The following is a 203,960-nucleotide window of genomic DNA, read 5'->3' as shown; positions in this document are numbered from 1 at the left end:
TCTCTGCTGTACGAGCTGATGGAGCAGAAGAGGCTGGATGTGCTGTTGGTGCAGGAGACCCACAGTGACTCTGGCAATGAGGCTGACTGGAAGAGGGAGTGGGGGGGGGAGGTGGTGCTAAGCCACAAGAGCACCACCAGCGGTGGGGTGGCTCTTCTCTTTTCTAAGAGCTTTGCCCCAGCATCCTTTGAGGTGGAGGAGGTGGTGGAGGGCAGACTGATGGTGGTGAGGGCAGCATTTGAGCATCATTAGTTTGTCTTTATAAATGTGTACGCTCCCACCACAGGACCACACAGAGTCACTTTTTTGCAAGTTTTAAATGGGGTTTTAAGCAAAGCTCGTACTGGGGAGTTTTTGTTTCTAGGAGGTGACTTTAACTGCACCGAGAACGACCTGTTAGACAGGAACCACTGTGAGCCTCACAGAGCATCGCAGAACGCGATGAGGCTGCTCTCAAGCGAGAACGAGCTAACGGACGTGTGGAGGAGAGCCAACGGGGATGAAAGACAGTACACCTGGGTGCACTGCAGAGGCACCTTTCTATCGTTGGCCAGACTAGACCGGTTTTACTGTTTTAAGCACCATTTTAACATTTTTAAGGAATGTAGAATGGTGCCTGTTGGTTTTACCGATCACTCCCTGGTTGTTTGCCGTGTTTTTATCGCCAATGTAAAGCCCAAAAGCGCATATTGGCATTTTAACACCACCCTACTATGTGACTCCAACTTTAAGGATGCTTTTAGGTTTTTTTGGGAAGGTTTTAGAGACAGAAAGCAGGATTTTATTTCCTTAAGACTGTGGTGGGACTATGGGAAGAGGGAGATAGAGCAGCTCTGTCGGCAGTATACTCTCAATGTCACACGGGACATCAGCAGATCTATGAGGGATCTGGAGACTGACATTGTGGAGTTACAGGGTGTAGTGGAACCCACTGGGAATCGAGATCACATTAAGGACCTCAAGTCTAAAAGAGCTGCTCTTGCAGACCTACTAGGCACCAAGGCGCAGGGGGCGCTGGTCCGCTCTCGCTTCCAGAGCGCAGCACTGATGGACGCACCATCTAGTTTCTTTTTTAGCCTGGAGAAGAGCAACGGGCAGAGCAGGTTTATCCACGCCCTGAGATCAGACACAGGACAGGAGCTCAGGAGGCCGGAGGAGATCCGGACGAGAGCCGTGGACTTTTACTCGGAGCTGTACAGAAGTGAGTACGAGGAGCAAAAAGAACTGTTTTACTCCTTTTGTGGGAATTTGCCCAGGGTCCCGGAAGACGTCAGTGCGGTGCTGGGGGAACCTCTGACCCTGCAGGATCTTTCCACGGCCCTGCAGAGCATGAAGGGGGGTAAGGCCCCTGGCATCGACGGGATTCCTGCGGAGTTTTACAAAGAGTTCTGGGAGGAGTTACGGGAGGACCTTTTAATGGTTTTTAATGAAGTTTTTAAAGATAAGGTATTGCCAGTCAGCTGCAGGAGGGCAGTCATCACTCTCCTACCCAAGAAAGGAGACCTGCAGGAGATCAAGAACTGGCGTCCTGTGTCCCTTCTGTGCACGGACTATAAAATCCTGTCGAGGGCGCTGGCCAACAGGCTGAGGGAGGTGATGGACCTGGTCGTCCATCAGGACCAAACTTACTGTGTGCCTGGTAGGTCCATTCTGGACAATGTGTCCCTAATTCGGGATATTTTGGACGTCTCTAGTTCTCTGGGCATTGAAACTGGGCTCATTTCGCTAGACCAGGAAAAGGCGTTTGACCGGGTTGAGCACCCTTAAAACTCTGGAGGCTTTTGGCCTCAGCCCTGGTCTGATAGCCATGATCCAGGTTTTGTACCAGGACATCGAGAGTATACTGAAGATTAATGGAGGGCTGAGCGGCCCTTTTAAAGTGCGTAGAGGGGTGAGACAGGGCTGCCCCCTCTCAGGGATGTTGTACTCTCTGGCCATAGAACCATTGCTGTGTCAATTAAGGACGAACATCGAGGGTGTGTTTCTAAACGGTCTCGAGAGAAGCCACATTCTATCAGCCTATGCGGACGACGTCATTGTCTTAATAAAGAAACAGGACGAAATCAGCAAACTGGAGGGGATCGTCAGGGACTTTGGGCTGTTATCAGCAGCGAAAGTCAACTGGGGCAAAAGCGAAGCGCTGGCTGTGGGCGGATGGAGGGGGGGACTTTTAAAACTGCCAGGAGGCTTACGGTGGCGAAGGGATGGGTTTAAGTATCTGGGAGTGTTTTTAGGGAGCGAAAGTGTGGTGGGGAAGAATTGGGAAGGACTGCTAGGAAAGATACAGGGCAAGCTAAGAAAATGGAGGTGGGCACTGCCACAGCTGTCCTATAGGGGCAGGACGCTCATTATTAACAACCTGGTGGCCTCACAGCTGTGGCACAGAGTGGCCTGTGTCCAACCACCAGACCTGCTAGTTAGGAAGATACAGGCCGAGCTGATGGATTTCTTTTGGGGGCGGAATTTCCACCGGGTCAGGAAGGAAAGGGTCTTTCTGCCTAAAGAGGAAGGGGGGCACAGTGTGGTGGACATCAAAAGCAGAGTGGCAACTTTTAGGTTACAGTTTGTGCAGAAGTTGTTAACGGGGTACTTTAACATTTGGAAGGACGTGGCGGGCTTGGTCCTAAAGAGGACTGGGAGGATGGGACTTGACCGCTCGTTGTTTTTAATGGACACGAGTCTTCTAAACAAGTCGGGCTTACCCCGTTTTTATCAGGAGCTTTTTAAAGCATGGGTGTTATTTAAAAACAGGAAAAGGGAGGCCGCAGATTCCCTCCACTGGCTCCTGGAGGAGCTGGTGATCGGAGGAGCCAGGCTGGATGTGCAGGACGGGGCCACTCCAGGACTGAGGAGCATCCTGAGGGAGTCGGGGGTCCTGACCCTGAGGCAGGTGGTGGCGGCGGCGGGGAGCGACCTGCAGGACGGCGAGGCCATGGCGGAGCGGCTGGGGGTGAGGTCCACCAGGATCGTACACCTGGTGCTCAAGAGGTGGAGGGAGACGCTCACGGAGGAGGAGCTGGCCCTGCTGAAGGAGCACGGCGAAGGGGCGGAGGAGCCAAACCCGGAGGATCCCTTCCCGGAGATGACCCTGACCCCCAACCTGGAGGGGTCCTCCGGGAAGCTGCTGCACAGGGCACATTATGCAGAACTGGACCTGCACACAGCCAGCGGGAAGGCTTTTTACAAAGAGTGTGTAGTTGTTTTAAACAGGAAGGGACTGGAGGGGCGGCAGGACACTGTCTGGAGGGGACGGCTCCAGATGGGGGGACAGGAGGAGCCGTGTTGGAGGAGTTTTTACAAAGCTCCCTCCAAGAAAAGGACGGGGGACCTCCAATGGAGGGTCCTACATGGAGCCATAGCTGTCAACAGCTTTGTTTCTGTTTTTAATCCCACGGTCGCAGATGAATGTCCATTCTGCAAACTGCCAGAGTCCGTGTTTCACTGTTTTGCAGAGTGCGACAGACTTTTAGAGCTTTTTAGTCTTTTAAAGGAAAGTTTTAAGCTCTTTAAGGAAGAGTGGTCCAGAAACTATTTTATTTTTGGGGCTAGATACTACAGGGCCAACGCAGAGAAATGGCGACTGCTTAATTTTCTAGTAGGGGAAGCGAAGATGGCCATCTACCTCACGAGGAGGAACAAACTGAGGGGAAAGGAGAGTGTTTTAGGAAGAGTGTTTGTAGCGTTGGTCAGGGCCAGAGTCTTGATTGATTTTAACTTTCACAGACTGATGAAGAGTCTGGACGTCTTCATCAAGCTGTGGTGTTTTAATGACGCCATCTGTTCCCTGGTGGAGGACGACCTGCGCTTCCAGTCTGTTTTTAACGTGTAGGACTCTGTTAGTGAACCAAGTGTGTTTGTTGTATTGTCTGTAACTGTGAACTAGAGAAAATGTTAAAATAAAGATGCTTTAAAAATCAAAAAAAATCAAAAAAAATCTCTGTCTCTCTCTCTCCCTGTCTCTCTCTCTCCCTGTCTCTCTCTCTCTCTGTCTCTCTCTCTCCCTGTCTCTCTCTCTCTCTGTCTCTCTCTCTCTCTGTCTCTCTCTCTCTGCAGCAGTAAAACAAGTTGCTGCTTTTGTGTTTTTGGCAGAGAAGCTGTGCTGCCAGCTCCGTGCACGCGCACAAGAGCTGAGCCAAGAGGAAGTGACATTTCACTGCCAAGCACAGAGGCCTCCAGAGCATGATATACTACATACTACATACTGCATACTGCATACTACATACTGCATACTACATACTGCATACTGCATACTGCATACTACATACTGCATACTACATACTGCATACTGCATACTACATACTGCATACTGCATACTACATACTGCATACTACATACTACATACTGCATACTGCATACTACATACTGCATACTACATACTACATACTGCATACTACATACTACATACTGCATACTGCATACTACATACTGCATACTGCATACTACATACTACATACTGCATACTGTATACTACATACTACATACTGCATACTGCATACTACATACTGCATACTGCATACTACATACTGCATACTACATACTAAATACTGCATACTACATACTGCATACTGCATACTACATACTGCATACTACATACTGCATACTGCATACTACATACTGCATACTACATACTACATACTGCATACTGCATACTACATACTGCATACTACATACTGCATACTGCATACTACATACTGTATACTACATACTACATACTGCATACTGCATACTACATACTGCATACTAAATACTGCATACTACATACTGCATACTGCATACTACATACTGCATACTACATACTGCATACTACATACTGCATACTTCATACTACATACTAAATACTGCATACCACATACTGCATACTACATACTGCATACTACATACTATACTCTTCATACTACACATTACACACACCTACACAAAACACACTGTACACCGAACTAGGGTTTCATGTCTGAAACAGCAGCATCCAACAATCTGAAGTACCAGGATGAAGTAGCACGTCTGGTGTCAAGATTCACTTTATTATTCATTCATCCACTGCACTTTACCATCCTTCCTATCCAGTAGCAACTGCAGTACAACACCCAGGAACCAATTCCAGCTCTAGAGCTAGTGCCTTGCTCAAGGGCATCAACAGGGGTGTGCACCTGACACGCACATCTTTTAGGGTGGGGGACCAAATGCAAAGTGCACACAGAAAGGCGTATCCCACAATGCATTGTTAACAAACATAACAATGTGCTGAAAAGGGAATACTACTCATTACATGATAATATAGTATGTAGTGTTTCTGAGAAGACAAAGACGAAGAATACTAAAGTACGCAGGTAACAAGATCATTGGTCCGTATACCCCATAACTGCACCATATACCACCCAAATAGTTGAATTGTCGTTTATTAGGATTTATAAGAATCAACTTTATATCAAATTATAATTTTGGAAAATGGTAATCATTTATCAAACCGATTTACTGGTAATACACATACATTAAGTTTTTCAGTCAAACACTTTATAGAAGCAGCGATAAAATAATACATAACAATAAATACAAGGAGCAGAAGTCGTGTGCAAATGTCCATCCAGGAGGATTTTAGAAAACTGTCAAAAATAAGATGGTTCTTCAGTGAATGGACTTGTTTCCAGGTCAGATCAGCTCCTTGTGGAGGAAGCGGTGCACTTGCTGGGCCGCACCGTGGCCCACCAGCGGCTCCAGGTCCCGGACCTCTGCGCCGCAGAGCTCCTGTAGGCTGGGGTAGCTCTGCAGCAGAGCCAGGGCCTTGGTCCTCCCCACCCCGGGAACCTGCTGCAGCAGAGACACCAGCAGGGGCTCGTGGAGCCGCGACACCGCTCCCCTGCGGAACGGGTTCTCCCTGGACTCCCCCTGGACCTGGGGGGTGGGGGCACAGGCCTCAGGGAAAACAGGTTGTATTTGTGTACTTCAGTAGTTTGTGTAAGGGATGGACGCGGACGTCATCAACATCCTGTTTGTTTACTGAGAGTGGGTACATTTTAGTTGACGTACTAAAAGGTGTGTAAATGTGTACAGTTAGAATAACACACTTTGTGATACGGAAAGGTGTCCATTTTGCAGATGATGAGTTTAAAGGGATATTTATTCTGTAGAGACAGTGTCAGGACCACCATGTACTCAAAGGGTACATTATCTAATTAAAATATCAATTTCATAAGTTTTGATCAATTCCACACGCTCCCACCTGGTTCCTCACATCAGGGGGCGGAGCTTGGAATGTGTTGCTGTCAGCGGAGCGGGGTGTTTGCGGCGAGGGACTGACGGATCTCACTCCTACGGACAGCACCACCGACCGGACACTTGGGGAAAAGCTTCGAATCGTTTAAAAATAGTTCTTACCATCTGAGCGATCAGCTGAGAGGCCTCGCTCTGACCGCCGACGGGCAGCAACGACAAACCCAGTTCCAAGACGACAAACTTCTGCAGCGAAGCGAAATACTGGTCACTGAGCCGGGTCCGCTCCACCAGAACCATCTGCTGCCAGCTGCTGTGGGCCTGGGACACAGGAGCGGGACATCGAACCAGAGCACCAAACCACGTCGGCCTCTCAGAGTAACTTAGAAGCGCGTACTGACATTTCGGTAGCGGACCAGTTTCCTCTTGTAGCTGCTTCCTGCCACGACGTCGCACTCGGACACGTAGAGGACGCAGCTCCTGCTGGGCAACAGGAAGTCCACCACGCTGAGGTGCTGCTCCAGCAGGACCTGCACCCCGGAGGCTGAGGAGCGGAGGACAGAGGATCAGGTCTGAAGCACGGTCAAGTCCTCATCGTCCCCCAGGGTGGGACAGACATCCAAAACAATAAAAACACAGTAAAGACAAGAATAAAAACACAAGTCGGAGCTGAGGAAATACCTGGGATCCCTAAAAAAGCCAAAGTAAATGTTTGGTTAAGTTAGTTGTTGCAGTGAAAAAGACTTTACTCAAACATGACGCACAGACGCGTAGAGGTTGAGTGGAAAGCAGCTTAAGTGGAGACCGACGCTAGAATTTTAGAGTTCCTGCAAACGCAGCATTGAACCATACAAACCTTTCAAGTTTTCCGTCAGAGCAGAGCGTCTCCACTTCTCACAGGCGATGACGTGTCCGAACGGAGGAACCGCGTTCAGCATGACGTCACATTCTACTTGGAATTAAACTTTCCGTTTGTTTCCAAGTTCTTCTTCTTCTTCTTCTTCTTCTTCTTCTTCATCATCACGTGAGCAGCAGGTTCGGCTCCGTGCGCCTCCTGTGGACAAAAGAGGGAAATGCACATTTAAAACGCGACCAATTCATACTTTTAATAAAAGTAAAAATAATAATAATAATAATAATAATAATAATAATAATAATCATAAATGACGTTGTTAACGAATCACTGATGTCAGTAGTCTATGGATGTCATGGATCCGCTGCACTCAGACAAGGTGAATGAAATGTGTATCGGGGGCAGTCCTGACATGCCGTCATACCCGTTTGATCCAGGTCCATTATTGCGGAATAATTGAGTATAAACTGTATTATTTTTTTATCATCACGCACCCATGCGAAAATGACAAGCTCACACAGGTCACATGATAGCATTACAGTCTAGGGATTGGTCAACAATCGGACCTCACCAAGATGGCGGCACATGAAGGTGGGACTGACATCAGAACTTCATGGCTGCGCTTCAGGACGCTCTGACTGACGTAGACTGGGACGTGTTCCAAGCGAGTTCAAGTGACGTCAGCGAGTTTACGGAGGTTGTAGGGAGTTTTGTGGCTACGCTCGCGGATGAAATCGTTCCCACGGTGAAAGTTCGGATATTTCCAAACCAGAAACCATGGGTTGATAAATCCATCCGCTGCGCTCTGAATGCGCGCACGGCCGCTTACAACGACAGACTTGTATCTGGCAACATGGACAACTACAAAGCGGCGTCGTACAATCTGCGGAGGGCGGTGAGGGACGCTAAACGGACGTACAGAGAGACCGTGGAGCTGCAGATGGAGCGGGGGGACACCAGACGCTTGTGGGAGGGGCTGCGAACAATAACTAACTACAAGAGGTCCACCGTCGTTCCTGTCCCGAAGATCGCCTCTCCAACCTGCCTGAATGACTACCGTCCGGTGGCCCTCACCTCAGTGGTCATGAAGTGTTTCGAGAGGCTGATTAAGGATTACATCTGCGCCTCCCTCCCCCGCACCTTGGACCCGTTGCAGTTCGCGTACCGGCAGAACAGATCCACGGATGACGCGGTCTCCCAGGTACTGCACACCACGCTCACGCACCTGGATGGCCAGAAGGGGGCCTATGTGAGAATGCTGTTCATTGATTATAGTTCAGCTTTCAACACCATAGTTCCCACCAGACTGGCTGTCAAGCTGATGGAGCTAGGATTGAATGCTCCGCTGTGCACCTGGATCCTGGACTTCCTCACAGGCCGCCCCCAGGTGGTCAAGGTGGGGAAGTACATGTCAAGCTCCCTCACCCTGAATACAGGATCCCCCCAGGGCTGCGTCCTCAGCCCCCTACTGTACTCCCTGTACACACATGACTGTGTGGCCAGGTCCAGCTCCAACACCATCATCAAGTTTGCTGACGACACCGTGGTCGTGGGCCTGATCACCGACTGCGATGAGAAGGCCTACCGCGAGGAGGTGGCTGACCTGTCACTCTGGTGCCAGGACAACAGCCTCCACCTGAACGTCAGCAAAACCAAGGAGCTGATTGTGGACTTTAGGCGTGGATCACAATCGAGGACGCACGCGCCCTTGTGGATTAATGGGACTTCTGTCGATAGGGTGAGCAGCTTCAGATATCTGGGAGTCCACATCACAGAGGACTTAACATGGACTGTTCACACAGACACTCTGGTGAGAAAGGCGAGGCAGCGTCTCTACCACCTCAGGCAGCTGAGGAAATTCCGGGTCTCGGTGAGGATCCTCAAGTCCTTCTACTCTGGAGCAGTGGAGAGCATCCTGACAGGCAACATCACTGCCTGGTTTGGGAACTGTACTGCCCAGGACAGGCGGGCCCTGCAGAGGGTGGTGCGTTCAGCTGAACGTACCACTGGAACTACCCTCCCCCCCTTGCAGGAGTTATACACCAGGAGGTGTAGTAGCAGAGCCCGTAGGATCATGAAGGATCCTCATCACCCCAACAACGGACTGTTTCAGCTGCTGCGGTCAGGCAAGCGCCTCCGCAGTCACGCAGCGAGAACAGAGACTGAGACGGAGTTTCTTCCCTCAAGCCATAAGAACTGTCAACGCTGACCTCACCAGGGGTCCTAACTGAGCCATGCACTAGGCTCCACTACCTACTGTACTGTATGTAGCATACTGTACCGCATACTGTATCACTGTTCAGGGTTGTTCGTGATGCCGTATTGCTGCGCCGTACTGTTTTATACTGTGCTGTATTATCCCAAACACTACCTCACACTATTCACATTCACATGCCACTTTAATTCACATGCCACTTTAAATGCACATATCTGTATATACATAGCCATATTCCTTCAACCTATTCCATTTTATTTCAATTTATTTTTTATTGTATTTTATTCTATATATTTTTTATCTTATTCTATAAGTATTCCACTTACTGTATTACGTTTTAGGAGTCAGTTAGTCGGTCTATTAGAAAGGAATTTTCTACTTTTTATTTTATTTTATTTTTGTACTTTTTCCTAGGACTTATTGTGTGCTATCACCGGGTGCGTTGCATTACATTTCACTGCATATATGTATGGAAGTATGTATATGTATGTGACAAATAAAAATCTTGAATCTTGAATCTTGAATGTCATGGATCCGACGAAGCCACAGACAATCTGAATAAGATTTGTATTCGGGGCCCTTCCGACATGGCGTCGTTCGAGTCTCATCCAGATGGGTTCAGTATTTGTGGAAGGAGTTTGTGATCAGCAACCAGTACCTCGCCAAGATGGCGCCACGTACAGATGTATAAATGCTTGCATGCACGTACAAGTTGATGGAGTACACAGATCAGGTGATAGTGCTGCAGTGTACCAGGCCGTTACCAGTCAACTTCTGTACAGTATTAGAAATCATAATAATAATAAACGGCTCAAGAAGGTACTGCACCATTTGAAATGAATGCATGTTCATGGTGAGCGCAAAGAGGATCACTGAAATTGTGATGATCCCCTTCTAGAGCTTGATCCACTCCGATGTTATAGTCCCAGCAGAGACCCTCAAGCTGAAGCTGTTGTAGTCCAGTATGAGGTCTCTGAACTTGCCTGAACTTACCTCAACCAGCTTGTGGGGCATCGAGTCATAGGTGTTTGTGAGGTCCAACCACAGTACCACCAGGTCCCCCTTGTTCTCCCGGGCTTCCTGGATCAGCTGGGTAACCACTTTATTGATGTTACATGGAGGAAACCCCATGTTTTGGGTGGGGCTCCTTACTGACGTTACGGGGAGGAAACCCCCTGTTTTGGGTGGGGGTCGTTAGGTGGAGGAAACCCCATGTGAGCACGGGGAGAACATGCAAACTCCACACAGAAAGGCTCCTCATTGGGAGATAACCCACCGGAGCACGGTGCCAACAGCGCCCCAGGCGGGAATCGAACCCAGGACCTTCTTGCTGTGAGGCAGCAGTTTAACTGTGCCAGTGTACTCACACAGTATTTTACAGTATCTAGTTTATAAATATAATATAATAATAATAATAATAATAATAATAAGAAGAATCTTTAATTATCACGCAACACACCACACTGCAACACACGCACACACACACACACACACACAAGGGGGTGTTGTGTGTTGTGTGTTGTAGTGTTGTAGTGTTGTGTGTTGTAGTGTGGTGTGTTGTGTGTTGTGTGTTGTAGTGTGGTGTGTTGTAGTGTGGTGTGTTGTAGTGTTGTAGTGTTGTAGTGTTGTAGTGTGGTGTGTTGTAGTGTTGTAGTGGTGTGTTGTAGTGTGGTGTGTTGTAGTGTTGTAGTGTTGTGTGTTGTAGTGTTGTAGTGTTGTAGTGTTGTAGTGTGGTGTGTTGTAGTGTTGTAGTGTTGTAGTGTGGTGTGTTGTAGTGTTGTAGTGTTGTAGTGTTGTAGTGTGGTGTGTTGTAGTGTTGTAGTGTTGTAGTGTGGTGTGTTGTAGTGTTGTAGTGTTGTAGTGTTGTAGTGTGGTGTGTTGTAGTGTTGTAGTGTGGTGTGTTGTAGTGTTGTAGTGTTGTAGTGTGGTGTGTTGTAGTGTTGTAGTGTTGTAGTGTTGTAGTGTGGTGTGTTGTAGTGTTGTAGTGTTGTAGTGTTGTAGTGTTGTAGTGTGGTGTGTTGTAGTGTTGTGTGGTGTGTTGTGTGTTGTAGTGTTGTAGTGTTGTAGTGTGGTGTGTTGTAGTGTTGTAGTGTGGTGTGTTGTAGTGTTGTAGTGTTGTAGTGTGGTGTGTTGTAGTGTTGTAGTGTGGTGTGTTGTAGTGTTGTAGTGTTGTAGTGTTGTAGTGTTGTAGTGTGGTGTGTTGTGTGTTGTAGTGTTGTAGTGTTGTAGTGTTGTAGTGTGGTGTGTTGTAGTGTTGTAGTGTTGTAGTGTTGTAGTGTTGTAGTGTGGTGTTGTGTGACATAAAGATTGTTTCTTCTTTTCTTTTCTTCTACTTTGGACTCGACTGGGTCTGGTCATTTCACTTTTTTCATGTTGTGCCTGATTGTCACCACTAGGGGGCGTTTGCACGGCGCAGTACGTGGTGACGTCATTGCGCCCAACCGTTGAGCGGACCTATCAGCGAAGAGCTTTTATTTTACCGTCAATCAGAGTGTGAACCCTCGCCCGGCTCGTTTAAACAGTACTTCTTCTTTTTTATAAGAATAACTCAGCACGTTTTTAATTTCTTTTTTTTTTCCCCAGAAGGTTTATCTTCCGATCAGTGACTTGAATTCACTAAGCTCCAGGTAGGACGAAGCTCCTAAATGTTCCCAAAGCGGTTCCTAACCCTTTCCGTGCCGGAACCAGTTGTGTGACGTACTATCTTTAGCTACTTTAATATTGTGATTATTCCTCTTAATTATGACTTTCTCATCCGTCTTAATTGGACCGGTTCCCCAAACTTTGAGGTTTAGTTCACAAACATTATTACATTTAACTGTAATCCCACAATAATGAAGAATAATTCAGTTTAAAGTGACTGGGAAGGTTGGTGCTGCGTTCAAATCCACAGCGAAAGTTGGGAATGATTGAGATCAATTTAGATTACGTTACATTACGTTACATTACATTACATTACATTAGATTAGCTCAAGTCAGGTCAGGCCAGATCAGGTTAGATTAGATAAGGTTAGATGAGGTTATATTAGATTAGCTCAAATCAGGTCAGATTAGATCAAGTTGGATAAAGTGAGATTAGGTTAGATGAGGTTAAATCAGGTTAGTTTAGATAAAGTTTGATTAGGTTTGATTAGATTAGGTTAAGTAGATACTTTATTCATTGCAGTGTTATGGCAGCACACTGCACAACAAATAGGCAATAAAGGTAAAATAATAAATATAGAAAATCAAATGGCAATAAACAATAAAGCTCTGTATCAGTAATGCGAAGTGTAAAAGTAGAACAGTTTGCGTCGATGCACATTGTTGTTCATTGTGAAGTTGCATCAAAAATGTGGTTATGGTTAATAATGGATAAAGAAGTTTCCAACAAACCTTTGTGTTGAACCCTCCCAAGATGTTTTGGGCAAGTTGTTGAAACTGATGAATGCAGCATGAGCGGAAGGATCAGTGATCTTGGACGTATTCCCTGCAATCTATAGATTTGTGGTTTGGTTATTTTAATATTTACATTTGAGTGCAGTTGCAGCTGTTTTCAGGATCCGAGTTGGATCAACGAACCCAGAAGCATGTTGAACATATCAATTTTGAAGGTACCTGGACAACAAATACAAAAGAATATTTTTTCTGACTGTAACTACATTTGGTAAAAATGACCCTATAGTCCAACGTTTGTGTGTTGTGTTGAGGTTGAAAACCCGTCGTGCCTGTGGGCTCGGGTCACCAGGAGCTTAGGTGGAGTGGAGAGCCAGAAGCAATATGAAGATTTGCAGGTCAGGATGAATCTGTTTTACCACAACGTTAGTCTGGACGCAGAGCAGCTGAAGCCCAGCTCCATAGAGGAAGGACAGGTAACACAATCTGCTTTTGTACCGAGACATAATAAATCAGTTTTTCTCGTTAATAAAATGAAATTAAATTTCTCGTGCTGAAACCTGCTTGGACCCCAGGTCTGCGTGGTGTTCTGCTCCTCAGTGAAGGGGTGGTGCAGGGCGGTGGTGGAGTCCGTGGTCCTTCAGGCGTCAGGGTGTGTGGAAACGCAGGTCGGCTGCCTCCTGGTGGACCACGGGGAGCACGTGGTCGTCACCTCTGACCAGTAAGACCACAGCTCCCAGTTTGTCCCAGTCGCACCCGAGGTCATCACAGGGATATTTTGCACCGAGTTGATGTCATTGTCACCCTCATGATCAGTGGATTCACTTCCTGCAGCCAAAAATACAAAAATCAAATACTTCCCTGAGGACACACCTGTTTGTGCACAGGAGCTCACTGAAATCGGGGAAATAGCATGATTGGTTGAAACTAAATGTCCTGTACGCTAACGCATCCTAAGGGCTTACTTGTATGGAGCCATTTACAGTGTATTGCCATCACATCCACACACTGCTAAATAAGATGGAAGTAGAAAGTGATTTTTGAGCAATTAAACGTTTCAAGTCGATCGGCAGTTTCAACCAGGCGCTGTGTTCCAGGTCTCAGTTTCCTTTTAATGCAAGCACAGATTAATCTTGACCAGCTTGAGAGATGTTACTTGATATAGTCACTTCCGTGGTATTTCATAAAACATGTATCAATGAACTAACCCTGCGATGGCCCCGGTGCAGGAAGCGTGAACATTTCCCATCATGCAACGGTACCACAATGTAAGAAATGGACTCTAATCCTCTCTGTTGATGGGGTCAGAATCCGCACGGCTCAGGAAGGATTCCTCCAGCTCCCCTTCTGGGCTCGCAGGTTCCGACTGGCAGGAATCAGACCCACAACCCTGCGGATCTCCATCTGCGAGGAGAAAGCCGAGCTCACGTAAGACTGGTGCTGCAGCAGATTGCACAGCACACGTGGTGTCACACTTCTTACCCTGCTCGTACACATGACGGAGAACAAATGGAAGTTTCTTGGTGTTAAGCGGGGTATGCGCTACAAGAGAATGAAGTCGATTTCCCCCCTTCCAACAATCGTGAGCAAAGTCCCAATTTCTTGATGGTTCTACAGATTATCCTGTGGTGTGGGGGACTCCTTTTTTTTTTTTTTTTTTTTGTTCACTTTTCCGATCTGCTCACGGTGCCGTCCTGGCAGTACTGATTGCCAGGGTTGGGCCGGTGAAAACATTTTTACACAAGGAGTCCCACTATGTATGTGACAAATAATCTCTTGAACTTGAACTTGAACTTGAACTTGACTCAACCATCTGCACCGAAAGCCGTAAATCGTAAATTTCCCCACTCCGGAAGTAGTATCATTTACGGGAAGATACCGGCACGGCTGTGAGTGCAAGTGTGTGGGAATGGAAGCATCAGATTTTGGTAAAGTAGGAGTGGAGCCAAATCCAAATAGAGCACAAATAGTGCCTTTTTATTTTAATTTGGTTTTGGGGGGGGGTGGTGAGACTGAACCATGGCGCTTGGGTGCAAAGACGATTAACTGAAACACGTCCGCTCTCTACGGAGACAGGTCTTTATATTTCTTAAGAATGCTTCTCACACCCTCGACGTGTCTTTTAGAGTTCGGGATGGAGAGCGGCGCTAGGCGGTGAACATCCGATCAGGAAGTAGGAAGTGCTTGGCGTGGGGGGGCATGGGGCAGCAGCGCTCGGCTTCACCTGCGGCTGCACAGGAGCGTGGAGCCGCAGGGAGCGAGCGACAGGGAGGGCTCGGACGTTGAAGGACAGGTTGAAAATGATCACACTGATCGAATGCATCCAGGTTGGGGGGCTCCGTCCCCGTGTCAGGTGGGGCGGGGAGACGGGGAGCCAAGCGTTGGTCGCTGAGAGCCAGGAAAGAAAACAAGCCAAACCGGATTGTACCGGATTGTACGTCTGTAGCTGAGTCTTCTGTGAGAGTCACCGCTTTCTCTCTGCTGTGGTGTTGGTGAGAATGTGCTTTATCTGGTTGCCATGGTGATGTTAACCCATGATGTTCAGTTCTTACCCACGCTTCCTTTTTGCGTTGGGAGGTGACTTGTTGAAAAAAGCAGGAAATGATGTCATGTGTTTTGTGGTCCAGTTCGTCCAGCCAGTGGGACAGCTCTGCGACACGCTACCTGTTCAACCTGCTGCGAGGTGAGTCCCCACGTTACCCGATGAGGCCAGATGCTACAGACGATGGTTTGTTACCGTGGTTACGGTTGACTAGCTCAGCCTGACATTTTGACTCTGAAGCCTCCAGCCAGATGGAGGCGCTGCTGAAGGAGGAGCAGAAAGATTCCATCGAGCTCTATCTGACCGTTCAGGACGTCAAGGTGAAGAAAACAAAACTGAAACCGAAGGAAATTTCCAAGAAAATATTAAAACACAGGAACACATGGCATGAAACAAAGCAGATACCATTCAATTCTGTTTCAATTTCTGAACTATTTGGCAGTTATGCAACCCCCTTTCTACTTGAGTCATTACATTACATTACATTTCATTGATCAGACGCTTTTATCCAAAGCGACTTACAATTGTTCAATCACCGACGGACGCAGCCATCAGGAGCAATTAGGGGTTAAGTGTTAAGCTCCTAATTGCTCCTGAATCATGTCCCACCAGAGTCACAGATGAATTCAAATATGACATTTCTGGATTAGACTGAATTCTTTCCGTGAATTAATTTGTAATTTACATCGGATGGTGAAACTGAAAAGTTGGAAGCAATTCTCATCACTTATGAGATGTCAGTACGTCGGTATTGAATCGTATCGTGAGCCTTTGCATTGAAATCGAATCATGTTATATAGCAATAAAAATTGTATTCTTCTATCAATCAAATACATTTTCAAAGTGATGAATGTCAACTGAAGGTTGTAATTGGGGTTTGAATTCATCAGCAGAAATGTGACATTATTATATTAGTTTCCATTGAGATCAGGATCAGTGGAACACGTGCTCCCAGACAGACAGACAGACAGACAGACAGACAGACATCCAACAATGAGTAAATCAGATGAAGGTTTCTGGTGAAGGTGGTGAACTTCCTCAGATCTGTGTGAACGACGACCTGGTTGCCAAGAGGTTTGCGTACTACAGCAGCACAACGGGGGGCGGCCACGTGCTGCAGGAACACGCTCCCGCCATGTTGGCGTGCGACATCTTCTCCGACACCAAGCGCTTCCTGGCTTCCAGAGGCTGCAGCGTCAGGACCACCTTTCCCACGGCACCCAACCACGGTACCAGCGACCGATACGCAGCATGGCACTGTGTGGCGATGCAGCGATATACTATATATTATTTTATTGTTTTTGTTTTTTTTGTACCTGTGATGTATTTGTTATAAACATTGTTATTTAGGTGTATCTAATATTTAGTGAAATCTGATGGTGATGATGATGATGATGATGATGGTGACTCCTCTATCTGTGAACAACAAGAGTCTTGTTTTTCAGCTGCAGTGTTTGAGAAGAGACGTGTTGCGGATCTGGAACCAGAGAACGGGACGACCTTCAGCTCTGCACTGGAGGTCAGATTGGACCGTGCGGTCTCTGGAGCCTTTTGGTCCGACCCTGTGTCCCAAAAAGTCCTAACATCTGGTCCCGTGTTTCAGTGGAGGCTGGAAGAGGAGGAGGAGGAGGAGGATGAAGAAGAGGGAGATTCGCGGGTCCAGGATGCACCAAAACATCCAGACAGGTTTGGTTCACACTGTGTCCTGTTGGTGTCCCCACACTGTGTCCTGTTGGTGTCCCCACCCTGTGTCCTGTTGGTGTCCCCACACTGTGTCCTGTTGGTGTCCCCACACTGTGTCCTGTTGGTGTCCCCACACTGTGTCCTGTTGGTGTCCCCACACTGTGTCCAGTTGGTGTCCCCACACTGTGTCCAGTTGGTGTCCCCACACTGTGTCCTGTTGGTGTCCCCACACTGTGTCCTGTTGGTGTCCTCACACTGACTGAAACCATACCTTGGAAATAAAAAAACACAAAACAATGGTTGACGATTTTAAAAATGGAGATGACGATATAATTTGTGATAAGTAAAATAGTGAATAGTGAAATAAATTATTTAGAATATGCTTAAATTGATTGACACATGATTTGAATACCTAACCACATAAACAGAACATTGATTTAAATAAGACATTATAACATTTTGGGACTTAAATAAAACTGACACAATTTGGATCCGTTGCTCTGGAGCTGCAAGCGAACTCCATGTGTGAGGTCACAAACACGGGATATGTTTTGGACATTTCAATTCGACCAGCTTACTATTCATGTCACGTATAAATAAAATGATTTTTCTAATGATTTTTTTTTTTAGTCTTTTGCAATGTGTTTATCGCAAATATGATTTCTGATGCTCCATAGGGCAAATATTTAAATCGACACCTCAGGCATTTAAGTGGCACCTTAATCTGAGTTGTGATTGGGTCCGGTATGGTACCGGTCATTTAGGAACTGGGGCCATATTGGCAACAACTGCGCCATTGGATGTAAACATAACATGTATGTGACCCTGCCCCCACCCCCATTCAATTTGCGTTTTGGCCCCATTCAGTATGGTAACTACACCAGGTCCAAAATCCAGGAATAGGAACGGTTCACACACAACTGCTCCTTGCCAAACTGTGCAGAGTGGAACTACAACTGTTCGGCCTGACCATGGAAAAGGGGCTATGAAGCTCTGTGTGTTTCTACCCCAGTGTTCCCATGGAGTCCAGACCCCGCCCACAAGGAGCAGCCAGGACCAGCGATGGGGAGGAGGAGAAGGCCTGTGAACAGTGAGTTACTGACAGGGCCAAACATTAAAACATGAATGTGAATTTATTCTAGTGATGGTAACGTCTTGTACTTCAGACTGTTGGCGTGGCTGAACCCAGAACCAGAAGCAACAGATGAGAAGGTACAGCAGCAAAGAACCATGCAGTAATATTATGTACTACTGGATCAAATTACAAAACTGTGGACTATTTACTAATAGATTAAATGCACTTTATACTAAGACTGCACATTGTATCAGATTTTTATCTTTATTGCAACCCCAACCCCAAAAATATACGCTTGCACGATGGGATATGCAACACACAATGTATGAGTGTAATCTGATATTTTGGAACTGAAAACAAAAATATATAAAGAAAAATATATATATCCTACTTTACCACTTTGCACAAGAGGATTGAATATCCTGTCTCTCTGCAGGTTGTCCACAGTGACCCCAGCAGGCAGGGAGTGTTACTGCACTCTGTGCTTCCAGTGGAGCCCTGCAACAGCTTGGCCGACGCCCCCCTCTCGGGCCCCCTCCGCAGGGTAAAAACGTGACCCGGCCTGAACTTAGTATTGTTTTTATTTATAAGTTTGAACATATTATTTATTTCATATCTAAAATAATTGAGGAATTTCTGGAATTATTATTCGTAAATATTCTTGTTTGTAAATAAAGTAAGAAAACACTCATAGGGTCATTTTCTAGAGTTAAACTGGTTCCGGTCTCAGGTTCTGATCCGGCTGCAGTATTCCAGCCTGGCGGCGGCCGAGCGCTACGCCTGGCCGGCTGTGGCGCGTGGTGATGACGTCATCATGGTGGCGGCCAGCGCCAATCAGCCGCTTAGCTACCTGCCCCCCCTCCTCACCCACCTGCAGCTGACCCTGCCCCCTGTCGCTCTCGGCGGCCAAAGTGGGGTGAGCGCACGCACACACACACACACACACACACACACACACAGACACAGCTTTGACATTTCACTGCATATATGTATGAAAGTACTGTATGTATATGTATGTGACGAATAAACCTCTTGAATCTTTTATTCCAAGTAGATTGTTCCTCTGAAATGCTGATTTTACTGCAACTTGTTGTTGATAATGTTGTTTGTGGTTCAGGACCGGTCTACGTCACAGATTCTCCGACACATCATGTTTCCTAGTGTGTCCTAACCTTAAAACCCCAAAAGAAAATTAGGGAAGCAGCTTTTTGCCTCTTCTCTTTTTTTTTCTCTCTGCCGCTAAACTGTTGAGCACTGTTCCAAAAAATATTAGGAAGACATTTTGAAATGATTGCTGACAACATTCAGATATATATTTGCAACATCTTGGCTCAAATGTCTTCCAGTGTTTTAAGTTTTGTGCACTATTTTCTATTGAATTTGAAACACTTTAAAACTGACTTTTATCCACTTTCACTATCTACTGAGTTTGTTTATCCTTTTTATGCTTTTTATTTTTTTTTTTTGTATGTATATGAAATGTATTATTATTATCATTGTAGCCCCTGGTGGTCATCCTGTGTCCTGGATGGGAGAAGGCCCAGGTGGTCTCTGACCTGCTGGACGACCTGCAGCTCCAACACACCTTTCATCCAATCACAGTGCTGGTGGGCGTGGCTAAAGATGAGGCCAAAGCTGTGAAGATCCCGAAAAACTGTAAGTGAGTACTTCCTGTGCAATTCCTGGAGAAGGAGTCAGGAACATCAGTGAGATGCGTTGGAGAGTCTGAAAGAATGCGTTTTTAATGCACTGCTGCTGTTTTCATTCAATCTTTATTTTTAATGTAAAGCACTTTGAGTTACATGTTGTTTGAAAGGTTGTTATTATTATTTCGAAATGGATCCTGACTGCATCATTTGACCCATAATCCAGTATCCACTGTTATCAGTGTTTTGTATATATTATTTATTCATCTGTACAGTGTATTTAAACCTACACCTCCACCTCGCCCTGTGCTTTCATTTATCCTGTTGTATATCCTATGTATTTGTGTGTTTATATACTGCTCATCTTTCATCACAGCTATTGTCTGCGTGTGGTTGTACAACAATGCACCAACTCATACAAGTCAAATATACTTGACCAAACAAACTGTTCCCAGGTCTGCTACTGGTGACGACCCCATTCAGTCTGCAGCGTCTGCTCTGCTGCCACTGCTTCCTGTTCATGCGTCTCAGCCACCTGGTCCTGGATCAGGCGGAGCAGCTCTTCTCTTTGGCACCGCAGCAGGTGTTGAGCTGTGGAAATACATGAGATAGGAATCCAAAGTATTCATCAAACCCCTTTAGTTCCAAGCAGACAACCAGAAAAAACTGGGGCTTCCTCTTGGATGTGTTGGCATGCGTGCTAACGGTGTGTTCCTCTCAGATGGCGTCCATCTTGCAGCACTACAAGAAGGTTTCCTCTTCCTGTCCGGGACGGATCGTGGCCGTGGCCAAAACCTGGAGCAGTCACATGGAGGAGCTGCTGGCCAATCACATGTCTTGTCCTTGTGTCGTCATCACTCTGCCTAAAGAGGCTGCGCTATACGCTGGCGTTCACCAGGTGAGTCTGGAGTGGGAGGAGCTTGGTGTTTGTGGGAGGAGCTTGGTGTTTGCAGGGACGACGCATTTTTGTCGGCCAACCTGGAAGTTAGCATCGCCCTGGTTCCCACGACAAAAAGAAAATTGGATTGTTCCAATGGATTAATGCAGAAAATAAGTTTTGTCGCAAGCAAACGTCTTGTTCAGCAAGATAATCTTCACAAATGAATACCACTTTTGTGATTTATGAAGCGTAATTTCAATCGTCAGGAGTAAAACTCTAACGTCAGGCTGTAAAGGAACTTCAAAGAACTTTAGACGCGTGGTTGGTGAGATAAATCTTTGCTATCAGAAATGGACGGAATTCTTTGTTAATTATTTTGCAAAATATGAGAGAAAATGCAACAGGACGTACACTTAAAAGCAGCATATCCGTCTCTCTCGGACGGACTGTCTAAGGGAGCTTCTTATAGACAAAAGCGAGCCCAACATTGCTTTGTGACCCATGTTTGACATTTAGCAAACGAGAAGCTTGTTAGAACATTATGTTCGTGACATTCCGAGGAACATCGTTGACACCTGCACGTAAACCTGGAATATCCTTTCTGTGATGTCACACCAGCTGGCACCGGCTATGGAGCTAAATATGTTTAAACTGTAATCTTTGTTGTATCAAGCATCTAAATGATCAATTATTACATTTCTTATCACAAGTATCTATTGTTTTCTATCACAAACTATACAACATCACCGCCACCAAGCTTCCTACTTGTAGTTTGATTTTGGGGGCTTCCCTCGAGTTTGAATAGTTTGCATGAGCGCGAGTATAAACACAAGCAGGGGCTGTGAAGGCCAACTAGTGAGTAGAAAACTTTCCATGTTCAGCGCGTCCGCGATGACATCACTTTCCCACCATCTTTTTTTTTTTCTTAAAGAAGTGAAACCCATTTTTAGTTAAATTTGCGTATCAGCGCCAATTTTCATCCAATAACAATAAATCCTAATTTGTTCTAATACTAAAAATGATCGATGCTTAGTCTGACGCTACCAAAGTGTCTGTGCTTGTGTGCGCAGCAGAGTTGCAGCACAGTCTGTTCATCACGACAGGAGGGGAGGCAGTAGGAGACCTTAGATCAGGTATCGATTCATCCGTAATTAACGCCTGTGCACAACCGGACACTCCACGCCCTAAAAACATCCCATGGATTACTTTTAACATTAAAGGTCAAATATTATACTCCCTTTCAACAAGTTCATATGTGACAGCGACTGGTGTTTTGGGTCTCAAGTAGACCAAGGTCATTTTACACATGTCATACATTGGAATCTGAAAATATTTGAAGAAGATGCTTATTTGAATGTTGGTAGCCCAAACTCATCAAGCGGAGAAAATGTGAAGATCCTGAAGTTTTCCACACTTCAGAGGCAGGTAAGGGGTGGGAACACTAGCTGTAAACTCCGCCCCCAGCCACTCCCCCACTAGACTACCTATCATTGTCAGTGTGTAGAGTATAAAAAATACACCTAAAAAAAAAAAAATACTCTCCCTAAGTATGGGATTTATTTTTTTGTTTATGTTTAAATCATTAATTTACAAAACATTTTGAAAAATGCATAATTCAAGTGAATCCTTAAATTTTAAGTTGAAGATCGTTCACTTTTCCAACCTATCACCAGTGCATTCTGAGAGTTGTTTTCTGGGAGCCGCCCACCGCCTGCTCAGCGATAGTAATGAGCGTCTGCCGCCCTCTTCTCATAATTCATAACAACATGGAGATGACCAGAAGTCAATGTTGTTGATTTTTATAACATTGTTATGGAAGTGACGTCAGTTCTTCTTCTTCTTCGTGTCCTCTGCTGCGTTGCGAGGGAAAAAAAACAAATTTGACCATGCGAAGACTGAGTGTAGTAAAGGTTCATTTAAACCTTATTTTATCAAAACGTTTTCACATTTGACATCAAAGGAACCGTCTGATCGCTGTTCGTGCTGTTGTACCAAGTGCAACAATGGCTGAGTAACTCCCAAACTCAGCTCTCTGAGGTCCCCAAAACATGGCTGAAAATACCACTTAATTAGATGATGCGTTCTAACCATTGTAGCATGTCTTTACACCCTGTTTCTTGACGGGCCCTTTCTGTGTGAGTAACTTTAAATGTAGATGAGCTGCCGCGCCCACTCCAGAACTGGTTGTGGCTTTCTGGCCGTGCCTCCTTGATACCATGGTTACGCTAAGCATTTACCCCCCATGGAATGGCCTGGGGGCGGTATAATTCAATGAGCCCCGACTTGATGTACATTTACATTTAGTCATTTATCAGACGCTTTTATCCAAAGCGACTAACAAGGGAGAATAACATTCAAGCTACATTGCGACAGAGATTAGTGTAACAACAACATTAGTGTAACAATAAATACTGCAAGGTGGTGCTAAGTAATTGTAGGTTAGGACAGGAGGTACTCACTGAAGAGCTGGGTCTTCAAGTGCTTCTTAAAGACAGAGGGAGGTCCCCGCTCTGGTCATTTTTGGCAGCTCGTTCCACCAACGTGGAACTACAAATGAGAATAGCCTGGATTGCCGTGGCTGTATGGCCGGCAGAGCCAGGCGACGCTCATTTGACGAGCGCAGCATCTGGGGGGCAACATGTGCTCTTACAAGAGCATCTAAGTAGGCGGGAGCATTCCCAGCAATCACCCTGTAGGCCAGCATCAGAGACTTGAACTTGATGCGGGCGGCTACAGGTAACCAGTGGAGCTCGATGAGCAGCGGAGTGACATGTGCCCTCTTTGGCTGGTTGAACACCAGTCGCGCCGCCGCATTCTGTATCATCTGTAGTGGCTTCACCGCACAGGCCGGCAAGCCTGTTAAGAGGGCGTTGCAGTAGTCGAGACGGGACATCACCAAGGTTTGTACCAGCAGTTGAGTGGCATATTGGGTCAGGTACGGCCTGACTTTTCGGATGTTGAGTAGTGCGAAGCGGCAGGACCGGGAGACGGCGGCAACATGGTCCGAGAATGTCAGTTGGTCATCAATAATGACACCAAGATTCCTTGCAGCCTTGGTAGGAACAAGAGATAGAGAGTTGATTTTAATATCAATGTTGTGATAAATACCTTGTTTGGCCGGGAAGACCAGCAGTTCCGTTTTCGCCAGATTTAGTTGAAGATGATAATCCTTCATCCATGTGGATATGTCAGTGAGACAATCCAAGATCCGCGTCGAGACAGTAGGGTCGTCGGGCGGGAAGGACAGATAGAGTTGAGTATCATCCGCATAGCAGTGATATGAAAAGCCATGTGAGCGGATGATCGGGCCCAGTGAGGTGGTGTATATGGCAAAGAGGAGGGGTCCCAGCACCGAGCCTTGGGGCACCCCTGTGGTGAGGTTGTGAGGCACAGACAGCTGGCCTCGCCATGTCACACTGAACGAGCGCCCAGTAAGGTAAGATTCGAACCAGGAAAGTGCACTGCCCGTTATGCCCATACTTGAGAGTATGGACAGGAGTATGCTATGATTGACAGTGTCAAAAGCAGCTGATAAGTCAAGCAGAATGAGAACCGAGGATTTGGCAGCAGCTCTAGCAGTTTTTAAGGCCTCTGTCACAGACAACAGTGCTGTTTCGGTGGAGTGAGCACTTTTGAAGCCAGATTGAAGTGTATCAAGAAGGTTGTTTCTTGACAGGTACTCTGTAACCTGTCTAGAGACCGCCCTCTCTAAGGTTTTGGAAAGGAATGGGAGAAGAGAGACCGGCCGATAGTTTTCTACTTGATTGGGATCGAGTGAGGGTTTTTTGAGCAGTGGTGCGACCCGAGCCACTTTGAAAGCGGAAGGGAAAGTGCCGGAAGTTAGGGAAGAATTAATCATATGTGTGATTGCCGGGGTGATAGTCGGTGATATTGCTTGAAGGAGGTTAGATGGGATCGGATCTAGCAGACAGGTAGTAGGACGGCTACATGTTAGTAGTTTAGATACCTCACTTTCAGCGAGGGGGGTGAAACCAGGGGACAATGAGCCTAGGGCTGGAGAAGACAGGTTGTGAGTAAGTTGTTTAGTGAATTGGCTGCTGATGGCTGCCACTTTGTTTGTAAAAAAGGAGGCAAGGCAGTCAGCAGTGAGGTTAGTAGCTGGGGGAGGTGGTGGAGGGTAAAGCAGAGACTTGAAGGTGGTGAATAACTTACGTGTGTCTGTGGCACCGTTGATCCTATCGTTGAAGAAGGCCTTCTTGGCAGCAGTGATGCTGGAAGAGAAGGAGGACAGCAGTGTCTGGTAGCTTGCAAGATCCTCAATTGTTTTGGATTTGTGCCATTTCTTCTCGGCTGCTCTGAGGTCAGTGCGCGTTGTCCGGAGGGTGTCAGTCAGCCAAGGGTGCGACTGGGTTGATGGAGCAGGTCTGGTGGATAGTGGACACAGGCTATCCAGACATGAGCTCAAGGTGGAGCAGAGGGAGTCAGTGGCATAATTTACCTGCAGAGAGGAGAAAGTGCCGTGGGGTGGAAGAGAAGAGGAGAGCACAGAGGAGAAGTGTGTGGGAGACAGGTTGCGGAGATTGCGGAGGATAGTAACCATGGGTGGGGAGGTGGGGGGTTGTTTTGGTAGTTGGACATTGAAGTGGATGAAGAATTGGTCAGAGAGATGAAGAGGAGTGACCCATAGGTTGTCCGTGGTACAGCTCCGAGCAAGAATGAGATCAAGCTCTTTGCCAGCCTTGTGAGTCGGTGGAGTCGGGATCTGTCTTAGGTCGAATGAGCGAACCAAAGACAGGAAGTCAGCCGAGCTCGCACCGTCCAAGTGGATGTTCATGTCTCCGAGGACGAGCATGGGACACTCATGCTCAGGAATTGATGACAGCAGGGTGTCAAGCTCATGTAGGAAGTCACCTAGTTGTCCTGGTGGACGGTAGATGACGACCACATAGGCTTTCACCAGAGCAGACACCAAGACGGCGTGATATTCAAAGGAGGCAAAGTTGTTTAAAGGCAGCAGTGGATTAAATTTCCATGTGTTGGAAATTAGCAGGCCAGTCCCACCACCACGGCCAGATGCTCGAATGTGTGGGAGAATGAGTAGTTAGTGGAGAGTGCAGCCGGGGTTGCGCTATCTTCCAGTTTAATCCATGTCTCAGTGAGAGCAAGGAGCTCCAAGGAGAGGTGGTTGGCATGACCAGAAATGAAGTCTGCCTTGATAACTGCAGATCGACAATTCCACAAGCCAACAGAGAAGGAGGTCTTTGCAGAAGATGTTTGCTGCAGGGACCTGAGGTTACCCGGATTGCATCGGCGTATGGTATAACGAGGCTTTCTGGGTGACCTTGAAGTTGTAGGGATGCGGTAGTAGCACATTTTGTATGGAGAGAGAAAGAAGGCAGGTTTGCCTTGTTCGGTGTCCTTGCTTCGGTTGACGTGCAGAGGTAGACGTGCGTCTTCACACGAGAGCGACTACAAATGGGCCAACGCTTGAAGCTAACGCTTCAAGGGCAGGACCATAAATAGGTGATAGAATACAGCTGCTCATGTGATTAGGGTTGCACCTGGCTAAGAGCACGCCCACATAAGAGAGGACTTACCTGAATTGGGGGTGTGTCTGGAACACAAGCTTGTTGGCAGATCAGCAAATAGCAGTGAAATGTGCAGAGTCAAACCAGTAGTCCAAGTTGCAATACTACAATACGAGCAGTAATACACTACACAGCAACCTCAGCACTAGAGCTCGACTCAGAGTTCAGTTTGTAGTGAAGGGTATTTATCCCTGTTCAGCGGAAGGAGGACACGCCCAGAAAGTTAGACAAAGGGTTTACTGATTAGAGGGAGTTGCTTGGCTCACACCCTTGCTGATGGCTGAGCAATTAGCAGCAGATATGGTAGTACTACCCTGAAACCAGCTAGGACAAAGTAAGTGCCAAATAAGACTGAACCAGCAATAATAACAAGAAAAACAAGGAGGGGCAACGGCTTGTTGAATCACATGGTTTCTGAAAGGCAGCTTTTTATATTTTATTCCACAGTGTGTGCCACCACAGACCATCACAGACCCACATGGATGTGCACAAGCACTGAACAAAGGACTTTTCATCACGACCTTTAATATATTGATCAATTATATGTATGTTGATCAGACTTTGTCTTTCATCAGTCATACCTAGCATCAGCAAATTTTTATTTATTTGCACAACTTGTTTCCATCTCAACAAGTTGCTGAACGAACTGAAAACCTGCTGGGGTGTGCGTGGTTGAACTGTAGGAGTGTGTTTGGTGCTTGGGTGGAGTTAAGCTCCTCCCTCTTTACTCCGTCAGATGATCCTCCTCGCTCTGGAGAACACCAAGATCTCTGTGCTGTTGGGTGCGTTGGATTTCAACCCCGGATCAGGCCAGAAGACCCTAATCATCACCAACTCAGCTGAGGAGGTGGAGCATGTCTTCCAGGTGGAGGAATATAGATGGAGAGCCGGGATCTACATAGACTTTATTTTAACAGACTTGGTGTTCTATTGACGGCAGCCATGTTGTCTTCAGGCAGTGAGCAAGACGCCCGCACTGTGCCTGAAGGCCAATCAGGACTCCACCCACCTATTCAACAAAGCTGCAGAGCAGTGGAATAAGGACATCAGTGCCGGAACGCAAGTCATCATGGGTAACGACTGATCTTTGACCCCTGCAGTCACCACAGATGAGTGTAGTGACTGTTCTGTGACCTTTGACCCCCTCTGCAGTGACCACAGATGAGTCCCTGAAGGCTCTGGGGATCAGAGACGCTTCCTGTGTCGTGCACTACTCCTTCCCTCCATCCCCCCGGCTCTTCGGCACCCGGCTCTTCAGCATGGTCCACCACTTCAGGAACCTCTCCAACCAGGATGTGCACCAAGTGAAGTCCCTGCCACGCCTTGGTGTAGAGTTTCTTTATGGCGTCAGATGGCGCCGCTCACTCTAGTTAGGATGTAGGCGGAGCAATACGAGGGACGTGGAACCAGGAGTGATTATTCACAGACATTATACAGGAATAACTGACCGCTGAGTTGAGTCTTCCGCAGAGCCACGTCATAAAAACTGTCACGCAACACAATGTGTGACAGTTTTATGGTGACTTTGTTCCAGAAATTCAAGAGTGGCTTTGGTCTGCAGTTTGTCATTCGGTGGTTTTTAAATAAAGAGGCAGACAGATGTGCACACGAGCATCTCAGTTTATATAACAGTTTATTTTAGGGAGTCAGAAAATAATTCATGGTCAGTTTGACATCACACATTCATACGTACTTAGGATAAGGCTAACCTTGTGGCAGGAAGCCACGGTAGAGCACGACCGAAAAAGTATGTGAGAGAATGAACCCTGTGTGCTGTAATAATGACGTGACTGTGCTACATGAGGTGTTGTTCTTCATGATGTGTGTATATATGTTTATATGATGAAATGGATTTAGATTAACTGTTACATCTTCACATCGTGCACCTCTCCCTGCAGCATGCGCACTGTGCGCTCGCTCGGGCCCCCCGGTCGCTGCTCCTCATGTCGGAGAGGAATGCCAGCCACGTGGAGGGCGTGCTGCGCTACCTGCGGCGGGCGGCGTGCGTACTGCCCGCAGAGCTGCTGTCCTTCGCACAGGGCGTGGAGCAAGCCAGAGAGCGGAGCAGGAGCAGCATGCTGCTCTGCAGCGCCCTCAAGAGCGTTGGAGTCTGCAGGTCACATGCTTTTTATTATTATTATTATTATTATTATTATTATTATTATTAATAATAATAATGATAATAATAATAATAAGAAGAAGAATAATACAATGACCTTGACTGGCTGAACATTAACAAACAAAATTATGTACATTTAAAAAATAACTATAAGAACCACCCACACTGTAGCTTGTTGTCGTTCTGAAACAGAATAATTGATTCAATGTAGATCTTTGTCCTTTCCAGAAACAGCAGCGTGTGTCCAGATCGCCACTGGTTTGATTCCCAGCTGGACCAGTCACAGCTTCCTGCTTCTGGGATGATAACGGTGAGCGTCCACTGAGCCGTGTCAGATTCAGATCAGGAAGTGATCTTTCTTTCAATATTTTATTTTGCGGGTTTAACAAGCAATAAGACGGATCACCAGGAACAGTCAGGTACCAGGTAGCCTCAGACATGTATGAAAAAATAAATAAAGAAATTTAAAAGGAAAAAAGATCAGGAAGGTATCTGGTCTCCTCAGATCAGTGCGGAGCGGATGGCAGGTCACGTGACTGCTCCTCTCGTCCAGGTTCTTCCTCTGTGCGTCCACTCCGCCTCCGTCTACTCCGGCCGCATTGTTGACCAGACGGACAATGCCTTCCACAAGATGGCGTCCGGCATGGTGGCGTATTACGCTGCAGAGAAGTTGGCGGTGGTGGAGCTGGAGGAGGGCGGGCTGTATGCTGTGCAAGAGGGCGGAGCTTACCACAGGTCAGCACACACCTGTACAAACTGGTCCAGGCTGGGAGGAGCAGGATGAAGTGATGCATTGGAGAATATAACAGAGATAACACACCCGTGTGTGTGTGTGTGTGTGTGTGTGTGTGTGTGTGTGTGTGTGTGTGTGTGTGTGTGTGTGTGTGTGTGTGTGTGTGTGTGTGTGTGTGTGTGTGTGTGTGTGTGTGTGTGTGTGTGTGTGTCAGGGTGAAGGTGTTGCGTGTCCCGCAGAGAGGTGATCAGCTGTTTTTCAATGTCCCGGTTTTGTTCGTGGACGAGGGCCGGGAACAGGAAGTGCGGTTCCGCCAGCTGCTCCAGCTGCCGCTCCGCTTCCAGGTTCTTTCAGGACAAGCGGTGGAGCTGATCCTGTGCAGGGTCCAGCCGGCAGACGGAGAATTGTGCTGGAACCCCGAGGTCCAGAACCACGTCACAACCTCCTTATGGCGTCAGTAGTTGTAGTTAAACGGTATGCGATGGCCCATCAGTCCTGTGTGGAACTTCTTCTTCTTCTTCTTCTTCTGGCTACAGGCGACTCGAATCATCAGCCAGAAGATCTGCGGCGTGGAGCACCGAGCCCGAGCCGTGCTGAGTCTGGGAAACACCGTCTTTATTGATCCAATGGTACGGCTGCCGGCTGTCAATCACTCACTCGCCCCCTCCATCAGCTCTGGCCTAAATCCAATGATATCGCTAAGCTTTCAAACTACAACTGAAAGGTGGAGATTATGGGTTATTGCATTTGCATTATGTTATGACATATTACACTGAACTTTGAATGTGAATGTTGCAATCATCAGACATTTCCATTTTCCAATTCAAAAATCTTGATACAGATGAAATTTGAGGTCTGTGTTTTATATGAAATCTAGTTTGACGTCAGATTCATGTCAGATTCACATTCAATAGGAAATGGATGTTTTAATGGTTCAAGGTTTAAAAGGGACATAAAAAGTTAAGACTGATTTAGGATTTCAGTCCGTCCAGCTTGAATTCATACACTGATATTATGAACTCTAACCTTGGCGTAGAACGCTTTTATGATGGAATGTGTTTGTGGTTCTGTTCCAAGGTGAAACTGAGCCGCCTCCCTGGAGTCAAGACGGTGATCAACGAGCACGACGTGCGCTGCGAAATCCTCCGGACCGGGATGGGAACCAGCAACCCCGAGCACCTGGACCTGCTGAAGGCCCTGTGCGAGGGGGGTGGCGCTGCAGACCGCGGGGCGGCCAATCAGAGGGCAGGGTGAGGAACCAGGAAGCGTCTTGGCGAAGGAGGAATCCAACCACCGAGTCGTGTCTTTTGTTTCCGGGGTTGATGACCTTTGAGCAAACACCTTCTGCTTCCTCACTGTGGAAGGAAATGTGGGAAGGAAGGATGAATTATGAGGAATTTCTCAATTTATGACAGCTTACGTTCTCCTTCGGAGTCCATGGCGTGTTCCTCGAATATTTCAAACCACAGATCTGGAAGTTTTTCTCTGTGTCTTCTGGCTTTGTGCAGAGCGACTGAGCTGGGACCAGATCCATCCCAGTCCTGGAGCCACGCTCAGAACATGGACCTGACCAGCCCGGGTCCAGAGGGTCCAGAGGGTCCAGGTGGAGCGTTGAGACGCTGCACAGAGCTACTGGAAGGCGCTGGGTACGTTCCTGAGAAACTTGTGAAATGTCACGGTAAATGACAGGGTGGAGCGGTCAGACTTTCTTTCTAAAACATCGTCACCTCTTGATAAATATCGTTTGGGCCTGAGGCGACACGAGCTTGAAACGGGTTCTTTTTCCGTCTGAAAAAGCTTCACTATTCCAGATCCTCATGAAGTTCCAGATGTTGTTTGACATGTAGAATGATCAAACTATTGATTGTTTTTCTTGGCTGTGTGGGTTTGCCATCCCCTCCATCAGGAACCAGGGCGTTGGGGGATTTCTACTTCCTGCTTCCTGTGTGTCTGGAGTGCCCCCCGCAGGAGAGAACGGTACGACCACCACAGAACGCTGGTTCACAGAGCTACCGCTACACTGGTGATGGACATAAATATGATGAATTAATTTCTATCCACACAGACAGCGGATTTATATTTTAATGTTCTCCACTCTGGATATTCAAAAACAAAATTCATATGAAATAAATACCCAGTACCCAGAACTCCATCACAGCTCCAGTGTGGGAATCTTGTTGACGTTTATTTATATTCATAGTAGCTGCAGCAGCAGAACTGTGTGTGTGTGTGTGTGTGTGTGTGTGTGTGTGTGTGTGTGTGTGTGTGTGTGTGTGTGTGTGTGTGTGTGTGTGTGTGTGTGTGTGTGTGTGTGTGTGTGTGTGTGTGTGTGTGTGTGTGTGTGTGTCATTCATCACGGAGTGCCTGGTCACATCGGTCGGTGGGAGGACATTTCAAGTCCCCGTGTTTGACCCCCAGGTAGCGCTGTGCTCACTCCCCTGCAGGGCCACGTTTTGTGGAGGACACTGGAGAAGATCACGACTACGTGGGGTCGCTGAGCGGCAGCGAGAGCGACTGAGGGCACTGCTGCTCTGGGCGTTGCCATCTGAGTTCTGCCTGGGTGCTAATGGATGCTGAGTGGCCAATGGACTGTTCCTAGTTCCTGTCGAGTTCAAACCTTATTTTCCGCTTCAATGTGCTGTTGTTGATCAAATATAAATATGATTTAAAAATAGTTTTAAGTTGATAAATATAAGATTAGAATTCCTCCAGTTTTCAAGCTGTTCAATGGGGCAAATCTTCATTTATTTGACTTGTATGGTGATCAGATATAAATTGTAATTTATTTTTGTGATGTCCTGCTCTGGAGGAGGTGGACCTGCCTCCATGTGGAGCTCCTGTTCGTCATGAAGCTCAAATTCATGTAAAAATCATATTTATTGATCAACAGTGATGCAGCGAAGTGGAAACTAAATAGAAATTAAAAACCCTCCAGTGCAGCCTTCATTTGAATAAGGTAAAGAGATAGATGGATGGAGGGAAGGATGGATAATTCATCCCAGAGGGATATTGCAGATAACCTGATGTTCAAGTTTATATTTTGTCTTGATGCTTTTTCTTTAGTTTGACTCAAGTTTTTTTTAATTGTTTTTTTTCCTGTTGTTTAAACATCCAGGAATGTGAATAATTCTTCCTTTAATGTCGTAAACAAGTCGCACTGTGATTGAGGCTGTCATTGGGATTTGTGATATTATGATTTATATGATTTATTAATTTGTAATTAAAGTTCAGTTGAAGCATCATATCGAGCAGAGGAATCGGACTCTTTCTGTCAAATGTTGCTGCTAGTATTTTGTTCTGCTTATCATATGAAATTGAATTGCATGGTGACACGCTGGCTCCTCAGATAAGATGCTACTTTATTGGTTTCCTGTAGGGGCGCTGCAGCTCAGATAACATATGTCCAAGGCAGGATTATTATCTTGCAATTTCAATCATTTCTGGAGGTGGGAATGTAATTCAGGATGCCTCGGCACGATTATGAATCGATTCGTATCGATATATATTTTTCTAAATCTCGAGTCCCAGGTCCAGGTGAAGCCATAGAACAGGTTGCGCCATCTTGTCACGGTCTCTGAGTGCTTGTTATTATTCACGTGTAAGTGTTTTATAGGTGTAGTTTCCACTTTCCTTGTGTTTATTTTATTATTTTACCATAACCCCCCCCCCCCCCCCCCCGGGCCTCCACTACAGACGAAAACTGCGACAATACCAGTCGAATATTATTAGAATTTAAAGACCGCACCAAGATGGCGGCGGTGTTAACGTGTCGAGGGGGTCTAGGGTTCAAGCTTTTTTAAAATCTTTATTTTACCTTTTATTCAGCTTATTCTGAATATACAAACAATATGAATGTTCCTTTCCAAGTTTCACAATGCCGTGGTGTTGTGGATCTGCGCGTGTATCGTCTACAGTGAACTGAAATCATTATAATTATTATTTTCTGTAACATAAGATCATACGTTAAATTGCTATTTTATAAACTATCCACGTGCGCCAAAAACACAATTCTAAAAGTTAAATTCCGGCGTTTTGAGACTGTATTTATAATATGTTATATCTAGATATATAGATAGATATGTATGTGTGTTTTTTTTCTATTTGATTTCCTGCTTTTTGTTTCTATTTGATTCGCTGCAGCTCAGATTCCCTGTTTCCTGCTCAGACCTGGCAACCCACCGCCCAGCCCGCTGCTGTCGAACTAAACGGGATGTAAGCTTTTAAAACCACGAACTGGTCCCAACAACATGAGTTAAACATGTTGAGTTTGGTTCGGACTCCGGTCTGGATCATCTGCTGCTCCAACCGGGTGAACTGGTAAGATCTGCACCACAGTGAACAGATAGCTGCTACTTAGCTTAGCTGCTAGCCCCACTGTGCTAACCACATGAAACGGAATGTCAGATGAATATGAAATCTGTTGTTTAATATTCATATTGTGAGGACAGGAACAGGTGGAGCAGCTGGTGGGGCTAGTTAGAGCCAGGTCTTCTCTCCACCCTCTGAATATAGATGTACCTGCTGTGTCTAGATTTTTATTGGATTCCTGGTTTTCTTTTTATTCCTTTTCCTTCTTCCACTGCTCTGGAACGACATCATCTGGGACAGCCCAGCTCCAGACTTTCACATGGAACTCTTTGTTTTGGGCATTTAAGCGGCTCAGATTTCTCTCATTCTACTGTGCTGTTTTCTGATCTGAGCTCATTATAAAACTATAAAAGAGTTGAATTGAATGTGATCCAGAGCAGCCTCCACAGGCTTCCACGGAGCTCTGTGTGTTCTGGACATTAATCTGCTGATCAGCAGATTTTAAGCTGCTTCACACCCTGCAGCGCCCTCTGATCCGCACACACCCAGTGAGCCTGGACCTGAGGGGCCCTGGAAGTCCCTGGATTCTCTGTTACACAGCGATGGACCCCAATAGACCTCTGGACTGTGAGCTTCCTTCCTGCCTCGGTCTTCAGACGCCGTGTAATGTGATGCCGCCCGGAGCTCCAGGGGAGATGAAAATTCCTTTGGCTGCAGAGAACGTGTTGTGATCCCGGGGTCACGAGGGGCCAGGAGGGGCCCGGCTCCCCTCTGCCAAGCTCGGGGGCTGAACCCAGGAGTCACGTGATCGGTTCTCCAGAGTGGTGTCTCTGGTGCCGGAGGAGGGGATTCTCCATTCTTCTTCTGCTCGGCTTGAGAAGGAGAGATAAAGCTCCTCTCTGGACACGCGGACCTCCGGCCGTTCGGTGGAGTGAGTATGGGAACCCAGGACTCCCATAATGCTCCCTGATCTGAGACACAGGGAGGTGGGCAGGTGCAGCTGCTTTAGCATGTTAGCTCTGTGTGTGTGTGTGTGTGTGTGTGTGTGTGTGTGTGTGTGTGTGTGTGTGTGTGTGTGTGTGTGTGTGTGTGTGTGTGTGTGTGCAAAATGTATCAGTAACTTGTTGAGCAACACGAAACTGTCGTTTCTGCAGAAAGCAGAAGTGGGCTTGGTATTGATGGGAATTCCCGTGGTCGTGTTTCTGGGCAACAAGCTATGAAATGATGGAGTGGGATCTTATGATTTCTATTATTAAGCTCAAATTGGAAACATCAGTGAAATGGAAACATGGATGGAAACAGTTTGGTACCAGGACAAATGTTCATGTGAGATTGGTTTAGGCTTTGGCTCATCTGATCAACAACAAACTTTGTTCCATGTGGTCCTTACCACCAACGACCACAGCACAGGAGTCCAGGATAGAGGCCGATTTCCTCTCCTCCCTCCACCCTTCTCCACTATTTTCCTTTTTCATGGGAGTGTTCTCTTATTCTGTTCTTGCCCTGTAGCCGTGTGTCGTCAGCATAACTGTGGTAGGACGTGATGCAGTTTCTGTTGCGGTGGCTGTGGCTGAGCGTGTAAAGAATACAATAGAACAGGCCCCAGAATCGACCCCTGCGGGACTCCACCTTCGAGATTTACTCATTGAGCAGCTCCTGGAACTTGGCCGATGGGAGGCGTGTTGCGTATGGTCTTTCATCTGCACTGTCACGTTCATAGGACGTCTCCTGTCTGACCTAGAGGATGTTCACCAGAGCAGAGTCCTAGATGGGAGGTCCCCGTGTGTCCAGGAAATCAAATGTCTTCGTTAGAACAGAATAAAGTCTGTGTGTCTTCACTGAGACGGCAGAGACGTAGAAGAGACACATTAGACATGTTGTACAAAGTATAATTCCACTGAACCGCTTGGACTCTGAGAAGACCTGTGTTGTTGTTCCTCCGCAGGAGCTGGACGCCCTGCTCCTGATGGCGGCCTACGATGAGAACCTCCTGCTGAACCCCTTCTACCAGGCGCTGCAGAAGCTACGACCAGACCTCAGCCTGCAGGTGGCGGAGCTGCGTGGCGTGGTGAGTCCCTCCGTCATACTGCACCCAAACGCCCAGTCAGCACACCGCCCGGCATCTCCAAACCAGCAGCCACGGCAGAACCTCGGTTTGACATCGTCCTTAAACTAAGATGTTTTACTGTGATCTTTGATGGATCACATGGGAACTATCCAGATTCTGAATTTCAAAGGAAATATTTTTTTATTTTTTACAAACTCTGATCTTTCCTCTGAAGTAGCTTATCCTTGGCTCACAAGCTGTTTGGTGGAAAACAGCGAGGAAGCTGAACTCTCCTGAATCGCTGAAAGGATGATGTCTCTTCCAGGGGAAGCACCAAGAGGCTTCATCTTCCAGTATTATGTGTAATATATCCTGTTTACCTTCATAACAGGGTCAAATCATATTTTACACACGCACAGCCACACACACACAGGCACACACACACACACACACACAGGCACACACACACACACACACACACACACAGGCACACACACACATACATGCACACACAAACAGGCACACACACACACACACAGGCACACACACACACACACAGGCACACACACACATACAGGCACACACAAACAGGCACACACACACACACACAGGCACACACACACAGGCGCACACACAGGCACACACACACAGGCGCACACACAGGCACACACAGACACACACACACACACACACAGGCACACACACACAGGCGCACACACAGGCACACACAGACACACACACACACACACAGGCACACTGACAAACCGACATGGCTGGTCTTCTGGTAATGAATTGAATTAACGTTTTACAGTGAGAGCGCTCATTCCCTGACACACTGACTCTTTGTTCTCGCAGCTCAGATGGTTCTAGATGTTTGCAGATAAATTTAAAGCAACTTCCCACAGCCAAGATAATTGCAGCTTCAGCATCTGATTGGCTGAAATGAGTACCAAGTCATCTCATCTGAACACTTCAGGCAGTTCCATGCTGCAGGTGTTCAACCAGAGATGTTCCTTGTCCTTCCATCATACCGTCAGTAGGATCCTTTCCCTCCAGATGTTGGAAACAAGGTGAACGATGGTTCCTCAGACCAAGCAGGGTCAGGTTGTGTCGTGTTCATGGTTTTATTTGGACTTTAAGGGCAATTTCAATACAAATAAACATTAAAAGTTCATATTCCACCACTAAAAGTCATCACATGGAGACTGGAGCCTCTGATCCAGACGGACCTCCTCCACCAGGGGTTAACTCATGGAGTTGTTTTCCCTCCAGACAAAATCAGGTCATGTGATGTTTTCAGACGAGTCAGTTTGTGGTTCGCATGGACGAGTGGACTTTTGGGGCGTGGAGGGTGGAGTTTCATCGTTGAAGGCCATGAAATCAAACCGTGTCAATGAATCAGGAACATTAAACCAGATGCAGCAGAACCACGGAGCTCAGAACATCTCCACTGGTGATGATGATGATGATGAAGCTTGTGTCCAGGTTAGTGAAGTAACGTTATTAAATTTCACAGTGCAGTATCTCCCTAAATACTGCGTTATATGGTATTTCGCAGTATTAATCCCCCCCCCCTCGCTTTTCTGTATATTAATTTAATAAAAAGTCGATATTGAAAAAGAACAGGTGGTGAAGCCTGACGCGGCGCAGCGCGGGAAGGTGCTTGTCGTGGCTCTAAAATTCACAGAAGAGGCAAAATAAGGACATATATATATATATATATATATCAAAATCTGATTTATTTGTTAATTGACGATATAAATTTTAATTCACCTCATGTGGCCACCGCACGGAAGCAGACGCCAAATGCTGTAACAATTCATCCAATGAATCATTTCCCGAAGCCCCGTTCTGCCATGTTTGTTTACACTGGCTCCCATGCGCGGGAAAGTAACGTAAAGTACCGTGTCGTAGAATATCGGCATGAAGCAGTTCTGCTGTTGCCACTGTAATCAAAGATGGTAGTAAACGTCTGCTAAGGTGAGGTGAATTAAAGTTGACATCTTAAACCCCTTTCACACGGCGCCAAAAACACGGTAACACCCATGTGGGGTCTCTGCCCACAGCTAGGGCTTTAGGGAGGGAGACGGAGTCCTTTTTGCCACGGGTTGCTAACATGACATGAGTCTTTATTATATCGAGGAACAAAAGGCTTGCAGGCCAGAAGTAGTAATAATAATAATAATAATGGTTTCGGGCGCAGGAGGAATGGTGTTCTGCTCCCTGTCTCGGATGCTGCGCTCGTCAAATGAGCGTCGCCTGGCTCTGCCGGCCATACAGCCACGGCAATCCAGGCTATTCTCATTTGTAGTTCCACGTTGGTGGAACGAGCTGCCAAAAATGACCAGAGCGGGGACCTCCCTCTGTCTTTAAGAAGCACTTGAAGACCCAGCTCTTCAGTGAGTACCTCCTGTCCTAACCTACAACTACTTAGCACCACCTTGCAGTATTTATTGTTACACTAATGTTGTTGTTACACTAATCTCTGTCGCAATGTGGCTTGAATGTTATTCTCCCTTGTAAGTCGCTTTGGATAAAAGCGTCTGATAAATGACTAAATGTAATGTGTAATGTCTCCTGGTTGGCTGACGAGCTCGTGCTCAGGTCCCCTCTGCAAGACAAACATTAAGAAGGCTCCCTGCAACGAGTCGGCCCCATCAGCGTCGCGTGGGCACTGATGGGGCCGACATGAGGCAGCTTGGTGGCCGCGGCAAAAGGAACCATGCTGTCATCTGTAGCCAGTGCTTGGTCCGCCACAACCCACTAACATCTGCCATCTTTCATTAGTGGGAAAGGTTACACCAGGTTTCAGTTCCTGGTCAAATGACCCTGCAACAAACCCGGGTTTTTTATGGGCTCCACCTCCGATCGGCTCTGATGTGAACATGACACCCGGGTTGACTCGCTAATTTTGGTCCCTTTACCTGCGCGATCAGTCGCTCTTGAAGTTCCTGACGTTGGCGCGTTAGTAGACAGGAATATGTGTACCATTCTATCATTTTATATCTCATTTAGAATCCAGAATCACAGCTTATTGACTGTTTTCCGCATGTGGGACCATGAAATGTTGTTAATGTGGATGGCAGCGTAGCCGCTCCAGCATCGCCCCAAGCCAGTCTCCGCCCCCACCGAAGGACCGGTGCACACACCGGCCCTTGCTACTTCTACTGTAGTGTTGGGTCGTTCACGAACGATCCGATTCTCTCAACGGCTCTTTTGTAGGAACGGAGGGAACCATGTCTCGCTTGGTGATGAGTCGTGGTTTTTTCTTTGTGTTTTTTTTTGCCAAGTTTTAGGGTTTTATGTTGTTTGTTTAAGTCATTGTATCGACTGTTTTTTTTGTTTTGTTTTTTTCCAATGAATCACACTGGAACCGTGACACGCCCCTTTTCCGGCATGTACAAATACACCAGAATTTCTTTTTCAGTTATTCTGTAAATGGGAAAGGCATCGATAGGTTATTTTAGCAGGTTTCTCGAATTAAAAACCAAACAAAAAAATAAATAAAAATGGATAAACTCACAAATTTTAGTGTATATTGGGTATTATATTTTGCACATTAAATCTATATCGTGGGCATGTTATTACAGGGAAAGGCTTACGCCACAGAACTGTAGCTGCATGATAGGCAGTAGACCCTAAAACGGTATACCGTTACCTCCGAGTCCAGGTTCTGGATCTGGTCACACTGTGGTTCTGGTTCTGTCCAGGTTCTGGTTCCTTGCTGTGGAAGTCTGACGTCCAGCAGCTTTACAGCGTCTCAGTTTGACAGTTATGTTCTGTTTCCTGTGGAGGAAGGATACCGGACCGCCGATGCCAAGGTGAGACCACGACCATGTTCCTCTTAAATCAGATAGTTGATGGTATGGTTATCTTATGGTACCGTATGTTGCAGGAGGTCCACATCCAGGACAGTCGGGTCCTTTTGGGTCGGGAGCCGTCGTCCTCTGTCTCCGTTCTGTTTGAGGAGACATTCTACAATGAGCAGGAGCAGAGCTACAGCCTCCTGTGTGTGTCCAGACCTCTGGACCAGGACCAGGACCAGGACCTGGACCAGGACCAGGACCCGGATCAGACGGTCTACTTCCTGAGGAACGTGGAGGAGGTCCGGGACTTTCTGGGCCAGAACACCACCAAGCTGGACAAGCTGATCGGAGCTTTCAGACAGAGCTTCAGGGAGCAGGAGAGAAAGGGACTACAGCATCACATCGTATGTACACACACACACACACACACACACACACACACACACCGCACACGCTCCACACGCACACGCTCCACACACACGTACACGCTCCACACACACACACACACACACACACACACACACACACCGCACAAGCTCCACACGTACACACTCCACACACACACACACACACACACACAAACGCACACGCTCCACACGCACACGCTCCACACACACACACACACACACACACACACGCTCCACACGCACACACACACACAAACGCACACGCTCCACACACACTCGCTCCACACACACACACACACACACACACAGACGCACAAGCTCCACACGCACACTCTCCACACACACACGCACGCACTCAAGCTGCGTAATGTTCAGTTTTCTAAAGAATGTCTCCTTCACAGGAAGCAGCGAATACTCTCTGCACTAAATGTCTTCAGTGTCTCCTGAGAGACAGTCGCCTGGTGAGACACCTCCTCCATCACCACAGTCTGAACACCTGTATCACAGCTACAGTCTGAACACCTGTCTCACAGCTACAGTCTGAACACCTGTCTCACAGCTACAGTCTGAACCTTTATCTCAGTTCCATTCTGTGTCTTCCAGAAAGTTCTGGCCAAGCAGGAGCTCCAGATGTGTCTCCTCCAACAGGCGGTGGAGGTAACCTGCTTCCTCCTGTCTCTTTGTCTCTGCACGTTGTCCCGTCCGTCCTCTAAACACGTCCTCCGTCCTCAGGTCTATGTCCATCATGGAATCAATGATTTGCTCTTCAGCTTTGTGGGGTCTCTGGAGTCCAAGCAGGTGCAGTACCACTCCACCTTCTTCAGGGATCTTTCTTGGGTTTTGTTATTTTTCATTACGTTGATGTTATATTTTCCATTTGAGTCGATCAGTTTGGTCTCTGTGTACTAAAGCTGTGGTGACTTTGTCGTGTGATCAGGACGCGTCCTTCAATAAAACCTCCAGGAGCCTGAAGGAGCTGCAGCAGAAAGACCTGGGAGTGAAAGCTGAGCTGAGGTGCTTCATCTCATGACCTTCTGCTCTCCTGTCGTTCTCCATCGTTCTTCTGTTGTTATACTAGTTCTTGAAAACAGAAGTCACAATACTTGGATTTACCTCGCTGAGTTGTGACTTCTCTGTCAGAGGCGACTTCCAGTACATGACTGGATCAAATCAGTCGTATTGATGAGTTTCCTGTCACCATGGTTACAGTGTGAACCTGCCCCGTGCCCGGCGGCAGCTCAACCAGCTGAACCGCTGCAGCGCCCCCCTCCTCAAGCTGCTGTGCCTGCGGGCCACTGCCCTGTCTGTCATACACACCCCCAACCACACAGGTATCTGTCTGTCTGTCTGTCTGTCTGTCTGTCTGTCTGTTAATATAGCTGTTGGCATGGGCTGTTCAGCTCAGATCAGTGGTGCACACAACGTGCACAGTGTCCTTATTGTGTTTGTCCGGTTAGTTTAGGAACAGGAGGCGGCTGTGTGGACGATCTGCTGCGGATTACTCAATTACTCAGTTGGACAAACAGCCGGGGGGGGGGGGGGTGGTTTGTGTTTTCTAAAAAAACAAAAAAAGAAATAAATTTAAATGAATCATTAAAATAAAATCAGCAAAATAAGACATAAACGCTAAATAAAATTAGGGATACAGGAATCCAAGAGAAGCAGCACCCGGTGTTTGAGTTGAGAGGAACCAAAAGAGGAGGAGCTGTGGAGGCTGTGGTTCTCACTGGTTCTCGCTGGTTCTCACTGGTTCTCGCTGGTTCTCGCTGGTTCTTCTTCTCAGTTGGCATTGAGGCCGTGAGTGCTGACGACCTCCTCCCCGTCTTCCTGTTCCTGCTGCTGCATTCTGACGTCCTTAACTGGTGAGTCTGGCGGTTGCCATGGCAACATAATATTAAAACATTCAATTTTATCAGTCATCCCTGTTGAAGGACAGAAATATAACCATATCTATTTCTAAAATACCTGGATGTGGAGATCAGGCTATCCCAGCATGCATTGCAGCTACCAAGTGGTAACATCGAAAAGGAAACGTTGACTCCTGGTGACCTTTGACCCACAAGTGGTTACTGTGTGTGTGTGTGTGTGTGTGTGTGTGTGTGTGTGTGTGTGTGTGTGTGTGTGTGTGTGTGTGTGTGTGTGTGTGTGTGTGTGTGTGTGTGTGTGTGTGTGTGTGTAGGGTGTCTAATCTGACCTACATGAGGAGTTTCGGCATATGTAGCCGGGACGAGCTGAGCTACTGTCTGAGCACTGTGGAGGCTGCCGTGCACTACATCACCGTAAGACACACACGCACACTGTGAGAGACAGACACGCACACACTGTGAGACACACACACTGTGAGACACACACACTGTGAGACACACACACTGTGAGACACACACACTGTGAGACACACAGTGCATCTGGGTTTACTAGAGTCTGTGGATTTCGATTTTGATTAGAACCGTAGAAGTGTTCAGCACCACTACTGTTATTTAACCTGGAAGTTTGGTTTCGTGTATTTTCTGATCCATATAATTTTTCCTCCTGTCACATGTATCATGTGACATGTGATCAACACAGAAACACCGACCAATCACCATGGAAACCAGGTGTAAACAGATTTCACACTGATCCTCGTCCTCGTCTGTGTTTGTTCCAGGACTCCGTGGAGTTGAAGCAGAAAGCTCTGTCCAGAGAGAAGATCAGTTTGCTGTCGCTGGATGCACCCACACCCGTCCAGCGCCTGTTCCAGGTCGGCATGGCAACCATACGACAACATGACCTCACGATAACACATCACCTGACATCATAACTCTGGGGGTCTCTGCCCACAGGTTAGGGTTAGGGAGGGGGACGGAGTCCTTGTTGCCGCGCTGAGCCAACATGGCGAGAGTTTTTATTAAGTGTTGAACAGAACGGCTCCCTGGCCACACGTATAAATAATAATTACTACTACTACTACTACTACTACTAATGATAATGATGATAATGCTGAGGATGGTTTGGGGCGCAGGAGGAATGGTGTTCTGCTCTGGATCCTGGTCTCTGACGAGCCCTACCCCCCTGCGAGACAGACACTAAGAAAGCTCCCTGCAGGAAAGAACCGTGCTGCACCGCAGCCGGTGCTTGGCCACGCCCCTTTGTCCACCACAATAACGTTATACAACATCACAAGCACACACAGGACATACTGAGGTGTGTGTGTGTGTGTGTGTGTGTGTGTGTGTGTGTGTGTGTGTGTGTGTGTGTGTGTGTGTGTGTGTGTGTGTGTGTGTGTGTGTGTGTGTGTGTGTGTGTGTGTGTGTGTGTGTGTCAGCACGTAGCGGCTGGGGAGGAAGAGGAGGTTCAGCGGCTCCTCACTCAGAGTGATGAAGACGCCAAGAAGTGTCATCCTCTCTGCTCCTGTGATCTGTGCGACCTGCAGCTGTCTGGGTACAAGTACACACACTGTACACACACCTTAGTACTATATGGGTAGCTATTACTGTATTACTATTGTAGTCTTGTAGTACTATGGTAGTGTTGTAGTACTATGGTAGTGCTGTGTCTCTTCCAGGCTTGGAGAGGCCCGCACTGTGTCCTCTCTCTCCACGGACGAGCGAGGCTTCTCCGCCCTCCATGTGGCTGCTCTGTGCGGTAAGTTTTATTTTGTTGTATTCATAGTTACGTGGAAAACTTCAAATATCTCAGAGTGAATTAGAATAGAATAGAATTTTGGCTTAACTGAGTATTGAGCCTAAAATCTACTGCATGGAAATACCACCGTCGTCATGGCGACAGTGCCTCTGACGGTGCGTTGACGGTTCTGTGTTGACGTAGTAGAACACCTGAGCACGAGGTGGCAGCAGGGGGCAGGTGTGTGTGCACTGTTTACAAGGAGGATCAGTTCAGTTTAATGGAAGTCAGACAGAAAATCAACTGAAAGAAACACACAGTAATGAACAATGAAAGACAGGTTTACTTTTAAGGTGTTTGGGTACAAACAGTTAAAGTGCCCAGTATTAAACAGGACAGAGTTTTATTATACAATTTTTTTTTTTCAAACCTCAGAAGGATGAAAACATTTAGTGTTTGGGAAGATGACTGTTCATTTAAAAGTCACTTTGTCATTTCAGGTCAAATCTCCATCTCCTTCTAAAGCACGTTGAAATGAAAACTTTATGTGTGTGTGATAGGCCAGGCCCAGCTGATTGACCTGCTGGTCTCTAAAGGGTCAGAGGTCAACGCTGTAGATCATCAGAATCTTACTGCACTTCACCTCTCCTGCCAGAGGGGGCACCAGGGAGTCACTGTGAGAGCACACACAATACAGTATATTCTCATAATTTGGAGGACAATAGAACCAAACTTGATTTCATGTCAGTCTTGATACCACTGAATTATACATTTTTATAATCATAAATGATTCTAGTCCAGTTGAGGAGTTCTACATGTCTCTGTCGCCCCCTGCAGCTGCTGCTGCTGCACTACAAGGCAAACACCGACGCTCAGGACGACGCCGGGAACACTCCACTGCACCTGGCGTGCACGTACGGGCACGAGGACGTACGTCACACACACACACACACACACATCTACACACACAGCATCTCTGGCACCTGTGTTTTCTATCGAACCCTCTTATTTTCCAGGTAAAATGTGTCCATGGTTACAACAGTTATAAAACAGTCAATTCAGCTCAATAAAAATGAGTTGACATGTGAAACAGTCGTCCTGCTCAGAGAACAGCTGCAGAGTTCCTGCTCCACAAACACCTACACAGATCTTTTTGAAAACAGTATTTTCTCTGAGTTTTGGCCCCGTCCACAGGACTGGAAAGAACTGGAAACAAAGCTTTTGGAAAAGGCCTTCCAGGGTGGAGGGTTTTCAAAACGCTGTTTTCCGTGTATTGGTGTGGAGGAAGTAAAACGGAGCTTTGTTGAAGACGTCGTGACCTCACTTTTGGTGTTTGCACGTGCACCAGGAACCTGCGAGCCACGCCCATCTTGGCGTCCACACCGACTCCATTTAAAGCTTAGAAGTGTCCACCTTTAGGAACGGCGTCCGTACAGTGTTGTGTCAATATTATGAGGAAGCTCAACACGCCGCGGCCTCCTCATGTTCTTCTGTGATGTTCGACATCAGGTTTATGGGATGTGATCGCCCCCTGCTGCCCTGGGGTGCATTACAGCGTTTTAAATGTTTTTTTCATTCTTGTGTGGATGGAGAAATGTTTTTGTTCTAACACAGGGGACAAATGTCTGAATGTGGACAAGGCCTCTGATGCGGTGACTGTGCCTCCATTGCAGTGTGTGAAGGCGTTGGTGTACTACCACGTGCACGGGTGTCGGCTGGACGTCCAGAACGAGCGCGGCGACACGGCGCTGCACGTGGCGTCGCGCTGCGGCTTCAGAGGCGTACTGCAGGTTCTGCTGGAGAACGGAGCCAGAGCCTCTATTTGCAACAAGCAGGGGGAGAGCGCCCTGCAGGGGGCGCTCAACTCCACGGTGGGACATTCGTTCATCCACCCATCACCCAGTACTCCACCCGTACCTCTGTCTACTTGTACTTCTTGACCTCATGTTTATGTGTTTCACTGCATTTCACACCATGCACCACGACTCCACCATGTTAGAATCAAAACTTGGAAAATATAAATAGAGTAGAAACACAATTGTGTCCATGTTGTAAAATGTAATAATGAATCCAACGTCACCTGATTTCCCCCCGAATGATCTCCTCTTATCTTGTGTCAGATGGTGTCTCTGCTGGAGTCCAGCCTCAGTCTCTCCAGACTGAGCAGAGTGGATGTAAGTCTCAATTTACAACCTGTTTTTCATTAGAGAGAGAGAATCTTTATTTAATCATTTTATAATGCTTCAATGTTTAACCAATGAATACTGTTTCAGCCAGAAATGGCCGCTGCTCTAAAATTCACCTCAAAATTGTGAGATATGCATATTTAACCTCGTAAAAAGGTAATTATTTAAAATAATCATCATGTCATGGACTCTCATTACAAACCTGAGCAGATATTCCAGTTTTTTGTTTTTTGTTTGGGGCACGTTTCCTTTGGTATTTCACACGGGATGCACGATTGTGAAATTCTGGGCCGATATCCATTTTTGAAATAACAATTTAGCCGGTAGCCCATGCTGATACCAATGTTTTCCGAGTTCCCCTGAACGCAGCATCACTTCCTGCTTTGAGCGCTGCAGAGAGCCGTGTCTGCGTCGTCTAACATCGATGGGTGATGGCGTGGTTCTCTCAGATAGATGAAAAAATAAGAAGTAAAAAATGCCTAAATGGGTCGCCAAATAGACCTTGGCTGCTGTTGATACACCTGGGTGTCCAAGTACAGTCTGTGTGGTGGAGGAGCCAAAGCACCTTAGACAGATGTGTGATAATTATACATTTAAGTGTTTACATTCACATTTTACGTAGAAATGATATTTACATAGATGACACGAGTTAAGGGTATATAAATAAAATAAATAAAAACTGGACTAGTAATGATGTTGACAACAGACGAGGAAACTTTTTTAATCCTTCCTTTGGTTCCGTTTTTCCAAATACAAAGTCATTGCACTTTTACAATGATTGTCCCTCTGCAGTTTCCGTAGTCCTTACTGTGATTTGACCCTTTTTGTCCCTCCTGTCACTCCATACCTCCATACCTCCACATTGACAGGGTTCCGTTCTGCTCTTCTCTCGTCGGAGCAGCTTTTTTAGTCCTGGTTGTCCTCTAACAGGCGGGGCAGTCTGCGGTGCTTTAGAGGCGGAGTAACACCGCTTTCTTACCGTAGTTGTAGCTGCGTGATTTAAAGACTTATGACTTAACTTTGGATTTACTCTTGCTAAAGGAGATTTCTTGGTGGACATATTTTGTGACCTTGGGAACTTGGAACCATGACTTTTGTTGGTAATATTTGTCTTGCCAATGACGCTCATTATGACCAGCTCCCCCAGTGACCTCAAAACAGTCATATGAGTAACTAAAGTCAAATTGTTTGTAACAACAAGACAGCACATTGGGTGAATGTATCAAGCACCAGGTTTGTGTTGTCCAGAGTATTTCTCTCCGCTGACTGCGCTATGAACCGTTCAAAAACAGATTTGACATTATGAACTGGTGTAACTGCAGGCACTGAACTGTGACCCCTGGCAGCCGTCTGATGATGTTTCCAGCTGACAGTCTTCCCTGACTAGAGGGGGGACCATGCTATGTTTCCATTCCATCAGCATCGCCTCAATTTTTAACCTCTGCCTCCTATATATAGTAGCTGTGAGTTCATCCAAACCTGTTCTCCTTTGTGGTCAAAATGGGCTCCACATTGCTTATCGACACAAACAAAAACATCAAGACGTTGATGTTCTTTGTAGAAGTTCATGAACCCAAATTAACCACCAAGTCAACCAGCCGTTTAGTGATGATCAACACCCACATTTGTGTCAAATCGGTCCAAAGATTACAAGGGTTAAACTGTCTCGGAGCTCATCAGCTGCTGACCTTTGACCCCCTCCCCGCCCCGCAGTCCAGCACTCGCCCCGCCTCCAACTGCAGCAGCAGACGCTCGTCAGCGTCGAGCGTTTCCTCCGCCAGCTCCGAGACCAAACTAGAGGGGGCGCCAGTTCGCCACAGAGAGGTCAGTTCTACTTCCTGTTACTGCCAGACCAACTTCCTGTTTACAAATGTTGAGCATTTAGGAAAACAGTGAGATGACTCCTCTGCAGATCTTTTATCAGAACTGAATGTAGTTATTAGCGTAATCAGTTGACAGAAAGTGGTGTCACAGGAAGTTCCTGTGTGATTGACTGACAGGTGGAGAAGCTGCTGCGTGCGGTCGCCGACGGAGACGTAGAGATGGTGAGACGTCGTCTCTCTGTCGATGTCTGTCTGTCTGTCTGTCTGTCCATTGTTACGATAGGCATTTCAGATGGAGAATTGAATAAATTCAGTTGGGAGTTTGTGAATGGTGGTGTGTGTGCAGGTGCGCTACCTGTTGGAGTGGGTGGATAAAGACGAGGAAGAGGAAGAGGAGAGTGGGAAGGAGCTCTGCCACCCGCTGTGCCAGTGTGCTGCCTGTTCCCCTGGCAACCAGGTCACACACTCAAGACTGTAAATATTCTAACACTCAAAGATGTAACATCGGCCTAAATTAAGGGTGTGTGTGTGTGTGTGTGTGTGTGTGTGTGTGTGTGTGTGTGTGTGTGTGTGTGTGTGTGTGTGTGCTCACAGTCCCTCAGTGTGCACACGTCCTCCCCTGCGGTGAACAGCAGCTCTGCAGACGGCTTCACGCTGCTGCACGTGGCGGCGCTGCACGGCCGCGCTGCACTGGTGGAGCTGCTGGCGCGACACGGCGCTAACGTCAACGCACGCAACGGCCAGCGCTGCACACCGCTGCACCTGGCCTGCCAGCACAACCACACGCAGGTCTCGGCATGCTGGGAAAATAACTTGACAGCCTTGATGTTCGGCCAAAGTGAAAGTGCTTCCGAGAGTTTCCATGGTGATGACATCACTTCCTGTGTGTGACAGGTGGTGGTCTCGCTCCTGGAAGGAAACGCCAAACTCAACAAGAAAGATCAGTACGGGAACACGGCGCTGATCCTCACCTGCCTGAGAGGACACCTGGAGGCCGCCAGCATTCTGCTGCAGGTACACCCTACCCATTCATCCACCCTTCGTCCATTATCAATTCATCCACCCTTCATCCATTCATCCCTCCCTCCCTCCCTCCAGGGCGGAGCCTGTGTGAACCTGTCCAACCAGAAGGGGAACACGGCGCTCCATGAGGCTGTGCGGGGGGGGCACCATGCGCTGGTGGAGCTACTGCTGCAGGGGGGGGCGGCAAGCCACCTGAGGAACCTCCAGGACCGGACCCCCCTGGACTGTGCTCTGGAGCTGGGGGGCAAGGTGGGCTCTGAGGGAATGACCAGTCACTACTGTGATCCGGCATCTGTGGTTCCAAAAATGAAAGGTTCTTGAAGATGACTGTGGTGCGGCACGGAGGCTCCGCTTTGTGGTGGCAAGCTGAGATCAACACCAGCTTCTATGCTTCTATGAAGCAGTGACGTCTGCTCCTGTCTCTGCAGAACCTGGAGACGCTGCGTGCTCTGCAGAAGGCCTCTGGTCTTTCTCCTGAAGATGAACCCATCAAACTGCTCTCTGTGCCCCGTGGAACTCTGGGTAAGGAGCTACACCACAGCCGCACACGACACTACACGCTGCATGCTATGTACTACACGCTGCATGCTATGTACTACACACTGCATGCTATGTACTCAAGATTCAAGAGGTTTATTCGTCACATACATATACATACTTCCATACATAAACATACTTCCATACATATACATACTTTTATACATATTTGCAGTGAAATGTCAATGCACCCGGTGATTATGCACAATATGTTCTAGACTGAACACAGTAGCTTCCTCATTTCTACTTGTCTAACTAACTGATTCCTAAAAGGTTATGCAGTAAGTAAGTCGAATAATAAAGAATAAAATAGTTCAAAGGTAATGTAGAGTGGGGGTACAAAATAGAAATACAGGGAATAGACTTATGTATATTGGATAGGCTATTATGTATATACAGATGTGCATTAAAGTGGCATGTGAATCAAGTGAGGTTGTGTGTGTAGAGATATACAGTACAGTGGACAACAGTACGGCACAGCAATACAGTAACCCTGAACAGAACAGCAATACAGCACATTATGCAGTATCCCAGAACAGTGATACAGTATGCAGTACAGTATGCAGTATCCCAGAACAGTGATACAGTATGTAGTACAGTATGCAGTATCCCAGAACAGTGATACAGTATGTAGTACAGTATGCAGTAACCTAGTACAGTTATAAAGTATGCAGTACAGTATGCAGTTACCCATAACAGTGATACATACTATGTACCACATCATCATGTAGCTCCTCCACATCCTTTCAGCACATTGTCATGACAACGCTGCTGAGAAACAGCTTCTCACCCTCACAATGCATTGTGGGATACTATGACGTACTGAACACGTTAACATGCTGCCTTGGTGAAGTAAAAGGTATTTGGATCATTTCAGACACAGCAAGTCTCCTGTCGTCCCAGCTTTCAGTAGTACTTTCAGTAGTACTTTCAGTAGCACTTCCAGTAGTTTAATAACTGCAAGAAGTTTGCTTTAATTATAAAATCAACTGATTTCACAGAATAAACACATTGTTTATTACAATTATTAAACTAAAACCTCCAAATGTATAGTTCATATTTTAATACCACACCTTGTTAACTTGTAATCCTAAACTTCCAAATAAAAGTAATTATGAAGACATAACCAAGTTCCAACAGTAACAGTTGAATAATAAATAATAATACAACTGAAACTTCATATGTTTCAGCTCATTCTTTCGTGCAGCGTCTCAAACTTCAGGATGGAACGAGAAGCAGAAAGAAACAGTCAGTCAACAGGTCGGTCAAACCACCACACTGCTAGTTAACCATCACACTGTTAACCACCACACTGCTAGTTAACCATCACACTGTTAACCACCACACTGCTAGTTAACCATCACACTGTTAACCATCACACTGCTAGTTAACCATCACACTGTTAACCATCACACTGTTAACCACCACACTGCTAGTTAACCATCACACTGTTAACCATCACACTGTTAACCACCACACTGCTAGTTAACCATCACACTGTTAACCATCACCCTGCTAGTTAACCATCACACTGTTAACCATCACACTGCTAGTTAACCATCACACTGTTAACCCCCACACTGCTAGTTAACCATCACACTGTTAACCACCACACTGTTAGCCATCACACTGCTAGTTAACCATCACACTGTTAACCATCACACTGTTACCCATCACACTGCTAGTTAACCATCACACTGTTAACCATCACACTGCTAGTTAACCATCACACTGTTAACCACCACACTGTTAACCATCACACTGCTAGTTAACCATCACACTGTTAACCATCACACTGCTAGTTAACCATCACACTGTTAACCATCACACTGTTAACCACCACACTGTTAACCATCACACTGCTAGTTAACCATCACACTGTTAACCATCACACTGTTAACCATCACACTGCTAGTTAACCATCAAACTGCTAGTTAACCCTCACACTGTTAACCACCACACTGTTAACCATCACACTGCTAGTTAACCATCACACTGTTAACCACCACACTGTTAACCATCACACTGCTAGTTAACCACCACACTGTTAACCATCACACTGCTAGTTAACCATCACACTGTTAACCACCACACTGTTAACCATCACACTGCTAGTTAACCATCACACTGTTAACCATCACACTGCTAGTTAACCATCACACTGTTAACCACCACACTGCTAGTTAACCATCACATTGTTGTATTTCAGCGTTACACTGGATTTTTTCCACCTCACAGATGCACAGTCGAAAATTGGATATCAACAGTCACATGTGACCCCGGTGCCTGGGTGCCAAACCTATATAATGACATGGGAGCTGGGGCTCGGTTCCTTCAGATCCTCTCGCCTAGCAGGAAGAAACCTAGGTCGAAAAAAAAGAAAATCTTGTTCGGTGATGAGCTTACAGTCTAACCCTTAAATAAATAAAAAGGAACAGCTTCACACAGTGGCGCAGTGTGGGGTGTCGTCGGTGATACTTGGTCCCCAGACGCTGAGCTCTACAGTTTGACTGCAAGCACAGAAACCAGCAACACCACGTTGAACGGGCTTCGGTATCCTTAGTCTTTGTGTACGGTTCAAGCCAGCGGACCCACTCGGGTTATCCTACACGTCACCAAGACACGTAGACAAGGACGAAGGTAGACACCCTGACAGTGGAGATGGCTCAGATCAAGTCACTCATCCTCTTGCTCCAACTCGGACACGCCCCAGCCGAGCCAGTGGGTGCTATTATACCACCACAGTCTGAGAGGTTCCAGGAGGACGACACCGTGTCCATTACTGCTTCCGGCAACCTGTTTGACGAAAGGGAGGAGGCAATATCCTGTATCCCCACCCTTGCATTGAACCCAGGCTCCGACCGTGGTTCAGTGCCGGTTTTTTGAGAGTTATCAGGAGGGCCTGAAGTCAGCCATTTGGATGGCGTTGGCACGCCTAGAGCTGTACTTAACCTTGGTCGTACCCAGCCCCACCTTCTTCAAGCAATCCCTTCAGACGGCCACTCCAAGTGTTCCCCTGTCTCCATGTGAGAGCGACAAAGTTGTTGGGCGGACCCCAGGTCCCTTTTCTTCCATTCTAGTGGTAGCAGGGCCTTGGTGGACGCCGGAGGCCAGCACCTATGGGGTGGATCACATGCCTGTGGAACTCCCTGTCTCACTTCATGCTTTCCTTGTCCCAAACCCTACAGACGTCAGGTGAGGACACCTCAGAACCGAGCCTTAGTGACACATCACTGCAGGCCTTAGTGTTCATGGGGAGGGAGGTTGGCAGGCTCATGTCTACACTAACCCTGGCTCGCAGACAGGTCCGGCTCCCCTCTTTCCAAGGCTTGTTGGCGAACACTGAGCACCCTCCCAGTGGTCCTGGGCCAGCTGTTTAGCCAAGCAGCACAGCAGGCTCTGGAACGTACAGTGCAGGCGAGCTAGACCAGACCAGAGCAGTTTGCAGGCTTCAAGTTCAAGAGGTTATTTGTCACATACATATACATACAGTTATACATACTGTATATGCAGTGAAATGTCATGACACCCGGTGATTACACACAACAAGCTCTATAAGCTCTAAAAATACTAAAATGTGCATTATCGACACAAGGTGCTCACGCAGGCGGCTGCAAAACTTACCTGATATATATTTATCTGATATATATTTATCTGATATATAGGTTACCTGATATATAGTTACCTGATATATATATTTATCTGATATATAGTTTACCTGATATATACAGTATTTACTTATATTTATTTCTGAGGGAACAGGGCCTGAGCGCCCAAGACCAACCGTCGGAAGACTATCGCAGTATGATAATACCACCTTGATTACTGGAGGGATTATGCATCAGACCTTTGGGTCAAGGAGACCATGTCCAATGGGTACACCCTCCAGTTCCGACGTCAGCCCCCACGCTACAACGGGATCAAAAGGACAACTGTCAGAGATCCCTGAAGCTCGCTAGCCCTCAGCCAGGAGATTTCTGCCTTCCTGGGGAAGGGCGCCATCGAGGCCGTAGGTCAATACCCTTGGGTCTCCTCTCGCTACGCCCCTTCCAGATCTGGCTGAATGGTCTTCAGCTGTATCCAAGGCGGCACAGGGCCAGAAGTGTGATAGTAACGGAAGATTGCCTCTCAGCCTTGCAGCTGTGGACGGGAAGAGCCTATCTGTTGGCAGGCGTCATCTTTGGCTCGATCCCCTCTCGTCAGGAGGTGGTCACCACGGATGTGTCAAGATCAGGCTGGGGAGCTGTCTGGCAGCACAGGGCTGTTGGAGGTGTTTGGGACGGCCCCTTATAGGTCAGAGCACATAAATGTCCTCGACCTATGGGCAGGGTTCTTGACTCTCTAATGCTGCTTTCCATATCTGGAGGGCAGGCATGTCATAGTCAGGACATACAATACCTCTAGGGTGTTTCAGATAAACCACCAGGGGAGTACAAATCCAACTCCTTCCTTTGGGTTTCACAGCAGCTCCTGATGTTGGCCTTCCCTCGCTTTTTGAGCCTGAGACCAATGCACCTCCCGGGGTTTCAGATCAGGCAGTGGATTTCCTGTGACGTCAGGAACCTCCCCCGGGGGAATGGAGACTCCATCCTGAGGTGGTGAAGGAGATATGCAAGTATCGGTACAGCAAGGCGGAGATGTACCTTTTTGCCCCAGAGTCCTCAGCCCACTGCCCCTGCTGGTTTTCCTTGATGGAGAGGACCAGCCTGCTAGGCCAGGATGCTCCTCTATGCCTTCCCCCCTCAGATCCTGGCAACATTACACAGAGTGCGTCAGGGCAGCCACAGAGTGTTGCTAGTAGCCCCGAATTGGCCAGGGAAGGCCATGGTTCCCAATACTTTACAGTCTCCTCGAAGGGCAGGCCTGGCACCTTCCCAGGAGCCTGAACCTCTTCTCCCAATTGGGAGGTCAGGTCTAACACCCAAATCCAGGACAGCTGCACTTTTGGGTTTGGCCCCTGAGGGGCTGGAACCACTGCTGTAACCAGGCGGTAGTCCGTACCATCCTAAACTCCATCAACAAGTTCCCTCCGTGTGCCAATGGAGGATATTTTCCGACTGGTGCGCGTCAGAAGATCCAGAGCGCCTTTCGGTGCCCATAGTACTACGCTTCGTGCAGTGCATGCTGGAAGGTAAGAGGTCACCCTCCACCCTGGTGGACAACCAATGAGTAGGGTCACTTGGGTTGGTCACAAGATTCCTAAAAAGACCCTGCACTGTTAGCAAAACCTGTGTACGCTGGAACTCAGACACGTCAGGAGTTATCCTGTTCCCAACCTATCATTCCTCCCAAATAGGCTCTCCCCCTTCCACATAAGCCAAATCATTGAGTTGGCAGCTTTCAACCCACCACAGGATGGAGGCCGCGAGCAGGCAAGACTATCCTGTCCAGTTAGGGCCCTTGGAGGTTATGTTCACACGACGGCAGACATTCCCCGGACAGACCAATTATTTCTTTGTTATGTGGGGGTGTAGGAAGGGTTCTGCACAATGCAATATCCCATGCGTTAGGGCCCACTCTACCAGAAGTGTTACCGCATCATGGGCAGCCCTGAAGGGTGTGCCATTGAGAGACATCTGCACCGCAGCTACTTGGGTATCTCCCTGCACGTTCCCCAGACTCTACCAGGTCAACGTCGCCGCTCCCAGTGCCATAGGAGCATCAGTTCTATCAGGGCCATCAACAGATTACATGAGGGGTGCTGGTTCCTCATGACCTTGTTGCTCTGTCATGCATTGTGAAACACTGTCTCTGGTTGTCAGTAAGAATGAAATCGAATGAGAGTTATGTATGTCACTACAGTTCTATTAATTCTGGATGACCGCCAGAGTTCTGTCACTGAACCATAGCGAGAAGATTCCGTAGGAACAGAGCCCTGGGTTCTGGGGTGGCACCCTGGCACCAGGGGTCACATGTGAGTTTGTTGATATAAAATTGTCTAAGCACAAAGTGAATGATCCAGTGTGAAACACTGCCTCTGGCCAGAATTCATAGAACCGTATTTACATTTGAAACTCCCATTAACCATCAGACTAAAGGCTTGATTCTGCTTCTCCACCTACACATAGTGAACGTGAAATGAATTGTTGGGAGACCTGGGTGTGGCTGTTTTCATTTATACTTGTACAGCTTTAGTGTAGAACATTACGTGTCCACTGGGGGGCAGTGTCACATTACGTGACATCATCCGCAAGTCACTCTTCTATCTGCACCATTTTATTTTCGTTTTTTCGAACCCGCCTCCCGACAGGAACTCGGACAATTCATGTGTAGGTCCGCAGAGACGTTTACGTGGACCTACTAAGAAGCATAAACCAGGCTTCACTTTACTTTTACCTACATCTACCTTGCGCCCCTGGTGGTGGGTAGCTGAAGTACTGTACTGACGTGGTTTCCCTGTGTTTCTGCAGCATGAGGAGGTCGTCTCCCAGCCTCCCCTGCGTCTTTTCTCCATCCCAGGTAAGAAACATGGACGACGCTGAAGTTTCAGTGTTCCTGACATTGTTTCTCAGGGTTTCCAAAGATTTCTCTGGTGCTCTTTTAATTTTTAATCAAGTGATTCAAATCTTTACTCATCGGGCCCAGATTATACAGACGGGAGTGACTTATTGAGATTTAAGGCTGTTAATTAGTTTATACTGTATTTACTTTGTAACTGTAATGAGCCCTCAGAGTCACGGAAACTGAGCTGTTCCTGACAGACTCCATCTTGTTTGGACCTTCAGGTGAGTCAGGAGCGCAGGAGGTTGAAGCGGGGCCAGACGGTGGACAGCAGCGGTTCCTTTGGACCCCAAAGGAGCCCGGACGGGCTGAGGACCCAGGAAAGGCCCCTGAGCCGCTGCCAGACTCTGGAGCCCCAACGGTCCCCACAGCAGAGAGACCGACAGCACCCCGAGACAGACCCTGCGCCTGTTGTACCCTGCACCCAGGACCGTCAAACAGACGGGTCTGAACCTTTGTGTCTCACATACGACAGGAGCGATCACTCTTGTTCACCCAACAGTCACCCTCCCCAAGACGGAAATGGTCAGTCATCGATACAGCCCCCAAGTATCGCAACAGACATCAACACCGCCAAAGACATCAACACCGTCACAACTGACGTAAACACTGTCCCAGCAGACGACCATTACGATGCAGCAAATGCCAACAGCCTCTCTGCAGACGCCAGCACCGTTGCAGCAGACGTCAACACCGTCAAAGATGTAAACACTGTCGCAGCAGATGTCAACACCGTCGCAGCAGATGTCAACACCATCAAAGATGTCAACACTGTCGCAGCAGATGTCAACACCATCAAAGATGTCAACACCATCAAAGATGTAAACACTGTCGTAGCAGTCGCCAGCACCATCACAGTAAACAGTAACACCATCGAAAACACCAACACCATTGCAGCGGATGCCTACTCTCTCACAGACTGTATCACTAATGTCCAAGTGAACGTCAACAGCGCTACAACAGATCTCCACACTGTTGGAGACAACACCACAACAGACTGTAACAACGCTGCCGTGGCCATCGGCAGCATCACTGACGCTCCTGATGGTGAAACTAGGACTCCCCAAATGGAACAGAAGCTGAGGTTGTTGTCTCAAACAGGAAGCAACTCAGATCCACTTCCTGTCCCACAGTGACGACTAAAGCTCCACAGATAGAGATTATTTTTGGCACTTTTCCTTCAAGTCTTCATTAAAAGGGAAGGAGCTTTTTGTTCAAACACCAGGAGGTGGCGACGAGCTGCTGTTTAATTTGACTTGATACTAAACATCAGTTTAGATTTATTACGTTTATTACATTGGATTCTAACGTTGGATCTTTTTCACCCTTTAAATCATTCTGAGGAATGTTGTTGTTTTTACTTTTGTATTGATTTTATTTATGATTCATGTGTTTTGTTGGATATTATAATGAATGGTGAGAGGTTCATTGGTTTTCTTTATTTATTCAAGCTAGCTAGTTGATAATGAAATGGCTTCCAAAATGTTATTGTTGACATTATATTGACACCACATATAGGACAGTGTCTGGAGCCTGGTGGTCTGCATGCAGCACCTCAGCTCAGACCTTTTGATCTCACACATCTCAGATGATCTTTATCTCTTTATTTTAAAGTTTGTTAAATTATGTGTTTTACAAAATGAATCACTCTTAATTATTTTTGTACCACAGTATTTCATTTTCTAGTTTTGGACGTTAAGAGATGCGTGACAGCAACGGCTAAATATGAAACATTAAAAATAAAAGGCTTCCATCTGCGAGGGCTTGTTCCTCTGGTGCTTTAGCTACAGACAGAGTATCGTCAGCAGCTCATTCTAAACTGTGCTCAAAAAATAAAGAAAAGTCACATGGAGCCTCAGCTCCACCCGGGGCAGTCTGTCAACGGGTGGAGCGGTGGGTGGGGCCTTCAGATGGTGTTTTGTTGGGTTCCGAGCGGCGCCCGTTATCATGGCTCCGCTGTGCCACATCCTACACCTGGATGCCCAGTGAAGCTTAGAGCTGATAAGGAGGCACCGTGGGGCAGGAGGAGCGTGGCTCAGGCAGCCTCCACCCTCCTCCACCTTCCTGAGCACTCAGTTCAGAGAGGAGTAGAAATAAATTCACTAACACCACACTGGTGCTTTTCACTTAAACAGACAAATAGGAACTCACAGTTCAGTTGTGTATTAGTACTTTAGTAGTAGTAGAACTGTGGAAGTAGTACTGTTGTTGTAGAAGTAGTACTGTAGTTGTAGTAGTAGTACTGTAGTAGTAGCAGTAGTATTGTAGTAGTAGTACCGTAGTAGTTGTAGCAGTAGCACTGTAGTAGTAGTAGTAGTAGTATCAGGATCCTCTGCTCCTCAACACCTCCAGGACAAACAGGAAGTAAAACTCTTCAGATTGTTGCTGCTGAACAAGTAAACAGTGACTTGTTCCTGTACTACACTGCAGCTCCTGACAACAACAACAACCACAACAACAACAAGGTGAAGATTTGAACTCACCTCAAACTGTTGCCAGGATTTCCACCTGTTCATGAAATTTTACTTTTTAATACAATTATGTTTTTTTTACTTAATTCTGGAAACGGAGGGTCAGATGAAACAAACTCTTAGTGCTTGTACTGCACCACAGTACAGAGACAGTACACAGTACAGTTCAGAGTACACAGTACAGTACAGTACAGAGACAACAGTACACATACATAGTATACAGGTTTTACGAGGCCATCCTATAATGAGGTTGATATTTAAAACACTTGTTCAGCTCTGAAAGGTCAAAGGTCAAGCCTCCGCTGCTTGTCGTCCTTTGTGGTTCAGGTAAATAAACTTTACTGCATCGACATTTAAATATAAACCATCAGAACCTGGAGCAGAGCTGCTCCCATGTCCCAGAACAGAGCGGTTGGAGCAGCTCCACCTGGAGGAGCAGCACCACCTGGAGGAGCAGCACCACCTGGAGGAGCCCCCTCTGTTCCCAGCAGGTTAATAATTCTCCACCTCCACCTGCCTCCACTCTGCTGTCCTCCAGCTCCATGGCGCGGTGCTCTCTGCTGGTTCTGCTGGTTCTGTTGGTTCTGCTCGCTGCAGTGGGTTCTGGACCCGTCACCAACCTCCACCCCGACATGGCGGACCAGCAGCTCTTCTGGGGCTCCGACCAGTACGACTTCTCCATGGTTCTTGCTGCCGGGGGCCACGACTGTTTCTGGCACTTTGCCCACAAGGGAGAGCACTTCTACCTCCACTTCATGGTGGGAAAGCTACTCACTTTTATTGAAGTTATTATTGTAATTATTATTGTTATTATTATTATTATTATCATTATTATTGTTGTTATCATTATTATTGTAATTATTATCACGTGGCACGGTGGCGCAGTGTATTGCACTGCTGCCTCACAGCAAGAAGGTCCTGGGTTTGATTCCCGCCTGGGGCGCTGTTGGCACCGTGCTCCGGTGGGTTATCTCCCAAACAGGAGCCTTTCTGTGTGGAGTTTGCATGTTCTCCCCGTGCTCACATGGGGTTTCCTCCACCTCACGTCAGTAAGGACCCCCCTCAAAAACATGCACCATCATGGTCTGACCAGCGATGGACACTTATCACCTGGTCCCCGGGCGCGTCCACGTACGCTGCCCACTGCTCCTGGCTGTGCCCCCGGAGGAAGGACAAGCCAGGATGGTTCAATGCAGAGGAACCATTTCACCGGCCACCATCAAGCATGTGTGTGTGTGTGCAAGCATGTGTTGTAGTGTTGTAGTGTGGTGTGTTGCGTGATGAATAAAGACTATTTCTTCTTCTTCTTTCTATCATTATAATTACATTAAATGACCTCTAGGGGGCGCAGCGTAGTCTCGTCCTTTTCCTCCTCCACCTCATTTTAGTAATTAAAAGTCAAAAGGTCAAACTGATCTTTTTTAAATATAAACAAGGATTTTACTTCATCAGTTACACCTGACGTAGCTGCGGCTCCAGGTGGAGGAAGCTGCTGCACAGAGTCCATACTTTCAACCCTCCACCTCCACCTGTCCCGCCCCCCCAGGTGCAGTGGGTGACGGGCGTCGGCCACGACAGACACCTCTCCGTCAGCGTCAACGCCCCCAGCAGCTTGTTGCTCTCCACCCTGGATGAAGCTTCAGGGCAGATCGGCTTCCAGGCCGAGGAGACGGGTGGGTGTCTCCACCTCCATCTTGACCTCTACTTACACCCTCCACCTCCACCTAGACCTCCACTTCTCCCTTCCACCCTCCACCTTCAAACTCCACCTCCACTTCCACCTACACCTCCACCCTCTAACTCCACCTCAACTTAGACCTCCACCTCCACTCAGACATTTTTAATCCTCCGTCCTTCAACCCTACCTGGACCTCACCTCCACCTCAATTCCTCTCACTTCCATATTTCTCCTTCCACCTCCACCACCCACCTTCCATCCGCCTGTCTCCCTGCCTGTCTTACCCCACCCAGGCTTCTACCAGATGTGCTTCGACAACTTCCATAACCGTTTTGGAACGATGCAGATCTCCCTGAGCTTTGGAGTTTACTACGACGGCTCCGCCCACAAAGAGGTGGAGAAGAAGAAGCAAGAGGAAGTGAGCAGGGACCTGAACAACACGCTGGACGCCATCGAGGTGAGACAGCGCCGGCTCCGCCCGGCGGCAGGGGCACCGCGCTGACGCTCACTGCACAACCAAACTCACGCTTTTCTGCCACATCAGCGCTTTGCATTTTGGGATGTCGGCAGCGTGACGGCCATGTTGAAATGCATGCTGGGTCGTTTGCCAAAGCGTCTCCGAACACCGGAGTGAGTCGACCTCGCAGTGGAGCAGGGATCAATATTGCATCAATAGACCGATCGATCGATCCTCTTGGTCTGGTTCCCTCCGTAGTGGAAGTGCATGCTGGGCTGTGTTTATCAGCAGAGACAACATCCTGGTACTTCCTGGTATGAAGGACAACGTGGAGTTCAGCAGAACACAGACAGACAGACAGACAGACGGACAAACAAACAGACAGACAGACAGACAGACATTACAGACAGTGCTTAACTGGTGGTGTTGTGCTGCAGGAGACCTCCCACCGGGTGGAGAACTACGTCTTCCACATGTTCCGTTACTACGCCTTTGGACGCATGAAGAGGGGCTCCGACCACTTCCTGCTGCAGTCCAGCGCTCACTACGTCACCTGGTGGTCGGCGGCACAGAGCGTCGCCATCGTTGCCGCCGGGTTCCTGCAGCTGCTCTTCCTCAGGAGACTCTTCAGCAGCAAGACGGAAGGCGGGGCCGAGGAGCAGCGCTGCTGACACGCCCCCCTGGAGGGCGGATCAGGAGCTCCACCCTGACCCGAATGGAAACCATGAATGTTGTCATTATCAGGTGTTGTCAAACGTCCTGAAATGATCTTTAAATTTAATAAAGTGAAGCTCATGGTCCAAAATTATCAGGAAAACATGTCCTTGTTTGTTTTGATTGACTTTGTGAATTATTATTAATAATAATAATAATAATAATAATAATAATAATAATACCAGAGAAGTAGTCGCAGACATCAGGAAACTCACCAGGACAGTTCCTCAATCCAGCCCCCTTTCCCAGCCCATTCCGTCAGAAGAAATCGTTGCAGCTCTGAAATCCTTCAAGGAAAATAAGGCTCCTGGAAACAATAACATCCAAACTGAGTTCCTGAAGAACATGAGCCATGAGTCACTGACCCAGGTCCAGCTTTTCCTCTCCAACTGCCTAGAAAACCTGACCATACCATCCAAATGGAAGCAGGCTAAGGTGCTGGCCATACTCAAGCCAAATAAAACACCAGATGAACCAAAGAACTACCGCCCAATATCCCTCCTGACAGATCTTTACAAACTACTTGAGAGGGTCATTCTATCAAGAATAAACAACATCATTGAAGAGAGTCTTCCCCACACTCAAGCTGGTTTCTGTAAAGGTCGATCAACAACAGATCAAGTGACCCGGCTAGTTCATGACATCGAAAGCGCCTTCCAGAGGAAAGAAAAGTTTGGAACAGTCTTCATTGACCTCACTGCAGCGTATGACACAGTTTGGCACAGAGGCCTCTACCTCAAGCTCCTGAAGACTTTGCCTGATGTTAAGCTCGTGAAGTTCATCATGCTGCTTATACAGGACCGTACCTTCGTACTGGAGACCTCAAACGGCCAACGCAGCAAGAGAAGAAGACTGAGGAACGGGCTCCCCCAAGGCTCTGTTCTTGCCCCTACACTTTTTAACATCTACACAGCTGACATGCCTGTTGGAGAGTGCTCGCTATACACTGTGGTTGAGAATGCCCTTGAGAAAGATCTCTCGCTACAGAGCAGGTACTTTCAGAAATGGCATCTCAAGCTAAGCCTGCCCAAGACAGTTTGCTTAGTGTTCCATCTTGCCAATCGATGTGCGAATACCATGCTGAACATCACACTCGACGGCACCATCGTCAGGCATGACCCCAACCCTAAATATCTTGGTGTCACACTTGACCGTAGCCTCACCTTCAAGCCACACATCTAACAAGTTGCTGCCAAGACCGCTGCCCGTGTAAACCTCCTGAAGAGACTGGCTGGCACTGGATGGGGTGGAAACTTCACCACCCTGCGCACCTCAACCCTTGCCCTCGCATACTCCACGGCTGAGTATGCCGCCCCTGCATGGAGTCACAGCAGCCATACAGCCTGTGTTGATGTGCTTAACAACGCCATGAGGCTAATTAGTGGTGCCCTGCCATCAACCCCTGTCGAGTTCCTCCCCATACTGTCTGGCATTCCACCTCCAGAGCTCCCTCGTAACTTCCTGACCTTGAAGCTGGCCTGCAAGAGTGCAGATGAGCCAACAAGCCTGATCCCCCCGCCTGCTGAATATGGCCACCAGAGACTCAAACGCAGACACTTCTCCACCGAAGCTAGGAGACTCCTTACCACGAGCCCTCCACACCCTGGATGGATCCTTGACTGCTGGAACAAGCAATGGTCCGAGTCAACCTCCACGTTGAGGAAGTTCATCAACTCCCCTTCAACCAATCCGTCTGGGTGTGACCTACCACGGAATGCCTGGGTCAACCTCAACAGACTTCGCTCTGGAGTAGCAAAGACCCAAACCTATCTGCATATGATTGGAGTGTCTGCCACAAATCTCTGTGAATGCGGAAAACCACAGACTGTTGAACACATCATTGATGAATGCCCAATCTTCAAATCACCACATGGAGTCAGTGGCCTCATTGAACTGGATGACGATACCACTTCTTGGCTAATGTCCCAATTGCCTGTGTAGCCCTACACGAACGAACGAACGAAGTGGGAACAGTGTTGTTGATCACCCATTTTTGCCAGTGCATCAGAGTCTGGTGTTGGTTTTGTTTTGGCAATTCTCAGAACAGATCTGAGGTGTTCATCACTCAACTGGGATCTGTGTGGTGCTTTGTTGGTGTTAATCACACTAAAAGTCTGTTCACACACATACGTAGAGCCAAACAACACCAGCATCCTCTGTGCCATCTTCTGGATGTTTGGAAATGTGGCTGTGCTTTATGAAGCATAAAACACATCCAGTTTAAGAGAGTTGAACTTCTCCTGTAAGACGGTGTCACATTGGAGATCAATCAGTTCCAACTGCAACTCCTGTGGCGCCGTTTCAGGGTCTTGTGAGAAGGGACATGACACCGGCTGAAGTGACTTGTCAATTTTTCCAAAATCAGAGAACCGACGGCAGAATTCTTCATGCAGGTCATCCAGTGACTTCCTGTATTTTTTCACATGTTGTTGGGTCACTTTCAACGTAGCCAGTGTGGGGAAATGAACGAATGACCTGTTTGGCATTTGCTTTGAGAGTAAAGCCAGCTTGGTTTTGAAGGCTCTGACGTTTGTATGCATTTCATGCACAAACTGTTCTTTCCCTTGTAGCTTCACCTTCAGCTCATTCATGTCAGTACGTCCACAGCAAAAGCTAAATCACAAATCCAATCTGTGTCACTCAGCTCAGGAAACTTGTCAGCGTTCTCAAGTAGCTCCAAAAATGAGATCATCTCCTGTTTGAGCCCCCACACTCGTTGACATACTTTCCCCAAACTTAACCAGCGGACATTAGAATGGTAAAGCAAGTCCCTGTGATCAGTGTCAGTTTCTTCAAGAAACGTAATAAACTGACAATGGTGAAGTCCCCTCGCTCCAATAAAGTTAACAAGTTTTACAACTGGCTTTACCACGTGGTCAAGCTGCAATTCGGATTTACACAGTGCTTCCTGGTGAATTATGCAGTCCAGGAAAATTACCTCCTGCTCAGGGTTGTCCTCTTTCACCCTCCCCTGGATTCTTTTGAGCAGTCCAACGTTTTTTCCCCGTCAGATTTGGCGATCCATCTGTGGTCACGTTGGCGAGCGTACTCCAAGGCAGCTTGTGCTTCTTGATGACCGCCGACACACTGTCATACAAGTCCTCTCCCCGTGTTTTCCCTTTTAGGGATTCCACGGCCAAAAACTCCTCAGTTTTCTCAAATTGTCATTAATCCCTCTGATAAAAATGAAAAGCTGAGCGGTGTCCTTTATGTCATTACTTTCGTCCAGTGCCAAAGAATATAATGTAAATGACTTCGCTTTTTTGTTTAGCTTGCGAGCTAAGTCTTCGTCAATTAATTCAACACGGCGAGTCACTGTCCTGCGTAATAAGCTAATTTTTTCAAATTTGTTCATGCTCTCAGGACACAAGATACCTGCTGCCTCTGCCATGCACTCTTTGAGAAAGTCCTTTCGGAGAAAGGCTGCTGGCTTTTGCTAATTTGAATGCCAGCAAATAACTTGCCTTCGTGCTTGATTCTTGGATGGCAGTTTGTCGGATAAAGGTGTTTGTCCAACCTCTGAGCGGTAGCCGGCCGTGCGTTGCGTTGATTGGTTGTTAGCGTAATTAGCACGCTTGGTGGAAAAGTGAGGGCTGATGTTGTGTTCCGTTAAAACCGCAATCGTTTGTTGGCAAATAAGATGCAGCCTTTGACCAGACTTAGGTAAAAAAGTATTTAGTTGTCCATTCCTTATTAAACACTCGGCACTCACTGTGGACTTTTCTTTTCTTTGCCCCACTCATTGTTGCAGATGGCTTCAGAGTAGTAGCAGAGTAATAACAGAGAGAAGCTCGGGCTCCGCAAAATCAAGTCACTGCGCCTAATGCGCACCTGGTGAAACGCCAGGCGTTACAGGTCAAGGTCAAATGAATGCAGTCATAATTATGAATTCTGTACCAATCTTCGGCGGGCCGGATTAAAAAGACCAACGGGCCGGATGTGGCCCGCGGGTCGTAGTTTGCCCACCCCTGGTCTAGATGTTGTGTATACTGTGTGTACACAGTGTATATTTCATCTGTAGTCCCGTTCTGCTGCAGTGTGACCTGACGTGGTTAATCATTCTCCATCTGATTCCTGGAGTTGGAGCCGCTTGTCCATATCTGCCGTCCTTCAGAGGCTCCAGACACCGGAGGACACGGAGGAGATGTGGACCCGCGTCTTGATTCTGCTCGCCGGCTGCCACATCACCCGCACCCAGAAATCGGAGCCCTGGCTCGCCCCGGACGACGCCGGCCTGTTTCGAGGCTCCGACCGCGCCCACTTTGCCATCGTGATCCAGGCATCAGAGGTGGAGTGTTTCTGGCACTTCACCCACCAGAGCAGAGACTTCTACATGAGTCACATGGTGAGGAACCCATCTGCGGCGAGGAGCTTCAAACAACTGAAGCTGATGCCTGACTGTGTGTGTGTGTGTGTGTGTGTGTGTGTGTGTGTGTGTGTGTGTGTGTGTGTGTGTGTGTGTGTGTGTGTGTGTGTGTGTGTGTGTGTGTGTGTGTGTGTGTGTGTGTGTGTGCGCAGGTACAGTGGGTGACTGGTTTGGCCTCAGATCACCGTCTGTTTGTCACGGTGGTCTCTCCAGACGGGGTCCTGATGGGATCCAGCAACCAGGCTGTGGCTGAGCTGCACTTCCACACGGAGGTGACAGGTGAGGTTATTGTTATGATATCTGTTGTTGTACAACTTGATTTATTGCTGAGTATTTAGTGTTTTTAATTGTTTATTTTTAATTGTGTCTCCATGGGGATGGTTAGGGTTCTACCAGATCTGCCTCGGTAACCACAACAACCAGTTTGGAGCCGTCCGAGTGTTTCTTGACTTTGGCGTCGTCTACGACGGTTTAGGGGATGAAGAGGAGGATACGGTGCTGAACAGTACACTGAGCAGAATACAGGTACCACAGTAGCGCAGTACTACCATAGTACCGTAGTATTTCCATAGCACTGCAGTACTACCATAGCACCACAGTACTACCATAGCAACGCAGTACTAAGATAGGATGCTGCTTTTATTGTCGAGATGGATGATGCCAAAAGATTCCAGAGCTTTGCATCTTGTGTCCACCTGCTGGTCCGAGGTCCGAGCCAAACTGACCACAGCCAAACTCAAGCCACACAACTTGAAAGATTTGGCAGGATGGATACAGCCTGAGGCTCAGCAGCAGAATAAGCAGGGTCATCTCAAGTAAGCTTGTTCAGCACGATCAACAGGAGCATGTGGTTAGCAACAAGGCAAGCGGCATCGTAAAGCCCGGAGGTCAAGCTGCTGTCCGTCATGGCCTGGAGTCAGATACTTTTTACATGAATACCAATCAGTCCACACACCAGGCCAGCCCATCAGCACACTAAGGTCCAAAGTGCAACGTCCACTGTTTTTTCTGCCGCGGCCGTGAGCATTGTCTGGGAAGGTTCCCTGGATTCAAGTCCCAGTCCAAGGAAAAGAAACAGGAGTGGATAAAAAAGGAAAAGAGTTGTTGGAAGTGACTGTACCTCTCATTCAGCAGCTGATCGTACTGAGGAAAGCCTGTTCTGAAGCTTCAGCTTCCAGGGGAGACACCTGCTCTCCCTGCAGTCTGCCCTGACCGTACACCACAGGGAGAGTGGTACACTTTGTACATAGTACATTTCAAAATACCTCCAAGCCAACAATCAAATATCTTCGTGATAGGGCCTTCACTGCTCCAGGAATTGATCTTATTGATACCTGGTCCAGTCCTACATTCATGTGCTGCCCATTTAGGGAAGATATTGATGTTGATTCACTCCAACACTGTTTCACCTGAACTCGTCTGCGGTGGAGGATGAGATGTTGACACTACAGGCTGACGTTCAGCTCAAGTCCAGGGCTCATGGGCACTTTTGGAACTTACTCAGGGAGTAAAGTACCAAACATGAGGGCATGTGCTGCCTCCTTGACTGCATCATTCAGCTCTACCTATTTATACGTGTCAGCCTGCTCCCATATGAAGATTATTAAGTCCAAGCAGCGTTCCACCATGACGCATGATCACATGACGCATGATCACATGACACATGATCACATGACGGATGATCACATGACTGATGATGCTCTGGAAGCTGCTTGAGGCTACCAGCAGCTACTGTCCGGACGATGTAACCCTGACGACTCCATCCAGTGCAAGTCATCAGAGTAATGTAGTGACCACAAATGTATTTAATTGTAATGTGCCGTAAAGTTTCATGCAGCGATACAAGGTATGCCAACATATATTGTATATATAAAGTATACTCAGTGTCTCCTTCTTCTTCTTCTTCTTTCGGGGGCTCCCGGTAGTATACTCAGTATATACAGTATATTAATAAATATATTTAGCATTCCTTAATGCAGGTAGATCATTTTGACCTGGTCATTTTAAAAGTAGCTCGCAAGCTGTAAAAGTGTGGCCACCCCTGCTCTAGAGGATCTAGAGATGGATACTATCATCCTTGTGATAGATCCTCAACTGCCAAGACCCTAATGGCCAATTGGTAAAGTTGTAAAACTATTCCGAGTCCTGATGCCAGATCAGCGTGTCAGACGTAAGGATTCAGGACTAAACCTCCCCCAGGTCCGTGGCTCGCCTTGTCCCACGACCTCCTCTGTCAAGGGATAAGCCATGAAGAATCCATCTTGGATGCACACTCGCTGCAGCACTGCAGTACTACATAGTGCTGCAGTGCTACATAGTAACGCAGTACTACCACAGCACCACAGTACTTCCCTAGTACCGCAGTGCAACCATTGTACTGCAGAGCTCCCATAATAATATTTATAGTATTACCCCCTGTCCTCCAGGAGAGCACGGTGAAGCTGCAGACCTCCATCTTCCACATGTGGAGATACTACAGCTCCGCCCGCATGCGTAGGGGGGCGGACCACTATCTGCTGCTGTCCAACCTGAGCTACGTCACCTGGTGGTCTGTCACACAGAGCCTCTTCATCGTGCTGTCTGGCTGCCTGCAGCTCCTCTTCCTCAGGAGACTCTTCATCAGCAGCTCCCACAGGACACGCTGCTGAGACACACACACACACACACACACACACACACACACACACACACACACACACACACACACACACACACTGTGTCTGAGTCTGTAGGTCTGGAAGTCTGAAAGATGGGGAGCCATTCAGCTGTTGTGCCAGCAGGGGGCATTGGGGGATAAGAAGAGTCACGACAGAGATGAGAGGCTCTTGAGTGCACATAGCGATGGAGGAGGGTAGAGGAGTCTGGAACTTGACTAGCGGGTGGAGGAGTCTGGACCTGACTAGTGGGTGGAGGAGTCTGGAGGTGCAGTTACATGTTCAGCCTGGAGGACCATGGGTTGGATCTGGGAACCAGTAAAGTGATGGAAGAATAGGAGTCACAGGAGATGGTTCGGGTTGGTTGAACATCCTGGATGCTGTAAAGGTCAGTAGAGTTCTGTAGAGGTCAGTAGAGGGCAGTAGAGGTCAGTAGAGGGCAGTAGAGGGCAGTAGAGGTCAGTAGAGGTCAGTAGAGGGCAGTAGAGGTCAGTAGAGGTCAGTAGAGGGCAGTAGAGGTCAGTAGAGGGCAGTAGAGGTCAGTAGAGGGCAGTAGAGGTAGAGTAACAGACACACATATACAGAGACACACACACACAGGGAGCCAGTTTGTTGTTATGATTGTGTGTTTTGTGTTTTGTCTTCTTCTCCATAAACAACCTGTTGTATAAACTAAGATCTAATTCACTTTGTCTGTTATTAAAAACATTATAGATCATGTAAACACACACACACACATGTTGGAGGGCTGGGTGTTGATCAGGATCTCGTGATTGGATTCAGTATCGATTTGATCTGTATTGATCAGATCATTTATGATATTTTATACATAATCAGAATTGCTTCCAACTTTTCAGTTTACCATCTGACGCATCACACCTGTATTTCACTGAACAAATCCTCTTCAGTGACTGATGGGAATGTTATTAATTGCTTTGCTATGTTGTGTAACCATGACCATATAAACTTGTGTGAAACAAACATCTAAATCTATGTAATCACAGAAACATATATGCACACACATAATGAAGAACACAAGCTCATATATCCTCAGTCACAAATCTTTTTTTTCCCATAGTTTTCCAAACCGTCCAAATGGGAGTACAGTCTGTATGCTATCGTCTTTTGGACTCCCCCCGATGCAGCTGTAAGAGCAGGAACAACACTTCATTGTCCTTTGTGTGTCACAGAGTTTACCTTATCTTGAACACGTATGAATCTGTGACGCCAAACTGACCATATGTATAGTCTCTGACTCCATGAAAATAAACTGTTGGTCTCAGGGAGCTGCTCTTAAGCTCATCTCTGATCCAACCCTTGTACAAGATAATAAATTCACTTTGAGACCAAAAACTTTTTCCTCTTCATTGTTTATTAGAAAACAGGGCATTCAGCGAAATTATTTTTCTAACAAACTTGGCGCCCAACGTGGGGCTACAGCATCCTTGGTTTTCCTCCAGGAAGACCAAAAAAGTACACAGACTGCAAGACCTCCACCTCCTTTTTCTTAATAAAAGGGATTTGGAAATAGGGAGGCGACCTCTCACTGGAGGAGAACCAGGTGACGGAGTCCTGCGCGAACCAACCTAGAGGAAAAGGTAAGGTCTCATATAAAATAATTCTCGCTATAAAACAATTAATTGAAATAGTTAACTAGGCTGTTGTACTGACAAACTAAATTGTCCACTTGTACAGGTCAGGGACCTGAGGAAAAGTACCTGGGGTACTTAAGAAGGTAAAGGTGATCATAGTCTTGGAAACTTAGCCTTATCTTAAAGAAAATCCGTTCTGAGGCAGTTTGGAACTGTTAAGACACGAGGGACAGCGAAGATAGTCAGGATAAATAACCATGGGTAACAACAACAACAAAAAAAATTGCGGAAAGAGATCTCAAAGGAGATCTTAAATTTATGCATAAGAAAGACACAAAAAATTCTAAATACTTTATTGGGTGGAGTAAGAAATATGGGTTCAGAGGGAAGATGAATGTGGATGAATGTAACCAGCTAGTGGCTGATATTGCAAAAGAGTAAAATAAACAAACAAATAAATAAATAAATAAACAAATACATACATAAATAAATAATAAAAGAAAGACAAAGATCCCGATGGCCACGTCAACACCCAACCCACCCTAAAGGTAAAACATCCTTTTATTCTTTGAGTCCAACACCAAAATTAGCCGATTTGACTATAAGCAGAATTACAGATCATTTTGTCAGCAGCGCAGACTGATCAAAAATAAGAGAAACTACACAACATAAAGAGGAATCGGTCAACCACTACTATGTTCGCCTAAAGGTTATCTTTGACGCCAACAGTGGGAAGGTGGCGCCTGAACCTTATGATGACAATAGGCCATATGCCCAACAGTTAAAAAATGATTTGTTAAACGGGTTAAGGCCCAACATCTCTGGTTTTGTAAAAATGAACTTGGTGGGAAGGAAAACCTGCACTCTCGCTAACATAAAAACTTACGCAATGCACGCTGAAGAACTAGAAGCGAGCAACAAACTGACAAATAAGGTATTTGTCCTAAAACATTCAAGTTGTGAGGAAGTCTACAATGATGGTTTGTGTGGTGCTTCTGCTTCTCTCATGTTCTGAGGCGACCAAATACCAGAGGGTGGGGACGAGGAGGACGGTTTCAAGGCGGAGGGGGGAGAGGAGCAGCGGGAGGAGGCAAGGAAGGCAGGATGATGGATGTTTCATCTGTGGAAAGAGGGATCACTGGGCCCGTGTTTGCCCTCAAAGGAGGAGTGGATCTCGGAATGGAGGAGGGGGAGGCAACGAGACCGATGCTGCGTGACTGACCGACTGCAAGGATGAAAATACAAGTCATGATATCATATTTTCTGTAAATGATGATGAATTTGAAGAAAAGGGAGAGGAAATTGAGGTTCTAGATCTGGAGGAAATATTTGCTTGTGCCAGGGAGAGTAATCACAGACCAACTGTAACATTAAAGGTTAATGGGAAGGACATAGTGTTCTTGTGTGATTCAGGGTCATGTAAAACTGTGATAACAGCAGCAAATAAACCCAGTGGAGTCACCTACTCAAGAGAGGAAATAACAAAGCAGCAGCTCAACAGGTACTAACAGATGAAGTGTTTTTAACCCAAGAACAGGAAATTCACCAAGAGATATTGAGACTGATGCAACACAATGCACTGGCAAAGGAAAAAGACAAATGGAAAAAATGTAAAGCATCTATGGATGACACCCACCTGTGGAGATAACAACATGGCAATCTTATTTTATCTAAATCTTTGTTTAGATACGCAGCAGTGTTGAGCCATGTTGTAACACATTTCTCAACGGGGAGGATGGTGCATAATATAAACAAAGTATTTAATAGATTCAAGATTCAAGAGCTTTATTTGTCACATACATATACATACTTTCATACATACTGTATATGCAGTGAAATGTTAAATGTTAATGTTAATACATACAGGTTTACAACCTATGCAAAACGATATTGTGCAAGCTGTGAAATATGTGCAAGGAACAACCCACAGGGAAATGAAAAGCTGAAGCAACAAAAGTTCCCATTACCAAAATACCCATTTCAAAATTTAAATATGGACTTCGAATTAACTCCCTGCCAAGGAAAGAAATATTGTCTGGTTAATCATTGATGTTTTCTCTAGATGGGTGGAGACTTTTCCAACAGCTAAACTTGATGCTTTAATAGTAGCAAAAGCTTTATTATGAGATATTATTCCAAGATATGGGATTCCTGAGAAATTATATAACAACAACGGCAGTCATTTTGTTAATGAGACGATATGTCACTTAACTAAGGCGTTAGGAATACAATGTAAAAATCACTGTTCCTACCATAGACAATCTGCAGGCCTAGTAGAGAGAACTAATGGAACAATAAAAAGTAAATTGAGAAAAACTGTGGCAGAAACGGGATTCATGTTACGACCGGAGCTAGGTGGGACCCAAACGCACGACACAGAGAAACGGGAGGCAGACGAAGGATGTTTATTCGACCACTCGGTGGAGATGGCCGGGGGGACCCGGTCAGGTAGGGATGGAGCAGGGCTCATAGATTCCGCCCGGGAATCTATGAGAGCGGAGGAAGAGAGTGTTATACCCCCCCACGAGAGGCTAGCAGGGAGCAGAGGACGGGAGAGAAGGTTGGAGCTGGAGTGACTGGAACTTAACCCTACCGAGGAGTCGTCCTTTCCCGGCCGGACTGGGCAGGTGGCTCGGAGGTGTCCCAGACGGCCGCAATACAGACAGGCGCTGGTCTGTATGCCGCGGACTCGCTCCCGAGCTGCATGGGCTTGGCATCGGAGTGAGTCGGGGGACTTCGGGAGTGCCCAAGAGTAGTGGGCGCTGGAGACCGGGGCGTGGCCGCCCAGGCAGTAGGCACGGGCTGTAGTCTCTCCCCTTCCCTCTCACGCCGGCGCTCCCGTAGCCAGTTGTCCAGGCAGATGGTAGTATCTACCAGTTGGTCAATGTCCTTTGGCCCGTCCCACCGTGCCGACTCGTCCTGCAACCTGTCGTTCAGGGCCCGCTGAAACACGTCCTGCAGGGCTCCATCGTTCCAGCACCTTTCCGCGGCTAGCATCCGGAACTCGACGACAAGGGAGGCGACACTATGCGGACCCTGGCGGAGGGGGAGGAGTCCTCCTTGCTGGCCTCCTTGCCGCGAACTGGGTGAACCCGGCGCCGTCGAAGGCATACGACGATGGCCGCTGCTGGAAAACCACTGCACACTGTACAAGGAAGGCACCTGTCAAAATCCCCGTCGTAGGGTGCTGGAGCCGGAACATGGGGCTCACGGGGGACGAGGGGGGCACTGGGAGCCAGAGGAGTGGACGAATCTGCATGCTGCTGACAGCCGCCGAGATGGTCCGGAGGTGGTCCGTGATGTCTGGGAGGGTCTGGTCATGTTGACCAAGCAACACTCCTTGGTTCTGGAGTGCGCGGCAGAGCGCCTCCGTGTCGGCTGGGTCCATATTTTATGGCCAGACCGTACTGTTACCACCGGAGCTAGGAGGGACCCAAACGCACAACACAGAGAGACGGGAGGCAGACAAAGGATGTTTATTAGACCACTCGGTGGAGATGGCCGGGAGAATCCGGTCAGGTAGGGATGGAGCAGGGCTGGGCAGGGATGATGATGGAAGGAGGGGTCCAGGATCCTCCTATAAAGTGTTGTTTGGACAGCCATACCAAAATCACCCACTAAAAGATATTTGGGTTATCTCCCAAATAGGAGCCTTTCTGTGTGGAGTTTGCATGTTCTCCCCGTGCTCACTTGGTGTTTCCTCCACCTAACATCAGTAAGGACCCCCACACAAAACATGCACACATCATTGTCTGACCAGCGATGGACACTCGTCACCAGGTCCCCAGGCGCGTTGATGAATGCTGCCCACTGCCCCTGGCTGCCCCCCTGGAGGAAGGACAAGCCAGGATTGGTTAAATGCAGAGGCCTCATTTCAACGGCCACCATGTGGTGTGTTGCGCGATAATTAAAGATTCTTCTTCTTCTTCTTCTTCTTCTTTTTCTTCTTCTTCTTCTACTTCTTCTTCTTCTTCTTCTTCTTCTTCTTCTTCTTCTTCTTCTTCTTCTTCTTCTCCTCCTTCTTCTTCTTCCACCAGACGAGAAAAAGTTACAGTCTAGCGATTGGGTCTTCATCAAAGTCATCCAAAGGAAAAGATGGCATCAACCTAGATGGGAAGGACCGCTCCAAGTTATTCTAACAATGCCAACAGAGGTGAAAATCAAGGAGAGGCGAACCTGGATACACCTGACGCACTGCAAAAGAGTAATCACACCACACCCAGATCCAGATTAGACGGACTGTGAACTATCTAAAGGGATAAACTGTACAAAGGAGGAAGTCTGGGCTACAAAGGAAGCTGCTCTTATAGTGAACAGCTGTCTCAAACCTGGTGAAGAAACCAACAGATCCCTGAGGACCTAGTTATCTCTGAAGATGTTTATACTCATACTATTACAACTATCTTAACCTGGTCATGTGGACAAGTGATAAAAGAGGTGCAATTGGTGGAAGGAGAAGTTTCCACGTTCCAACTTGACCTTTGTGAAGTTGCCAGCTGTACTCCGTGCCAAGCACAACAGTTATCGGCAGATCATAAGTACCCATGTATCGGGGATCCTCGTTGTAAGTCGTGGGGACAGGTGTGGTGGCACACAGATCCTTATGGGTAGACTAATCGTCCCACAAGCGAAAACACGCTTATAGATAAAAAACACAGATTTAGTATGGTCTGCTGCCAAGTATCGATGCCATGTGGACCTGCCACTTGTAACGCGCTGTACATAACTATTAAAAAAGCACAACCTGACGATGGAGGGAACTATCGCTTGGCATCAGAAAGCACAGGAGGAGACACAGGAGGACCATTTAAAATCATAGTGATACGAAAGCCACCCACCAACACCACAGCGACACCTGCCACAACACCTGTACCACAAAAGGACCTTATTAAGACCATAAAAGTCAAAGACCTACAGGATACTATGAAATTAGAGACAGGATACTATGATAAAAACGTGTGGTTAGAATGGATAAGGTTCACCACCAGGTCGTTAGCCAAGGACGACTGCTTTGCATCTTCTACTACCAAGCCTTAGTTGGGTAACATATCCTTTCCACTAAATTTTAAAAATTCGGACCACAGACTCCCCTGCATGGTTAAGTTATATGAGAAAGAAACAATACCTACCGACCCAAACTGTACTCATTTATATTACCTATTTCCACCAGTGACACAAACACTGACACCACCACCATTTGAAGTGACTAAAGGCAATTACACCTGTTTTACTAGGTTCATCACCCCGGGACTTCGAATGGAACAGCTATCAGGATGTAACCAGTTGATCAATGTAACTACTGACACCACTATGGGTAACCTTTCTTCTGTGTTGCCAGCCTCCCCCTTTAAAAGGCTGTGCCAAGACAGTGCTGACGTCTGGTGGCTGTGTGGGGGAAGACGGCTCAGGTCTAACTTACCAAGCAACTGGACAGGGACATGCAGATTAGTCCAGCTGGTAATGCCTTTCACCTTGATCCAGCCCGACACAGTACATGACGCTGCACAACAGCACTCTGCTAACGGACGACAAAAGAAAGAGGTAGCCCCAGGTGGATCTTTTGATACACAGGTTTACATTGACGCTATTGGAGTTCACAGAGGGTTACCTGAGGAGTTCAAAGCTAGAAATCAAATAGGTGCAGGTTTTGAATCTGCAGTGTTCTGGTGGTCCGCGATAAATAAGAATGTGGACTGGATAAATTACATCTATTACAAACAACAGAGGGTCATAAATCACACTAGGAACGCAGTTAAAACGTGGCAGAACAGATGGCAGCTAAAAGTCTAATGGCGTGGCAGAACAGAATGGCATTAGACATGCTCTTAGCTGAGGAGGGTGGGGTATGTGCAATGTTCGGGTCGACCACTCCAGATGGCTCGGTGACCAAGGCGTTGCATGGGCTCACAACATTAGCTGAGGAGCTGGCGGAGAATTACGACATTGACACCTCCCTCACTGGCCTCTTTGAATCACGGTTCAGCCAGTGGAAAAGGGTGATCGTGTCCTTAATAATCTCTGTAGCTGTCATTGCAGGTGTGCTAGTGGTCTTCGGATGCTGCATCATCCCATGTGTCTGAGGCCTTCTCCAAAGGCTGATTGGAACTGACCAAGAAACCAAGAAAGAACTAATGGTGGGTGAACCAACAGCTCCTCTTCTCAATGGGATATATTGTACATACATTCATCTAATTAAAATTTCCATTTAAATGCGTTATGTTTTGTGAACTTAATTGCTTTGCTATGTTGTGTAACCATGACCATATAAACTTGTGTGTGAAACAAACATCTAAATCTATGTAATCACAGAAACATATATGCACACACATAATGAAGAACACAAGCTCATATATCCTCAGTCACAAATCTTTTTTTCCCCATAGTTTTCCAAACCGTCCAAATGGGAGTACAGTCTGTATGCTATCGTCTTTTGGACTCCCCCCGATGCAGCTGTAAGAGCAGGAACAACACCTCATTGTCCTTTGTGTGTCACAGAGTTTACCTTATCTTGAACACGTATGAATCTGTGACGCCAAACTGACCATATGTATAGTCTCTGACTGTAAATGATCAATGATCAATCAATATCAATCAATTCAGAAATAAAAACTGTTTCCCAGCGCTGCTGCAAGGAGCCATGAGGCGTCACATGACTCACTGAGGAACTGTGTGCACACGCCTGTGTGTGCGTGTGTGTGTGTGTGTGTGTGTGTGTGTGTGTGTGTGTGTGTTTGAGTGTGTGTGCACGTGCATGTGCATGTGTGTGTGTTCTATAAATTGTCCTGTGTTGTGTACAATAGTGTTGCAGCGTCACACCACTCGAGGGGGATTTTCAGGAAGCAGCTCGAAGGAGCAACACAGCGAGATTCAATCTGCAGGTAAACACTCTGTCTCTCTGTCTGTGCCTGTCTGTCTGACCGTATGTGTCTGTCTGTGTCTGCCTGTGTCTGTCTGTATGTGTCTGTCTGTATGTGTCTGTCTGTTTGTTCAGGTTTCACTTCATGGAGAAGGGTTTTCTGTGTTCGCCATCAGGAATTTTGAATGGATGTATCATTTATCCTAATTCTTATTCTAGTATCTTGTTATTATTATTATTATTATTATTATCTTATATATATTTCTTACTTTCTTTACTTCCTGACCTTGTAAAGAACAATATAAGTAATCGTGTGGCGCCTCAGACTTTGCACTTTGATCGGCGCTGACGTTGGTGTGTTGTTGGTGGAGTGTGTTCAGTGTTGGTGGAGTGTGTTCAGTGTTGGTGGAGTGTGTTCAGTGTTGGTGTAGTGTGTTCAGTGTTGGTGGAGTGTGTTCAGTGTTGGTGTAGTGTGTTCAGTGTTGGTGGAGTGTGTTCAGTGTTGGTGGAGTGTGTTCAGTGTTGGTGGAGTGTGTTCAGTGTTGGTGTAGTGTGTTCAGTGTTGGTGGAGTGTGTTCAGTGTTGGTGGAGTGTGTTTAGTGTTGGTGGAGTGTGTTTAGTGTTGGTGGAGTGTGTTCAGGTTCTGATGTTTCACCTCAACATGTGGAACAGTAAGTTCAGAAGAACAAGACTCATCTTGTTTGTTCCAACTATGACTCCAAAGCAGCAGAATGTGGGACCTCGGGCTCACTCTGTTGCTGGATAGCTGTACTGCACCATATTGTATTTACTGGGATCAGCCCAATTTACTGAATTCATAGAGATGAAGAAGGTTTAGAATGTTCAATATGGCCGTCTCCATAAAGGCTGCTGTGGCTTCAAAAAATTCTGCGAATAAAGTCGGGTGTGAAAGCCCCACATCCTGGTGTAGGGGAGTATTCCAGGGGTAGGGTTGTTTTTAAAAATCCTTTTTACGGGTGTTTGATGGTTTTTCTGGTAGCAGCTATTGGCAGATGTATCTACATGTCCTAGAGGACCTGAAGGAGGCCTGGAGCTCACCTCACTTTGCTTTGTTTCGTTTCCAAAGAAGCCTTTCAGTGGAGATTTAAAGACCAGGTGACCTTCTCGTCCTTCCTGTCGTCCAGCGTAGCAGCATGGACCTGGTGGAGCCCGTCCTGGCCGTGGCTTCGTCCATCTACAATCTGGTCGGGGAGGTGCAGGCCAACCGGAAACGCTGCCAACGTGTGGCGGACCGCGTCAGAGCGCTGGAGGGCCTGGTGACCGCCATCCAAAAGAGAGGCCTCAGCTCCGGCTCCGGCTCCGCCTCCAGCCATGTGACCTCGGCGCTGGAGGATCTGAAGCTCACACTGGACTTTGCTGAGGAACTGATGAGGAGGTACAGCTCTGGCAACTTCCTGAAGCGCATGGTGAAGGCCTACGACCACGGCGAGGACTTTGGCAGCGTCAACGAGCGTCTGAACGACTCGTACCAGGTGCTGTCGCTGGCGCTGCAGGTGGATCAGGGCAGCGAGCTGCACCGCGCCTTCGAGACACGCGCTCGGCGGGCGGAGGACGTGGCCGACAGCAACGAGGACCACGCAGAGCTGCAGAGGAGTGAGACACTGTTTATACCGCAGCCTGACATCACAGCACAGTCTGAACCTTCATCACACTTTACTCTGTCTTCCAGTGCTGCAGCAGAGCATGGATTCCATCCAGAAAGTTGCAGAATCCACTCAAAGCCAAGTCCAAGACCTCAGGAGCACCATGGAGAACCTGATCCAGACCAGTAAGTAGCCTGTCTGTCTGTCTGTCACTCTCCCTCTCTCTCTCTCTCTCTCTCTCTCACTCTCACTCTCTGCCTGTCTCGCTCTCTCACCTCAGTAAAACAGCCCAGGATTCTGACCCAGGACATCCGGGAGATCAGAGCCGATGAGTTGACCTTTGAACTTGAGCCCTTCATGACGACCGCCACCTCTGAGGTTTACAAAGGAGAGTTCAACAAGTTCCCAGTGGCCATCAAGAAATACACCCTGTCTGGCAGCACCCCCCCCAAGTGAGAACACCCCAAACACGCCCTACCCCCCCCCCCCACACCCCCACACCCCAGTGACGCAGTGCACCCCCCCCACCCCCCACCCCCGCCCCCCCAGTGACGCAGTGCACTTCCTGTCCACAGGGAGGTGAGGAAGGTTTTTCGCAAAGAGACTGAAACCATGAGACGCTTTGAGTCACCGAACATCCTAAGGATGTTTGGAATCTGTGTTCAGGACGAGGACGGTACTACTCCACCTCTCCTCCACTCCACCTGTCTTCTACTCTACCTTTACTCTACCTCTACTTTACTCCACCTCTGCTTTACCTCTACTATACCTCTACTGTAGTCTACTTCTACTCTACTCTACTCTACCTCTACTCTGAAGTTAAGATAATGCAAATGAGGGGTTCTGCCATGTTGAGCTGTGCTTCCTGGTGTGTCCCTGTCTGTGCCTGAAGGACCCACAGCCACCTACCTGATAGTGATGGAGTACTGTGAGAAGGGGAGCCTCCGCCAGGTTCTGGACTCCCGCAGCAAGCTGTCCTGGACCAGGAAGGCTCGCATGAGCCTGGACGCCGCCAAGGGCCTCTACCGGTCCGGTTACTACTCTATCACTACTTCACCTCTACTTTGCCTCTACTCTTTAGGAGGATTTAAATGTATATTTCATACAACACAGTCAATTCATTCTATTATATAATTATAGAACCTAGAATCACGATTGTGGCGCCCCCCCTTGCGGCCGCCTGCGCGGGCACCTTGTGTCGATTACGCACATTTTAGTATTTTTAGTACACTTATAGAGCTTATTGTGAATCAATAATCAATAATTGTATTTTTTCTTCAAACCTTCAAAAATGCATCATCACTGATAGATAGGAACATACCGCACCGACTACATTTGTTGATCGATCGACCAAGCCGGACCACGATCTACGTGCCCCTGTAGATTTTTGAACTTGAGTTGATAATCAAAATGGATGTTGGCAGCATCAGGCACTGAAAAGGAAAGAAGACATTGATTCATCATCCACAAGCACTGTCCTGGCAGGACATGGGACAGGTGGGACAGGCGGGACAGTCCCACCTGTCAAACAAAAAAGAAAGGTTCGGAGAAAGTACAGCGCTGAATAATTATCATTGGGATTTTTTTGGACAGGCACGGATGATGAATCGTTACCGCTGTGCGTGGTGTGTTCAAGGTTTTATCAAATGAAGCTCTGAAGCCAAACTGCACCGAATCTGTCTGATTTTTTGCAAAGGAAGAAATGTGGCTTCCCATCACCGTAATCAATCATGTCAAAGAGCACCTGCACGGTTTTAGGACCAAGCTGCGCGAATACTTCCCCATCCCAGATGTGCAGTGACGAGCCCCTCGCAGGCCTGAGACAAGAGAGAAGGACAATCTTGTGGATCTCTCCTGCCACAGCGCATTGAAACTGTCTTCCTCACAGAAGTACCTGACAAACTTTTGGTTTCATGTTGCTTCTGAGTATCCCGATCCGTGGTTTCTGATGCTTTCCCTGGCGACGTATCTCTGTGAGACTGGCTTTTCAGCGCTTGTGGCATTGAAGACGAAACCAAGGAATAAACTGAATGTTGATCCAGATCTTCTCCTGAGACTGTCGTCCTTTAGGCCAGACACCAAGCATGTGGTGTCTGCCATGCAGCATCAGCTTCTCATGAGGTGACTTCATATTCATGTGCTCCTGTTATTGTTAGTTTCAGTCAAAACACTGCGCCCTTCAGACAGCGCTTACTAGATACCGTTACTAACGTTACGCAAAAGTTCCATAGGTATAAGGTTATTTTTAACCCACCTCTTCTTTTGTTTGAACACTACTGCACTATGTATGAGAATGCATATGATTGTTAAAGATATACGTCCTCTGAGAACGCACTGTTTGGCTCCCATATTACTTCTGGTCGGGTGTGGCCGCCAACACTTGAGATTATCAAGTGGGCCACGAGTCCAAAAAGGTTGAGAACCACTTTCTCTAGACTGTATCTACTCTACTCCAACTCTACTCTAACTCTACTCTGACTCAATGCAACCTCTACTGTACTCTGGTGGGATCTGATGAGGGAATCCACCATTTTTATCAATATCTTCACAAAATGATCTGATTTGACAGTTTAATTTGTCTATGAAAACATTGTAAGTATATTGTTCTATTATATCAAACTGGGTCCATTTTTTGGAGTTTGTTTTCAGAGGATGTGTTGGATGTAGATCTTACTTCTTGTATCTTCTGATATCCAGACTGCACCACACGGAGGAGAAGGCCAGAGTCCACGGCTGCCTCACCAGCTCCAAGTTCCTGGTGACGGAGGGTTACAAGGTGAAGGTAAGAACTCTGCACTGCGACCTCCTTTATTACATCACACAGGTGTTCTGCTGTTCATTCAATATTCTGAATAACAGGTAAGGTATCTTTACTTTTTACATCAGTCATGTTGAGGTAAGGTATCTTTACTTTTTACATCAGTCATGTTGAGGTAAGGTATCTTTACTTTTTACATCAGTCATGTTGAGGTAAGGTATCTTTACTTTTTACTTAAGTCATGTTGAGGTAAGGTATCTTTACTTTTTACTTCAGTCATGTTGAGGTAAGGTATCTTTACTTTTTACTTAAGTCATGTTGAGGTAAGGTATCTTTACTTTTTACTTCAGTCATGTTGAGGTAAGGTATCTTTACTTATTACTTCAGTCATGTTGAGGTAAGGTATCTTTACTTTTTACTTAAGTCATGTTGAGGTAAGGTATCTTTACTTTTTACTTAAGTCATGTTGAGGTAAGGTAGCTTTACTTATTACTTCAGTCATGTTGAGGTAAGGTATCTTTACTTTTTACTTAAGTCATGTTGAGGTAAGGTAGCTTTACTTTTTACTTCAGTCATGTTGAGGTAAGGTAGCTTTACTTATTACTTCAGTCATGTTGAGGTAAGGTAGCTTTACTTATTACCTAAGTCATGTTGAGGTAAGGTATCTTTACTTTTTACTTCAGTCATGTTGAGGTAAGGTAGCTTTACTTATTACTTCAGTCATGTTGAGGTAAGGTAGCTTTACTTATTACCTAAGTCATGTTGAGGTAAGGTATCTTTACTTATTACTTCAGTCATGTTGAGGTAAGGTATCTTTACTTATTACTTCAGTCATGTTGAGGTAAGGTATCTTTACTTTTTACTTCAGTCATGTTGAGGTAAGGTATCTTTACTTTTTACTTCAGTCATGTTGAGGTAAGGTAGCTTTACTTATTACTTCAGTCATGTTGAGGTAAGGTATCTTTACTTTTTACTTCAGTCATGTTGAGGTAAGGTATCTTTACTTTTTACTTAAGTCATGTTGAGGTAAGGTAGCTTTACTTATTACTTCAGTCATGTTGAGGTAAGGTATCTTTACTTTTTACTTAAGTCATGTTGAGGTAAGGTATCTTTACTTTTTACTTCAGTCATGTTGAGGTAAGGTATCTTTACTTATTACTTCAGTCACGTTGAGGTAAGGTATCTTTACTTTTTACTTAAGTCATGTTGAGGTAAGGTATCTTTACTTTTTACTTAAGTCATGTTGAGGTAAGGTATCTTTACTTTTTACTTCAGTCATGTTGAGGTAAGGTATCTTTACTTATTACTTCAGTCATGTTGAGGTAAGGTATCTTTACTTTTTACTTCAGTCATGTTGAGGTAAGGTATCTTTACTTTTTACTTCAGTCATGTTGAGGTAAGGTATCTTTACTTTTTACTTCAGTCATGTTGAGGTAAGGTATCTTTACTTTTTACTTCAGTCATGTTGAGGTAAGGTAGCTTTACTTATTACTTCAGTCATGTTGAGGTAAGGTATCTTTACTTTTTACTTCAGTCATGTTGAGGTAAGGTATCTTTACTTTTTACTTAAGTCATGTTGAGGTAAGGTAGCTTTACTTTTTACTTAAGTCATGTTGAGGTAAGGTAGCTTTACTTTTTACTTAAGTCATGTTGAGGTAAGGTAGCTTTACTTTTTACTTAAGTCATGTTGAGGTAAGGTAGCTTTACTTATTACTTCAGTCATGTTGAGGTATGGTAGCTTTACTTATTACTTAAGTCATGTTGAGGTAAGGTAGCTTTACTTATTACTTCAGTCATGTTGAGGTAAGGTACCTTTACTTATTACTTAAGTCATGTTGAGGTAAGGTATCTTTACTTATTACTTCAGTCATGTTGAGGTAAGGTATCTTTACTTTTTACTTAAGTCATGTTGAGGTAATGTAGCTTTACTTATTACTTCAGTCATGTTGAGGTCAGGTATCTTTACTTTTTACTTCAGTCATGTTGAGGTAAGGTAGCTTTACTTTTTACTTAAGTCATGTTGAGGTCAGGTAGCTTTTCTTATTACTTCAGTCATGTTGAGGTAAGGTAGCTTTACTTATGACTTCAGTCATGTTGAGGTATGGTAGCTTTACTTATTACTTAAGTCATGTTGAGGTAAGGTATCTTTACTTTTTACTTCAGTCATGTTGAGGTAAGGTATCTTTACTTTTTACTTCAGTCATGTTGAGGTAAGGTATCTTTACTTATTACTTCAGTCATGTTGAGGTAAGGTATCTTTACTTTTTACTTCAGTCATGTTGAGGTAAGGTATCTTTACTTTTTACTTAAGTCATGTTGAGGTAAGGTAGCTTTACTTATTACTTCAGTCATGTTGAGGTAAGGTATCTTTACTTTTTACTTAAGTCATGTTGAGGTAAGGTATCTTTACTTTTTACTTCAGTCATGTTGAGGTAAGGTAGCTTTACTTATTACTTCAGTCATGTTGAGGTAAGGTATCTTTACTTTTTACTTCAGTCATGTTGAGGTAAGGTATCTTTACTTTTTACTTAAGTCATGTTGAGGTAAGGTATCTTTACTTTTTACTTCAGTCATGTTGAGGTAAGGTAGCTTTACTTATTACTTCAGTCATGTTGAGGTAAGGTATCTTTACTTTTTACTTCAGTCATGTTGAGGTAAGGTATCTTTACTTTTTACTTAAGTCATGTTGAGGTAAGGTATCTTTACTTTTTACTTAAGTCATGTTGAGGTAAGGTAGCTTTACTTTTTACTTAAGTCATGTTGAGGTAAGGTAGCTTTACTTTTTACTTAAGTCATGTTGAGGTAAGGTAGCTTTACTTATTACTTCAGTCATGTTGAGGTATGGTAGCTTTACTTATTACTTAAGTCATGTTAAGGTAAGGTAGCTTTACTTATTACTTCAGTCATGTTGAGGTAAGGTAGCTTTACTTATTACTTAAGTCATGTTGAGGTAAGGTATCTTTACTTATTACTTCAGTCATGTTGAGGTAAGGTATCTTTACTTTTTACTTAAGTCATGTTGAGGTAAGGTAGCTTTACTTATTACTTCAGTCATGTTGAGGTAAGGTAGCTTTACTTATTACTTAAGTCATGTTGAGGTAAGGTAGCTTTACTTATTACTTCAGTCATGTTGAGGTAAGGTAGCTTTACTTATTACTTCAGTCATGTTGAGGTAAGGTAGCTTTACTTTTTACTTAAGTCATGTTGAGGTAAGGTAGCTTTACTTATTACTTCAGTCATGTTGAGGTAAGGTAGCTTTACTTATTACTTAAGTCATGTTGAGGTAAGGTATCTTTACTTATTACTTCAGTCATGTTGAGGTAAGGTATCTTTACTTTTTACTTCAGTCATGTTGAGGTAAGGTAGCTTTACTTATTACTTCAGTCATGTTGAGGTAAGGTATCTTTACTTATTACTTCAGTCATGTTGAGGTAAGGTATCTTTACTTTTTACTTCAGTCATGTTGAGGTAAGGTAGCTTTACTTATTACTTCAGTCATGTTGAGGTAAGGTAGCTTTACTTTTTACTTAAGTCATGTTGAGGTAAGGTAGCTTTACTTATTACTTCAGTCATGTTGAGGTAAGGTAGCTTTACTTATTACTTAAGTCATGTTGAGGTAAGGTATCTTTACTTTTCACTTCAGTCATGTTGAGGTAAGGTAGCTTTACTTTTTACTTAAGTCATGTTGAGGTAAGGTAGCTTTACCTTTTACATCAGTCATGTTGAGGTAAGGTATCTTTACTTTTTACTTCAGTCATGTTGAGGTAAGGTATCTTTACTTTTTACTTCAGTCATGTTGAGGTAAGGTATCTTTACTTTTTACTTAAGTCATGTTGAGGTAAGGTATCTTTACTTTTTACATCAGTCATGTTGAGGTAAGGTGTTTTTACTTTAGTCATGTTGAGGTAAGGTATCTTTACTTTTTACTTAAGTCATGTTGAGGTAAGGTGTTTTTGCAGCTGGCAGGTTTTGAGCTGGCTAAGACGGAGACATCCCTGAAGAAGCCGTGCAGTGGGCAGCCGAGCTCTCTGCGCTACAGCTCGCCACAGCAGCTCGGTAGCGTCAACCACTGCTACAGCAAGAAGTGTGAGATGTACAGGTCAGACGGCAAACTGGGAGCCGGCCAGGACAAGCAGTCTGCTACTGGTGACACTGGAAGGAGAACATTCTGTATCCTGTTTCTTTGTCTCCACACCTCATATACATCACATGATATCCATTCAAGATAAACAGATGAATGGTTTCTCATCTTTCAGCTTCGGGATCATTCTGTGGGAAATTGCAACTCGCAAGAATCCTTTCGAAGGTAGAACCAGAGGACCTCCATCACCTTCTACACCCAGAGCTTCCTACATGTGGTCCAACAGTTTACTGTTTATTGATAGTTATTGATTTCTGATCATCAACAGATTGCTCTTCACGTCAAGAGATCTTCAAGAGAGTCTGTGAGGAGAAGGCCCTGGAAGCGCTTCCTTCCACCTGCCCCAGAGACCTGGCCCGGCTGGTGAATGCCTGCCGAGCCTACGATGACTTCCGGAGACCTTCAGCCGGAGGTGAGCAGCCACCATGACATCATTGAATTAGTAGGTATGACTCTTCTCCGGGGACTCTGTGTTACCTGCAAGCCTCTAGCAGTACTGCCATAGTACCACAGTACTAATGTAGTACCACAGTACTAATGTAGTACCTATGTACATACTATCCACTTCTCCACCCAAGGAAGGGAGTAAATGAGCAACCATTTTGTCCAGAACTCTCTGGAAAAGTCCTTGGGGCTCCAGCAGGTTCTCCAGTACAGGCACCGTTTCAGGACACAGGAAATTAGTTCCCAGTTCTTAGATACTTCAGCCCTTTTTCCATGGAAGGAACTTGGTTCTGAAACGGGTACCACTTGGGCCCAACAAACTCCTGCCAGTGAGGTTCTATTATAACTGACCAACTGTAACTATAACTGACGGTCAAATCCACAAGAGGGGATGCAGCTGATTAATAAAAAGTACTGCTGTACAGTACTTGCTGGGAAAGCCCCAATAACTATTTGAGGGAGCTGTGGGGGAGCTGGGGTTCCTGTTCCAGAAGGTTCCTGTTCCAAAAGGTTCCTGTTCCAAAATTTTGAAGTCTGACTGGTTCCTCATTTACATCCTGTACGTTGGTGGCAATGCAGCTCTTGGTTGCATCATATTAGCACAGCACACTCAATATATCCACACCATCATAGTACCTTAGTACACAGTACTGCTGTACTGCAGTACTAGTGTGTAGTACTAGCATAGTACTATTTATCTCCTTGTGCAGTGCTGGTGGACAAGCTGAGCAGAGTGGTGGAACATCTGGATTCAGACTGAGACGGAGCTAGAACATCAGGAACTCTGTCTGTCTGTCTTTGCATAAATATTAATAACATGATATATACTGATATAAATATACAGTATACTGTTATATGAATAATATGAAATATATGATATCAATAACCAATGCATTGTTGCTTCCAGTGTGATCATTTTGGGGGAAGTATATTTCCTTAAAGGGACATTTTCAAACTGTAAATATGATTGTGGTCATGTCATTTCTACAGTATGACACTGCACATCTAAGACAGTGATGTCATCCCGTCTCCACGGTAACACTTTCATGTTTCACTCCCTGCATCCAAAATGGTACACGGACATACTACATGCTACATGCGACATGCGACATGCGACATGCTACATGCTACATGCCACATGCCACATGCCACATGCTTCATGCTACATGCCACATGCTACATGCTACATGCGACATGCGACATGCTACATGCTACATGCCACATGCCACATGCCACATGCCACATGCTTCATGCTACATGCCACATGCCACATGCTACATGCGACATGCGACATGCTACATGCTACATGCCACATGCCACATGCTACATGCCACATGCTTCATGCTACATGCCACATGCTACATACTACATGGCCATGTAGCAGACACTGCATGGAAAGTGTTACCAACATTTTGCAGTAAGTCATCCTGATATTTTTTACATACTATTTGATGTATACTATGGTTTCAGACACACTAAACTGTACTTTGGTACTAAATACTATCCTACTATGTACTAAATAGTATTTAGTTGTCACAATTGCACCTAGTATGCATCACAAGGTATTACATCATGAAACATAGCTGGACTTCCTTGCTGGCTAGGTACTGTCTGTGCCTTTTCTTAGTGGCCGAATCTTGGACGTTAGTGATGCAAGACTCGCAAACGATTGTTTAGCAGCGAACAAATCACTTAAATGACCCTGGAATCGTGAGTCGCTCAGGCAAAAGAGTCTGTAACCGCAGCGAGTCACACAGGCTGAACTGATACTCGAATCTCGAATAAAAAGACCCCCGGGAGCCCGAGTCACGCGTGCACCTCAAGCAGCGCCAATGACTCCTGAACCGGAACGCAAACGGGGCTCCGTGAGTCCCGTGTCACACCTACTCAACTTACACCAACTGAATCAAACCACCTGGACCTGGAGGGGGCTGGGGGTGCTCTGTTGCAAGCCACATGCGGATACTCTCCAGAGCAGCAACGGTCTACCAGCCTGCGGACGAAGTGTCACTCTCGCTCAAGACCTCCCGCTACAAGTTGAGGTACGCAGGCTGGACCCGCGCTTCCAGGGACCCTTCCAGGTGGTCAAGCAGCTTTTACTGTCTCACAGGCGTGTCCACTCTGTGTTTCACGTGTCTTTACTCAAGCCTGTGTCCATTAGCCCGCTGGTGCCGGCAGCTCCACCTGCTCCTCGCCTGCTGGATGACCAATGCATATAGGCTTACACCGCCCCCTCACCGAGCAGTGGCGGGGCGTGTCCAGCACCTGGTGGACTGGGAAGGCTACGGACCAGAGGAGCGTTCTTGGGTGATACATACCACACACTATCAGTATGTAGTAAATATGTACTCTAAGTATGTAATAAATATGTACTAGATAGAATAGTATGACATTCTGGAAGGAGCTGTTGTTATGTCCAGTCAAGTGTCTTATAATTATATGAGTCATTGATTTATTGATTATTGTTCCATTTAATAACACTGTGCATGTGGTGGTGTGCGGTTTAAAGCTGGGCCTTGAACCCAGAACCGTCTGGTCGGAGGACGATGGTTCCCGTGGACTTTAGTTCAACTGCTTCATTCCTCTGAACTTCAGCAGCGACACTTTATTAATAACAGAGTGAAACATGAATCAACTTCAGTTTGTCAGTTAATATGGCCGCTGGTTGCACATCACATTCATATCACATGGTATCTGTGATTTCTCAGATTGTGTAGAAACAGTGATGACGTGTTTATGAAGACCAAGACTTTAGGAGAAACATCGTGCATCACCGGAGCCTCAGTAGACAGAAGATCCAAATATTAAAAAGTATTTTGGGGTGTGGTGTTCAATGTAATGACTGGCTTGTGTTGAGTTCCAGGATGGAGAGTCTGTCATCACCCTGCAAAACCAGCACAAAGTAGTTATCGATTATGACGTGAATGATAAAGTATACATACTACCACATACCATAGCATATACTACCACCATGTGTCAGTCAGGAGTGTCAGTGGGTACATCAGAGGTCAGTGCAGTCAAGGTGCAGGTCCCAGTGGCTCATGCCGCATTCAAGTCAAGTGGGAATTATGGATTGTGTGCGGCACAGAAGATGAATAAGTCACATCATCAAAATGTTCTTTTGATCAGTGCGTTGAGTTTTTATGACGTAAACTTGAAATCACGAGGAAACATCTGGATTTGTCTTTCTTCTTTATCAGAGAGTGTTTCTTCTTGAAACACACAGGATCTACAGGAGCCATATTCTCGGATTCTTTCCCCACACGAGAGGATGCTACGTGATGACGCAACAGTAACGTGATGACGTTGAAGCTACGTGATGACGGAGCAGCGTGAGGGGGCGTGACGTGGCGCGCAGCCCGGCGCGGGGATATTCGAGCTAACGAAGCTCCACAGCGGTTAGCTCCGTTAGCTTCCCTCCGAACCCTGGAGGTGTTCGCTCCGAACCCGCTGCTGCTGCTCGGTGTGATCCGAGCTCTGGAAGTGAACGTGGTGAGAGCGACCCAGCGGGCCCCCTTCACCCCGCAGGTAAGCCGCTCCAGCCGCTGTGGAGGCGGACTGAGCGGCGCCCAGATGCAGGGTGCCGGTCTCGCGGCCTTCTAGGCCTCGGTGTTTATTTGTGTTCCGCCCCGCAGAGCGCGGCTCATTCCCAGGAGGTTAGTCCGCTGTGCTAAGAACGGGACCCTTGAATGGAGTCCGAATTTCCGATGTGGATGATGTGGGAAGGTCTCCTCTGGAGGAAGGGTTCATGGGGAGGTGGAGGAGGTGGAGGCTCCGGGAAGGTGCAGCGGCTGGGTGACGGACACGGAGCAGCTTGTAGAACTGACACGAATGGACCACATTGAGAACGACCGAACGGTGTTTTCTGATGGGACGACGTGGTTTATGTTTTATATTATTTAGAAAAATTGGCATCAAAAAGGATGAGATCCAACTTTATACACAACCTCAGGGCGGTTATGACACCACCCAGGTGCCTGTCAGTTGGACACCATCAGGTCCATTCTCCTGGAGATGCTGCTGGCCCTGTGTCTGTACCACACCTTAAAGGCGCTGGGATACTGTGGGACGTGATGGATTCTAGCTCCTAATGACACTGAAGTCTGATCGCAGAACATCCAGAGAGACCGTCTCCACCGATGACCTCTGACCCCGCCACGCTGCTCATACTGTGGCTGTGAATTTGTGACTCTGGGGCAAGCAGGGCTAGTGCTGGGTGATTTAACTATAAGTATGGCGTTAACCTTCTCCCCGATGTCGAAATAAAATAAAGCTGGATAATGTCTTCCACAGATTTGTTCATGTATAGAAGCGTTCGGCAAGTGGCAACGAAAAGCCGATCCCATTGGACGATCTAAAGCTGACCTTTCACCTCTAGCCAATTAGGTTTGTGGATATAGACAGAAGCCCCGCCCGACCCTCCTTGGTAGGGTGCACTTGTAAACACAGCGGCAGTGAAGACAGAGCGGCAGCGTCTGAAACGAGCAGCTCTGAGAAGGAGACAGACGATGCGTCATGACAACAGGGACACATACATCCATAGTTATTTGTTTTTTTTTGGATATTAAGTTCCATCCCAAAGCAGACAGAAAATATCCATTGTGCAAAATATGTCGGTGAGACGTGCAACACCACTAACTTATTTATTTAGATTTAGACCTCCTTTCCCCGTGTAATTTGTTTTTTTTGAAATGTTAATGGAAGCATGTTAAACATTCAACATGTTAAACATCATTCAACGAATACAGGATACATGCCCATATAAGGGAATAGGCATTTACATTTCCGCCCACATTCACAATCCACATTCCTTTGTGAGTGCACCAGGTATCCACCTACAGAGCAGATAAGAACATATGGAGCAGTGGGAATTAGGATGTAGCTATCAGGTGTTTTTGCACCGAACAGTCGTGGGGACTCCCTGGGGGGAGCCGGGGAGGTCCCCAGAGAACTAAGATAAGATAAACCTTTATTACCCCCACAACAGGGAAATTTGCACAGTTACAGCAGCAAAAAGCAGCAGCAAAAAGCTAGATACCTTGAAGGGCTTTTTTTTCTGCGTGCATTCCCATTGCACTGGAACTCTGAAGTTATGCTGAAGTGGTTTCAAGTTCAAGAGATTATTTGTCACATACATATACATATGGTCATACATATATGCAGTGAAATGTCGTGACACCCGGTGATTACGCACAATAAGCTCTATAAGCTGTAAAAATACTAAAATGTGCGTAATCGACACGGGGTGCTCGTGCAGGCGGCCGCAAAGGGCGGTGCCACAGTCGTGATTCTGGGTTCTATAATTATATAATATAATTAATTGTTTGTGTAAATGAAACTTATCTTAACTTACCTCCAGTACTTCCCTCACAGAGTAGAAGTTGTTATTGATTAAAACAAAGAGACTGAATGGGAAAACCACTTGAAGTAGAGCGCCAGATCGGTGGCGATGATGCAGACGTCGAAAAGATGCTGCACCGTTTCAAACTGACGCACCCCAATGGCTCCAAATGCACAAAGGAGAGGGAGTGATCAGAGTGGAGCCTGGAGAGCGGAGCGCTCCACTCCGCACGCTCCCTCCCATTACGCATTCGGGCTTTCCCCGTCACCCAATCTTCTAAACAAAACAATCAAAAACAGTGTGCTTTCATTTTCGATGCCACATGGATACTTGCGATCAAACACAAAACAAGGCCAAATTGCACACTTCAGCGTGAGTTGTGTCCGTGTTGTATTTCATCCGTAACTTTCAGGGATTTCACATTGTCCGTCCACCAAAATGTCTTTCTGAACAAATTTGAGGCGAGAAACAATCAATCCAGTTGCTGAATCTTCATCATATTAGATCCACAAGGTGTATTTAAATATTTAGTTCCGACTTTCGTAGGTTATTGGCACGCATCAGGACACTGCACAGGGATTTTTTGTTTTATTCAGTTAACGTCGGAAAAGAAAAATGAAATAAATACATCTACAATAAAATACTATTATTTTTTTATGGGCTGGACCCAGAGCGATGTGACTCAGGGGGACTCAGTCTGAGGGACTGGCGAGGGACCGTGCACCTAAGTCACTGAAGGTTCCTCTTGGGCTGGTTAGTACCTGCCTTGGAGTCACAGTTAAAAATGACCCTCCAAACGGAGTTCTAACAACAGTGAGTGTTCCTAGTTCCTGCAGTGCGAACACTCAAGAAAGGGAGGGTTCCTCCTAAAACTTATGTTCCTTCTTAGAACTACGAAAAAGTTCCTGCGGTGCAAAAACGCTGGTTGTTCCAGAGAGCTGAGAGAAAGAGGATCCGAACACTTTTTAGGTTAAAGTTATGGGAACTTAGTGATTTTCCATCGCAGTGTAATCCGGCTTTGGTAGAGTGGATGGAGGCCGTAGTGTGCTGCCATGCAGACGGTGACTTGTAAACAACAAGCATGGCCGCTGAATATGAACATAGTATACGAACATCAGGTTTTGAGGTAACGAGGCTCTCTCCTCCTCTCAGATGGAGGCCATGGAGGTGGACCCCCAGCTGGGGGCTCCGCCCAGCCAGGCGGACGGCGTGCACTTGCCCTTCATTATCGATGACTCTGGCAGCAGCACGGAACTGGAGGATGATGACGATGAAGAGCCAGCGCGTCTCCCCACCACCTGGGCATTCAGCCAGCGGGCACAGCCCAGCACGGTGCAGGGGAGGGGTGCAGCCACACAGCGCCCGGTGAGGAGCCGGAGAACCAGGTAGGACAGTTCTGATGTTCTAAACAGTGGGTTGGGGGTGAGGAAGTTTCCAGGTGCACATGGTGGTGGCGGTGTACAGACTGCTCCGGGTGTGTTTCTGCAGACAGGGCCTGAGGGTGCACTACCCCCGGCAGGACGCCCCGCCCTCCAGAGGTTTCCCGGATTTCCTGCTGCGTGTCCCGGCCGCTAGCGCCTCCCAACCCGAGTCTGACAGCAGCACAGAAATCAGCGAGTCTGGGGACGAGGCGTCCACCCCTCCTTTGGCCCTGGGCCTGCGGGTGGCCCCCGAGGGCCCCCCACTGGAGCCCCCTGAAGGTCAGTCTGACGCTGTGTCGGAAATTCATACTAGTATCCTGTGTACTATGCCAAATTCATGTTTAAGTGTGTCTGAAACTATTGAATGCATTAAATGTACCAGGTTCTTTCCGGTTGTGGAGGCAAATAGAAATCGTCAATAGCTCGTTAAAATTTGCCTTTTACCGATTCTTACCTGAAATCATTGTATGCCACCCTTGCCTCAATTAGTGATAATACTGAAAATGGGATTATGCCGCCAAAAAATAATGACAGTGCCACAACAAAGGATGCGAAAAATAGGCAAGTACCCCCGTCAACTCCAAACACTAGTCACAATCCACTGTGCACGCCGTCCACCTGATTGGCGAATCCACTGAGAAACCTCCACAATGGTTCATATCTGAGAGGGAGAAGGGAATACAGAGGATTGAGACCATGATTGAGGGACGTTTATCTAAACTGTCTGAAACGATTGAGAAAGTCATCAGGGACAAAGAAGCAATTGGTCACTGAGTCAAGTGCATCGAGGGGAAACAGGTGAGTTTGACGACTCCTTAGCCGCAATGCAGCAGGAGTTTGTTCATACGGCATTCAACAGGGATGGCTACCTAAGATACTCGATTTAGAAGGGGAAACTTTCGAAGTGCACAGGTCGCTGCAGCAGCGCCCAGCAGACAGTCCCAGGCCCCGTGCCGTTGTGATCCGGCTCCTCCGTTACTCCGACACCGTCAAGATCATCGATGCAGCCCGGAACAAAAGCTCACTTCAATATGGCAATTTGACTGTCATGATTTTCAGAGACGTCCTCTACAGCCCTGTACAATAAGAGGAAAGCCTTTGCTCCACTGAAAAAGAAAACCAAAAGAAGAGGACATTACTTTCAGATTGCTGCATCCGACCACCTTTACTATGGATTTAGAGGGAGGAAGGCAATGCAACGCCACAAGGTGCTGAAAACTACTAGAAGAAATATCACCCAGACGTGCTGCAAGACTAACAAGCGTATTATCCCGATTTTGCTGTCTTCATTTTTTTCTTCGCCCGAGGACTTCGTGTTTGCCCTGACTTAACTTTATTCTTCAACATGGGATCCCTGTTCTCTTGGGAGTCGGAGCACTGTTTTGTTTTCGGTCTTTGTTTCTCATGTCTGTTTAAGAATCTTGAAAAGCAGCATTTTCAAACGCAAAATGAGATGACTTTTGACTTGCTAAACAACAAAAGGATTGAGTATGACGTGCTAGCCACTCGAGTGATTGAAAATGCAATGGCCAGAACTAAACAAAAGTATTATGAACATGGGGATAAGAGTGGTAAATGACTAGCCTGGCAGATCCAAAAAGAGGACAGCTCAAGATGTTCCCCTCAGTTAAGATCAGTGATGGTGTCACTGTAGTTCATAATCCTAAACTTATTAATGAAACCTTCAAGGACTTCTACCTGGACCTGTACTCCTCTCAGGGTGTAGATACTCATAAAATGAATAACTGCTTGACGGGACTCACCATGGCAGGGTTGACTGCGGAGACACGGGACAGTCTAGAAGCTGACATTACTAAACAGGAAGTTCTAGGTGCAATAGGAAAGCTTTCGGGAGGAAAATCGCCAGGGCCAGATGGGTATGGACTCCTACAAAGCATTTACATCAAATCTGTTTGCCCCACTGATATATATGTTTAAGCATGCACTTGAGATCCACCAGCTGCCCAAAACAGGCTCTGATTACAGTTCTGTTAAAGCCAGGCAAAGATCCAGAACTCTGTGGATCCTATAGGCCCATTGCCCTACTCTCATCAGAATATAAAGCTATTACCAAGGTTATAGCCACCAGACTGTGAATGTGATACCTAGCCTTATAAATAAATTTCAGACTGGCTTCATTCAAAATCACCTTTCCTCTGATAATATTAGAAGGTTCTTCAACATAATTCACTGTGACAAAAAAATCAATAGCCCTCTAATGGCCCCTTCACTGGATGCTGAAAAGGCATTTGATCGTTTAGAATGGTCCTTTCCTTTTGCAGTTTTACAAAAAATGAATTTTGCGCCAAATTTAATACGAATGACTCAGAAGCTCTATCTCAATCCAACAGCTATGAATTGAACAAATGCCAATATTACTTCTTTTCCCCTTCTCTTTTCCCCCGTCACGTGGTTAACGGCAGGGTTGTCCCTTGTCTCCGCTACTCTTCTCATTGGCAGTTGAACCCCTCGCCATCGCTATAAGAGCACACCCTGTTCTTGAGGGTGTTACGGTGGAACAGGAAAAGCACGTCATCTTGCTATAGACTGATGATATGTTGTACTTGATCAATGTGGGGTCATCTCTCCCTGCCCTGCACTCCCTATTAGATGAGTATAGCTGTATCTGAGGATACAAAGTAAACACAAATAAAAGTGTGTTAATGTTATTATTTATTTTATTATATTATGTATTAGCATGGGAAAACGTCCCCTTCCGTTGGGAATCCTATAATCTTTGTTATCTTGGTTTGTAAATACACAACCAATGAGATCAAATGTTCTTCCTCAATTATGACCCCCTGTTTAGAAAAGTGGAAGTAGATTTGGAAAGGTGGAAGTCTTTACCTTTATCCCTAATTGGACAAATAAACTGTATAAAAATGAATACCCTACCAAATGTACTTTATCTTTTTCAAGCACTCCCAACACCAATCCCAAAAGCCTTCTTTAAAAATTTGGATAGACAGATTTCTAGATTCCTGTGGAATGGTAAAGTTCCTAGAGTCAAGCTTAAAACCCTATGTTGTCCCACCGAACAAGGAGGGCTAAATCTACCTGACTTTTATTTATACTATCAGGCTGCGCAATCCAGAGCTATTTGCACATGGATGAAAGACTTGGAACTTCCTCCAGCGTGGAAACGAATTGAACAGTCTCATGCTGCTGAAGTGTTGTAGAGTATTCCATTTATTCACTCTTATCACAATCAGAAAAACTTAACCCAAAATCATTTGATAAAACATACATCTAAAGTAAGGCATGAAGTCAGAGTAAAGTTCCAAAGTGTACGCAATATACAGATCTATCCCATTCCATTTGAATCCTGTTTTACCTGGAGCATTGAGAGATGGCGTTACTAGAGACTGTTATAACAGAGGAATATGTGCATTTGGACAGCTATGAGGACAACAATCTGAAGTCCTTTGAACAGTTGAGATCCTCTTTTGGGCTTCCTTCGGCACACTTTTTAAAATACCTACAGGTTAGAGATTATATTGGAGTGCAGCAGGGTGGGAAACTTGTCCCGTTAGAGGACCTCCAGATAGATATTTTTTTTTTAGACATTTTTGGTTTTCCATCGGGCAAAAGTTGTGGATAGTACCTGGTAGTTATTTTGGTACCGCCACATCAAGGTTCCAAGCGACCATAGGCGGTACCTGTCATGTGAAAAAACTGCAGATTACTGATTGGTCAGTGAATCGTCACTGCATCTGTGTCGTCATTGTGCAACATGGACAAGAGATGGACTGAGAACATGTCCCCATATGGGGATTTCCATTTAATAAGCAAATAAATGCATCCATGATTTAAACAAAACAACTAATTATTGGTTTTGTTTGGAAGCACGAAATGTGCCGGATTGCTCAGTCATTGGAGACCAGAGTATTTATTTTTAGAAAGGATAGAAATAAACAAGTTATCGTCTCCAGGGTCTTTATTTAAAAAAAATAAAAAATGCCAAGAAACCCAGAAAAGCTTATGCAGCCTAACACCGAGAATCAAGAACACCATCCCATCCACAGCCTCATTCTTCCTGTGTGTTGCATTGGAAGATGACGTCGCCACAGTTTTGCTATCTTCAGTGGAAACGCAATACCTGGTACCACAGTGAGGAGAGTCCAGTTGAGTTCAGCCAGTTCCAAGCGGTGGAAAAGCTCCATATGTGCTGCAGTCCGTGTCTCATGTCTCCGTTCCGTCTCCAGAACCCAGGGCTGTTCCAGACACTGTGACAATGGAGCCTGGAGATGAACCCGCACAGGTGAGACCAGAGGGGGCGGGGCCAGGAACTGTCATAGCTTCTCAGCTTTTAACCCACAAACTACTTTTTAACACTATGACATAAACCTCTGCTGTTCCCAGTCAGTCCCTGTGGCTCCAGAAGCTCCAGTCCCAGAAGCTCCAGTCCCAGAAGCTCCAGTCCCAGAAGCTCCAGTCCCAGAAGCTCCATTCCCAGAAGCTCCAGTCCCAGAAGCTCCAGTCCCAGAAGCTCCAGTCCCAGAAGCTCCAGTCCCAGAAGCTCCAGTCCCGGCAGCCCTTCCATCGTCTCATGCGGAGGAGGGTGAAGGAGCTACATGCTCCATCTGCTTTGAGGCCTGGACCACGGCTGGACCTCACCGGCTGGCTGCCCTGCGCTGCGGGCACCTGTTTGGCTTCACCTGCATCAACCGCTGGCTGAAGGGCCAGGCTCAGAGTGCCAAGTGTCCCCAGGTGAGTGGACCCTACAATGTCCGAAAGTGAGTGGACCCCACGATGTCCGAATGTGAGTGGACCCCACGATGTCCCCAGGTGAGTGGACCCCACGGTGTCCCCGGGTGAGTGGACCCCACGGTGTCCCCGGGTGAGTGGACCCCACGGTGTCCCCGGGTGAGTGGACCCCACGGTGTCCCCGGGTGAGTGGACCCCACGGTGTCCCCGGGTGAGTGGACCCCACGGTGTCCCCGGGTGAGTGGACCCCATGGAGCCAGAGCACCAAGTGTCTCCAGAGGTTTCCAAGATGCTCCGAGGGGGACAGTTACAGAGGTTAGAAGTTTAGAGTCTAGACTGTAGAAGCAGACACTTGGAGACAGTCCAGGGAGAGGAAATAAAAGCATGCATGAACATTTCTGGTTTGGACATAACCTACCTGAGTTTGGCAATGCTCCTCCTGAACATTTCCTTTTTAGTAAATTCTTAAATTTAAGTATAGATTGCTATCAAAAGCAATCGTGAGTTGTGTGAGTTGTAGCCTGGTACACTATACATGGGGGAGAAACCACGTTCACAATTCATTACCATTAGTTTTTGTGTAGTTATTTTGTATAGTCAGTGCCATTATTTTTAACGTCCAGAATATCTTATTTATTTATTTTTTTAAGCGGCTGGCAGTTCGCTCCTGTACAATTATAGGGGCAACACTGATGTTGATACATACACAAAGGTTCATTTACCTCGATCAAGCAGAAGAGAAATAGAGCCGTGTGATGTTCAATCTGTGAGGTTATATTGCCCGGTCCAAAGAGAAGAACCTCAGATTGATCAATTTTTCATGCAAGAAGGGCGAACCCTAACCCTTAATAGAGTTTGGCACACACTGCAGATGGACACCTGCTCGCTGCTAGGATTTGCACCGGGTTGTGCACGTCAGCGGCGTCGGCACATTACCACGACTTTATTAGTGGAACGGTCCGTTGGGTCGCTGGTCCTGGTTCCAACTCTCGTCTCTCCTCGCAGTGCAACAAGAAGGCCAAGCGCTCGGATGTGGTGCTACTCTACGCCCCCAGGCTGCGAGCGCTGGACAACTCGGAGCAGGAAGCCATAAAGAAGTGAGTTGTGCATGAACCGGCTTTTTAAGATGAAGACTTAGTTCATTCAGAAAACACGTCATAATAAAGCAGGTGATTGACACCTTTCCCATTGCCGGGAGAAATGCAGTTTCTTTCTGGTGCGTCACGTTGGACGTCACAAACACGCCGGGAAAGGGGCGTGTCATGTTCCAGTGTGATGGAGGACAAAACAGTTGAGGAGACAGCAACTTAAACAAACAACCACATAAAAGTGTAAAAGTAAAAAAACTATTATTTAAACTATTTTGAGCCGTTCAAAAGAACGTTTTCGTTCATGAACGACAGTAGAAGCAGGTGGAGCATGCTGCCGCTGCTCACCTTGGGTGGTGGGGAGCGGGGACCGGCTGGGGGCGGAGCCGGAGTGACTCGGAGACGGTGGGGAGGGTGGGGGTTCTCCGCCGCGGTCCCCGCGGAGCCATCCACACTCACAACATTTCACCATCCAACACGCGGGAAAAAGTCAATCACTTGTGATTTTGGATTCTAAACAGGATATGAAAGAATGATATTCCTGATATTAAGGCACCGACGTGTGGAACTTCAACTGGCGTCGCCTTGCGCAGGTAGAGGGGCCAAAGTGAACGTCGCCCGGGGTGTCGTGTTACATCAGAGCCGATCGGAGGCGGAGCCGATTATAACCCGGGTCTGTTGCAGGGTCATGTAGGGTCACCCGGGACTGAAACTCTGGTTTTACCTTTCCCACTGCTCACAAGTTCCGGATGTGAGCCGGTGTTACTGGGTTTTCGGTGAAAACAACCCCATGAATTATTCTGGGTTAAAATTGTTATGGCGCCCCCTGCAGGTTGTTGCAGATGGAGGAGTCTCAGCGCAGGAAAGCTGAGCTGGAATCTGCTCAGTGCCGCCTGCAGCTGCAGATGGTGACGGAGGAGTGCGGGAAGCTGCGGAAACAACTGCAGGTCAGACTGATGATATCACTACCTGTTGGATCATGGCATCAGGAAGACCACCTCACTCAAATCTGATTCTTTATTACAATGACGTAAGGTTCATTTAATGACATCGCAGCTAAGCCCCGCCCCTCCTGTCTATGTGTTTAGGAGCTGAAGGCCTTGATGTCCCGGACAGGAAGTGGAGCCTCGTCCTTCCCGGGGGGCTCCGGGGTCCTGGGTCTGTCCCAGAGGGTGGATGGGTCCAGGTTGGCCCAGTTCACCTTCTCCAAGGCGGTCCAGGTGTCGCAGACGGGGGGGTGCAGGGTCCTATCGTACTGCCGGCCCCTGAGCTGTCTGCTGGCCTCGCAGCCGTCCCCCTCCACCACCTTGGTCCCCGGTACGACGCCGCTCAATGCTGGTGTTTACATTTAGGACGTGTGTTATCCTTTTCCAGGAGGCTGACCCAAATCTCCAGGTTTTTGTCGAGTTCTAATGAACAGAGACTGAGGGCTCAGGCAGGACGCGGCGTCGGCACCGTGCTGTCATGTTTCGTGACACTTTGTTCCCAGAATCAGGGCCGGTTGGCAGCGCCAGTCAGGCCCCAGAATTCTGTCATCAAAGGTCTGGAATGTTTGGAATGTCTAACGGCTCCTCTACCTCCTGGTCCTCTACCTCCTGGTCCTCCTCCTCCTGGTCCTCCTCCTCCTGGTCCTCCTCTTCCTCTTCCCCCTGGTCCTTCTCTTCCTCCTGGTCCTCCTCCTCCTCTTCCTCCTGGTCCTCCCACTCCTCCTCTTCCTCCTGGTCCTCCCACTCCTCCTCCTCCTCTTCCTCCTGGTCCTTCTCCTCTTCCTCCTGGTCCTCCTCCTCTTCCTCCTGGTCCTCTTCCTCCTGGTCCTACTACTCCTCTTCCTCCTGGTCCTCCTCTACCTCCTGGTCCTCCTCTACCTCCTGGTCCTCTTCTTCCTCCCGGGTCCTCTTCTTCCTCCTGGTCCCCCTCTTCCTCCTGGTCCTCCTCTACCTTCTGGTCCTCTTCTTCCTCGTCTTCCGCCTCTTCCTCCTCCTCCTGGTCCTCTTCCTCCTCCTGCTGTTCCTCCTCCTCCTGGTCCTCCCCCTTCCTCCTCCTCCTCCTCCTACTCCTCCTCCTCCTCCTGCTGTTCCTCCTGGTCCTCCTCTTTCTCCTGGTCCCCCTCTTCCTTCCGGGTCCTCTTCCTCCTGGTCCCCCTCTTCCTCCTGGTCCCCCTCTTCCTCCTGGTCCCCCTCTTCCTCCTCCTCCTGGTCCTCTTCCTCCTCCTCCTGGTCCCCCTCTTCCTCCTGGTCCCCCTCTTCCTCCTGGTCCCCCTCTTCCTCCTGGTCCCCCTCTTCCTCCGGGTCACCCTCCTTTTCCTCATCCTCCTCTTCCTCCTGGTCCTTCTCTTTCTCCTGGTCCTCCCCCTGCTGGTCCTCTTTTTCCTCCTGCTGGTCCTCCTCTTCCTCCTGCTGGTCCTTCTCTTCCTCCTCCTGGCCCCCCTCTTCTTCCTGGTCCCCCTCTTCCTCCTGGTCCCCCTATTCCTCCTGGTCCCCCTCTTCCTCCTGGTCCTCCTCTTCCTCCTGGTCCCCCTCTTCCTCCTGGTCCTCCTCTTCCTCCTTGTCCTCCTCTACCTCCTGGTCCTCTTCTTCCTCGTCCTCCGCCTCTTCCTCCTTCTCCTGGTCCTCTTCCTCCTGGTCCTCCTCCTACTCCTCCTCCTCCTGGTCCTCCTCTTCCTCCTGGTCCTCTTCCTCCTCCTGGTCTACCTCTTCCTCCTGGTCCCCCTCTTCCTCCTGGTCCTCCTCCTACTCCTCCTCCTGCTGTTCCTCCTCCTCCTGCTGTTCCTCCTCCTCCTGGTCTACCTCTTCCTCCTGGTCCTCCTCTTCCTCCTGGTCCTTCTCTTTCTCTTGGTCCTTCTCTTTCTCCTGGTCCTTCTCCTGCTGGTCCTCCTCTTCCTCCTGCTGGTCCTCCTCTTCCTCCTGGTCCTTCTCTTCCTCCTTGTCCTCCTCTTCCTCCTGGTCCGCCTCTTCCTCCTCCTCCTGGTCCTCCTCTTCCTCCTGGTCCTCCTCCTCCACCTGCTGTTCCTCTACCTCCTGTTCCTCCTCTACCTTCTGGTCCTCTTCTTCCTCGTCTTCCGCCTCTTCCTCCTCCTCCTGGTCCTCCTCCTCCACCTGCTGTTTCTTTTCCTCCTGGTCCTCCTCTTCCTCCTGGTCCTCCTACTCCTCATCCTCTTCCTCCTGGTCCTCCTCTTCCGCCTGGTCTTCTTCCTCCTCCTGGTCCACCTCTTCCTCCTGGTCCTCCTCTTCCTCCTGGTCCTCCTCCTCCTCCTGGTCCACTTTCTCCTCCTCTTCCTCCTGGTCCTCCTCTTCTCCTCCTCCTCCTGTTCCTCCTGGCCCTCCTCTTCCTCACCCCTGTACTCCTCTTCCTCCTGGTCCTCCTCTTCCTCCCCCCCTGTACTCCTCTTCCTTCTTGCCCTCCTCTTCCTCCTGGTCCTCCTCTTCCTCCTGGTCTTCCTCCTCCTGCTGGTCCTCCTCCTCTTCCTCCTCCTACTCATCCTGGTCTTCCTCTTCCTTCTGGTCTTCATCTTCTCCTCCTCCTCCTCCTCTTCCTTTTGGTCTTCCTCTTCTCCTCCTCCTCCTACTCATCCTGGTCCTCCTCCTCCTGCTGGTCCTCCTCCTCTTCCTCCTGGTCTTCCTCTTCTCCTCCTCCTCTTCCTACTGGTCCTCCTCCTCATTCTCCTCCTCCTCCTCAGGCTATGGGGTGAAGAAGGTCAGTGCTGTGAACCTGAAGGGCGGTCAGTACATCCCCACGCACTCCAAGCAGATCAGAGGGTTAGCCTTCAACACGCAGGACGACAGTCTGATGCTGTCTGCGGGCCTGGACAACACCATAAAACTGACCAGGTACTACTGACCTGCCACTTCTCAACTACTGACCTGCCACTACTCAACTACTGACCTGCCACTACTAAACTACTGACCTGCTACTACTCAACTACTGACCTGCCACTACTAAACTACTGACCTGCTACTACTCAACTACTGACCTGCCACTACTAAACTACTGACCTGCTACTACTCAACTACTGACCTGCCACTACTAAACTACTGACCTGCTACTACTCAACTACTGAGCTGCCACTACTCAACTACTGACCTGCCACTACTCAACTACTGACCTGCCACTACTCAACTACTGAGCTGCCACTACTCAACTACTGACCTGCCGCTACTCAACTACTGAGCTGCCGCTACTCAACTACTGAGCTGCCGCTACTCAACTACTGAGCTGCCACTACTCAACTACTGACCTGCTACTACTCAACTACTGACCTGCCACTACTCAACTACTGACCTGCCACTACTCAACTACTGACCTGCCACTACTCAACTACTGACCAGCTGCTACTCAACTACTGACCTGCCGCTACTCAACTACTGACCTGCCGCTACTCAACTACTGACCTGCCGCTACTCAACTACTGACCTGCCGCTACTCAACTACTGACCTGCTACTACTCAACTACTGACCTGCTACTACTCAACTACTGACCTGCTACTACTCAACTACTGACCTGCCACTACTCAACTACTGACCTGCCGCTACTCAACTACTGACCTGCCACTACTCAACTACTGACCAGCTGCTACTCAACTACTGACCTGCTACTATTCAACTACTGACCTGCTACTACTCAACTACTGACCAGCTACTACTGACCTGCCACTACTCAACTACTGACCTGCCACTACCCAACTACTGACCTGCTGCTACTCAACTACTGACCTGCCACTACTCAACTACTGACCTGCCACTACTCAACTACTGACCTGCCACTACTCAACTACTGACCTGCCACTACTCAATTACTGACCAGCTACTACTCAACTACTGACCTGCCGCTACTCAACTACTGACCTGCTGCTACTCAACTACTGACCTGCCACTACTCAATTACTGACCTGCCACTACTCAACTACTGACCTGCTACTACTCAACTACTGACCTGCTACTATTCAACTACTGACCAGCTACTACTCAACTACTGACCAGCTACTACTGACCTGCCACTACTCAACTACTGACCTGCCACTACTCAACTACTGAGCTGCCACTACTCAACTACTGAGCTGCCACTACTCAACTACTGACCTGCTACTACTCAACTACTGACCAGCTACTACTCAACTACTAACCTGCATTCATTTTTTTGGGGATAATGGTCTTGTTTAACTCTGACTACCGTATTTTCCGCACTATAGGGTGCACTGGATTATAAGGCGCACTACTGACCTGCCACTGTCAATGAATGGTCTATTTTCGATCTTTTTTCATATATAAAGCGCACCGGACTATAAGGCGCATTAAGCGAAACAAAACAGTCAGCTAAGTCAGTCAGTCAAACTTTATCAAACGTGTTCACAATAACTCTCAACATTGTTCAAACGTTAATGAGCATATTCACAATAACTCCCAACCTTGTACAGTTTCAACACGTAAAATACAACACAATACACTCACTTTCAGTTCATTCCTCCTCCACAAATCCCTCAAATTCCACATCTTCAGTGTTGGAGTTTAACAGTTGGGTGATTACGGCATCGGAAACGGAAACGGAAACTCTGTGTGGTCTTCTTTACTTGGCGCAGGTCATCTTCTTGCTTCCTCCACTTCCGTACCATTGATTCATTAATGTTGAATTCTCTCGCAGCTGCTCTATTCCCATGTTCTACTGCGTGACTGATAGCCTTGAGTTTGAAGTCCGCGTCGTAAGCGTGTCTCTTGACATGGGCCATTTTGGGGTCCTTATACACCCACACCGTAATATTATGGTGAAGCAGAGTATGTATTACTCCGACGCTCCTGACTACGGTAGCCGTAATGCTGCAAGCGGTGCGGCTTTGTAGTTTACCAAAGTCGTACTAAAACATGTTGACGGAGCGCCGTGTACCACACAAAATCGCTTCGAGGTCAGTCAGCACAACCAGAATTAATCCATATATTAGGCGCTCCGGATTATAAGGCGCACTGTCGTTTTTTGAGAAAATTAAAGGCTTTTAAGTGCGCCTTTTAGTCCGGAAAATACGATAGATTCAGAAAGAAGGTGTGTGTGTGTGTCTAGTACAGAGACAGTGACGTGTGTGTGTGTGTGTGTCTGTGTGTGTGTGTGTGTGTGTGTGTGTGTGTGTGTGTGTGTGTGTGTAGCCTGCTGACCAACACCTTGGTCCAGACCTACAACACAGGGCGGCCGGCGTGGAGCTGCTCCTGGTGCCATGACAACACTAACTATGTGTTCGCCGGCCTTAGCAACGGCTCTGTGCTGGTGTACGACACCAGAGACACCAGCACACACATCCAGGAGCTGGAGCCCCCGCTACGGTCCAGGTGCACAAAAAGTGTGTGTGTGTGTGGTTCGGGATATTTGTCTTTCGGGTGAAATTGATGGAAAATGTAAAAAGTTGACGCTACAGTGATATGATATGATGAAAGTAGAGCATTTAAGTAGAAGCATGAAATGGTGATTTCCTCATCTCAAACAATTCACTGAAACAAAAGCCAACAACAGTGGTGGGTTTACCACAACAACAAATGTCAATGTCTCAATAACTTGTCATGTGGCCTTGAGCATCAGTTACAGCTTGACAAGGACGTCTCATGCTGTTCACAAGTCGACTTATTGTCTGCTGAGGCCTGGCCCCCCACTCTTCTTGAAGGGGGCCCTCAGGTCATTGAGGTTGTGGGGTACAGAGTTAGGAGCCTCTACACGGCCACTCAGCTCAACGGTTGTGACGTCACTCAGCGTTTGCGTCGAAAGACGCAGGGTGTGCACGTGCAGCACTGTTCTATCTATGCGAGTTATTTCATATACACACACACGCTACTCACAAAAAGTTCTGGATATTTGTCTTTCGGGTGAAATTGATGGAAAATGTAAAAAGTTGACGCTCCAGTGATATGACATGATGAAAGTAGAGCATTTAAGTAGAAGATACAATGGTGATTTCCTCATCGCAAACTATGTATTGAAACAAAAGCCAACAACAGTGGTGGGTTTACCACAACAACAAATGTCAACGTCTCAATAACTTGTCATGTGACCTTGAGCATCAGTTACAGCTTGACAAGGACGTCTCATGCTGTTCACAAGTCGACTTATTGTCTGCTGAGGCCTGGCCCCCCACTCTTCTTGAAGGGGCCCCTCAGGTCATTGAGGTTCTGGGGCACAGAGTTACTCAGCTGAGCCCATAGGTTTTCTATGGGATTCAGGTCTGGAGAAAGTGCAGGCCACTCCATTTGAGGTGCCCCAGTCTCCAGCAGCCGTTCCCTATTGATGCCACCTCCATGAGCTGGAGTGTTGTCCTCCATGAAGATGAAATGAGGCCTGTGTTGTTCATGCAGAGGCACAATGACTGGATGAATGATGTCATTCAGGTAGTATGGGCTTGTCACTGTACCATTCACAAAGTGTAGGGCAGTTCTGTATTGACTAGACACACCTGCCCACACTGTACCACCACCACCACCAAAGGCTCGTCTGGTGACAACAGTGGCTGATGCGTAGCGCTCTCCTTGACGTCTCCATCATTTCTGCTCAAGGTGAATGGACGTTCATCAGAGAACAGCACTGAGGCCCCTGGTCCCTCGTCCAGCGTCAACGCTCCCTGGCCCCTGCAAGACCATGATGCCTGTGCCTGGTGGTGTGGTCAGGTGCCCTTGCAGGTGGTCTAGCACGCAGACCACGCTGATGTCAACGGTTTTGAATGGTCTGACGTGACACTTGGTGCCTCTCACCTCCCTTAAATGTGCCTGGAGTTGAGTGGCATCATCATGCGGTTCCTCAGGCCACTGTTCACAATGAAGTGCTCATCAGTGTGGGATGTGGCCAAAGCACGTCCACTTCTATGCCTTTCTGTGACTCTTCCAGTCTCTGTATCTCTGTTGCAAGCTGCTGATGACGCTCTGTGACACTCTAAGCTCAGTGGCCACTTCCCTCTGACAACATCCTGTTTGAAGCCTCACCAGCCGAGGTGCTGTTGATCAGTTGTTAGGTGTGGTCTTGGTCTCATGATGTCAACATGTGAACAGCATGATGAAGAGGACTGTTTCAATACCAACTCTAATTGAACCAGGACATGCATTGGTGGATTCATGGGTCAAACACTTGTTGTGAATTTTTCCGTTCAGCTCCTTGTTAGAGAACAGCAAGTTGTGCAAAAAGTACTGAAACATTGAACAGTTGGACATGTGCATTCAAAAGTTTAGAGAAGGTCAAATGAAGTTCAGCTGTAAAGGTTATAGTGCATTTTAGGTTCATCCTGAAATTTCACCCGAAAGCCCAATATCCCTAACTTTTTGTGAGTAGTGTATATACACACACACACACACACACATATCTATCTATCTATCTATCTATCTATCTATCTATCTATCTATCTATCTATCTATCTATCTATCTATCTATCTATCTATCTATCTATCTATCTATCTATCTATCTATCTATCTATCTATCTATCTATCTATCTATCTATCTATCTATCTATCTATCTATCTATCTATCTATCTATCTATATACACACACACACACACACACACACACACACACACACACAACAAACCAGGTGAAGATAACGTGTTACTTGAGCCCTAGAGTCCATTTTTATTTACTGTTTTGGTTGTGTGGTTGTATTTTATTTGTGTTTTTTTGTTTATTTACATTATTTTCATATTTCTATATCGGTGGCAAAAGTCTTAAAATGACATTTATATTGTTTATCGCAATCATTTCTTGGACAATATATCCTCCAACAAAGGTAGTTATTGTGACAGGTCTATACACACACACAGAAACAGTTTGTTTGTAGAATCATCTACCAACTTTAAGAACAGGATTAGCATTAGCGTCCTGCTAACCTGTGTGTGCAGGTGTCCCGTGGCATCTCTCTGCTACGTGCCCCGCGCCGCCTCCAGTGCCTTCCCCTGCGGGGGGCTGCTTGCCGGCTCGCTGGAGGGGGGCTGCTTCTGGGAGCAGGTGGACAGCGCCACCTACAGGCCACACCTCCTGCCGCTGGAGAGCGGAGGCTGCACTGACATCCAGCTGGAGCCTGACACCCGGCACTGCCTGGTCACCTACCGCCCAGGTAGCACCCGCTAAGCCGGCCTTTCGGATGAGCTATGATGAAAGAATGAACCTTGACCCCTGCACTGTGACCTTTGACACCCCCCCCCTCCCCCAGGGCGCTTCAACCCCTCCCTGCGCCATGTCCTGATGGAGCTGACCCGGGAGCCTCAGAGGGACTCGAACCAGCACCCATGCTGCTCCTGCTCCCCGGTGCAGACCTTTAGTGCCGGCTCATCCTGCAAGCTGCTCACCAAGAACGCAGTGCTGCCCCGGCCGGGGGGCGGAGCCACGCTGGTGTGCACCGGCGACGAGGCGTCCAGCTCCACCCTGGTCAGTTAAGGTTCTAGGACCGGGGGGGGGGGGGTGTGTGTGTGTGTGTGGGTGGGTGGGTGGGTGGGTGGGTGTGTGTGGCAGAGTTTCCGGTACAAGTACAAGTTGTTGCCGTCAACGTGTCCTGGAAGATTAATTTCCTGGACAAACGGGAGAAACTCCAGTCAAATATTACCTGTGTTTATTGAGCTTAAAAACACTTGATAGGCAGGTTATATAAAGAATGACATCATCAAGGCATGTATATTTATAATATTTTAAATGTAATATTAAAAATAAAATAAAGTCCTGTCAGTTAACGCCTTTTTAAAAATGAATAAATAAATATTACGCATATCACTACTTGAAATCAAATAATTTCTGTTTGTGATCAATAAGTAACAAGTGCAGCCGCTTTAATTAACATTTCACGACAATAACATTTGGATCAAATCAAAAACAAAATAAAAATGCCAAGTAGGTCTAAATAAATAATAAAGTTTGTGGTGTTATTTTACACAATGGATATTTAGCCTCTGCTTTGGGTCAGAACTTAAATATAATAAAAACGCCAAACGATGGATGTTTGTGTCCCAACGACACATCATCTTCCTGCTTCTCAGAGTTGTTGACGCTAAGGCTCCGTCTCCGCTCCGTCTGTTTTCTGTGTTTACAAGCACCACCTGTCCACCAGGGAGGGGGCGGGGCTTAGTTCTTTATCCACAAATGTGATTGGTCAGAGGTGAAGCTCTCAGATCAGCTTTAGATCGTCCGAACTGATTGGCTACCCATTGCAACTTGCTGAAATGAGCAGATCTGTGGAATGTTTTCATGGAAATTATCCACAGAACTTATTCAAATTGTACTTGGAAGGAATTATTTTCACCGGATGTTATGACCCAGAGATTTAAATATGTTGGACTTCAACACATTTTCCCGTCAGAAACCTGCAAGTGTGTGTGTGTGTGTGTGTGTGTGTGTGTGTGTGTGTGTGTGTGTGTGTGTGTGTGTGTGTGTGTGTGTGTGTGTGTGTGTGTGTGTGTGTGTGTGTGTGTGTGTGTGTGTGTGTGTGTGTGTGTGTGTGTCGTCTCCAGGTCTGGGATGCAGGGAGTGGCTCTCTTCTCCAGAAGCTTCCTGCCGATCATCCTGTCATGGACATTTGTCCATTTCAGGTGAATGGAGACCACTTCCTGGCGTCGCTGACGGAGAAGATGCTGAAGATCTACAAGTGGGAGTAGAGAGAGAGACATGGAGGTCTGTCGCTCTCTCTCTCTCTCTTTAATGCACAGTGTTGGGTGCCTCCATATCTCTGGATTCCCTGTTTACATTCCAAACCTTCTGAAAAACATTGGCTCTTCAAGAACGACAACAACCACTGACCTCCTCCCCTGATCTAAAGTTATACATTATTTGTTTTAGTCTGTTATGAATAAAAATTCTGAATACACTTTATTTCCTTCTGTCATGTGACCAGATCTGTCCCAACTCTACCTTCAGACATGACATCTTATTGCATTGTTATAACTTGTTGTAACATGGTATTGCATGTAATGACATGTTGTCTAGAAGGTTTTCCCTCAGAATGGAGAGTGTTGTGATGTCACTTTCAGTGTGATGCGTCCACCAGCCTCAAACGTCTTAATGTCAAAGGACAATGGAAGAATGTTTTATTTTTTAATACAAAACATAGAGTGTACATATACTACCATTTTTTTGGGCTATTTCAAATGTAATAAAGATGTATCTTTACAAAACTGTTTTTTTTTTTATTGTTTGCTCGAATCAAATACCATTTAGGACAATTTCTTATAAATGAAATATCAGATTTATGAGAAATCGTCACATTTCCATGGAGACCGCCGTGGTCGGTGCTGCGCTGCAACGGCGCAGAAACTGACGTCATGGCGGGCGTCCAATCAGCGCCGAGCTGGTCACGTCACACGCACCGTCCAATCAGCATGCGGCTTCCTGCTCGCGAGGCTCCTCCCCCCCAGTGGCTGAAAAGATGGCGGACTGTAGACGTGTTCCCCTGCTGCTGCTGCTGCTCTGCCTCTTCGTGGGGCCGCTTCCCGCCCTGTCCTCCCTCAGCACCGGCGGCTCCAGAGCGGGGGGCGACGCGGAGCTCCCCGCGAACAAAGCCGCCCCACCGGGCGCGGCTCCTGCCGACGGGAGTCCGGCTGTCGCGGCCTCGCCGCCCCGCAAGCGGCCCGCCGCCTGGAAGCTGGCCGAGGAGCCGGCGTGCCGGGCCGACCTGAGCCGGCTCTGCCCGCGGCACTCCTGGAGCAACAACCTGGCCGTGCTAGAGTGCCTCCAGGACCGCAAGGAGGTGAGTCCGGGGGTCCTGGATCCGCGCTGCGACCTGGGTGTGACTGCGGCTAGCAGCGGGCTAGCTGAAGCCGTTAGCAGCAAGCTGTACTTACTAGCACCAAGTAATGTCTCTTTGTTTGACCTTATTCATGTGTGTGGAGTTTCAAACCGAAACAAGAACACGTCCCGTAGACAAGTCAGTAGTTAACTAGCTGCAGCTAACTAGCAATAACAATCTAAACCACCGCTGGCCCAGCTTTCTGTGTGGTGATCCCACTGGTCTAACTTGAACCTGGTGTAACTGAGCCCTGGAGTGAGGCCTGGTGTCCAGCTGAACACCTTACCTGCCGACATCACAAAGTTTAACCACTTAACTTTAACCGGTGTGAGATCTGCCCTGACACGACGCCAGGTACCTGAGACACTTCAGGTTCTGGTTTCTGTGGCCAGATGGACCACTAGGCGGTTGGAGGTCCTGCTTCATGGACCCGGGATCAGATGGGACCTCCAGACAGCTAGAGGTCCTGCTTCCTGGACCCAATGCCAGACTGGCCTCCAGACAGCTGGGGGTCCTGCTTCCTGCACCCGATGCCAGACTGGCCTCCAGGTGGCTGGACGTCCTGCTTCCGGGACCTGATGCCAGATGGACCTCCAGATGGCTGGAGGTCCTGCATCCTGCACCCGGGGCAAGACAGGACCTCCAGACGGCTGGAGGTTCTGGTGGTGGTGGCCAGGTCAGTGGTTGGAAGAGATGCCGTCCTGGCGAGTTGGAACGAGGTAGTAAAGTTGTGATGTGGTGTTTGAGGAGGCGTCCCTGGGGGAGCATGAGCTCCAGGGACCTGGGGCGCCACGCGGCTTCCCCGAGGACATTTTCACGGTGTAGATGTCTTGACGTGCACAGACGCACACACACACACAGCATTCTGGGAGTTAGAGGTGGCTCTTCTGCATCAAGGCCTCTGTGTTGCCACCAACATTGGAACCAACAGATAGAGGGTGTAGGGGGAGGCCGACCCCGCCACAGCACTGGAACCAGCAGATGGAGATCAAGGACACAGACACACTGAACGGATGTTTCTCTTTATGTTTTGCAGCTAAATAAAGTAGCCAGTGCGTTTTTTTTTTAATAAATTTTTTATTTATTTTTCCACAAAAGTATGACGTTTTCACTCACTTATATTCATAATTCTATTCCAGAGAACCATTGTATGATACATTAAAAAAAAAGAATTCCCCGCTAATGCGTTTATCCCATGATGCGCCTGGCTTTGCTTTAAGATCCACAGTTTTAGCCAGTCCTCCACTAGAACATTGAAGTTGTAGCTGCTGCATTCCTTGGGCTGTGGTTTCCACCCGACGCCCACGCCGAGCTCCTTCAGGCCTCCCAGTGTCTGAGGTGTCCGTCCAGCCGTTGGTCTGTCCGCCCGTCTGTCTGTGGTTTTGTTGACGTGGTGCGCAGCCTCATTGAGCTTCTAGAACTGACCACACGGTGGCACCGCGGCCTGTTTGACAACCTGCTGCTTGACATTATTTTAGTTTTTCATGTGAACTGGAGTCTGAGGGAGACTCAAGGAGACAGAGGGAGGCTGGTAGTTTGTCGCTGACCAGTCGGGTTCAGTCAGTGGTCTGTCTCCTAGCCAGGGTCCTACTGAATCTTGTCCCTACTGACTGCCTGGTCCCTACTGACCTCTGGTCCTTACAGAGCTCCAGGTCCTACCTACAACTGAATCTCTTGTCTTTGGCCAAAACATCGTAGCCACCATTTCTCACTCACATGACCCGTTGGCTGATAAATGCAAGTCCACTTCCAGAAACCTTGCTATGCTTTTCGATCCACAACTCAATTGAGACCTGCATGTAAAAAAAAAAACTGGTTCAATCCTCTTTCTTTCATCTTAGAAACATCTCAAAAATCTTGGGCATTCCTATCTTTTAACAGCCTGAAATGTACATTTATTTTGTTACACCTTGATTATTGCAATGCACATTTCTGACTTCAAATGCTGCAAGGCGGAGCTGCAAGTCAAGGCGTAATTGACACATCATCTCCATTCTGTCGACCTTGCATTAGCTACCGATCAAATTCTGAATCGATTTTTAGGATTTTTTTAATCACCTTTAAAGCACCACATGGTCAGGCCCCCATATCACTTCTACTGAGTTTTTAAAACCGTACAGTACCACCCGTTCCCTTAGATCCTATGATCAACGCTTGCTGGTGGCTGAAAACCAAGGGGGAGCGTCCTTTGTCTTTTTAGCTCCCTCTCTGTGGAACCGTTTGCCCCAAAACGATCAGATCAGAGGCTGTCGCCTGTTTCAAATTTCGCCTGAATACACTCCTTTTTTCAAAATATACCTCTTTGTGTGCTTTACATTCCTATAATAGTGTTTTCTTTGCGCAGTTGTTCTTATGTTGCATTTTTTAATTGTTTGTATGATCATGTGTGTTTGTGTATTTGTCTCACTGCTGCTTGCATTTTTATTTTTCTGTGCTTATCCTCTTTGTCCTCTGTTCAAACACATTGAAACGTTGCTGTTTGGTAGGGGTTTCAGGACTACTGATTTTTACTAGTTGCCAAGTTTTTCGTAATTGTAGTAGAGGAGATGCAGAGGGAGGACTTCTAGGTAACAATGAACGGCTATGACTGTGCTTTGCTGTGTGGCGTGCACGCTGGCTGTTATCTTCAATTGTAACAGCGTGAATCACAAGCATTCATTTAAGTAGAAGATACAATGGTGATTTCCTCATCTCAAACAATTTACTGAAACAAAAGCCAACAACAGTGGTGGGTTTACCACAACAACAAATGTCAATGTCTCAATAACTTGTCATGTGCTCTCGAGCATCAATTACAGCTTGACAAGGACGTCTCATGCTGTTCACAAGTCGACTTATTGTCTGCTGAGGCCTGGCGGTTGCGCAGGCCACTGTTCACAATGAAGCGCTCATCAGTGTGGGATGTGGCCAAAGGACGTCCACTTCTATGCCTTTCTGTGACTCTTCCAGTCCCTGTATCTCTGTTGCAAGCTGCTGATGACACTCTGTGACACTCTAAGCTCAGTGGCCACTTCCCTCTGACAACATCCTGTTTGAAGCCTCACCAGCCGAGGTGCTGTTGATCAGTTGTTAGGTGTGGTCTTGGTCTCATGATGTCAACATGTGAACAGCATGATGAAGAGGACTTTAAATACCAACTCTAATTGAACCAGGACATGCATTGGTGGATTCATGGGTCAAACACTTGTTGTGAATTTTTCCGTTCAGCTCCTTGTTAGAGAACAGCAAGTTGTGCAAAAAGTACTGAAACATTGAACAGTTGGACATGTGCATTCAAAAGTTTAGAGAAGGTCAAATGAAGTTCAGCTGTAAAGGTTATAGTGCATTTTAGGTTCATCCTGAAATTTCACCCGAAAGCAGAATATCCCTAACTTTTTGTGAGTAGTGTATCTAGGCGCTGGGTTGGAAATGCCTGGAGCGAGGGGAATCAGTCTCCAATTATTTCTCAACAGAACAATGTCACCTTCACCCTGATGTCATCAGCCTGCGCCTCCTCGCTCCAGGCATTACCAGACTGTTCCATCCAGCGGCCACAGAAATGATTTTACTAATACAATAGTTATTGTAAATCTAGTCAACCACTTGTCAACTGCTTGGTGAGAACCCTACTGTTGAGAAATGTGCTGCTCCCTACTGACAGCTGCTCACCGCCAGTCCCTGCTGACCTCTGGTCCCTGCGGACTGCCTGGTCCCTGCTCACCTCTGGTCCCTGCGGACTGCCTGGTCCCTGCTCACCTCTGGTCCCTGCGGACTGCCTGGTCCCTGCTCACCTCTGGTCCCTGCTGACCTCTGGTCGTGACGTGTGTTTTAGCTGCTGTAGTTGCGACAGTCTGGTCACCATGGCAGCAAATTGATACTGTCTGAGTGGGAAACAGTGTGACCTCTGACCCCCAGCATGTTCTCTCATTGGGCCTTGTGAATGTTTTCATCAAACTTTCACGTTTCTCTGCAAAGGATGTACAGTTAAGGGGTTGAATGTTAAAGTTTGAGATTTTTAACCTCTTCCCCTCCTGTTCTTGTCCTTTTATTTACTTTATCTCAAACCCACTCGTTTGACCTGACACAGTGATCTGATTGGCTGCTGTGTTTCCTGCTTTGTGATTGGCTGTTAGTGTTGCCGGGTACATTCGGAAACTTGTTTCTTAGAAAACATTTGTGTGTGTGGATAAATTTAAACATGTTTCTTGACTTGTTTTGTGTCATTTTCTTTTCTCCTCCAGGAAACCGAGATCGCTTCTGACTGCAACCATGTGAGTATCAGCACTGTATCCCAGCATGCACCTGGCTGCACCGAGCTTGACCTGCTCAGACTGGTTTAGATTAATAAAAAAAAAAGAAGAAGAAGAAGCTTCTGGGTGTTTCCACCAGAAAGAAGCTGAAGGTCTGAACTGGGCTTCACAGGAGACTGGACTCCAGTAGTTTCATTAGGTAGATAGTTTGGTTCTTTAGAGCAGGGTTCTAGCGCTGGGTGATGACCAAAAATGGTGTGTGTGTGTGTGTGTGTGTGTGTGTGTGTGTGTGTGTGTTACATTTTTTTGTTAAATGCCTTTTTTATTATAAAGAACACAGTTGTATGCCATGATGCATTTTAACACACACATATTTGTGGAATGAAGTGCAACTGCTTTCATTAACATTTCACTTCAATAAAATTGGTTCATAAAATAAAAAGTCTGGTCTCTGTGCAGCTCCTGTGGAACTACAAGCTGAACCTGACAACGGATCCAAAGTTTGAATCGGTTGCTGTGGAGGTCTGTAGGAGCACCATCACCGAGGTAACGCTGTGGCTCCTCCCCCTACGTCACTCCTCTGTCCGTGTCCTGAGCGTATAATATTTGTGTACTATGTGTGTATAGTGTGTGTACTATGTGTGTACCGTGTGTGGTCCTTGCAGATCAAGGAGTGTGCGGTGGAGGAGCGGGGGAAGGGCTTCCTAGTGTCCTGCTTGGTGGATCACCGTGGCAACATCAGCGAGTACCAGTGTAACCAGTACATCACCAAGATGACCAGCATCGTGTTCAGTGATTACCGGCTCATCTGCGGCTTCATGGAGCATTGCCGTGACGACATCAACACACTGCACTGTGGCAGCATCAGCACTGGGGAGAAGGTACAGGAAGTGTACCTCATCATACACAGGAAGTGTACCTCATCATACACAGGAAGAGACCTCAGATGCGCTGATTATTCTGACTGACTGCTTTGTCCTCCATGAGTGGTGTTACAGATTCAGAGTGGCGCTCCAGTTTTTTGAGAAATGCTTAAATGGAAAAATAAGAGAGTTGTGAGTGAAGCTGGGTTACTAAAGCAAGAGGTACACTTAAAAAGATGCAAGAACAACCGGAGTGTCCCAAAAAACCTTCAGCAGAATACTCAATAAGAACTCAGTCAGAACTTGGCGGTGAAAGAAGCATGAACGCCACAGCGAGAGGAGTGGGCAGCAGCTTTGCTTAACATAAAAATGAATAAAACATGAAATTAAAAATAGTGAAATCAACGCAATGTAATTTATTGACATGACCCGTATTTCCTAGTGACCGGGTCTTTCATTTACCTCAACTGCCGTCTGGGCACCGTGCTCCTCAAAAACAGATCTAAAATAAACTCACTTTATTTTTTTGATCGGGGACACGGGAGCAGCTGGGACGCACAGTGGACCAGATATTGCTCCTTCTCCATTACGCAATCAACAGTCCTGATCCAAGGTGGAACGACTCTTCGTTGGGTTTAAAATGTTAGTATCAAACAAGTAGAAACGAAAAAACAATAGATCTAAAATAAGAACGCAGTAAAAAGCGGCGCGGTGCACTCGGCGTGCAGCGCTGGAGGGGGGGAGACTCAGACTCAGCCTTGTTTACCGTTTTATATTTGAGGAAATAGAGTATATATAAAACATGCTCTGAATGTTGCTGTTGCCGGGAAAAAAACAAGCTTGTTGACCCAGGAAAAGGAGGAGGTTGAGTGACATGGGGTTGAAGTCCGCCCTTGACGCAACAGCTTTTGGACCAATCAAGACAAGGGGAGGTCTCAGAGCAAGAGAGAGACCAAAGACAAAGATCACCCCGGGCTTGCACCGAGAACACCGCAAGAATCCATATCACCGCATCAATTTGCTAGTACAGTGGTACCTCGACTTACGACTGCATCTACTTACGACTAATCCAAGATACCAGACACCAGCAGCCATAGTCGCCAAAATTTGTATCGACTTGCGACCGACTGCTCCAAGATAGGACCGTGGAAATTTGCAGCTGGCGCTTCGGCTGTCAGTCAGCAGCCAGCCAGCCAGTCATTCAGCAGTCATTCAGCAGTCAGTCAGCAGTCAGTCAGCAGTCAGCGGGCGACCTACATGGGGTGTGCAAGTAGTTTGTGGCTTATGGATATTTTTTTTCATATTAACTGAATTTTTTCCTGGTATTTTGTTTTTTTTCACCCTTCATGATGTCGTCATTTATATGGGAAAATTGCTTGGACATAAAACTGTTTTAACGTACCACTGTTCTTATAGAAGGAATTACAGTCGTAAGTCCAGGTACCACTGTATCTTGTTCTGAACACGTCGTTTTGGTCAAATCTATTTCTTAAGTTTACCTCCACCTTAAGATCTTTTTTTTTATGTTTACTTGTCATAAAGGCGCAAGGGGAATTGCTTGAATAACTCAGCTTCTGAGATGCTGGAAGATATATTTCACAGCTAGGCTAGCTGATCATCTGCAGCCTTGAGCTGTCACTGTTAGCATGTAGCATGTAGCATGCAGACACACAGGGTGTCGATGTTCTCCCGTTTTCCTTAAACGGAAAAGTATTTTATCGTTATCTGTGGTAGAGCGACCATGACTTGTGCCCCCAGGACCTGCACTCGCAGGGCGAGGTGATCTCCTGCCTGGAGAAGGCTCTGGTGCAGGAGGTGGAGGAGGGGAACGCTCCCTCCATCAGGGACGAGTGCAAGAAGTCGATCATGCGCGTGGCTGAGCTCTCCTCCGACGACTTCCACCTCGACCGCTTCCTCTACTTCGCCTGCAGGGACGACCGCGAGCGCTTCTGTGACAACGTGGGTCTAGATATTTATTATCATCAATATTTTTATTGTCAATATTAATGTGTGTATGTATAAAAGATAAAAATGACTCAACATTATAACCCTCTTTCATGACCCCATGAACCACACTTGGCAGGACATTTAGAGAGAGTGTGTGTGTGTGTGTGTGTGTGTGTGTGTGTGTGTGTGTGTGTGTGTGTGTGTGTGTGTGTGTGTGTGTGTGTGTGTGTGTGTGTAGACCCCTGCAGGTGAAGGCAGAGTCTATAAATGTCTATTCAACCACAAGTTTGAGGAGGCCATGTCTGAGCGGGTGAGTCCTCATCAGTGTGTGTTATCCCTCTTTGGCACGTTGGTGGGTGGTCCAGGTCTTCCCAGTGTCTGACCCCTGTTTGTGTCCCCAGTGCCGCGAGGCTCTGACCACCAGGCAGAAGCTGATCGCTCAGGACTACAAGGTCAGTTACTCTCTGGCCAAAGCCTGCAAGGCCGACCTGAAGAAGTCCCACTGCAGCGTGGACAGCAACCTTCCGAGGGCCCGCGAGGCCCGGCTGTCCTACCTGCTGTTGTGCCTGGAGTCTGCCGTGCACCTAGGTACCGTGCTAACCTATGTAAAGCACTTTGGGTTGCATGTATTAAAGGTGCTATAAAAATAAAAGTTATTATTACTACTAACCTCCTTGTACACAGAGGAGCTGTGCGAACCTGTGTTGTCAAGTAGGACTTTTTGCTGTTTCCATGTTCTCAGTTATTTCCCGAATATTAATTCGGGAAATAACTGAAATGCATTTTTTTGTTTGCCTTTTAAAGTTTTTATCATTTGATTGCTTTCTATGAATGTAAAGCACTTTGGGTGTCTTGGTTGTGAATGAAAGGCTCTGTACGTGTTTACATTTCACTGCATATATGTATGAAAGTATGTATATGTATGTGACAAATAAAAATCTTGAATCTTGAACTAAAGGTTATTGTAAATAACCCTAATAATATTAATGTGTGTGCTCAGGGCGACAGGTCAGCGGGGAGTGCCAGGGTGAAATGCTGGACTACCGCAGGATGCTGATGGAGGATTTCTCTCTGAGCCCAGAGATCGTGCTGCACTGCCGCAGTGAGATCGAGGCGCACTGCTCCGGGCTGCACCGCAAGGGCCGGACGCTGCACTGCCTGATGAGGGCGGGGCGCGGCGAGGGGGGCGTGGACGCCCTCTGCCAGAAGGCTGTGAGCACCCTGTCCCTCCCTGCACGCCCTGTTAACACACTCCCTCCAATTTCAGGAGTTGATTTATTCACTGCTTTGTTAGAATTAGGGCTCCACAGTAGCGGTCGCATAGTTGCCCAGTGCAGCCAGATTTGGGCCCTCGTCGACCATCTTATGCTGTCTCGTTGCCTCGTTTTCAACCTGCGCAGCTATACCTTGTTCTCTGTTTAGAAGTGTATCTATTGATTTATCTATTGATCTCACTCAATTATAAAATCATTGAAATTCAGCTATCATTTTCTCATTTTGGCAAGCAACAGATAAAGCATGGTTGCAACTTGGCAACCACTTCTAAAAGCTATTGTCGCTAGCTCTGATAGAAACCTTTCAGCCGGTCTTGGTCCTGGTCCAGTTTTTGGTCTTGGTCCACGTCTTGGCCATGGTCCAAATCCTCTCAGACCTCCTTTCTCTCTGCAGCTCCAGACTCTGATCCAGGAGGCCGACCCCGGAGCAGACTACCGCATCGACCGAGCGCTGAACGAGGCCTGCGAGTCGGTGATTCAGACGGCCTGCAAACACATCCGCACCGGAGACCCCATGTGAGCTGTCTGTCTGCTTGTCTGTCTGTCGCTCTATCTGTCTGAGCTGTGATGGTGTGTATGGCAGTGCACTCTGGGTAGTTTAAGATAAGACTTTATCGATTCAGAAGTTCCAGCAGCAGAGTTGACAGAACGGTCAAAAAGAGATGAAAATAAAATGTCTGTAATTTGTACTCGCGACATGTGTAATATTAATCATCAACAAGTGACCAGCGAGCCGCTCAACTCTGTGCAGCAGTGGGGCTTTAGGGCTCTGTGACTGAGTCACTTCTGTCCACACTCATAAAGGAAGGAATCTTGACTGGAAAATCGTCTTTAAATGAATGGACACTGAATTAGAATAAAACCTGAAGGGGGCAGTGATGCAACATCATGGATGCAAATTGCGGTTAAACCTCGAAGAAGTGGTTGTCGTACGGGCATGCACTGCCTCTGCGACTGAGTCACTTCTGCAATGCAGCCCATTCCAAACAGGCATGGTCTGTATGTCCTTCGATTATCTCGACATCCGGTTCATATGATCTACTTCACACTTGGTGAGTGTATTGCTGGGGACCCAAAGACGTGCAGTGTTGAATTTGGTGCAATTTGGACATGGTAGACATGTAATATAATATTAATAAACAACAAGCGAACAGAGAGCTTTCAGCTCTGTGCAACAGCAGGGCTCCTGGAAGCCCGTTCCAAACAGGTATGTTTGGAACAGGGCATGCACTATGCTAATTATTATACTAATGGTGTGTTTGTTCCTTCAGGATCCTGTCGTGTCTAATGGAGCATCTTTACACAGACAAGATGGTGGAGGACTGTGAGCAGAGGCTGCTGGAACTGCAGTACTTCATTGCCAGGGACTGGAAGTATGCTGCTAGCCTGTTATGGCCATTAGAACTTTCAATTCTTCTGACATATGATTTTAACAGTTTTTCTACTTTTAATTGAGGTGTGTATCTCTCTGGTTGACAGACTGGACCCCATCCTGTACAGAAAGTGCCAGGGCGACGCCTCCCGCCTCTGCCACACCCACGGCTGGAACGGGACCAGTGAGATGATGCCGCCTGGCGCCATCTTCTCTTGCTTGTACCGCCACGCCTACCGCTCGGTAGAGCAAGGACGGAGGGTAGGCCTTCCATCCATCGTTCTGTCATCCTTCTATGGCTCTGTCATCCCTCCATCATTAATGTGAATTCTACCCCTCTAGCTGTCCAGGGACTGCAAGGTGGAGGTCCAGAGGATTCTCCACCAAAGGGCACTAGACGTCAAGCTGGACCCCGAGCTGCAGAGACGCTGCATGATGGATTTGGGAAAGTGGTGTAGTGAGAAGACTGAGGCAGGACAGGTACTGTGAACTCTGACATCTCTGCTGCCGCGCTGACTGTAGGGCTGCAGCGCTGACTGTAGGGCTGCAGCGCTGACTGTCTGATTGTTGGCATTTCTCCAGGAGTTGGAGTGTCTTCAGGACCATCTGGAGGATCTGGTGTCCGACTGTAGAGACGTCGTAGCGAACCTGACGGAGCTGGAGTCTGAGGTACCATACCACCCAAGATACACACCAATGACACACCCCCTCATGGTGGTTAATGTTGATAGCTACTGTAGCTTCCCTCTAGTGTAACCAGGTGTTTGTATATGCAGGACATCCAGATTGAAGCGCTGCTGATGAGAGCCTGTGAACCAGTCATCCAGTCTCACTGCCATGTAAGCTCTCTTGTCCTCTCTCTTTCATTTAATTCTTAGCGATTAGCTCTGTCAATCTACTTGGTGAAAAGACAATGAGGTTGTTCGCAGCTGAGTCGCTAAGCAGCAGCGTTGCTATAACATTGCTTTTTATAAAGTGCTCTCTCCCCCCCGCCCCCCAGGAGGTGTCAGATAACCAGATTGATTCTGGAGATTTGATGGAGTGTCTCGTTCTTAACAAACATCAGAAGGAGATGAACGACAAGTGTGCTGTGGGAGTCACTCACTTCCAGCTGGTCAGTCCCTCTTCCTTTCATCTCTCCATCTGCCCTAAACCCTCCATGTCCTCTAAGCTCCCATCTCCAGGTGGCAGATTATCTCCCAAATAGGAGCCTTTTTGCATGCAAACATGCACACTTCATGGTGTGACCAGTGATGGACACTCGTTACCACGTCCCCGACGCGTCCACAAACGCTGCCCACTGCTCCTGGCTGTGGCCCCGGAGGAAGGACAAGCCAGGATGGTTAAATGCAGAGGAACCATTTCACCGGCACCACCCAAAGCGTGTGCGTGTGCGTGTGCGTGTACGTGTACGTGTACGTGTGCGTGTGCGTGTGTGTGTGTGTGTGTGTGTGTTATAGGGTGGTGTGTTGCGTGATAATTAAAGATTCTTCTTCTTCTTCCCTTTCTCTCCAGATCCAGATTAAAGACTTCCGTTTCTCCTACAAATTCAAGACGGCCTGTAAGGAGGACGTCCTGAAGCTCTGTCCCAACATCAAGAAGAAGTAAGGGGAGAGTGGGGTGTGGATGTATGGTGTATAGTAGGGGTGTCAGGACTCGGAATCGAAAATTGATTGAAACAAGTGTTCGATTTTGAACTTTGAAATCACAAGCAGGTCTGTGATTTTCCCTGTATTTTTGTGGGGAATTTTTATCGACATAGTCGCCATATTCAGTTGGTGGAGATCTGCCGGTAGACAAATGCAGTGTACGCTGGGGGGTGCGGACCCCTCCGGAGTCGACTGAGGCTCACCCGACTCGGAGCCAACTTTCATGAAATTGGCTTCAGAGTTAGGTGAGCTGTGGTCTGCTCTGCGGAGGGGTCAGTTATGTGTTTTTCTTTACAAATCAGGACTAAATATTCTAACAATGGCATAGATGTTAGTGCTGAAAAAAATACATATGTTTAAATCAAGAATTGAATTGTGACCTTAACATGGAAGGTGTAAACAAATCGTGGATTTGGATGGTGATTAAGTTGCAGACCCGACATTGCGTGGGCCAGCGATGGGTTGCAAAGACAGTGTGTTTTTACTTTAGATCTAGGTTACTTTATTTTACGTCTCCTTATGGAACATAACAAGGGTGTATGGAATGGTATGGACGGAAACATTCGTAACGGGGGCACTATCTCTGTGACTTTCTCCCGGGTCACCCCCTCTCCATGCGTTATTCATAGATAATAATCATAAGGAGACTCCGACACGTGCCCCGTTCCTCCGTGCCTCGCCCCCACACTGTTTTCACTTGTTTTATTCGGAGGAACGAGGCTCGACGATCGGGACGCACGGAGAGTCGTGTTCCATTCACACATATAAAAATATATTTATGATTCCCTTTTTTTTATAATTCCCCATTGAAATGATATCCCTTTGCATTTTGTAAGCTTCTATCAGTTTTATTCTGTTATTGTAATGCACACTGACTGGCTGGTGAACGGGGAATCCTTTCCGTACGCGCGTTACGTGAACGCCCACGCACAACTTGCGATCCGTTCTCCGTGATCCGGCATTAAAGGTTCACCGTCTCTCCAAAGGAAAAAAAAAATACAGAGTGCTTTCATTGTAGTTGTATTTAATGTAATTGAATGAAACCAAAAAAAATGCCGTGCATAATAGGAACACTTTCTCCCCCACTGCCCCTATTTGGGCAGGACTGCATCACAAGATAACATTTTGGATATCACCCAAGCCTAACCCCTAGTATATAGTAACATCGAGCCAGACAGTCGCGATCACTAAATAACCCCAGACACGGTGATAAGATCTGGTATCATGCTGCAGGAGGTTATTCAGTGATAACAACCGTCTGGCTGCTCATTATCCTGCTTATTACACACTACTTGGTGAATAAAAGTATACACAGACGGAATATTGATTGAAATGTTTTTAGAACTAATCCTGATGGTTCTGGTTCCATGTGGTTCTGATGGTTCTGGTCCTTGTGCAGGGTGGACGTGGTGATCTGTCTCAGCTCCACGGTGAGGAACGACACACTGCAGGACGCCAGGGAGCAGCGCGTCTCAGTCAAGTGCCGCAAGCAGTTGCGGGTGGAGGAGCTGGCGATGGTAAGCCCACAGCTTAACGAAGGATTTTTTTTTATTTATGAAAAATAAAATGTTTTCCCTCGTTAACCTGTGCTGTCAGCATGCTGGACATACAACAGAGTATTTGTTCCATTGCATCTAGCACAGAGTTGGTCTGCAAGTGGAGTTGAACTTCTCAACCTGCAATGAAACTCTTTATTTATTCTTTAATCATCAACAACTGCTGCAACAACTCTGTCCTGTGACGAGCTGTGGGACGAGCTGAGCACAGAACCACCACCAGCCCCCTCTTTGGGAAAACTATTTTACCATGTTTTGGTCTCTAAACAGCTAATCATCACTACTACTCCAAGAGGGAGAATCACCACGGGTGAGACAAGTAAACATAGAACCAAACATGTCCATGGAAAAACAAACAAGAAACAAACATGTCCATGGAAAAACAAACAAGAAACAACCATGTCCATGGAAAAACATAAACATAGAAACAAACATGTACATGGATAAACATAGAAACAAACAACAACATGTACATGGAAAAACAGACATAAAAACAAACATGTGCATGGAACAACAAAGAAACAAACATGTGTACATGGAAAAACAAACATAGAAACAAACATGTACATGGAAAAACAAACAGAAACACACAGGTACATGGAAAAACATCAATATAGAAATAAACATGTAAATGGAAAAACATCAACAAACAAACATGTACGTAAAAAAACATCAATAAAGAGCCATCAACATGTACATGAAAAACAAACAGAAACAAACATGTACATGGAAAAACATACATAGAAACAAACATGTACATGGAAAACCACCAATATAGAAATACACATGTACATGGAAAAACAAAGAAAGAAACACACATGTACATGGAAAAACAAAGAAAGAAACACACATGTACATGGAAAAACAAAAACACACATGTACATGGAAAAACAAAAACACACATGTACATGGAAAAACAAAAACACACATGTACATGGAAAAACAAAAACACACATGTACATGGAAAAACAAAGAAAGAAACAAACATGTACATGGAAAAACAAAGAAAGAAACACACATGTACATGGAAAAACATAGAAAGAAACAAACATGTACATGGAAACAAACACAGAAACAAACAACATGTACATGGAAAAACAGACGTAAAAACAAACATGTGTACATGGAAAAACAAAAACACACATGTACATGGAAAAACAAAAACACACATGTACATGGAAAAACAAAAACGCACATGTACATGGAAAAACAAAAACACACATGTACATGGAAAAACATAGAAAGAAACACACATGTACATGGAAACAAACACAGAAACAAACATGTACATGGATAAACATAGAAACAAACAACATGTACATGGAAAAACAGACATAAAAACAAACATGTGTACATGGAAAAACAAACATAGAAACAAACAGGTACATGGAAAAACATCAACAAACATGTACGTAAAAAAACATCAATAAAGAGCCATCAACATGTACATGAAAAACAAACAGAAACAAACATGTACATGGAAAAACATACATAGAAACAAACATGTACATGGAAAACCATCAATATAGAAATACACATGTACATGGAAAAACAAAGAAAGAAACACACATGTACATGGAAAAACAAAAACACACATGTACATGGAAAAACAAAGAAAGAAACACACATGTACATGGAAAAACAAAGAAAGAAACACACATGTACATGGATAAACACAGAAAGAAACACACATGTACATGGAAAAACAAAGAAAGAAACACACATGTACATGGATAAACACAGAAAGAAACAAACATGTACATGGATAAACACAGAAACAAACATGTACATGGAAAAACCAAGAAACAAACATGTACATGGAAAAAGAAAGAAAGAAACACACATGTACATGGAAAAACAAAGAAAGAAACACACATGTACATGGAAAAACAAAGAAACAAACATGTACATGGAAAAACAAACATAGAAACAAACATGTACATGGAAAAACAAACATAGAAACAAACATGTACATGGAAACAAACATAGAAACAAACATGTACATGGAAACAAACATAGAAACAAACATGTACATGGAAACAAACATAGAAACAAACATGTACATGGAAAAACAAACATAGGAACAAACATGTACATGGAAAAACAAACATATAAACAAACATGTACATGGAAAAACAAACATAGAAACAAACATGTACATGGAAAAACAAACATAGAAACAAACATGTACATGGAAACAAACACAGAAACAAACACACATGTACATGGAAAAACAAAGAAGCATGTACATGGAAAAACACGGAAACAAACATGTACATGGAAAAACACGGAAACAAACATGTAAATGGAAAAACATCAACAAACAAACATGTACGTAAAAAAACATCAAAGAGCTATCAACACATACATGACAAACAAAGAAACAAACATGTACATGGACAAACAAAGAAGCATGTACATGGAAAAACAAACAGAAACAAACATGTACATGGAAAAACAAACAAAGAAACATGTAAATGGAAAAACATCAACAAACATGTACGTAAAAAAACATCAAAGAGCTATCAACACGTACATGAAAAACAAACAAAGAAGCATGTACATGAAAAACACAGAAACAAACATGTACATGGAAAAACAAACAAAGAAACACATGTAAATGGAAAAACATCAACAAACATGTACGTAAAAAAACATCAAAGAGCTATCAACACGTACATGAAAAACAAACAAACAAACATGTACATGGAAAAACAAACAAACACACATGTACATGGAAAAACAAAGAAGCATGTACATGAAAAACACAGAAACAAACATGTACATGGAAAAACACACAAACAAACATGTACATGGAAAAACAAACAGAAACAAACATGTAAATGGAAAAACAAACAAAGAAACACATGTAAATGGAAAAACATCAACAAACAAACATGTACGTAAAAAAACATCAAAGAGCTATCAACACGTACATGAAAAACAAACAAAGAAGCATGTACATGAAAAACACAGAAACAAACATGTACATGGAAAAACAAACAGAAACAAACATGTACATGGAAAAACAAACAAAGAAACACATGTAAATGGAAAAACATCAACAAACATGTACGTAAAAAAACATCAAAGAGCTATCAACACGTACATGAAAAACAAAGAAACAAACATGTACATGGAAAAACAAACAAACAAACATGTACATGGAAAAACAAAGAAGCATGTACATGGAAAAACACAGAAACAAACACACATGTACATGGAAAAACAAAGAAGCATGTACATGGAAAAACACAGAAACAAACATGTACATGGAAAAACAAACAGAAACAAATATGTAAATGGAAAAACAAACAAACACATGTAAATGGAAAAACATCAACAAACAAACATGTACGTAAAAAAACATCAAAGAGCTATCAACACATACATGAAAAACAAAGAAACAAACATGTACATGACAAACAAACATAGGAACAAACATGTACATGACAAACAAACATAGGAACAAACATGTACATGACAAACAAACATAGGAACAAACATGTACATGACAAACAAACATAGGAACAAACATGTACATGGAAAAACAAACAAAGGAACAAACATGTACATGGAAAAACAAACAAACAAACATGTACATGGACAAACAAACATGTACATGGACAAACGAACATGTACATGGACAAACAAACAAACACACATGTTCATGGAAAAACAAACATTGAAACACGCATGTACATGGAAAAACAAACATTGAAACACGCATGTACATGGAAAAACAAACATAGAAACAAACATGTACATGGAAAAACAAACATAGAAACAAACATGTACATGGAGAAACAAACATAGGAACAAACATGTACATGGAGAAACAAACATAGGAACAAACATGTACATGGAAAAACAAACATAGAAACAAACATGTACATGGAGAAACAAACATAGGAACAAACATGTACATGGAAAAACAAACATAGAAACAAACATGTACATGGAAACAAACATAGAAACAAACATGTACATGGAGAAACAAACATAGAAACAAACATGTACATGGAGAAACAAACATAGAAACAAACATGTACATGGAGAAACAAACATAGAAACAAACATGTACATGGAAAAACAAACATAGGAACAAACATGTTCATGGAAAAAGAAAGAAACAAACATGTACATGGAAAAACAAACAAACACATGTGCATGGAAAAACAAAGAAACACACATGTACATGGAAAAACATCAATAAAGAACTATCAACATGTACATGGAAAAACAAAGAAACACACATGTACGTAAAAGAAAACATCAATAAAGAACTCAACATGTACATGGAAAAACAAAACTATCAACATGTACATGGAAACAAACACAGAAACAAACATGTACATGGAAAAAGAAACAAACATGTACATAAAAAAACATCAATAAAGAACTATCAACATGTACATGGAAACAAACACAGAAACAAACATGTACATGGAAAAACAAACAAAGAAGCAAACATGTACATGGATAAACAAAGAAACAAACATGTACATGGAAAAAATACATCGAAATAAACAAAGAAACATGTACATGGAAAAAATACATAGAAATAAACAAAGAAACAAACATGTACATGGAAAAAATACATAGAAATAAACAAAGAAACAAACATGTACATGGAAAAACAAACAGAAACAAACATGTAAATGGAAAAACAAACATAGAAACACATGTAAATGGAAAAACATCAACAAACAAACATGTACGTAAAAAAACATCAAAGAGCTTTCAACACGTACATGAAAAACAAAGAAACAAACATGTACATGACAAACAAACATGTACATGACAAACAAACAAAGAAACAAACAAACATGTACATGGAAAAACAAAGAAAGAAAAATGTACATGGAAAAACAAAGAAAGAAACATGTACATGGAAAAACACAGAAACAAACATGTACATGGAAAAACACAGAAACAAACATGTACATGGAAAAACAAACAAACACATGTGCATGGAAAAACAAAGAAACACACATGTACATGGAAAAACATCAATAAAGAACTATCAACATGTACATGGAAAAACAAAGAAACAAACATGTACGTAAAAAAAAAACATCAATAAAGAACTCAACATGTACATGGAAAAACAAAACTATCAACATGTACATGGAAACAAACACAGAAACAAACATGTACATGGATAAACACAGAAACAAACATGTACATGGATAAACACAGAAACAAACATGTACATGGAAAAAATACATAGAAATAAACAAACAAAGAAACAAACATGTACATGGAAAAACACAGAAACAAACATGTACATGGAAAAACATACATAGAAACAAACATGTACATGGATAAACACAGAAACAAACATGTACATGGAAAAAATACATAGAAATAAACAAACAAAGAAACAAACATGTACATGGAAAAACACAGAAACAAACATGTACATGGAAAAACATACATAGAAACAAACATGTACATGGATAAACAAAGAAACAAACATGTACATGGAAAAACATACATAGAAATAAACAAAGAAACAAACATGTACATGGAAAAACATACATAGAAACAAACATGTACGTAAAAAAACATCAATAAAGAACTATCAACATGTACATGGAAAAACCAACAAACACACATGTACATGGAAAAACACAGAAACAAACATGTACATGGATAAACAAAACAAAGAAGCAAACATGTACATGGAAAAACAAACAGAAACAAACATGTACATGGATAAACAAAGAAACAAACATGTACATGGAAAAACATCAATAAAGAACTATCAACATGTACATGGAAACAAACACAGAAACAAACATGTATATGGAAAAACAAACAAAGAAGCAAACATGTACATGGAAAAACAAAGAAACAAACATGTACGTAAAAATAAAACCTCAATAAAGAACTCAACATGTACATGGATAAACATGAACAAAGAAACACACATGTACATGGAAAAACATGAAAGAACTAAGCAACATGTACATGAAAAACATGGAAACAAACATGTACATGGAAAAACACGGAAACAAACATGTACATGGAAAAACAAACAAAGAAACAAACATGTACATGGAAAAACAAACAAAGAAACAAACATGTACATGGAAAAACATACATAGAAACAAACATGTACATGGAAAAACATACATAGAAACAAACATGTACATGGAAAAACATACATAGAAACAAACATGTACATGGATAAACAAAGAAGCAAACATGTACATGGATAAACAAAGAAACAAACATGTACGTAAAAAAAAACATCAATAAAGAACTCAACATGTACATGGAAAAACAAAACTATCAACATGTACATGGAAACAAACACAGAAACAAACATGTACATGGATAAACACAGAAACAAACATGTACATGGAAAAAATACATAGAAATAAACAAACAAAGAAACAAACGTGTACATGGAAAAACACAGAAACAAACATGTACATGGAAAAACATACATAGAAACAAACATGTACATGGAAAAACACAGAAACAAACATGTACATGGAAAAACAAAGAAACAAACATGTACATGGAAAAACATACATAGAAACAAACAAACAAAGAAACAAACATGTACATGGAAAAACACAGAAACAAACATGTACATGGAAAAACATGCATAGAAACAAACATGTACATGGAAAAACAAAGAAACAAACATGTACGTAAAAATAAAACCTCAATAAAGAACTCGAACATGTACATGGAAAAACATGAAAGAACTAAGCAACATGTACATGAAAAACATGGAAACAAACATGTACATGGATAAACAAAGAAACAAACATGTACATGGAAAAACATACATAGAAACAAACATGTACGTAAAAAACATCAATAAAGAACTATCAACATGTACATGGAAAAACCAACAAACACACATGTACATGGAAAAACACAGAAACAAACATGTACATGGAAAAACCAACAAACACACATGTACATGGAAAAACACAGAAACAAACATGTACATGGATAAACAAACAAAGAAGCAAACATGGACATGGAAAAACAAAGAAACAAACATGTACATGGAAAAACAAACAAAGAAACAAACATGTACATGGAAAAACAAAGAAACAAACATGTACGTAAAAATAAAACCTCAGTAAAGAACTCAACATGTACATGAATAAACATGAACAAAGAAACACACATGTACATGGAAAAACATGAAAGAACTAAGCAACATGTACATGGAAAACATGGAAACAAACATGTACATGGAAAAACACGGAAACAAACATGTACATGGAAAAACAAACAAAGAAACAAACATGTACATGGAAAAACAAACAAAGAAACAAACATGTACATGGAAAAACATACATAGAAACAAACATGTACATGGAAAAACATACATAGAAACAAACATGTACATGGAAAAACATACATAGAAACAAACATGTACATGGAAAAACATCAATAAAGAACTATCAAAATGTTCATCGATAAACAAACAAAGAAGCAAACATGTACATGGAAAAACAAACAAAGAAACACACATGTACATGGAAAAACAAATATAGAAACAAACATGTACATGGAAAAACAGCATTTGGTCATGTGGCCTCTTCCTGTCATAGTTATGGCTGTAAATGAGGGAGAAAAGGAGAGGGATGCAACCAGGAGGGTGCTGCAGTGTGTTCAATATAGCAACACTTGTTTTTCCAATAAGTAACGAGATATTTCTCTCTCTCTGCATTTTGATTTCTCTTAACACAGCCTGCGTTCCATCTATTGCGACATTTGCATTTACACATCTTTAATAATGATATAACCCCCCCAGTCAGAGGACATCCGTCTGGAACCAGAGCTGTACGACTCGTGCAAACAGGACATCACCAGACTGTGTCAGAACGTGGCGTTTGGAAACGCTCAGGTCAGTCACCGCCTCAACGGTTGATACACACACACACACTAATATATATTAGGTTAGGATATAAGATAAGATGAACCTTTATTAGTCCCACAATGGGGACATTTACAAATATACAGCATATACATATACAGTATATATATGTTATTTCTGTCTGTTTCCATGTTAATATTAGTTGTCAAATAACCCCCCCCCCCCCAATTCAAACTTTATTTACATGGGAAATGTTTACATTGCTGAAACAAGTGGGAAGCACAGAGACTTTACATTTTGCAGTTGTGGAAAAATGACAAACGAGTGAATCCAATGTTTTTCCAGGTGATGGAGTGTCTGAAGGAGAAGAAGCGGCAGCTCTCGCAGCGCTGCCACCACAGGGTGTTCAGGCTGCAGGAGGCTGAGATGATGGACCCCGAGCTGGACTACCAGCTGATGAGGCTCTGCAGGGGCATGATCAGGGTGTGTACTGTGTGTATTGCCTGTGTACTGAGTGTGCACTGTGTGGAGTGTGTACTGAGTGTGTACTGTGTGTTTTCCAGCGGTTCTGTCCGGACTCGGAGGGGAAGAGTGCCCTCCAGTGTCTGAAACAGAACAAGAACAGTGAGCTGATGGATCCCAAATGTAAACAGATGATCACCAAGAGGCAGATCACCCAGAACTCAGGTACCACACACTGTACAATACACTACAATACACTGTACCACACAGTACCACACACTGTACAATACATTGTAAAATACACTGTGCCACACACTGTACAGTACACTGTGCCACACACTGTACCACACACTGTACAATACACTGTACAATACACTGTACCACACACTGTGCCACACACTGTGCCACACACTGTGCCACACACTGTGCCACACACTGTACAATACGACACACCATATGTGTGTACTCAGACTACAGGTTGAACCCGGTCCTGAAGAAGTCGTGTAAAGCCGACATCCCCAAGTTCTGTCAAAGCATCTTGAAGAAAGCAGCTGGAGACGACGAGCTGGAGGGCGAGGTCATTTCCTGTCTGAAGCTCAAGTACGCCGACCAGGTGAGTCCAACTGCCATGCTAGCTGCTCGGCTAACACCTGCGTACCGGCAGTTCTTGCTGTTGGTTCACCAGCCGGTTGAGTTTCTAACTGTCGGCCATGTTTCCAGCGTCTGTCTCCGGACTGTGAGGATCAGATCAGAGTGATTCTGCAGGAATCTGCTCTGGATTACAGACTGGATCCACAGCTCCAGATCCACTGCACACAGGAGGTACGCTTCACCCTGTTTACTACTGTCTATCAATGTGGTACTACTGCTTGTTAATGTGTACTACTACAGATCTCCAGACTGTGTCCGGAGGAGGCGGCGGCGCAGGAGCAGACCGGTCAGGTGGAAGAGTGTCTGAAGGTCAATTTGCTGAAAATCAAACAGGAAGCGTGCAAGAAGGTGCGTCACATGACCTATGAACCATGAACTAAATGAGCAGTGGATCCATGAAGCAAATCATGACGTCCTCTTCATATATACGGGTTGAGCAGATTGGTTGTTCTCCAGTGGAAGTCTTCAGCCGTTCCTCCTCTTCCTCTCTGCTGCAGGAGGTTCTGAACATGCTGAAGGAGAGCAAGGCAGACATCTTTGTGGACCCGGTGCTGCATACCGCCTGCGCCCTGGACATCAAACACCACTGTGCCGCGATTCCGCCCGGCCGGGGACGCCGTGAGTCGCAACGCCGACAGAGAATTGTGCCGTGAGTCGGGTCGGGCGGCGTTTGATGGTCTGTTTGGTCCCCAGAGATGTCGTGCCTGCTGGAGGCGCTGCAGGACAAGAGGGTGCGTCTGCAGCCAGAGTGTAAGAAGAGGCTGCAGGATCGAATAGACATGTGGAGCTACGCTGCCATGGTATGCTGCTGCTAGCACCAACATTTAACAGAGAGAAACCTAAGTGTGTGCAGAAATACTAAGAGATACTAAATACTAGACCAACCAATCAGGGTGGAAGGTTTGATCTTTTCAAATGGTCATGCAACTATTGGTCTGAAAACAAATCACAAGTACGTCAATTTAACATTGTGTCAAAGGAGCCTGTCTGTGGTGAGGCTGGTGGCTGGTCCTCCATCTGACCCCAGCTGGTTGGAGCGCTCTTTCAGGGGACGTTGGATCGAGGTGAAGCAGTGGATGATGAAATCCCTCGTGTCCCTCCCTAGAATACAGGCCTAATGACTTGTGTGTCCACTGAACATTCTTATTTGTCTATTTATTTATTTATTTATTTATTTAGTGCAAAAGCTGAGGTGGAGCGCTTGTGTGGGGTTTATATACGTGACTCGATCACGTTCTGCGGTTGATCTACTAAGTCCCGCCCCCTTTAATCTGTGATCGGTTTGTTGGGGGGAAAAAGTGACGATGTGATGGGAGCTTCTTTCTCAAGCTCAAATGTTTTCACTGTGGCTGGCAGTTTTGTTATTTTGCATCATTTTGGTCAACAGAAGCATGTGGATAAACCAGGAGTGAACCTTTTGGAACTCCACACTGATTGGCTCACATACATCGTTGCCAAGGCGAACGGAACAGTCCCCGTTCACTAAATAACACTTGAGCCTGGGGGTATTCCCTGAGGGTCGCTGGGGTCAGGCGGCGATAACCCACGGCCCCTGGACGGCGCTGAGCTGAAGCAGTCTGAGCCGGTGGAGGCTGCATCAGGTGGAGACGTGGTGCTCGGCACATCCTGACGTCTCCGTCACAGCTACAGAGCCGTGATCACTGATGGAACAATATTTAAATATTTCAACCCATGATTACTAAAAAGGGCGATGCTGTAGATATTAATAGACAGAAGAGCGTCCTGGAAATTGATTACCAAACGCATAAACACCCAATTTATCATTTTTAATGTGTTTATTTTTTACTTTTGCGATATAATTACAATGTGAAACTTATGCAGAACTAAAGCCGAGCGTCGTTTTTGTGTCCGAAGCTGAACAGTGACACTCTGATCCACGATGCCTCAAACTGCTCCTGACCAGGCTGGTTACCATGGTAACTAGGCTAGCTGCAAGGCATACGCCGCCATCTTTTCTAGCAGGATCTTGGGAACCCTCTTAGTTCGTCTGGCCACACCCTGCTTAAGACCAAGTCCAATCCAGTTTTCTAATCTCCACACTGTCAAACGCAGAACTGAGACCCAGTAAAACTAGAGCCCACGTAGAGCTACCTGGAGCCCTACGTAGAGCTACCTGGAGCCCTACGTAGAGCTACCTGGAGCCCTACGTAGAGCTACCTGGAGCCCTACGTAGAGCTACCTGGAGCCCTACGTAGAGCTACCTGGAGCCCTACGTAGAGCTACCTGGAGCCCTACGTAGAGCTACCTGGCACTAACCTGGCCCTCCCTCCCCCCAGGTGGCCCCCGCTGAAGGCTTCTCGGACCTGGCCATGCAGGTGATGACATCCCCCTCTAAGAACTACATCCTGGCCTCCATCACTCTGGGGGTCTGCCTCCTGTTCCTCATGGGCCTGGTCTGTGGTCGCATCACCAAGAGGGTCACGCAGGAGCTGAAGGACAGGTAGAACGCAGGAAGACCCCCAGGATGACCCCCCAGGACCTCCGCACCCTCCAGGGTCCCGTGTGGCTCCAGGCTGTCTGGCAGTTCCATCTTCACTTCCTCTTCCTCCTTTGTCTCTTGATTTGATCATTCCTCCTGGCTGCGGGGGGGTCGGGGGGGGGTCTCCATGTTGGAATGACATTACCCCAGGACCCCCCCCCCCCCCGACCCCAATTGCTCTGTCCAACTCCTTCTGCTCTGGTTCTGTGTTAAGACTTCCTGCTTCCTTCTTTCATCGCTTCCTGTTTCCCTGGGCTGATCTGTGTGGGGGCGGGGCTAATTTTATTATTCTTTGGGTGTTTTGCCATTGGACTGCCAGGCCCCCCCCCTCCCCCCAGGTTGCCCCCCACGTGCCAAACACTCGGCACGCTGCTCCAGCCCCGCCCCGCCGGGGGAGGGGGGGGCTTCTTGGTCTGGATCCAGTGTGCAGCTTCCTGTTTCCTGTGGCGGACATAGAGAACCATGCAACAGATTAAAACCACGATGATAATATGAGCGGTGAGATGTCAACGATACTGGAATCATTGCACATTTTTGTTCTTTTTTTATCTTTAAATATAAATATATATATTGTTTTGTCATAGCCTTATTTATTTGTTGCTGATGTTGGATCTTTGAGTCGTTACTCTTCACAATATTCTGTTCAGGACATTTCAGTTGATTTGAAGCCACTTTACTGAAACAAGCTGAATCTCATCCTCAAACTTGGACCCTGTCCTGTCCTGTCAGGACCCTGTCCTGTCCTGTCCTGTCAGGACCCTGTCCTCTCGTGCCGGGACCCTGTCCTGGTCAACTGCCTTGGCTCAACCAGTTCACCTTGACGTGTGTGTGTGTGTGTGTGTGTGTGTGTGTGTGTGTGTGTGTGTGTGTGTGTGTGTGTGTGTGTGTGTGTGTGTGTGTGTGTGTGTGTGTGTGTGTGTGTGTGTGTGTGTGTTCTCAGTTCTCCTCTCGGTTTGTTCTTTGTTTTCTGTACAGATAAAAAAATGGAGTTTGTTGATAATAAATTCTGCTGGTTTTTACTCCTCTGTCCTCAGTGTCTAAATTAAACTGGACAAGCTGAGCTTGTTTTTATTGGTCTCACACACACACACCACAACACAGGCATCACATGCAGCCACAGCGACACACACATGCAGATGGAGGTGGTGAAGTGTTTTCACTTCCTTCAGGGAGCGGGGAGCAGCTTCAGTGCCGCTGATGCTCTTGTGCTTTAATCAGTGTTTATTCATCTGATGATTGTGTTTTATTCAGCACCTGAACAGAGCTGCTGCTGGAGTGTTGCATTGTGGGTAAATCTGGTCCGCATCACTCCAGGTTAAAACCTGAATCCTTTACTTTGAGACACTGAAATATATATTCAGCGCTTCATTCATGATAGTAATATAAAATACATTATAATGTATAGTAATAGAAAATATTGTTTGATAACAGGGTCATGTGAAGAGGTTGATAGATTTTTTTTTTTGCGTCTTTTCTGTTCTTGGGTTTTGAAATAGGTTTTAAATCTTATAATGAATTTGAATATGGGGGATGACGCAGACAGTGGCTGCCGCTCAGCAGGGGGCACTAGGGTTAAATTCTGGGGTGTAATTACGCATCATTGTCATCGATCAACTTGTTCAGAATTGTTTTTGCAACAGAAATGAAGGTGCAGGATTTAAAATATATACACTTTCAACTTTGGCCTCGTTGAGGTATTCCTACGATAAAACACAGAGTTCTTCATCCTTGAAAAGGTTTGTTTGCAGTTTGGAACACGGTGCCACAGACCCTGACAACTGGAAAAGGGAACGTGAAGTTTGACTTGCTATGGACTCCGGTTGCCATTTTTGGAGGATCACTTCCATTCAATTGCATAACGAAACAGCTAAAATATACCAAATGAAGAAAAACAGAGAATGGAAGGAAGAGAGGAAGGGTGGAGGTTCCACATGGACAGTAACAAGGTTTTCTGCGGCAGTTTATCATCTGACAAGACTTCAAACAACTTAAAATTTCAAAATGTCGACCGACGTTTACAGTCGATGTGAGTTGTCGCTCAAATACGGCGGCTGGCTGACGTCAGCTTCACATTCCCTCGTAGTACTCTGTATGGTATGTCACTACTACATGTAACTGCTACCAGTGCTACTGTATGATGTCATCAGTTGTAAAGAGCTTCCGTCCATGTGCAGAACAGATGGGGGTGCGGCGGCGGGACGCGTCCTCCAAACCACAAAATGTAACGCTGCATTTAAACTGCTGCATCTCTGCATTTTACATGTTATAATATATGAACTAAAGTGTTTTTATTCCAATGTTCTCATATAAGAATCAGACAAAGGAAGAGGAACAGAACTAGAAAAAGGTCTTTATTATTTTCTTCTTCATCTGATTTTAGTAATAAAACACAGAGAAGGTTTCTGATTGGTCACCAGGTGCTCGGAGCAGGCTGAGCGTGTGAGATGTCTTGGAATGTGTGGCGACCCAAGACCCAAGCCCCATCGTATAAGACAATTACTAAGAGACGGTGCCAGGGGTCCCGAGAGAGAGAGCACATCACCAGGGGTCCTGGTGATAAGGGAAGTGAAATGTGACCTGTGACCTATGTAGGGGAACCAAATGGTAAATGTTCGCTGTGGGCCAGCATAAAAGAGGACGCCAGAGTTGCATTCAACAGAGAATCCATCCGGCTCGGTTCTCTCCCAGACCGTCCATGGCAAGTCTGGTCTGATGCTGTTCTTTTGTAATAAATCTATTATTTTACTCAAGTCAGCGTCAGCGGTCTCTCCTTCTTCATCAACACATCAAATTCATCAAGAAACTACACGTTTTTCATTTATTTTGACGGATTAAAAACAGAAATTTAACATTTAAAGTTTAGCTCCTCGTGGACTCAGAGGTCGTTCCCCCCAGAATGTCTCCATCACTTGGGACTGAAGAGCCTCCTCCTCTGGTTCGGGAGGTGGAGCCGCTCATCTGGGGATCCGAGGGTCGTCGGTTCCGTCCCTGGCTCCTCCTGGCAGCGTGCCTTGCTCAAGGTGTCCACTGACCCCCAAAGTGCTGCCGGTGAGCAGGTTGGATCATTGAAGTCTTATCTTCTCTTCGGACTACACCTGGAGCTCGTCTCGGAAGGGAATCGAACCCCCTTTAGCCAGAAAGCTTCTCTACCGACGTCACCTCTTCCTCCTGAAGGTTCATGAGTGAAAATGATCAAAACCGTGATGGAAAGAAACTTTGTTCTTTACTCCAGTGGCACTTGAAGTGTGTGTGTGTGTGTGTGTGTGTGTGTGTGTGTGTGTGTGTGTGTTCTAACAGAGCAGCGCCACATTCTCTGCGTTCCTCAAACCACAGTGTAACATGTTTTTACTGCGCAGAGATATTTTTACATCTTTTCAGAAGCTCAAACAAATCACTGATCTGAAGAATGTTCAGTTAACTGTCTGTCTGTCTGTCTGTCTGTCTGTCCGTCCCACCGTCAGTCTCTGTCTGTCTGATCAGTGCAAACCCTGATGAAAGCAGTCAGTCTTCCCGCGGTCGTCACGGGGACTAGAAGCCGTGCTTGGAGACGAACAGCGTCACCATGGTGACGTAGCGTCCCAGCGGCGTCTGTCTCTCCATCTCGCTCATCTCCACCCGGGCGTGCAGCGTCTGCGGGCCCTGGACGGGCGCGGTCAGCAGCAGGGTGCCTGCGGTCCGTCCCGAGCGCCGGACGCTGAACGGGCCCTGCCCCCCCGCCAGCCCGAAGCGCAGTGTGTCGCCCAGGACGCGCGACGCCGACACCCGGAACAGGACGCGGGGGGCGGACATGTTGGACACCAGCGACAGGAAGTGGAAGGACACGGAATTGGGCGCCTCGGAGCAGGCGGCGTCGCCCACCACGCAGGGGTTCCTCTCACAGCGCCTGGACACAGGAAGCAGGAGGTGAAGTCCAGGGTCCGGCTTTGGACCCAGCCACGGGGGTCTTAGGTGGGGGGGGTCTTACGTGGGGGAGGTCTTTATGTAAGTGGCGTTCCTGGTGGGTGGGCACTCCACCCGCACACACTGGAAGCCCCCGAAGGTGTTGACACAGACCTGGTCCTTGGAGCAGTCGTGGCTTCGCTGCTCGCACTCGTCGACGTCTGAGGGAAGAACAGCGGCAAACTGCGTCAGCGTCTGTAAACATGGCGGCCAACGACCCCCGACCCCCCCGACCCCTGACCTTTGCAGCCGCGGGCCCCCCTGCTGAGCGTGTATCCTCCTGGACACTCGCAGCGGAAGCTTCCTGGAGAGTTGACGCAGCGATGGACGCACAGACGCCCGGGCCGAGTGAGAGGAAACACCTCACACTCATTGATGTCTGACACACACACACATTGTACAGACACACACACAATTAAACCGATCTCTGCAGCATTTCTGAGAGTTTGCAAAACATCCAAATCAACAGAACTGAAACTTCCTCCTCCGCCCACCACCACCACCACCAGTCTGCTGCTGCTGCTGATGGTGGTGCTGGTGGTGCTGCTGCTGGTGGTGGTGCTGGGGCTGCTAGTGGTGCTGGAGTCTGACCGGTGCAGATGTTGTTGTCTCGTCCTGAGATGGTGAAGCCGACGTCGCAGCTGCATCTTGTGGATCCCAGGAAGTGAGTGCAGTGAGACGAACGGATGGAGGGAGGAGAGGAGGGCGGGGGGGAGGAGGAGGAGGAGGAGGAGGGTGGGGCAAAGGAGGAGGGGGGAGGGGGGGGAGTCGAGGAGTGTGAGGTGGAGGAAGAAGAGAAGGAGGAGGATGGAGCAGGACGGGGGAGAGGGGAGGTGCTGCGGAGGACTGAAAGGGGACACAAGATGTTATTCAGGACAGTACCAGTTCTGTTGTACTCCTGGACCTACTGTGTACTATACCAGTACTGTGGTCCTAATGGACCAACTATGTACAACAGAACAGTACCGGTACTGTAGTACTACTGGACTGGACTGGTTCTGGTTGTGACTCACTCCTGCAGAGGGGCTCCTGGCCGCTCCACTTCCTGGATTCCAGACAGACCCGAGTCCGAGGACCAATCAACTCATAGCCAGACTTGCACAGGAAGTGGACCTCGTGGCCGATGCCAAAAACCCTCCCCAGTTTCCTGCCATGGGCCGGGATCTCTGGCCTGGGACAGGAAGCTGTGGGACAGGACAGTGATGGGAAGTGTTTCAAAAGGGCGCCCCCTGTGGCCGTGAGTGGTACTGTAACATCCAGGTTTGATAGGAGAGAAAGAGGAAGTGAAGTTCCTCGCCCCCTACGGTTTGGAACCTCGCGTGACATCAGACGTCCCCCGTGAGGTCAGTTCACTACGGGACAATCGGAACGCTCCCTCTGAATCTCATGGAGCCTGAATTCAGATCGTCTTTGTGACATCACTTCCTACCTCTACACTGTACTGACCCCATGTTGAACCCTTGGACTCACGGTTCCTGCTGCGCAGCGCAACCGTGCTGTTGTGCAAGGCACCGAGCTTCTTCCTCAGAGCGCGTAGGCCGTGCTGGTACGACGCCTCATGGGACGCCAACATCTTCTCCACTTGACGCAGAGAGTTCTGCAGCTGCTGATTGGATGGACACTCCTGGAGGTGGGACAAGGACAGGGTTGAACCAATGAAGACTGAATACTGTCCAGATGACAGTTACTGTTCCGACGACTGTTACTGTCCCGACGACTGTTACTGCCCAGACGACTGTTACTGTCCCGACGACTGTTACTGTCCCGATGACTGTTAATGCCCAGACGACTGTTACTGTCCTGACGACTGTTACTGTCCTGATGACTGTTACTGTCCCAACGACTGTTACTGCCCAGACAACTGTTACTGTCCCGACAACTGTCACTGTCCAGACGACTGTAACTGTCCGACGACTGTCACTGTCCAGACAATTGTCCCTGTCCAGACGACTGTCACTGCCCGGACGACTGTCACTGTTCCGACGACTGTCACTGTCTGACTACTGTCACTGTTCCGATGACTGTCACTGTCCAGACGACTGTCACTGTCCAGACGACTGTTACTGCCCAGACGACTGTCACTGCCCAGACGACTGTTACTGTCCAGACGACTGTTACTGCCCAGACGACTGTTACTGTCCAGACGACTGTTACTGCCCAGACGACTGTTATTGCCCAGACGACCGTTATTTCCCAGATGACCGTTACTGCCCAGACTACTGCTACTGCCCAGACGACTGTTACTGCCCACACGACTGTTACTGTCCCGACGACTGTCACTGCCCAGACGACTGTCACTGTCCCGACGACTGTTACTGTCCCGACGACTGTTACTGCCCAGACGACTGTTACTGTCCAGACTACTGTTACTGCCCAGACGACTGTCATTGTCCCGATGACTGTCACTGTCCAGACAATTGTCACTGTCCAGACGACTGTCACTGTTCAGACGACTGTCACTGTCCGACTACTGTCACTGTTCCGACGACTGTCACTGTCCAGACGACTGTCACTGTCCAGACGACTGTTACTGCCCAGACGACTGTTATTGCCCAGACGACTGTTACTGCCCAGACGACTGTTACTGCCCAGACGACTGTTACTGTCCCGACGACTGTTACTGCCCAGACGACTGTCACTGTCCCGACGACTGTCACTGTCCCGACGACTGTTACTGCCCAGACGACTGTCACTGTCCCGACGACTGTCACTGTCCCGACGACTGTTACTGCCCAGACGACTGTCACTGTCCCGACGACTGTCACTGTCCCGAAGACTGTTACTGCCCAGACGACTGTTACTGTCCAGACGACTGTTACTGCCCAGACGACTGTTACTGTCCAGACGACTGTTACTGTCCAGACGACTGTTACTGCCCAGATGACTGTTACTGTCCCGACGACTGTTACTGCCCAGACGACTGTTACTGCCCAGAAGACTGTTTCTGTCCCGACGACTGTTACTGCCAGACTACTGTTACTGTCCCGACGACTGTTACTGCCAGACTACTGTTATTGCCCAGACGACTGTTACTGCCCAGACGACTGTTCCTGTCCAGACGACTGTTACGGTCCAGACGACTGTTACTGCCCAGACAACTGTTACTGTCCAGACGACTGTTACTGCCCAGACGACTGTTACTGTCCCGACGACTGTTACTGCCAGACTACTGTTACTGTCCCGACGACTGTCACTGCCAGAATACTGTTATTGCCCTGACGACTGTTACTGCCCAGACGACTGTTCCTGTCCAGACGACTGTTACTGCCCAGGCGACTGTTACTGTCCCGACGACTGTTACTGTCCCGATGACTGTTACTGCCGAGACGACTGTCACTGTCCCGACGACTGTCACTGTCCCGACGACTGCTACTGCCCAGACGACTGTCACTGTCCTGACGACTGTCACTGTCCCGACGACTGTTACTGTCCAGACGACTGTTACTGCCCAGATGACTGTTACTGTCTAGACGACTGTTACTGTCCAGACGACTGTTACTGCCCAGACGACTGTTACTGCCCAGACGACTGTTACTGTCCCGACGACTGTTACTGCCCAGACGACTGTCACTGTCCCGACGACTGTCACTGTCCCGACCACTGTCACTGTCCCGACGACTGTTACTGCCCAGACGACTGTTACTGTCCAGACGACTGTTACTGCCCAGACGACTGTTACTGTCCCGACTACTGTTACTGCCGGACTACTGTTACTGCCCAGACGACTTACTGTCCAGACGACTTACTGTCCCGACGACTGTTACTGCCCAGAAGACTGTCACTGTCCCGACGACTGTTACTGTCCAGACGACTGTTACTGCCCAGACGACTGTTACTGTCCAGACGACTGTTACTGCCAGACTACTGTTACTGCCCAGACGACTGTCACTGTCCCGACGACTGTCACTGTCCCGACGACTGTCACTGCCCAGACGACTGTCACTGTCCCGACGACTGTCACTGCCCAGACGACTGTCACTGTCCCAACGACTGTCACTGTCCAGACGACTGTAACTGTCCGACGACTGTCACTGTCCAGACAATTGTCCCTGTCCAGACGACTGTCACTGCCCAGACGACTGTCACTGTTCAGACGACTGTCACTGTCCGACTACTGTCACTGTTCCGACGACTGTCACTGTCCAGACGACTGTCACTGTCCCGACGACTGTCACTGTTCCGACGACTGTCACTGTCTGACTACTGTCACTGTTCCGATGACTGTCACTGTCCAGACGACTGTCACTGTCCAGACGACTGTTACTGCCCAGACGACTGTCACTGCCCAGACGACTGTTACTGTCCAGACGACTGTTACTGCCCAGACGACTGTTACTGTCCAGACGACTGTTACTGCCCAGACGACTGTTATTGCCCAGACGACCGTTATTGCCCAGATGACCGTTACTGCCCAGACTACTGCTACTGCCCAGACGACTGTTACTGCCCACACGACTGTTACTGTCCCGACGACTGTCACTGCCCAGACGACTGTCACTGTCCCGACGACTGTTACTGTCCCGACGACTGTTACTGCCCAGACGACTGTTACTGTCCAGACTACTGTTACTGCCCAGACGACTGTCATTGTCCCGACGACTGTCACTGTCCAGACAATTGTCACTGTCCAGACGATTGTCACTGCCCAGACGACTGTCACTGTTCAGACGACTGTCACTGTCCAGACGACTGTCACTGTCCAGACGACTGTTACTGCCCAGACGACTGTTACGGCCCAGACGACTGTTACTGTCCAGACGCCTGTTACTGCCCAGACGACTGTTATTGCCCAGACGACTGTTATTGCCCAGATGACTGTTACTGCCCAGACGACTGTTACTGTCCCGACGACTGTTACTGCCCAGACGACTGTCACTGTCCCGACGACTGTCACTGTCCCGACGACTGTTACTGCCCAGACGACTGTCACTGTCCCGACGACTGTCACTGTCCCGAAGACTGTTACTGCCCAGACGACTGTTACTGTCCAGACGACTGTTACTGCCCAGACGACTGTTACTGTCCAGACGATTGTTACTGTCCAGACGACTGTTACTGCCCAGATGACTGTTACTGTCCCGACGACTGTTACTGCCCAGACGACTGTTACTGCCCAGAAGACTGTTTCTGTCCCGACGACTGTTACTGCCAGACTACTGTTACTGTCCCGACGACTGTTACTGCCAGACTACTGTTATTGCCCAGACGACCGTTACTGCCCAGACGACTGTTCCTGTCCAGACGACTGTTACGGTCCAGACGACTGTTACTGCCCAGACAACTGTTACTGTCCAGACGACTGTTACTGCCCAGACGACTGTTATTGCCCTGACGACTGTTACTGCCCAGACGACTGTTCCTGTCCAGACGACTGTTACTGCCCAGGCGACTGTTACTGTCCCGACGACTGTTACTGTCCCGATGACTGTTACTGCCGAGACGACTGTCACTGTCCCGACGACTGTCACTGTCCCGACGACTGCTACTGCCCAGACGACTGTCACTGTCCTGACGACTGTCACTGTCCCGACGACTGTTACTGTCCAGACGACTGTTACTGCCCAGATGACTGTTACTGTCCAGACGACTGTTACTGTCCAGACGACTGTTACTGCCCAGACGACTGTTACTGCCCAGACGACTGTTACTGTCCCGACGACTGTTACTGCCCAGACGACTGTCACTGTCCCGACGACTGTCACTGTCCCGACCACTGTCACTGTCCCGACGACTGTTACTGCCCAGACGACTGTTACTGTCCAGACGACTGTTACTGCCCAGATGACTGTTACTGTCCCGACGACTGTTACTGCCCAGACGACTGTTACTGCCCAGAAGACTGTTTCTGTCCCGACGACTGTTACTGCCAGACTACTGTTACTGTCCCGACGACTGTTACTGCCAGACTACTGTTATTGCCCAGACGACCGTTACTGCCCAGACGACTGTTCCTGTCCAGACGACTGTTACGGTCCAGACGACTGTTACTGCCCAGACAACTGTTACTGTCCAGACGACTGTTACTGCCCAGACGACTGTTACTGCCCAGACGACTGTTACTGTCCCGACGACTGTTACTGCCAGACTACTGTTACTGTCCCGACGACTGTCACTGCCAGAATACTGTTATTGCCCTGACGACTGTTACTGCCCAGACGACTGTTCCTGTCCAGACGACTGTTACTGCCCAGGCGACTGTTACTGTCCCGACGACTGTTACTGTCCCGATGACTGTTACTGCCCAGACGACTGTCACTGTCCCGACGACTGTCACTGTCCCGACGACTGCTACTGCCCAGACGACTGTCACTGTCATGACGACTGTCACTGTCCCGACGACTGTTACTGTCCAGACGACTGTCACTGTCCTGACGACTGTCACTGTCCCGACGACTGTTACTGTCCAGACGACTGTTACTGTCCAGACGACTGTTACTGCCCAGACGACTGTTACTGCCCAGACGACTGTTACTGTCCCGACGACTGTTACTGCCCAGACGACTGTCACTGTCCCGACGACTGTCACTGTCCCGACCACTGTCACTGTCCCGACGACTGTTACTGCCCAGACGACTGTTACTGTCCAGACGACTGTTACTGCCCAGACGACTGTTACTGCCCAGACGACTGTTACTGTCCAGACGACTGTTACTGTCCCGACTACTGTTACTGCCGGACTACTGTTACTGCCCAGACGACTTACTGTCCAGACGACTTACTGTCCCGACGACTGTTACTGCCCAGACGACTGTCACTGTCCCGACGACTGTCACTGCCCAGACTACTGTCACTGTCCCGACGACTGTCACTGTCCCGACAACTGTTACTGTCCAGACGACTGTTACTGCCCAGATGACTGGTTTCACTGGTTAAATCATCCAACCTGCTGGTTTAACTGATTAAATCATCCAGCCTGCTGGTTTAACTGGTTTAACTAGTCCACCTGGATGTTCATTTGACATTTTTTTCCATGACCACATGCTGCTCTGAAGTTGTGGCTACGTCTGCACTCTGACGTCCAAAGTGCTTGAGTTTTGAGTAGAAAGAACAAGGCTTCTGGACTGGATCACATGCTGAGGGTTGATGACAACGTCGACTTCAACCTCTGTGGCTGCTGTAGTGTCACAGAGCATTGTGGGATACGGTCGCCAGTGTGGTGTGCAGTGTAGGTTATTTCACCAGATGTATGATGTCATCCTAGTCCTTACGTACAGCTTCCACTCTGAGGATGGCAAGTTAATATGTGACATCACACACAGCAGTGACAGTATTATGTACGTATGTGTGTCATATATATGTAGATGTACATTTATAGGCCACTATTGTACCAAGTACAGTTTGTACACTGTACATCTATGGATGACCTTTTCACCTTTTTGGCAAACCTTTCCCATTTTATGTAATTTCCATGTAAGTATAAATATACAATTGATATTGTTGACTTGTATGATCTCATTTTTAAGAATCTCAGGTGTGATTATCTGTTTAAATAAGCTGCTGTCTCAGTAATTCATACAATGAATATAAGACTATAAAAAAAACACCTTGATATACAAATATTAAAATAATGCACAAATAAGAACAAATTAAAGTGTTCATAGTATTCAAGTAGACTCACTTGCCCCCCTGCACAGTGCAGAAAGCAGATGAGCAGCAGAACGACAGCGCTCCTCATCCTCATCCTCATCTTCATCCTCATCCTCATCTTCATCTTCATCCTCCTCCTCATCTTCACCCTCATCGTTATCTTCATCCTGAGATGATGTTCAGTTTATAAACTGCATCAGATTCCAGCGTCTAGTCTCCTTCCAGCTGCAGCCTCTCTCTCCTCCGTTCTCTTCTCTTCTCCTTCAGACTGAATCATCTCTTCGCTTTTCGAAGCCACTTGCCAAATTTCTCTGGTGCCGACGCCCAGACGGCGCTTTGGGAGAAACCCTCTGAGTGTTGGAACACCAAGAACCACAACAGAAGCTGAATGTGAAGGAGAAGAGAAGACTTTTAATCAAATCCCAACAATGCAGCCACTTCTGGAAACGAGCAACTTTCCAACTGCCTCACAGGCTGAGGAATGCAGCTGTGCACCAATAACACGACTATAAGCTCTGTTCATATATAAACATATACATACACAGCATATCTGTATAAGCTGTCTGCGCATAATGAGGCTCAAATAACAGGAGTTGAACTGAACTGGTGCTGAACTGGGTCCAAGGGTCCTGGAGCGTACCGAAGATTGGACCACACAGCAGTTACACATCTTCGCTGTTAAATTTCAAGTAAGATGACAATGCCCTGGAGCAAGGCACTAACTTGCAGCGTCCTCCAGGGGGCACTGCTCAGCGGCGGACCAGAGATCAGAAAGTTTTTCTCTTCAGCTCCTCTCAGTGTCCTTGAGCAAGGCACCCAAACTCCAAACCGCTCCCGACCTGCTGGGTGGGTGTTCAAAGCCCAGACTGGGTGATGCCTTGCTTCACTGACCAGGCCGTCTGTGCTGGAGCTGCTTTGTTTTGACGTTTGAACCTTTATTTAAACAGGTTTCATGTCTCTGACTCCATGTTGCTATGACGACACTTTAGAGGAATCATCTTTTGCCAAAACGCGTCAACACCATACAACAAATATGAAGGAATTATTAAATAAATGCAATTTGTCAAGTCAAGTTTATTTGTATAGCCCTTAATTACAATACCGTCTCAAAGGGCTTCACAAACCCAGATGTCAAATAGAAATCAGAGGCATCCCCTGGTCTGAACCCTCATCCGGGCAGGACGACGCCTCCACGGGTGTGGTCCTCATCAGCCCAATCCAGGTAGCTCACAGCAGCCTGTGGACTTTTTTTTTACTTTCGAATCACTAAAAAGCCAGCATGTTGTGAGCGTAAGGCTCCAGATGTTACATAAGGTACCACTCTGTCAGTAAGACAGGAAGGTGCTAGGCCGTGTAGTATTTTATAGGTAAGTAGCAAATCCTTGAAGTCACATCTGAGGTAAACTGGGGGCCAGTGCAAGGTAGCCAGTATTGGGGTAATAATAAACTTTCTAGCCCTGGTCAAGATTGCAGCCTCAGCGTTCTGTACTAACTGGAGACTTTTAATACTGGACATGGGAAGGTCAGAGAGCAACATATTACAGTAATCTAAGCAGGATGTTACAGATGCATGGACTATGGTCTCATGGATAAAATGGATCGATCTTAGCAATGTTGCGAAGATGAAAGAATGCAGTTGAAAGGAGAGAGTGGGATCAAATATAACTCCTAAATCTTTTGCTGAGTTACTTTGTGTAATAGTACAGCAATCAAAGTTCAGAGTGGTGTCCTTAAACTGGTTCCGGTGTCTGGCAGGACCAATAACCAGCATCTCAGTTTGATCAGAGCTGAGAAGCAAGACATTACAAGACCTCCACTGTTAAATTTCAGGAAGACACGCCTCTAGGGTCTGACAATTGCATGGGTTAGTTAGTTCTCAGGGTGTGTATAGTTGGGTGTCATCAGCATAGCAATGGAAGCTAATTCCATATTTGGATGATATCTCCTATGATATCTGATGATACTATATGATATCTCCAAGAGGCAGCATATAGATGCTAAACAGTAAAGGACCGAGTACTGATCCATGTGGGACCCCACAAGCAACATAAGAATCCTCAGAGGTCACATTTCTATGAATTGCACGGTGTGTCCCCTCTGAAAGATGAGATCTAAACCAGGAAAGTGCCAAACATCTAATGCCGATACACGTGTCTAGGCCATATAGCAGCAGGTTGGGGTCAACATTATCAAAAGCAGCGCTGATATCGAGTAATAGTACTTGTACACATGTCCATTTGATCAGTAATCTGTTGTGCTATGATTTTTTCAAGAATTTGGGAAATGAAGGGGAGATTTGAGACTGGTCTATAGCTGTTAAGACTCTCAGGGTAGAGGTTTGGTTTTTTTAAGTAAGGGTCTAATCATGGCTGTCTTAAAAGCGCCAGATACAGGTGAGGTACAGTGCCACAGGACGGAGATGGGTTAATAATGTTAAGAAAAGAAGGTCCTAGGATTGGAAACTGCTCTTTAACAAGTTTTCCGGGGAGTTGGTCTAGTAAGCATGTTGTTAGAGTTTGAAGAGATACTGCATCAAGGTGTGAGAGGTTATCTATGCCATCTGCCCGGGTGCCTATTCCTGTCTTACTACTGGAAGAATTCAATTGAGGTTGAGGCCGAGTGCCTCTAATCTCTTCTCTAATAAGGTCTATGTTCTGAGTGAAGAATATCATGATGTCATTAGCTGTAGGGGGCATTGTTGGGATTTAGACTGTTGTTGGGTTAGCATAGCTGGGTATCAAATAATGTTTTGGGATTATTTTTATGAAGACAGATTCACTTGGAGAAATACTTTGTTTTGGCTAGCGAGAGGAAACCTTTGTAGTTCAGCAAACTCCAGCCCCATGGCTGACGCAACACTTCCAGCTTGGTTGAAGCCATTTATGCTCCAGTTTCCTCCAGGATTTCTTCAGTGCTTTCTCATCTATAAACCAAGGAGTCGGCTTCTTCACACGTAATTTTTTTGTAAGTGGTGCCACTGTGTCTAAAGCATTATGGAGGCCCGCATTCAATTCATTTGTGAGGCTATCAATGGGACCTTCGTAAAATGTAAAGGAAGCAACAGCTGCGGCCAGTTGGTCAGAAAGCGCAGTCGTAGTAAAAGTTCTAACGTTGCGGCTGCTCTGGCTCTGGTCACACTCTGAACGCTAGCAGTGAGTTGGGATTTCAAATTTGATCAAATCAGACATGACAGAGGTGTAGGGGAGAACCACTACGTTAGAAGTATCAATGCCTCGGGTTAGCACAAGGTCAATAGTGTTACCATTATTATGGGATGGTTCATGTATTACCTGCATAATGTATTAATTATTGTGTGGAACACCCAGCTAAGAGGTTCAGATAGATATTAAAGTCAAAGATAATTAATATATTATCTGCGTGCATCACCATGTCAGAAACAAAGTCAGAGAATTTATCTAAGAAGCTTGAGTCGTCGCTGGGAGGATGGTAGATCACTGCGAGGCAGAGAGGCAGTGGTGATGAGCAAGAGCCTCAAATGGTTTAAAGTCAAAGTTCAATTTAGGATTGAGGCTAAAATGAGATGTAGAGATAGGGGCATAATAATCATAACAAATATTATGATTATTATTGTTGCTGTTGTTGTTGTTATCATAACAAACGATATTATACAAATAATTTCAACTATACTAAATAGAAAATCTGAACCACATAGTCACTGTTTTACAAGAAATAAATAACAGCTCATGATACTGAACTAGTTTATTGACATTCCAGTTAGGACCTGGTAAGTGCAGAAAGATCCTTCAGATCACATGGGGTTGGCACGTAGCGGCACACAGCTGCTTTTACAACGTTTTGTAAGTTTTACAAGGTTTTACAAAGTGGTCTGTTGCAAAACTTAAAGATTGAGTGTCAGTAACCAGAGAATAAGAGACTACTGACGTTTACTTCATCTGACGTTTACTTCATCTGACGTTTACTTCATCTGACGTTTACTTCATCTGATGTTTACTTCATCTGACGTTTACTTCATCTGACGTTTACTTCATCTGATGTTTACTTCATCTGACGTTTACTTCATCTGATGTTTACTTCATCTGACGTTTACTTCATCTGACGTTTACTTCATCTGACGTTTACTTCATCTGATGTTTACTTCATCTGACGTTTACTTCATCTGACGTTTACTTCATCTGACGTTTACTTCATCTGATGTTTACTTCATCTGACGTTTACTTCACCTGATGTTTACTTCATCTGATGTTTACTTCATCTGACGTTTACTTCACCTGATGTTTACTTCATCTGACGTTTACTTCACCTGATGTTTACTTCATCTGATGTTTACTTCATCTGATGTTTACTTCATCTGATGTTTACTTCATCTGATGTTTACTTCATCTGACGTTTACTTCACCTGATGTTTACTTCATCTGATGTTTACTTCACCTGATGTTTACTTCATCTGATGTTTACTTCATCTGATGTTTACTTCACCTGATGTTTACTTCACCTGATGTTTACTTCACCTGATGTTTACTTCACCTGATGTTTACTTCACCTGATGTTTACTTCATCTGATGTTTACTTCATCTGATGTTTACTTCATCTGATGTTTACTTCATCTGATGTTTACTTCACCTGATGTTTACTTCACCTGATGTTTACTGTTTACTTTGGAGTTTTTATTTTTCTTTTGTTTATTTTTTTCTCATGGTAAAGTGACCTTCAATTCATATAAAATAACACATGATATCCATAAACACATGTTAAAAGCCGTTTTTTTATTTCTCTGTGTGGTAATATGAATGTATTGATGTTTCTCACTATTATAACATTAATTTATTCATATTTCTCAGTTTTATAACTTTAATTTATTCATGTTTCAGTAAACGTTCGTTTCGTTCTCAGCCAATCAGAGGCCGCCCCCGTTTAGGACTCGCAGCTGCCCTGTCGGTGCCTGTGTTAAATAAAGAATGCATACGAACTTAAATGTGTTTTTGAAGAAAAATGTTGCTTTTTAAAGCTTTCTTTTTGAATTATTTCCATGTTTTATGTCATACAACAAACACGTAAGGGTTAAATAAACCGTCCACACGTAACATTTGATCAGGCATTGAGAGGCTGCCGGGCGGGGTCCTGACAGCGAGCTGTCATTGAGCTCCAACAGAACTCTGATGGACTCCGGGAGCTTCTGCTGAAACTAGCCGAGCATGGCTCACATGATGGGGCTGCTCTCCGCCAGGGCCTGGGGACGGCTGGCATCGGCGGCCGGCCGCCTCTCGGGGCCGCTCCGGGCCCCGACAGCCGGGGTGAGACGCTTTCCGCCCGCAGGACTGGTGGTGTGAGGGCTGCCGGGAAGGAGGGGAGACCAGTCTGTGAAGCTAACCAGTCTGTGAAGCTAACCAGTCTGTGAAGCTAACCAGTCTGTGAAGCTAACCAGTCTGTGAAGCTAACCAGTCTGTGATGCTAACCAGTCTGTGAAGCTAACCAGTCTGTGAAGCTAACCAGTCTGTGATGCTAACCAGTCTGTGAAGCTAACCAGTCTGTGAAGCTAACCAGTCTGTGAAGCTAACCAGTCTGTGAAGCTAACCAGTCTGTGATGCTAACCAGTCTGTGAAGCTAACCAGTCTGTGATGCTAACCAGTCTGTGAAGCTAACCAGTCTGTGAAGCTAACCAGTCTGTGAAGCTAACCAGTCTGTGAAGCTAACCAGTCTGTGATGCTAACCAGTCTGTGAAGCTAACCAGTCTGTGAAGCTAACCAGTCTGTGATGCTAACCAGTCTGTGAAGCTAACCAGTCTGTGAAGCTAACCAGTCTGTGAAGCTAACCAGTCTGTGAAGCTAACCAGTCTGTGATGCTAACCAGTTTGTTGTGTCTATAACCAGTCGTTGTGTCTATAACCAGTCTGGTTCTAACCAGTCTGCGGTGTCTATAACCGTCTGTCTTACCGTCTGAGTAGTTTTGTGTCATGGTATCTGTACTTTTACCAGAGTAAAAGCTCTGAGAACCTGTTCCTCTGGTACATGATCAGTTCTGATCTGGATGAATGTTGTGTTTTCAGGTTTCAGTGAATCAGTTTCATCGTGGATCCATGTCGCGCTACAGACGCTTTTACTCCAGCGAACCCAATGGTAGGACCTGTCTGTCGGTGCGCCGTGTCTCTCTGTATGCTGTGTCTGTCTGTACGTCGTGTCTGTTTGTAAGTCATGTCTGTACGTCGTGTCTGTTTGTAAGTCATGTCTGTACGTCGTGTCTGTACACCCTGTCTGTCTGTACACTTTGTACATATAACTAGAGCTGTTGCTGCGTTCCTCTGTTTACTGTGCATGGCAGATGGAAAAGGCTCCGCAGGAGGAGGAAAGAGAGGAGGAGCAGGAGGAGGAGGAGAGAAGGACTGGTGGAGCCGCATGCAAAAGGTGCGTCACACGTGAGGAGGTTTCAAGGTGGATTCTGAAATTCTGCCCCTGGGGGATCTACATTACATTGCATTTAGCAGACCCTTTTATCCAAAGCGACTTACAATTATTCAAACACCGACGGACGCAGCCATCAGGAGCAATTAGGGGTTAAGTGTCTTGCTCAAGGACACTACAGCATGCTAGCAGGAGGAGCCTGGGATCCAACCAGCAACCTTTAGATGACTAGACCACCAGCTCTACCTCCTGAGCCACCATCCCCGCCTGTGATGGTTAGGGTTACCCGTGACTTGGGTGAAGCAGGTGGAAGGATCGCCTTCCTTCAATTTCACACGCAGGGAAATACGACGTGCTCACAAGAGCAAGTCAGAGAGATGTTACAAGCTCAGGGGCAGGGTAGACATGTTTATTTTTTAAAGTTAGATAAATGTTTTATCAAATGCCTCTCTGCATAAGTAAAGTGTCCCATATAGAGGGATGTGACAAACATACTCTTTGTCCCACATTTTGCTTGTTGGCATGGGGTCACCCTGGTCACAGTGCAGCATCATGGTTCAGTGTTGACACTGTAGCAGATCAGTGAACAGCAGGGGGGCAGTGTGGAGCAGGTGTGTGTACACGACAACAGGAGTTTAAAGTTTCACATTTCATGTCATTCAGGATTTTAGTCAAATCTAAACTAAACACACAGTGAAGAAGATGAAAGAAGAGTTTAGTTTGAAAGAGTTTTAGTAAAAAGATAAAACATCTAGTATCCAGGAGCAGGACAAAGCAGGGCTCTAGGCTAACTTCCCAAAAAGCATTTTGAACCATCAAAAAGTTGAAGTATTGTTTTTTTACATTGTGATATCTTAGGTACATTATAATTAGTTAAAAGTCATCCATAGTGATTATTGACATAAATGCAAGACAATTCAAAGGTTTAGGAAATAAACTGTTAAGAATTTTTTTCTTTTTCATTCTGCATGTTGACTGAAAATAAACATTATTTTACCAATAAAAATCATTACCAAAATAACAATAAATATACAATAAAAAATCACTGACATTCAAACACATCCGCTTTGCTGCGATTATAATGATAATTCTTTACAATTAAGTTTGTTTGAAGATCAAGTATCAAGGTGCTGGACGTAGGACGGTTGTCTTAGTAATCTGAAGGTTGCTGGTTCGATCCCACGCTCCTTCTGATAGCATGCTGCAGTGTACTTGAGCAAGGCACTGAACCCCTGACTGCTGTTGATGGATGTGTGCATCGGTGTATGAATAATTGTAAAATGCTTTGGACAAAAGTATCTGCTATATGTTGGTGTCATTTCATGTAATATTGTCTATACGTATATATATTTATATATACGTATATATTATATCCATATGTTAAAAACCGCACAGTCTGTTGAGACCAGCAGCCGCACCAATCTTGATGATGCCAGACTGCCGTACGATTGGATGGCCACTTTGCAGCGAACAAATCTTTAAAATGATTCAGGCTCTGGATTCGCTCTGTCGCTGCATTCCACCAAAGTAAACCGTTTGGACACAATCTCATAATTCATAGTTCACCAAATGGAACGACTCTTTTTACCGAGTGACTCATGTCGAAGCGTCGCTCTCTGACGAGCAGAGCAGACGCTCCGCTCCAGTGACAGTGAGACGTGCACAGTTTGTGTTTCGCAGCTGATGGCAAATTGTTTTGTTTTCTTTTGTTTTGTTTGTCCCCTTCATCCCAAACGCGTACGATTTGTGTTCATTCCCAAACGGAGATTTTATCTACGGAGGACGTGAGTCTGGAGCCCTGACAGAGAGACAGAGAGACAGAGAGACAGAGAGACAGAGAGACAGAGAGACAGAGAGACAGACAGACAGACAGACAGACAGACAGACAGACAGACAGAGAGACAGACAGACAGACAGACAGAATGGTTTTACCAGGCAACCCGGTGCCCACCCTGGTTCTGGTTCTGGTTGTGATCCTGGTTCTGGTCCTGCAGGGAGACCTCCCCTGGGACAAGAAGGATTTCCGGTACCTGGTGCTGGCAGCAGGGGGCGCGGCCTCAGCACTGCTGTACTTCCTGTTCAGAGACACGGGACAGGAAATCAGCTGGAAGGAGTTTGTCCACCGCTACCTGGGGAGAGGGGTGGTGAGAGAGACACACACACACACACACACACACACACACACACACACACACACACACACACACACACACTGAGACACACACACTTAGACACAAACACACACTGAGACACAAGCACAAACACAGACTCACACACACACACTGAGACACAAACACAGACACATACACACACTGAGACACACATGCTGGGACACACACACACACACACACACACGCACAGACACACACACACACACACACTGAGACACACATGCTGGGACACACACACACACAGACACAAACACAGACACACACACATACACACACACACACACACACTGAGACACAAACACAGACACTTACACACACTGAGACACACACGCTGGGACACACACACACACTGAGACACAAACACAGACACACACACTGAGACACAAACACACTGAGACACAAACACAGACACACACACACACACACACACACTGAGACACAAACACAGACACACACACACACACACACACTGAAACACACACACACACTCTGAGACACAAACACAGACACACACACACTGAGACACAAACACACACTGAGACACAAACACACTGAGACACAAACACAGACACACACACACACACACACTGAGACACAAACACAGACACACACACACACACACACACACACTGAAACACACACACACACACTCTGAGACACAAACACAGACACACACACACTGAGACACAAACACACACTGAGATACAAACACAGACACACACACACACACTGAGACACACACACTGAGACACACACACTGACACACAATGAGACACACTAAGACACACACACACTAAGACACAAAAACACACACACACACACACAGTGAGACACAGACACACACACACACACACTGAGACACACACACACACACACACTGAGACACACACACTGAGACACATGCACACACACTAAGACACACACACACTGAGACACACACACACACTGAGACACATGCACACATGCACACACACACACTAAGACACACACACTGAGACACACACACACACTGAGACGCATGCACACACACACTGAGACACACACACACACTGAGACACAGACAGACACACACACACACTAAGACACAAACACACACACACGATGAGACAAACACACACACAGTGAGAGACAAACACTGAGACACACACACACACACTGAGACACACACACACACACACACTGAGACACACACACTGACACACAATGAGACACACTAAGACACACACACACACAGTGAGACACAGACACACACACACACACTGAGACACACACACACACACTAAGACACACACACACTGAGACATACACACACACTGAGACACATGCACACATGCACACACACACACTGAGACACACACACACACACACACTGAGACGCATGCACACACACACACACGCTGAGACACAAACACACACTGAGACACAGACACACACACACACACTAAGACACAAACACACACACAGTGAGAGACAAACAATGAGACACACACACACACACTGAGACACACACACACTGAGACACACACACACTGAGACACACACACACTGAGACACAATGAGACACACACACACACACACTGAGACACACACACACACACACTAAGACACACACACACTGAGACACACACACACACTGAGACACACACACACTGAGACACACACACACTGAGACACACACACACACACACACACACACACACACTGAGACGCATGCACACACACACACACGCTGAGACACAAACACACACTGAGACACAGACAGACACACACACACACACACTAAGACACAAACACACACACAGTGAGAGACAAACACTGAGACACACACACACACACTGAGACACACACACACACACACACACTGAGACACACACACACTGAGACACACACACACTGAGACACAATGAGACACACACACACACACTGAGACACACACACACACACACACACACACACTGAGACACACACACTGAGACACACACACACTGAGACACAGAGACACACACACACACACACACACTAAGACACATACACTAAGACACACACACACACACACTGAGACACACACACACACACTGAGACACACAATCACACTAAGACACAAACACACACACACACTGAGACACACACACTGAGACACAAACACTGAGACACACATACACACACTCAAACACACACACACACTGAGACACACACACACACACACACACACACACACACTGAGACACACACACACACACACACACACACTGAGACACACACACACACACGCTGAGACACACACACACAGACACAAACACTGAGACACACATACATACACACACTCAAACACACACACACACTGAGACACACAAACACACAGAGACACACACACACACACACACACAAACACACACACACTGAGACACACACACACACACTGAGACACACACACACACACACACACACTAAGACACAAAAACACACACACACACAGTGAGACACAGACACACACACACACACTGAGACACACACACACACACACACACTGAGACACACACACTGAGACACATGCACACACACTAAGACACACACACACTGAGACACACACACACACACTGAGACACATGCACACATGCACACACACACACACTAAGACACACACACACTGAGACACACACACACACTGAGACGCATGCACACACACACTGAGACACACACACACTGAGAAACACAAACACACACACACTGAGACACACACACACACACACACACACACACACTGAGACACACACACACACACGCTGAGACACACACACACAGACACAAACACTGAGACACACATACATACACACACTCAAACACACACACACACTGAGACACACAAACACACAGAGACACACACACACACACACAAACACACACACACTGAGACACACACACACACACTGAGACACACACACACACACACACACACACACTAAGACACAAAAACACACACACACACAGTGAGACACAGACACACACACACACACTGAGACACACACACACACACACACACTGAGACACACACACTGAGACACATGCACACACACTAAGACACACACACACTGAGACACACACACACTGAGACACATGCACACATGCACACACACACACACTAAGACACACACACACTGAGACACACACACACACTGAGACGCATGCACACACACACTGAGACACACACACACTGAGAAACACACACACACACACTGAGACGCATGCACACACACACACACACACGCTGAGACACAAACACACACTGAGACACAGACAGACACACACACACACTAAGACACAAACACACACACACGATGAGACAAACACACACACAGTGAGAGACAAACACTGAGACACACACACACACACTGAGACACACACACACACACACACACACACTGAGACACACACACTGACACACAATGAGACACACTAAGACACACACACACACTAAGACACAAACACACACACACACACACAGTGAGACACAGACACACACACACACTGAGACACACACACACACACACACTAAGACACACACACACTGAGACACACACACACACTGAGACACATGCACACATGCACACACACACACTAAGACACACACACTGAGACACACACACACTGAGACACACACACACTGAGACACACACACACTGAGACACACACACACACACACACACACACACTGAGACGCATGCACACACACACACACGCTGAGACACAAACACACACTGAGACACAGACAGACACACTCACACTAAGACACAAACACACACACAGTGAGAGACAAACACTGAGACACACACACACACACTGAGACACACACACACTGAGACACACACACACTGAGACACACACACACTGAGACACAATGAGACACACACACACACACACTGAGACACACACACACACACACACTGAGACACACACACTGACACACAATGAGACACACTAAGACACACACACACACTAAGACACAAACACACACACACACACACACACACAGTGAGACACAGACACACACACACACTGAGACACACACACACACACACACTAAGACACACACACACTGAGACACACACACACACACACTGAGACACATGCACACATGCACACACACACACTGAGACACACACACACACACACACACACACGCTGAGACACAAACACACACTGAGACACAGACAGACACACACACACTAAGACACAAACACACACACAGTGAGAGACAAACACTGAGACACACACACACACACTGAGACACACACACACACACACACTGAGACACACACACACTGAGACACACACACACTGAGACACAATGAGACACACACACACACACTGAGACACACACACACACACACACACACACACTGAGACGCATGCACACACACACACACGCTGAGACACAAACACACACTGAGACACAGACAGACACACACACACACACACTAAGACACAAACACACACACAGTGAGAGACAAACACTGAGACACACACACACACACTGAGACACACACACACACACACACACTGAGACACACACACACTGAGACACACACACACTGAGACACACACACACTGAGACACAATGAGACACACACACACACACTGAGACACACACACACACACACTAAGACACACACACTGAGACACACACACTGAGACACACACACACACACTGAGACACACACACACTGAGACACACACACACTGAGACACAATGAGACACACACACACACACACTAAGACACATACACTAAGACACACACACACACACACTGAGACACACACACACACTGAGACACAAACACACACACACACACACACACTGAGACACACACACACACACACTAAGACACACACACACTGAGACACATGCACACATGCACACACACACACTGAGACACACACACACTGAGACACACACACACTGAGACACACACACACTGAGACACACACACACACACACACACACACACACTGAGACGCATGCACACACACACACACGCTGAGACACAAACACACACTGAGACACAGACAGACACACACACACTAAGACACAAACACACACACAGTGAGAGACAAACACTGAGACACACACACACACACTGAGACACACACACACACACACACACACTGAGACACACACACACTGAGACACACACACACTGAGACACAATGAGACACACACACACACACACACACTGAGACACACACACACACACTAAGACACACACACACTGAGACACATGCACACACACACACACTGAGACACACACACACTGAGACACAATGAGACACACACACACACACACTGAGACACACACACACACACACACACACACTGAGACACACACACACACACTGAGACACATGCACACATGCACACACACACACTAAGACACACACACTGAGACACACACACACTGAGACACACGCACACTGAGACACACACACACACACACACACACACTGAGACACACACACACACTGAGACACACACACACTGAGACACACACACACTGAGACACAATGAGACACACACACACACACACACACTGAGACACACACACACACACTGAGACACACACACACTGAGACACATGCACACACACACACACTGAGACACACACACACTGAGACACAATGAGACACACACACACACACACACTGAGACACACACACACACACACACACACTGAGACACACACACACACTGAGACACATGCACACATGCACACACACACACTAAGACACACACACTGAGACACACACACACTGAGACACACACACACTGAGACACACACACACACACACACTGAGACGCATGCACACACACACACACGCTGAGACACAAACACACACACTGAGACACAGACAGACACACACACACTAAGACACAAACACACACACAGTGAGAGACAAACACTGAGACACACACACACACACTGAGACACACACACACACACACACACACTGAGACACACACACACTGAGACACACACACACTGAGACACAATGAGACACACACACACACACACACTGAGACACACACACACACTAAGACACACACACACTGAGACACATGCACACACACACACACTGAGACACACACACTGAGACACAATGAGACACACACACACACACACTGAGACACACACACACACACACACACTGAGACACACACACTGAGACACACACACACACACACTGAGACACAATGAGACACACACACACACTAAGACACATACACTAAGACACACACACACACACACTGAGACACACACACACACTGAGACACACAATCACACTAAGACACAAACACACACACACGCTGAGACACACACACACTGAGACACAAACACTGAGACACACATACACACACTCAAACACACACACACACTGAGACACACACACACACAAACACACACACACTGAGACACACATACACACACTCAAACACACACACACACACTGAGACACACAATCACACTAAGACACAAACACACACACACGCTGAGACACACACACACTGAGACACAAACACTGAGACACACATACACACACTCAAACACACACACACACTGAGACACACACACACACAAACACACACACACTGAGACACACACACACACAAACACACACACACTGAGACACAAACACACACACGTTTTCCCACCTCAGGCACAAAAGCCTTATTTTAATCATTAATTACACAGCATTACTTGTGGATGGATCATTTCATTAGCTATTAATTAGCCCTAAATAACATGTTTTTTTTCATAAACATTACAAACTGTTTATTGAAAACTTTTCTTTATCAGGGACAGAGCCCACCAGACATTCTAAAAGATTAAATAATATCATCATTTAACAGATTTTCAATTGAGCTCTGCTTCAATGATGTCACTTTGCTTTAAAACAGTTCATTCGTTTTGGAGCGAAAACAAGATGGTGTGACGGGCAGGGACACAAATCATCATTTTAATAAAAAATGTTTTGATATTTTATGAATAAGTTCTCTGTGGATGGGGAAACAGATTTACTTCTGAAAATAATGAAAATGTAATGGTAATACTTATTTTATTCTGTAATATTAGTGATGCCACTTCTCTGAGTCTGTATACGGACATGAACATAAACGGTCGTCTTTTGATTGACAAACAAACACAAATTATTATTAATCACTTTGAGTAACATCTTGTGTAGTGTGTTAGTAATGAACTTTAAATCAATGTTTCTTTAATCTTGGTAAACATGGACTTTATCAAATGTTGTGGAGCCAAATGGAACTTTTCTCATGGACTGAAACATCTTCACTGCTGCAAGGTCTGAACAAGAGGCAGTCAAACACCTTCCAATGACACCATGAAAGATCAAACACTGAAGGTTCTGCTCCTGAAGGTTCTGCTCCTGAAGGTTCTGCTCCTGAAGGTTCTGCTCCTGAAGGTTCTGCTCCTGAAGGTTCTGCTCCTGAAGGTTCTGTTTCTCTGCAGGTGGATCGTCTGGAAGTCGTCAACAAACAGTTTGTTCGAGTCGTTTTGGTTCCAGGAGTCGAAGCTTCTGAAGGGGTGAGAGGACTAGTACTAATGTAGTACTAGTTCTACTGTAGTACTAGTTCTAATGTAGTACTACTTCTAATGTAGTACTAGTTCTACTGTAGTAATAGTTCTACTGTAGTACTAGTTATATTTTAGTACAATAACTAGTAGTTAGATGGTAAAACCAGCATTGTGTGTGTGTGTGTGTGTGTGTGTGTGTGTGTGTGTGTGTGTGTGTGTGTGTGTGTGTGTGTGTGTGTGTGTGTGTGTGTGTGTGTGTGTGTGTGTGTGTGTGTGTGTGTGTGTGTGTGTGTGTGTGTGTGTGTGTGTGTGTAGGGTGTGTGGTTCACCATCGGCAGTGTGGACGCCTTCGAGAGGAACTTGGCGTCGGCGCTGGCGGAGCTCGGACTGGAGAGCAACCAGACGGCTGTGGTGTATAGTACAGAGAGCGACGGGTAAAGGGACACACACATAGTAGAGAGAGCGACAGGTAAAGGGACACACACATAGTTGAGAGAGCGACAGGTAGAGGGACATTCACATATAGTAGAGAGCGACGGGTAGAGGAACACACATAGTAGAGAGAGCGACGGGTAGAGGGACACACACATTGTAGAGAGAGCGACAGGTAGAGGGACACAGTGTCATGGCAGTCATTATTTCAAAATGGCTGCCGTCCTACATGTTCTTGCAACATAGACATTTACATTTTTTACATTTAGTCATTGATCAGACGCTTTTATCCAAAGCCACTTACAATTGTTCAAACAGCGACGGACGCAGCCATCAGGAGCAATGAGGGGTTAAGTGTCTTGCTCAAGGACACTACAGCATGCTAGCAGGAGGAGCCTGGGATCCAACCAGCAACCTTTAGATCACTAGACCACCAGCTCTACCTCCTGAGCGACCACCCCCCACATAGAAACTACATCTGTAAACAACTAGAACTCTCTCTGTCCCTCTGTCCCTCCAGTTCCTTCCTGCTCAGTATGATCCCCACTCTGCTGCTGATTGGCTTCCTGCTCCTCACCCTGCGGCGGGGGCCCCTGGGGGGCGGGGCCGGCGGTGGGCGTGGCGGACCCTTCTCCATGGGGGAGTCGACCGCCCGCATGCTGCGCAGCGACATCAACATCCGCTTCAAGGACGTGGCCGGCTGCGAGGAGGCCAAGATGGAGATCCTGGAGTTTGTCAACTTCCTGAAGAACCCGCAGCAGTACCAGGACCTGGGGGCCAAGATTCCCAAGGTGCCGTCTCACTGCCTGTCTGTCTTACTGTGTCTGTCCGTCTCACTGCCTGTCTGTGTTGGTGCCTGTCTCACTGCACCCCAGGCAGACAGCTGATGTGAACGAGTTCTGTGGCGCTGCAGCCTCAGCGTGCAGAGCGGTGATGCTGCTTTGTGTCCACCAGGGGGCGGTGCTGACCGGACCCCCGGGCACAGGGAAGACCCTCCTGGCCAAGGCCACGGCGGGGGAGGCCGACGTGCCCTTCATCACCGTCAACGGCTCAGAGTTCCTGGAGATGTTTGTGGGCGTCGGCCCGGCCCGGGTCAGTACGCGCGGTACGCGCAGTGCGCACTGTACACGCCGTATTTCCTGATGTGGGTGTTGAAGCTGTGGTTCTGGGTCCAGGTGAGGGACATGTTTGCCATGGCGAGGAAGAACGCTCCCTGCATCCTCTTCATCGACGAGATTGACGCCGTGGGGAGGAAGAGGGGAGGAGGGAACTTTGGAGGCCAGAGCGAGCAGGAGAACACCCTGAACCAGCTGCTGGTGGAGATGGACGGTGGGTCTGGACCAGGACCAGGACTAGAACCAGGGCCAGGAGTAGAACCAGGGCCAGGAGTAGAACCAGGGTCATGACTAGAACCAGGACTAGAACCAGGGCCAGGAGTAGAACCAGGGCCAAGAGTAGAACCAGGACTAGAACCAGGGCCAGGAGTAGAACCAGGACAAGAACCAGGGCCAGGAGTAGAACCAGGGCCAGGAGTAGAACCAGGGTCATGACTAGAACCAGGACTAGAACCAGGGCCAGGAGTAGAACCAGGGCCAAGAGTAGAACCAGGACTAGAACCAGGGCCAGGAGTAGAACCAGGACCAGGACTTAAACCAGGGACAGGAGCAGAACCAGGGCAAGAATCAGGACCAGGATAGAACCAGAGCCAGGACTAGAACCAGGGCCAGGACCTGCTTGATGTTTGTTGTTTTGTCCTTCGTTCAGGGTTCAACACGGCGACCAACGTGGTGGTTCTGGCCGGAACCAACAGACCAGACGTCCTGGATCCGGCTCTGATGAGACCAGGACGCTTCGACAGACAGATCTTCATCGGTAGGAACCACAACATCTGGATCAACATATATGACCTTTTTCTGGTTCTGCAGTACAGTGACCTGCTGGTCGTCATGGAGCTTTGTTAAGATGTTGGACTGAACATCTCCGCCATGTTGATCATCAGGGTGGAGCCACTCATCCAAGCTCCATGTGTATTATATCTGCAGGTCCTCCAGACATAAAAGGCCGAGCGTCCATCTTCAAAGTCCACCTCCGGCCGCTCAAACTGGACCCTGAGCTGGACAGCAACGCCCTCGCCAGGAGGATGGCGGCGGCCACGCCCGGATTCACAGGTCAGCCCAACTGACCCGAGTCACTGGACCCCGCTTGGAACCGGTTTAGAACCGGGCTACAAGTGGTTTGGAAGGCGTCTGAACACTGCGTTCCACCTCCAGGTGCCGACATCGCCAACGTGTGCAACGAGGCGGCGCTGATCGCCGCTCGACACCTCCACCCGTCGGTGAACGGGAAACACTTCCAGCACGCCATCGACCGCGTGATCGGAGGTGACGCCCTCGGCTCCCTGGTTCCGGACCTTCCCCTCGGTCCGGCACGCGGACGGACCGGCGGATGTTTTACGCTGTGCTGTCTCTGCAGGTCTGGAGAAGAAGAGCCAGGTCCTCCAGCCCACGGAGAAGAAGACGGTGGCGTACCACGAGGCGGGGCACGCCATCGTGGGCTGGTTCCTGCAGCACGCCGACCCCCTTCTGAAGGTCAGACATCCAACACAAATACTCCTTTCAGAGCAGCAGAACTTCCCTTTACTCTGTGTGTGTGTGTGTGTGTGTGTGTGTGTGTGTGTGTGTGTGTGTGTGTGTGTGTGTGTGTGTGTGTGTGTGTGTGTGTGTGTGTGTGTGTGTGTGTGTGTGTGTGTGTGTGTGTGTGTGTGTGTGTGTGTGTGTGTGTGTGTGTGTGTGTGTGTGTGTGTGTGTGTGTGTGTGTCCCAGGTGTCCATCATCCCGCGGGGGCGGGGCCTCGGCTACGCCCAGTACCTGCCCCGCGAGCAGTTCCTGTACAGCCAGGATCAGCTGTTTGACAGGATGTGCATGATGCTGGGGGGCCGCGTGGCCGAGGAGGTCTTCTTCAGCAGGATCACCACGGGGGCGCAGGACGACCTGAGGAAGGTCACGCAGTCCGCCTACGCACAGGTACCAGAACCGGGCCTAAAGCCCTCACCGTCACCGTACAAGGGTTTTCCAGTGGTGTGATTTGTGCCGTGTCGCCCCCCGGTGGCCAGGTGGTGCAGTTTGGGATGAGTCAGAGCGTGGGCCAGGTGTCCTTCGAGCTCCCGCGGGCAGGGGAGGCGGTGGTGGAGAAGCCGTACAGCGAAGCCACGGCCGAACTCATAGACCGCGAGGTCAGGGAGCTGGTGGACCGGGCCTACCGGCGCACCCTGGACCTGATCCGGGACAAGAAGGACCTGGTGGACCTGGTGAGACTCCCAGCGTGCACCGCGGCACTCAGCCGCTTCGTCACTGTTGAAAATATTTACAGTCCCGACGTTTTGTCCCGGAGCCGCGTCTGGAGGTGGCTCCGCTGAGGCCGGTTCTGGTTCTGGTTCTGTTCCGGTCCAGGTGGGGAAGCGGCTGCTGGAGCGGGAGGTTCTGGACAAGGCGGACATGTTGGAGCTGCTGGGTCCGCGGCCGTTCCAGGAGAAGTCGACCTACGAGGAGTTTGTAGAGGGAACGGGCAGCTTGGAGGAGGACACCAGCCTCCCCGCCGGGCTGCGGGACTGGAACCAGGAGCGGGAGTCCCCTCCCGCCCAGGACCAGCGGGCGGCGTAGACCCGGTCTGGCCACGCCCTGGTCCGGCCACGCCCCACTTCCCTAAGTGTTTTGTCTCTTAAGACTGAAGGTGAAATATTCCAAGTATAACTTGCACTGGACGAGGTGTTTTGATTTGAATGTCGTATTAAAATGTTCGTATTTATTTGCCAGCAGCTGAAACTCCACCAGTTTAGTTTGTTCTTCTTGAGGAATTTAAAGTGATGGATGTTAAAGAATCATAAGCGACGCATCAACCCGCTCGAAACTCTCGGCTCCCCGGGGACCTCCGTCAGGCTCACGTCCAAGTGATGTCACCGAGTTTTCAGTTTAATAAAAAAGTTTGTATTTTTTACAGTTTTTACAAGGTTTTCAAATAAAAATCCATATTTCATCGTTCCAATGAAAGCGATTTCACACTAAAGCTATGGAGGCGGATCTGTCCAGATATGAAGCCAGTTTTATATTCGATATTCAGGCTTAAACGTTGATGACTCCTGATCAAACACTTATTTTTATTATTATAGTTCTGAATCAGATGAACACTGACGACAGAGCGTTTGGTTTGTTGACAAATGTTACTGTAGTAGTACTGTAGTATTTTAGGGAAAAAGACAATTTTACAAATTCAAGAATGAGCGAACATGAGGAAACTGAAGTTGACACAAAGTTCAATGTGATCAATTCTTTAATAAATGTTCATTAAAACAAACGTAGTTTCAATGTGAAGTAAACAGCAGATACAAAAGAACAGGAGGAATAAGAATGTTTAAAGCCTCCTGATTGGCTGGTTGGTTCAGGGGGCGGGGGTCTGATCCGACACGTCGGCGCGACAGATTGGACACGTGACGTTTTCCTGCAGAAAACAAATAAACAAGGAGCATCAGCTGAGGGGAGGCCACACCCCCTCCACACAGACTCCTCCCCCTTCTGTAATCTGAGACTGCGTGCGTTGGTACCTTCAACCAGCGGTCGATGCACTGGATGTGGTAGTCATGGAAACAGGGCAGCATCCGCAGCCGCTCCCCCTCCGTGTACTCAGAGAAGCAGATCTGACACCTGTCAATCAACCATCAGAGCATCACTAGTGGGTGGGGGGTTGGGGGGAGGGACTCACTGGGTCACAGGGGTCACGGGGGGGTTGGGGGGAGGGACTCACTGGGTCACGGGGGGGTTGGGGGGAGGGACTCACTGGGTCACAGGGGTCACGGGGGGGTTGGGGGGAGGGACTCACTGGGTCACAGGGGTCACGGGGGGGGGTTGGGGGGAGGGACTCACTGGGTCACAGGGGTCACGGGGGGGTTGGGGGGAGGGACTCACTGGGCGGTTCCTGAGCTGTGCGCTGCGTTGAAGGTCTTAATGGGAAACCTGCCGATCTCCCGTCGACTCAGAGTCTTTTTGCTGACGACGGCTCCCTGACGCTGCTCGAACTCCAGCAGATCCTGAAGCAGAAGGAGTCAAATCCAACACAACTTGATGGTGACGCAGGGAAGTGAGTTTTTACACTTTAACAGAAACTAAACAACGTGTTTCCATTGCATTAAATCACAGTCAGCTCAGGATGAGGAGCTCTTCGTCCTGCTCCTCTTCCTCACCTCGTAGCTGTTTCCTGGGAGGCTGTCAGACCAATCAGACCTCGTGACGCGACGTCCCGAGCCTCGGCCCCGACCACGGCCAACGCGCCGGACGATGAGCGGCGAGCCGTCCTCCAGGGTGGCCATCCATCTTGGATCCACATAGGGAGCGTGGACGTGATGGAGGTGAAGAGGATGATGATGGTGATGGTCCTGCCTCCGCTCCTCGTGGTCAAACTGCTCCTGGAACAGAATGAAATCAACAGAATCTTAAATTCCTGCTTCATTTTGACCCAAACTCCAAAGTGAAGAAAGGATGGAGGACTCACTGGTTAAAAACTGGTGGAGATTACGATGATTACTATTATTATTATTATTATGATTTTTGGGATGATTGTTTTTTATTATTATTATTTTAATGATTTTATTTTTTAATGATGATTATAATTATATTATTATCATTATAAGACACCCTATTGTTTTTCTCAGTTTATTATTATTCTGCCACTTTTCCGAGTTCACCATGTTCCCTTCACCATGCTTTTTACGAAATTCGGCACATTCATAGATGTGGGTCTCAATGGTCAAAATCTAAAATTGCGGCCCAATCAGGTCATGCGTCTAGCGCCACCAACAGGTCCACGTTGCACTTGACTTTGTTGATCCACCGTCAGTCTGGTGTGTTATGATGCGTCTCCTCATGATCGACACCGTTGTCTTCCACCCATCACTTTTGAATTTTCTGAAAAACAATATTTGGACGTCTTCTCTGAGGCCATTTGTCTAATTTCAACCAAACCAACTTTGTTCAATTCCTTGCACTCCCCTCTTTAAAAATCATTCGTAGATTTTTGAAATTGCTCTCAATATGGCCGCCACAGGCCAATCCACATTCAGGAGCCTAGAGGCGGGGTTACATTTGTCCAAAGGGTCAAGATGAACCAGAAAAAAAATGTAGTCGTTATCAGTATTATTATTATTATCACTATCAGTATTATTATTATCATTATCAGTATTATTATTATCATTATCAGTATTATTATTATCACTATCAGTATTATTATTATCATTATCAGTATTATTATCACTATCAGTATTATTATTATCATTATCAGTATTATTATTATCACTATCAGTATTATTATTATCACTATCAGTATTATTATTATCACTATCAGTATTATTATTATCATTATCAGTATTATTATCACTATCAGTATTATTATTATCATTATCAGTATTATTATTATCACTATCAGTATTATTATTATCACTATCAGTATTATTATTATCATTATCAGTATTATTATTATCACTATCAGTATTATTATTATCACTATCAGTATTATTATTATCATTATCAGTATTATTATTATTATCACTATCAGTATTATTATTATCATTATCAGTATTATTATTATCATTATCAGTATTATTATTATCATTATCAGTATTATTATTATCACTATCAGTATTATTATTATCACTATCAGTATTATTATTATCATTATCAGTATTATCCGTGCTGTTGTGTCTCCCAATTGGGAGTCTTTCTGTGTGGAGTTTGCATGTTCTGCCCGTGTTCACATGGGCTTTCCTCCACCTAACGTCAGTAAGGACCCCCACCCAAAACATGCACAACACCCTCGTCTGACCAGCGATGGACGTTTGGTACCAGGTCCCCGGGCGTCGTCGAACGCTGCCCCCTGCTCCTGGCTGCCCCCCCCGGAGGAAGCACAAGCCAGGATGGAGAAATGAAGAGGAAGCATCTCACCAGCACCACCCAAAGCAGGTGTGTGTGTGTGTGTGTGTGTGTGTGTGTGTGTATAGATATATATGCATGTGTTGTAGTGCGGTCATGTGACAAATAAAGATTCTTAATTCTTATCATCATTATCAGTATTATTATTATTATTAACAACAGTGTTTTCATCATTAGCATTATTATTATCATTATCAGTATTATCTGAATGATGTGACATAGAATTGGCCAAATCTCCCACGGGGCGTGTGATGTCATACGCTGCAGCTCCTCGTGGACAACAGATTTTCCAGAGAAATGATTTGACTTATGCCTTCACCACTTCCCCCATTTTGAATTGTATGAAAACCCTGCTTCGGACACTTGCTCCTTCGGCCATTTTTCCAATTTCAACCAAACCAGGTTTATTGGATTCTTTGGACCTTTATTGTTCAAAGTTACCAAAAGAGTTCCTAAAGTCCAAACAAAATGGCCGCCACAGACGCAAACGTATTGGCAAAAAGGCAGCATAGAGAGGACGTAGCAACCAAACAGGCTGTTTGAACTGGGATCATCATTCTACATGATGAACGTTCAGGTTGGTGGACGCAGGTCAGAGGTCACTGATGCATCAATCTTTCTCATGGACTCGTGGTCACATTCTCAACCATGACATCATTTGCACGTTTTGTTCTCTGGTCCAGCAGCGGCTGCTTCGCTGGAGGTCAGGCTTCAGGGTGGAGCTTGGCCTGGACACCGCTCATTGCTGCTCGCAGGTATATTTATTTTATTTATTATTATTATTATTATTATTATTATTATTATTATTATTATTATTATTATTATGGGATTTTCCTCGCAGAGTGTGCTACACCTACTCTGGGTTGCTCAGGCGCAGCTAAACTCTTCTCCGTCCGTTCCTGTAATGGGTTTTCTATCTGGATGGAGAGGCTGATGAGGGCGTCCAGGTCGGGCGGAGGCTCGCAGGCGGCGAGCGCGTCCTGGACGTGCTCCACCAGCCCGTGGTGGAACGTGTCGAGCAGAGCGCTGCCGTTCCAGTCGCTCTCAGCCGCCAGCGCGCGGAACTCCATGGCGTAGTCCGCCACGCTGCGCCCGCCCTGCCGCAGGCGGAGGAGCTGGCGGGCGGCTTCCCGACAGGACGGCGGGCGGTCGAACAAACTCCGCATCTCGGCGGTGAACAGGCGGAGGCTGGCGCAGATCGGGGAGCGCTCTGCCCACACGGCGGCCGCCCAGGCCAGCGCCCGGCCAGACAGGAGGGACATGATGTAGGCCACGCGGGAGCGGTCGCTGGGGAAGGAGGACGGCTGGAGCTCAAACACCAGGGAGCACCGGGCCAGGAAGGAGCGGCAGGAGCCCGGCTCCCCCGCGTACCGCTCGGGCGGAGGTAGGCGGAGCTCTCTCAGGACAGCAGATGGAGGCGCAGCAGGAGGGGGAGCGTGGGCTTGGGACGAGCGGACGCTTACAGCCAGGTTCTGGATCTGCTCCACCAGGCTCTGGAAGGAGCCGTCCTGGCGCTCCGTCAGGACCCGCAGTCCCTCGGCGACGCCGATCAGCTGCTGCTCGTGGCGTAAGATGGCGGCTCCGTGGGCGGAGAGCACGTCACGGAGGCGGTCGGCCTCAGCCGGGTCCATCGCTGCTCAGTAGCTACTGCCAGAACTCAAGGGTTTGGAGCCAAATGCAGACACAGGAGGGCGGAGTGCAACGCAACCGCAGACTCAACTGAACCGCAGACTCAACACAGGGGTCGTACGAAGCGGCGGCTCAAATACTCCTGGGAGGAGAATGGGAAATTCCCGTCGTGACCATGGCGATGGGGACTCTCATAATGGCAGGGGGCGGGGCTAAGGACAGACAGGGTTGGCCTGGTGGAGCAGACAGGGGACGTGTGACGATCACCTCTCATGATGACTTTACCGTCAGGTTCATATTAGTTATTCATATTTGAGACGACTGATTTCACCGAATCATTTTAGTTTTCTGGAAATATGTTTAAAATATTTGTTGGCGATGTGCTTGACGCAATCTGAGGTCCCCAAATCATGTTTTTATAGGTTTTGGCTGAAAATACCCCTCAGATTCTGCATTCTAACCATTGTAAAATGCGTGTAAACCACTTTGTCTGGAAGCAGGCTGTTTCAGAGGGAGGAGCCACCCTCCTGGGGCCCCTGGTCCTGGCCTCCATGACATTAAGGTTCCGTTGTGTTTCCTCTGTAACTTTCACTGGTTTCACCTCATCAGTCCAACAACATCAGCTTCTCAACAAATTTGAGGCAAGAAATAATCAATCAATCCAGTTGCTGCTTCTTCATCAAATCAGATCTACAAGGACTCATTTCAAAGTCATTTCCGACTTTCACCGCCGCGTCCGGAGCGCGGCGGGATCGGGCGCGTTTTGTTCTATTACCGAAACGTCTGATAATACAATCAAATAAATCAAATAAACACATTGACGGTTTTGTTTGTAGAAACGCAGAGCGGAAAAATGACGAGTTGTCTTTTTTCGGCGTCTTTTACACAAGAACTGAAAAAGGTGAGTTTTGCATCGTAGGAAACAAGAATCTGAGGAATTAACAACAATCTGATCTTTTTAGGAAACTTCTCGAGGTTTATTTAAGAACTCCTCACCTGCAGCCTGCGAGCCAGAGCCTCGTCCTCCTCCATCTGCACCAGGCGCACCACCGCCTCCTCGTCTTCATCACTGATGAGGATCTCCTCCGATACGCCCGACCTCCTCGGCGCTATGGCAACAGACAACCAATCAGCTTCTACAGAAGCCGCCATCCTTCTCTGACACACACACACACACACACACACACACACACACACACACACACACACACACACACACACACACACACACACACACACACACACACACACACACACACACACACACCTCAACCGAATCAGGACGAGGATCGAACCACACGCAGTATTTAACTCCTGAAACTCAAGTATTCTCATGCTGTGATGAGTCGGTTCAACCTCAAACCGTGTGGATCCCAAAAAGGACTTTTAGTGTTTGCTCCGCCCGTAATGAAAGGATGAACACACTGTGAGAGTGATCGGTCCGTCTTACCCGACGGCGTCTCGGAGCTGAGCCACTCCACCTCCTCTGCCGTGAGGAAGGACAGGGAGTCGGACGCCGGCTCGGCTCCGCCCCTCAGCCTCCTCCTCCTCCTCCCGCCGGAAGCTGCGGATCTCAGAGCCGTGCGCTGCGACGGCGCCTCCGCGGCGGAGGCATCGCCCTCCAAGAGGACTGCGAGGGGAGAGGAGGGCGGGCTCCCGGGGGAGGGCGGGCTCCCAGAGCTGTGGTAACCGGCACAGTTCTCCCCTGACGGAGCGGGGCGGGTGCTGGAGCCACCTCTCCCGCCCACCAGCCTCCTGCGCTTGGAGCGGTGCGGGGCCCCGCCACAGGGGGGCCCCGCCTCCTGAGGCTCAGCCGGGCAGCGGCTTCTCCGCTTCCCGGCCTGCGGACTGAGACAAGCAGAGAGGTCGTACATTTGGAGATAAAATCAGTTGTGGAAATTGTGAGTTTTTCCTCCACCTCCAACGCAGGAAACGTTCTTTTCTTTCCCTATGAAACTGATCAATGATCCATCGTCTCCACCTGCACCTCCACCTTATTTAAATGATCTTAAAGATCATGATGGGGATCAGCTGCAGGAACAAGCTACAGTAGAACTTTATACTTAGACATGTTGGCATCAGTACAATGTAGTACAATATAGTACAGTACAATGTAGTATAGTACAATGTAATACAGTACAGTGTAGTGTAGTACAGTATAGTATAATGTAGTCTAGTACACTATGGTATAGTACAGTGTAGTGTAGTATAGTACAGTACATTGTAGTACAGTACATTGTAGTATAGTATATTAGAGTGTAGAACAGTACAGTGTAGTATACTTTAGTAGTGTTAGTATGGTGTAGTATAGTACAGTCCATTACAGTACAGTGTACTATAGTACAGTGTAGTATAGTATAGTACATTAAAGTGTAGTGTAGTGCAGTACAGTATAGTATAGTACATACGGGGGCTGGTACCTGGGTGTTTCAGGGATCACAGTAGAAAAGCTTCTTCCGTCGAGCTCATCCAGGAGGACCTCGCTGTGACCGAGGAAAGCTCTGTCCATCACCTCCGGGCTTTCAGGGCACGACAGGAAGGAGCAGTCGACCAGGGTGTCGACCAGCGGCTCCTCCAGGGCCCCCAGGAGCCTCTCCATCCGGGGGCAGAAGGAGAACCAGCACCGTCCTCACTAAACCTCCGATCCAAACGTAATCGGCGCTATTTTGCCTGTTTCCGGTTGCATCAGCTCGATTTCCGGTTAGGAGTGGAGTTTATTTTTCAAATTAAAGGTCCACACGAGGCGGTGGTTGGTTTCCCTCACAATACTTTTATTGTGAAAGCCTTCGACGGACTATACTCGATATCATAGGAAGTGACGGCACCGAATCAGCCCAAATTCATTTATTTCGTCATATTTCATATTTGGCTGAAGCATTTACATCAAGGTTGTCACGAGGCCTCAATGCGCTGCGCCAGACGCGGAAGTACCGCCGCCATCTTGGTGCGGTGTTCACTCCGTTCCCCGCACTGATCGAAACGTTTTAACGTTTGTGCTGCTTTTGGTTGCAGCTCGTCATCTATAGCAAGACGTTGATATTTTATACGAGCATATGTATTAGTTTTATACTACACTACGTCAAGATGACGGCACTATCTACATATTAGGAGAGCTGGTTTCAGAAAAACGAGTCGTCCAGGATTCCAATCTATTATTATTATTATGAATAATAAGTGTTTATACCAACACCTTTAATTTGTGCAATTAATTGAGATGCCGGGTAACAGAAGCAGACACCGTTCAACACCCACAGCTAATTAGAAACGCAAAGTTTATTAACAACACTTTTGGGCTTTGCTGAGTAATAAATAACTAAACAGAACATGACATTAATAAACAACACTTTGTGTAATATTTCAAACTCAAACACATGTTGACAGAGGACATGAAGGGTCCTGAACTGCACAGCAGAACTCTGCTCTAGAACAGCATGGAGTGCAGGGATTTGCGGACGGTCGCCATCTCCTGCTGCTGCTGTGAAAACACAACAATAACATGTTAATAACAGATCCAAGCTAAAGCTGGAAGATGGTGAAGAATAATTCACCCGCTGTCACCAAAAAGGTTTGTATCTGTTCATACAATTCTACTGAGAAAAATGTTAAAAGTGAAGAAAAAGAAAGTACTGTAGTACAGTATTAATACAGTTAGTATTAGTACAGTACAGTATGTGTGATTTTTTTTTTTTTTTTAAGATATATTTTTGGGCATTTACATGCTTTATGTGGTATTGACAGTGCAGGGAGAAAGGGAAGGCAGGGGACAGAGAGAGAGGGGATGACATGCAGCAAATGGCCTCGTACCGGAATCGAACCCTGGCTGCTGCGGTAAGGACTCAGCCTTGTATATGGTGCGCTCCACTCGGTGAGGCACCGTGGGCTCCATATGTGTGAATTTTAAGCCCCTTTGCCACTTGTACTGAAATCCTTAAACCTAGCGGCAATATTGTGCATCGGCGTCACGTGGGAACAAGATCCGTTCTCCATGTTCGGTAAAAGTGCTTCAGTAAATCTCAACCGTCCACCTCAGTTACGGAAAATGCCGCTACAGCTGTGAATGGAGGTGTGTGTGAATGGAAGCAGTAACATGGCCGTAAAGACGGGGTGGAGCCCCATCCAAATGAAGCATCAACAGTGGGTTTTTACTCATCTTTTTTGAATTATTGGTTTTCGGGAAGAAAAAAAAATATTCGGAGTGAGAGTAAAGCGCTGGTCTAAAAACGGATTGTGTCGCCCGGTCTGCTGTGATGTCACACAGCTCTGGGGGAGCATCACGTCATGTATCTGTGACATCATCCATGTGGGAACAGCCTCCATACGCACCTTCTCCATAAAGGAGGTCATGTGGGAGTGAGTACCTACTGTCTTTACCGGATGATTTTTATCCAGCAATGTTATCGATTCCGTCTGGGAAAGAGGCCTTAGAAAACATTTGTAAGGAGCATTTGTGCTGTATTCCTTCTACACAATTCTGAGCTGAAGCCTCAGTGTGGCCTCCTGCTGGTCACCTACAGAACCACTTTAAAACAAGTTGTTCCATTCAAGTCCATTGGAGCAGCGTCATTGGAGTAAATAGTCATTTGGTTTGAGTGATTTCCTGCCTGTTAACGTCTCCATGTCTTTTTGACAATCTGATATAAATAAATCGTTTAATATAAATCCATGAACTGCTTTTCATTTTCCTGGAGATGCCACTGACCGTGTCCATGAGGATCTTCTTCTGCAGCGAGGCCATCTCCTTCTTCAGCTCCTGCTGCGCCCCCTGCAGGAAGGCCTCATGGCTCTTCTCCATCTCCTCCATGCTCTACAGCAGGGGGTTATTGAAGTCATTGAATGGTAAATGGACTGTATTTAAAAAGTGCTTTTCTAATCTTGCAAGTACTCAAAGCACTTTACAGTACGTGGCTCAGATTCACCCATTTACACACATATTCAAACATTGATGGTGGCGGCAACCGTGCAAGGTGCAGGGCAGCTCCACGAGAGCAGTTAGGTGTTCTATGTTTTGCTCAAGGATTAGTAGTATTAGTATTGGTAGTATTATGCTTATTAGTATTAATATAGTATCATGCAGTTAGTATTAGTAAGTATTGGCATAGTATCATGCAGTTAGTATTAGTAGTTTTAGTATAGTATCATCCAGTCGGTATTAGTATATATTAGTATGGTATCATCCAATTAGTATTAGTTTAGTATCATGCAGTTAGTATTAGTATATATTAGTATAGTATCACGCAGTTAGTATTAATATAGTATCACGCAGTTAGTATTAGTTCAGTATTAGTACACCACGTTCCAAATTATTATGCAAATGATATTTTTCTCAGATTTTCCTAAATAGTCGATGCTAATGACAGTCAGTATAATTTTCAAGCCATCAACCGTTAGGGTATAATTCAAATGTTATTGAACAAACCTCCCAATGAAAACAGTATTTTTTTCAAAAATAAAAAAATTAAAATGCACTGTTTCAAATGATTATATATATAATAGTAACTTTATGCACAACTGCAAGCCTCTGGAGGATCCTACACCTTGAGGTTGGCTGGACTCCAGAGGCACGGGACGGTAGCTGTTTGAATAATTGTAAGTCGCTTTGGATAAATGCGTCTGATCAATGTAATGTAATTTTAGCAGCTGCTCTCTTCATCCCATGAATTTGTGGCAGGAACCTTCCTCATTCTGCCTTAATCTGCACCAAATCTCTTCACAGTACGATGATCACACTTAAGTTTTTGTGAAATATCTAATGTTTTCATACCTCGTCCAAGGCATTGCACTATTTGAGGCTTTTCGGCAGCAGAGAGAACCTTTTTCTTTCCCATATTGTTGAAACCTGTGGCTGCTTAATAATGTGGAACCTCCTTCTTCAGTAGTTTTCCTTTAATTGGGCACCTAGCAAACTAATTATCACAGGTGTCTGAGATTGATACCAGTGATCCAAAGAGCCCTGAGACACAATATCATCCATGAGTTTAATTGAAAAACAAACAATTTAATGTTTGACACTTCAATCCAATTTGCATAATAATTTGGAACACGGTGTATAGTATCATGCAGTTAGTATTAGTAGTTTTAGTATAGTATCATCCAGTCGGTATTAGTATAGTATCATCCAGTTAGTATTAGTATAGTATCATGCAGTAAGTATTAGTATATATTAGTATAGTATCGTCCAGTTAGTATAAGTATAGTATCATGCAATTAGTATTAATATAGTATCATGCAGTTAGTATTAGTACAATATTAGTATAGTATCATCTAGTAAATGTGCAGGAAGATGTTATCGCCTGCTGGGCATTGCTGCCTGTCACACCTCCTCCGGTGCCCATGGGTCAGCTGCAGGGTCATCAGTCAGAAACCAGCATTCACCAACGTTTCGTTCCTTTAATTCTGGAGCGTCTCCTGGTGGCGGAGCAGTGACAGGGACGTCCCCCTGTCACCCCCTGCAGCTGATAGTTGTTCTCCCCTGCGGCTGTTGTCTGGGGTTAGGTGTTCTTTCCCCAACACCTATCCTTCCTCCTCAGCCAGGGCCAAAAGCTCCTTTTCTCAGCCTCCTCTGCCAGGTCCTTTGTTGCCCTCTTTAGCCTCCCTCCGGTCACTCCTGCATCCCTCAAGAGGCGTGTGGTTGACAACCCCAAAAACCCTCGGCATCCGACTTCCGCTGGGTAGATGGTAGCCTTCCAGCCAGCCTCCCGGCACTCAGCAGCCAACTCTGAGTACTTGGCCTTCTTACGTTCAAAGGCGGCCTCAATCCCCTCCTCCAATAGTACTGTGAGCTCGATGAGGTGCACAGATCTTGCCTTGGTTGACCACACAACTATGTCTGGTCGGAGAGATGTGGTGGTGATCTCTGTGGGGAACCGGAGCTGCCTGTCGAGGTCAACCCTCATGTTCCACTCCTGGCCGGGGGAGAAGGCCCTTGGTTTTTCTGTTGGCCTGGTGTTTCTACTTACCCCTCCTTCTGAGACAAAGCTGGTGTGGTCCTCTGCTGATGGTGGTTCTTTGTTACCCTGTCGACACACCTCCAGCACTTTGGCTAGCTTTCTCAGGACCTGGTCATGGCGCCATCTGTAGCGCCCCTGTGAAAGCGCGATCTTGCAGCCTGATAGGATGTGCTGGAGGCTTGCTTTGGGGGCATTGCAGAGTGAGCAGCATTCTTCGTTCCCAAACCACTGGTGAAGGTTCCGAGGACAGGGAAGCATGTCATAGGTTGAGCGAATGAGGAAGCTGAGTCTTGCCTGTAGGATCTTCCACAGGTCTGACCAACTGATGTTCCGGCTAACTGCCTCCCAGGTTGTCCAGCTTCCTTGTCGGCCCTGCGACACAGCCTTGATCTTGTAGCGATCTTCCTCCATCCTCGTCACCTCTGCCACCACCATCTCCTTCCTCTCCTTACGGTTGACCTTGGCCCAGAAGCGTGGCTCCTCTCCCCATCCTAGCCCTGCTCTTCCTGTCTGGACTCTGCCCACTATCTCCCGGTGTTGCAGCCGACCGACAGCTTGGTCAACCTCGGTCTGGGGATTCCACTTACGGCCGGTTGGAACCTTGGCATTTGCGTTCCTTACCGACTGGTCTGTGGACTCCCTTAGTCTGGTCTTCTCCTGCTTGTAGCCCAAACTTATGGACTGCAGTGGCAGCTGAAGTGTGTTCTTCCCGAAGAGACCGGTTTCAGATAGGAACCGTGGCAGCCCCAACCACTTTCGGATGAATGAATTGGCTTTTCCATCCATCTTACTTGCGGTCGATGAGGGGATCTCACTCATTTTCAGGGGCCACATTACCCTTCTGTAGAGTATTAACTGGTAGCACCAGACCTTATACCTCCCAGGAAGTTGGCTTTGGTCGATCCTTGTCAGGCCGTCAGAGAGCTGTCTCATGACTGCTTTCCCCATCTGTTTATCAGACAGCTCTGCAGTGTACTGCCTCCCCAGGCTTTTAATGGGTTGCTCAGATAGGAGTGGGATTTTTTCTCCTCCAACGACAGAGATGGTGCTGTCATTTCTGACTCCTCTTCTGATTGACAGGCTACGAGATTTGGAGGGCTTGATCTTCATTCTTGCCCACGACATCAACTCATCCATCCTTCTCAGCAGTCTCGATGTGCATGCTGCTGTCTGAAGGAGGCTGATGACGTCATCCATGTAGCTCCTCAGTGGGGGTAGCCTCCAACCAGTTGGTAGTTTGGTCCCTCCAACCATTGGTCTTGCTCCCGTGAGGATTATCTCAAAGGCTGCTACAAACAGTATTGGAGAAATGGCACACCCCATTGCGATTCCTACTTCGAGCCGCTGCCAACCGGTGGTGAAATCCTGGAGGGAAAAGCACATCTGCAGATCGCTGAAGTACTGTGCTACCAAGTTCTTGATGCAGGTGGGCATGTGGAAAAATTCCATGGCGTAGTTGATCAGCTGATGTGGGACTGATTCATACGCGTTGGCAAGGTCGAGCCAGATGACATGCAGGTCGATCTGCGGTGGAGTGCTCTACACCTCCTGGGAAACCTGGGACTTCCGCCTTCTGGCAGTTGGTGGCGATATAGCCGTTTTCTAGCAGGTAGTTGGTCATCCTTCGGGCTAGTACTGAGAAGAAGATCTTTCCTTCTACATTCAGCAGGGCGATGTTTCGGAATTGGCCAATATCTCTGGAGTTTGTTTCCTTGGGAATGAAGACCGCTACTGCTCTCTGCCACTCGGATGGAATGAGTTGCGTTTCCCAGGCAGTTCTCATTAGGTACCATAGCAGCTCTAGTACCTTGGGGCAGTTCTTATAGAGCTTGTAGGGGACTCCATTGGGGCCTGGTGCTGAAAAGGACCTTGCCTTCTTCATGACTTGCCTGACCTCACTGAGCTTGGGGGGCATGATGTTGAACTCAGCTGTCGGCAGTGCAGGCACGTATCCTGGTGTTCCTAAGGGGACGCTCCTTTGGGGATCACTGTACTGCTCTTTAACGTGCTGCTCCAATTGCTCCCTGGTGGTTTCAAGCTTGCCGCTCTTCTTCTCCTCCAGCAGTTGTCTGGCGTTCCTGAAGGGATCCTTGAAGAAGCTGGCTCGCTCTTTTTGCTTCCGTTTGCTGCACTTGCGAATGCGTTCAGCTCTGCGAAGCCCAGCTAGCCTTTTCCTGACCTCCTCCCACAGGGCTTTCAGACCCTCTTTCTCTGCGTGGTTTGCCTTCCTCCAGTTCTTGCGGAGTTGCCGGCGCCTTTGCACCAGCTGGAGGATTTCCTTTTCCCTCCTTCCCATCTCTCTCGGGGTGGTCCTCTGTTTGGGGACAATTTCACCAAACCTGTCCTTGCAGGTCTGGTATATGATGTCCCTAATCAGGTTAAGCTTAGCCTCAGCCCCTCCGCACAACGATCCCTCTAGGGTCTTGATCAGGTCTGTGTCCAATGTGCGCCATGCCTCTGCTTCGCTTGCCTTCGGCCACTTGAGCTTGCTCCTTTTGGCTGGTTTCTTGGTCTCTGCGTTTGGCTCTGTTCTGTGTGAGGTGGTGAGGACTGGGTCTTCGTGCTCACGTGGGAGCTCAGCCTCCACCAGAGGACCTTCTTCCTCTGTGACTCTCGTGCTTTCAGTGACGTTGGGTCCTTCAGCTCTGTGGTTTTTACCCTGGATTTTGGTCCCTTTTGTCTCACCTGCTGCCGCAGTGCAAGGTTGCTGTTGGCCTTTCTGACCACACTTTGATTTCCCCTGGTGGATTCGTACTCCTCTAAACGTGGTCACTTTCTCCCATCCATATGCACACCTCCGGAGGATCTTCTCATTTGCTGGAGTTCTGGTGTTCTCGTTGTCCGTTTCCGTTGCCATCGTTACCGTGTGGTCCGTCCAGTTGGGCCCATCTTTTGTCCCGCCTCTCGGAGGGCCCGTGGGTTGTTTTCTCTTATGATTCTTCGTTGTTAGGTTTGGGTGTCTGTTGAGACTAGTGGGTTGGGTAACTAGCCGCCCACTCCCGGTAGTTAGTATTAGTATTAGTACAGTATTAGTATAGTATCATCCAGTTAGTATATATTAGTAGTGTAGTTCTGACCTTGACAAAGTGCTCATACAGCTCCTTGACGCTCTTTAGCTTCTGGCTCTGAACCACCTTAGCTTGTTGGAGGAGTTTCTGCTGCTGGCGGAAAAGGTTCTGAGACAAAAGGGTTTATTTTTTTAACCAGACGTCAACTTTAAACTGCACTCCACCATCTGTACAGTATGTGACATTCAAGGAACTTTTCCAGTGCTTTCAATGAACACAACCAAGGTTATTCCATCACCTCTATGCTTCGAGAGGATACATGCAGCCTTTGTCTATAACTCCATATCCCAATTTGATATTTAATTCACATTAAATATCTATTAATTCATAGTTGCACTAAGTACCAAAGAGAACATTTATTCATTACATTGCATTGATCAGACGCTTTTATCCAAAGCCACTTACAATTGTTCAAACACCGACGGACGCAGCCATCAGGAGCAATTAGGGGTTAAGTGTCTTGCTCAAGGACACTACAGCATGCTAGCAGGAGGAGCCTGGGATCCAACCAGCAACCTTTAGATCACTAGACCACCAGCTCTACCGCCTGAGCTACCATCCCCATCAAATGCCAAGTAAATACCTAACCCAAACCCTAACCCTTGTAAAAAGCAATGTTAGAACTTGTTTTTTTATTTGTCACTTAATCTAAAGTGTACGTCACCAGACGCCAAACAGCTGGGAGAGTCGTGTGTTTCATCTGGAACACTATTGTATTTGAGGATGAATTTCCTTCAGAATAATTTAGAATTGATATTGACTTTAACAATTTGTCTTTTTTGTTCATCATATAGCACTATAACAGTGGCATATGAGACTGACATTGAGTTTCTCCTCCTGATCCTCGGCTCGCTGAGCCTCCGTCTCCCACTGCTGTAGCACTGAGGAGACCTGCTGTGAGTAGTCCTGCGTCAGCTTCTGCCTGGAAACACACACAGCCTCTCTGTTCTAATTATTTAACCTTCATTTACCCAGCAGCTCCCTTCAGATCTCATGTGTTTTACATTTTAAAACAACGTAAAATAATACAGTTCGAGTTGGGTGTTGGGCAGGATCTCACGATAGGATTCTATTACAATATTGACATTTTTATACATAATAAGAATTTCGACCAACTTTTCGGCTTCACCATTTGTCGTGTATGACACAAATATTTCACGGAAACAAATTCAGTCCAATTGAGAAATAAAATATATTTTTGTAAACAAGATAAATGTTACTTAACTGACAGAACTGTCTGGGACTTTGTGGTGTGAGGATGGGTGTGGTTTAGGCAGCCACACCTGACCTGGGTCTAGGTAATTGGGGACCCAGGATCAGAGTGGCTGAGCAACAGGTAAAACCCCCATCCCCACACTCACTCAAGAGAGGAGCCCTGTCATGACACGTGTCCATCTGCTCCTGGGCTAATTCCAACTGGCCCACTCTCGACAATAAACTGGTGTCTACAACCTGGTCTTCTGCGTCTCTGTGCCGGAGGTCACTGACGGGTGGTGACGGTAGGAGAAACTGCCACAACAGTACTTACTTAACACATTGTGATTAGAAATGTGAACGCAATGAATAAACTGATATACACATACATACACATATATAAGCATGTTTTAATTAGTGTATAATCACTTAAAAATAAGAATCGTTATGTTGGTGTTACCGTAGAATGAGTTTATATCTTATACGTTTATATCTACATAGGGAGCGGGTACGCTTCACAAAGGACGCCATGTTGCACCGCCATGTTGCACCGCCATGTTGCACCACCGTGAGGGGTATTCAGTTGGTTGCGATCTGCAACCTCAACACTAGATGCTGCTAAATTCTACACACTGCACCCTTTTAAGTGGAAGACGGTTTCATAACTTCCAAACATAATATTGTTATTACAATTTTGAAATCCATTTAGAAAATTAAACTACAGAATTGAATCGTATCAGAGTATGGATTTTTTTGATAATTGAGCCCCAGTTTTTACAATAACCTGCCAGGGGCATTTCAGATTAAATATCAGGTCAAATTGAAGTTAATCTTCTCTTCACCGCTGCTTCAGAACACAAAATGCTGTATCACAGTATGAAGACACCACAGCTGATGATTGTATCATATCATCTATTCATGATGTTACGCTGGCGTGTGACCTCTGACCTCTGGGCATACTGGCTGTTCCACAGCTGCTCCAGCTTGTGGTGACTTCCCTTCAGCGACGTCTTGGTCAGCGACTCCAGACGCTTCCGCTTCCCATGCATCACTTTGCTGATGTCCGCTGATGAATAACCACACCAAACATCACCGAAACAGATCTGAAGCCTCAGAGCTAAAGGACCTGAGCTCAATCTCCCCTAGTGGCCGCCGGGTCAACCGTGTCTGGGTTTCACGTCGGGGGAAACGGGAGAGCTTGTTGTTTTCCCAGAACAACAGGAAGTAGTTTGCTCAGCTGGTCATTGACCATGTTGCATGGACAGAGTTGATAACTCCTTCATATGTAAACAAAATACAGATGACTTACTTCTATAAAAATATATTTATTGAAAGTGAATACGGTGACATCAGACATTTAACATTAATAACTAAATTCTTTTGAAATACATGACTTATTTCCTAAGTTTTGAGCCCAGTTCCAATAAACAAACTTGACCAATATCACTTCCTGTCGGACCCAAACTTGTCGCATGGGTGTGAACGTTTGAAGGCATCCAGCAGCCCAGACCGCACGCAGAAACTCAGCAACCCAAAGGAATGAACGCACTTTTGGTTTGTTCTTGTCCCGCCTGCACACACACACACACACACACACACACACACACACACACACACACACACACACACACACACACACACACACACACACACACACACACACACACACACACACAAACTAGATACACACCTCCAAATTTCTCCAGCATGCTCTGTACTTCGTTCCTTGGGGATGGAAACATTGAGGTGTTACTTCCCTGGTGTCATTTATTTATATTTGGATTATAAATAGATATAAAATGTACTTGGTTAAAACTGTGTTCAACGCACCCGACGGCGAGCGGCTCCGGTAGATCTGCTTCCATGTAGTCGGACGGCCTCTTTTTGGGAGGATTGTCTGCCAGAGCTTGTTCACCTGAGAAAAATAAAGATTTACACAGAAGGGCCTCCAAGTCTGGAGGATATGACATCAGTCCTCACATAAGACCACGCCCTTGTTACCACAGAAACATGGAACTTTAATTACAATGTTAAGTCAAATTGTAAATCCAATCCACATCCAAATCCAAACAGATGATTATCTCCTACTGAGCTTGAAAATTATTTTGAAACCCAGAATGCTGAAATGCAGATGGGAACTTTTCATTTTTCAACTTTAAATGGACGTTTTCATATTTTATAATCACACAGAACGAGGTCAAATACAAACTATAATATTGAATACATGTTTAAATTACAATAAAATATATTTATAAAATAGATAAATAAAAATTGAATTGCCTTTAGATTTTTTGTTAATATTTGAATACATTTAAATATTTGAATTCTAATAAATACATCCAGACTTCACTAAGTTTGTACAGGATCCTTTGAACTAAATCCTGAGAAAAGGTCAAATCTAAAACGGGTTCACCAACACATTGTAATGTAATCTTGTGTAATGTAATGTAATGTAAAGTAATGTTGTGTAATGTAAAACAATATAATGTAAAGTAAAATAAAATTACAATGTAAATTGATGTAATGTGAAGTAATGCATTGTAAAGTAATTAAAATGAATATCAAGTAATGTCATCAAATGTTAAGTGATTTAATTAAATGTAAAGTAATGCAAAAAAAAACAATACAATGTACAATAACATAACATAATGTAAAGCAATGTAAGATAAAATAATATAATGTAAAGTCATGCAATATACTTTTAAGTAGTGTAAAGTAATCGTAAATAATGTACATGTAATCGAATGCTAAGTGATTAAATTGAATGTAAAGTAATGTCATATAATATAATCTTAAGTAATGTTAAATAATATAATGTAAAGTAATATAGTATTAAGTAATGTAAAGTAAAACTATATAAAGGAATCAATGTTAGTAATCAAATGTTACGTGATTTAATTCAATTAAATATAATACAATGTAAAGTAATGTAATGCAATGTTAAGTAATGTCATATGTCATGTAAAGAAATGTAAAATAATATAAAGCAACATAATACAATGTTAAGTAATGTAATTTACTGTTATGTAATGTGTCATGTAAAGTCATGTAAGATAACGTTATATAATGTAAGTAATGTACTGTGAAGTATTATATGAAAAGTAATCTGTCAAGTAATGAAATCTAAGTAATGTATTGTGAAGTAATATAATGTAGAGTGGTATAATGTTTAGTAATGTTCGTAATGTATTGTGAAGTAATATAATGTAGAGTGGTATAATGTTTAGTAATGTTAGTAATGTATTGTGAAGTAATATAATGTAGAGTGGTATAATGTTTAGTAATGTTAGTAATGTATTGTGAAGTAATATAATGTAGAGTGGTATAATGTTAAGTAATGTATTGTGAAGTAATGTAAAGTAACGTAATATATGTTAAGTAGTGTCATGTAAGGTAATAATATAATATAAAGTAATGTTAAGTAAACTGTTTGAATCACCTTCTCTGGCTTCGTCCTCGGAGCTTAATGACTTGTTTTCCTCGGGTGTAGAGTCCCGTTTCTCCTCTGGATGTTTGCTCTTCTTGCTTCGTTTCCTTGCAGCCATCCCGTGAGGAGCTAATGCTAACCAGCTAGCTAGGACAAACCTGCGCTTCCAGCCTCAGCGGTTATTATCGTTATGATGATGTCATGAACTTGCTCACATTGGCTCTTTATTGTGATTTGAGTCCAGACGTCATACTTTATTCTAAAGTTATTTACACGAAAACCAAGAAGTTTTCCGACGTCACCAAACCCTGATCAAAGGGAAAGCGTCCGCCGAGGCGCGAAAAACAGGGTTGCCAGTTTGGCGGATTTGGAACAAAATGGGGCAGCGGGGTGACGGTTTGGAAACAACGCGCTGCTGCGTCAAGCACCAGACTGAAGACAACACAGACGACAGACAACATGAGCCTGTGTTTGACAGGATATTATAAGATGTACGTTTTAACATACGATCAAATAAATAGGCATAACATTGTGCCATCAAAGTGCTGCTGACCCATCTCACTGGATTCATGCGGGATTTTTTAGTCTAAGTTGAATCAATGCCTGAACAGGCAACCCAGCAGTTAAAATGAGGAATCTGAATCATAAACAATAGTTGTAAAGATCAAGATGGAAAAATCTTTAGCCACATATTTTTAAATGTTCTAATAGAACAATTTAACACAAGTTTATTTTTATCTATCTATATATATATATATATAAAATAAATAAAAGATATTCAAATATCAAAATAATAATTTTATGTTCAGTAAACCAAATAGTAAAGCCTGGTTATTGTGTTTTACCAGTTTCTTGATGCGTAGCACAGAAAACTAAATATACATATAACAGGAAAGTGTGAAAGGGACTTGAACGCGGACTCCCAAAAATAAAAACCAGACTTTATTAAACCGTCGGCAAACCTTCTCCCTCCCGTCACCGCCGCCACATCCATGGTAGGTTCCTCAAAACCAGGTCTACTCCCTAAATGCACCTGCTGGTGTAGAATACGTGCTGCTATGACTCCCCCCGCCTGCAGGGGGCGGCGTCAGGGTTTCCATCGCTCGCCCTGTCAGATATCGAACTTCTCTTCGCAGATAAAGTGTCCGTTCTCCTCGTACTCCTCCCGCGTCACGACCATGTCGTCGTAGTCGGGGTTCTCAGCCAGCAGCTTCCCCCCTTCCCAGGAGAAACACAGCGGGCTGACGGACACAAAACAAACACACGGAAACAACATCAGTAAGAGATAACGAGCGTCCGGCTGGACGTGATCCTGCTTCTTACCAAGTCAATCAATACATCCACACGGAATGTTGATTCGGAACATAATACCGGAAATGATGTGATAACTAGTATGACTGCTTTAAAAGTCTGGCACTGAAAAGAAAGCAAACTATTCCCCTACATATGAATAAACTATTTACTTTCATTCATGTTAAATTTGACATTTATATTAATCAGGAAATGTGGCTCTGATTGTGACTTTGTGGATTTTGATATGGATCCATCTCTTTGAGTCTTTCTCGTTTCTATGGATCACCAGATGGCGCACTAGCTAGCATTAGCTTGAGTGGTTGCCTGTGGCACCGGCCAACTGGCCATAGACAAATCAAAATGGAGAATTCACAGAGGCATGTAATAACAATAATAATAATAATAATAATAATAATATTATCATGAAAATACATTTTACAATGTTGATCAGCCGTAATCAAAAGAAAACACTTTCATTATAAAATCTATAGAACAGAGAAGGAATCCCTTCCTGGCCGTGCAGGATCCAGGGTCCAGGTCTTACTTGGGGGGCAGCAGGACAGAGACCGGCAGCTCCGCGGGGGCGAGGGCGCGGACCTCCTGGTATATCCGCTCCCTGAAGCCCGGGAACAGGCTGTTCCCGCCCGCCAGCACGATGTTCTTGTAGAAGTGTGGCTGCATCTCTGGGAAGAGAGAGTCACAGCCGGAAATGTTTGGATCTGAGGTAGAGGTTTGATTCACACCGCGGTGCAGTCGGGGTGGGGTCAGACCAGAGCGGCTCCTAGAGGAACAACTACTCTTGACAAGAAGGATTTATTGTATTTTTTGATAACTTGGCTACAGCCTGAAACTGCGATAAAGGTCTTTGAGCGTGTGTGTGTGTGTGCGTGCGTGTCTCACCCTCTGGCATGGAGCTGATGGAGTGGGCGATGGCTTCAGGAAGTCCCATCTCCTGGATGCCGATGTCTGAGGGGTGGAAGAGCATCTCAGGAACGGCGAAGCGCTCGTTGACCAGGCGCAGGATCTGCTCCCCTGTCTTGTACTTTCCAGTGTAGAGCATCTCCTCCCTGGGCTGGGGGGGGGGGGGGGGGGGCACATCCAGGAGCTACAGTTTGATCCATTTGATCCAATCTGAGATCAATATTTTAGTTGTTGATCTGACTCAGTGTCTCCACTCTCAGAACAGTGGAACTAGGATCCAAACAGTCCTGACTGGACCTGCTCACATTCTAATTTAATAACAGTGAAGTTTAACTATTAATCATTTTTCTGAGAACCTGCTGGAACGTCTGGACAGACGTTCCCCACATTGGGCCACATCCCCCCGCGGGCCCCACATTGAGAACACGCTACTAGATCATTCATTATTGCTACTGGTAAACAAAGAAATAAAAGAAGTGTAGAAGTGAGTGGTGGGACAGGTTGTTCCTCTGGTACCTTGCAGAATCCTTTCTTGATGGAGCTGAAATCTGGGAGAACATAATCCCTCATCACCGTGTTGTCGTCCCCCTTCAACCTGACAAGACACACAGGGTCAGAAAACACCTCCCACCAAGACCCACAAGACCCACCAAGACCCACAGAAACCCACAGAGATCAAAAAGGACCAAAGAGACCCACAGAGACCACAGAGACAACAGAAACCACCAAGACCCAGCACATTCATCACCTATCTCCACTTACCCAAGTACATTCAGTTTCTGAGACATTTGAATCTTATGCTGTTTCATATATTTGTACTTTTTACTCTACGACATTTATCATTGCTTTGGTTTGAAAAAATAAATGTCTGGTTTTCTATTTATATCGTGTATATCAAGGGCAGGTCCAAGCAAAAGGAACCAATTCACTGAAACAAACCAGATTGCATTGTCCCGCATGACAAGACTCGGGATATGACAAGTACTTTTACTTTTAATACTTCATGTACATTTAAGAGCAAGTACTTAAATACTTTTACTTCAATCAATGTGATGCTTTCACTTTTACTAAAGTAGTGATGTGTTTGGTATCTGAGTACTTCCACCGCTGCATGTTATATCATTATATTATGTCATATTATATATCATATCATATCAAATAATATCACATCATATTACCAGTACGTTATATGATATGATATGATATTGTTATATAATACCAGTATGTTATATGATATTGTTATATAATACCAGTATGTTATATGATATTGTTATATAATACCAGTATGTTATATGATATGATATTGTTATATAATACCAGTATGTTATATGATATTGTTATATAATACCAGTATGTTATATGATATTGTTATATAATACCAGTATGTTATATGATATGATATTGTTATATAATACCAGTATGTTATATGATATTGTTATATAATACCAGTATGTTATATGATATGATATTGTTATATAATACCAGTATGTTATATGATATTGTTATATAATACCAGTATGTTATATGATATTGTTATATAATACCAGTATGTTATATGATATGATATTGTTATATAATACCAGTATGTTATATGATATTGTTATATAATACCAGTATGTTATATGATATGATATTGTTATATAATACCAGTATGTTATATGATATTGTTATATAATACCAGTATGTTATATGATATTGTTATATAATACCAGTATGTTATATGATATGATATTGTTATATAATACCAGTATGTTATATGATATTGTTATATAATACCAGTATGTTATATGATATGATATTGTTATATAATACCAGTATGTTATATCACATCATGTTATGCCAGCTCTTGTTGTCTTACTGAGCAGTCTTCATGTCCTGGTAGAAGTCCTTTGCCACGTAGCAGACATCCTCCTTCACCTGGTTGATCACGTGCGTCTCATCCATCACGTGCAGCTGCCTGGAAACCAGCGGGAAAAAAAGAGGAAACAAATAAGTCACATTCCTTCAGCACGGTGACGTTTTACTAGGACAGAGGGAACATTTCTGCTTTTCAACAATCGATAGATTGACACTAGAAGCACTGGAGGGAAGTGAATACACTGATGTGATATTTATCCAAACTGAAAGCACATTCCTAACCTTGAAAACAACAATCTAAAAATCGTTTCTCAAAGACTGTATGAACCTCGTTAAACTCAGGGTCCGTATGAACCTCGTTAAACTCAGGGTCCGACACAAACTCCTGGAAGTTGCCAAGTTGCCAACCACATATCAGCTGTTGTTACTCAGACTGGCAACATATTTGCTGAATTCTAATCATTTTATGTGTGAGTGATAACGATCCTATATTATTCTGATCCATTTTTCAATATTCTCACTCGTTTCATCATTTCTATGTTTAGAAGTTTCCAAATATACAGCGGTGCAACACAGTTATTTGTACTTTTAAACCTATGAAAAGAAGTTGACAGTTAGGCAACCAAACCACACAAGATGGTTGACAATGGCCCAAATCTGCTTGCTCAGGGCAACTGGGCAACCGTGCTGCCCAGAGCAACAGAAAGCTAGCAGCACAGCTACTCAGGCTAAGAGGAAAGAGAGTCCAAACGAGGGGACAAGACAGTGAGACGGTCACTCAGTGAGACAGTCACTCAGTGAGACAGTGAGACGGGTCACACCTGTAGGAAATGATCTCCTTCAGGTGGTTGGTCAGCAGCTTCCCTCCGACGTTGATCCTTTGAATGATAAAGCAAAGCGTTGACGTTCGGCAGATGGACCCGGGCGGCCTTCAGCAGGAGCCGCTGCTCACCTGCAGATTCCCTCCTTCATCTTCCTCCCGCGGCAGTAGGGGGCGATGTGGGTGAAGGAGTAGCCGCTGTCCACCACCACGCAGCACAGCTCCGACGGGTTCATCTGGAAGTAGCGATGAGCGCTCAGCGAGCCCGCTGCCATGGAAACAACGATGGAGCAAGATGGAACAGGTTTTGGGAAAAGGTTCAGTTGGTTCAAATTAAAACTGTTTCAATTTGAGCTGAACTTTAAAGATCCACAAAGTTCCTGTGAAAGTCTTTCACTTTAGGCGAGGTTCCAGATGACCTGGTCAGAAACCAAAAAAATAACTTAACCGGAAAAATACAAATCCTCCAACGACTGGAGGACGAAAGTAAAATAAATATATATTATGGAAAGCATGACAGCGAAACTACAACTAATAACAGGTTTTATGTTAAATGAGCTCCTGTCACATCCAAACTCCCAAGACGATGTGAAAGTATGTGATGTTTGTGACTCTACATGTAAACCAAACCAAATCTGTAACCTTAATGTTTAGATTGTATAGACTGAGGTAATGGTGATGTAAAAGACAGCTTTAAACAATAAAGTTTGTTCTAAAAAAAATTAAAAATAAAACTGAAAAAAGGTCTTTCAAACCAAATGTCATAACCAAACTCTACTTTTTTCTCCAAATCTCCTTTTCTGCACTGAGGTTATTCACTGTGTTGAGGTGTTGCAACACGTCACTCAACTAAAGGCAAATTTCCAGAATTTTGTGGACAATTAAGTGTTATTCTAATTAAATGTTTGAAAGTTTTACTTCATGGTGGCACGGTGGTGCAGTGCATTGCACTGCTGCCTCACAGCAAGAAGGTCCTGGGTTCGATTCCCGCCTGGGGCGCTGTTGGCACCGTGCTCTGGCGGGTTATCTTCCAAAAAAACAGGAGCCTTTCTGGGTGGAGTTTGCATGTTCTCCCCGTGCTCACATGGGGTTTCCTCCACCTCACGTCAGTAAGGACCCCCCTCAAAAACATGCACCCATCATGGTGTGACCAGCGATGGACACTTATCACCTGGTCCCCGGGCGCGTCCACGTACGCTGCCCACTGCTCCTGGCTGTGCCCCCGGAGGAAGGACAAGCCAGGATGGGTCAAAAGCAGAGAATCCATTTCACCGGCCACCATCAAGCATGTGTGTGTGTGTGTGTGTGTGCAAGCATGTGTTGTGGAGTGTCGTGTGACGATTAAAGACTGTTTCTGTTTCATGCAGAAGCTTCAGAGCTTTTCAGACTAAACAGAGGAGCTCACCGTTTGTCCTGAGAGCCGACTGGAACTGGTACTCCTCAAACAGAATCTCGTTCATGGACTCCTGGATTGAGGTGAAGTTGAAGTAGGGCTCTGTGATCACAATGCTGGTGTCTGCAAACTCCACCTTGAAAAACAATTACATTTCAAAGGTTTTCTGTCCATTGACACATTTATTGTTCATTTAAATCTTTCCCTCTGAACCAACTCTTCACAGTTATCTACTTCCAATTCCATTTAAACTGTTTCCAGACAGATTGCTGAAGAACTGAAAGCATCTTAACACCTTGAACATTTCCTTTCCAAAGAGGTGATCCCAAACTTTCCTCTGGACATCCCAGTTGACCAGGTATCCCTGGAGACAGAAACGTTAAGAACAGGATCAGGACCCAGAAGCAGACAATCCAAACCGCAGCCGTGTGGCGAGTTTTAAACTCTGACCTTTTGAAATGGGAGAATGAAGAACAAGCCAGAGGGATCTTTGATTTCGTCCAGTTGGTTCGCCGTGAAGGTCTTTAGTCTTGATGTCTTGGAGCGGAACTGACAGTTTGGGATGACGCTGTGGGGCAGGAACGACATTTTCACTCTAACCGATAAAATCATATATTGGCAATAACTCAAAGTGTATTGTAATTAACTCAACCAGATTCCCAATTGATGATCACACTGGAGGGAAAAACAGGCATTATGGCAGCAAAAGCAGTGGAACACATCATCTAAGGGGAGCTCAGGAGGTAGAGCTGGTGGTCTAGTAATCTAAAGGTTGCTGGTTGGATCCCAGGCTCCTCCTGCTAGCATGCTGTAGTGTCCTTGAGCAAGACACTTAACCCCTAATTGCTCCTGATGGCTGCGTCCGTCGGTGATTGAATAATTGTAAGTGGCTTTGGATAAAAGCGTCTGCTAAATGAAATGTAATGTAATCTATGTACACCTCTATGTACACCTATGTACACCTCGCTGTACGCGTCTATCTATGCATCCAATATCGGTAGGCATCTATTTACACGTCTGTAAACTGTTTATGTTGCACAATGCAAACTAGTTAGTCGTGAGCGCAGGAGGCAGTCTACACTAAGTACAAGTTACAGTTGGTGTAGGTGTAGAAAATCAGTCAAGTCTGGCTTTTAAATGTAGTTACAGACTGGGCTGTGAGAGACAGGCAGACAAACATTGTTTAGTGTTTTTTCACTGAAACAGAGGCAGACAGAAAGACAGACAGGCGGGCAGGCAGGCAGGCAGGCAGGCAGGCAGGCAGGCAGGCAGGCAGGCAGGCAGACAGACAGGCAGGCAGGCAGGCAGGCAGGCAGGCAGACAGACAGACAGACAGACAGACAGACAGACAGACAGACAGACAGACAGACAGGCAGGCAGGCAGGCAGGCAGGCAGGCAGGCAGGCAGGCAGACAGGCAGGCAGGCAGGCAGGCAGGCAGGCAGGCAGACAGACAGACAGACAGACAGACAGACAGACAGACAGACAGACAGACAGGCAGGCAGGCAGGCAGGCAGGCAGGCAGGCAGACAGACAGACAGACAGGCAGGCAGGCAGGCAGGCAGACCTACTGGAACGTTCCCTTCATGTCAGCGGTCATGTTACCTGACATTTTCGTGGCTGTAGCCAATCTTCGCCGTATAAGCTCCGTTGTCCAGAACCAAGGTGGCCATGTTGACCTGAGATGTCTAATCGGTGTAAAATGACTGAGTGAAGTTTACAGTCGAAGCACAAAGAGCGTCCATCCAAACCCGCATCGCGTCTTGTTGCAACTGCTTCCGCCCGTTTGGCCAATCAGCGTCCAAGATTACGGTCCGTCCCCAAAAGGCGTCCGGCTGGAAACCTAGTTCCTACTTTTTCCGTAACTAACCTCTTCAACAGCCTTGAAAACAAAATGAAGTTCAAGTTGTGGGAACACGCACATCAACTATAAATACGAAACATAATTCCCGACGTTTATTTACATGTCTGGCAAAGGGCTTGAATGCCTATGCGGCCAACAGTGCATGCGTTAAGTACAATAACGGTTTTCTTACTTGATCTGAACATGTTTCATTCAACTGAAAAACAGAAACTGATGTTAAACAGTGAAAACCACAATGCCAATATATTTTTAGTGTTTGAGACACTGAATTTTGCAGTTTTGCAGTTATCTTGTGCAAGATTTATCTGATATTGTTGCAGGCTGTACATATATTTTATTATTAATAATAATAATAATAATAATAATAATACATTTTGTTGTTTTTTCATCAATTTCTGCTTTGTATGTGGATCGATTTGGATGAAACTTCAACCACAAAGTATTTGAGACATACCAGTTCAAACAAGACAAAACCGCGTTTGTAGCTCCTGCCATTTTTCTGTTTCATAAAATTCTCGATTTCAAAATTCAGTGAATTTTCCCGGAAAAATATCAATAAAACAATAACCTTAATTGTATAGCATTTATCGTACACAACATGTATGAAAAATGCATTAACAAAGTAGAATGATAAAGTAACTAAAAGATTTAAATCAAATAAAAACAGGGTAAGAATAAGTTAATAAAAGTAGATATACAAAATTGCATTTAACAAAAAAAAAGTAAAAATTAAAAAAAGTAAATATTATACTCATTTTCATATTTGGGGATCGTTCCACAGTAAATTCTTATTTTTCTTTGGGCTGCTCCTGTTAGGGGTCGGATCATCTGCCTCCAACACCTTGTGTTCTGCATCTTCTTCCCTGACACCACCCGCCTGCATGTCCTCCCTCAGCACCTCCATCAAGCTTCTCTTTGGCTTCCTTTTTTCCTCTTGCCTGGCAGCTCCACCCTCAGCCTCCTCCTCCCAATGTAACTCTCATCTCTCCTCCACACGTGTCCAAACCATCTCAATCTGGCCTCTCTCACTTTTCCACCAAACTGTCCAACCTGAGCTGTCCCTCAAATGTCCTCATTCTTAATCCTGTCCATCCTTGTCCCTCTAATGTCCTCAACCTCCACATCCTCAACTCTGCCACCTCCACCTCATCCACCTGCCTTTTTGTCAGTGCCACCGCCCCTTAACCGTACAACATGGCTGCTCTCACTACTGTCCTGTACACCTTCCCCTTCACTCTGGCTGAAACCCTCTGTCAGACATCACTGCAGACACTCTTCTCCACCCACTCCACCCTGCCTGTACTCTCTTCTCCCCCCACTCCACCCTGCCTGTACTCTCTTCTCCACCCACTCCACCCTGCCTGTACTCTTTTCTTCACCTCTATCCTGCACTCTCCGCTGCTTTGGATGCTTGACCTCAAGTATTTTAACTCATCCGCCTTCTCAACCTCCACTCCTTGCAATCTCAGCTTTTCTCCGCCCTCCCTCCTATTCAGGCACATGTGTTGTGTCTTACTCCTGCTGACTTTCATTCCTCTTCTCTCTAATGCATGCCTCCACCTCTCCAGGCTCTCCTCCACTTGCTCCCTACTATTCTACAGATCACAATGTCATCCGCGAACATCATAGTCCACAGAGACTCCTGCCTGATTTCTCTTTCCTGGCATGAAACCATACTGCTGCTCGCTGATCCCCACCTCTCCTCTTAACCTGGCCTCCACTACCCTTTTCCATAGCTTCATGCTGTGGCTGATCAACTCTTTTCCCATGTAGTTACTACAGCTCTGTACGTCTCCCTTATTCTTGAAGATGGTACCAGTACACTTCTTCTCCACTCCTCTGGCATCCTCTCCCTTTCCAGGATGGTGTTCATCCTACAAGCATCAGCTTGTACTCCTGTCTACTTTCTTCTTCTCTATCCCATTTCTTCTTCGCCAACCTCTTCTGCTCTATGCTCTCCTGTACTTCCTCATCCCACCACCAAGAGTCCTTGTCTTCCTTCCTCTTCCCACATGATACACCGATGATACCTTCTTGGCCGTCTCCCTCACCACTTCTGCAGTTGTTTCCCAGTCGTCTGGTAACCCTTCATTCCCACCTATCGCCTGCCTTACCTCTTCCCTAAATTGCATGCAACACTCCTTCTTTTTCAACTTCCACCATTTTATCTCTTCTTTCATTCTCTTCCTCTTCTTTGCCTCCAGAGTCATCCTACAGACCACATCCCATGCTGCCTAGCAACACACTCCCCTACCACCACTTTGCCGTCACTAATCTCTTTCAGATTGCACCCCCTGCATAAGATGGGAGTCCACCTGTGTGCACCTTCCTCCACTCTTGAATGTCACCCTGTGTTCTTCCCTCTTCTTAAATACATATTCACAACAGCCAATTCCATCCTTTTGGTGAAATCCACCACCATTTGTCCTTCCACATTCCTCTCCTTGACACCATATCTACCCATCACCTTCTCGTCACCTATGTCTCTGGTCCCTTGGCCAACATGCCCATTGAGATCTACTCCTACGACCACTCCCTCTCCCTTGGGGACGCTCTCCACCACTACATCCAACTCACTAAAGAATTCTTCTTTCTCTTCCATCTCACACCCAACTTGAGGAGCGTACGCACTGACCACGTTCATTATCAACCCATCAATGTCCAGCTTCATGCTCATCACTCTGTCCGACACTCTGGTCACCTCCAAAACACTCTTGACATATTCTCCCTTCAAGACCATCCCTACCCGGTTTCTCCTGCCATGCACTCCATGGTAGAACAGTTTGTACCCGGCTCGGGTCCAGAGAAGCCAGCGGCGTTTCTGGGTGTTGTTGATATATGGCTTTGGCTTTGGAAGGTAGAGTTTTAACTTGCACTTGTAGATGTAGCGACAAACTGTGTGAACTGACAATGGTTTTCACAACTGTTCCTGACGTGGTAATATCCTTTACAGAATGATTTACTTAGGCATTTGTTCACAAAGTGGTGAACCTCGCCCCATCCTTGCTTGAAAACAACTGAGCCTTCGGGGGACGCTCCTTTTACACCCAATCATGACACTCGCCTGTTTCCAATGAACCTGTTCACCTGTGGAATGTTCCAAACAGGTGTTTTTTTTAGCATCCCTCAACTTTCAGTCTTTTGTTGCTTTTGTTTTATAATTTCAATCCCGTTTTATCTCTCAGATTAAAAAACAACGAAGAAGACTAAATGAAGGCTGAGCTGAAAAGAAAAGGACCCACAGTCTTCCTCTAATATTATTTTTCTTAATATGAGTGTCCAAACTGATATCAGAATCTAGAATAACACCCAGACTTGTTACTTCCGATCTGACCGCGGGACGTTTGGGTTCGACCAAAATGATTCCGGTCTTACCTTCATTTAGTTTTAGGAATTTTTATTCATCCAATCAAGTACATAGACAGGCAGTGAGGGCACTTTGAGCATCTGCAACATCTGGCTCCACAGAAATACTGTATAATCAGCTCAGCTGTGTTGATGTTGTGTTCTCTGATCTGAGGCCGATCTCATATTCTCATCCCGTGAACAAAGATTTCAATCAGCACCTGGAGCCGGGCGACACCTCAAATCCGTCATTGTGTTTGGTTCCAACAGTGTAGCGGTGTGAACGTCATCCTGCTCCGAAATACCACGTGAGAGGCCTGAACAGAAGGTGTCATTTATTAACATTGATTTAACACATTAACTGTACATTACATTTACTATATATGGGATTATATTTCTATATAATAAAAAAATGCTCTTGACACTGGGCTGTTCATTTATATGTAAACAAAAGACTGATCTTGAAATCATTTGAAGATAGTGGGTAAATCACTAATTACACACTTTAATATCGTGTCCAGAAACACTTGACAAATGTTCCAAAAAAAGAAAGATTTATTTTTCGGTGCAGAGAACACAAGACGACATGTGACAAAGCTGTAAGAAGTAATAAGGATAACCCAGTTCAACGTGTGCGATTGAGTTTCTACTCCAGGAATTTGGGGATGCAGCCTTCCAGCTCCACCATCTCAGGCCAACCTTCGTATTTATTCTTCTCCGCGTCGCTTTTGATGTGCTGCAACAGACAACACAAAGCACTGGAACCACAACCGATGGAGGAGGGGCCAGAGTGCAGGGGAGGGGCTAAACCGAAGAGGAGCCACAATTGAACCACAGTGTGGAGGAGGAGCCAGAGGCAGAAGGGGAGAGGCCAAAGTACACGGGGTCCAGAGAGGAGGCGGGGCTACAGTGGGGAGGAGGGGCCACAGTGAGGAGGAGGAGGAGGAGCCAGAGGTTGTTTGTACAGGGCTGCTTCTTTAAAGTGGTAATCTCTAACATTTTATTGTTAGAAAAATCCCACATTTTAACTCATTCTTCATCCTCTGAGCAGGAACTTAATAAGAAACAAATGTTCACGTGCTTCCCTCGCCCTCCTGCACTTTCCACTGTCGGTGGCGGGGTCCGCCTTTCACAGCAAGAACGCAAAGATCGGACGCACACCAGATGTGAAAAGCAACGTAGTGAACTGGTTGTGGAAGAACGTCCACAAAAAAATAAACATTTCAGACGAAACAAAAACGACCAGAAGAAAAAAGAAAGAAAGAAGGTGACGTCGGCGCCGGCACCCATGGAGCTGCTCACCTTCTCGAAGTTGCTCTTCTTCCCGGATCCCTTCCCGCCCACGAACACCCAGCTGTCCCTGTATCCCAGCACCTTGATGGAGGAGCTCCCCAGGTCGCTGATCAGGCTCCTGGCCTCGTCGTTCAGCCTGCACCACAGAGTATTGATTCTAAAGGAGTTTGGATCCTGCGTGACATGGTCGTGTGTGTGTTTTGGGGAGGTCTCCTTCTTACTTGTTGGCCGGGTCATCGTACGAGGCCATGAGCAGCACGGAGCCCTGCTCCACCGCCTGCAGGAAGTCGATCAGCACCTTAACGTCTGCAGGATGACACACGAGGGACAGACATCAAAACAAACATGGCTGCCGTGCAGCTCGCTACATTCTCCACTGTTCAGACTCATGAGCCGCTTCTCCATTTCACAAGTCCACACTCGTCCACTTCCTGCTTCCTTTGGCGTCGTGCAGGCGTACGATCTCATTGGCTGCTGAAAGTTCCTGTTGTGACGTGAGGCTTTGACTCGCTCACACCAAAGTATTTTGAAAAGACGACGGGGATCGTACACACACACACACACACACACACACACACACACACACACACACACACACACACACACACACACACACACACACACACACACACACACACACACACACACACACACACACACACACACGTTGTGTGTCAGGGCTCTTGGAGCTGGTGCATCGTTGTGGTTAGAGTTTTAAAGCGCGTACCGCCGTCGTACATGTTGAAATATCCCGTCTTGCCGACCTGCCCGGTCTTCCCTGTTTGGGGGGAGAAAGGAAAGTGTTTACGGGAGTTTTCCTACTGGACCGGAACCGTCTGCGCCGAGTGAAAATGGGAAATGTTGTCACCGTTTAGAACCACGATGTTAATTCCAGAACCCGCGTTGTTCATCATGCTGCCGAGAACCCTGGAGGAAGAGGAGCAGGAGGAGATGAAGGTCATGGAGCCAGGAGGGAGGAGGCGCGACCACGCCTTCGCTCCGACCAGACGCTGAACCGCTTCCGCCGCTTTACACCTTAACCAGCTTACGTATCTCCATAACCAGAGACCAGAACCTTCCACCTCCTGGATTCACCTGTAGATTCTCAAGGTGTAAATGTTGTTTCTACTGTTTTGTGTTTTGTTTGTGTTCAGAGGCTGTTTTCTGGTTTCATTTCCTGGTTTCAGTAAAAGATGGACGCTGCAGAAAATGTGTGACAACCAAAGCGAAGGGAACTTTGTTCACCATTCACGGTGGGAGCCGCCACGTTGCCGTGACGACAGCTCTGTTAGGTATGTCGGAAAATCATATTCCCACTTGGAATTCCGATTTTCACGAGTTCTGACTTGAAGTTTTACCTTCTGAACCCGGAAGTTACTCCTGTGAGGAGGAGCCTGTGAGGGGAGGGGCCTGGTGGAGCTCTGGATGGTGCAGCAGTTTCTTACAGTTTGTCCTCGAGGCAGATCGTGGGGGACACCACGTTGGCAGCGCCGCTCAGGATCCTGAAGCTGAAGTGTCCGTCCGGGCAGCTTGGACCTCCTCTGCAGGGCCCCACTGGAGACAGAGACAGGGAACCGGTCTGGTGAACGGGTCTGAACCGGTCCGGTGAACTGGTTTGTGAACTGCTTTTAACTGGTCTTCACTGGTTCTGCAGCTGCTGTGGCGTGTGACTCACCTGACGGTGCCACATCCTTCACTCTGCTTTGGGTGGAGGATGGAGGATCATCGACTGGAAACATCAAACAGGATGAAATGATAAATCAATCACTGATCAATCTGGAGCATAATGTCACTGAAGTGTTTTGAATTGTATAGAGTTTCTCCGAGTAGTACTACTAGTAAGAGAGTAGTATCTTTGTAGTCCTGCTAGTAAGAGACTAAGTAAGAGAGTAGTATTTTGGGTAGTACTAACAGTAAGAAATTAGTATTTTGGTAGTACTACTAGAGAGCGAGTAGTATTTTGGTAGGACTGCTAGTAAGAGAGTAGTATTTTGGGACTACCACTAGTAAGAGAGTAGTATTTTGGTACTACCCAGTAGTAGTACTATCAAAATGTACTTGTATTTTGGTAGTACTACTGTTGTCATTGTGGTTGATGGAACAGTGTTTTAGGTAATCTTGAGTTGAATACTTCATACTGAATACTGCATACTGCATACTGATCCATTTCCTTCTTTGTATCAAAAACTACTTCATAGTTAAAGAAGAGAAACATCAAGAAAACAACAAAGAGGTGGAGCTGACATCAGCACTGAACCAACACAAGGTGGAGCGCTCGGTGCCACGCCCCCTCAATGTGTTTTTGGGGGGAGGTCGTACCGTCCAGGATGTAGGACGACTGACGGAGGACGACCAGGACGCAGGCGACCACGGCTGCCAGCACCACCACCAGGAGGACAAGCCCTGGAACGAACACACACACACACACACACACACACACACACACACACACACACACACACACACACACACACACACACACACACACACACACACACACACACTTTGTTTTCATTTCTTTACTTCGGGTCAAATTAAACGTCTCGGTTCTCTGCTTATTCCAAACAGAAATTCCAAAATGGCCATGGACGTCGCGAGCGGCACCTTCTACAAGCTGTGAGGCCTGAGGGGACGTCCAGCAGGTCACTCCTCTGACCTGGGGCCAGTCTCAGATTCCTGGAATCTAATAACACTGATTGAAGCAGTTTGAAGGGAGGAAGCTTCTCCTTCTGCTGCTTTGTGTTCCACATGGAGGAGAGAAGAGACACAAGATGGAGGCCAAGCGTGGAGCATCTCAAGGCTCCACCTGCAGAGACCTTTATGCTCCACTGTGCACCGTGTCAGCCACAACGCTCCCTGGACCACGCCTTCAAGGGAGATGTTGGACAGTGGAGGAAGACCCTCAGACGCTAAAACCCCTTCAAGCTGACCTCCACCCACCAGCTCCAACTTCATGGAAGGTTCTCTGGAAGGAGACCAAACTGGATCTTTTCGGTAAATCCCATCGAGTCAATTTACAGAAACGCAACCGAGCCTCGAAAGAAAACGAAGGTTCAGGATGTTCTGGGGTCCATCCGCTGCTTCTGGTCTTCGGGTCCTTCGACCTCCATCGTGGAACCAGGAGCCTTCAGGATGCTTTTTAAAACAGCGTCAGAGTCTCAGTTGAAGGTCGTGGGTCCAAAGGCCCACGACGGTTGAGAACCAGGTGGACGGTTCTCCAGCGTCCGCAATGAGTCCCGACCTGAAGCCCAGAGAACAACTGAAGCACATGGAACCAGGCAACCGGGCAACTCCAGCAGTTTGTGGCAGAGGAGTAGAAGCAGGAGGAAGCACCTGGTGGCTGTGCTACCAAACACAACATCTCAGGTGCCCATGTTGTCGGTGCCATTTCTGTTTATGATTTTTTAACAGTGAAATAAAGAATTGGACACCAAATGACTTGGTCAATTCAACTCATTTTGGAGAAAATGTAGTAAAAGAAAAAAAATACAAAGGTGCCAATATTCTCAGCTACAACTCACACAACATTTACATAAAGTCATTACTAAAGTGAACCTCCACCAAGAGGCAGCTCCAACTCACTCCTGAGTCCCTGACGGCCCTTCATGTCCTGGAAGCAGTGAGACAGGTCTGCAGGGAGCGAGGAGTCTTCCTACCAGCAGTGTGAACACAGGTGTAGCCCGTAACGTTCACATCTGCTTTGTTCCTGCTCCAGGGACACGCCCCGACCTGTGGACATTCAGACCGGAGGCTCCACCCATGTTTGGGTGGAGCCAAGCTCTCAAACCAAACGGAATGGGAACATCTCTCAGGGCGTCGGGAACCCACCGTGACGTTCCAGGGTCTGTCCTCGCACACCGGGACCGGGGAGGGGGCTCACCTGCAGGTTCCACAGGTAGGTCCTGGCCACGCCCCCCACATCCTGCTCCTCAGGCCAGGTCCCACCCCCCCAGTGCCACAGCCCCAGACCAGACGGCCAATGAGGTTCATCACATGTTCACCAGGGGCCGGTGGCCCGGGGATCAATGTCATTGGAGTGAGTGCAGAACCTTCTCGTCCACAGCTGGAATCTCATGATGCTCCACGGGGCTTGAACGGAGTGGAATGACTTTCACACCGTTATGACATCACAAACAACGGTCATTTAAGACTTCTCAGGTAGAATAGTTGGGAGAACGCCGCTCCTCTGAAAACCCTGTTGGGCGGTGTATCTGATATGCTGCTATGCAGAGAATGCGACTGGACTGGTCTTACTGGTTCGGGCGTCGGCCCCAATGTGTGAATGACATCTGCCGGAGGTTTTTCCTGTTCGTCGGATACAAAACCTGCTGATACCACGACAGCGTGGACGTTAACGCAATATTCACCTTTTAGACGAACCTGCTGGAGCTGCCGGAGACGCCCAGGGCTCAGGCCCAATGAGGAGCAAAAGCAGAGAAAGAGAAGAGAAAGAAGAAGAAAAAAACAAAGATGTTGATGCATCCTAGAAGCCAAGTCAAACGCTGGGATTTAAAAAACACTTTTATTTCATCTTTGCAAAGTGCGAACAAAAATAAAAAAATACAGACAATTCACATAAATAGAAATGTATTTATTGATAGTGAACATCCAAGGTTAATATGAATAACGTCATGATTGTTATATGACGTTATTGTATGAATACGTTGAATACGTCGTAAGACGTTGTATATATGAATATGTTATATTGTTATGTGTGTGTATATGTACTCCCTTTTTTGTTACTAATTGTGGTTCTAATATGAAAATGACATTCAGTGAAAGTTCAGCATCATCATTCTCACTGTCATCATATTCATATTAATATGAATAATATTCATATTCATATTGTGGTTCTTGGCATAAATACAAAACAATTCAAAGGATTAGGAAATACACAATTGTATTTTTATATAGATATTTGCTCATCATTGTTTACTGAAGATATACTTTATTGACCCAAATACACGACACGATACACGTCAGGGTGGAGCGCTCACGTCATAATACAAACACTGACTTTACCGTTTGTTCTGCAGCGGCAACGAACCGAATCTTCCGAATGATTCGGGCGTCGGGATTCACTCCCCACTGCATTCCACCAAACATTTAGGATAAATAATGTTGGACAGGATTAAATAACTCCTGTGGGAATACCGTCCGTACCTCAGGGGCACCGACTCTTCTGATTCGTTCCCTGTTCACCTCCTCCCCTCTCCGTGCCACTCAATCCAACCGAACGACTCTTTTTTTTTTTCGTTCGTTTACCGAGTGACTCGTGAAGGTTCGACTCTCAGAAAAGAGTCGAAGCTTTCATCATGAGCAGCGACCAGAGGGGGCGCAGCGGGGGCAGCGGCGCATGCGCACTCCGCACAGTGTGCCACGTGCAGGTGATGGGAAAGTTATTTGTTATTTTACTTTTATTTGATTAAAAAAACCAAACAGTCGCTGCTTTGGAAGTTTGGTGCCTTCAAATGCGCGTTGTGAAACTATTTGAAGTCGCATTATTGATTTTGGTCAAAGCTTGTTCCAAAACCGTCGGAACAAGCAATGGTTGATGTTTTAACTTTAGTAAATGATGATGCATGACACACAAAGAAACACTAAACTGTAACAGTTGCTGCCTGAAGATATAATAATAATTTTTATATTATTATTATTATTACTATTCTTATTATGTCATAACATTTTAGGATAAAAGTTGATCAAAAGAAACAAACATTTTAAACACATTTGAATAATGCAAATAGTTTCATTTCAATAAGGTTGACGATGCCTCACGGGGCCTTACGTTGCGATAGTGGCGCCGCCCCTTGCAACGGAACGCCTGCGCCGGCGCTCCGGTCAACTTTGCACATTTTAGCATTTTCTTTTTTCCGTTTTCTTGACATTTCATGTCTGTACATGTATAAAAGTATGTATATGTATGAAAGTATGTATATGTATAAATGTATATGTATAAAAGTATGTATATGTATAAAAGTATGGATATGTATAAAAGTATGTATATGTATGAAAGTATGTATGTATATGTATGAAAGTATGTATGTATATGTATGAAAGTATGTATATGTATGAAAGTATGTATGTATATGTATGAAAGTATGTATATGTATGAAAGTATGTATGTATATGTATGAAAGTATGTATATATATGAGTGTATGTCGGTGCGACACCGTCCGTTGAGCCGGAGCGAGGTCAAAGGTCAAATGCCGGATCCAACAGAAACTAAACCCGGGGAGCGGGGGAACAGAACCTGGGGAGCCACTGGGGGCTCCGAGCAATTGGGGCGCAGCGCCCAGCCCGGCCCCCCCGCTCGGCCCTGGACAACAGGGAGGACCAGACCTACCTCCTCACCCG

General features: G+C 46.4%; 13 protein-coding genes across 22 annotated transcripts; 7 read left to right on the top strand and 6 right to left on the bottom strand.

Moving 5' to 3' along the window:
- Nucleotides 1–5,000: 5,000 nt before the first annotated feature.
- faap24 (FA core complex associated protein 24) lies at nt 5,001–7,200 on the bottom strand. The gene is made up of 4 exons (XM_080002679.1): nt 7,064–7,200; nt 6,609–6,751; nt 6,373–6,528; nt 5,001–5,889 (listed from the first exon to the last, which is right to left on the bottom strand). Exons 1-4 carry the CDS (start codon nt 7,143–7,145, stop codon nt 5,647–5,649), a joined length of 624 nt encoding a protein of 207 aa, XP_079858805.1. The 5' UTR covers nt 7,146–7,200; the 3' UTR covers nt 5,001–5,646.
- Nucleotides 7,201–12,844: 5,644 nt separating this feature from the next.
- tdrd12 (tudor domain containing 12) lies at nt 12,845–31,395 on the top strand (the record flags this gene model as incomplete). Its single annotated transcript, XM_080002986.1, has 28 exons — nt 12,845–12,868; nt 12,965–13,126; nt 13,226–13,371; nt 13,959–14,078; nt 15,278–15,333; nt 15,433–15,512; nt 16,235–16,421; nt 16,638–16,711; nt 16,796–17,115; nt 17,888–17,965; nt 18,042–18,087; nt 18,387–18,494; nt 18,681–18,866; nt 19,453–19,606; nt 20,052–20,179; nt 20,318–20,494; nt 26,762–26,890; nt 26,981–27,098; nt 27,178–27,329; nt 27,924–28,141; nt 28,373–28,454; nt 28,698–28,853; nt 29,117–29,299; nt 29,414–29,506; nt 29,955–30,127; nt 30,386–30,523; nt 30,784–30,854; nt 31,322–31,395. 28 exons carry the CDS (start codon nt 12,845–12,847, stop codon nt 31,393–31,395), a joined length of 3,633 nt encoding a protein of 1,210 aa, XP_079859112.1.
- Nucleotides 31,396–33,053: 1,658 nt separating this feature from the next.
- On the top strand, nt 33,054–56,873 carry ankrd27 (ankyrin repeat domain 27 (VPS9 domain)). The gene is made up of 28 exons (XM_080001786.1): nt 33,054–33,194; nt 35,131–35,253; nt 38,943–39,053; nt 39,128–39,442; nt 39,847–39,906; nt 40,049–40,102; nt 40,178–40,243; nt 40,383–40,459; nt 40,655–40,776; nt 41,229–41,307; nt 41,625–41,724; nt 42,090–42,182; nt 42,747–42,862; nt 42,987–43,066; nt 43,606–43,721; nt 43,883–43,975; nt 44,719–44,916; nt 45,166–45,219; nt 46,945–47,055; nt 47,232–47,276; nt 47,401–47,511; nt 47,649–47,843; nt 47,949–48,068; nt 48,153–48,326; nt 48,506–48,599; nt 49,805–49,874; nt 55,025–55,073; nt 55,340–56,873. The coding sequence occupies exons 2-28, from the start codon at nt 35,152–35,154 to the stop codon at nt 56,249–56,251; spliced, it is 3,717 nt and encodes a 1,238-aa protein (XP_079857912.1). The 5' UTR covers nt 33,054–33,194; nt 35,131–35,151; the 3' UTR covers nt 56,252–56,873.
- A 1,255-nt stretch (nt 56,874–58,128) lies between these two features.
- tmed6 (transmembrane p24 trafficking protein 6) lies at nt 58,129–67,449 on the top strand (the record flags this gene model as incomplete). Its single annotated transcript, XM_080002985.1, has 9 exons — nt 58,129–58,344; nt 59,133–59,259; nt 59,558–59,721; nt 60,159–60,366; nt 60,698–61,427; nt 64,516–64,835; nt 65,015–65,080; nt 65,187–65,326; nt 67,228–67,449. 9 exons carry the CDS (start codon nt 58,129–58,131, stop codon nt 67,447–67,449), a joined length of 2,193 nt encoding a protein of 730 aa, XP_079859111.1.
- Nucleotides 67,450–75,870: 8,421 nt separating this feature from the next.
- Nucleotides 75,871–85,712, top strand: LOC307231122 (mixed lineage kinase domain-like protein). Of its 2 annotated transcripts, none has more exons than XM_080001698.1 (11): nt 75,871–75,925; nt 76,991–77,517; nt 77,594–77,692; nt 77,788–77,959; nt 78,083–78,183; nt 78,400–78,535; nt 80,205–80,289; nt 84,225–84,364; nt 84,522–84,571; nt 84,675–84,818; nt 85,561–85,712. In XM_080001698.1, the coding sequence occupies exons 2-11, from the start codon at nt 77,058–77,060 to the stop codon at nt 85,608–85,610; spliced, it is 1,437 nt and encodes a 478-aa protein (XP_079857824.1). In that variant the 5' UTR covers nt 75,871–75,925; nt 76,991–77,057; the 3' UTR covers nt 85,611–85,712. The 2 variants fall into 2 exon arrangements, with proteins under 2 accessions (XP_079857824.1, XP_079857825.1); XM_080001699.1 differs by having other exon boundaries at nt 84,225–84,411; nt 85,561–85,692.
- Nucleotides 85,713–88,211: 2,499 nt separating this feature from the next.
- rfwd3 (ring finger and WD repeat domain 3) lies at nt 88,212–108,460 on the top strand. 2 transcript variants are annotated; one of them, XM_080001696.1, is made up of 13 exons: nt 88,212–88,378; nt 91,344–91,576; nt 91,680–91,891; nt 95,818–95,873; nt 95,975–96,322; nt 97,325–97,416; nt 98,240–98,354; nt 98,496–98,724; nt 101,084–101,234; nt 103,537–103,716; nt 106,256–106,470; nt 106,567–106,781; nt 107,855–108,460. In XM_080001696.1, exons 2-13 carry the CDS (start codon nt 91,344–91,346, stop codon nt 107,996–107,998), a joined length of 2,190 nt encoding a protein of 729 aa, XP_079857822.1. In that variant the 5' UTR covers nt 88,212–88,378; the 3' UTR covers nt 107,999–108,460. The 2 variants fall into 2 exon arrangements, with proteins under 2 accessions (XP_079857822.1, XP_079857823.1); XM_080001697.1 differs by lacking the exon at nt 103,537–103,716.
- A 305-nt stretch (nt 108,461–108,765) lies between these two features.
- On the top strand, nt 108,766–134,482 carry glg1a (golgi glycoprotein 1a; the record flags this gene model as incomplete). The annotated part of the gene is made up of 26 exons (XM_080003100.1): nt 108,766–109,086; nt 113,346–113,375; nt 113,814–113,900; nt 114,020–114,235; nt 115,976–116,176; nt 116,403–116,474; nt 116,566–116,752; nt 117,165–117,376; nt 117,833–117,954; nt 118,710–118,811; nt 118,918–119,071; nt 119,153–119,290; nt 119,393–119,479; nt 119,587–119,649; nt 119,811–119,924; nt 120,326–120,414; nt 121,859–121,976; nt 129,808–129,900; nt 130,216–130,353; nt 130,434–130,557; nt 130,803–130,945; nt 131,053–131,154; nt 131,224–131,331; nt 131,481–131,601; nt 131,677–131,783; nt 133,281–134,482. 26 exons carry the CDS (start codon nt 108,766–108,768, stop codon nt 133,446–133,448), a joined length of 3,417 nt encoding a protein of 1,138 aa, XP_079859226.1. The 3' UTR covers nt 133,449–134,482.
- Nucleotides 134,483–137,011: 2,529 nt separating this feature from the next.
- LOC307232103 (fibulin-7) lies at nt 137,012–145,109 on the bottom strand (the record flags this gene model as incomplete). The annotated part of the gene is made up of 7 exons (XM_080002984.1): nt 137,012–137,366; nt 137,448–137,583; nt 137,664–137,801; nt 138,014–138,143; nt 138,389–138,606; nt 138,893–139,046; nt 145,041–145,109. 7 exons carry the CDS (start codon nt 145,107–145,109, stop codon nt 137,012–137,014), a joined length of 1,200 nt encoding a protein of 399 aa, XP_079859110.1.
- Nucleotides 145,110–150,119: 5,010 nt separating this feature from the next.
- On the top strand, nt 150,120–165,392 carry afg3l1 (AFG3-like AAA ATPase 1). Its single transcript, XM_080002187.1, has 16 exons — nt 150,120–150,282; nt 151,035–151,104; nt 151,307–151,389; nt 153,381–153,530; nt 161,081–161,155; nt 161,462–161,580; nt 162,099–162,369; nt 162,533–162,670; nt 162,754–162,907; nt 163,343–163,450; nt 163,621–163,746; nt 163,849–163,959; nt 164,051–164,166; nt 164,401–164,601; nt 164,691–164,885; nt 165,028–165,392. Exons 1-16 carry the CDS (start codon nt 150,184–150,186, stop codon nt 165,235–165,237), a joined length of 2,226 nt encoding a protein of 741 aa, XP_079858313.1. The 5' UTR covers nt 150,120–150,183; the 3' UTR covers nt 165,238–165,392.
- Nucleotides 165,393–165,716: 324 nt separating this feature from the next.
- LOC307231469 (uncharacterized protein) lies at nt 165,717–172,821 on the bottom strand. Of its 3 annotated transcripts, none has more exons than XM_080002189.1 (7): nt 172,602–172,821; nt 171,632–172,029; nt 171,178–171,290; nt 166,812–167,033; nt 166,537–166,658; nt 166,176–166,275; nt 165,717–166,072 (listed from the first exon to the last, which is right to left on the bottom strand). In XM_080002189.1, the coding sequence occupies exons 1-7, from the start codon at nt 172,778–172,780 to the stop codon at nt 166,013–166,015; spliced, it is 1,194 nt and encodes a 397-aa protein (XP_079858315.1). In that variant the 5' UTR covers nt 172,781–172,821; the 3' UTR covers nt 165,717–166,012. The 3 variants fall into 3 exon arrangements, with proteins under 3 accessions (XP_079858315.1, XP_079858316.1, XP_079858317.1); XM_080002190.1 differs by having other exon boundaries at nt 166,812–167,030; XM_080002191.1 differs by lacking the exon at nt 165,717–166,072 and having other exon boundaries at nt 166,206–166,275; nt 166,495–166,658.
- Nucleotides 172,822–173,436: 615 nt separating this feature from the next.
- Nucleotides 173,437–185,151, bottom strand: sycp3 (synaptonemal complex protein 3). Of its 5 annotated transcripts, none has more exons than XM_080001886.1 (8): nt 184,830–185,151; nt 183,221–183,344; nt 183,081–183,115; nt 182,339–182,456; nt 181,019–181,118; nt 180,206–180,304; nt 174,881–174,985; nt 173,437–173,656 (listed from the first exon to the last, which is right to left on the bottom strand). In XM_080001886.1, exons 1-8 carry the CDS (start codon nt 184,933–184,935, stop codon nt 173,603–173,605), a joined length of 741 nt encoding a protein of 246 aa, XP_079858012.1. In that variant the 5' UTR covers nt 184,936–185,151; the 3' UTR covers nt 173,437–173,602. The 5 variants fall into 5 exon arrangements, with proteins under 5 accessions (XP_079858012.1, XP_079858013.1, XP_079858014.1 ...); XM_080001887.1 differs by having other exon boundaries at nt 173,437–173,653; XM_080001888.1 differs by having other exon boundaries at nt 183,221–183,305.
- A 654-nt stretch (nt 185,152–185,805) lies between these two features.
- On the bottom strand, nt 185,806–192,860 carry actr6 (actin related protein 6). Of its 2 annotated transcripts, none has more exons than XM_080001803.1 (11): nt 192,706–192,860; nt 191,552–191,669; nt 191,397–191,465; nt 191,114–191,237; nt 189,841–189,976; nt 189,710–189,766; nt 188,890–188,988; nt 187,548–187,626; nt 187,011–187,182; nt 186,655–186,793; nt 185,806–186,058 (listed from the first exon to the last, which is right to left on the bottom strand). In XM_080001803.1, the coding sequence occupies exons 1-11, from the start codon at nt 192,771–192,773 to the stop codon at nt 185,929–185,931; spliced, it is 1,191 nt and encodes a 396-aa protein (XP_079857929.1). In that variant the 5' UTR covers nt 192,774–192,860; the 3' UTR covers nt 185,806–185,928. The 2 variants fall into 2 exon arrangements, with proteins under 2 accessions (XP_079857929.1, XP_079857930.1); XM_080001804.1 differs by having other exon boundaries at nt 192,672–192,743.
- A 3,744-nt stretch (nt 192,861–196,604) lies between these two features.
- LOC307232102 (protein FAM3C-like) lies at nt 196,605–202,329 on the bottom strand. The gene is made up of 9 exons (XM_080002983.1): nt 201,185–202,329; nt 199,922–200,005; nt 199,278–199,331; nt 199,048–199,156; nt 198,471–198,529; nt 198,330–198,380; nt 197,824–197,908; nt 197,612–197,738; nt 196,605–197,045 (listed from the first exon to the last, which is right to left on the bottom strand). The coding sequence occupies exons 1-9, from the start codon at nt 201,207–201,209 to the stop codon at nt 196,956–196,958; spliced, it is 684 nt and encodes a 227-aa protein (XP_079859109.1). The 5' UTR covers nt 201,210–202,329; the 3' UTR covers nt 196,605–196,955.
- Nucleotides 202,330–203,960: the final 1,631 nt, after the last annotated feature.

The sequence above is a fragment of the Zeus faber genome (genome assembly GCF_960531495.2).
Source record: "Zeus faber genome assembly, chromosome: 6".
Classification (NCBI taxonomy): Eukaryota; Metazoa; Chordata; class Actinopteri; order Zeiformes; family Zeidae; genus Zeus; species Zeus faber.
The sequence above is the reverse complement of the archived record's forward strand: the minus strand, read 5'-3'. Positions and strand labels throughout refer to the sequence as shown.

Coding starts and splice junctions, on each gene's coding strand:
- faap24 (XM_080002679.1), bottom strand. CDS start 7,145: ATGCTGAACGCGGTTCCTCCGTTCGGACACGTCATCGCCTGTGAGAAG. Junction 6,752..7,063: donor TCTGACGGAAAACTTGAAAG/GTTTGTATGGTT, acceptor TCCGCTCCTCAG/CCTCCGGGGTGCAGGTCCTG. Junction 6,529..6,608: donor AACTGGTCCGCTACCGAAAT/GTCAGTACGCGC, acceptor CCTGTGTCCCAG/GCCCACAGCAGCTGGCAGCA.
- LOC307232102 (XM_080002983.1), bottom strand. CDS start 201,209: ATGAAGGGCCGTCAGGGACTCAGGA. Junction 199,332..199,921: donor GTCGTCCTACATCCTGGACG/GTACGACCTCCC, acceptor TGATGTTTCCAG/TCGATGATCCTCCATCCTCC. Junction 199,157..199,277: donor GAAGGATGTGGCACCGTCAG/GTGAGTCACACG, acceptor CTCTGTCTCCAG/TGGGGCCCTGCAGAGGAGGT.
- sycp3 (XM_080001886.1), bottom strand. CDS start 184,935: ATGGCTGCAAGGAAACGAAGCAAGAAGAGCAAACATCCAGAGGAGAAA. Junction 183,345..184,829: donor CGAGGACGAAGCCAGAGAAG/GTGATTCAAACA, acceptor CATATCCTCCAG/ACTTGGAGGCCCTTCTGTGT. Junction 174,986..180,205: donor TGTATGAGCACTTTGTCAAG/GTCAGAACTACA, acceptor CCCCTGCTGTAG/AGCATGGAGGAGATGGAGAA.
- afg3l1 (XM_080002187.1), top strand. CDS start 150,184: ATGGCTCACATGATGGGGCTGCTCTCCGCCAGGGCCTGGGGACGGCTG. Junction 161,156..161,461: donor GAGTCGAAGCTTCTGAAGGG/GTGAGAGGACTA, acceptor GTGTGTGTGTAG/GGTGTGTGGTTCACCATCGG. Junction 164,886..165,027: donor AGAAGGACCTGGTGGACCTG/GTGAGACTCCCA, acceptor GTTCCGGTCCAG/GTGGGGAAGCGGCTGCTGGA.
- LOC307231469 (XM_080002189.1), bottom strand. CDS start 172,780: ATGGAGAGGCTCCTGGGGGCCCTGGAGGAGCCGCTGGTCGACACCCTG. Junction 172,030..172,601: donor GTGATCCCTGAAACACCCAG/GTACCAGCCCCC, acceptor TGCTTGTCTCAG/TCCGCAGGCCGGGAAGCGGA. Junction 166,659..166,811: donor TCCCAGGAAACAGCTACGAG/GTGAGGAAGAGG, acceptor CTTCTGCTTCAG/GATCTGCTGGAGTTCGAGCA.
- rfwd3 (XM_080001696.1), top strand. CDS start 91,344: ATGGAGGCCATGGAGGTGGACCCCCAGCTGGGGGCTCCGCCCAGCCAG. Junction 101,235..103,536: donor AACACCATAAAACTGACCAG/GTACTACTGACC, acceptor GTGTGTGTGTAG/CCTGCTGACCAACACCTTGG. Junction 106,471..106,566: donor CCTGGTCACCTACCGCCCAG/GTAGCACCCGCT, acceptor CCCCTCCCCCAG/GGCGCTTCAACCCCTCCCTG.
- ankrd27 (XM_080001786.1), top strand. CDS start 35,152: ATGGCGGCCTACGATGAGAACCTCCTGCTGAACCCCTTCTACCAGGCG. Junction 42,863..42,986: donor TGCGACCTGCAGCTGTCTGG/GTACAAGTACAC, acceptor TGTCTCTTCCAG/GCTTGGAGAGGCCCGCACTG. Junction 48,069..48,152: donor CCGCCAGCATTCTGCTGCAG/GTACACCCTACC, acceptor CCCTCCCTCCAG/GGCGGAGCCTGTGTGAACCT.
- actr6 (XM_080001803.1), bottom strand. CDS start 192,773: ATGGCCACCTTGGTTCTGGACAACGGAGCTTATACGGCGAAGATTGGC. Junction 187,627..188,889: donor CAGGACATGAAGACTGCTCA/GTAAGACAACAA, acceptor GTGTCTTGTCAG/GTTGAAGGGGGACGACAACA. Junction 186,059..186,654: donor TCTGTCCTGCTGCCCCCCAA/GTAAGACCTGGA, acceptor TGTGTCCGTCAG/CCCGCTGTGTTTCTCCTGGG.
- LOC307231122 (XM_080001698.1), top strand. CDS start 77,058: ATGGACCTGGTGGAGCCCGTCCTGGCCGTGGCTTCGTCCATCTACAAT. Junction 78,536..80,204: donor GCCGCCAAGGGCCTCTACCG/GTCCGGTTACTA, acceptor TCTGATATCCAG/ACTGCACCACACGGAGGAGA. Junction 84,365..84,521: donor AAGAAGTGTGAGATGTACAG/GTCAGACGGCAA, acceptor CTCATCTTTCAG/CTTCGGGATCATTCTGTGGG.